The sequence below is a fragment of the Malania oleifera genome, chromosome 13 (genome assembly GCF_029873635.1).
Source record: "Malania oleifera isolate guangnan ecotype guangnan chromosome 13, ASM2987363v1, whole genome shotgun sequence".
Lineage (NCBI taxonomy): Eukaryota > Viridiplantae > Streptophyta > Magnoliopsida > Santalales > Ximeniaceae > Malania > Malania oleifera.
The window spans coordinates 70,492,289-70,768,177 of NC_080429.1; the positions used below are offsets into that span (position 1 = coordinate 70,492,289).

General features: G+C 37.0%; 3 protein-coding genes and 1 non-coding gene across 21 annotated transcripts; 3 read left to right on the forward strand and 1 right to left on the reverse strand.

The window, feature by feature from the left end:
* Positions 1-5,573: 5,573 nt before the first annotated feature.
* Positions 5,574-134,970, forward strand: LOC131146860 (protection of telomeres protein 1a-like). 17 transcript variants are annotated; one of them, XR_009134483.1, is made up of 12 exons: positions 5,585-5,764; positions 38,154-38,290; positions 55,777-55,966; positions 60,352-60,416; positions 60,626-60,714; positions 74,741-75,022; positions 75,140-75,216; positions 76,075-76,133; positions 88,453-88,605; positions 117,061-117,113; positions 128,559-128,695; positions 134,793-134,970. XR_009134483.1 is itself a non-coding variant. In XM_058096677.1 (12 exons), exons 1-11 carry the CDS (start codon positions 5,641-5,643, stop codon positions 106,689-106,691), a joined length of 1,302 nt encoding a protein of 433 aa, XP_057952660.1. In that variant the 5' UTR covers positions 5,590-5,640; the 3' UTR covers positions 106,692-106,697; positions 116,258-116,381. The 17 variants fall into 17 exon arrangements, 16 of the variants coding, with proteins under 16 accessions (XP_057952669.1, XP_057952663.1, XP_057952655.1 ...); XM_058096677.1 differs by lacking the exons at positions 117,061-117,113; positions 128,559-128,695; positions 134,793-134,970 and adding exons at positions 105,726-105,797; positions 106,665-106,697; positions 116,258-116,381 and having other exon boundaries at positions 5,590-5,764; positions 38,154-38,317; XM_058096680.1 differs by lacking the exons at positions 117,061-117,113; positions 128,559-128,695; positions 134,793-134,970 and adding exons at positions 105,726-105,797; positions 116,248-116,715.
* On the forward strand, positions 6,842-6,934 carry LOC131147053 (small nucleolar RNA snoR113). Its single transcript, XR_009134583.1, has one exon. It is a non-coding gene; the product is annotated as a small nucleolar RNA snoR113 (small nucleolar RNA).
* On the forward strand, positions 107,487-110,115 carry LOC131146862 (uncharacterized). Of its 2 annotated transcripts, XM_058096689.1 has the most exons (4): positions 107,487-108,225; positions 108,315-109,124; positions 109,206-109,324; positions 109,428-110,115. In XM_058096689.1, the coding sequence occupies exons 2-4, from the start codon at positions 108,770-108,772 to the stop codon at positions 109,929-109,931; spliced, it is 978 nt and encodes a 325-aa protein (XP_057952672.1). In that variant the 5' UTR covers positions 107,487-108,225; positions 108,315-108,769; the 3' UTR covers positions 109,932-110,115. The 2 variants fall into 2 exon arrangements, with proteins under 2 accessions (XP_057952672.1, XP_057952671.1); XM_058096688.1 differs by having other exon boundaries at positions 107,487-109,324; positions 109,428-110,063.
* Positions 134,971-199,795: 64,825 nt separating the features above from the next.
* On the reverse strand, positions 199,796-239,063 carry LOC131146864 (ERAD-associated E3 ubiquitin-protein ligase component HRD3A-like). Its single transcript, XM_058096690.1, has 6 exons — positions 238,406-239,063; positions 236,842-237,333; positions 217,794-218,009; positions 214,145-214,468; positions 213,755-213,997; positions 199,796-200,573 (listed from the first exon to the last, which is right to left on the reverse strand). Exons 1-6 carry the CDS (start codon positions 238,973-238,975, stop codon positions 200,358-200,360), a joined length of 2,061 nt encoding a protein of 686 aa, XP_057952673.1. The 5' UTR covers positions 238,976-239,063; the 3' UTR covers positions 199,796-200,357.
* Positions 239,064-275,889: the final 36,826 nt, after the last annotated feature.

Sequence of the window (275,889 nt, forward strand, 5' to 3'; positions counted from 1 at the left end):
ATTTAAACAAGTATTTGGCCTTGAATTTATAGGATATTTGGAGTACTAATTGTTTTATGGTCGTTGGGCTTATAAAATAATTAAATACTTTGGAAAATAGTTGATTATAACTGTTGGTTTTAGAATCCCGACGCAAATCGTCGACGGATTCCCCAAACCGTGGACGGTTTCCTCTTGGCCAAAATCCGATTAACTCTTTGCCTAAAACCGTTGATGCACTTTGGCCAAATCGTCGATGGTTTGCCCTATTTTTTCATGAACTTGATTTTTAGGTGCATAAATGAAGTTTTAACCCAACTAGGACCAAGTCTATACAAGATTACAACACTAAGATCATTTAAAACTTGTACCATATTAAAATACATTAAAGTATAAGATATTTTTTAAAAAACACTTTGTTTTGTCTTTGAAAACCATTAATATTAAACTTATGACTTAGTGAAATCCTGTATACTTTTGTGAACCAGTATGCATATGCAATTTGCTCAACTCTTGCTCAATAAACATGCATAAAATAATACTGCAAGAGTTACAACAATTCCTAACTCCAATACTTCCCTATTACATTATGACTTTACACTTGCTTTATTGGATGTGCTTGAGTTCTTCCGAGTGACTGTTCACTTTGATATTTCCTACTTGAATGTCCACTCGATCTTTACCTATGAGAATGCTTGCTAGATCTTTGCACTAAAATCCGTATTTGTGTGATTTCGCCCCTTATACCTGCCACAACTTAGTATGCAAAGATTAGTTTAACCAAGGTCTTAAATTTTGATTTTGACTCAAATTTCGAAACTCCAAAAGTATTGAAATTTCGATTTGAAAAAATTACGAAAATTAGTAGTAAAGCATGAAATTTTTTGTGAAACTTTAGAAATGGTTAACAAACATAATAATATAAGTTTTAGGACTAATATATAACAAATTAAATATATCTATATTTTGTATGAGATGGAAAAGTTGTAAAGTAGCATGTGTATCAAACATATTTGTGAGATAATGTACATTAAACATATTCGGTTAATACAAATGAAATTCATAAATCATTTAAATATTATTTATTATAAAAATAATGATAATTTATACATGAATGGTTAAATATAATGTTACTGTAAGTTTTTTTTTATTATATAATTTCAAAAGCACTTGTAATAATATTTTGTTTCGATAAAATAAATAAAAAAATTAAAAGAGAAATTGCACTTAACTCCTAAATCTCTCTTTTAAATTCCGACAAAATTTTATTGTATAGTTAAATTTCGATAATTTTCGCTAAAATTCCGAGATTTTGATAAATTTCGGATGATTCGTTGAGATTTCGACGGAAATTATGCAAGACAAAAATCGACTGCGATTTCGATTTCGAGGGTGATGGAAATCAGAAATTTCGACGGAAATTTTGACAATTTCATGCAAATTTAAGATCATGAGTTTAACTTAAAACCACTAATGGGTTGTTATCATCAAAACACGACAACTAGGATCATGTAGCCACTCAGACTAACATAATGGAATTGGATTATGAATGGATCATTGACTCTTATTTATCAAAGGATATTTTGACATATGGATGTCAATGAGTGTTTTGAAGATCATGGAAGAGTTGAATACATTAAAAGATCAAGTGATGTACGAGTTCCATGAATAAGAATTTATATTTGCTACTGTGTAAGTAATTAGATTATGAATGAAGTTTTAAAAAACTTTTCAAATTTTTATTTTTTATAATTTTAGAAAAGAAAGAGAAAAAAAAAGAAAATGATGGAGATGAAGATGCTAATGACAGCCTCACACTAAGGGAATGGAACGATAAAAAATGATGCATATTAAACATTAGTAATTGATAAATAATTTAGAGTTTTATTTTATTTTGTCTATGAATATAAGATGGTTTCTAGATATCTTTTTAATTTTCAAAGAAGACGCATCATATAACACATATGTGCCATAGTTCATAGAAAACTAGCTTGGCTTGATTACTTGTTAGAGGTGGAATGATTAGATCATGACATACGTCGACTAGCTTTTCCTTTTATATGAATATATGTTTGAGTCAAATATATCATAGTGTAATTCAAACATACAAAACTTGGTTAAAAAAAACAAGTACTGTTCTTTTTAACAACATGATCAATCCATATTTTGTTTAGTGTGTTTTATTGTTTTATTTGTTGTACATATGTGCAGGTCATTTGGAAATAATTTTTTAAGTTCTATACCAAATCTTATGACTCAATTCATAAGGCACGATTCATGAAATTTGAATTTTGACTCATGACTCAGCCATCATATAGACTGTACTTAACACAATTAATACATCATCACTAACTCTATTCACTACAAACACAACAAAACTTCAAACAACTAACTTAAAAAGAAACTTTATATACTACTGACAATTTAAATAATAATAACAACTAAAATAAAGAAATTGAACCAATTAAAAAATCATAAGTTATTCGAAAGAAAATTCAATGCAAAACATCTTTCAATAACACTTCCAACCAATAGTTCTATTGGATGGTAATAGAGATATGTCCCAGGGGTTGGGTTGGCTAAACGTCAAACTGATGCACGGAAGTAGTATCCGTATTCTGGACTTTACTTGATCAGTAAGACCTAGGGACGCTGATCCGTAGGTTTGGTGCCTCATCAGGGGGTCCGAAGGACTTGTTGATGGCTGGAGTTCCTATGTAATAAAAAAAAAATAGTTCTATCTTCAAGGAATATAATATTGTACTACAAGAACGTAGAAATTGAAAGAAGAGGAAGATGGGTGTTTAATAAATACCCCATTTCTCCTTAAATAGGTGAAATCAAGACAAAACTTTCAATAATCTCAAAGTTCGTTGATAGGGACTATGCTCTTGATGTGAATTGACCTCCACTAACCATTGAGGGAAGAGGATGATTGAACAAAAAAGGATTTGTGCAAAATCGGAGAGCCTTGAGTTTGCAGAGAAAGAGAAAAAAAAGACAAAAAGAAAAAAAGGCATGATTATTTGCAAGTGTATGATCAAGTAACCATTACTTGATTTAGCTTTTCTATGCATTAAATGAAATTGAATATTTCTTTTATATAAGCTTGAGCTTGAGCAGCAATTACTCCATTACACAAACTGCCAATTTTCAAAGAGATGTCTTGAACTTGGATTTGTATTGAATTTGAATTTGAATAAAAATAAATTATATTAAATTTAACTAAATCTACTCAAATCCAAATTCAAGACCTAAAATCCATACACCCAAATGTAGCATCTAGGAATTTTTTTATTTTTATTTTTTCTTTTAAGTTTACTAATGTTCTTTAGTTTTTTTTTTCCCTCTTTTTATCTTATATATATATATATATATCCTGAACCATAGCACCAACCCACAGGTGGCAGTCTATGCACACCTTTTTTTTTTTGTTTATTTTTTTTTACATTCAAATTTTTATTTATTTATTTTTTTTAAAAAGTTTTTATCCTCTTTCTTTTGCTTCAATCTCTTTTATAGTAGAGGAGGGGGCCCGCATGGGTCCACTGATCTTTTTACATTTCATTTTCCCCCTCTATATGCAGAGGCGTCTATGCACATCTCACTAATTTCTTTTAACATCAACTTTTTCCCCCCTCTTTAGATAGGCACGTGGGCCTAGTAATATTTTTTTAAACTTTTCTTTTCTTTCCTTTCCTTGCTTGGTGCAAAGGTAACCCTACCTAAGCCAGGGATGAGACTAACTTCATAAACAAACTATAAATTAATGTGCACTGTAAAACAAACACGTGAATATCCGGTGCGTAATCTAAAAAAAAAAAAAAGGATGAAATTAACTTCATAAAAAAATATAAATTCATAATTCTACTATCATTTAGCATATTTTTATTTTTGGCAATTTGATGAATTAATTAATATATTATATTAATTTAATGTATAATTTTCTTGTTTTAAATTTTATTTATTCAAAATTTGTAACACTAGTTTTCATATCTATAATTGCAAATACTTATTTTTAATATTTTTATAGTCCTCTATCATGGCAAATATAGTTGATTTGATGCTCAATATTTAAGGAGGAAAAGAAAAAATTTTAAAATACAAATGCTTACTTTACACAAAAAAAAAAATTAAAATTTCTTTTTGAATAATTACAAAAATGCACCCAATTTTTTCAATTTTGAATATTATGTTAGAATGTTGAAAAATGATAGAAGATATTTTGGATTTTTCTATACAAGTGTTGGAAAATAAAAAAGATAATATTCTTTTATAATTACTCAAAAAATTTAAAAAATTTTGTAATTGAACAAGCTTCGATATTTTATTAAAAATTATTTTTTAAATATTAAATTTTCATCCATTTTATTACATTTTATTGTGATACACATTCTAAAAGAGTTGATGAAGTGTTAAAAAGTGTTAAAACATAATTAAAGAGGGAGGAAGTTAAAAGGAAAAAAATTTAAAAGCTTGAGGGTTAGAGATTTTTTTTGACTCCTCTCTCTCTCTCTCTCCATTTGACTCAATGTTATTATTATTCATTGAACACTGTTCTCTTATGAGACAAAATTTAAAAATTCCAACATGAATGAATTCTACTAGAATAAAATTTTTAAATATGTCTCAACTCAACTATTTTCTATCATTTTCTTTCTCAATGCTTTTACATTACAAAATCAATCTAAATTATTAGTTCCTAATTTATTTATATTTAATTTATTTTACAACCATTGAAATTATAGAATTAATTTTAATTTTATTATTATATATATATATATCATGTTATATTTCTATTTACAATCATTATATATATATATATATATATAAATTAGGAAAGTGATTAGAATTATTTTTAAAATCTTATATACAATATAATATAATTTTTCTCACCTAATTTCTATCAAAAAGTTCAAATAGCAAAATATTACAATTAAATGTGTGTAATTTAATAAGTGTTCAAATTTCCATAGATTATAAAATAAACTGTTCAAAATTTACTCAAATTTTACATTTTAAATCATTGTTCAATATTATTATGATCTATATATGTATTCTATTTTTCTCAATTAATTTTACATTTAAATTGGTTTGTCGCAAATAAATTTATATCATATGTGCATCTCTATAATATTTTTAAAATTTTATGTATTGCATGTACTTTTTATAAATATTATATTATCCATATAAATTTATCAATAATTTCTCAATTATGTTGAATAAATGATATAAAATAATGTGTTAAATTCTAATATTATCTTATTGAAACACATATATATGCCTACTCGTGAATTGCAGGTCACTTATGCTAATGCATATAAATCTTAAGTGTGCATAAAATTAATTTAATTATAAATATTTTTTTTATGTTTCAACTTTAAGTTTTTTGATAATTAAAAAAGAAATTATAACAAATTATTTAAAAATTTTAGTTTGTTAAGAAATGCAAATTTAGATGATTTTTAAAATTTAAAATATAAATTTAATTCTCTATAGTAAAAAAAAAAAAAATTCTATACCAATTTATTATTTACATTTTTATTATTTAATATTTGAGAAAAAAAGCTATAAATTCAGTGTCCCTTAACTTCCAACTCATTCCAACTTTCCAACTCGCAAGCGGCTCGCCGCAACCCTCTAGGGTTTCAAGGAACAAAAATGGGGATGAGAGATGATTACAAGTTTCTTCAAATCAAGGACGCTTTGCCTTGTCTCAATCAGAAAGTGAATCTGATCGGCGTCATAGTCGAGCACAGCGTCCCAAGGTGGACAAAGGGCACTGGTATTCCTCCACTGCCCATTCTGCTTCAACAGTGATTTACAAGTTTGTTTCAGTTTCAGCTTTCAAATGGCTCTCTTTCTTGTTTCTAATAAAGCTCTAAAATCAATGTTTTCAGCTTGATATTGCTAAATGGTTCTGCAATAAATTGCATCTCTCTTGGGTACGGTGCTTGGTTTAGTTTACGAGCAAAACAATTTATCGAATTCGTTTTCAAAATTATTGCAAGTGCTAGAAGATTCACGTAGGTCAGTCCAGGTTTGGTTATGGTTGGGTCATCAGTGGTGTATTTCAGCGGCTTGCTTTCAAACTACGGGACTAACTATTCTTCAACTTTCCTTCGTCTTCAATCTTCTTTTCCTCCTCCTCCTCGGATCCTCTTCTCTCTTTGTCCGAAATTTCCCTGTTTAAAGCTAGAATTACAGAGATTACTGAAAATGGGGATCTCATGGAGCAGTAGAAGGAGAAACGACAATTATCTTCAAAGCCACCCACCGGTACTGCCTCCTCATCTTGCATCTTTTGCTTACTTCAACTTTGAACCTACCACTCTCCCTCCACCTCCTCATATTTATGTTTTTGCGGCCAACGCCCCGTACTCTTTGTCTCCTCCACCTCCATACCCAAACCCAACTCACAATTTCTATGCAGCATGTCCTCCCCCTCCTCCACCCTACTACTCTTCTTCTGGTCGCAGTTCTTGCAATTAGGGTAATTCCATGATGGTTCCTTTGAATTTCCCTCTTTATTGTGCCAACCCGAGTGGCTGGTAGGGTGCGCCTACAGTGCTCCTGTCGCTGTTACTGCTGCCCTATGTTGAGGACCAGAATGCTAAGAAAGTTAGGAATGATGTGAATGTGCCTAAGGATCCACTTTGGATTAAGATGGATGAGCACAACCCAGATCATCATCTAGATTCTTTTTGTTTTTGATGCATTATTTGATGGGAGGTAATGGTTCTGTTGACCTTTTTTTTTTTTCATTTCCCTTATTGCATTATAATGTCTAGTTTTTTTCCAATATGCTGCATGTGTGTTATTCAAGATTGTTATATGATAAACGGGCTAGCAATGTTTTGGCTGGCAATGATGACAAAAAGGCCGGAATTACAGCTGCTCCCAGTTGGTTGGCAGTAGAATGATGAAAGTCGTTGTAAGGTGTTTTCTGAGCCTGCTGATGTTGCTTTCGGAATGTTTTGGTTGGTAAAATACTTTCATATGTGTATCTTACTTGTCTATAACCCCTTTCTCTCTTCTTTCATTGTTCAGTCTTCCCTTCCTCCGACTCTATCTGTCTCTTTGGTAAAGTTTTTTAGTAGAGCTGCACATTGTGTGGGCAGATCAGGTGGTTATGAGCATACTCAGCCTTACCTTCTCAAATAAATTATGTAGTTTTTGATGAAGTTATGCTCCAATAAAGAATTGCAAAGTAAAATAAGTCTTAGGATTTGAGAAACTGTACTATTTTTACAAGACAAGGAAACATGGCGCATGCACCATTGATAAAAACAGTTTTTTTGAGCCTTCTTGATTGTTTAAGCGGGAATCAATCAATATCTTTGCCAAGTTCAATTGTGGAGCTTTGTATCCACATGCAAGCAAATTCATTGCTACACTTCTAGCTTCCTTCTTCCTTGTAGTTCACAGCCGAGTCTTTGTTCTTTACTTTATATATTTTTCTTTCTATCTCTCCCCCTCCCTCCCTGTCTCTCTCTCTAAACTTCATTGAAGAGTTTTTGTATTTTTCTCTCGTATTTGTGTGCTCCTTTGTTAATATTTTGAAAGCCTAGCATTTTTTTTATTACGTCATATTGCCCTTCTAAATATACTCTATAAAATGGATTGTCACTAAATGTATATGAGTTTATGCAGTAGTATACACGAAGTTTAAATGTCCTTGGAAGCTTGTTTGGAAAATAGCAGCCCCTTCGAAAGTTGCTTTTTTCGCTTGGGAGGTTGCACTGGGGAGGATCCTCACCTTAGATAATCTCCTAAAAAAAAAGAAGGGCTTGACTATTGTGAATAGGTGTTATACGTGCCTTGAAGAAACATAATCAGTGAACCACATCCTTCTCCTCTGTCCTTGGACTAGGAATATCTGGAGCCTATCATTTCCATGATCAAGTAGAAATGGGTCATGGTAGTTCGGTTGAGGGTGCAATTTGGGCTTTGGAAAAGGATTTGTTCCTACAAGACCAAAAAGAAGGCTCTTTCTCCTATCCCCTTGCTATATTTTGAATGGTTTGGAAAGAAAGTAATAGAAGGTTTTTGAGTGGATGGTTTCTTCTATGCAGATTGTCTTGGATAACTAGATGTCCATGATCTCTAATTTGCATAGTGCGATGCCTAGGAGGGACATGTTTGTTATTCTTTATTTCCTTGATTTTCTTCTTTTATTGATGTATCTTTTGTTATTTGTTGTTCTTACTGTACTTGGCATCCTTTTGATGCGTTGCTTTTTCTAATAATTAAATTTTCTTTGTTAATAAAAAAATAATCGGAAGTTTAAATGTGTGAGGAAATATATGTATGCATATTAACAACTTCGAATACATTTATTTTCCTACACCATTGAAATTCATGTGTTTTTGTATGAAATTTATTTTCTCGAGCGTCGTTCACTTGTTCATAAGAATAACAATTAGGACTTATAATTAGCACATATTTTTGTGTGTACACAAGTGTGCGTGTAACAACCTGCCTAATTTACCATAATTTTTTTTTTCATAATAACATTTAATATAATAGTCCTGATATCCTGTTCAACTAATAAAACATAATCCACTTGGACCCCTGGGTACCAGAAATATACCTGAAATACAACTCTGATACCTAAGCAGCGGAAAACATAAAATCTTATATATATTAAATCATCCAACCAACACAATACCAGAGTTTTACCAAAACTGTTATATACACATACACATCCCAAAAATGACCAAAAAGTGCCTAGGGTCATAACCCAAAAATCCATCAGACCCTAATATAACAACTTCCTCGTCTGACAGAGGAGAACAGTCGACCTCTAACGCTGTGGAGCTATATCCGCTCTTCTATTTGGGTTCTCTGAAATGTTTATATAGTTGGGGTGAGACACCTCTCAGTAAGGGAAATAAACTAACATCAGTGTGTGACAACATGAGTATTTTCCTGTTATACATATAACATTACACAAATCATATCTAGCAAAACTGTCTGTATCGTAACCGATTAAAACATAATTTAACATAACATGGTATAACATACCTAGTTTCTATACATGAAATCATCATATATAACTGTACATGAAATAACACCCTGGATGGATAACTGGCTGGTGTCATGTTTTACCCTCACATGATTAGGTTGTGCGGCTCGAAGGTGGGACCTAGCAATGGCTGGCTGACCACGCTAGATCAACATAAGTCTGTAAGTCCGATGGGTCTGCCCCTCCTGGTCCAGATGCCAGAGGGACACCTGCACTATCATAAAACAACATTGATTGCCGATCTCCCACAGTCCCTTATGACATGTGGTAGCATTAACATATGCATGATCGTGATCATATAGCTACGGTACTGCGTTTTGTGAAAGCCTAAACCAAGCCATCCGAGTTCTGATAACATTTAGTAAATTTCAAATAATGATACATAGTTGTTTCACAATAATATTTGTCAAAATAATACTTTCGTGAATTTTTGCATATCATAACCTATAAATCACGACCCTTACGCTGACATTTTTGTATCTTGTAAGTCACGACCCTTACGCCGGCATAGTAAAACATAAAAACCACGACCCTTACGCCGACATAGCATATCATATAAAAACCACGGCCCTTATGCTAGCATATCATATCTTGTAAAATCACAGCCCTTACGCCGGTACATAGTTTGAAATCCCTGTGTTGTCTCAATACCATACTTTAAACATAGTTCGTGTACCGTTTTTAATATCTTTCGAAAAACAGTAATAACATACTGATTCTGAAAACATAATATTCTGATATTTCATAAAATTATATAATTTCATACTTATGCCACACAAAAGTGAATATTGTTCTATTCATATAATCTGCACAAAATCATATTCCCTGCTAATCTGTATTAAAATCATTTTCCTGTTAACAACAGTATTTCCAAACTCAGTTCTATAACATACATAATTTCCTTGAAAATAAAAGTTGAAAATTAATAAATAATTTCATGGAAATACTGACTTAGTTTATTACCTTAACCTGGCTTATTGAAAAGCTCACCAATCATTCCAAAACTACACCCGTGGTGTTCCCAGCTCAACATCCTGAAATTTATATTTCCCCCAACAAAACTTTAGTATAAATCCATCTAATACCTTTCCTCAATCCAGAAATACCAAATACCTTAATAAATATTTAAATAATCAATTTACCCAAATTTTGGGATGGTGCCCAAGTTAGCCTAATCAACAAATCACTCTAACAGATTTTAGAGAATCTTCCCAGGAGTAACGTGACAGCTTCGGATCTTTGAACCGGCGAAGAACGGGGCCGGATTTCTAGAGAGAAGGGGGAGGGGACGAAGTTAGAGAGAGAAAGACAGTTCCTGCATGATTCTCTTGCCAAAAATGAGTTCTTGACCTTTTATAGAATTGCTTGTCCACGTGGCCTCGTCGACAAGTCACATTTCCTCGTCGACGAGTCCAAGAATAGTCTCGTCGATGAACGCCATCTTGTCGACGAGTTTCAGGTTCTAGAAGAAGTTCTCTCGATAATTTCTCGTCAACCAGGCATGAGTTCTCGTCGACGAACTGAAGGCCCTTCTCGTCGACGAGCACTTCTTCACTCGTCAACGAGATCTTGCTAAAAACCTTTTTGAAAAATCCTTCTCTCCTTTCTTTTATTATTAAATTATTATAATTCTTCGGATCTCTACAGTGTGTGTGGGCACTTGTAAGGCATTTGCTTTCTTCTGTTGTTGTGGATCAGTAAAATTAAGTATACAAAAGGTTGTACTCAGGTTTCACAAAAATGCCCTATTATTAATGAGGAAATATTGAGACAACAATAACCGAAGAATCTCATTTTGGATAAAACATTGGCAAGATACAATTAATGAAAAACATAAATATACAATTTTTTGAAATATTGATTGAGCCTAGTATATGTAGCATAAGTTAAATGACAATTACTAGAATTTAATTGTGCTTATAAATGGTGATAGATCTTGGGTGCATTGTGAGTGGTTAGAAGGTAAGGGGTGAGCTAGAAAATGACTTTAAACACAAAGAGAGGTATGCTATAGAACGGTTAACAAATGTTTCAGTAAAAAAGGTGCCAAACAAGAAATCTTGGGCTTGAAGAGAAGTATGTCTTTTATGTCTTTTAAGAGAAACAAATGATAGAGAAATAATTTGTAAAAATTACAATAATATACACTTTAATAAATTGTACTCACATTCAACTAACATATAGAGTAATGTTTTTTGATCATTTAAAAAAATAAATTTCTTTTTATTTTCTTGCTTGGATTATTAGGGTAAATTATTTAGTATTTTTGAGTAATGGGGCATCTAGGAACTTTGGAGGCTTTCTTGCTCATTACCTTCAGTCATTTACTAGATGTTTGGGTTGGAAAATCATATGCTTGGGAATCTGTTTGTGTAACATGACCCGGAAAATTTTAATGATTAAAATAATTAGGAAGATGATATATGGAATTGGTAAATAAAGAACAAAGGAAAAAGGAAGATTTAAAAGTAAAGGAACAACTGACCTCGTCGATGAATGTTCCATCCTCGTCGACGAGTGTTCTTCTAGAAATCGTCGACGAAGTTCAGTCCCTCGTCGACGAAGAAATCCCGAATGAGTGGAATTCAAATTTTAAGTTTTGTCGACGAACGCACCCTCTCGTTGACGAAGTTCCTTCTGTGGTTGGCGACGAAGCCTGTCTTCTCATCGATGAATCCATGTGGCAAAATCGCGTCTAAAAGGATTCGGGTAAGCTTCTTGGTGAAGAAAACTTATTTTTCTCTGTCTTCTCTCTCTAGAAATCGTCCTCTATGCCTTCTCTCTTCAAATCCGGTTCGGATTCAGCCCGAATCGACAAACGGAGACCGCTAGGGTGTTCTAGCAGAGCAGATTTCTAAACTAGGCTTTTCGAGAAATGCTTCAAAGTTGAAGTAAGGGTAAATGCTATGAAATGTCAAAATTAATAACATGAACTGATGCAAAATGCAAGATAAATGACAGACAAAATAACGTATTATGGTAGTATCAGTATATATGCTAATATAACATGGTACGTGTTATGGGCGGGGCAAACTCTTTGCTCGAGGGCTTGCTGAGAAAGGCGAGTGCCCTAATAGGTATCAGATGTAGAGGTAAGCTACATAACGTATTAGAGCAGAGGGAAATTACTTGTATTGTATGGGCGGGTAAATTTCCTTATTCTTGGGAGTCTTTGTTGGTAAACCTTTGTATGAACTGTGGGAGTACGATATTACTTTTTCATCTGAGGGCTTACTGAGTAAGGTAAGTGCCCTGATATGCTTCAGTTGTGCTCATTGGTTGCCTAAAGTATCAGAGTAGAGGGATACTACTTGTATGGGCGGGTAATCACCCCAATCCTTAGGTATTCTTGTGGGTAAAATATCTTACATGTGTTTAATTAGGCTTAGGAAAGGATTTTAGAAATTATGATAATGATTTGCAAATGATGAATACATTACATATGTTATTTACAAACCTTATGTTGGCTACACACTGATTTAATATATTGTTTCTTCCCTTACTGAGATGTGTCTCACCCAAATACAAATTTATTTTTTTCAGGACCTCCATTTTTGATTATAGAAAGGAAAAGGGTATAAACTTTGTTGATACCTTTGGAATGTATAAGTTTATGTTTTATGTTTTAAGTCTTCTGAGTTGTGAATACTGGAAGTTGTGGATTGTATTTTGAAGATATGTATATATGTGGATACAGGTAGATGAATGATTTATTTGGAATGTAGATAGATGTAGAAAACTCTAATATTATATTGGTTGAGGATTGTAGTTATGCTTTCCGCTGCGTAATTGTTAATGGAATAACAGGTATAGGAAAATGGATGACGTGGCACCCGGGTTCCACTAGGTGGGTTCGGGATGCCACGAAACATGGTTTGTTTAGGTATAACGCACCGGACCGGGTTTTCGATTTTGGGGTGTTACATTTACTTCTCCCCTCTTTTAGAACCTCGAAATTTCTTTACCACTCAATCATTTCCTCATTTTAGACATTCCTTAACTCACTATATCCCAATATTTATATCAAAAGAATTCTTACATTATCCACAATGAAATAAAATCATCATATAAACTTCTCAATCATTCATAATCAAATTAAATCATTATTATCTTAATAATAAACTCATACTTATGCCTCTGGCATTATCTTGCTTAGGCTGCATCAACGAGTAAACTCGTGTTGGACCACCTCTTCCTAGTGGAACTTGCTGTTTTCCCCGGTCCTAGTTTAGTACAGGTACAATGGGCAACGAATCCTGACAATTTTTCTTGGTATACCTCGGTTTACCGCACCTGAAACAAGTAGGAGTCTCAAACTAGCATTCACCCCTATGCCTCTTGTTACATTTCTGGCATACGGAGTAAAACTGATTACCCTCATAACCAGGATAACCCCAATCTCTTGTCTCCTGTCTCGAGCCTATCGCATCTTTCCCGATCCCTGACTGACCTCAGCCTGAAAGTTGGATGGTACAGGTCTCTTCTTCTGCTCTGTAGGCTCCGTATTGCCCTGAATGCTCTTTTTTAGCACCGAAGCCTTATCAACCAAGTTTGAGAAATTCTGGACCTAAAATCCGCTACTAGTTCATAAATTCTGCGTCTCAGGCCTTTCTCAAATTTCCTGGCCTTCTTTACCTCGTTCGGGATAAAAAATGGTGCGAAGCGAGATAGCTCTACAAATTTTGCTGCATACTCCCCAATGGTCATATTTTCCTGGGTCAGGTTAGTAAACTCTTCAATCTTTTCCTCTCTGGTAGATAAGGGAAAATACCCATCGAAGAACAGCTTTTTAAATCGCTCCTAGGTCAATGCTATTTTTACCTGCCTCTGCTCATCTAGTAGTTTCACTGAAAGCCACCAGCGTTTTGCATCTACGGTCATCTTAAATGCGACATAACGGACCTCTAGCTCGTCCGTGCTGTCGAGTACAACCATGATCTCCTCTATCTCTTGTACCCAATTCTCTGCAGCCACTTGATCAGGTTCTCCTACAAACGTTGGAGGGTTCATTCTCATGAACTCCTTGATGAGGCAGCCCCGATCTACCACTGGACAATTTCGCCCTCTAGTATCCTTCCTCATTTCTGCCCTGATCTGTTGGGCAATACCCTGCAATATCGTGGAGGTATCATTTTCCTTTTCACTGGAAGTCTCTGAATCATTTCTGCCTTCAGCCTCTACATCTCCATCCCTAGGATCCATCCTGAAAATAAGATAGGAAAGAGATAAGAATTCCATAATCATAACCCTAACAACACAATTATTAAATTTAAATCTAATATACATCCAAAATTTTCATATAAAGATCAGTCTCACAGCTTAGAAATGAAATTATCGATGGTTTACCGTGGCTTTTTTGAAGCCGTCGACTACTTTAGAAAAATCACAGGAAATCGTCAATGTATTTCCGCTTCTAAATTACAAAACAAAATCCTATGCTTCTCAACACATAATCTATCCATCTAGTATTCTCATCCTAACGGATTCCTATACTCTGGTATAAATCATCCATAAGTTTGCAGAATCCAAAACCTATTTCTCTGATACCAAAATATAACACCCCAAAATCAAAAACCCGGTCCGGTGCGTTATACTTGAATAAATCGTGTTTCGTGGTGCCCCAAACCCGCCTAGTGGAATCCGGGTGCCACGTTATCCATTTTCTTGTGCTCGTTATTCCATTAACAATTACGCAGCGGAAAACATAACTACAATCCTCAACCAATATAATATCAGAGTTTTCTATATTTATCTACATTCCAAATAAACCATTCATCCACCTGTATCCACATATATGCATATCTTCAAAACACAATCCACAACTTCCAGTATTCACAACTCAGAGGACTTAAAACATAAAACATAAAACATAAACTTATACATTCCAAAGGTATCAATAAAATTTATACCCTTTTCCTTTCTATAACCAAAAATGGAAGTCCTGAAAAAAATAAATTTGTATTCGGGTGAGACACATTTCAGTAAGGGAAGAAATAATATATTAAATCAACGTGTGGCCAACATGAGGTTTGTAAATAACATATGTAATGTATTCATCATTTGCAAATCATTATCATAATTTCTAAAATCCTTTCCTGAGCCTGATCAAACACATGTAAGATATTTTACTCACGAGAATACCTAAGGATTGGGGTGATTACCCGCCCATACAAGTAGCACCCTTTTTCTCTGATACTTTAGGCAACCAATGATCACAATTGAAACATATCAGGGCACTTACCTTACTTAGTAAGTCTTCAAGTGAAAAGGTAATCTCGTATTCACATAGTTCATACGAAGGTTTACTTGCAAAGGCTCCTGAGAATAAGGAAATTTACCCGCCTATACAATACAGGTAATTTCCCTCTGCTCTAATACGTTATGCAGCCTACCACTACATCTGATACCTACTAGGCCACTCGCCTTTCTCAACAAGCCCTCAGGTGAAGAGTTTGCCCCGCTCATAACACGTGTCATGTTGTACTAGCATATATACTGATACTACTGTAATATGTTATTCTGTCTCTCATTTATCTTGCACTTCGCATCTGTTCATGTTCTTAATTTTGACATTTCGTAGCATTTCACTTTATGTGGCTTTTTCTATTTTTACATTGTTTACATTTCACATTTCATTTCCATTTCATTTCCTTTTCATTTCATTTCATGCATTCGTACTACAGCTCCTTTTAGCTGTATATTAGTTCGTATTTTAGCTCATTGTTTTATTTTACACCAGCGCCTTACTTATTTGGGTCTGCTGCTTTGTGGAAATCCTAATTTTCTACTTTTTGGGAGCCGGTGGTGGAGAGAGTGGGTAGCATACTTGAAGGTTGGGGGAGGGCTTATTTATCTTTAGGGGGTCGCATTACTCTTATTAATGCAGTTCTTTCCAACATTCCCATTTATTTTATATCCTTGTTTAGAGCTCCAGTAGGGGGATGCTGCCTTTGAGAGGTTTATGAGAGATTTTTTGTGGTTAGGTATAGGGAAAGAGGAGGGATCATGTAGTTGGGAGAAGGTTAGAAGACCGAGTCTAAGGGTAGTTTGAGCCCTTGGGAACGTAGTGTCTGAAAGCATCTCACTAGTAGGTAAATGGTTATGGAGATTCTCTTGGAGGTCGACTCCTTATGGCACATGGTTATTAAAATAAAGTATGGATTGCATACGAACATGTGGGATATTAGGGGTAGTGGCAATGTTTTTATGCTAGTCCTTGGAAATTTATTTCCAAAGTAGCTCATTTCTTCTTTGCTCTTCCTTGTTATTGTGTTGGGAATGGGAATCATGTTCATTTTTGGGAAGATGTTTGGGTGGGTGAGGTTTCTTTGGAATCTTTGTTTCTTATTGTCTCTCTTGTATGATGCCTTGATTAATGCTTTTAATTCTTTGAAAAAGGGGGGTGGTCTCTCATTCTTGGGATTTCCATTTTTTTAGAAATCTCTAGAGAGAGGGATATTGGGGATATGATCATGTTGTGGGAAGTGCTGGATTCTTTTATTCCTCGAATGAGGGGTGATTCGAGGATTTGGACTAGGGACTCTTTGGTTATTTCTTTACAAAATCTTGCCTTGCCTAGTTGTTGAAAAGGTCGAGCCTTTTGTTTTCTGTTTGAGCCATTTCGTTTGGAAGGCTAAAGTTCCTTTTAAGATCAGGACTTTTATATGGACTCTGGCTGTCAATAGGCTTAATACTAATGATTTGATATGATGAGGAGATCTTGCAAGGCCATAATGGCCCATAAGTTCGGATATTGTAACATGTGTTTGTGGGCGAGTGATACTAGGAATTCTTTGTTTCTCCTTTTTTTTTTTCGGCTGGCTCGGAAGCTGTGTGTTGTTCTGTTCTCAGTTCTTGAAGAGGCTGTAGTGCTTTCCCATATAATGTTTTTGTGCAATTGCAATTCTGAGGCTTTGGTTGGAGCACGAGGGCAATGCCTTTATGGAGACCAACTTTTTTTTGGCATTTTTTGGATCTGTGTGGATTGAAAGGAACACAAAGATTTTCCTTGATTCTTTTTGTCTCACTCTTTGGTTTTTTTTCGTTCGAGGAAGTCTGCTGACAGATCTTCAGAAGGATTGGAAAGGGGCTTTGATGTTTGTATTTTTTTTCTTTTTGTTATTGTTTGTTTTTAGGAGGATATCTTAATCCTCCTCTGTAATTTTTCCTGTCTTTATAAATGAATCTGTTTATTATAAAAAGAAAAACATTGACCACAATTGTGAAAAGGAACGGGGAAAAGGGATCTCCTTGTCTAAGGCTCTTGGAAGCTCTAAACTAGAATTTAACCTTGCCACCTACCAGTGCATGAAAAACTGCAGACGAAAGGCATTTTTGAAACCATTTCCTGTCTTTTTCTAAAACCTTTTCTGACCATCACTCTATCAAAAGAACCCAACTGACATTATTGTAGGCTTTTCCAAAATGCAGCTTCGAAACCAAAACCCCTTTTTTCATATGAATAACAATATAGCATCTTTCACGACCTCATGAGCAACCATAACAGCATCCAAAATTTGCCTATTGGTGATGAATGCACTATGGCTATGGGAAATGATGTCCATCAAGCACAAACCAATCTCTTGGATAAAACATTGGAGTGGATCTTATACACACTAGTCACCGTACTAATGGGCTTGAAATCCTTTACTCTACAAGCACAATCTTTTTTGGGTTCCAAGGTAATGAAAGTCAAATTAATGCTCCTACCCACCACTCTGTTGTGAAAAAAGAAACTCTTAAAAAATCCTCCTTCAAAAAATCCCAACTGTCCTTCAAAATACGACATGGTAAAACCATCTGCCCCAAGAGCTTTCTCTATGAATCTCAAACTCAGCACCTCTGATCTCCCCCCCAAAAGGTCTCATTCTGCTTTCTATGCAAAAAAGGGCCATCAATCCAGCCCCTCAAAATCGTAGCCCTACCTTCACCGTAGTCAGAGAACAAGTTCCTATGAAAATCAGTGAACATACCTGCAAATTACAATGCCCTTAGTCCTATTAAACACACCCCTATCATCCTCTTAACTCTTTTTATGAAGTTCCTCTTCCCACCAGTGACCACCTGATGAAATAGTCACATATTACAATCTCCTTAACCCAATTCATTCTAGATTTCAGCCGCTAACTAACTTCTTCCCTCGAGAGAACTTGCTCAAACTCATTGGTGATTTTGAACCCTTCATCCAGCTATATCTTGAGAGGGGATGCTTTGCCAACAAATCTACAACACGAAGATAATGTAAAATAGCTTTTTTCTTAAAACACACATCACCAAAAACCTCCACCCTCCACCTTCTAAATTTTGGGTTTGTCTTTCAAGAATTTTGGCTTCTCATAAAACGGAAGTCCTCCCAACCTTCCACGTTATAGTCACCCCACCACTCCCCAAAGAATCCCCAAAAGTCATGATGTGTCAATCACATATTTTCAAAATGAATAGAGTTGGACCACACTGCATAGGGTTTGATTTAAACACTTGGGGCAATGATTAGAAATCACACTAGGGAGCACTTCTTGAGTAAGATTAGGGAAGGCACAATCCCAAAACTGCAGCAAGCTATTCTGATTAAAGACTCCTTAACTAAGGACAATTGGGACCATAAACTGAGGTGAGCCCCCACCGCCCTTACCTTTGATGTCTGAAAACGTAGGCACCAAGAAGGATCCTAACAAAACATCTAGTTTGCATGCAAACTAGGTGTCTCAAATAACCAAAATAAATCCCTCTTTTCCCCCAATGGGTCTATGGTTGCTGGCCTCCCTGTAGGACCAAACTCCCTTTTGGCAGAGTGAATAATCTTCAATTATGACATCTCTAGGAGTAGGAAAATTGCCTTTGACATAGTTTATAATCTCATTCCGAGCACCTAAAAGTACAACTAGAGTAAGAAGCAGAGCAGTTATCAAATGGGTGGGAGATTGAGTGACAAAGATCATGATTTTTTGATAGGATACCAATAGTTAGTTTCCCCAAGGGCCCCTCTGTAAGTTTAGTGATCCTTGAAATAACCCCACCATGATGCTCAAATACAAAAGAAATATAAGCAGTTTTTGTCCCTTGGTGCTCATGCTGTTTCTTACTTGAGAGTCTCATCCCCATAATCACGAATTAACTTTTCTTGTTCAACAAAAATGTCTGTGTCAGCCAACCCCTCCAAAGTATGTTTGAAGAGAGATTTGCTCTCTTACTTATGAATCTTCTTCAATAGCTAATTACTTAAACATATTGTCTAGTTCTTTTGCAAGTTAAAAAGGATCCTCCTCTAGTGGAGATATTTTCTCGTATGCTCATGAATCTCTTCTAGTAGCAGATTACTCTCGTCATACATATTGTCTAGTTCTTGTTCAGGTTCAAAAGGATCCTATAGTGGAGAATCAACCACCTCGACAAGGTCTCAAGTCTTGTGTTGGGATATCTCATATCACAACATTTGCGAGATATCCCAACATTTGCAATGTCATATGTTGTTATTTTCATGGTGTTTGGTGCCACTCTCAATCTTGGGCTATCCTTTGAATCCATGCTTGAAGTTCGTGTCGTATCAGTGGTCCTCTTCAATCTCGAAATTGCGTCTCGTGAATGCCTCTTGCAGTTCATCACCATAACTAGTGGTTTCATGAACAGGAGCGAGAGACGAAGTAGGGTCAAGGATGAGCTTAAAAACCTTGTTGAGGACAATCTTACCTCCTTTGGGCCAAGGTGGGTTGCCCCAATTAAGCTTTTTCCTTTCTAGTTGGGTTAAATTGAAATTCTTTTTTTAACAACCCATATGTGTATGCTTTTGGGCCTGTTTGCTTTTGTAGATTTAGTGGTTTGTTTGCGTTTCTTTGACAAGTGTTTAGCCTGAGGCTCATTCAACATAGGCCAATGTGGTTAGCCCTATGAGATTCAAAATTCAAATTACAAAGAGGCTTTCCATAAATAGTAGGCTATCCCCTCTCTTTTCTTTCAAATCTTTGAGCATCCAAAACCTTTCCTTTTTGCTTCTGATCATTGTGTTAATGGATCCTAGCTTCATTGACAAATGTGGAATTCTTCATTGGAGGAGCTCGAAACACATCATTAGCATATGACTATAGAGTGTCTGACCTATTTTGGCTCCACCTCATGATGCAACTATGTTGCTCAACCCACAATCCCCACTGCCAAGCCAAACCGTCAAACCTCTGTTCTCTCTTCCTTGAAGTTAGAGATTTCCTTCAAGTTCAGAAAAAGTTTTCGTCACTCTAAGGCCTCATGCTAACCTTTTTTTTTTTTTTTTTTTTAAAATTATTTAATATACATCTCTCCCTAAAGAGCTATGAAAAAAAAGCAACACATTCAACAAGTATAGATCATTTGCAACCCTTTTGTTCAATTCATCACTATATGAAAATTTCGTGATTCTACACTCCTGAATTTATGGGAAACAAAGATCAAAACATTATAAAGGCTATACAAAGAAAAAAAGGGGGGTGAACTCTAATAAAATGAGCATTGCCAGCCTAACAATTCTTCGAAAGGTAAGACTCTCCATGCAGCTCAAACCTTGTAATGGACATGGGAGAAAAAAAAAGGGATATTTGTGTGGAACAAAGTTCCAATTAACTCTAGCATCTCATGCATTTTGTTGAAACTTATTAAATAATTGGGTAAAATGGAAGACTTAATCACAGTGATAGGTCTCCCTCTATTTATAATAAATGTCAAATTGCATACGACCATAATACCCTTTCTAACTCTCACTTATTGAAATGACACTAACACACTAATAATGCTAAATGACTAAGATAACCACCTTTTGGAATTGGTGTAATCCCAAGAGAGAGGGGGGGGGGGGGGATAAATTGGAGATTTTTGAAATTCTAGGTCAAATGTTCAACAATAGTATATCACAACCAAGGGTCCGTCTAGATAAGTATTAACTCAGCAGATATATGAACAATTAAATAATTTACACAAGTTCTACAGTTCCAGTATTTTCCAATCAAACACAAATTAATACTCAAATATTTAGGCAGTAAAATCAACAGGTAAAATTAACAAGCAAATGCAGGAAAGTATGAAGTATAAGGACAAAGTGACACAGGGTTTTTATCGAGGTTCGGCCAATAATGCCTACGTCCTTGCTTTAAGCTCACTAGCGAAAGGATTCACTAAATGCTCACTTAACAAGCAGAACGACGCCGATTACAACCTTTCCTTACGGGGGCGGAGACTCCCCAACTCAAATTTCGGGGTTGAGCCACAACCTACATCCACACCTTACAGGACGTTGCTCCTAGCTCTTCTAATCGGGTCTGAGCTAATCCAGTGCATTTTGCAGGAAAGTGCTCCTAGTTCTCCTAACCGGGTTTGAACCAATCCAGTGCACTTTACAGGACAGTGCAATCCTCTTTCGACTACACGCCGAGAATACAACAATAAAGAAAGTTTTGTGTACAAGTAGAATGCTTCTACAACAAGCAGATGATGTACAACAATAAGTACAATACACTCTAGTATGATGGGAGTTTAAGCTCAATAGAGATTTTGTGGATTATATGACACCTCTAAAAAATATGTGTATACGTATGTGTGTGAGAGTAAGATCTTTGATTCAAGATAAAATATTCACCAAATTTATTATCAAAAGATCTTTAAGAATCCAACTAATATCTCAAAAATATTTTTCAAATATGAAGTATAAGGGTATTAGGGTTTTAGCTTGCCAAAAATATTTTTCAATAAATACAATGCAAGCCTTTAAATCTTGCAATGAGGATGCAAAGATTCACAAGCCAAAGAGTTCTCCCGTCTAATATTTATGAACCAAATAATATGGGAAGAACTCAAGCTTACTCTCTAAAAATGTGTTTTCAAATGTGAAGTAAATGAGAGAGTATAAGCCTTGTAAAATATAATGTCTAATGCCCACAAGAATATTCAATCAATCTTCAAGTGCAATAATTTGCAATTGAAGAATGAGAATCAGTGCTTTTTTTCTAAGAAGATCTAACGAGGAGTGTGAGAAAGAGAATGAAAAATAAGCTTGAATGTGTGGGAATATATGAAATAATAGCACAAAAATTTTAGAGAGAATATCTTGCTAATCATGGTGCTAATTATGCTTTGTAATAGGGTATATATAGAATTCCCAAAAATTATGACTGTTAGGGAGATGATGGGAATTTTATAATTTGTTTAATTAAAAAATAACCACGTTTAAATGTTAAACTTTTACCAAACCCGAGAGGTTTGGTCGACTGGTGCCAGCGTCGGTCGGTTGACCTCAGTTAAGAATTTGAATTTTTCGTAGGGTTCGGTCGGCTGTGTAAGGTACTGGTCGGCCAAGCCAAAGGCGATTTTCGAACCTTCGTAGGTTTCGTCGGCCGAGCACGGTCGGTCGGCTAGAATCTTCAGCACATTTTTAGGCCGGTCGGCTGAGGGTAGAGGATTGGCCGAGAGAATATATATGATCGTTCGGTCGGACATTGCAGTTCATTTTTGGGCCGGTCGGCTGACCTTGAACAAAGTTACCATTTTGCCCTTAAGGCATGGTCGGTTGACTAAGCTGATTTAGGCATGAATGGTTCGGTCAATCGAGGTCATTGTAAACCTAAGTTTTGCCCTTATTTTGACCCAAAAAGAATTCATCCATATATGTATGAGTATGACATTTTAGTTAAGGGATTTTTCATGAAGGATTTGGGAACCTAAGGTTAGTCTATGGTCTTGAGTTTGAGCTTGCAATTCCCATCATGCATGAATGCATAATTACAGACCAAATATTAAATTAAATGCAATTACAAATACAATATAAAATGTCTTCATTCTTTGCTCTTCATGTTACTATGCCATATGCTAGGTGAAGTGGTTGCTCATGGCTTTGAGCGTACCTCAACTCTACGTGCCTTCCAAGTGAGATACCATGGATTTGCCATAATCAAAACGTGATATGACTCATAGAGTATATATATATATATATATATATATATATCATATGCTCATATATATATGCTCCTATGTTGTTACAAATGACTTTAACATGAGTACTCCCCAAGGCCTAGTAAATAAATCAACAAGCTGCAAATTAGACTTTATGTGAGTGGTGGTAATTAACTTCTGCACAAGTTTCCTGAATTAAGTGGCGATTAACTTCAATATGTTTGTTTGGTTATGGAAGACCGGGTTGGAGGCAATATGAATGACAACTTGATCATCACACATCAACTCCATAGATAGAGAATGTAAAAAAACCTAGTTCTTCCAACATTTTCTTCGGCCAAACAAGTTCACATGTTGTGTTAGCCATTGCCTTATAGTTGGACTCAACACTCGGCCTGGCCACCATAGTTTGTTTCTTACTCGAAGAAACCAAATTTCCGCAAACAAAGGTATATTACCCAACAGTTTATTGTGTTGGAAGGTGACTTTGTCCAATCTACGTTAGTATATCACTGAATGAGTGGGACCTTGATCCTAATATTAGAGACCTCTTCTAGGCACACCTTTGAGATATCTCAAGTTGCGAATTACTGCATTGTAGTGACTTGTTCTAGGGAAATTAAGAAACAAACTTACAACACTTGTTGCGAAAGATATATTCAATTGAGTGATCGTGAGATAATTTAGCTTTTCAACAAATCTATGGTATTGTCGTGGGTTAGGCAACAAGTCATCTGTATTTGGCACTTGCTTACTGTTAGAATCCAGAGGTGTATCAACAGGTTTGGATCGTAACATTCTAGTTTCATCTAAAGATTAAGAACATAATTATTTTGTGACAAGACGGTTCCCGTATGAGAACTTGATATTTCTATACTTAAAAAGTACTTTAATGGTTCCAAAACCTTTGACTGAAACTTAGTCTGTTAGAAATGCTCTAGGCTTTAGATACCTTGATCCTCATCACCAGTAATCACATTATCATCCACATACACAATAAGCAGAATCCTTTTAGATGGTGTATGATGATTAAATACAAAATGATTTACTGCACAACGTGGAAGGCCAAACTCAAGTACTACAACACTAAATTGACCAAACCATGCCCTAGGAGATTGTTGTAAACCACATAATGACTTCTTGAGCCGATACACTAAGCCTGACTCCCTTTGAGCAACACACTAGGTGGTTGCTCCATACTGACCTCCAAGGTCTTAAATTTCGATTTCGACTCAAATTTCGAAGCTCCCAAAGTACGGAAATTTCGATTTCGACTTGAAAAAATAACTGAAATTAGTAGTAAATCATGAAATTCTTTGTGAAACTTTAAAAAGGGTTAACAAACATAATAATATAAGTTTTAAGATTAATATAGTACAAATTAAATACATCTATATTTTGTATAAGGTGGAAAAGTTGTAAAATAGTACGTGTATCAAACATATATGTAATATATGTACATTAAACATATTTAGTTAATACAAATGAAATTCATAAATCATTTAAATATTATTTATTATACAAATAATGATAATTTAGACATGAATGGTTGAATAAAATGTTTACTGTAAGTTTATTTTTTTATATAATTTCAAAAACACTTGTAATAATCTTTTGTTTCGATAAAATAAATTAAGATGGAAATTTCACTTCACTCCTAAATTTCTCATTTGATTTCTGACCAAATTTCATCGTATAGTTAAAATTTTGACAAGTTTAACTAAAATTTCGAGATCTCAATAAATTTCGAATGATTCGTTGAGATTTTGACGGAAATTATGCAAGATGGAAATTGACTGCCATTTTGTTTACGAGGGTGATGTAAATCGGAAATTTCGAAAATTTCGTGGAAATTTAAGACAATGCCGACCTCCTTTTGTAGACCACAGTGTAGGAAAGCATTCATGTCTAACTAGTGTAGAGGCTAGTGATAGGTGGTGGCTAAGGAAATTAACAAACATACTGAAGCAAGTTTGGTGATAGGGCAGAATGTCTCTGAATGGTCGAAGCCATACACTTAGTATATCCCTTAGCAACAAGGCAGACCTTCAATCAAGCTCGAAAACCATTTGGATTGATCTTCACAGTGTACACCCAACAATAACCAACCACAAACTTATAAGGAGGAAGAGATACCAACTCCTAAGTACCATTATCCTATGGAGCATGCATCTCTTCTATCATTGCATTCCTCCACCAGAATGGGACAGAGCTTCCGAAATAGACTTTGGAAGGGCAACAAAAGACAAAGTACTAATGAAGCAGTAGTATTAGGGTGACAAGAAATCATAACAAACAAAATTAGAGTGGATGTCGGGTGCTGGTGCGTTTACCTTTTTGAACAGCGATAGGAGGATCAATCACTTGGCTAAAAGGATCATTTGATGAGGGAACTAGAGGCATAGAAGTGGAAGCTGAAGGAGGCTCCCCTTCCTTGAGTTGTTGTATGCACAATTGCAAATTGGGACGATCCAAGTGACAAGGACTCAATTGGATGAAGATATAGCAAGTCTGGGTGGAGAAAATAGGTTAGGATTGGGAAGGCTCGGTAGAGGAAATGACTCATCAAGTTCAATAGAACTCAAGGAATCATAATATTACGATGTAGACTCAAAAAAGGTGACATCGGAGATAAAGAATCAATGTAAATTGGGGCTATAACATTGATATCCTTTTTGAGTATAGAAATAACACAGAAAAATACTCTTGATGGCATGAGGATCCAATTTATCCCTTCCTAGATTTAACTAATGAACGAAAGACAAAATCGAATATATTACGAGGAAGGGCGAACAAAGGAGCCTTAGGATAGATAATTGAATATGAGATTTTGCCACCAAGTGCAGAAGATGGTATTTTATTTATGAGGTAGCTAGTGGTGAGCACAACATCACTTCAAAAAACTTTAGGGAAATTCATTTGATACAATAGGGTTTGAATGACTTCAAGAATATGTTTGCTTTTTCTCTCCACAACTTTGTTTTGTTTTGGAGTGTGAGCACAAGATAACTGAAGGATTATGCCAGAATTAGTTGTATAGATAGTGAATTGAGTATTGAAGTACTCCTTAGCATCATCACTATGAAGTATCCAAATTGGCATATCAAATTTAGTCCTTATTTGAGAATAGAAGGTGGAAAAGATATTAAACAACTTAACAATCTTTCATTAAATACAATGAAGTCATTTTGGAGTAGTCATTGACAAATGTCACAAAGTATCAAAACACCAACATTGACGTGAACACGAATAGGACTTCAGACATTGGATGGACTTGCATAAAAGGGCTGACGACTCTTTTACTAACTCAAGGAGCAAAGGGAACATAATGGATTTCCTAATTGACAAGACTCATAGTCAAGGTTAGACACGAAACTCAAAGTAGGAACTAGCTATTTAACTTGTCCGATGATGGATTACCAAGGCGGCAATGGAGTTTATGTGGTGTGGCAGCGGCACATTAGGCAATTGGAGTAGAGTGTGACTTAAAGTAGTAAAGCCCACTAGCCTCACAACATGTGCCAATGGTCTTCCTCATGATTCTAAATAAGAACGGAATCAAGAAAGAAGGTTACAAAAGCAATTTAGTGACACTGTAATTTTACGAACAAAATTGAGGTTTAAAGAGGGATTCAGGAATGTATGAAGTATAAGAAAGAGAAATGGAGAGCGTAGAATTTGCTATTCCTATTCCCTTAATAGCAATAGTGGATCCATCATCAAGGGTAACTTGACATAGATTTTTAGAATACTGGAGAGCAGAAATGAAGTTGATTTTTAGAATACTGGAGAGCAGAAATGAAGTTGGTGACACTTGTCATATGGTTAGTAGTAGCAGAGACGATAACCTAGGGTCTAGTGGGAGAGATACCGGATGATATATGAAGTATTTTTTAGAAGAAGAATAACCATTCTTATTAAATTTCAAGAGACACAATTACAAGATAAATAGTAGAGGAAGACCACCAAATTAGGAAGGCCACAAAATCAGCAAATCAAATCAGTAGATTTCTAGGCTCGAAAATAGGAAACTGAAACTACTAAAATCTGAAATAGTAATTTTCTATTTTATTCAAAAAATAGAATTTCCTAATCTAGAAATTTGACACCCCCCTCAAGTTGGAGCGTAGATATCTATCATGCCCAACTTGCTTACAAAGAGCACAAAACTAGGTTTGAAAAGTTTTTTGGTGAAGATATCAGCTATTTGTTGAGTAGCAGGAACAAAAGGCATGCAAAAAGCTCCACTATCAATCTTCTCTTTTATGAAGTGTATGTCAATCTCTACATGCTTCGTGCGGTCACGTTGTATTGGACTTTGAGCAATACTTATGGCAGCTTTGTTGTCACAATACAACTTCATTGGCATGTTCACTGGCATCTACAGCTATTCAACAATTCTCTTCAGCCATAGCATCTCACAAACTCCGTTAGCCATAGCCCTATATTCTGCCTCGACATTACTCCTTGCAACCACATTTTGTTTCTTGCTTCGCCATGTGACCATATTTCCCCAAACATAAGTATAGTATCCTGACATGGATTTCCCGTCAATAATTGAGCCTACCCAATCTGCTTCAGTGTATGCCTTTGTGTTCTGCTGTCTGGTCTTCTGGAAGAGCAAACCCTTGCATGGTGTACTTTTCAAGTATCTGAGAGTCCGATTAATTGCCTCAAGATGTTTCTCGTAGGGTGAATGCATAAACTTGCTTACTAAACTCACAACAAAAGCAATATCGAGCCGTGTATGTGATGAGTAAATTAACTTTCCCACGAACGTTTGATATCGAGTTGTATTCATTGGATCACCTTCCTTGTCATCTCCAAGTTTCTGATTGGGATCTGTTGGAGCATTTGCTGGCCTACAACCACTCATCCCAATCTTCTTAAGGAGGTCAAGGACATACTTTCGTTGGGAGACAACAATCCCTTTCTTCGACTGAGCAACCTCCATTCCAAGGAAATATCTCAGAGGTCCTAAGTCCTTGATCTCAAATGTTGATGAGAAGGAAGTCTTCAATTGGTTCATCTCAAGTACGTCATCTCCAGTGAGAATTATATCGTCTACATACACAATCAGTGTCGCTATCTTCCCATCCTGTGAATGTCTTATCAACATTGTATGATCACCTTGCCCTTGAGTAAACCCTTGACTTTTAACAAATTGAGTGAATTTATCAAACTAGGCTCTTGGTGACTGTTTTGACCCATATAAGGACTTCGGACTTCTTCAGTTTACACACTGTTGTGCCAAAATTTTCACCAAATCTTGCAGGTGCATCCATGTACAATTCTTCCTCCAGGTTTCCATTAAGAAATGCATTTTTTACGTCCAACTGTTGTAGAGGCCAGTCATGATTAGCTGCAAGTGACAAAAGAACTCTTACAGAGTTTAGCTCTGCGACTAGGGCGAATGTCTGCAAGTAATCAATGCCATAGGTTTGAGTGGATCCCTTGGCGACCAATTGAGCTTTATACCATTCTAGAGAACCATCAGATTTATACTTGATTGTAAACACCCATTTGCACCCTACAGTTGTCTTTCCTCTTGGTAGATCAACTAACTCCCACGTGCAATTTTTTTCAAGAGCTTTCATCTCCTCAAAGACAGCCTCCTTCCACTCAAGAACTTTCAGAGCTTCTGGCACAGTATTAGGAATCTCCATACAAGGCAATTGCGAGGTAAAAGCACAAAAAACAGGTGAGAGATTTTCGTATGACACATAATTGGGCAATGGATGTTGGGTGCAAGACCTCACACCCTTTCGAACAACAATGGGACGTTTAGAATTATCGAACTCAAGATTGGAACCAAACTCGGGTTAAGAACTAGAGGACTCAAAACTCGAAGATGAAATGGATTGAACATGAGGTAAAGGCTCGGTGAGGACATTAATTGGAGGGTTTACAGATTGTGGACAGTTTAAAGGATTGGAAGACCCTTTCTTTTGAGTTGTCCTCAGTTGCGAGTAGACTATGTCAAATGGTACTAATTCTGTGGTTTTTTTTTTGTTTCCCCTTTGTTAGTCATTATAGGATCATGAACATCATGAGATGGCACTGTAGGAAGACCTGCCTTTTCAATATCTAAAAAACTTGACTCACTTTCTCTTGGTATAATAAAGCTTGGGTTTTTAGGTTGAATACTCAAAGTTGGAGAAAGATCATTTTGTGAGTCTTTAGTTTGGAAAAAAATCATGAAGCACAGCCGAATCTTTATTTTGGTTCCCCCCTGAAGATGGGGCGTAAAATAGGGATGTAATTCAAAGAATGTAACATCCATGGTAACAAATATTTTTTTTGGAAATGGGTTCCTTTTGATTGGGAGCATAACCCAACAAACACACATTTGTGTCTCGGGGTTCAAGTTTTCCTCGATTATGACTATGAATATGAACAAAAGCGATACAACCAAATATCTTTAGTGGTAAAGAAGAAGACAACCGATTTGCTGGATAAAACTTGTGAAAAACATCAAAAGGTGTTTCAAAACTTAAAACCTTATTAGGCGTTCTTTTTGTGAGATATGTAGCAGTAGGAATGACTTCACCCCAAATAGATTTAGGTATCTAATTGGTAAAAAGCAATGCTCGAGCTACTTCCAATAAGTTTGTGTTTTTTCTTTCAGCCAAACCATTTTGTTGCGGAGTGTCAACACAAGAGCTTTGATGAACAATTCCTTTTTCAAGAAAAAATTTGGCCAAAATGTTTTTGAAATATTCTCGACCGTTATCACTCCGCAATATTTTTTTGAAATTGTGTTTGTACCATGGTTTCAAATTTTTTGAAAATTGTTTCCACTTTAGATTTTTCCTTTATCAAATAAACCCGACTTAATCTCGTGTGATCATCAATAAAGGTCACAAACCATTTTTTTCCTAGAATATGTAGGTGTTCTACATGGGCTCAGATTTCATTATGAATCACAGTAAATGGTGTAGTTGGTTTGTTTGGTTGGGTGGAAAAGGATGCATGATGATGTTTAGCAAACTGACAAACTGCACATTGAAAAGAAGATGAAATTTTATTCCGAAATAAATTGGGAAACAAGTATTTTAAATATTGAAAACTAGGATGGCCTAACCTATAATGCCATAACATGATATCATTATCTTTGAAAACAGAAACATAATTTAAGCAACTAATTTGACATTATCTGCTCGAGTTAGGTCCATTGTCAAAATAATAGATTCCATATTTTTCCTTAGCACTATCAATCATCCTCCCCGTGGTCATTTCCCGAAACTCACAATAAGAAGAGTAGAAATTAGCTTGACATTGATGATGAGAGGTAATTTTGCTGATGGACAACAAGTTGCAAGACAAATTTGGAACGTGGAGCATATCATGGAGAGTTAACAATGAAGTGAGTTGGATGGTTCCTATCCTGGCAATTACTGAGAGTGAGCCATCCGCAATTTTGACCTTTTTATTGCTTGCACACGGACTATAGGATGAGAACAATTTGGAGCAACCAATCATATGATCAGTTGCGCCATAATCAATTAACGCAGTAGCAAGAGAGTTACCCCCTGTACCAAAGAACAAGACGGAGTTAAGGACAGTTTTGGAGATTGAAACAATTAGTACAGGTGCTCTAATTGCTCCTTGGTAAAAGGGACTGCATCCGAGTTGGTAGAAGGCTCTTGAGTCTCTTCAGCAGTGGCTTGATAGGCGTGACTGTCATGTTTGGATTTTGGCTTCCAATTTGCTGGTTTACCATGAAGCTTCCAACACGTCTCCTTTGTATGTCACGGTTTTTTGCAAATTAGGAAGGCCACAAAATCAGAAAATAAAATCACCACAAAATCAGCAAATCAAATCAGCAAATTTCTAGGCTAGAAAACAGGAAACTGAAACTACTAGAATTTGAAATAGTAATTTCAGATTTTATTCAAAAAATAGAATTTCCTAATCTAGAAATCCGACAATATACATATAGTATGATTAGTTTTCTAAGCAAAGTATGCAATGCGATGTGATGCTTGTTGGGATGTATGATTCTGTAGGAACCAGGAAAACTTCTCCTCTGAGATTGTTATAGTACATTGTTCACTCGAACAAGTAACTGAAGAGGGATACACTTTTGGGATTTGGGAACTCCATCCAACACACATACCACCTTGATAGAGCAGTATATAAAAAAATACACGGCGAACAATATGTTTTTCAAAGTTACCAGCTCCATTCCAACAAACACAACCTTCTACAATCAATGCAAACCACAAGAACACAATGTACAAATAAAAAACACCGCAAATACCACTTTTTCAGGCCCCAATAAACTCAACAAACATTGACAAATAACTTTGGGAAGCATCAAACAACCTGTTCTCGGTGCCGCTCATCACCAGATCTTTGGACAAAAAAGCATCAAGAAAAACTTCAATAATATGTTTATAGAGGGATTCGTGCACTGCTGGATTAATTCATGCTGGAAAGAGGCTTGAAATTGGCTTCATGTGCTGATGTGTGGGGTTGGCCCTGCTGCCTTCATCCAGTGCAAGAGGGTGCGTAGGGAACTGTCTAGATGTGGGATTTTAGTGGGAGAAAAGCAGCAGTATCTGTTGATGGCTATGGTGTTGTTTTTGCTAAAATTCGTAGTGGATTTTGTGTTTCTGAATTGGCAGTGTTGCCCGGGAAATTTTCAGTGATTGCTCAGGCTTCTGGCGGCTGCTGGATGCTTTTTTCTAGGGCTATAATGTTGCTGGAAATTCTTCTATGGTGGTAGACATGTAGCGGGTTTAGGGTTTTAGGCTTTGGTTTTGATGGTGGCTGTGACAATTAGGGTTTAGGTCTTAGGATCATGCTCCGATACAATGTTGAATAATTGGGTAAAATGGAAGACCTAACCACAATGATTGGTCTTCCCCTCTATTTATAATAAATGTCTTAAGTAGATGCCAATGGCCATAATACCCTTATGAACTCTGACCTATTAATATAACACTGTTGATTTTAGAGAAGAAAATAATGATCTTATTCCTTAATTATAAATGTACAACCTTTATATAATGGAAGGAAGAAAAATTCCTTTCACTTTATTTAGTAACAAGATATAATTACCACAAAATTAGGAAACTAGCCAAATATAGGAAACTACAAAATAGGAAACAAACTAATAGAGATATCAAGAATTTTCTAGAATATCTTTATTCCTCAATTAATGTAGTCACTAATAATAATATTAGAATTGCTGTAGCGGTATCCCTGAAAATCAGGGATCGGATATTTCCACACTCCCCCTCAAGCTAGGCGTAGATGTTAATCAAGCCAAGCTTGGTAGTCAAATCTTCAAAATTCTTCCTTGGTAGAGCTTTAGTGAGGATATCTGTTATGTGCTTGCTTGTAGGTGTGTATAGCAGACTGACTAACACATTTTCTATCTTCTCGTGGCGATCTATCTCCACATGTTTTGTCCTGTCGTGATGCACTGGATTCGTTGCAATGCTATTAGCTGATTGATTCTCACAAAATACCTTCATTGGTTCAGAAGTGATGATTCCTAGTTCTCTTAGTAGTCTTTCCAGCCATATTCCCTCAAAAATTACGAGTGCCATAGCTCTGAACTCCGCTTCTGCACTGCTCCGAGAAACTACTTGTTGTTTCTAACTTCGCCATGTTACTAGGTTTCCCCACACATACGTACAATAACCAGATGTTGACCTTCAGTCAGTTATTGATCCGACCCAATCAGCATCAGCGAACACTTCAATATCTTTCCTTGTGTTTTTTCTAAAGTACAAGCCTTTACGTGGTGTCATTTTAAGGTACCTCAATATTCGATTGACAACTTCCAAATGTTCTTCAGCTGGATCATTCATGAATTGACCGACTACACTAACCGAGAACCCAATATCAGGTCTGGTGTGCGAGAGATAAATCAGCTTCCCAACAAGTTTTTGATATCTACCTTTGTCCACTGGAACACTGTTCTTATTAGCTCCAAGCTTAGTACTTGAGTCCATGGGTGTTTAAGCCAGTTTGCATCCAAGCATTCCTATCACTTTAAGAAGATCTAGTACATACTTCCGTTGTGACAATGAAATTCCTTTTCTTAACCCGGGCTACTTCCATTCCAAGGAAGTATTTTAGGCTCCCAAGATCCTTGGTTTCTAATTCTTTGGCAAGTAAGGTTTTGAGCTTGATCAGTTCGTCTTCATAATCACCTATTAAGATGATGTCATCTATATACACAATGAGAATCGCCTATTTTCCTTCAGTTGAGTGTTTGATAAACAAAGTGTGATATGCTTGACATTGAGAATACCCATACTTCACTGTTTTGTTGAACCTGTCAAACCAAGCTCTCGGGGATTGCTTCAGTTCATAAAGGAATTTGTTGAGCTTACGCACCTTATTCATAGTTGCTTGTGTTTCAAAGCCAAGAGGAATGTCCATGTAGACTTTTTCTGTAAGGTCTCTATTGGGAAAGGCGTTCTTAACATCAAGTTGGTGAATAGGCCAGTCAAGATTGGCAGCCAATGATAGTAGTTCCCGAATAGCGTTTAATTTGGCTACTAGAGCAAACGTCTCTTGGTAGTTGATGCCATAGGATTGAGTGAACCCTTTTGCAACCTGTCACGCTTTAAATCTGTCCATGCTTCCATCAGCCTTGTATTTGACGGTGAATATGCTTTTACATCCTACTGGATGTTTCCCACTCGGTAGGTATGAAATCTCCCAAGTTCCATTTTTCTTTAGTGCCTGCATTGCTTTCCATACTGCGGTTTTCCATTTCAGAATTGAAATGGCTTCTTGAATGGAGTTAGGAACCTGCACTTTGTTTAGATTTGCCACAAATGTTTGGAAGCTAGGTGACAACCCTTTATTAGAGACAAAGTTGTAGATTGGATGACTGGTACATGACCTCCTACCTTTCTTTAAAGCAATGGGACAATCAAGGTCATTAGCAATAGACTCATTAGTGATGAATTCAGAGCTAGTGTAACCTGGTGAAGTTTCATGTGTTCTTGCATTCGGGTCAGATTCTTGACTTTGCTCGTGAGGTGCTTGTTGCTCTAAATCTTCTTGAATCTTCTCCTTCTGAGAATATACATTGAACTCACCATTGGTTGCAGGTTTTGGACGTTGGACAGGAGTTAAAGGAGGTGGAAGATTTTCAGATTTTGTTTCTGTTTGGTGACTGCGATTTGGAGTAGAAGTAGTAGTTGAGATAGGAGGGATGGTGAGTTGTGGACTTGGGTGGTGGTTGGTTGTTGTGGCATCAATATCCCAAAGCTGGTATTCCTGTATGAGATTTTGTTGTGGACTTGGGTGGTTGTTGGTTTTTGTGGCATCAATATCCCACAACTGGTATTTTTGTATGAGATTCTCCCCCTGAATATCAGATTTTGGGTACTAAGGTTGATGTTCAAAGAAAGAAACATCCATGGAAGTGTGTAGTCTTTTTGTAACTGGGGAATAGCATTTATACCCTTTTTGATTTGGAGAGTAACCAAGGAATATACCCTTGAGTGCTTTGGGGTCGAGTTTACTTTTGTGTTATTGGTGGACATGGACAAACACAGAGCACCCAAATACTTTGGGTGGTATTGTTGAGACAATTCGGGTGTTGGGATAAGAATGAAGAAGTTGACAAGGTGTTTGGAATTTTAAGACACAAAAAGGCATTCGGTTTATGAGATAAGTTGCTTTGAGTATGGCTTCCCACCAGAGGTGTTTTGGAACATGAGTGGAAAACATAAGTGATATAGCAACCTCTAGAACGTGTCTATTTTCCCTTTCCACTACTCCATTTTGTTGAGGAGTATCGGCGCATGAACTTTGGTGTATAATGCCTCGACTTTGTAGGTAATCTCCTAGAATGTGTTTGAAGTATTCTTTTGCATTGTCAGTCTTAAAGATTTGTATTTTGGTATGGAATTGGGTTTGAATCATAGTGTTAAGTTTTTGAAGATTTGCCCAGCCTCTGATTTTTCTTTCATGAGAAACACCCAAGTGATCCTAGTGTGATCATCTACAAGTAAAATAAACCAGCGAGTCCCAGAAATAGTTTTGATACGTTAAGGTCCCTAGACATCACTATGGATCATTGAGAATGTATGGGATTTTTTATATTGTTGAATTGAATAAGGGTTACGGGCATGTTTAGCGAATTGACAAACTTCACACTGAAAATCTTTTGGATTTTTATTGCTGAATAATGAGGGAACAAGTTTTTGAAGATACGCGAAATTTGGATGACCTAGCGTATAGTGCCATAACATAACTGCACTATCATTATTGAAATGTGAAGCAGAAAAAGAAATCATTTTAGACTGATTGTTTGTCTTGTCCGAATCTACCTTGTGAGTTTGTTGGTCTGGAAGATCACCAACCTTGAGGATATAGAGCCCTGAGCACATCTCAGCATTGCCAATCGTCTTCCCCGAATTCAAGTCCTGAAATTCACACGTGTTAGGGAAGAATTTAGTAACACAGTTAAGCTCTTGAGTGAGTTTGCCAATAGAAAGTAAATTGCAATCTAAGTTTGGGACTAAGAGGATTTAGTTCAGGGTGAGGTTCTTTGATATAACCACATAACGTGTTCCTGTTACTCTTAAGAGAGACCCATCTGCAATTCTTTCAGAAAAATTTTCATGACATGGACTATAAGTATTAAAAATCCTTGCATCTCTAGTCATGTGATCGGAGGCTCCTGAATCCACAATCCATGGGCTAATTTTCTCCCTTGTTGCATTGAGAGCATTTAAAAAATTACCTGTGTGTGCCAAGGATCCGGTTCTAATGACTGAGGTATTGGAGGATTGTTGCTGGTTGATCAATTTTTGCAAAAGTTCCATTTGTTCTTTGCTGAATAGACTCTGTTCTGGCTGTGTGTGGTTCTCGTCACAGGAGGCCAGATGTCCATTGAGTTTGTGCCCTGTAATGGGCAGAAGATTGCCATATGATCCTCCATTGCTGCTGTGGCCAAGTTTGCAGGATGGGAGGTGACTTCGGAGAAGGATTGACTTTGCCGAGCCATTGTCATCCCGTATTTTGTCGTCTATCTATGGTTCAGAGGTGGCTCTGATACCTTGTTGATTTTAGAGAATAAAATAATTCTCTTATTCCTTAATGATAAATGTACAACCTTTATATTGAAGGAAAAAAAATTTCTTTTACTATATTCGGTAACTAGATACTAATTAACCACGAAATTTGGAAACTAGCCAAATATAGGAAACTACAAAATAGGAACCAAACTAATAGAGATGTCAGGAATTTTCCAGAACTCTTTATTCCTAAATTAACGTAGTCAGTAATAATAAAATCAAAATTGTTGCAGCAGTATCCCTGAAAATCAGGGATCAGGTATTTCCACAAACACTAACATACTAATAATGGTAAATGAGTCAGATAATCATCAACAAAACCCATAGTTACTAAGAATTACGTCATGCCAAAAGGGATCAGGATCTTGAAAAATTTTAAGTGCATCCCTTTCCATCAAAAAATTGGTTTTGTATACCAAATGACCAGGATCCAAACCTCCCTGTCTCTTAAGCCTGCCCAAAATATCCGAACTCACAAGATGACCTCTACTCCTATCCACTTTTCTAGGCAATAAAAAATCCCTTATCAACTTCTTGAGCTTATCACCCACCCTCACAAGAATGAAAAATCTTTCAAAGAGAAGAAAGATACATTGGATGGAAGACAAGCCTCAATAAGAGTAATTCAACCCCCTGATATAACAAAATATGCATTCCTTCCATCTGATATACAGGGTTCCAGGGGAAAAAAAATCTGTAGAATTATCTCTCAGGGGAACACTATGTGAGTAATAGGCTAGTTCAAGGCACCACACCACACTAACATGTTGAGGAAACTATCCTATTCTAAGACAAATCAGTCATCAAACATGATAATTTCTCAAAAATATGTAAAATAGTTTATGCATATAAGAAACTACCCATATTATTCGACTAGAAAAGGATGATGTTGTCTGCATGCTGGAAATGCTAAATGTCAGACCTCGCCCTCATTCCCTTCACTAAGCGTTAGCCACCCCTCTACCAATCATCCCACTCCGAGCATCAACCACATGAGTGAAAGGAAATTAATAAAGTGGATCCATTGGCTAACATCTCTAGAGATTTCAAACCATGACCTTGGATTTCTGTTCACAACAACAAAATATTGAAAAAAAGAAGAAAAATAACTATAGAAGAAAGACATCCTCCAATCCACTGCGTCCATCTCAACTTGAAGTCTTTCTATTTGAGACATCATCAAATAAAACCCAACCAACACAATGACACATCTACTAAAATCAAGAGAATTTTTTGTTAAACAACAGTAAACGATGATGGGAAAAAACTAAAATATGAAATGAAAGGCTATATATGGGTACACAATTAGATGGGTTATGGCCCATCTTGAGGATGTCGTCTGTGGATCTCTAGTGAAAACCCCTTAATCACCTACATGATGCTCAACATTACACACAATAAAAGTTCAACATATGGATATCACGAGCAGAACATTGCCACCATGAGATTGGCCTTGTTGCTGCCATGGACAAGTGGCTTGCGTAAATGCTCTCTGTTGAGACAAAATCATCTTTTTGCACAGGAGTGAGTGCGAAAATTCGTAGGATAGTCCATGCCCACCTGTTGCTCTGTGTAGTCCAAAATAGAGATTTAGAGACATATATGCAGTTTAACACACAATGAGGTACTTTTGGAGGAATGTATAATTTAAAGCATCTCAATAGAGAATTTTCTGGCAAATCAATGTATTTTTATTATATGGTAGGAGATTGATGTAGAGGCAGAACCACCTGTTTTTATGATGGAAATATTCACTGTGTTATACTAATTCTGTTTCATTTGGGTGCATGTTTCATAGGCATTTACTTAATCTATGGAATCTGTTTGCGACATGTGCTAATAAAGGAAGTTTTGATCTCTAAATTTTATAGCTTGAAGTTTTACTAACAGTAATTCCTTGTTTCACCTTCTCATTGTGCTTTTCCCTTTAAGGAACACTTCTATTGTACATTATCAACTAGTCAAGCACAGAATGTGCTCTGTATTTTAATGTGGTGCAATCTAAGTAGTCATAAAATGAATTATGTTCTATGTGCCACTGTGTCAATGTAAATAGCTGTTTACAAAGAGTGGGAAGATATCAAGTATTCAGCTTTATGCTTTTTCTGAACCTAGCAATTGTCTGTATATGCTGTTATTTTAATCGAGTTTCCTTACAAATGTTGGTCATTTCTTTGCAGACTGCTTTTGTTCTCTGAAAATTATTGATGAATCACATCAGGGGCCTGGGATTACTGTTAATATTTTCTGTGAAGATATGGAAAAGCTCCCCCGTGTTGCGTCGGCTGGTGATATAATTTTGCTTGCCCATATTGTGGTATTCCCTAACATCCGAATTTCATTTGTGAGCCAATTTTCTCTTTGCATTATAATTTTGTCGGAAATTGTCATTGGCATACTCTATACATACATAGATACATACATACATATGCATGCATGCATGCGTTTGTGCGTGCATATGTGCATACATATATATTATGTATGCATGTGTGCATGCATGAATTGGTTTTGTTAACCAGTTTGGGGGCACTTGTAAAGAAGACCCATATACATGTGTGTGTATCTATTTGTGTATGTGTGTACACATGTTTGTATGCATATTTATTTATTTTCCCTGGGGAGTACTTTTACTTTATCATCCCATAGTTTTATTTGTCATTTTGTGTATATTGTGATTTCTCATGTGTTTCTCATTTGTTTCTCTCTCGCTGTTTTTTAATTTTTTATTTTTTTATTTTTTTATTTTCTAAATAACGAGGTCTGCTGGTTCCAGGAACAAATGCCAGAGTTTTGGTGGCAGAATACTAAATTCCAATGGATTAAGTAGATGAAATTCACAGGAGGTTTCTTGATCGTCATATTTGCTTCAAACAAACTTGGATAAATGATAGTAGTTGAGAAACTACTATACTTGGTAGGTAGATATTTGCTGAGAATTCCAGAGGGCAGGGAAGCCTCAGGTTGGTGGAGTTTTTGCAGTTCGTTGAAAGGGGATGAAAAATGCTTGAAAAGGAACCACCGAAAATTCCTGGGCATGGCTTGTAGATGGTGCGGTTCAACTGATATAGAGTAGAGAAATGGAATGGCTATGACACTTAAGGGATTACCCAATAAGTTCAGTTATGCAGAGGTTGTAAAGCATGGAACTAAGAATGATTGGATAAGGAATTACTCAGGCGAATCCTGCCAGATAGTTGAGAAAATACTCTGTTTTTGGAAAGAGAAAAATTAGGGGAGAAAGGTGAAAGCCCTCTACCTAAAATAATTGGTTTGATTAGAAGGCCGAAACTTGAGCTCAACTTTACGTCACTCGCTGTGGGCCAGGAGGTCTTGTATTGAAGCTTGTTTTCTTAGCAGCCCAAAAAATTCTAAGTGGGCTGGATTAGTGGGCCTAGGATGGGTGGAGAAGGGAAAAATCGAGTTCAAGTAGGAATCTAGAAGGTAGGCATGATGCTAACTTGCAAAAGGCACAAGTGATCAGCAAGTTGGAACATTGTAGTCATTCACAAATCATGGGGGATTCTCAGATAGCATTGCAAGAAAAAATAAGACCTATTGTTGACCTTTCACTTCAAGGAGAGAGGATAGTAGCAAGTAATGTAACGACCCAAATTTAAAATGGTATTTAAACAATAAAAGAAAGGGGAATGGAAATCGAAACAGAAGGAGGTAGTCGATTTCATTGCATTTTGGAAGGAAAAACCGAGGGCAAGTTATCAGGGCCTCGTCGACGAACACAGGGGATTCGTTGACGAAGAAATACCGAGAGGTGTTTTGAGCCGATTGAATTTCGTCGACGAGGATTGAATTTCGTTGACGAAATTATTGAAGGATTCGTCGATGAATGACGTGGTTTGTAGACGAAATCCCCTGTTCTATAAATAGAAAAATCTGGATTTTAACTTCATTATTAACCAAGCTTCCTTCTCTCTCTCTCTCCCCTTTGGTCCTCTCTCTCTCTCTTTCGTCGATTTTGGGCCAAATCTTCACCGGATCGACAATCCGAAGTCATCACGACGCTCCTGGGGAAGTTCTCTCCGAATTTGCCGGAGCGGATCATTGGTGAAAGTAAGGTGGAAACCATCCCAAATCCAGGGTAAGACTTTCTACTCAATATTTGGATTTTTGGCAGTTGAGAAAAATGTTATACGCTTAGAAATACTGAACTTTAGTTCTGGGAAATATTGTTTTCAGGGTGTTGAATTGAGAACCTTGCGGGAGCAGGGTAGATTTTCTTAGGGGATTTTCAAGAATCAGGTAAGGGGATAAATTAAGTTAGTTCTTTTTAAGGAAATGTATATGTATATATAGCATTCGATTTTAGCAAATAATATATTTATATATGATTTATATATTTGGGAAAAATACTGTTGAAAATGATGGTATGTTGAATATGTGAAAATCTGTTAGTGTGACATGAGTATAAATTGTTATGAAATACTGTTTTCTAGGAATGTGTGAATAATACGGATTTTTATAATGAAAAACTGGCATTCAGGCCAAGATTTTTATGTATTTTGCCGGCGTATGGGACGTGTTATGTGTGTGATTTGCCAGTGTATGGGTTGTGCTATGATATGATTTGCCGGCGTACGGGCCGTGCTATGGGTGTGATTTGCCAGTGTATGGGCTGTGCTATGATATGATTTGCCGGCGTACGGGCCGTGCTATGGGTGTGATTTGCTAGCGTACGGGCCGTGCTATGATGTGATTTGCCGGCGAACCGGCCGAACTATGGTAAAATGTGAAATACCGGCGTACAGGCTGATGATTTTTCTGACACATATGTATATGCAAAATGATACGATTGATGTGAAAATTTATGATATGAGATATTCATGTATTTCAGTTTCAGTATATACTATATGATATCGGAACCTGTTTGGCTTGGTCTAGGCTAGCACTTGCACGGTACCGTTGCTACGTGTCCATGGTCTTCGTGATCATGATATTTGTGTTAACGCCACTATACGGAGTGGTGTGAGATTGGGTGGTCGATGTGGTTTTTAAGAAGTGTGAGTGATCGCCCTTGGTGTACGGACCAGGTTAGGCAGACCCATCGGACTTACAGACTGTACGTTTGACTTAGCAGTGGTCGGCCAACCATTGTCAGGTCCTGTTTTCGAGCCACACAACCCAGTCATATGGGGGTAATACATGACAACAGTCAGCTAACCTACCAAGAATGTTTTATGTTATTACTATTATATGAGATGAGATTTGTTTATGAAAATGCAGTATGTTCTACTCTGATTTGATATATGTATGTTTTCTCAGATTTGACAAAACAGTTACTGAATATATTATGTATGGTATACGTAGAACACGAAATACTCATGTTGCTACACACTGGTATTAGTTTATTTCCCTTACTGAGAGGTGTCTCACCCCAAAATTTTATAAACTTTTCAGGAACCCCAGATAGGAGAGCTGGAAAAGCCCTGCTTGGTTAGTACGGTAGATCTGCCCTTTTTGAAGGGTAAGTTTTGTAGGGACAGTTAGATTTTGTGGGAAATGCCTTTAGATCTTATTTTTGGGATGTATATATGAAAATATAGTGGTTATAGAGACTAGTATTTGTAATAATATGATGGATATTTTGTATTACAATATTGTGAATATATGTTTCCTGCTGCTTAGGCTTCCGTGTCGTGTTCTGATTTATCCCTAGTACCATGGGTCCAGGTGGATTATGATCTGTTGAATTGGGATTTGTGATATTGAGCTTATTATTATTAAAAAAAAAAATGTGAAAATTGAGCAGGTCGTCACAAGTAATGTAGCATCTTTAGATATCGAAGAACTGGTTAAAAATGAGATTTTCAAAAAAAGTTGTGGAACATACAACACAACTTTGAGAAGCCAAACAAAGGTGTATTTTGTAGGTCTTTGATATTGAACTTGAAGACTGTTAGAGGATAATAATGGTCTGCTTTCGGAATAGATTCGGGAATTGGAGGACGTCTGTATGGGCTCTTTTCAGCTGAAAACTTTGGATATATTAGAGACTCCTATGCCAGGAGAGGAGTGGTGGTGAAATCATGAGGCAAGAGGCTACCTCCTAGGAAACAGAGAATAATTTATCTATTTTGGGTCAATCAGAACGTTATAGTAAAGAAAATGTGGGGAAAGAGTTGGCTAATGGTGCCAAGTCGATAATGATATCACAGCAGTTGGATAGAGATTGCGTTCAACCTTTTGAAAATGCTCAAACAAGTATTAATCTCATTAATTGCAACTTTGATCATTTGAAAGTCTTAAACATTGAGGGGTCTGTGCGTTCTAATATTGGCCTTGGGTTCATTTGTTCTCCTATGGATAATTCTATTAATCCTTCTTGTGTTGCTGTGGGGGGGGGGGGGTGATTTTTTGGGAAGGGTTATCTTCTTATGGAGGACCCTAGCCTGTATAGAATTAGCAAAGGTATTTTACCTATTCCTACCTAACCCATCCTTTCTTCGAAATAGCCATAAGGAGGACTCTAATTGGAGGAAGGGTTGTGGGTCTAGTTATGAGGTTGGCGAGAGAGCCAATATAGACCCACTCCTTGGGGATCTAGTTAGGTCATGCTGGAAACTCGGTGAAAGTGGGCCTTAGTCTTAGGACTTATGAAAGAAGGAAAAAGAAAGTCCATAAAGAGCTTAAAAATCTGGTTTCATTTATTAATTACGAGCGCGGAAAAGGGGTTGTGGGTCTAGTTGTGAGGTTGGCGAGAGAGCCAATATAGACCCACTCCTTGGGGATCTAGTTAGGTCATGCTGGAAACTCGGTGAAAGTGGGCCTTAGTCTTAGGACTTATGAAAGAAGGAAAAAGTAAGTCCATAAAGAGCTTGAAAATCTGGTTTCTTTTATTAATTACGAGCGCGGAAAAGGGGTTGGCAAGGGTGGTAAGTGTAACGCCCCAACCTGCCACATGGGCCTGGGTTGCTACTAAAGTGACATATGCGTACCTAATACCATTGATCATTTAACAATAATGTAGCGGAAGTAATGAAACATTCTCCATACATACATTACCAGTGTTCTAGGTTTGTTCATACATAAAGGTTTCCATGCATCCATATTACAATTCAACCAAAACTGAACAACTAGTTCGGTCCATATGACCATAATACAAGCCCTGAGCTTGACAACATAGCTTACATACGCCAGAGTTCTTACAGACACTCTCAAAAAGGAACTAATCTAACTTTCATCCCCTGATCCTGCTAAGCACGATACCTGTAGTTTCCTGAAAAGATGATTGTATATTGGGGTGAGACACTTCTCAGTAAGGGTGATCAAGTTAATATCAGTGCGTGGGCAGTGTGCTTTTAGTGCTTACAGAAAACATTCATTCTTCATATAATCGAAAATAGTTGTCTTAACATCATACATACATATATAGTTGGAAATACTTGTTTTGTTTTCCTGGCATAGACACTTCATTCATTTCATAACATTATCATTTAATGTATAGATATGCATAAAAGACACCTCCTAGGACTAACGCCATGTATAAACCTTTGTGGTCAGGGTTGTACTGCCTAAAGGCTGGACTAAGCCTGGGGTGATCAACCCAGACAAAGTCAACATTCATCCGTGTCATAACTCTAACTACGCAGGCATCCGCAATGTACTTGCGTGCCTCGATTGCCCTATCGTGTACTAAAAGTCCGGCCTTCGAGGTATGGTACACCCTCTATCGAGGCTAATCGGCATAGACCATCACACCACTCTCGCAGTACAATGTGGCGCACATGGTCACATATATAAATCCTAGCAACGGTACCGTGCTCTTGACATAATGGTCCATCAGGGTTCCTAAAGCATATCATGTAATTTAAGTAATAAAACCATATTTCATAATCATTTCATATAAAACCTGACATGTAACTTCCGCCCCTCGGCCGTCATATCATACCCGACTCAACTGTTAAACGTATACCTAGTCCTCACGGCTGTAGACATCATCTTGTATTTTCACAAACAGTTCGAGTATATTTCTCAAATAGTTCAGTATTTCACAAACATTCATCATTTCGGTTATAACATAATACATACATACATACTATTCACTTGCCACACAATCTCCTGTACTTTAAACATAACCCGTAGGCAACCATGAAAACATAGTATTTATGGTTTAAAAACATAAAATCGGTCTTCCCACTGTTCATTTGTACTTAAAGTAGGATACCATATATCCTAGGTTTGAAAAATTACCTTTTGAACGGTCAGTTTTTGAAACCTCAACTGAAAACATAAATACACTTACTCCATAAACATTTCGTACGATTCAAAATCATTAAAAAATTGACTTAACTAGATCCCCTTACCTATTGCCTGAAAAATAGCCCGAGACACTCAAAAACCGAACCCTAGCTTTTTCCCGAGTTCGAGAATCCGCTCTGCTAGACTTGTAGATATTCACTCCTTGATCCTCGTGGTAACTTCTAATTGTTGAAACGGGCAATGATCGGCGAAAGGTCGAAGTGAGAGAGTGAGAGAGAGAGAGAGAGAGAGAGAGAGAGAGTGGGTGTCCTCTGTGTATAGGCCTACTAGACCAACTTTTAGGAGTTCTTTTTGGGAGGAGTTGTATTATGTTTTTGGCTTCTACTCCCCTAGGTGGATTGTGGGAGGTGATTTTAATGTAGTGAGATTCCCCAGCGAGAAGAAAGGGGGTAGTAGAGTAACAGCTAGCATGCATAATTTTGATTTGCTTATAAAGGATTGTGGTTTAAGCGATGTTCCCTTGGGGAAACGCTTTGCTTACTTGGCTTGTTTGGGGAGGGGGGGGGGGGGAGCAATGGCTAGTAGACTTGATAGGTTTTTGTTTTGCAGCAAATGGGAGGATGAATTTCCAATCCTTTCTCATTGTGTTCTTCCTAGAACTGCGTCTGACCTCTATCCAATCCTGTTGGAATCTAGTAAGGCGTCTTGGGGTCCTATAGATTTTAGATTTGAGAATATGTGGTTGAATCATGCTTCCTTCAGGCCTTCGGTTAGGACCTCTTGGGGAGAGCATTTGGATAGGGATTGGAGTGAAATCTGTTTCATGAGAAGGTTGAAACGTTTGAAGGAAAATTTGAAAGTTTGGAATAAGGTGGTGTTTGGTGACATCACAATTAGAAAATCTTACATATTGAGCAAGTTAACTTAAGTAGATAGGAAGGAGCAAGATTGTAGTCTTACAAATAGTGAGGAGATAAGCAGAGTTTCCTTGAAAAACAAGCTAGAAGAGGTGATAATTTTGGAAATGAGGAGTGGGAGACAAAAGACCAAATTCAAATGGGTTAAGGATGGTGGCTGCAACTCTTCTTTCTTTCATAGACTAGCTAATGGGAAAGAAGTAAGAATTTGATTAGGGAGTTAGATGTGGGGGATGGGATAGTTTCTAATAATCAAGGTCATAGTGCCTCTGTTATCACCAATTTCTTTCAGAACTTGTATTCGGAGGAGGATTATTAGAGGCCGATAGTAGAGGGATTAGATTGGAACCTTATATCTGCTGATCATATGTGTTGGTTAAAGAAAACTTTTGATGAGGAAGAAGTTAGGGGGGTGGTTTTTGGGATGGATAGGGATAAGACTCCAGGCCTGAATGTTTTTTGTCAATAGAAGGCCATAAATTATGCCGTGTTAATAGCTATTAATCTAGGCTGTATATATTCTAATAAATAGGGGAGGAGATTTAGCTTACCATGTATAGCTTCCTAAAATCACTCTTATGTAAATTAGTTGGCTTACCATATATAGCTTCCTAAGATCACTTTGTGTTAGTAGCATGTACATATTTAAGTTTCCTTGTAGAACTAGCAGTCTTGCCTGTATAATGAAAGACCTTCTCAAAAGAGAGGACAATTCGAACCATTCTGTTATGGTATAAGAGGCATTCTCTAAGAAATCTCAGTCCTAGTTTTCTCAGTCATAGCCTCAGTACTAATGGAGAAGTCAGATAATGTTTGTGTCAGATTAACTGGCAAAAATTATGCTGCTTGGGAGTTTCAATTGGAGACCTTTCTCAAGGATAAAGAGCTGTGGGGACATAGATTGGCAGCAGCAAAGGGGGATCTACTGCGGAAAGGTCTGTGGCCGATAAGGCAGCTTGGGATGCCAAATATAATCAAATTATGTTTTGGATTCTTGGTTCCATGGAGCCACATCTGATTCTTTCTCTGCATCCTCATAGGTCTGCAAAGGCTATGTGGAATTATCTCAAGCAAGTCTATAACCAAGACAACAATGCTAGGCGCTTCCATATTGAGTTGGCCATTGCTAACTATACTCAAGGAGTTCTATCAGTTCAAGACTACTACTCTGGTTTTCTGATTTTGTGGAATGATTATTCCGACCTTGTTACAGCAGCGGTCTCTGTAGAAGGATTGGAGGTAGGATTGGCGACAGTACAATAGGTACTCAAAACCAGCCAAAGGGACCAATTTCTAATGAAATTGAGGCCTGACTTTGAATCTATTCGTGCCTCTCTAGTCAATAGAGATCCTGTTCTGATTTTGGAGGCATGTTTTGGAGAACTGTTGCATGAGGGACAATGCCTCAATACTCAAAATATTATGGAGCAGTCTTTTGTTGCTTCTAATACTATCTCAGTTGCCTATGCTGCTCATGGCAAGGGGAAGGGTCATGACATGAGCACCACATAGTGCTATAGTTGCAAGAAATATGGCCATATTGCCCCTGACTGTCCTCAAAAATTTTGTAATTACTGCAAGCAACTAGGGCACATTATTAAAGATTGTACTATTCGTCCTTTATGCTCCAACGAGGTTTATCATGCTGTTGTTAATGATGACTTACCGCCAACTATGTTTGTTGCTACTGCTGCAACTTCTAGTGTTGCTTTACAGCCTTCAGCATGTTTTCTAACTCGAGAAACAGAGCAAGAAATGATTGTGAGTGCATTTTCAGCATTGGGTCTTCAAGGTACTGGTTCTTCGTCTCCCTCTTGGATCTTAGACTCTGGTGCTTCTAATCACATGACTAATTCTCTCCATGGTTAAAGTAATGTCAGGGAATATTGTGGCTCTTCATATATTCAAACATCCAATGGTAGTTGCTCTACCCATTGTGGCAGTTGGTTATGTGTCTTCTTCCTTTAAGGATGTTCTTGTATCACCTAATCTCTCTGTGAATTTAGTTTCTATTGGCTAGCTTGTGGACCAAAATTATGATGTACATTTTACTCATAGTGGTTGTGTTGTGCAGGATCAGATGTCAGGGTAGTTGATAGCGAAGGGGCCTAAGCATGGACGTCTCTTTTCTCTAGAACTACCTGTTCCACGAAGCTTACCTTCTTTCTCTGTACTGTTTTACTTTGTAATAAGTCTAGAGTGTCAAATGAAGTCTGGTATAAGCGCCTTGGTTTTTTTTCATTTTCTAGGGTTCTGTCTTATTTGTTGAAATCTGGTCTATTGAATAATAAAGAGCATTCTTCTTTCACTATGTTTCTTGATTATGCAACTTGTAAACTTGGCAAAAGTAAGACTTTACCCTTTCCTTCTGAAGGAAGTAGAGCCACCCACAGTTTTGAGATCATTTATAGTGATGTCTGGGGTATTAGTCCTAGTATTTCTCATGCCCAATACAAATAATTTGTGACATTTATCGATGACTACAACAGATATACATGGGTGTATTTCTTGCGGCACAAATAAGAAGTTTTTCATATGTTCAAACTGTTCTTAGCCCTTGTTGACACTCAATTTTTAGCTTCTATTAAAATTCTTTGGTCCGACTCGGATGGGGAATATATGTCTCATGAGTTCCAATCTTTCTTGCAATCTAAAGGTATTATCTCTCAACGTTTTTGTCCATATACTCCAGAACAAAATGGAGTAGTTGAACGAAAGAATCGTCATCTTTTAGATGTTGTCCGGACCATGCTCATTGAGTCTATGGTTCCTCCTATGTTTTGGGTAGAAGCACTTGCCACAATAACCTTTCTTATAAATAGACTTCCTTCCCAAGTTTTGGATTTCGAGTCCATATTTCAGGCTTTATCATCACAATCCTACCTATACAAATCTTCACATTTTTGGGTGTGTATGCTTTATGCATCTTCCCCTATCGGATAGAAACAAGCTTTCTGCCCAATCCATCCGTTGTGCCTTCTTGGGATATAGTGTCACACAAAAGAGTTATTTATACTATGATCCAAACTCTAATCGGGTCGTGTTTCAAGGAATGTGCTCTTTTTCGAAAATCAGTGGTTCTTTCCTATTTCTTCCTCATCGGAGTCTTCCATTGCTTTCTTGCCTTCTTTTGATGACACTTTTAGTGCTTCCTAGTACTCATGTTGAAAGGTTATAGCTAGGCATGGTATACCAGCGGAGACCTCCAATGCTGCCCCTTTCTGCTCCTGTTTTGCCATTTGCTCCTTTGCGCCGCTCCTTTAGAGTATCTGATCATGATGGATTCCCATCACGTAAGGTTGGTACTTCTCCACTGTCTGCCACTCTATCTTTTATTGCTATTCCTACTAGTTACTCGCAAGCAGTCAAAGAGAAATGCTGGCAGCAGGCCATACAGGAGGAACTATGTGCTCTTGAGGCCAATAAGACTTGGGAAGTGGTGGATTGTCTTGCACGTGTGACTCCACTTGGTTGTAAGTGGGTCTATTCTGTTAAGGTTACGTCTTATGGTAGTTTGGACAGGTATAAAGCCCACTTAGTAGATCTTGGAAATAATCAAGAATATGGAGTAAATTATGGAGTAAATTACGAGGAAGCTTTTGCTCCGGTGGCCAAAATGATCACCATTTGCACAATTTTGGCTATTGCCGCTTCTCAAAATTGGGGTTTGCACCAAATGGATGTGAAGAACGCCTTTTTCCATGAGGATCTCAAGAAAGATGTTTATATGCGTCCTGCAGGTTTACTATCCAACCCTACTTCAGCAATGTGCAAGCTGCGTCGCTCCTTGTATGGTCTCAAACAAGCCCCTCATGCATGGTATGAGAAATTTACTTCTACCCTACTCAAGTTTGCTTTTCTCAAAAGCAAGTATGATGCATCTTTGTTTCTTCGCAAAATTGAGATTGGTGTTGTCATTCTCTTGGTGAATGTTGACGACATAATCATCACAGGTTCGGTTCAAATCTCCCAATTAAAGCAGTATTTACAAGACTCTTTTCACATGAAGGATCTGGGGTCTCTTACATATTTTCTTGGTCTAGAAATGGTTAATATGGCATTTTTCTGTCACAACACAAGTTTGCCCAGGATTTGATGGCTGCTGTTGGTCTCCAGGACTCTAACCCCCTTGATACTCCCATGGAACTTAATCTCATGCTGCGCAAAGAAGAGAGTGACTTGTTATCAGACCCTGTAGCCTATCGTACGCTGGTTGGCAGCTTGGTTTATCTTACAATTGCTAGACCTTATATTTCTTGTGTAGTCCAACAGGTTAGTCAGTTCATGGCTTCTCCTCGGCACCTTCATATAGCTGCAGTTCGAAGAATCATTCGCTATGTCCATGGCACAACTTTGCGGGGGTTTTTCTATCTTGCTGGTACTTCACTTGATCTTGTAGCATATAGTGATGCTGATTATGCCGGGTGTAGTGACACTCAACATTCTACTAAGGGTTGGTGTATGTTTCTTGGTCCGACTCTTATTTCTTGGAAAAGCAAGAAACATGACCGTGTTTCTAAGTCCTTTTCTGAGTCCGAATGTAGGGCCATGTCCCAACCTTGCGCTTAGATACATTGGCTCCGAGGGCTATTGGCTGAACTTGGCTTCTCTCCAGGTGGTCCTACTTCTCTTCATGCAGATAGTACTAGTGTCATTCACATTTCAGCCAATCCCATCTTCCATGAACGCACTAAACATATTGAGGTTGATTGCCACTTCATCCGTGAGGCGTTTGAAGCTTAGACTCTCTCTTTTCCTCATGGGTCTAGCGATCTTCAAGTGACAGATATTTTCACCAAGGCTTTCACACGGCAACGACATAATTTTCTTACAAACAAATTGATGCTTATGGATAGCCCACATCAATTTGAGGGGGGATGTCAATAGAAGCCCATAAATTATGCCTTGTTAATAGCTATTAATCTAGGCTGTATATATTTTCATAAATAGGAGAGGAGATTTAGATTACCATATATAGCTTCCTAAAATCGCTCTATGTAAATTAGCTGGCTTACCGTATATAGCTTCCTAAGATCACTCTATGTAATTAGCATGTACATATTTAAGTTCCCTTGTATAATTGGCTGTCTTGCCTATATAATGAAAGACCTTCTCAAAAGAGAGGACAATTCAAACCATTATGTTATTTTAACGCTTTTTTTTTTTAATTTAATTTTTATTTTTTCAAGATTGTTGTGATATAGTAAAGGAGGATTTGTTGAAGGTTTTTAGCAAGTTCTTTGATAATGGAGTCCGTAGTAAGAGTATTGGTTTCAAAGAAATCTAATTCTATAAAATGGAGGATTTTAGACCTATTAGTCTTGTTTCTAGTGTGTATATGATTATTACTAAAGTCTTAGCAAATATACTGAGTGCAGTGCTCGATGACACCATCTCTAGTGCTCAACATGCGTTCATTGGGGGAAGGCAAATAGTGGATGGTATTTTTGTTGCCAAGGAGGTGGTGGAGGGTATTTGTAGGAATAAGAAAGGGGGGGGGGGTTGTCTTTAAACTTGATTTTGGGAAAGCCTACGATAGAGTGAGCTGGAGTTTTTTGGATAGAGTTTTTGTGAGAAAGGGTCTTGGTGTGTGTTGGCATCATTGGATCAGGGGTTGATTGTCTAATGTGTGGTTTTTGGTAATTGTGAATGGTGAGCCTAAATCTTGGTTTGGTGCTTTGAGGGGTTTAAGACAAGGAGACCGTTTTATCTCCCTTTTTGTTTGTTCTTGTAGCAAATGTTTTGAGTAGGATGGTGGATAGGGTGATGGCAAGGGATTGGTTAGAGGTCTGGAAGTGGGGAGAGAAGGGTTGGTGGTTTCGCATCTCCCGTTCGCTGATGACACCATTTTCTTTGTAGATGATCACAGTCTTTCTTTTACGTGTATTTTGCATATTCCTTATATTTTCGAGAGGGTGTTTGGGCTCAAAATCAATATGGAGAAAAGTAGTTTAGCATCTATGAATGTGCCAGTCAAGCGTGTTAGAGAGTGGGCTAACAAAGTGGGGTGTGGTATTTGAGATTGGCCTTTGGCATACTTATGTGTCCCTTTGTGGGGGGTAACCCTAGAGCTACAGTTTTTTGGAACCCGGTAGTGGAAAGGGTGACGAAGAGATTAGATGGTTGAAAGGGAGTCCTCTTTTCACTTGGAGGTAGAATTACTTTGATTCAAGCTTGTCTTGCTAACCTCCCATTATATTTCATGTCTATCTTCAAGTTTCCAGTGGGGATTGCTAGCAAGCTCGAGAGGATAAATAAAGAGTTTTTGTGGTTTAGTGGGGGAGTTATAAGGATCATTTAGTGAGTTGGAATGAGGTTTTTAGATCTAAAAAGAAGGGTGGTTTGGGTCTTGCTAAGAGGGTGTCTAAAAGCACCACTCTTCTAGCTTATGGCATTTCCCTCCAGGAGAATCGTCCCTCTAGCATAAAGTAATAAGAAGTAAGTTTGGGTTGGATGAGAACCGGGGGGGGGGGGGTACCAATGCTAATTTAAGATGCTCTTTTGTGGAGTCTGTGGAGATCCATTTCTTAGATTTATCCTTCTTTCATCCCTTGCACTAAACTTGAGGTGGGGAGGGTTCTCATATTCATTTTTGGAAAGACTGTTGGCTAGGAAATGCACCATTTTCTACTTTCCCTCGTCTATTTCATCTTAGTTCTAAACAAAATAAAGTCATTTCTTTCTTTGTTGGTGAATTGAGTAGTCCTTTTTTTTTTTTTCCTCCCTAGAATCTTCATTTTAGGAGATCTCTGAACAATAGGCTGATCGTGGGATTGTCATACTTGTTATCTTTATTGAGCAAGAGTAATTTGTCTTTGGGGAGGGACGTTCGTTCTTGGTCTTTGGACCAGTTAGGTGTGTTTTCTTGCAAGTATTTTTTTTGAATTTTTGATTCATTTCCAACTCTTCTTTCTTGTTATACTCCACTATTTGGAAGGCTAAGGTTCCCTCTAAAATAAAGGCTTTCACTTGGTTGTGATTAATGAGATAAATATCAATACTTGTTGCAAATTAAGAGACCTATGAACTATGAAGACTTTCTCTCCTAATGTATGTGCGCTTTGTTACAAGAACTCTGAGGCTACTTCTCACCTTCTTTTGCAATGTGAATTTTCTTGGAATATTTGGAATATGCTTTTTTGCATAATGGGAGAAAATTGGGTTTGTCCTCCTTCGGTGGAAGACTTTTTAGAAATATCCTTTGCAGGTCTTGGTAGAAGAAAGGATAGGGCAACTTTATGGAAATGTGGTTTTTTCTTAGTATTATGGGGTTTATGGATGGAACGTAATGCTCAAATATTTTTTAGGGAAAAATTAAATCTAATTTTGGTTGGGAAAAATTTAAAATATTTGGCCTCTTTGTGATGTGGCGGGTATGGATTTTTTAAAGAGGCAAGTTTTCAGGAGCTGCAAAGTGATTGGAGGAACATGTTGACTGGATGATTTTTTCGTGGGCATTTTTTATGTTTTAGTTTAGTCTTGGAGAATCCAATTTGTCTTCAGAGATTTCTCATTCACGCTCTTGTAAATTCTCTTTCTATTAATGATATCTTCTATTTTTATACAAGAAAAAGAAAATGAACTTGTTTAATGCAAAACAAAGCATAATCATCCTAATTTATCGAAGTAGTTTAAATTTACTGTGGCCTATAAAGTATGGTTATCATAGTTAGAGGGGATTTAATGAAGATATTCAATGGATTCTTTTATGGGATTTTGGTTAAAGCATTAACAACTTCTATCATTTTGGTGCCCAAGAAGAGTAGGTCTATTGAAGTTGAAGATTTAGATCTATCAGTTTAGTGACTAGTGTGACTAGTATACCTTTTTATTTCTTTTTTATCTTTGGAATGCATGTGAGGGTAGCTTGTAGTGTTAAGAAGATCATGAGAGATTTTCTTTGGTCCCAGTGAGGGAGAATAAAAATCATTTGGTTAGTTGGGAGGATGTCTGTGGGTCTAAAAAGGAAGGGGGAGGGGGTGTGGTTTGGGTCTCGGCAAGTTAATGTCTAAGAGCATTTCTTTAATGTGGAAATGGTTATGGCATTTCCCTTCAAGTAGGCTTCCCTTTGGCACAAAGTTACTAGTAGTAAATTTTATTTGCATGTGGGATGCTAATTTGGGGTTGAGATGTTCTTGTGAAAGTCCTTGGAAGGGAATTTTACAGTTATATCATCTTTTTATTCTTTATACAAATTTTATTTTGGAATAGGTATCATGTTTGTCTTTGGGAAGACATTTGGGTGGGGGGTTCTTCACTTTGCTCATTTTTCCCCATTTTTTTAGATTGTCCTCTTTGTACAATGAATCTATTTCCTCATTCTTTAGTTCTAATGTGATTGGTTTCTATTAGAATTTCTATTTTCGTAGGGCTCTTAGCAATAGGGAGGTTTTGGAGCTTGCTCGTTATTAAGTTTGTTGGATGGTAAGGACCTTTCTAAAAGGAGCGAGACTCATTCCTGGATTCTTGATTCTTTTGAGCAGTATTCTTGTAATTCTTTCTTTGAGCATTTGACCAAAAAAAAAACTTGTCTTTCCCACTTCACTGTTAACTTTTGGATGGCTAAAGTCCCCTCTAAGATTGAGGCTTTTATTTGGTCGGTTGTTCTTAATAGAGTTAACACTAACAATCTGTTGCAGATTAGGATGCCTTCAAATGCTCTATCTCCGGAGATATGTTCTCTTTGTTTTCATAATTTAGAATGTTCTTCTTACCTATTCCTTCATTGCTCCTTTTTCTTGGAGGGTGTGGAATAATCTTTTTGGCTTATTAGGAGAGTTGGTGTGTCTGGAGTCAGTGGAGGATTTGTTTCTACTTTACAGGTTTTGGAAGGGGTAAAGATACTTCAGCACTATGGATGTTTGCAATTTTTGCGGTTTTCTGTGGGATTGGTTGGAAAGTAATGCTCGTATTTTTACTGGGAAGAGGATATCTTCGATTATGCCTTGGAATAGAATTGAGTACCTGGCTTGTGAGTTTTTGCAGCTGGATGTTTCGAATGGTTTTTCTATTTCTGATCTACTGCGTGATTGGCTAGCTGTGCTGTTTTGATTTATTTTGTCTTTTTTCTTTTCTTTATTGTATCTTTTAAGGAGAATTCCTTATACTCCTTGTACTTCTTATTCTTAATAAATTCCTCATTTGAATAAAAAAATAAAATAAAAAGTAACTTCAAAAATTGTTGAAAGATGATTTGTTCTAGAATAGTGTTTATTTTATGAGTCTAAAACAATGCTTAGAGGGAAAATTTAATATATTTTTTAAAAAATGGTTGTATTTTTTGGATGAAGAAGAAGCTACAGTTCAGCTTCTAAGAGAGAGGAAATGTTAGCTGGACTGACCATTTACTTTTGTCAAACAATGAACATGAGCACACTTAATATAAGAAAGTGCACTAATTGATGCTTTCAGAAGACATGAACTTGCAATCTGCTAGAAACTCAAGGTTGTATAAATATAATTCTCTATAATTATCATCTCAATGTATGGGCCAGAAGTTTTAATCTGGTGCTGAATTAGGTTTTGTCTATTTAACAAATATCAAAGTCAAGCTTGACTCGTGGATCTATCTAATGATGGCCTGATCCAGTATTTTGGCTAGTATTTATTGACCAGTGCCTGAGGAGACTGGATTTTAAGTTTGTGGATAATAAAAAATATAAGAAGGTAGAAAGGATGTGGATATTAGATGCTGCATGAAATGTTAAGAGATGTCAGAGAGCTAGCTGATATGGTTCAGGATTATAAACACACAACTTTTACTTTCATAGTTAAATAATGGTGTGATTCAGAATGTTTTAAGTTGTACCTGGTTGGTTCTTTCAGTGAACCATCTCCTATTGTCCTCCCTCTCTCTCATACATAGAAAAGGATAATTCATTAAGAACAAGTAGAGGCACATATGATTTTGTGAATTCTGATCTCTTAAACAATGATGTGCTTCAAAATAGAAGTCTGTTGGACAGGGTGAAGGCAGAGGGTGTGGATGAGGTGGCCAGAAAAGAAAACAGCTCTGATTGTTGTGTTGTCACTAATTTCTGAAAGCTAAAAAGTTGATCATTTTTGGATTTATAGTAATTAAGCATTTAGCTTACTAAATGTGGAAATATTTCTATCTTTATTTTGCTATATTTTGATAATATTTCTTGAGAGTAGCGACATTGAACTATTTTTGATATGCAAGTATGCCTATCCTGGAAAGTTTGAAATAAGAGATGAAATGAAAAGAGGAACTGGAAATATGGAAATTTTTTATTTTTTAAATGATATTAAATAGTCATGTTTCACATGTAGTTAGGCCTTTTATTGTTTAGGCCACCTCAATTAACAAAGTTATTTTAATAGTGAGGCTTGAGCTAAGCTTTATTAGCTAATTTTTGAGAGATGCAAATAGCTCAATCTGGAGCTGTGATTTATCAAGTGACCCATGGGATATGATGCCACCAGATTGATGTGAAGATGTCCTAAGTTAAATTTTTTCTTGAAACAAGCTCCTCTCTTGGTATAGGTTCTTTTGAAAAATTGTCTTACTGTAAATAATATAGTGTAGGCTGTTTTTGGATTTTATTGTCCAGGATAACATGCCCATCCATAAAGGCTAGCTTTTTCAGTAATATTTGATTTATGTAAACCTTAGCAAATACACACTAAATTTGGGACCATCTTTCTGCAGATGAAAAACCATGGTTGTGATGTATATGCTCTGTTCAACAAGAAGTTCTCTGCATTTGCTTTATATGAAGGGAAATACTGTAGTGATTTAAATCCTTATCAAATTTCTTCCAAATTCCATCCTAGAGATCAGGACAAGAAGTTTATAGCAGAATTGAGAGAATGGTTGGCTGGTTTTCAGCTTGAAGCAGGTGCTCATGGAATAAATTGAATCCTCTCCTTTATTTACATTTTTTCGTTTTCATTATATAATTCTAATATTACGGTTGTTGACTATTATCACATTGAAACGTTATTCTCTTCTCAATTGAAGAACTTTTGAGTAGCAGACATTTTGCCCCCACAGTGCTTGCAAGTTGCAGACGGATGATTGCTCGGCTTCTACTGCAGACACGCACACTAGCAGAAACCTCATTCTATACACAGGATATGGTTAAATAAATAGGTTTTAATTGTGAAAGGTGCTTGGAATTGCCTCATTTGCCCAGTCCCACCACGATGAGGGAGCCAAAGGGGAAAATAACATATCCTAGTTTTGGCTCCAATCTCAGTTGTCCATCCCTGCTGGCTTCAATGTTAGTGGATATCTTACCAGAATATCTGTTGCTGGTAGTATCTCAATCTCCATTGTAGGGAGTCGGTCCATTCCCTACCAGCCTAGCTTTATCAGATAAGCAGTTCTTTGCAACCATTGCAGGCAGCCGCCCTTCTACTCTCATGGCACAAGTGACGCCTAATATTTGCAATTGTTTGATAGCCCATTAAATTTCATTTGCTCAACCCAGATTCCCTTGGATCAATCCAGATTCTACGCTACTCTGATCCAATATCATAGAGCTCAATTCCCATAATACTCAAAGGTGTGCCTCAGGCATTAGGCACAGTGAGGCAATGAGGCTTGCTCCTTATAGCAGTTGCGGTGAGGCAACCCTTAAGAGGTGCACTGAGGTGTAAGGCACAAGGCATGCCTCACAAATGTTTTTCCATGTACCCTGCTTTTTTTTCCCCTTCTCTTTTAATCTAAACTACTGGATAGGAAAAATTGTAGATGATGGATCACCAATTGGATATTCGCTGGAAATTTCTAAAGGCTTTGATGGTGATTCTGACTCTTTGGTGGACCAATCCCAAGTAGCTCACTTGTCAAAAGTGACATCTCAATGAACTATCACCTTATCAGTGACCAGATTAAACAGCTTGATTCCTTCTGTTTCATGATTATAGCCAACAAAAGTAATATCCTTTTGCCTTATCATTCAGAGGATACGATGGGCTGTAGCCTCATGCCAAACCTGCCCTCTACAATGAAAATCTCTTATAATGGGCTGTAGCTGGCATGCTTACTGCCCTTGAAAAGAAGGCCCAAAGCCTATGGTGATGAAACAGACGAAATCAAGCTATCAATTTATGAGGGGAACAAGGCTCTCCAATTTTGTGTGCATCCAATGTGGGACAAACAAATGGCTGCTGCAGTGGCTGCACTGCCTTCTGACTTCTGAGTTGTGAAGCGACACATAAGGGCAGCCCGGTGCACAAAGCTCCCGCCTATGCAGGGTCCGGGGAAGGGACAAACCTCAATGGGTCTATAGTACGTAGCCTTACCTTGCATTTTTGCAAGAGGCTGTTTCCACGCCTCGAACCCGTGACCTCCAGGTCATACGGCGACAACCGTACAGTTGTGAAGAAACACATGCAGGAATGAAAAGTCTCAAGCATGGAACTTATCCTGCGTCATTGATGGAGGAGGAAATAGCCCTCATCCATATTTTTAAATGTTCCATCCCTGTTTTAAATTCACTATTTGAATCGATTCTGTATAAAAAGAAGTTAACAATAAATTGTTATTGTAAATATAATCTTCAGAATTACCCAAAAAACAAAAGAAGAATGGTCCTGTGTAGAACATAATATTGGAAATTTAATTAATATATATTATTTTTCGGTTTTTGGCTTTTTCAGTCCGAATTATTTGTGAAATGGAAAACTTCAACCAAAAAAATGAATCGAAATGTCAAACGGTTCAGTTTCAGTCCAGTTTTCGGTTTTTCAGTAATTTTTGTACACCCTCGTTTCTGCCACTTTTTCCTGACATATCTGCTCAGCTCATCTCATACTTCTTTCTTCATTTCTTCTTCTTCTGGTCTGCTGTGCTGCTCTTAGCCAGATCTGCCAACCCTCTTTTTGATATTTCTTTCTTTTGCTGTCTTTTTCTATTTTGGAATTTCTGCACATTTTTTCCTGAAATTTCTATTCTGCTGCTCCCCAGTCTTCTTCTCCTGAACTGTTCCTCTGCTCTTGGCTTTTCCTTTTTTTGCTGTTTTATTTGGAAACTGAGCTGTTTGTTTTCCTGGAACCATTTCTTTTCTTGGTTTTTCAGCATCTGTTATTTGGAATTTGTAGTATTTCAGTCAAAACACACATTTAACTAATAACTAGACCCAACAATCCCTTGACCCAATTCTTCTTAATTATTCTCCAGCTAGAATCTTTCTAGTATCTTGTTTCTTGTCCTACATCATCTGGACCAAGAAATATATGAATTCAAACAAGAGTGACTCAGTTCATGTCTATCTAAACAAGAATCAAACCAAAGGAAAGACAAGATCAGTTCATGCATATTCCCGAAATGAATCGTCTTGAAGAACAAGAAAATAGAAGGTATGAGATGGGGGAAAGACCATATCTTCCGTCGAGGAAGTGAAAAAAGCCCCAAACATATGCTCACCAAGAGCCAAAACTTAGTTTTCCAAGAGGCTTTTCGCTTTTTGTGCCTCCCCTAGCCATTTTATTAAGAGCTAGGCTGGAGTTTATAGTTTATACCCATTTTTACTAGAACAACCTAAAAAACAAAGGGGCTTCCTTCCTTGTCTTGCCTTATTCTAAATACAAAAAAACTACTTGGGCTAGGGATCCCTTCCTATTCCAATAAAAAGGTGAACCAAAACCTAAAACACAAATTAAATAATAGAAATATGAATAAAACATGAGGAATACTAAAATAGATGATTGTGAGTAATTTTGAGACAAAATAAAGAACTCTAAGTTTTGCTCCTTTTTTTATCAGATTTTGCCTTTCAATTTTCAGAAACTTCAGCTGGTATTCCTTCTCAAAACTAAAGGAATTTTCGGCCTGAATTTTGTAAATTCTCCAAATGTCGTCTGAAAATATGAAAAACAGAAATTGAACGTGATTTTGTTTCAAACTGTCCAAAAATCCAAAATTTCAACGAAATTTAAGACCTTGACTATCAACAATAGATGTAAAGTACAGAATGCCTAAAGCTTGTTGTTTAGAAAGATTTTTATTCAATTTTATGTGTCATTTATATATTCTCTAAGAACTTAAATTTTTTTAAAATATATTATTATATTACCTAAATGTATGGATTCATGTGAATGGCAACTTGAAGTCAGAGAGATTCTTTAGATGCTGTTTTGTTGAGGCATTTTCTCTTAAAAACAAAGCTGGTTCATTATATATATAAAATGGCATCAAAATTTGTGAGGGTTGGCAATTTTTTGGTGGCACTAGATTAGAAGTGGAAGTTAAGAAACTTTTAGGTATTGTTATAGGTATCTCTCTTGCTTTATGATAGTTCTAACCTTATCAAAATTGAGAAATTCCAATGGCAGTTATGGTGTTTTGATACTTAGGGTTTGTTTGGTATCATTGCTGTTTTTTGTTTCTTTTTCTCCACAAGTGAAGAAACATATTATAAAAATGCATTTGTTTATGTTGTCTGTTTTCTGTTTCTGTTGCTGATTTTTAGTTGCCTGCTAAAAAATTGAAAACTAGATTTTATGGCTTTCAATTGTTTTGGCCACCGGTTGCCAGAAATTTTAATATCCAAATATAGTTTTTTGGATTAAATTATTCATTTTATACACTTTTAAGTTAAAATCAAAATTAAATGATCATGTGAATTAAATATAATTAAAATAAAATATACATAAATTTCAAAAAATAAAATAAAATAAAGCCAATTACAAAATACTTCTACTATTTTTCAAGTGTCATGTCTAATATAATTTTTATTATAAAGTAAAATTTAAAAATAGAACAATTAAGTAAAATAATTATAATAATTTTTTTTTATTATAGTAATTTTTTTAATATGTATTATTTGGAATTTTATTATTTTAATCATATATTTTATAATAGTATTTGATTTAAAGATAAAAATGAGCATTTTTAATTAATTTTTTAATTTGTATTAGTTTTATAAATGTTAACCAAATAGGTTGTTAGTTGCTAGTTTTTAGTATTTGTTTCTGATTTTTGGTTTTCGTTTCTCCAATTTCTGACAGTGATAGCAAACACGCCCTTAAAAACCTATTTGTGTAAAATCTATTCATGTAGCCACTTCTTGCATTGCACCTGCCTCATTTCCTATTATGAAGTCTCAAATCAGGCTCCATTGCTAGATCCTAATGTAGGGGCAATTATGGTGTTTTGATCTTTAAAAATCTGTTTTGTGTCGTATTTATATCACAAATGCTTCTTTTCCTATTACAAATTCTCAAATCATGCTTCATTTCTAGATACTAAGTTTTGAGAAATGCATATGCTTTTTAGGGTCGAAGGAATCATCTTTGTTGAGAGAGATAAGGGAAGGTGAACGTTTTGATTTGGTTTGCAAGGTAACTTTATCTCATTCCGCTATCCTTTAATGAATTTGAGTGGCTAATGATACTATACTAGAGAAGGCTTCAAAGCCTAATTATCTATTGTTATTATATTTTGAAATTTAAGCAATTACATTGTTTTGCCTTTTTTTAAGAAAAATCTGCTATAATTTTTTACAAAATACTAACAAATTCCTCATCCTTATAATTCTTGTCTTGATAAGATTCTTCATAAGTGTGAAGTTACCGAGGATAAGTGGATGATCTTTGTCTGGGATGGAACGGATGCTCCACCAGTTACAATTCAATCAAAGTGAGCATTTGTTGGTTTATTTTGTTGCATTCAGGTTCTTTAATTATATAAAGTAGTCCAATTGAACTTCTTAAAATTGTGTACATGACTTAAAATTGGGCAGATAAGCCCTTACGAAAATATTTTAACTTATTAATAGTCATTAAGCCAACAATAAAGCATGGGGATAGATTTTGACAATGCACTTATTTATACGTGCTCCCTTTGTAGCAAGGCAAGAAGTTGTTGGACGTTATTTGTTTGACATTGTTAGAGGTTATATATGTCTTTTAGTATTATTATTATTATTGAGTGTGCTAGTATGTTAATTAGTGAGAGTTGGTAAGGGTATTATTGTCATTATAATGTATTTAAATTTGTATTATAAATAGAGGGAGAGACCAATCTTCAAGTTAGGTCATTCATTTTTAATCAAATCTTAACCTGGTATCAGTGCATGATCCTATCTAAACCCTATTTCCCTTTGCCGTCACTGAAAAACACCATTCCTGCGGCTGTTCTTCCCTAATCCATCTCCATCCCATACTAGATCACAAAACCAACCATATACCCATAATCAGATCCCCCCCAACGATCCACCCCAAGAAACCCCATCGTTGGAGGGCACGCCACGCACTCCCATGCGCCAGCCAAATGCCGGTAGGGCCAACCTTACGCGCCGGCGCATGAGTGCAGTTCTGGCCACTTTTTTATTTTTTCTTTTTCTTATGCCATGCTCCGATTCCTTCTTTAGACTATATTATCAAGCCGTTAGGCCACTGTTTTGCTAAAAAATTCAAGCTTTTTCGACCATGCACTCGCGGTATTCTGTTAATTTCTGTTCAGGATTTGTGAAGGGTTCCTCGTGAGTTTTTTGGAGCCGTGGTAGCATTCGTAGGTTCAGTTGTGAGGCTGTGGCAGTGCTATATCCATTGGTGAGTTGTTCACCTCATCCATGGTTGCGTCGGTGCTTCACACGGTTTGTGATTGTTCAGATTATTGATTGTTCCTCTTGTTTTTGGTGTGGTTGCTGATTTGTGAGTGCTGTGGCAGCCCTATATCCATCATTGAGTTGTTCGCCTCATCTGTTGTTGTGTTGGTGCTTCACATAGTTTGTCATTGTCCCAATTATTGTTCCTCCTGTTTTTGGTGTGAGTGCTGATTTGTGAGTGTTGAGATGGAATCTATGAATCCCAAAAATTTGTTTCCTACATCGCTGCTGCAAATAATGACTCAAAAGTTGGACGGAAAGAACCATGCTCAATGGACAAAAGCTGTTCAGATTTATTTAGTAGGATTAGGGAAATATGACCACTTGTTTTGATCTGATTCTTCTGATGAGGAGAAAAGATGTGTAGGTTTAGGAAGATGCCTTGATCATTTCTCTTTTATGGAATTCGATGGAGCCATAGATTGCATGGATGTGTATCCATCTAGATACATGCAAGGAGACTTGGGATTATGTCAAATTTCTATACTCCAATAACATTACATGTATGTATGATTTATCCCAGGAGTACTTTTAGTTACAATAATAAGATAGAAGCATTGCAGATTATTTTGGAGAGATGAAGCGTTTTCATGAGTAGTGTTGGGATCTTCATGGCAGACCTTCACGTGTTGCCAATGCAGGCACCACTGACTCCTCCCCTTTGGGGTCGAGTGGAGGGCAATGTACTGTCTCAATTTCAGAGGAAGGGTATTCCAAGTTCCAATAGTATCAAGCATCACAACAAGCTTCTCTTCCCATTGCATCTCTTGCACAAATAGGTAATCACATAGTATGCCTGTCATCTTGTACTTCTCGTCCTAGTCATTGGGTCATAGGCTCCGCTGCTATTGATCATATCACAGGTATACCTAGCTTTTTCTCCCCTCTTCAATATCCTGCAAATTTACTTTGATCCACTGCTGCAGTCAAGGGAATTGGGATGGCAAATCCTGCTTCTTCTATATTTCTTCCTTTGGTTTTATATATTCCCAAATTTAATTTCAATCTTATGTCCGTTAACAAAATTACTAAATCCATGCATTGTTCAATGACATTCTTCCCTAATTCTGTGGTTATCTAGGATTTGAAGATGAGGAAGACGATCGATGGAGGGTGTGAAGCTGGTGGACTCTATCATTTTGAACTGCTATCTCCTTTTACCACCTGCACTACTGCTGCCCCACCTTTCCAAATTCATTGTCACTTGGGTCATCCTTCGTTGGAAAAGTTAAAATGTCTTGTTCCTAGTTTGAGTTTTGTGTCTAGTCTCGATTGTGAGCCTTGTCACTTGGGAAAGCACCATCGTGTTTCTTTCGCTTCCCGGTCAATAAGCGGGCTGCAAGCCCTTTTATGTTAGTTCATTAAGATGTCTGGGGTCCTAGTAGGATCGTGTCGAAGTTGGGTTTCCAGTACTTTGTAACCTTTGTGGGTGATTAGTCAAGAACGACTTGGTTATATTTAATAGAAGATCGTTCTGAGTTATTTCATGTATTTTTTGCCTTTTGTTCTGAAATAAAGACTCAATTTGGTTTGCCAATTCGAATACTTCGAAGTAATAATGCTAAAGAGTTTTTTAGTGCGCAATTCACTACTTATATGACCTAGTTTGGTATTGTTCATCAATTATCATGTGCCCACACTTCTCAACAAAATCGGGTTGCAGAGCGGAAAAATAGACTTCTTCTTGAAATCACTCGCACTTTACTTTATTAAATGCATATACCTAACATGTTTTGGAGTGATGTTGTACTTGCTGCTTGTTATCCGATCAACAAAATATCGTCCTCTATTTGTTTTGTTAAAGTTCCCTACTCCATTATCTTTCCTAATTCATCTTTATTATTTGGGTGTGTGTCCTTTGTTCGTCAAGTAACTCTTGGGGTGGATAAATTGGATCCTCATGCTATAAAATGTGTCTTTCTAGGCTACTCATATACTCAAAAGAGATATCGTTGTTATAGTCTTGTGTGGCATCGCCTTTTTGTTTCTGCCGATGTTACCTTCTTTGAGTCTACACCTTAATATGCCTTGTCATTGAGCACTTCTGAGCTTGATGAGTCTCTTTCTTTGCCTAATCTTCTAGATTCTACCTTCCTTTCCTTGCCTAACCAATCATCTGGGCTTGCATGTAGTTTGAGTCCTTCTCATTGCCTTGATCATCCTAATTTGCAGGTGTATTCATGACGATGCCTCCAAGGAAGAAATTCTCCTCTAGCTTCTAATACCACGCCTTTGGTCAGGGTATTATTGTCATTAGAATGTATTTAAATTTGTATTATAAATAGAGGGTGAGAGCTATCTTCAAGTTTGATCATTCATTTTTAATCAAATCTTAACAGACTTAAGTTGAAGCAAGACTGATTGGCAAGCGAGAAAACAAGGGAAATAAAAAAAAAAAATAAGATAAGAGAAAATTAAATGAAAAACAAAAAAAAAATTTGAGGGAAAGGGAAAAGGCAAAATGCAGTTCGGCTTCTCAAAGCCTCCATATCTCAATAAGGAAACAAATGAAGAGAAATAGCAAGTAAATGGCAAGCTCCCTTCGGACCCCGTATTCGTAGGAGCTTTGTGTACCACACACACACATACAACATACAATTGAAAAAGTGAGGTTTCTCCCATCAAACACACAATTGTGTACCTTGATTGAAAAAGTGAGAAAGTGTAAATCAAACATACAATTGTGTACCTTGATTGAAAAAGTGAGGTTTCTCCCACCTCAAGAATGCTTTGAATATTGTAGCCTTGATATATTAGGAGTCTAGCAGGGTTTGGTAGCACAATGACATAATTCTTTATGCACTCCTCCAATTCTCTGTGATCCAAAGATCCTCTCAAAAAGGCACTCGTAGCTTTCTAAACATCCAATGAATTACACTCCTAAGGGTTCAAAGGTGTTGCAAACTTGCCACATGATTTTTAGAGTTGATAAGCATCCTGAGCCATGGTAGTGTGGAAGTGCTAAACCCAAGCTAATGCCTGAGGGATGGACCATCTTCCCCACGCCAATGCAGATGCACATGCATTAACCTTTTCTGAGTTTCTTATGGGGAAACAGGACTGCACCACATCAACCCCTTTGTTATAAATGACATCTTCTTGAGAAGGAAATGCTTCATAATATTCTCGTCCCTTGAGAGTTGAATGAGCCAGTCTCTTATAAAGTTGTGCTAGTCATTTTCACTCCTATGATTGAAAACCAACAAATGTGTTGCTTTGCAATGTAAAGTTCTCCTAAGGAAAGAAAAATCACATTTTTCCATTTTGATCTTGAGGGTGGTGGCTGACCTTGGTGCATGTACACACTTGATCAACATTTTGATCTCTTGAGGATGGTGGAAAGCAGAAAATTTGACAATTTCGTTGAAATTTAAGGTTGCATTTGGTTCATAGTTGGGATCGGAAATGGAATGTCAAATTCCTCTTTCATGTTTGGTTCAACATAGGATTGGAATTGAAGTTGTGTTATATTGTTTGGCATATATTGAGGTAGGAATCGGAAATGAATTTACTTTTGTCAACTACGTCATTATAGTATACAAAATGTATTTAATTAATTTAATATAAAATAATAATATTATAAATTTATAATATTATTTTATTAAGCTCCATAATAAATATTTTTTTTTAAAATGAAATCATTTTGATAATTATGTACTTGATTATACTTTGCATACTATATTTTGTTCAATTATTATTATTATTTTATTTTAGCTATTATAAATATTATATTTTAATATGTAATTTGTTAAATGTGAATAATTATTTAATAATAATGTAATAAAACAACCACCATAACATTATATTTTATTACACAATAGTATTTTATTAATTTTTTAATATTATACCACTATTAAAATTTACTATTATATATTTATATTAATGATATTATTAATATATATTTTATATTATTTTAATTTTATAAATTCCGCCTGTGATGCACTTAATGTCCTAATTTTTTCACACACATCTGGTCCCAAGCCCGGGTAAAGGAGGAGGGTTGACAGGCAGTGTAAAATATTTCAGATCACCATGATATGAATCCTTACCGAATTGGCCGAAAAGGATTCATATAGCCGACCCCATCTAGTGGGACTAAGGCTTGGTTTTGTTGTTGTTATTGTATTATTTTAAGTTTATGCATAATAAGATAATAAATAATCATACCACAATTATATCATATTATTTTATAATTTAATACTACTCTATTACCTTGTATGTGTTATAATATTATATATAATATAAATATGAAGAATAATGATAAAATATTTTATATAAAAAATATTATCGCATATTTATATTTAATGATGTCATAATATTAATATTATTTTTTATAATATATATTATATTAATATTATTTTTTTATATTTATGTTGTATATATTTTATTATATTAGAAATAATATTGTATTATAGTGCATATGTGCCTGCATATATTTAATGTACAATTGTATTATATTTTTTTTATACTATGTCATTATTAAATTTTTTACTAATATATTTATAGTTGATGAAAATAATAAATATTTTATTTTATTTTATTTTATGTTTAAGATTATCAATAATAATATAATAAATTAATAATTTTACCACAAGTATATCATATTATTTTAAGATTTAATATTGTTCTATTAATTTTTATATGCTATAATATTATCATGTATATTAAAAATATTAATAATGATGGTTTAATATTTATATTAAAGTATATAATAATATTTTAAATATTAATAATGATATCAGAATATTAATATTATTTTTAAAATTTATGTAATATATAGTATATAATATAATTATCATATTATAATAAATATTGTGTTTTTCGGAATCAGGATTTGATTCCGAAGTAAGAGTCAGGAATCAAAATGTAGCACAAGGAGGAATCCCATTCCAGAAATCAGAATGAGATTTCCGTAATACAAACATTAGGAATGTGAATCAACCATTCCAATTTCGATTCCTAGAGTTGATTCCCATTTGCCAAACACTACCTAAGATAATGCCTAATCATTTAGTAGGTTCTCCAATTACTATAAACGTTCTTCCCTTCACTTCATCTGTTCTTTAAAATAGTATGAGAGCAAAAACCCTAGAGGCATCACCATTACCCACATGAATTCACTTAACCTTAAACAATATCACCGCATAGCATTCTTATGCTTATGTTGTTGATATTCTTGCCCAAGACCTCTCTCACATGCCACTCCAATAGAAGGTAGTTGGTTGTTTATCAAGAAACAAACACAGCAGAACTCCTTAGAAGAGTATTGATTTGCTGACCTCAGAGTACTCAACCTCAGCAACCAATATATGTGCTAGTCACAATCCCATCCCAATGCCTCATACCGGCACATAAAGCCTTCTCCCCAGCCATGTCTTTCAACCTGGTTTGTTTTGTTATGCTCATCTCTACCAATAAAGCATGCCTTTAGACCAGAATTATATTTTTTTAGATAAGAGATGCAATGAAAGGATGCAATGAAAGAGTGAAACAAATAGGTACAGTGTTATCAATGGCCCATTAGACGAGATGCATTTCAAAAAATGTGAAAACACATAATAGAACTGTTATAATTATATTCAATTTGAAGGGCTGCAATGGAAAGGTGAAAGAGTACGTAACATATAAGTAAATAAAGCTTTGTATTAGACTAGGTGATTACAATTAGTGCAGTGTTTTCATTGGCCCAACTGACAAGCAAATATGACAACACATGACAGGACTTACATTATATCAAATTTGAATACGATGAACTGATGGGATGAAAGAGAGAAACCAAAAGGATCAATCTTATGAGCAACTGAATTAACCAGATGCCTCTTCAGCGAATGTGAAAACACATGATTGAACTATTTTATCAAATCAGATCAGATGAGTGAAAAATAAGGAACGAGGGGGAAGATACGAACTAGTTGAATTCTGTGCAAAAACATGTCTATTCATCACTATTTTTATACTAGTATTGGTTCTATAGATCAGGTACTCTTGGTATCCTTGTTTTTGTTTATAGGTTGGATCTCATGTTTTTGTGCTTGTTTACGATAGAGTTTTGTGAACCTGCTGTCATATGAGCAGAGTGCCTCTGCCAACTTATTCATTGCTAATTGTGCTTTGTTGTTAGTGATATAAAGGCTTTTGTCTTGCTATCCATTAAGTCACTGTGATTGAATCCACGAATCTGAAAATTCTAGTTCCTTCCGCATTGTCACATATTACAATGGTAAAGTTGAATGGTAACGACTATTTTTGCCGTGGTCTAAGGCAGTCAAGAACTATTTGACTAGCCTAGATAAGTTCGAATATCGTCTTCAGCTGGTTCCTATTGATGATGAAAAAGGAGATATGGACTAAAGAAGAGGCTTTTTTTTTTTAAAAAAATTGTCAAACTCCATAGAATCTTAGATTTCCAGAATGTGTATGCATGTTGATACTACTAAGGAGATATGGGATTATGTCAAACTATTATATTCTAGTATATGACTCCCATATATGATATTTTCTCGTAGTACTTCGGGATACAATTTGAAGAAAAAAAACTTAACCTAATATTTTCTGCTTCACCATTGACCCACACATCAGGCAGAAGCAGATAGTACAATTTGCGAGGAAAAGTTTGAAGGTGGTTGGGGGGGGGGGGGTGGAAAGGGGGGTTCTTGTAGGTCCACCATTCAAAGGCTTCTTAATGAATTTATCCTCCAGTCCTTGGCTGGTGTTCACACTGAGGCCTCTGTTCCTGAAGTGTCAATTGTCATTCCTTTTTCTTTCAATTGAATTATTAGCTCTGCGCAACTTCCACCAAAGTATTATCAGATGACAATGCCTAGTTCTCCAAATACTAGAGATACTCAGCAAACATCCCCTAAACGCAAATCTTCACAGACTTTCATTCTTTGATGTTATGTTGGATGTCTAATACTTGCTCACAGAAGCATTCTACAATCCATCAAATCCTCCTAGACTTCTCCTGCTCCTTTTGATGTCCTCCAAAATCACCTTCTCCTAAGAGGAGAAAACTAGTAGAAAAATGACACCTCTAATTGTCTGTTTCTGGGACCTAGGTTTAAGGTTGACATAACACATGTATGCCTTCTCAGTTGAGGATTTAGGGAATTTCTTGAACTTGAGATTGTATCCAACCTATAGACACTTCTACAAACTTTATCAAACGATCAATTGCTTGAATTTGATATTAGTATAGTCCTTGAGATGACGTTTGGAAACAACCTGAGCTTTAAGGAAAACTAAAATTCAATGGGGTCATGGTCCGACTATTTTCACAACTTTGTGAAGGGCCGTGCGGCGCTAGCTAAAGCACTCTTGTTTAACTAGCCAGCCTATTGTTTACCAACATTCATCTACAAAACACTTTCATTAGCGTTCAATCAAATGGTAGCGGAAACAATAAGCATTCATGAAAGCCGTGGCAAGCAAGCAGTAAACATTGAAGAAAACGTAATTCATTAACAACACCTCCGTTGACATTGTGTGTTTAGCGAGGGAGGCAAGTAGGCTAAACACGTTGACAATAGCTAGTGAGTTTTACAATGATTGATGAACACTCACCCTCCCTAAAGAGGTTTTTATGTAATTATCATCTTGGCATTAGGAAACATCAAAGTGACCGAGGAGTCATACTGCCTTATTTGGCATACAAAGACACTACTAGCAGAAAATAACCCTGCACTAGTATTTACACGATGGAAACCCATCCCAAGCACACGAGATAAGCGATCACAGGCAAACATAATGCCTTGAACAAGCTTAGCTCATGACATTCTCCTCCACTTATGCCGTCGACGTCCTCGTAGACTTTGGCAGTAGTTACACTTCAACTTTGTCCACGAATGGCTTCAAATCTTCCACAGAAATCCTGCTGATTTTTTTGTCATCAAGACACTTCCACTTTCACTAGGAACTTCTGTGGCTTCTTCCTTGAGGATATGAACTTTCTGTTCGTAAGGATCTCTTCAACGTCATGTTTGTCAGGTTGCATTGTCTTCAACTCTGCTCTGTTGGACTGACTTCTGCTCAGGTCATTGGTGTCGGCGTTGAACGGCTTGAGGCAGTTGACATGAAACTGCGGTCTTCTCCCCTTATCTGCCCACTTCTTCATCTGCTTAGAAGCTTTATCCATATAGGCTCGGGCAAAGTTTGCATTCTGTCTCCATTCTCTGGTGAAGATGTACGCCCTGGGACTCTTTCTTCTATACGGCTCGCCCACTGTGTGAGGTAACAGCGGCAACTGACCTGTAACAAGCTCAAAAGTGCTCTTATTGGTTGTTGAGCTCTTTTGGGCTTTGCTACAACATAGAGCCACATCAAATAGTTGCATGCCATTCTTCTGGTTGTCGTTGACAAAATGGCACAAGTTCTCTTTTAGTAGCCCTCTGAATCTCTTCGTCTGTCCGTCTCTCTGTTAGTGATAACTCGAAGAGATGTCAAGATGTGACCTGAATATACTGAAAAACTCTATCAAGAAGTTGTCGGTGAACATTAAATGTCGGTCACAAATAATAACTTGGGGAACACCCCAATGCTTCACGACAGTCACAAGGAACAATTGTGTCGTCTCCTCTGCCGAACAGTACTTTGGTGCGGCCATGTAAGTACCATACTTCTTTCGCTCCCCCTTGTCTTGTTGGCAAGTGAGACAAGTTTTGGTACGATCAACCACATCATCCCATGTGTGCGGCCAAAAATACCTCCCTAGTAGTTCTGTCATTGGAGTCATTCTCCGCGAATACCCCTCAATGAACTTCCTGCAATATATAGTAAGGCCAAGAAAGGAACGCAACTCCTTCACTGTCGTGGGGATCTTCCATTCTTGAATCATCCTTACCTTCTCCATACCCCTCCGGATACGACCTTGTTCAACCACATGACCAAGGAATATGTTGCTCCATTGAGCGAAAGGGAACTTCTCTTTCTTAACATCGAGGCTGTTTCCCCTGAGCCTGTCGAACACCTTCCGTAGTTGCTTTTCATGTTTACTCTGAAACAACACCGATGCTCCCACGGTGTTTTGGAAGGGCGAACACATCCCGCTTCCAATTCATCAAGCTGTTTCCCCAACTCTATTATCTCAAAAGGCGCAATCCGACATGGCCCTTTAGCAGGCGGTTTCACTCCTGATAACAACTCGATCTTATGCTCCACAGTCCGTCGTGAAGGCAAATTGTGAGGCAGCTTATTCGGCAACACCTCCTTATCCTCATCCAACACCGCTTGGATGGTTGTAGGCTCAAGTTGTTGGCCTACTTCTTTGTCTACCACCACCGTGGCTAGACGTGTTTGCTCACCTTGACCCAATCCTTCATTGAGTTGTATGGCTGAAAGGGACTTCCCATCGTCTCCTTTTGTTGCAACGGGGAACCAGCCGAAGGCATTAGCACTGCCCTCGCCCCCTTTAGGAACTCCATTCCTAGAATGACTGGAAAGTCATCCAATGGCACCGCTGTGAAATTTGCATGACCTTCTCATTGTCCAAGCTTTACAGTCACTTGCTTTGCTACTCCCAGAGTAGGCTGGGCTACAGTTTTCATGCGTCCTGTATTCTTCTCTAAGGATAAGTTGAGTTTCCATGCTTCCAACTGCGAAACAAAATTATGACTAGCCCTCATATCCACCATAGCGCGGGTACTCTTCCCATTTATTTTTCAATTCCACAAATATGAACCCTTTTGCTCGTGTAACTTTCGGTGTTTTTTCCTGCTTTTCCAATGCGCTTACCCACTGCACTGAACCCACCCTCGGGGCATGATCCTCTTCCTCCTCGCTTTCCACCACTTTTCTCGAAGTGTAAGCTTGTAAGGCATTGAGTAAAATCTTGTGTTGACACTCACTCACTCTGTGAGATCCACCACACAAGTAGCACGAAATTTTACTCTTCCCCTTTCCATTGGGTGTGTTGAACCCTTAAGATGATGAAGCTTCCTTCAAGGTTGATGATTTAGAGTTGGCTCCCCCACTCTTGGGTTTGCCTTTCTCGAAAGACTTTCCACTGTTTTCCTCTCCGCCAAACCATTTGGACATAGCGGTATCATCACCAGCTTAGTCAGTCAAGTGTTCTGCAACAGCTTGTGCAGTTGACAAGTCTTGAACCCTTTGCCTATGAATTTAGGTCTTGCCCACGGTTTCATCCCCTCAAGAAAATAGAACAACTTGTCCTTCTTTGACATATCCCGAATATCCAACATCAAAGCAGAAAATTGTTTCACATATTCCTTGATCAACCCCGTATGCTTGAGATCTCTCAGTTTTCTCCTTGCGTTATACTCAACATTCTCAGGAAAGAATTGGGCCTTGAGCTCTCTCTTCAAGTCTGCCAAATTATCGATTACTCAACTTCCATATTCAATTTCTCTATACTTGGTACGCCACCACAGTTTGGCATCACCAACCAAGTACATTGTCGCAGTATCCACTTTTGCTTGTTCTGAGGCCATCCGCACAGCGCGAAAGTACTGCTCCACATCAAACAAGAAGTTCTCTAACTCCTTGGCATCTTGGGCACCCCCATACGTCCTGGGTTCTGGCACCTTGGTCTTGTTAACTCCCGGAGTGTTGGAGTTCCCCATAGCAAGAACCATCCGATTCACCTTTGCATCTAGATCTGCCATTTGCGACTACAAAGTTTCAATTGTGTGGCGAAAGTCCTCTAACATGTCGCCTACCAAACCTGCTTGATGTTCTTGTGATCCCCTCACTTCATCAACAAGTTCTCTCATCTGGGCCACCTCCGCGGCTACAGTGTTGGTTGTTGTCTCAACCTGTGCTTCCAGCATGCTGATCCTTGTAGCATTGTTTGGTGCCATGGTCACTTACCAAAGCTTTCCAAATGCAACAACAAAGGCAATGGAATTAACGTTGCAACTCAACCTTGGGCTCTGAAGCCAAGTGTCACGAACTTAGCTCTAATACCAAGTGTCACGGTCCGACTATTTTCACACCCTTGTGAAGGGCCGTGTGGCCCTAGGTAAAGCACTCTTGTTTAACTAGCTAGCCTATCGTTTACCAACATTCATCCACGAAACACTTTCATTAGCGTTCAATCAAATGGCAGCGGAAACAGTAAGCATTCATGAAAGCTGTGGCAAGCAAGCAGTAAACATTGAAGCAAACGTAATTCATTAACAACACCTTCGTTGACATTGTGTGTTTAATGAGGGAGGCAAGTAGGCTAAACACGTTGACAATAGCTAGTGAGTTTTACAATGACTGATGAACACTTACCCTCCCCTAAAGAGGTTTTTATGTAATTATCATTCTGGCACTAGGAAACATTAAAGTGACCGAGGAGTCATATTGACTTATTTGGCATACAAAGACACTACTAGTAGAAAATAGCCCTACACTAGTATTTACATGATGGAAACCCATCCTAAGCACACGAGATAAGCGGTCACAGGCAATCATAATTCCTTGAACAAGCTTAGGTCGTGACAGCAATGCATTATCATGTTTCTTAAATGACACGTGGCAGACACTTGAGCTACCTAGGATAAGGCTAAGGGGGTCAGGACTCCCCCTTAACAAACCCTACTTTGAGCTCACCAAGCCAAGACTCTTTAGAACATCTTAGGACTAGGACTGAAAGCGAGAGCCTGCCACGTGTCTCTATGATCAATCCCAGGCATCCATGTTTGTAGTCCAAGTGTCTAACGTCCTGCATAGGTGGAAACATAAGATTGTTAACATTGAGTTCATAATTGTCTATTTGCAAGTTCAATGTGTGTCTCATAATCTAGGGCAAAATAGTAATTTCACACATTTAAACACGCTATCCCTTTTCTCACCTCTTCTATCTGCAAAGACTATTGTCTCCTTCCAACCAGCTAATATCTTCCAACTCTAACAACTTGGCCTAGTACCAATGCAGAAGCTCTATGAGCAGTGCTGAATCTAGGAGTCCCTCTACTTCATTGCTGCCCAAATTTGCAATTTCTACTAAACAAAAAAAAGGGCAGCCTGATGCACAGAGCTCCCATGTATGCGAGGTCCGGGGAAGGGACCTCCAAATAGTTACTTTTTCCACACTTTTAAATCCTTCTGTGGAAGCTTCAACTTTTGTGCCACAGCGTAACTTTGGTGAACAGCTCTCTTGAGTTAACATATTACAGTCTCTCATTGTTATTACAAAACTTTGCCTTTAAATAAATATTTTCCAAAATTACTAGCCAAAACTCATGTTATCTGGGTATTTTGGCTAAAAAAGTTGGACCTAATTTGACTCAAAGTGCCACTGCCATATCATACAATGCAGATGACACAATCTGCGATTTGGGGCTTCCACTAAAAGTATAATAATTTAGCACATTTTCCATTATATAGTCAAATTTAGCCATTCCAAAAATATATTTTAATTTCCTTCATTATAAATGAACCAAAAGCAAAAAATGTATGCTGAACAGCCTGAACTGTAACTGTAATAGAATTCTGCCACCAAAAAAGAAATTGGTTTGTGGTTGAGGGAGAGTACATTGCCATGCAACAAGATTAATTATGGAATTCTCGGTACTTCATTAAGCTCTTATGTAAATTTCCTTTTGCAGTTTGTTAATAGAAAATTTGAGAATTTTAAAGTTAACATTTATTTAATTAAATGGGTTAAAGACCTCCCTATATGTCTGCTCCATTCTATTAATTAAGTTTCCTTTGTAGGACTGTATCTGCTACATAGCTAGAGAATTTAGGTGCTAGACCTGTCTATGGACAAACTTTTTTTAATAGAAACAAGCAAAAAACATTAAACAGTTAAGTCATAACAGTTTTATGGAAAAACTGAATCATATTACTGATGAGTAAAACTATAACATTCTTTTATGCTATAAATGATGTTCTGGTAATATGAAGAATTTCTCAAGTTTTTAACTAATGGATAGTTATATTTATGTAAACTGGACAGCTAGACTAGAGGGAACATATTCATTTGAAAAATGTGTGCACAATGGTGCAATTCTGCTATTTGCAAATAAAATTATTCGAAGAATGTTTGCATCTTTGATATAAGATAGCTGAGATTCCCATTTAGTTACTGGTGTTGAACTCTAACTACAGGCTAGAAGATGAAGTGGAAAATCCACTTCCTTTACAGTTGGAACCTATGCCTTTGTCAAGAGAAATTCTATGTACATTTCCTGCTGTTGGAACTATACTAAGGGTTATTATTGATCAAGGCAATGAGAAGCTGGGCATCCACTTACTAAATACTGGAAAGTGGGTGAGATTTGTTAACATAATCTGCGAAGTACATGCAGGATTGTGGCGTGGGGTGATAAAGCCTTTCACCAAGCTCCAGTGTTTTCCTGATGAGGACCCTCTCATATTACAGCGCCAAAGGTTTTTCTTTATTTTCATTTTAGACATAATTAGATAGATATATAAAATATTCCTCGTGCTTGTGTCTTTTTAGTTGAGGTTTGATGTTTTAATGGTTATCTTTTTTATGAGACTCAGGCTTTATGATGAGCGGATATTCTCAAAATGGGAAAGGATGCCATTCACGAGCTTTCCTTGGCATTCTCGAATTACAGGTTCTGCTTTGTTAGTTTGCTGAGCCTTCTTTTTTTGGGTTTCTTATTCATCTGTTCACTGATTTGGATGGTTCCATCCAAGGTCTTAAATTTCAATTTCGACTCAAATTTCGAAGCTCCAAAAGTACGAAAATTTCGATGGAAATTTTGATTTCTATGTCAATTTCGATTTCGATTTGAAAAAATAATGGAAATCAATAGTAAAACATGTAATTCTTTGTAAAACCTAAGAAATGGTTAACAAACATAATAATGTAAATTTTAGGACTAATATATTAAAAGTTAAATACATCTTTGTTGTGTATGAGGTGGAGAAGCTGTAATATGGTATGTGTATCAAACATATTTGTAAGATAATGTACAGTAAACATATTCAGCTAATACAAATGAAATTCATAAATCAATTAAATATTATTTATTATACAAATAGTGATAATTTAGGCATAAATGCTTAAATAAAATGCTGCTGTAACTTTATTTTTTCATAAAATTTCAAAATCATTTGCAATAATATTTTGTTTCGATAAAAATAAATAAAATAAATTAAGAGAGAAATTTCACTTCACTCCTAAATCTCTTATTTGAATTTCAAAGAAATTTCATTGTATATTTAAAATTTCGACAAATTTTGCTGAAATTTCGAGATTTCAATAAATTTTGGGTTGATTCGTTGAGATTTCAATGGAAATTATGCAAGATGGAAATCGATTGCCATTTCAATTTCAAGGGTGACAAATTGGAAATTTCGACAATTTCATGGAAATTTAAGACCATGGTTCCATCTTCATCCTTTCACACATAGACAACATTTACATGTCCAACTAATGTATTTCAATTTTTTTGGGGTCTTTCTTGCAGAGACTGATTATAGGCATGTGCCATTTGTTACATTGATGGATGTTCTCACCTGTTTGAAGGCATTTAATCTGTTCCCTATAGGCTTTCTTTTCTTCCTTTGATTTATTAGATATGTTTTGAAAGGTTGATGCTTACAGAAAAATGTTAGTTAAATCTGCATGTGACATGTCTCCATTTTTACAAGAAAAAATGAACTTAAAGGTTATGGCGTCTTTTAATGACTGTACTTAGGTGCTGTCAAGCTCGTCCAACAGTTTTAAGGGAATTACACTTATCTCCTTGAACTTAGCCATATAGCAGGGATCTCTTCTAATATTTGAAGAAAAATAAAATAAAATAAAAAAGAACATTGATTTGCCTTGAGGTTTGCTGATTCTATTATTTACATCACTCTTTTTGGATAACTATAAAAAATGGGAACAAAAAGTGGTGATGTTAATGAGATATATTTTGAAGGGGAAAAATTCGACATTGATTGCAATTTAGGAAAGACATTTTTTCTTTAAAATATTCGGGAAAATTTGTTCAAGTACACTGAAGAAAGATAATTTGGGGTAAAATTATGCTTTTAAATCTTAATGTTGCCGATACTGTCACTTTCTATCTATATTTGTCAATCAAATGGAGGGGAGAGAAGCAATTAAATCAACATTCAAAATATTTAGCAGAAGTTCATATTACTGTTGAAATATCATGCAAGATTCCTGCAAGTACTAGAAATGCAAAGTGGATTAAATGCTACTTATATTTTTTTGTTTCCTTTTGTTGTATTTTCATATATGCATGCTGAGTGATATTATTTGGAAAGGGTATTTTTCATTGTGTATAAGAATTTTTAGCTACTTGAAAATTCAATTAGCCTAAACACGTTGACAATAGCTAGTGAGTTTTACAATGACTGATGAACGCTCACCCTCCCCTAAAGAGCTTTCTAGGCCATTCCACTCTAGCACTAGGAAACATCAAAGTGCCCGAGGAGTCATACTGCCTTATTTGGCATACAAAGACACTACTAGCAGAAAATAACCCTACACTAGTATTTACATGATGGAAACCCATCCCAAGCACACGAGACAAGCGGTCACAGGCAAGCATAATCCCCTGAACAAGCTTAACTCGTGACATTCTCCCCCACTTATGCGGTCGACGCCCTCGTAGACTTTGGCGGTCAGTACACTTCAAGTTTTTCCACGAACGGCTTCATATCTTGTGCCGAAATCCAGTTGATTTCTTTGTCATCAAGGCATCTCCACTTCACTAGGAACTTCTGCCGCTTCTTCCTTGAGAATATGAACTCTCTGTCTGCAAGGATCTCTTCAACTTCACGTCTGTCAAGTTGCATTGTCTGCAACTCGACTCTGTTGGACTAACTTCTGCTTAGGTCATTGGTGTCGGCGTTGAACGGCTTAAGGTAGCTAACATGAAACTGCGGTCTTCTCCCCTGATCTGCCCACTTCTTCATCTGCTTTGAAGCTTTCTCCAGATAAGCTCGGGCAAACTCTGCATTCTGTCTCCATTCTGGTGAAGATGTACGCCTTGGAACTCTTTTGTCTGTACGGCTTGCCCACTGTGTGAGGTAACAATGGCAGCTGGCCTGTAACAAGCTCAAAAGTGCTCTTGTTGGTTGTTGAGCTCCTTTGGGCATTGCCACAGAACGGAGCCACATCAAGTAGTTGCATGCCATTCTTCTGGTTGTCGTTGACAAAATGGCACAAGTCCTCTTTCAGTAGCTCTTTGAATCTCTTCATCTGTCCGTCTGTCTGTCGGTGATAACTCAAAGAGATATCAAGATGTGACCTGAATATCCTGAAAAATTCTGTCAAGAAGTTGGCAGTGAACATTAAGTCTTGGTCACAAATAATAACTTGGGTAAAACCCCAATGTTTCACAACAGTCGCAAGGAACAATTGTGTCGTCTCCTCTGCCGAACAGTACTTTGGTGCGGCCATGAAAGTACCGTACTTCTTCTGCTCCCCCTTGTCTTGTTGGCAAGTGAGACAAGTTTTGGTATAATCAATCACATCATCCCGCATGTGCGGCCAATAATACTCCGCCAGTAGTTTTGTCATTGGAGTCATTCTCCGCGAATACCTCTCAACGTACTTCTTGCAATATCTAGTAAAGCCAAGAAAGGAACGCAACTCCTTCACAGTCGTGGGGATCTTTTGTTGTTGAATCATCCTTACCTTCTCCGGATACGACCTTGTTCAACCACTTGACCAAGGAATTTGTTGCTCCACTGAGCGAAAGAGCACTTCTCTTTCTTCACATCAAGACTGTTTCCCCTTAGTCTGTCGAACACCTTCGGTAGATGCTTTTTATGTTTCTTCTGAAACAATACCGATGCTCCCAATGGTGCTTTGGAAGGGCGAACACATCCCGCTTCCAATTTATCAAACTGTTTCCCCAACTCTACTATCTCTGGAGGCACAATCCGACATGGCCGTTTAGTAGGTGGTTTCACTCCTGATAACAACTCGATCTCTTGCTCCACAATCCGTCGTGAAGGCAAATTTTGAGGTAGCTTATTCGGCAACACCTCCTTGTACTTATCCAACATCGTTTGGATGGTTGTAGGCTCCAACTCTTGGCCTACTTTTTTGTCTATCACCACCGTGGCTAGACGTGTCTGCTCACCGACCCAATCCTTCATTGAGTTGTATAGTTGAAAGGGACTTCCCGTCGTCTCCTTCATTGCAACGACTTGCACCTTGCACGATTGATCTCCCATCAGACACAGGGAACCAGTTAAAGGCATCAGCACTGCCCTCGCCCCCCTTAGGAACTCCATTCCTAGAATGACTGGAAAGTCATCCAATGGCACCGCTGTGAAATTCGCATGACCTTCCTACTATCCAAGCTTTATAGCCACTTGCGTGGCTACTCCTAGAGTAGGCTGGGCTACAGAATTAACTGCTTTCATGCGTCCCGTATCCTTCTCTAAGGATAAGTTGAGTCTCCATACTTCCAACTGCGAAACAAAATTATGAGTAGCCCTCGTATCCACCATAGCGCGGGTACTCTTCCCATTTATTTTTCAAGTCCACAAACATGAACCCTTTTGCTCGTGTAACTTTCGGTGTTTTTTCCTGCTATTCCAATGCGCTTACCAGCCACACTGAACCCACCCTCGGGGCATGATCCTCTTCCTCCTCACTTTCCACCACTTTTCTCGAAGTGGAAGCTTGTAAGGCATTGAGTAATCTCTTGTGTTGACACTCACTTACTCTGTGAGATCCACCACACAAGTAGCACGAAATTTTACTCTTCCCCTTTCCATTGGGTGTGTTGAACCCTTGAGACGATGAAACTTCCTTCAAGGTTGATGATTTAGAGTTGGCTCCCCCACTCTTGGGTTTGCCTTTCTTGAAAGACTTTCCACTGTTTCCCTCTTCACCAAACCGTTTGGACGAAGTGGTATCATCACCAGTGTAGTCAGTCAAGTGTTCTGCAGCAGCTTGTGCAGTTGACAAGTCTTGAACCTTTTGCCTATGAATTTCAGTTCTTGCCCGCGGTTTCATCCCCTCAAGAAAATAGAACAACTTGTCCTCCTCCGACATACTCCGAATATCCAACATCAAAGCAGAAAATTGTTTCATATATTCCCTGATCGACCCCGTATGCTTGAGATCTCTCAGTTTTCTCCTTGCATTATACTCAACATTCTTAGGAAAGAATTAGGCCTTGAGCTCTTTCTTCAAGTTTGTCCAACTATCGATTACACAGCTTCCATTTTCAATTTCTTTGTATTTGGTACGCCACCACAGTTTGGCATCACCAACCAAGTACATGGTCGCAGTATTCACCTTTGCCTGATCTGAGGCCATCTTCACAACGCGAAAGTACTGCTGCACATCGAACAAGAAGTTCTCTAATTCCTTGGCATCTCGGGAACCCCCATACATCCTGGGTTCTGGTACCTTGGTCTTGCTAACTCTCGGAGTGTTGGAGTTCCCCATAGCAAGAACCATCAGATTCACTTTTGCATGCAGATCAGCCATCCGCGACTGCAAAGTTTCAGCTGTGTGGCGAAAGTCCTTTGATATGTCGCCTATCAAACCTTCTTGATATTTTTGTGATCCCATCACTTTATCAACATGTTCTCTCATCTGGGCCACCTCCGCGGCCACAGTATTGGTTGTTGCCTCAACCTGTGCTTCTAGCACGCTAATCCTCTCAGCATTGTTTAGTGCCATGGTCACTTACTAAAGCTTTCCAAATCCAACAACGAAGGCAATCGAATTCACGTAGCAACTCAACCTTGGGCTTTGATACCAAGTGTCACGGTCCGACTATCTTCACCCCCTTGTGAAGGGCCGTGCGGCGCTAGCTAAAGCACTCTTGTTTAACTAGCCAGCCTATCGTTTACCAACATTCATCCACGAAATACTTTCATTAGCATTCAATCAAATGGCAGCGGAAACAGTAAGCATTCATCAAAGCAGTGGCAAGCAAGCAGTAAACATTGAATCTACGAAATTCATTAACAACACCTCCGTTGACATCGTATGTTTAGCGAGGGAGGCAAGTAGGCTAAACACGTTGATAATTGCTAGTGAGTTTTACAATGACTGATGAACACTCACCCTCCCCTAAAGAGCTTTCTAGGCCATTCCCACTCTAGCACTAGGAAACATCAAAGTGACCGAGGAGTCATATTGCCTTATTTGGCATACAAGGACACTACTAGTAGAAAATAACCCTACACTAGTATTTACATGATGGAAACCCATCCCAAGCACACGAGACAAGCATTAACAGGCAAGCATAATCCCCTAAGCAAGCTTAGCTCGTGACACCGAGGAATGGCTCAACTAAAATTAGAAAACAGGATAGCTCCACTAAATCTAGTTCTACTCTTCGACAAAAAAATTAAAATAATAAAGAGAAGGAAAAAGTGCACTGGCCTAGAATGTAGTCGTTGATGGAGATGAGATATTGATCTTTCGAAGGTTGACTTTGGTTGGCAGTTGGGTGCAAGTTGCTAATGTCACTGACTGTCATTTGGTCAATGCTGTGAGATGGGGCCAAGGCAAAAAATCTTAAGAGACAATTTTGGGAAGATATGGATAGTATTATACAAGGCATACCAGAGACTGAGAAAATATTTATAGGAGGAAATCTGAATGGACATGTTGGAAGAGATAATAAAAATTATGAGAGGATACATAGAGGATTTGGATATGGAGACAAAAATGAGTCTTGGGGAGATGATCTTAGACTTTGCTATGTCATATGATTTTAGTAAAATGAATACTTGCTTTAGGAAAAGAGAAGAACACTTAATAACGTTTAAAAGTGGACAAAATAGAAGTCAAATGGATTTTTTTTTAACTAGGAGGGTAGATAATTTATTATGCAAGGATTGTAAAGTTATTCCAGGTGAAAGCCTAACTATACAACTTAGAGTCTGAAAAATGATAAAATAAACCAGTGTAGGAGAACTAGATGGTGGAACCTAAAAGGAGAAAATAAAATAAAATTTAAAATGAAATGATCAAAGATGGGAATTGGACCTTAGAGGATGGGATAGATACAAATACTTTTTGGAATAGATTAGCTAGCTCTATTAAAAAGATAGCAAAAGAAATTTTAGGTGAATCAAGGGGAAGTTTCTCGAATAGCAAAGAGAGTTTGTGGTGGGATAAAGATGTACAAAAAATCATAAAGACAAAAGGAATTTGGTATAAAACGTGGCAAAAATGTAGAAGCAGAGATAACTTTGAAAAATATAAGGAGGCAAGAAAAGATGCAAAAAGGACTGTTAGTGAAGCTAAATATAGATCATTTAATAGTTTGTATGATAGATTAGGTACAAAAGAAGGGGAAAGAGATATATTTAAACTTGCTAAAGTTAGAGAAAGGAAGAGCAAAGACTTAGGAAATGTAAAATGTATAAAAAGTGAAGATGATATTGTCTTGGTTAAGGACGAAGATATTAAAGAAAGATGGCGAAGTTATTTTAGTATGTTTAACGAAAACCAAATAGAAGGCTTAAACTTAGAATTGTCAAATGAGGAAAAGTCTAAAAAATAAGATTTATTCACAAAATTAGAGTTAACGAAGTTAAGTTTGCACTAAAAAAGATGAAAAATGGGAAAGTTATGGGACCAGATAACATCCAATTGAAGTTTGGAAATGCTTGGGTGATAACGGAATTATATGGTTAACTAATTTATTTAATACAATTGTAAAAACTAAGAAACTGCCAGATGAATGGAGGAAAATTACTTTAATACCTATATACAAAAGTAAAGGAGATATTCAAAATTGTAATAACTTTCGTGAAATTAAACTTATGAGTCATACGATGAAACTATAGGAAAGGGTAGTTGAACAAAGATTAAGGTTAGAAACAAAGATCTCATATAATCAATTTGGTTTTATGCCTGGAAGATCTACCACAAAAGCTATTTAGCTTTTAAGAAGATTAATGGAAAAAATTAGGAAAAAGAAGAGGGACTTGCATATGATATTTATTGACCTTGAGAAAGCATATGATAGGATACCTAAGGAAGTTCTATGGTGGGTTTTAGAAAAAAAGGGTGTATTTTGTAGGTATACCGATGTTATTAAGGATATGTACGATGGAGTAATGGCTAGTGTAAGGACTATAGATGGAGAAACTAGAGAATTTCCAATTGCCATAGGTGTACATCAAGGATCTTCTTTGAGTCCTTATCTTTTTGCTTTAGTGATAGACCAATTGACTAAAAGTATTCAAAAGGAGGTTCCATGATGTATGTTGTTTGCAGATGATATTGTATTAATTAACGAAACTAGGGATGGAGTAGATGCTGAGTTAGAATTATAGAGAGAAACTTTGGAATGACTTTAGGATAAGTAGAAATAAAACATAATATAAGAAATGTAATTTTTGTAATGATAGGAGGAATATTAGAGACAAAGTTAAACTTGATGATGAAGAAATAAATAGCACTTGTAGATTTTGATACCTTGGATCTATTATGCAAGCTGAAGGAGAAATTGAAGATGATGTAATGCATAGAGTTAAAGCAAGTTGGTTAAAATGGAGAAGTGCTTCAAGTGTGCTATGTGATCGTAGAATACCCTTAAAATTGAAAGGGAAGTTTTATAGGATAGCTATAAGACCTGCTATGCTATATGGATTAGAATGTTGGGCGACGAAGAAACATAATATCCAAAAAGTAATAGTTGCCGAGATGAGAATGCTTAGATGGATGAGTGGTATAACATTGAAAGATCAATTAAGGAATGAACATATTCGTGGTAAGTTAGGTGTAACTCCTATAGAAGATAAGATAAGGGAAGGACGACTCAGATGGTATGGACACTTGCAACGTAGGCCTTATAGTGCACCTATGAGGAAGAGTGACTTAGTTACTGTGGGGGCCAGTAGAAGGAGTAGGGGTAGTCCTAAAATAACTTTAGAGGAGATAGTGAGTAAGGATTTAATATCCTTGAATCTATCAAAAGAAATGGTCCATGATCGCATAAATTGGTGGAAGAGGATTCATATAGCCGACCCCACTTAGTGGGACTAGGGCTTGGTTTTGTTGTTGTTGTGAGATGGGGCCACTAATCCCGCTGAAAATAATTTGAAATCATAGGAAATATCAACAGATCTTTAAAGCCTCTGCTGCCGTAAGTGATATTTTGCAACTTAACACATATATATATATATATCAGGGAAAAGATTTTGTTTGGCCCAAGTAGTCCTGAACTCATCTGCCAACAAAGATGGAACTGGAGAGCTCATTGAAGATAGCATGTACCATGAGCAAAATAACAATGGATCCGACATTGACGCCAAACATCATCTCAGTATGTCATTAATTTTTTTTCTTAGTGTGAGAAAGGTATGTCACATACTATTTAAGTAGTTAACAGTTGAATAATAGAGTGGTAATAGCCTAATAGATAGCACCAAAACTAATTGTCAAAGGAGGTTACTCTAATTTCTGAAAATGTCAAGGTTGGAATTTTTTTGTTAAAATTCAAGGGAGTTAAGTGTTTGTTTTGCTCTTTTTATATCAGTAAAATGCTGAAAATTCTTTAGCAGAGCTAGTGGGGGTGCGAGCCCATGTCAGAAGTGTGCAAGGTATAGAATAGCATACGCATCTATATCACAATTCAGGGTATGCCAAAAATTTAAAAATTTTAAGCATCTGTCCACAAGCCCAATTAGAGAGATTTGCTCACCATCTAAGGCTCTTTTATTTTATCTATCTGCACTATCTGAAAAATATAGAAGGGGATCAGTTCGTTTAGGTTATTTTTCTTATCTGCAAAATTTGATTCCCAACCACGCCTGCAATTCTTGAGCAATAGATCCTGCTATCACCCATCACCCGCTTTCACCTCTTTCAATAATTGTGTCAACCACATCATTTGTGATCAAGGCGACATCTAGGATTTGTCTCCCGTCAACAAAAGCATTGTGACACAATCTGATTGCTTTCACTCCTGCCTTCTTCAATTTGAAGGCTTTGTACTTGGAAGTTGATGTTGTAAACACTCCCAACTAGACTAATGGGGTTGAAGTCTCTTACAACTCCACTCTTTTTAGGTTTACAGCCAAAAGAGTTGCATTAAGGCTATCCGCATGGTCCCTAGTTGTGTGCAATTCGTCAAAAATCTTCATTACATTCCTTTTTACCACTTCCTAATTTGATCACCAGAAAGCCATAGTGAAGACCTTTGGCTTTATCCCCTGAGCTATCCTTCAGAGTTATCAAAACCTCCTCTTTGCTGGAAGGCAACCAGGAAGTACTGTGCTCACCAATCGGATCAACATCCAGACCGCCTAGATGATGTCTTTTAGTATCCATCTTTGACTAAATATTTTTGAAAAATATTCATATTTCACCCATCATGAGTCCTTCCTCTTCATAGATTTGCCCATCAATTTCTACTTCGTCAAAAAAAAAAAAAAAAAAAACCTCTTGTGAACATTGGCTGTTCTATAAAAAATAACTTCTTGTGTCTTCAAGAGGTTCTCCCAAATCAATAAGTGGTGGAAAATTTTTTCTTTAGTCCTATTCTTCTATTGTCATTCCTTATACAAAAACCTTCCTCTTCTTGAAATCAATGTCTGCCTGTCTGGAGTCTCTTTCAAGATCAGTTTGCCCTTCACCCCCACATCACAAAACTTATTTTTTCCACTTTCCCATTTCTTGCTTAAGCTTCTTCAATTTTGTTGCAGCCACAAAGCTAGTATGCCTTTCAACAGAAGTTGCTCCACCACATATAGTGCAGTCTCCAAAACTCTCTACTTTTAACTTCATCCTCTCAAAGAAAGATGGTGTAGGGCTTCATTTCACTCTTAACATAAAAAAGATGGTGATCTGACACTGGTCTGGGAAAAAATCTTCAGGCTGTTTAGGGGAAGGGCTCCTCCCAATCATCAATCAGAGAAATCTGTGTCAATTCTGGATGATGGGGGAGCCTCCTTGAAATTTGTCCAAGGTTGCTCCTAATAGTGGAAGATCTGTGAGAGTATTTAAAGCCAAAACTCAGAATTCTTCCATGCAAATAGTTTCTGTACCCCTACCATTCCTTTCTTGGCTGCAGAGGACACCATGCTAAAGTATCCTCCTAGTAGCCAAGGATTCTCCGACCTCTATATAACACTCAGAATTTCACTTCACGAATACGGACTTTCCTAGTCCATGAACACCCAAAAATACCCAAACTACCCTCCGAATCACCCGACCAGCTGTCAATGATGCCCAGAAGATCTGTCTTTCAGATTGCTAAGACCCCTCCAGCTGTTTCTCGTCCAGACAAGGTTGTCCAACTGACCTCCAGGCAATGCTGCATACTAGCGTATCAATAACACTTTCCTTCTTTGTTTCTTGAAAGCACATTATGTACTGGTGCAGCTTCAAGTGGTGCTTAATGGTTGGCCTTTTTCTCCTGTCGTTCCAACGCCTGACAATCCAGCTAACAATCTTCACAGTTTTAATTTTTAAAAAGACAAAAATTCCCTTTCATACCTTGCATTCTCATGGTCCCTTTTCCACCCCATTGTTAACTAAAAACTCTAACCCTTTTAGTTCCCTATTCACCTACCTGTTTCCATTGCTGTTACTCATTCTCATTTTCCTCTCATGTCTCCTTTTTCAGAGGCTGAAGATCTGTTCACTGAAGCCTTCATATGAGACTCCTCCTGATTTTCTGACAGCTTTCACCTCATTAAGAATCCATCCTGCTACGTGTTCCTGGTACTCTTCCCTTTAGGAATCAGCAATGGAGTCTGTCCCTGGTGGCTAGAGGCTAATTGGGCTATTCAAGAACCTTCTATTCAGTTGGAATAGGAACTAAGGTGAGGGAAGAAACCTCAAAGCTTGACTGAATATTGGCTGATTGACTACCCTTGGTAATTCAGTCATCGTCCTCTTGGCTTAGTTACACAAACTATTTCAGTGTTATTTCTTCCACCAATTGGTCTTTTCCCTTGATCTAACAACATAGGTATTGAAAATGCCTCTCATCTTGCCTCCATAGTGAGAGCAATGGCCAAAGAGAGTGAAGTTTCCTTTACAAATATTAGGACCAAGGGAGTCTTTACATGTGGCTTGGTATACATGAGCAAGCACCAATTTAACCCAAAAGCTTAAGCCCAAATGGTCTTGGGCCCAATCACGTGTATAAGCACCCCAACCATCCACTCAGTTTGCCCAATGTAGGACAAACTCACAAGTGGAGTTCTTAACAATCTTTCCCTCACTTGTGAGTTTTCAATTGTGTGACTTCAACCACTCCCCCCTTGAACAAAAATTGTTATTGATGATTCAGTGTCGCATACCCAATTAGGAGCCATTTCTCAACCATGGGAAAGCCTCAAACTCATGGGAGTCCACTCGTCTGTGGGATTAGCATCCATGAATTTTCTCAACAATCTCTCCCCTACTTGTGAGGCTCTAGAACTCCCCTTTGAATTCTTACCTCTACACCTTACGTGCCTCAGATTGCATTCTACATTCCTTCAAATCAATCCTGCTTCCCATGTCTAGACCTTATTTGGCTCCATTTGCCTAGCCTAGATGATCCTGATTGACCTCAATGACACACTTGGTCCTCCATCTAGTGACATGTTAGGAAAATTAGCTTTCCACCTCGACTTTACAATGTTGCTTGCCTAGAGTTATGAAGCACTAGCTCTAATACCCCTTGTTAGGACTAAGGGAGTCCTTTTAGGGTGGCTTGATATACATGGGTGAGCACAAACTTGACCCAAAAGCTTAACCCTTAGGTCTTGGCCCAACCATGTATATAAGTACCCCACTCAATTTTTCCAATGTGGGACAAACTCACAAGTGGAATTCTTGACAAATTTCTTTGGAGTCATGAGCAGTCGTCTTCCCACGTGTGGCAATTGGTGCTAGCTGCACTGGCACAGTTTTCAAGCTGCTATTTTCTTTTGAACTTTGCTTGGGCAACATCAGCTGGAAAAGACCCTTGATGCATGACTATATCCTCCACCATCCCTTTGCACCATAGCCTTTCGGGATATCATCGATCTCAAGCATCCGATTGGCAAGTTTCGTCTACAACAAAAATGCATTTTGAAATATCCTTCATAGCAATGTGGTCTGCAGAGATTGTGTTTGGCTAATTGCTTTTTTCCATGTTATATTGGAACTTAGAAAACACGAAGAAAAGGAAAGGAAAATACCAAGCCATCCACTATGTCTTGTTGATTATCAAGGAGAGAAGGAATTATATGGTAATTCAATGGACAAATTTTTATTTTTTTATTTTACATGTCAACCTTTGATTTTTGATAATTCTCAATGATATTTTATCATTCCTCATAATGCTAAAAATAGAGAGAAGTAAAATTGATTTTTTTTCTATTTTATTTTCCTCTACTTTTCTCCCACTAAATCCTTAGCCCAAATGGAACATAAAAGAATTATAGCGATCACAGTGATCTATTGCTTTTCAATTCATTTTGTGTATTCCTGAAATAGTATTCATTCTATTTTTGTGCATGCATGTCCATAGTTCATGAGTTTCATCTGACTTCTTTTGTTTTCAATAGTTTAATAAGTTGTTTGGAACTTGAAAAATCCTATGCTCAAACTGTTAAAGCTTGATATATGTTGTTGACCCACAACCTAACGGCTGAATCTTTTAGGTAAGGTGGTAATCTGACATGATATCAGAGCAAGTTTGCCAGGGGTTTCTGAGTTCTAGTATTATTGTCCACTTTTGTTATATGTTGTGGTTAAAAATTATTGTAGTCCTTGTAATGGTTTATTGTTTGTTTTATATCATCACATACAATTGGCTGCAAGTGTAGGGGAGTGTTAAGGCTAGGTATACATTGTTAGGTTGTGCTTTTAGGTATAGTGGTAATCTAACAAAAACAAACTTCATACTGTACAGGTAACAGCTAAATTCAAGTGTGTAGTTCGAGCTGTAGCAGCGTATCCATGGCAGGCTGAGGACTTCTGCTCTCCTTCTGGGACATACAGGATTAGGCTGACCCTGGAAGACCCAACTGCCAGAATCCATGCTTTTGTGTATGCTAAAGATGGGGTAAGTTCATGTTTAAGCATATTGTTCTTGTACTCTGATATAATTATCCTTGGAGATAATGTTCCTAAAGTTGGGATAAAAGCTATTCCATTTCGTGTTGACTTCCTCGCTGGGTGCATTATTTTTTACTTTCAGGATTAAATGTTTCTATCTTTACAAACAAATGCAGTTAGCTTGGATGTTTTGTTCTTCCTATTGCTGCACTTGTTTATATGCCTGGCTACAATAGAAGCAGCAGTCCTGCCAGAGCAGGCTTCTTATTCATTATCTAAAATATGGCTTGCATTATTGCAGGATTACACTTAAAATGCATTGCATGTAGATCCTATTTTGAGTCATGTTTCTGCAATACTTCTTTTCCACCACAGGCAGATTTAAATGCAGTTGAGAAATTTTAACACGAGCATTTCTTCTTTTTGATAGTTAAAATTTCGTGTTAGGTATTAATTTCTTCAATTAGTGTGGAAATCTCGAATGATTTGGAAGGGATTTAGAGGAGATTGTGGTAGAAGAGTAAGGCTCTAATTAGATCCGATATTTAGGCTGATTGTATGGGTTGACTTTTATATTTCCATATTTTATTCTCCGTGTACATGTTAAATAGGGACCCGAGTATGTAAAGAATACACAATTGAATATACAAATTGATTCATTCTCATTTTCTACATGGTATTAGAGCTCAGGCTACTCTGAAACCCTAAGTAATCCATGGCTGCCCAAAAAAGGTGACAACCATGAGTCCAACTAGTCGGCAACCCAGGAAGGAGAGTCGGAGATAACCTCCTCCATCGGCTCGGTCGGCATATTTGAGAATCCCCCACTCCATCTTACTATTGAAAAATTCAATGGTAAGAATTACAGAGAATGCGCATAGTCAATCAAGCTCGTTATCGATGGTAAAGGAAAGCTCGGCTTTCTTACCGGCGATACTTGGCGACCACCTCCTACCGATGCAATGGCATCCCAGAAATGGCGGTCCAAGAAATCCTTGATAACGTCATGCTTGATAAACTCTATGAAGCCAACCATTGGAAAAATGTACCTGTTTCTCCCGACGGCAGAGGACGTGTGGGATGCAGCGCATGAGACATACTCCGATGCTGAAAATGCTTCGTAGATTTTCGAGTTGAATACGCGGCTATGGCAGACGAAGCAAGGAGATCAGGATGTCACGGAATACTACACCGAGATGCTCGGACTTTGGCAAGAACTCGATCTCAACTGCGAAGAGGGATGGGAATGCATGGGTGATGGTGTATGTTTCAAGAAGAAGATGGAGAACGAGAGAGTATTTGAGTTTCTGGTGGGGCTAAATCGAGAGCTTGACGTCATGAGGAGCAGGATTCTAGGTTGCTAGCCGCTGCCCTCCATTTGAGAAGTCTGAAAGTAGGAGGAATGTGATGTTGAAGGAGCATAACCAGTCTAGGCCCGAGGCATAAGCTCTTGCAACCCGTGGGCCTCATACTGGATCCAACCCAAAATAGTTTAGAAGGCCCTAATTTGAGCATTGCAAAAAAACGGGCCATACTAAACACACCTGTTGGACCTTACATGGCAAGCCCGCGGATTGAAAGTCCAGACAGCCCAATAAAGCTCATGGTCATTAGGCCTCCACCGAAATCCAGGAAAAAAACATACCCATAGAAGCCCATGGTCCGACCGCTTCTAGTGGGGGATTTAATTCCGACCAACTTGCGAAAATATATGAGCTATTTTCCAATTTCCAAGCCTCGGGTTAGTTCTCTAATACCATGTCATCTGGTTCTTTAGCCCACAAAGGTACTTTTTTGACAGCCCTTAGTTCCACCTTTCATTTTATTCCTTGGATTATTGACTTCGGTGCATCTGACCATATGACTGATGCTCATCATTTAGTACCTTGTGCTGGTAATTTAAAAGTCAAAATTGCAGATGGGACTCTATCCCCTGTCGCTGGCAAAGGGAGTATTCGCATTTCTGAATCTATTACTCTTGAATCTGTCCTCCATGTTCCTCATTTATCGTGCAATTTGTTGTCTATTAGTCGATTAACCAAAGTGTCTAATTGCTTAGCTAAATTCCTATGCTCTCATTGTGTCTTTCAGGACCTATCATCGGGGAAGACGATTGACAGTGCTAAGGAATGTGGCGGGCTCTACTACTTCGACAAAGCTAATGTGAATGGATTGTGTCCTCCTACTGTTTGTAATTCTACATCTAGTCCTAGGGAAAGTGAACTTTTGTTATGGAGCAAAAGGATGGGACATCCTAGTTTTCAGTGTTTGCAGCACTTATTTCCTTTAATATGTTCGAATAAAATTGCCTTGGATTTTCAGTGTGAAGTGTGTGAACTTGCCAAACATCATCATACTACTTTTCCTAGATCTCAGTATAAACCATCCATGCCATTTAGTCTGATTCACAGTGATCTATGGGGGTCCTTTTCGTACTCCTAATAGGACCCATACAAAATGGTTTATTACTTTTATTGATGATCACACTCGTCTATGTTGGGTATTTTTATTGACTGATAAAACTGAGGTTTGATCAGTCTTCATGAATTTTCACTCTATGATACAAACCCAGTTTCACACAAAAATCCAAATCATTCATACTGACAATGGTACTGAGTATTTCAATTACTCCTTGGGCACATATCTTCAAGAGAATGGTATTATCCATCAAAGCTCTTGCGTTGACAGCCCTCAACAAAATGGGGTTGCTAAACAGAAAAATCGACATATCCTTGAAGTTGCTCGTGCCCTGTTGTTCACCTCTCACATGCCAACAAAATTTTGGGGTGACTCAATTTTGACAGTCACATACCTCATTGACCAAATGCCTAGTAAAGTCCTATCCTTTGCAACTCCGCTCCAAAAACTCCAAGAGACTTTTCCCAATTCTAGTCTCGGTTTCTTTTGCTTTGTGTCTTTGGGTCCACTGTATTTGTCCACATTAACGCACCCAAGCGAAACAAATTGTATCCTAGAGCACTTAAATGTGTCTTTCTTGGTTACTCTCCCACACAGAAGGGTTACAAATGCTATGACTTGATCTCCTAGAAACTCTATGTTGCCCTGGATGTCACCTTCTTCGAACATACCCCCTACTACTCGCTTCAATGGGAGTCCTTGAGTAAAGCTTGACCCTCACAATTAGATTACTTTGATATTGCTGTTTTCGAGACCACTCCATACCCTATATCCGCTCCTTCGCATAGTGCAGAAGGAAACTTGAACTCGGGGGGAGATGTGGAAATACAAACAAATAGGGAAACACTTGTCTACTCAAGGAGGCTAGAATCAAAGTCCAATGAGAAACTCACTTCCGAAGCACCAAAAGAGTCAGAACCGGTGATAGTTCCAACTCCTCATGAGTCCGACTCCAATGCCGACCAGGTAAAAGATGACTTACCCATTGCTCTTAGAAAACAACCTCGTTCATGTACTCTCCACCCTATCTCAAAAATGTGCATCTTATGATGCTCTTTCTGCCAAGTGTCATGCTTTTACTTCTAACCTTGACAGAATCCAAATTCATAAAAACATTCAAGAGGCCTTGGAGATTCCTCCAGAGTGGTGAGAGGCCGTGATGGAAGAGCACTAGAAAAGAATGGAACTTGGGAGGTGATGACTTAGTCAAGGGGGAAGAAACCAGTGGTCTGTAAGTGGGTGTTCACTGTAATGTACAAGGCTGATGGCACAGTAGAACAATACAAAGCCCGCCTTGTGGCAAAGGGGTTCACTCAGACATATAGTATTGACTACACCGAGACGTTTGCACCACTAGCAAAGCTGAACGCTATACAGGTTCTCTTGTCCTTGGCAGCAAACTTGGACTAGTCACTCCATCAGTTTGACATCAAGAATGCTTTTTTGAATGGTGAGCTAGAAGAAGTGTTCATGATGCTACCACCAGGATTTTGCAAGGAGGGAGAAGTAACCAGAGTGTGTAAATTGAAGAAATCCCTATATGGACTCCAGCAATCACTGAGGGCGTGGTTTGATAGATTTGCAAAGGTAATAAAGAATCAAGGGTACCGATAGGGGCATTCAGATCACACTATGTTCTTCAAATAGTCCAATGAGGGAAGAAAGACCATCTTGATTGTGTACGTCGATGACATCATTCTTATTGGAGATGACACAGGGGAGGTGGAGAGATTGAAGAAGTTCTTAGCCACAGAGTTTGAGGTAAAAGACCTGAGTCAAATGCGATATTTTCTGGGAATGGAGGTCGCCAGATCAAGAAAGGGAATTAGTGTCTCCCAGAGAAAGTATGTACTTGACCTTTTGACCAAGTCTTTCATGCTTGGTTGTAAACTAAGCAATACTCTTATCGAAGCAGGAAAAAGGAACGGAAGACGTAGGAAAGCCCGTGGATAGAGAGAGATATCAGAGACTAGTAGGTAGATTGATCTACCTCTCTCACACTCTCACACTAGACTTGACATTGCTTTCACTATAAGTGTGGTCAGCCAGCACATGCACTCCAAAGGAGAGTCACTTGGAAGCAGTATATAAGATACTTAGATATCTAAAAGGCTCTCTAGAGCGAGGACTACTCTTCAAGAAAAGTGATAGTAAGAAGGTAGAGATATACACAGATGCGGATTGGGCAGGATCAGAAGAAGACAGAAGGTCTATTGCCGGCTACTGTACCTATGTTTGGGGAAATCTAGTAACATGGAGGAGTAGGTAGCAGAGTGTGGTAACCAGAAGCAGTGTCAAGGCTGAATTTAGAGTTGTTGCACAAGGGATGTGCGAAGGGCTATGGTTACGAAAACTTTTGGAAGAACTACACATCACAGTAGAGCTCCCCATCAAACTCTATAGCGACAACAAAGCCGCCATTAGTATTTCTCATAATCCTGTTCAACACAAGAGGACTAAACATATAGAAGTGGACAAACATTTTATAAAGGATAAAATTGAGAAGGGGACAATTTGCGTGACCTATATCCCTACAAGAGAACAATTAGCAGATATTTTCACTAAGGGTTTATAGAGATCTAGCTTTGAAGAGTTTATTTGCAAGTTGGGCATGATCAATATCTATGATCCAACTTGAGGGGGTGTGTGGAAATCCCGAATGATTTGGAAGGGATTTGGAGGAGATTGTGGTAGAAGAATAAGTCTCTAATTAGATCCGATATTTAGGCTGATTGTATGGGTTGACTTTTATATTTCCATATTTTATTCTCTGTGTACATGTTAAATAAGGACCCGATTATGTAAAGAATACACAATTGAGTGTACAATTGATTAATTCTCATTTTCTACAATTAGTTTCACCCAAAACAACTCCCCTGCCACCACCAAAATAAAAAAGGGAAAAAGGAAATGAAACTTTGACTTTTGGGCCATGGAAGCCTTGAGACTTGGGGATTGAAAACATTAATTCATTAAGAACAAATGTTGATTAGGATCAACACCATTATTGTTTGCTTCATTCACACACAACAAGAATGGCCACCAAGAATCATATAGAGGAACATACATAAAACTCCTTAAATGCCTAAGTTTTCCTACAGACACGAGACTAAATATGAAAACAAAAACAGAAACTTGGTTTGTTTCCTACATAGCCTCCCTTAAACTGAGTTCTCCAAAATTTATCATGCCCTGATCTCCGAGTTTCAAATAACCATTCACTTTGAGTGGCTCCATAAAAATATCTGCAACTTGGTCTTTAGACGAATAAAATTTTCCCAAGTCCCAAAAATATGGTGATACTTTATGTCAATATGCTTACTTCTACCATGAAAAACTGGATTCCTTGTCAAAGCAATATTAGACCTATCATCACAAAAGAACTTTTTTAGGATTATCAAGCTCATGTTGTAATAAACCAAGTATCTCACGCAACCAAATTATTTGAGTAGCACTACTTATAGTTGCAATATACTCCGCCTCAGCAGTAGAAAGAGCGTCTTTTTTTTAGAAGATAGATAAAATTCTAGAACCAAGATGAAAAGCATAACCTAAAATAGTCTCCCAAGTTTCAATGTCTCCAACCCAATCATTATCTTTGTGCCAAGAAGTTGCACTTTGTTAACACATGAATAAAAAAATCATGAGGTTGTGTACCTTTACCCTATGTTTGGAGAGGCCTTGGATTTGGATTTGTATTGAATTTTGATAAAATGTAATATAAAATTGTATTTAAATTTGTCCAAAAATCCACCAAAATCCAAATCCAAGGTCCAAAATCCATGCTTCCAAACAACATGATGTTTTTTAAAAAATGCTTAGCTATTTACATGTAATTGATGAGAAAATGCATAAAACTGCTAGTAAGTCCAACTTCATAAACTATCAAGCATCGCAAACTACCCACTAACCTTTTGAAATCAATAGCATCAACTAAATTATCTCTCCTTGACAAGTTTTAATCTGTATTTAACCGAAGTCAAAATCTAGCAGGGTTCTGTCTAAAATCTTTTAAATATCACGTGCATATTTTTTGGTAAATAAGTATTTCATTGTCTATACAACTTTAGTACCAAGAAAATAAGACATCAAACCCATATCTATCATTTCGACGAATCATGACAACTCCCTAAAGTGTGCAGTCATCTTTGGATTATTACCGGTTAAAATCAAACCATCCACGTATAAGCATACATTAATAATACCACCCTGCAAATCAGATTTAGCATATAAAAACATGCTTATGGGACATCTCTAAAACCCATGTTCCAAGACCCTCTTGGGATCACACCAATTTCAACACAATGTGTCTACCGTGCTCTCAGAGCTTGGTTCAATCCATAGAAGACCCTTTAAACATATAAACTTTATCCATTTCATTTTTTTCACATAATTTCTGACTGTTCAGCATTTACCTCCTCATCAAGAACAGAGTTCAAAAATGCAGATCTCACATTTTTTTGAAAGTTTTTCTAAGAATTATAAGCAATAAGGGAGATAATTATATACCCAATATTAACTAGGGAAAAATTTGCGAACACCTCAAAATAATCCTATTGTTTTTAGCTTTTGCCAACCAAATGCACCTTGAAGTGATCTACCTCCCCATTAGTCTTGTATTTGGTTTTGTAGGCCCAATTAAACACCAATTGGCTTCTCAGCTGACAAGCGGCACTAACATTGTTGATAACTAGATGACTGTGTAGGAATAAGCAAAATTGTAGATGATGATGGATGATGGATCACCAATTGGATACTTTATAGAAATTTTTAAAGGCTTTGATGGTGATTTTGACTCTTTAGTGGACCAATCCCAAGTAGCTTGCTCGCCAAAAGTGACATCTCAACGAACTATCACCTTCCCTGTGACCGGATTAAACAGCTTGATTCCTCCTGTTTCATGATTATAGCCAATAAAAGTAATATACTTATGCCTTATCATTCAACTTCCTCTGAATTGTATCAGGCACATGGCGGCTTCAAATCCTCTCCTTGGCAGGGAGCAGAGGATAATCGTCCTATACATCCCAACTTAATGACACCTATAAGATTGAGAAATCAATGGTTATAATTCTAGAGGACAAACACTGTCATTATACGGTCAAATTTTTGTTAATGCCATTTGGGTTTTGGAGAATCAGGATCTCCCATGCTCTGCCCCAAAGCCAATGCTTTCTTGTTCTTCAGGTGCCTATTTCGATTCCTTCGTGAACACATGCTATTGCATTCAAAGAGACTCCCCTTGCTAAAGAAAGGGCAAGCTATTCTCAATCTACTCTAATTGTTGAACTCTTCCTCGCAAAACATGCAAGATCCCAACACAAAACACAAACCACACAACCATATCCCCATCTACCTATAGCATCCCGACACAAAGCAGAGCAAAGTGGGGCTCCATATTCGACACAAATACTCAATACATGTACAACTTCAGCTTTCAGTACGAAAAGAAAACCAATCAACAACCAACATCACTAGCCACCATTGACAATTTGCAACATTTATGTCATTTAAATCAATTCACCACAAAAGCAGCAAATCAAATCACCATATCTCTAGGCTAGAAAACAGGAAATTGAAACTACTAGAAATTGAGATAGTAATTTCACATTGAAAAAAATTGAATTTCCTAATTTATTCCCTAGAAATCTTACACCCCCCCCCCCCCCAAGTTGGAGTGTAGATATCTATCATGCCCAACTTGCTTACAAAGAGCTCAAAACTAGGTCTGAAAAGTCCTTTGGTGAAGATATCGGCTATTTGTTGAGTAGTAGGAACAAAAGACATGCAAACAACTCCACTATCAATCTTCTCTTTTATGAAGTGTTTGTCAATCTCTACATGTTTCTGCCTCGGTAATGCTCCTTGCAACCACATTCTATTTCTTGCTTTGCCATGTGACCATATTTCCCCAAACATAAGTATAGTATCCTGACGTGGATCTCCTGTCAATAACCAAGCCTGCCCAATTTGCATCAGTGTATGCCTCTATGTTCTACTGTGTGGTCTTTTGGAAGAGTGAACCCTTGCCTCCTGGTGTACTTTTCAAGTATCTGAGAATCCGATTAACTGCTTCAAGATGTTTCTCGTAGGTTGAATGCATAAACTAGCTTACAAAACTCACAGAAAAAGCAATACTGGGCAGTGTATGTGATAAGTAAATTAACTTTCCCACCAACTTTTGATATCGAGTTGTATTCACTGGATCACCTTCTTTGTTATCTCCAAGTTTCTAATTGGGATCTATTGGAGTGTCTGCTGGCCTACAACTGCTTATCCCAGTCTCCTTAAGGAGGTCAAGGACATACTTCCATTGGGAGACAACAATCCCTTTCTTCGATCGAGCAACCTCCATTCCAAGGAAATACCTCAAAGATCCTAAGTCCTTGATCTCAAATGTTGATGAGAAGGAAGTCTTCAATTGGTACATCTCAAGTACATCATCTCCAGTGAGAATTATATTGTCTACATACAAAATTAGTATCACTATCTGAAAACCAAGGTGTAGTCTGAAGAGGGGGGGTGAATTGGGTTATTAAAATTTTCTTTTAAACCTTTTATGAATTCTTAACCTCTTTTAATTCTTTTAATGAATTCTTAACTTCTTGTTGATTTATCCAATACACAATAAATACTTGAGTCTTTATTCAATTCTCAAAAACAATATTCAATCCACAGTCATTCACCAACAAAGTAACCAATTGATTAACCAAACTTTAAACCATTCAACTACAATATATTCAATCAATCAAATATTCAATCAAGAAAGCTTTATAGCAATTCTCAGCTTTTGTTAACAACTTTGTGCATATAAATTTGATTTAGGCCCTGTAGTAATGAAATTTGTTTCTTCAATGCAAACCACAACTCAAATTCTCAACAACTCAAAATTTAAATAAACTCTTAGTTAATTTGTCTTTGGGTGTTAACCAATCAACGTACTCCCTTTGAGGTTTTCCGCAAAGTATTGATCAATCAAAGTACTCCCTTTTAGTTTCTGCAATCCCAAAACCAAATTAAACTTCAGCTTATTTAAAATTCAATCCACATAGTTTTTATGATTAGGAAATTTAAATCATCCATGCGGTTAATATATGCTGAAAATAAAGAGAGTAAGGGAAAGAGAGTGACACCGGGTTTTTTATGAGGTTCGGCTTATCCCCAGCCTATGTCCTCGCCTTAGGCAAACCACCTAAGGATTCACTAAACCAATTCCTTTCCGGGCGGAACAAAATTGTTACACACTCCTTCAATAGATTAGAGTACCGCCTCTCCAAGTGATACACTACACTCGGTCACTCCTTCAATAGGCTAGAGTTGCACTTTTCCAAGTGATACCTCACACTTGGCCAACGATCCAACAACCTGGAATCGTCAAAGAAACTAGAAACAAGAGTTGCGTACAATAATGCTTTCACACAAAGAAGATTAGTACAATTTCAATCACTATGCACTTCAATATTCAAATATCAATATGAAATGGAATTGAAGCTCAAGTATAGAATTCACCAATTCCTTCTCTAGATGAGGATCAACAGTAAAGACCAGAGTAGAATTGATTCAGCACTTTAGATTATCTCAGCAAATCAGTTTTGCAATGAGTGAGCAAGAGAAATTGAAATTAGAGAGCTTGAATGCTGATATTATGCTTGGGTATTTGATTCCTTGGGTTAAAGGAGTAATTATAGACTTTTTATGATGAGTTTCCTTTTTTCCCAAGTTACTTGGAGTATCCACCAAGTTTTTATGACGTTCACATTTGAAAAACTAATTTTTAGAATTTTCTCGTTGAAGTTCAAAATTTGAATTCTCGTAGTGTCAGTCGGTTGGATAGGCGACTAGGTAAGTATTTTATATAAGGTCAGTCGGCTGGACAGGTGGCTGAGGCCTTTCTGTCTTCTAGAAATTAATTCCATTAAATTGTTAGTTGGTTGACTGAACTCAATTCAAAAGTGTCAGTCGGCTGATTGATCATAGGTTGAAATGGTCAGTCGGCTGGGCAGTTATTTAACTTGGAAATTTTTGTTAGTCGGCTGAGAAATTTCAGAGCAATCTTGGTCAGTCGGCCGACCAGTCAGTTTTTTCAAAACTTTTATTTTTTTAAGCTTTTAACCTTTTGTTATTTGAAAAGCTTAAATGTGACTTTTCAAAAACATTTTCTAGGGTTTTTTAAAAACTGGTCTCTAAGTTTGTGTTACATCCTAATGAGCTTCAACATATTCCAAGAGATATTTAAAATATGAAGCACTTACATAAAGACTTCATTAGGACATTTGACATTCTAAGTACTTGAGTCTTCATGCTTGTTTTCCTTTTGAGTTCTCTTGCTTTGCTTCAAGCTTTGATATACTTTAAGTTCTTTAATGTCCATGCTCTCATATTCTTCAAGCTTTAATAGACCCTCTTGGAATCCATGTCTTAAGCTTCATATGATCATCCTTCTTTGAAATATAAGCTTTCATGAATCCTTCTGAACACTTGACCTTACTTTCTTATAGTTGAGTCCTGAAATGTCATCACTTAACCAAATATGTTAAGTTCCACTTGTTTGTTAGCATCAAAACAGGATGTTAAGCCTTGTAAGGCCAATACTATCTTCCCATCCTGTGAATGTCTTATAAACATCGTATGATCACCTTGCCCTTGAGTATACCCCTAACTTTTAAAAAACTGAGTGAATTTCTCAAACCATGCTCTTGGTGACTGTTTTAACCCATATAAGGACTTCTTTAGTTTACACACCTTTGTGCCAAAATTTTCACCAAATCCTAGAGGTGCATCCATGTACACTTCTTCCTCCAAGTCTCCATTAAGAAATGCATTTTTTATGTCCAATTGTTGCAGAGGCCAGTCACAATTAGCTGCAAGTGACAAAAGAACTCTTCTTACAGAGTTTAGTTTTGCGATTGGGGTGAATGTCTCCAAGTAATCAATGCCATAGGTCTGATTGAATCTCTCGGTGACCAATCGAGCTTTATACCATTCTAGAGAACTATCTAACTTAGACTTGACTGTAAACACCCATTTGCACCCTACAATTGTCTTTCCTCTTGGTAGATCAACTAACTCCCACGTGCAATTTTTTTTCTAGAGTTTTCATCTCCTCGAAGATAGCCTCCTTCCACTCAAAAACTTTCAGAGCATCCTGCATAGTATTAGGACTCTCTGTACAAGAAAATTGTGAGGCAAAAGCACGAAAAATAGGTGAGAGATTTTCATATGACACATAATTGGATAATGGATGTTGGGTGCAAGACCTCACACCCAATGGGAAGTTTAGAATCATTGAACTTAGGATTGGAACCAGACTCGGGTTCAGAACTAAAGGACTCAGAACTCGAAGATGAAATGGACTAAACATGAGGTCAAGGCTCGGTGAGGACATTACCTGGAGGGTTTATGGATTCTGAACAGTGTAAAGGATTGGAAGACTCTTTCTTTCGAGTTGTCCTTTTTCGCGAGTAGACAATGTCAAATGGTACAAATGCTATGGTGTTTTTTTTTTCCTGTTTCTCCTTTGTTAGTAATTATAGGATCATGAACATCATGAGATGGCACTGTAGGAAGACCTACCTTTTCAAATTCTAAAAAACTTGACTCACTTTCTTATGGTATAATAAAGTTTTGGTTTTCAGGCATAGTAGTTAAAAGCACGCCTGAGGCGCGCCTAGGCGCAAGGCGCAGTGAGGCGAAGAGGCTTTCGCCTCATACCAGGTGGGGCGAGGCAACCTGCAAGAGGTGGCCCTAGGCGAGATGAGGCGCAGTGGAGCGCGAGGCGCAGTGAGGCGCGCCTTGTGAATTTTTAAGCCATTTGAGAGAAATAGCCCAAGCCAGACCTGTATCCCTCATTCGACTCAAACGAACAGAGCCCTAGCCACTTTCGACCCTTCGAAGCCCTTCGTGAGTTCGTTTGCGAGCCTCTGAACCAGCCGGAAGCCTTCGCGACTTCGTCTTCGAGCTTCGAACCAGGATCGTGAGATCATCTTCAACATTTTGAAGAAGCACGACCTGCGTGACTTTGTTTCGAACCAGCCGGAGCCCTCGCGAGTTCGTCTGCCTGCCTTCGAAGCAGTCGTCAGTTCGTCTGACTGCCTTCGAGCACGTCACCTTCAACATTTTGAACCAGCTGCGAGCCTGCGAGATCGTCTTTAAGCTTCGGACCAGCTGCCTTCGAGCACGTCTTTAAGCTTCGAACCAGCTGCGGGCCTGCGAGATCGTCTTTAAGCTTCGAACCGGCTGCCTTCGAGCACGTCTCTTCTTCTTCTTCTTCATGGCCAGAAGACAAACTGCAAGTGATCTTTACTCCAAAACCTCTTCTTCAAAAGCCCCAGAAAGAATTCCTTTAACAAATAGTTTTTCTCCACTTGAGAGACCTTCAAAACCTCAAACCCCCAGTTTCAAAGATATTATGGAAGGAAAGGTGTCTTCTCCTCGACCTTCTCCATCAAAAGACTTTCCAAAAGGTTACTTTACTAAGACCGTTTATGAAGATCTCTTTCCAGTTGAAGTCGAATGGAATGCCTCTCGACCATTCGAAGTTGTCAAAAAATGCTTTTTTAGAGGATGTCATTTTGACACTGTTGACATTATCAAAGATAGGAGGTTTTACGAATTAATCCTTATTGAAACAAATTTAGTTATCATTGATCATACATATGATCTTCAAGAACCTCAGAAAATAAAATTTTCAAAATTGAAAATTAATAAAGTAATTTCTCCTTTTTTTTGGGGACAACATCCTCGAACTTCGAAAGAATTTAAAGGAGTTTTTATTCCTCAAACTTATGATTACCAAGATTACCAGAAAGCCTAGTATTATGTTTTTTATGTAAGAAACTTTACTCACTCCTGGTTCGTTCATTTTGATCAAAAAATTATAAAAAAATTTTCAAAATGGTTTCTCGCCTGGTTTTCTTACTTCGATGCAGAAGCAGGTATTTTCCCAAAAGAAATTCAAAATGATTTTGAATTATTTAGAAAATATTTTAAACTTCCTCTTGATTATTCAAAAGGACGTCTTGAAGAGACTGCAAGTCTCCTTTTCTTTTGTTCATTTTTTATGATCACCTGGATATTCTGCTGGGATTATGTTCTGGTTTCTTCAGCAGACAGTTCTTTTGGTCACTCAAAAACTTTACGCAGAATCTTCAAAATCCGTTGGTGGGATAAATTCATTATGCCAGAAGGAAAAGTTCGAGTTTGGCTTTCAAAATCTCATTGTCCAGAAATACCTATTGCTCAAAAGGAAAAGAAAATTTTTCTTGATGAAGACAACGCCATGTCTACAGTTTCATCAAGAAAGTCGAGATCTTCAGCAAAGTCAAAATTACTCAAGATGATTGCCCAACTTAATTCAGATGATTCAGGGTCCGAACCCGATTCGCCGACCGCTCCAAATTTCAATTTACTAGGATTCGATATTGAATCCTGGTACAAATTTATGAATGACCCTGAGAAAATTTCCTCGAAAGAAACTTAAACAGAAGATTCTCTTTTATTCAAGATTGACAGGCCATCCTATCCTCTTCCACCTTATCAAGACTTTTGTAGCTGTTAACCACTTGGTCCAGCTTGTAATTTATGAGTACGTAAGGTTTGAGTGTTTTACACCTGTCCACCGGTTGGGGCCAGGGTTGTATTTTTTATTTGTCAGAGTCAATATTTTATTTAAAGGTGGTGGGTTCTTACACAAATACAGCCGTCCATGTGCTGTCACCTTTATTTAAAGTATTTTGTTTTGTTGCGTCGGCTCGCGTGTCCTGTAAGGAATCCGTGTTTTTTAAGTGGACGATGGGGCCCAAAGAGCACCCGCACTTATTTTCCCGGACTTCAAATTGTTTCGAGTCCGAGCCAGTCTGCCTATAAATAAGAAGTTTAGCTTCATTTGTTCCTCGCACCAAGTTGAGGGTTTAATTTCTCATAGAGAAAGCCTGAGTCTTCGAGCTCTACTCAACTCTTCTCTTCTCCCATCCTCTCAACTTCTATAAGTCCATTCTGTTTTATAAATTGTATCAATATTTAATACAAGCTTTTAAAGTTCAGAATTATCAGCTTATCAATTAAGTATGCTCTGCACTTGCGACTCTGTTCGATCTTGTGCATCAGAAAAACTGTTTTAATTATTCAATTGATTTATTCTCAAAGATTGCTCAAGGGTTGTCTGTTAAGCCTGACTTGATCAGTTAATCAGACGTAATAGCCAGTCCCCCCAGTGGACTCTTAGTCATCCCTTAAATCTTGAGAAGATACCTTACTTTCAATTTATGCTATTTAAGATGCTTATGTCCTTTTGCTTGATCTTTCAAAAGTTTTCAAACAATTTGTATGTTTTGATTTTCGCTAAGCGTTGGTAAGGCAGTGAAAATCCGTTGGTTAGCCCGCTGAAGCCAGGAGTGCGTATAGGGTGGTCCCGGTGTCGTTCCCGATTAGGAAAACCTCAAAACATATTATTATTTTTGAAAACCAAGAAAGTAGATGGATAAACTAGTTCAAAGTATCATGAACAAAGGAAAATATAAAAAAATAAAATAGTTTTTCTGATGCACAAGATTGAACAGAGTCGCAAGTGCAGAGCATACTTAATTGATAAGCTGATAATTCTAAACTATAAAAGCTTGTATTAAATATTGATACAATTTACAAAACAGAATGGACTTACAGAAGTTGAGAGGGATGGGAGAAGAAAAGAGTTGAGTGGAGCTCGAAGACTCAGGCTTTCTCTATGAGAAATTAAACCCTCAACTTGGTGCGAGGAACAAATGAAGCTAAGCTTCTTATTTATAAGCAGACTGGCTCGGACTCGAAACAATTTGAAGTCTGGGAAAATAAGTGCGGGTGCTCTTTGGGCCCCATCGTCCACTTAAAAAACACGGATTCCTTACAGGACACGCGAGCCGATGCAACAAAACAAAATACTTTAAATAAAGGTGACAGCACATGGACGGCTGTATTTGTGTGAGAACCCACCACCTTTAAATAAAATATTGACTCTGACAAATAAAAAATACAACCCTGTCCCCAACCGGTGGACAGGTGTAAAACACTCAAACCTTACGCACTCATAAATTACAAGCTGGACGAAGTGGTTAACAGTTGCAAAAGTCTTGATAAGGTGGAAGAGGACAGGATGGCCTGTCAATCTTGACTAAAAGAGCATCTTCTGTTTAAGTTTCTTTCGAAGAAATTTCCTCAGGGTTATTCATAAATTTGTACCAGGATTCAATATCGGATCCTAGTAAATTGAAATTCGGAGCAGTCGGCGAATCGGGTTCGGACCCTGAATCATCCGAATTAAGTTGGGCAATCATCTTGAGTAATTTTGATTTTGCTGAAGATCTCGACTTTCTTGATGAAACTGTAGACATGACGTCGTCTTCATCAAGAAAAATTTTCTTTTCCTTTTGAGCAATAGGTATCTCTGGACAATGAGATTTTGAAAGCCAAACTCAAACTTTTCCTTCTGGCATAATGAATTTATCCCACCAACAGATTTTGAAGATTCTTCGTAAAGTTTTTGAGTGACCAAAAGAACTGTCTGCTGGAGAAACCAGAACATAATTCCAGCAAAATATCCAGGTGATCATAAAAAATGAACAAAAGAAAAGGAGGCTTGCAGTCTCTTGAAGACGTCCTTTTGAATAATCAAGAGGAAGTTTAAAATATTTTTTAAATAATCCAAAATCATTTTGAATTTCTTTTGGAAAAATACCTGCTTCTGCACCGAAGTAAGAAAATCAGGTGAGAAACCATTTTGGAAAATTTTTTATAATTTTTTGATCAAAATGAATGAACCAGGAGTGAGTAAAGTTTCTTACATAGAAAACATAATACCAGGCTTTCTGGTAATCTTGGTAATCATAAGTTTGAGGAATAAAAACTCCTTTAAATTCTTTTGAAGTTCGAGGATGTTGTCCCCAAACAGAAAGAGAAATTACTTTAATAATTTTCAATTTTGAAAATTTTATTTTCTGAAGTTCTTGAAGATCATATGTATGATCAATGAGAACTGAATTTGTTTCAATAAGGATTAATTCGTAAAACCTCCTATCTTTGATAATGTCAGGAGTGTCAAAATGACATCCTCTAAAAAAGCATTTTTTGACAACTTCAAATGGTTGAGAGGCATCCCATTTGACTTCAACTGGAAAGAGATCTTCATAAACGGTCTTAGTAAAGTAACCTTTTGGAGAGTCTTTTGATAGAGAAGGTCGAGGAGAAGACACCTTTCCTTCCATAATATCTTTGAAACTGGGGGTTTGAGGTTTTGAAGGTCTCTCAAGTGGAGAAAATCTATTTGTTAAAGGAATTCTTTCTGGGGCTTTTGAAGAAGAGGCTTTGGAGTAAAGATCACTTGCAGTTTGTCTTCTGGCCATGATTTCCCTGTAAGAATTCTTTTGTTAAGAAATCTGGGATTGAGTTTGAAATTCCTTGTATAAATTCAATTTGAAAATCAAAAACCAAAAGAATTGTTTGCTGCAAAAATCTGTTTTGAAACAAGTTTTTAACATCTTTCTCAATAATATTTTTTGCACTAGCGCAATCAATTCGAAGTAAGAATTCTTTGTTAATTAAATCATCTTGAAATTTTTGAATACACAAAACGATTGAAAGCATTTCCTTTTTAATGGTGGAGTAATTAACTTGAGGACCTGACCATGCTCCTGAGTGAAATCTAACTAAGGTTTCTTTTGAATTAATTCTCTGTTTAAGGATACCTCCGAATCCATCATTAGAGGCGTCGGTTTCTACAATCATAAATGCTTCAGGGTCAGGAAGACAAAGGTATGGTAATGTTTTAACCAAAGTTTTAACTTTAATGATAATTTGAGTACACTCTTCATTCCAAACTAGAGGATTTTTCTTAAGTCTTTTAAATAGTGGTTGAATTAAGATTCTAATATTTGGAATAATATCTGCAACGTAATTTAGACATCCTAAGAACCTTTGTAATTGATTTTTATTAGTAATTTCATTCGGGAATTTGTCAGCAAATTCTAAGGATCTTTGGATTGGGGTGATTCTATTTTGATAAATTTGGTGTCCGAGAAATCTAATGTTAGTTTGGAATAACTTAATTTTTGGTTTAGAAACAACTAAACCATTTCTCTTAACAATATTGTAAAAAATGTTAAGATGCTTAAAATGTTGACTTATTGACTCAAGAGTATACAAGGACATCGTCAATGTATACAATAGTAAAATTTGTATAATTATTAAAAATTTCATTCATAATATTTTGGAATTTTGAAGGGGCATTTTTAAGTCCAAAAGGCATTACGTTCCCTTCATAATGTCCGAATGGTACAGTAAATGCTGTTTTGTACTTATTTTCTTCAGCAATCTTATTTGCCAAAATCCTGATTCATATCAAACTTCGAATAAATTGTGGTAATATTAAGTCTGTTGAGTAAATCTCCTTTGTTAGGTATTGGATACCTAATCCATTGTAAAGCTTTGTTTAAGGGTTTATAATTAATGACAAGTCTTGGGCTCCTCTTTCAATCTCAGCTTGATTCTGAACGTAGAAAGCAGCACAGCTCCAAGGAGATTAGCTTTTTCTAATTAGTCTTTTATTAAGTAATTCTTGAATTTCTTTTTTACAATATTCAAGTAATTCTTTATTCATTTGTATTGGCCTTGCTTTTGTAGGTATTTTTTCTTCATCAAAATTTTTGACATAAGGTAATTTGATAGAATGTTTCTTTCTATCCAAAAAGGCATTTGGGAGGTCTGAACATACTTCTTTTTCAAGTTTTTCTTTGAATAAACTAATTTGTTCTTTGATTTCTGGGTTTTGAATTTGTTCTTCTATTTTTTTATGATAAATTTCTCTTGATAAAAATTTAATATGTTTTTGTTTATTTTGAATAAGGTTTATTTTACTTATTCCTAAATCTTTAAGTGTGTTAATTTCCTTTTCTTGCATTTTGTCAACAAATTCAAATGTAATACTTTGATCACTGATTGAAGTAAAAATACCTTTCTCATTAACTGTGAAAGGATAAATCATGGTAAAAAATGGTGTTCCGAGAATAATTTCTTGTTGCATATTTTTGACAAGTACAAAGGTGGTCTTGAGGCAAATGTTATCCTTACAGATGTGAGCATTAGAAATTTTGTATTGTATTTTAAGTGTAGAATTTGTTGCACTAAATAATTGTACTTTTGTTTTTTCGTAATAATAGGAAGGTATAGGACCTTCTTGTAAACAATTTAAGTCTGCTCCTGTGTCAAGCAGGGCACATCCTTTGAGAACAAAATCTTTATTGATAACAATTTTAATTTCTGAATACCATTTATGAATATTGACTTTTGATAAATAATGAAGAAATCCTTGATTAATTTGAAAATCATCTTCATCTTCTGAATTGATTTTCTCTTTTCCTTTATGATTAATCTTGTCAATTTTTGAATTTAAATGTAGCATCTCTTGCTTAAATTCTTTACTTTGTTCTTTAAATTCTTCTTCAGTTATTGCCCGACTTTGATGATATAGATCATTACGGTGAAGATGAAGAAGATGAAGTTCAAGAAATTGACATTTGTGGCAAGAAGATGAAGTTCGACATTCGTGGCAAGAGAGTGCTTACTAGTGATAGAAGTAAAAGATGATACCAATCCAACTTGAAGAAACCAAAACAGAAGGGGCCTATAGACTTGTTTTTTACTCCTAATCCAAAGAAAGCGGTTCAAGCTAGGAAAGAAAGGAAGATGAAACAAACATCAATAAATGAGGCGTGCAAGAAAAAACTAAGAAAAAAGGCAATGGGAGATTTTGCTAGGTGGATGTATGATGTTGGAATACCATTTAATGTTGTACATCTGAGCAGCTTTGCAGTGGCACTTGAATCGATTGGACAATATGGTCCTGGAATAAAGCCACTTAGTTATCATGAAGTGAGAGTTCCTTACCTAAAGGAGGAAGTTAGTCGAATGAAAGAGTTGTTAAAGGTCCATAAGGAGGAATGGACAAAATATGGCTGCTCAATTATGTCTGATGGTTGGAGAGATTCGGTTGCTAATAAGGACATAATAAACTTTTTAGTGAACTCTCCAAGAGGATCAGTATTCATCAAGTCTATTGATGCTTCTAATATTGTCAAGAATGCAGATAGAATGTATAGATTACTTGATGAGATGGTTGAGGAAATTGGAGAATCAAATGTGATTCAAGTGGTAACTGACAATGCGTCAAACTATGTTGCAACAGGTAAGAACTTATTTTTAGAACTACTTTCTATAGTCTATATATTGTTTATTTTAATATTTTAATGGTTTTATTCCTTGATTTTTGAATAGGGAGATTGTTGGAAGCAAATAGGCCACATTTATATTGGACACCGTGTGCTGCTCATTGCATTGATTTAATTTTGGAGGATATTGGGAAGATGCCTTCAATTCATGCAACTTTGAAAAGGGCAATTTTTTTGAATGACTATATCTATAACCGTGTGGGCGTTGTCAACTTGATGAGACAGTTCACTGGAGGAAAGGAGTTACTAAGACCTGCAGTTACAAGATTTGCAACTGCCTTCATCACCCTCCGTTCAATCCATCTTCAAAAGAACAACTTGAGGAAGATGTTTACTTCTGAAGATTGGAATACTAATAAATGGGCAAAAGAGGCGGCTGGCAAAAGAGCAGCTACTATTATTTTGATGCCTACTTTTTAGAGTACCATCATCTATGCTCTTAAGTTAACAGGTCCACTTGTTCGTGTACTCCGTTTGGTTGATGGGGAAAAGAAGCCTGCAATGGGATACATTTATGAAGCAATGGATAGGGCTAAGGAAGCCATAGCTAAGGCTTTTGGTGAGAGAGAGGATAAATTCAAGGAGGCATTTGAAATTATTGATACGAGGTGGGGATGCCAACTCCATCAACCGTTGCATGCAGCTGCACACTACTTGAATCCAGAATTTTTCTATTCAAACCCCAACATTTTGCAAGATGAAGAAATTATGACGGGTTTGTACAAATGTATTGCAAGGTTACTGCCAACTATTGAAATGCAAGATAAAGTTTCAAATGAGTTGGAAAAATACAATGCCGCTAGTGGCGTCTTTGGAATTAGTTTGGCAGTGAGACAAAGGAAGACAAAAGCACCAGGTAAAGTGGCATTTGTACTACCTCTTTATTATTTTTGCTATTTACCTAGTAGGTATTCATTTAAAATTTATTTTATAACAGCGCAATGGTGGATGGCATATGGATCAACAACACCAAACTTGCAAAAGTTTGTTGTGAAAATTCTTAGCCTCACGTGTAGTGCTACCAGCTGCGAAAGAAATTGGAGCATATTCCAACATGTAAGTCATTAGTATATCATGGATGAATTATTAAAGAACAAGAACTACCAATCTATTGCTTTTTAGAATCATTATTAACCATATTACTTTAAACTTTTTGCAGCTTCATAGCAAAAGGAGAAATAGGCTATCCCAGCAACGCTTGAATGATTTGGTATTTGTGAAATATAATCGAACTCTGAGGCGTCGATACGACAAACGTGACACCATTGATCCCATCCTCCTAAAGGACATTGATGATAGTTATGAGTGGTTGATTGGTAGGATGGATGGTGATTCTGATGAGGATAATGAACTTGTGTTTGAAGATGATAATTTGACTTGGAATTTTGTTGCTAGAGCTGCTGGACTAAATAACCCCCCGCATCACACTAGATCAAGAATAAGTACAAATATGCCATCATCGTCTAGAGGAAGAGAAAGGGCTTCATCTAGTAGTGCAACCAGTGCTAGGGGTCGGACCACAATGTTGGAACTTGTAGATGAGGATAAAATCCAAGTGGATAGTGCAAAGGAGACGGAAGAGGAAAAAGATGTTGGAGAAAACAGTTCTGATGATGAAGAGGAAGATGATGATATCTTTGCCGACTTAGTTGATGATGAGTGATGATTGAGGAAGATTTTTAGATTTTATATTTTGAAATCTTTTATTGTACTCTTTTCTTTTGATGTTGAACTATGTTGAATTATTGATGCTTTTGGGCTTCGTCTTGGCAATTTTATTAAATTCCCAATTTTGTTATTGAATGTTTTGGCATTTTAAATTCTAATATCACTAGATATTCATGTGTTCATATATAAATTACCCCAAATAGATATTTTACACCATTTTAATAATTGTGCGCCTCACCTTTGTGAGGCGCGCACTTTCGCCTCGCACCTCGGCTTCAAAGATCCTTTGCGCCTCGGCTCGCCTCGCGCCTCTGACTACTATGTTTTCAGGTTGATTAATCAAAGTTGGAGAAGGATCATTTTGCGAGTCTTTTGTTTGGAAAAATCATGAAACACAGCCGAATTTTGTTTTGGTGGCGTAAAATAGGGATGTAGTTCAAAGAATATAACATCCATGGTAACAAACATTTTTTTGGAAATGGGATCAAAACATTTATACCCCTTTTGAGTGGGAGCATAACCAACAAACACACATTTTGTGGCTCGGGGTTCAAGTTTTCCTCTATTATGAGTATAAATATGAACAAAAGCAGTACAACCAAATATTTTTAATGGTAAAGAAGAAGACGGCCGATTCATTGGATAAAACTTATGAAAAACATCAAAAGGTGTTTCAAAGTTTAAAACCTTATTAGGCGTTCTCTATATGAGATATGTAGCAGTAAGAACGACTTCACCCTAAAGATATTTAGGTACCTGATTCGTAAAAGCAATGCCCGAGCTACTTCCAATAAGTGTGTTTTTTTCTTTCAGCCAAACCATTTTGTTGCGGAGTGTCGACACGAGCTTTGATGAACAATTCCTTTTTCACTAAAAAATTGGCCCAAAATGTTTTTGAAATATTCTCGACCATTATCACTCCGCAATATTTGAATATTTTTTTGAAATTGTGTTTGTACCATGGTGTAAAAAAATTTAAAAATTGTTTCCACTTCAGATTTTTCCTTCATCAAATAAACCCAACTTAATCTTGTGTAATCATCAATAAAGGTCACAAACCATTTTTTTCCAGAATACGTAGATGCTCTACATGGGCCCCAGATATCACTATGAATCATAGTAAATGGTGTAGTTGGTTTGTAGGGTTGGGTGGAAAAGGATGCATGATGATGTTTAGCAAATTGACAATCTCACATTGAACAGAAACTGGACTTTTATTCCGAAATAAATTGAAAACTAGGATGACCTAACCTATAATGCCATAACATGATATCATTATCTTTGAAAACAGAAACATAATTTGAGCAAGTACTTCGACATTGTCTACTCAAGTTAGGTCCATCGTCAAAATAATAAAGTTCTTTTTTTTTCCCTTAGCACTACCAATCATCCTCCCCCGTGGTCAATTCCTGAAACTCACAATAAGAAGAGTAGAAATTAGCTTGACATTGATGATTAGAGGTAATTTTACTGATGGACAACAAATTGCAAGACAAGTTTAGAACGTGGAGCACATCATGGAGATTTAACAACGAAGTGAGTTTGATAGTTCCTATCCCGGAAATTACCGAGAGTGATCCATCTGCAATTTTCATTGTCTGCACACAGACTATAGGATGAGAACAATTTGGAGCAACCAGACATATGATCAGTTGCGCCAGAATCAATTATCCAAGAATGAACAGAAAGGAATAACACCTAAAAACACAGTAGCAAGAGTGTTACCCTTTTGTACCGAAGAACAAGATGGAGTTAAGGACAGTTTTGGAGATTGAAACAATTTGTACAGGTGCTCTTAAGTGCTCCATGGTAAAAGGGACTGCATCCGAGTTGGTAGAAGGCTCTTGAGTCTCTTCAGCAGTGGCTTGGTAGGCGTGACTGTCACGTTTGGATTTTGGCTTCCAATTTGCTGGTTAACCATGAAGCTTCTAACACGTCTCCTTCGTATGCCACGGTTTTTTGCAATGCTCGCACCATGGTTTCTCACGCCCATTGAGTTTTGTAACCGTGAGATAAAGGGCTGAATTCTGGGAATAGTAATCAGCAGATACAGACTTGGGAGGATTGCGTGGAATGGTTTTGGAAGTACCGGAAGAGCCGGTAGGATTTCTTTGGTCGTGGGTCATCGTCAACTTATACGACATCATCAGAAGAAAAGAGCATGAGGCTCTGATACCTTGAAGGATTTTTTAGAAGAAGAATAACCATTCTTATTGAATTTCAAGAGACAATTATAAGATAAATAGTAGAGGAAGGCTCCCAAATTAGGAAGGCCACAAAATCAGCAAATCAAATCACCACAAAATCAGCTGATCTCTAGGCTAGAAAACAGGAAACTGAAACTACTAGAAACTGAAATAGTAATTTCAGATTTTAAAAAATAGAATTTCCTAATTTATTCCCTAGAAATCCGACAACCTGAAACCATAAAACAGAGCAGAGGATAAGATAGATAAGAGAGAGAGAGATGCATCCTTGCTGGAGAAGCTGCATCATCAATATTAGTTGTTAGACATCACGGCTTTGTCAAAATCTTCTTCATTGCTGTCTGTGCACCACATCTGTACACAGATCACTGTTGCTGAGCTGCATCATTGACGGGCTGTAATTGAAGAGAGAGAGAGAGAGAGAGAGAGAGAGAGAGAGAGAGAGAGAGAGAATCCTTGCTGGAGAAGCTGCATCATCAATATTAGTTGTTAGACATCACGGCTTTGTCAAAATCTTCTTCATTGCTGTCTCTGCACCACATCTGTACACAGATCACTGTTGCGGAGCTGCATTATTGACGGGCTTTAATTGTACCCCGAGAGTCAGGGCAGCATCATCATCAGAGGAGCTTGCCATCGCTGCCCAACTGACAGAAGGATCAACTACTGCGCCCACCTGCACTCATCACCATTGGAGTTCCGCATCGCTACCGAGAACAACCACACCACTACAGCTGCAGGTTTTCCAAACTGGTTTGACATTCCATCCCTCTTTTTTCTACATTTCCTCTCTATCTCCCCTTCCTTCTTGCCAGAGTAAAATCTAAGGCTTGCAGCCACAGAAATTTGAGCACAAAATGGCCCATTTTTGTCCTTTTGAATCATAGTCGTTGATTTCTCTACTTTCCAGGTGTCATTAAGCTATGGGTGTGGAGGACGATGGTCCTCTGTGCCCGGCCAAGGGGAGGATCCAATGTTGGTATATGCACCCTTAGGTATCCTATATTCATCTTCCTACTGATCTACGCTTCTTGCGATGTCTTCCCATAATTGCTTATAGTAGGATTCATATTTGAAACAATAACAAGCAATGGTGCCTAAAGCCTATAGGAAAATATTTTGAATGCATAATTGATCTAACCATATCTATTGTTCTATTCTTCCTCTTTCCCACTCCAGTTTGTTGAGTGTATCTAGTTGTCAATTGGTATTTAATACCATTTTTCATCAAAAAAATCATCACAAACTATATACTCAATTTCCCTATCAGTTCTCAAAATTTTAGTTAGAGTTCCTACTTTGTTTCTCCACATGAAATTTAAATTTTTTAAATGTATCACATGCTTCAGCTTTATTTTTCAAAAAATAAACATATGCCCTCTAACGATCAATAAAAGTCACAGAATACATGCAACCACCATTGAAAGGAGCCTCCACAGAATACAAATCTGAATGAATCAACTCAAAACAGTTTCTCGACTCTCCAAGAATTGCATTTAGGAAAAGAAATGTCTATGCTTCTTTCCTAAAACAAACACAAGACTCACAAACTTTCCTGTAAATGGTTAACCTAAAACAAATTTTTTCCGAGCAAGAAATTTTAAGATACAAATATTCAAGAATCCAAAGTCCAGATGCCACAACCAATTATCATCAGATATAATTGAACTAAAAGTAAGGTAAATTTTCACTACTAATGTTAAGTGGAACAAACGATTGAAGTCATGTTTACTTTTGCCATTAGTCTTCACAAGTCATCATCACTGATAATACAAATTCCATTGTAGATGGGCATGTCATAACCCTGTTTTGACGTATGTCCAATACTCAACAGATTATGATAAGTTCAGCAACATAAAATACATCCATAGGTGGATTTACATTTGTTTGAGTGTTGGCTATAGCCCCCACTCATATATATATATATATATATATATAAAGTAGCAAGGATTTGGGGGTTGCATCCACTCAACATGTGGTCAAAGTCTAAATAAACAAGATTTGAGGAGCTAATTTAGTTCTTTTATTTATTTATTTATTTAAGGGCTAATTCAAATAAGCAATATTAGATTCCTAGATTTCTATGAATATTTTTTAAAAATTTCATAAAATATTTTAAAACATTAAGTTGTATTATGATTCCGAATTTGAGGTGAACCTAAAATTGTTATTTTAACCATATTGATTCCTAAATTTTTAGTTGAGTGATTGTTTTGTCATTTATGTTGAGAGAGATTTTTAATAGTATTAGAAATAAGTTGATTATGAAGCGATTTCAAAACATGAAAATCTATCGAGGGTAATTATAGGATGTATATTTTTCCCAAATGAATGTAGTGAAAAGTTCATTTTATTTTTTTAATAAGCACTCCAATTTTCTAAATTAGTATGCCAATGTTATGTCTAAATTAATAATGCAATAGTTTATGATTATGAATAAATAATTGTAAAAACTTGAATCTTCCAAAATGATTAAAAAAATTCTGAAAGTTGTCTCGTTTATGAGGCACAAATGGCTTAGCCCCTCTGACATAGGTCTTGGATCCACCACTAAATACACCAGAAATAAAATTTTGAGATCCATCCTTTAGGCTTATGGATATTTTTTCCTTGCCCAAAGCTCTTGCATTATTCCTGAATTTTACTTCCGATTTGAACAACTCATCTAATTCAAAAAACATATCTTTCTTACCACACGTGATTAGCTGCAGCTTGTATCAAGAATCTTGGTTATGACATTCTACATCTACTCCATAGCTCGTTAACCATAAAATTTTCAATTTTTTTTTCATGGCATTCTTATTGCATGCTCCACATGATGTTTCCTACAACTATTTTCATTGTACCACACTGATATTTAGTAACCATATTTATTTCAATTATGGCATTGAACTCGAGTTTATTTTGCCTTTGGGTAGTATTGCCAATTTGTTCTGTTTCCAGATATGTAACTTTTCCTTCCTCCATTCTCGAATCGTTGATTTCTTTGGAATGATTCCGGTTTCTCCTAATACTCATACTTCTTACCTTTTATATTTAAGGCTTCCTCTACTCCAACTTGTGATTTTTCGTTTAACTAACGTTTGTGAGCTGGAATGATAATTATTCCAACAGTCAAATCCTTAAAATCCTCTCTCACAACCACACTAGTCATTCCAGATGGTAAAAGTTTGAAGGAATTTCTCCATAATCAAAACATCTGTTATTTTCTCACATTTGCTCGTCTAATTGACAATAGCTAAGTCTGTGAAAAATAATCAAAAATTGTTTTTTATTTCTCTAACTCTTAAGAGCTGTAAAAGCTCGTATTGCCACCATGGAGTCTGCAATCATGCCTTAGTTCGTTCATTACCTTGATATGACTTCAATAATACATCTCATGCCTCCCTGCAATTTTGTTTGAGCAACCTACTCAAAAATTAATGGATCAATCATGTGAAAAACAGTGCAGTGCCTTTGCCTTTATATTTTACTGTTTGGCTGGAATCAACTTCATTTACTAAACCAGTGTCAAATTTGCTCCCTATGACTATATAAACTTTGGCAGATTTCTTGAAATTCAAAAAAATACTTGCATTTGTATTCTCTCTTAAAATTTGTTTTTTCTTCGACTGTAGACTGAATTGATGCTTTCTTGATCAATGATCTCTGACACAAGATGTGGGATTCAAAGAATTAATTCATCTAGAATCAATATTTCGTTGGACTAATTAGGAGCAACATCATTATTGTTTGCTTTGTTCATACACAAAGAATGGCTACTAAGAATTACATGAAGGCAAATACATAAGAGTTCTTAAGTACCAAGACTAAATATGGATACTTATAATGAATGCAAGAAATTGGTCTACTTGAGACTTATCCCAAGTATGGTCTCTTGTGATGAAAACAGTATTTAGGCATAAAACCTTACACCGTAAACATTTGTAGCACTTGTACTTTTTGTTACAATACTGGAGATGTTCTGTATGCAGTTTCAAAGACACTAGGGGAATTTGTTTACATCTGCCTATTGGTAGTTTTTGTAATTCATCCTTTGATTCATGTCTCATCTTATTTTTGTTATTACTCTGGTGCGTGATGAGATTCTTTTTGACCCCTTAGCTTGCAACAGGAGAAATTTTTTGAAGGTTACCCCCCTGTTGATGTATTGAAGAGGAAGCGAAACAAATTGCTTGGAGTTGATGAAAGTGAGTGTGGCAAAAGAATAAATGATGCTCCTACTAGAAATCCACCATGGATAGAGTGTTGCCTGAAATCTTACTACCTGGTTAAAACCGATGCTTGGGGAAGTAGGAACTATCGTATCTTTGGCACCAAGCTAGTGGGATAAGAAATTTAATGATCATTTCTAGTTACCGAGGAGAGGAAAAAAAAGAAAAAAGAAAAAAAAAATGAACCAAGCTTTTATATAGTGAATGTATAGCTGTATTTTGGGTGAAGTTTTCCTATTTACTGTGGCCAAGTTTTCCCATGGAGTGGGAATGCTGGCTATTGATAATTTTGTGGTATTACTATTTCTGGTGCTCGAATCTTATGTTGAATAATCTTATGCAAATATTTGCTTTGTTACTTGGATTTCCCTTGATCCGGTATTTTTTTAAGCGAAAGACAATAGCAACCTTCTTTGAGGTTAGGGATGTAAATAGATTCAGGTTTGTGGATAATCTGACCCTATACAAACAGATTTGGAAGTTGCTAAACGGATTATGAGCAATATTTGAGATAAATTTTCCCATTTCGAGTCTACCCTGCCAGAAAAACCACTACATTTATTGAATATAAATAAATGAATATATGAAATAATGTGATTGGCTACATCGTCTAAGTGCCTATCTACATTTTGTTTTATATTATTCTATTGGAAAGGTTTTGTTTTAACTACTCCAAAAATTTGTGCTTTTTTTTTTTTTTCAGTTACTGGAGTAGATTTAAATCTCAGCGAGCGGTTGATCCCCTAATGGTGTGAGGTAGGTCTGGGGATGGGTTCAGCTTCTCCCTCAAATTCATCCTATTTACATCCCACTTCAGGTTTCAAAAATTTTATTAAAAAATCTAATAAATCTTCTTTGACGTGATTTTTTGAGAGCTTTTCTTTTTGTTGCCTTTTTCTTAAACTAAAAAGGAAGTTTAGAAAATTTTGAGACATTAAACATTTAGCGCACTTCATGAAGATGGTATCTTTATTCTTTATTTTGGTTATTTGTGCCTTTTCTAAAGTGAGGGTCCATCATTAGGACTAAGCATTCAGTCAATATAATAAATTCATTGAATTAATCAAATATAGCTAAATTGAAATGTATTGAAATTTAATCCAACCAACATTTAGTTGGTTTATTTGATCAACAAATTTAACCAAAATGTTGTGCTTCAAATATATCAAACTTAATTTGAATTATGAAAATGCCCAAATTAGACATTCAATGGAGTTTTATATATTTATTTTAGAGTAATTAATAAATTTAGAGGGGAAAGGAAATGGCCTTATCTAGGAAATGAATTGAGTTATATTTTTGTAACATATTATATAATTTATAATGTATATAAATCATAAATTGGTTAATCAAATGTGAAAATTCACGAAACTGCCCAGAAATCTGAAATTTGGTTTTCTTGAGAGAATCTGCAAAACTGATTGAATTTTTAAAATTAACTAAATTGATTTGATTCAGTCAGTTAACTTAGTGTGTGTGTGTGTGTGTGTGGAATGAGAAGCAGGCCCAACTGGTAAACAATTTAATTAAACTTTATTAGACTAATAATTTGTATTATAGAAAATCAAACATGATGTATGAACTCAAGTTTAACTCAAATTCAAGCAAAATCAACTTGAATCAAGTTATAAAGGGTGTTTAGCCTGATTAACTTTTAAGTCAATTTGCTTCACTTACATTTCCGGTCGTAGTGATCCATCGCTACTCGCCAAGGTTTTATCCCTCCATTGCCAGGTGCCTTAGGGTTGCCAAGGATAGGACTCTTTTTTCAAGCATCTATCTCCAAAAGTAATTCTTATTTTATTGGATTTTCTTAAGCCCTTTAATTAATTTAGAAGTGAACACATAGGAGACTAAACCACAATAACTTATGATATAGTTTGCACAAAATAGTTTATTTTTAAAAAAATTCTATATGGCTACTTTATGATAAATTCATGGTAGAGATATAGTTGTTTCAGAATAAAAATTCAATGTCTAGAAGTAGGATTATACAAAACTTCAGGAGAAATCTGCATCTTGAACCAACTGTTAAAAGATATAATTTTTTTTTTTTTTTGCACAAAAGAAAAAAGTATTAAAAAAACAAAGTCCTTAAAGCATTGCTTGTTAACTAAAACTGCGTGTTGTAAATCCGATTCCTCTTATTATGATCAAGATGTTAGTGATTCTCCATAATTTTAGTGATCTTCATAATTGTAGCAATTCTCTATAATTATAGATATTGCATTCTTTGTATATTTGTTTCATATTTGTAATTGATATTATGTCTATAAATACATATCTCCTCACAACATATTACTTGAGGCATTTCCTTTACATGGTATTAGAGCCAATCGGTCAAAACTTTGCTAAGTTTTTTTTTTTTTTCTCTCTCCATGGTTGATTCCTTTTTGCTTCCGCTCAATACAATGGTTCACATGGTGAACATCAAACTCACTCCCACAAATTATATTTTTTGGTGTCGTCATTTTGTTCCCTTGCTTGAAAGTCAAGATTCCTTTTTGCTTCCGCTCAATACAATGGTTCACATGGTGAACATCAAACTCACTCCCACAAATTATATTTTTTGGTGTCGTCATTTTGTTCCCTTGCTTGAAAGTCAAGATCTTATGGACTTTTTGGATGGGTCTTCACATGCACTTGCTACTCAAGTTCGTGCTGGAAATGATCTTGTTCCTAATCCTGCCTACAAGAAATGGTACACACAAGATAGAATTTTACTCAGCCTACTTTATACCTCTCTCACTGAGGAATGTACGGTTGAAGTTGTTAATAGCACCACTGCTCGTGATGTTTGGTTGGCTCTTGAAATTTCATTTTCTCATAGTTCAAAAACCAGAGAACTCCAATTGAAAGATGAACTCCAGTTGATGCAGCGCGACTCTCGTGGTGTTGCTGAATATGCCCGCTCTTTTCGGTCATTATGTGATCAACTGAGTGCTACTGGCAAATCAGTTGACGACACCAATAAGGTACATTGATTTCTCCGTGGTCTTGGTTCCCATTTTAAAATTTTTTCCACTTCCATGTCATAGCTGCCACTACCCTCCTTTGCAAATCTAGTTCCGAAAGCTATCAGTCATGAGCTCTTTTCTTGGTCAATCCCTGGGGATTCCTCTTCTCAATCGGCTATGGTTGTCCAACGTGGTTTTGTTTTTGGTCGTTCTAAACCAAATTCTTCTTTTCCAACATCAAGACAATCTTTTAAGACCTATAGAACTACTTTCCAATGGAATGGCAAAGAGCGGCACACTGCCAAGGAAAGCCATAAACTCGACAAACTCTTGAAGAAAACTAAGGTTATAGATTCGATTGAAGCCTTTGTTGCCACTTCCCTTGATGATTCTCAAGACTCCAAGTGGTACACGAACACGGGTGCAACTTCTCACATGACTAATGATGTTGCTGCTCTTGATAAATCCGTCTCTTACACTGGTAATCAAATGGTTTTTGTGGGTAACGGTCGATCTTTGTCTATTTCTCGCATTGGTTCTATCTTTTCCCTTGTTTATTCTAATCCTTTAAAAATGTCTAACGTTCTTCTTGTTCCTCGCATTACTAAATATATCTTGTCAATTAGTAAGTTAACTCGTGAGAACAATTGCTCAGTGATGTTTTTTTCTTCTAGTTTTACCATAAAGGATCTAGCAACAAGAACGGTGGTGGGAGTCGGGCGTTGTGAGAAAGGGCTCTATATTCTTGACCCATGCAAGTTTTTTCTCTAGTCTTTCTTTATGTTATTCTTTTGCACCTTATGCCATTTGGCATGCATGATTAGGACACCCTTCTTCTCGCATTAATGGTGTTATCACATTTTCTAATAAAAGCAATTTTAATTCAAAACCGTGTTTTGGCTGTCAATTAGGAAAAAGTCATCGCCTACCTTTTCCCAATTTCAATCAACGTTGCTCTTTCTTATTTGAATGGATTCATTGTGATTTATGGGGACCCTCGTCAATTCCCTTTCCATCCGGTTATAGATACTATTGTGTTTTCATAGATGATTTCTCCCATTTTAATTGGTTCTTTCCTTTAAAGCTTAAGTCAGATTTTTTTGACAACTTTGTTCAATTTCAAACGTATGTTGTTAATCAATTTGATTGTCAAATTAAAACTTTTCAATTTGATGGAGGAACGGAATTCACCAACCATCGTTTTACTTCTTTTCTTCGTGAGTGTGGTATTCTGCAATGCATAGCTTGTCCTTATAATCCTAATTATAATGGTATTGACAAAAGAAAACATCGTCATATCACTGAAACCGGTCTCACTTTCATGTTTCATTCGCATGTACCTCTTCATCTTAGGGTTGAGTCATTCTCCACAGCATGCTACCTCATCAACCATCTCCCCTCAACAGTTCTTGATGGCAAGAATCCTCATGAAATTCTACAATAACAACAACAACAAAACCAAGCCTTAGTCCCACTAAGTGGGGTGGGCTATATGAATCCTTTTTCGCCAATTTATGCGATCATGGACCATTTATTTTGATAGATTCAAGGATATTAAATCCTTACTTACTATCTCCTCCCAAGTTATTTTAGGTCTACCCTAACCCCTTCTACTGCCCCCCACGGTAACTAAGTCACTCTTCCTCACATGTGCACTATAAGGCCTATGTTGCAAGTGTCCATACCATCTGAATCGTCCCTCCCTTATCTTATCTTCTATAGGAGTTACACCTAACTTACCACGAATATGTTCATTCCTTAATTTATCTTTCAATGTTATACCACTCATCCATCTAAGCATTCTTATCTTGGCAACTTTTACTTTTTGGATATTATGTTTCTTCGTCACCTAACATTCCGATTCATATAGCATAGCTGGTCTTATAGCTGTCCTATTAAACTTCCCTTTCAATTTTAAGGGTATTCTACGATCACATAGCACACTTGAAGCACTTCTCCATTTTAACTATCTTGCTTTAACTCTATGCATTACATCATCTTCAATTTCTCCTTCAGCTTGCATAATAGATCCAAGGTATCAAAATCTACAAGTGCTATTTATTTCTTTATCATCAAGTTTAACTTTGTCTCCAATATTCCTCCTATCATTACTAAAATTACATTTCATATATTCTGTTTTATTTCTACTTATCCTAAAGCCTCTAGATTCCAAAGCTTCTCTCCATAATTCTAACTCAGCCTCTACTCCGTTCCTTGTTTCGTCAATTAATATAATATCATCTACAAACAACATATACCATGGAACCTCTTTTTGAATACTCTTAGTCAATTGGTCCATCACTAAAGTAAAAAGATAAGGACTCGAAGAAGATCCTTGATGTACACCTATGGCAATTGGAAATTCTCTAGTTTCTCCATTTATAGTCCTTACACTAGTCATTACTCCATCGTACATATCCTTAATGACATCGGTATACCTACAACATATACCCTTTTTTTCTAAAACCCGCCATAGAACTTCCCTAGGTACCCTATCAAATGCTTTCTCAAGGTCAATAAATATCATATGCAAGTCCCTCTTCTTTTCCCTAAACTTTTCCATTAATCTTCTTAAAAGATAAATAGCTTCTGTGGTAGATCTCCCAGGCATAAAACCAAATTGATTTTCTGAGATTTTTGTTTCTAACCCTAATCTTTGTTCAACTAACCTTTCCCATAGTTTCATCGTATGACTTATAAGTTTAATTCTACAATAATTATTACAATTTTGAATATCTCCTTTATTTTTGTATATTGGTATTAAAGTGTTTTTCCTCCATTCATCTGACATTTTCCTAGTTTTTACAATTGTATTAAATAAATTAGTCAACCATATAATTCCGTTATCACCCAAACATTTCCAAACTTCAATTGGGATGTTATCTGGTCCCATAGCTTTCCCATTTTTCATCTTTTTTAGTGCAAACTTAACTTCCTTAACTCTAATTTTGTGAATAATCTTATATTTTGTCTTTTCCTCATTTGACAATTCTAAGTTTAAGCCTTTTATTTGGTTTTCGTTAAACAACTTACTAAAGTAACTTTGCCATCTTTCTTTAATATCTTCGTCCTTAACCAAGATAATATCATCCTCACTTTTTATACATTTTACATTTCCTAAGTCCTTACTTTCCTTTCTTTAGTTTTAGCAAGTTTAAATATATCTCTTTTCCCTTCTTTTGTACCTAATCTATCGTACAAACTATTAAATGATCTATATTTAGCTTCATTAACTGCCCTTTTTGCATCTTTTCTTGCCTCCTTATATTTTTCAAAGTTATCTCTGTTTCTACATTTTTGCTCCGTTTTATACCAAATTCTTTGTCTTTATGATTTTTTGTACATCTTTATCCCACCACAACTCTCTTTGCTATTCGAGAATCTTCCCCTTGATTCACCTAAAATCTCTTTTACTACCTTTTTAATAGAGTTAGCTAATCTATTCCAAAGCGTATTTGTATCTATCACATCCTCTAAGGTCCAATCCCCACCTTTGATCATTTTATCTTTAAATTTTATTATATTTTCTACTTTTAGGTCCCACCATCTAGTTCTCCTACACTGATTCATTTTATCCTTTTTCTTCCATTTTTTAATACATATAACACTAAGACTCTATGTTGTGTGGTTAGACTTTCACCTGGAATAAATTTACAATCCTTGCCTGATAAATGATCTACCCTCCTAATTAAAAAAAAATCTATTTGACTTCTATTTTGTCCACTTTTAAAGGTTATTAAGTGTTCTTCTCTTTTCTTAAAGCAAGTATTCATCATACTAAAATCATATGACATAGCAAAGTCTAAGATCATCTCCCCAGACTCATTTTTGTCTCCATATCCATATCCTCTATGTATCCTCTCATAATTTTTATTATCTCTTCCAACGTGTCCATTCAAATCTCCTCCTATAAATATTTTCTCAATCCTTGGTATGCCTTGTATAATACTATCCATATCTTCTCAAAATTGTCTCTTAAGATTTTCTGCTAAGCCAACTTGAGGAGCACAAGCACTAATGATATTTATTATCTCTTGTCCTAATACCATCTTGATTTTTATAATTCTATCTCTTACTCTAGTTACATCCACAACGCTGTCTTTTAAGTTTTTGTCTATAATAATGTCTACTTCATTCTTATGTTTTTCTTTTCCATTGTACCAAAGTTTAAATCCTGATTTATCGATTTCTTGAGCTTTCTCCCCCACCCACTTAGTTTCTTGAAGGCAAATAATATTAATTCTTCTTCTAATCATTGTATCCACAATTTCCATACTTTTACCCGTAAGTGTCCCTATATTCCAAGTTGCTAATCTAATCCTAGTTTCCTGAACTAACGTCTTTACTTGCCCACGTCCAGAATGATGCAGGAACCCTCACATATTTGACACCGTAACCGGGCACCGACATGGAGCATCGCTTCAGGGCGACGACCTAGCCCACCCTCGCCCACTTTTTGCTACACCCGAGTGGTTTAAGTGCAACGCGTCGCTCGTAGGGGACACCCCAGCAAATATTCAGTAAGGATTCATATCATAGTGATCTGACAAATTTTACGTTGGCTATCAGCTACCTAACACAACCCTCCTCCTTAACCCGGGCTTGGGACCAATTGTGTGTGAAAAATTTAGGACATTAAGTGCATCACAGGCGGAGTTACTCCTCATGAAATTCTATATGGTAATATTCCTTCTTACTCTTTTCCTTGTATATTTGGTTGCTTTTTTTTTTTTTTCTATTTCTATATGTCCAATAAATTATCCCCTCATTATATTCCTTGTGTTTTTATTGGGTATAGTCATCTTCATAATGGTTTTCATTACTTGGATAAGAAAACTAACCGGGTTTGTGTGTCTCGCCATGTTCAGCTTTTTTAGGATTATTTTTCCTTATGTTACCTCCACTATTCCTTCTTTAGTTGACACTGATTATGTCACTTTTACTGACCCTTGTCACAGTTTTCTTCTTAGTGGCATCCCTTCCCCCATCGATGTAACTTTAGCTCCTAGTCCAGGCCCTACAACTTGTGTTCATTGTGCTGATTCAAGTCCCCTTCTCATGCCTCCTATTATACCCTCTCAGCCTTCTTCGCCTGAACTAGCCTTGGAAGTTCCTCCACCTACAACTTATTTTGTTGTCCAACTGTATACCTCCACTCACCCAATGATCGCTCGTGCTCGAGATGTTATTGTTAAGACTTGCATTATTCATTCATTATGTGCTTTCACTGCTCCTACGTGGTTTCAGGTTCATCTTGCAGTTAAAGAGCCTCATGGCTTTAAGTTAGCTGTCAAGCATCCAACATGGCTCTCTGCAATGGATGATGAAATTGCGGCTCTCAAGCACAATAACACATGGTGAGCTGATCATAATGTTGTAGGTTGTAGATGGATTTTTAAGACCAAGCTACATGCAGATGGTTCCATTGAGCATAAGCTCGTCTAGTGGTGCAAGAATTTTCTCAAAATCATGGCATTGATTTTGACAAAACCTTTAGTCCCATTATTCGATCGGATTCTATTCAAACTATTTTGTCTCTTGCTACAATGAATAATTGGCCATTACGTCAACTTGACGTAAAAAATGTCTTCCTTCCTGGGTTTCTCTCCGAGGAAGTTTATATGGAGCAACCCTTGGGCTACATTGATCCGCAATTCCCAACTCATGTTTGTCGCTTACAACGTGCTCTTTATGGCCTTAAACAAGCTCCTTACGCATCATTTCAACATTTCAGCCAATATTTAATTGGTATTGGATTTATTGCTAGTCGTGCGGATTCCTCTCTCTTTGTTTATCATAGTCCTCATGGTGTTATTTATCTTCTACTATATGTCGATTATATGGTTATATAGGAAGCAATTCTTCTATGTTGAGTTCTCTCATTGATCAACTGACTAAAGAATTTTCCATGGAGGACCTCGGTGATTTACACTATTTTTTGGGGATTGAGGTTGTTAAAAATGACAAGGGTATTTTTCTCAACCAAGCTAAATATGCGCTTAATTTGTTCACTCGAGCCGATATGGTGGATTGCAAGCCAATCTCAACTCATTTTTTGGTAGGATCTCATCGCACTGATTCTAGTACTTCCTATTCAAATGCTACACAGTTTCATTCTCTAGAAGGTACCTTGCAATATTTGACTCTTACGAGACTGGATATATCCTATAGTATTCACTCTATATGTCAATATATGCATGCTCCCACCGTTGATCATTTTGGAGCCTTGAAGCATATTTTACGCTATGTCAAAGGAACCTATCATTATGGCCTTCAACTATCACGAGATTCCTCTTAGACTTTGCTCGGCTACTCTGATGTCGATTGGGCAGGCTGTCCCGACACTCTTCATTCAACAACTAGATTTGCTGTTTATCTTGGATGCAACTTAATTTTATGGTACTCTAAAAAGCAAACTATCATTGCCCGTTCTAGTGCAGAGGCCAAGTATCATGCTCTTGCCTGCATTGCTATGGAACTCTCTTGGACACTTCAACTTTTTTGAGAACTCGAAATCATCCTCTTCTCCCCTCAGAGACTCATATGCGATAACAACAGTGCTATTTTCATTGCTTCCACCCCGGACACCAAATCTCACTCCATACATATTGATATTGACTATCATTTTGTTCATGAACTTGTTGCTCAAAAGTTTATTAGTCTCGACTTTGTCCCCTCACACCTTCATCTGGCTAATGTTTTCATAAAAGGGGTGGCCAAATTACAGTTTTTATTGGATGTTGGCAAGTTGTACATTTCTCCTCTTTCCACCACACCAACTTTGAGTGGGGATATTAGAGAACAATATGATTCCTCTTATTATGACCAAGATGTTGACCTAATTGGTCATATCCTATTTTGATAATGACAAATACCTTGGTACTAATGTTTGCCCTGAGCTTGCATGTAGGTTCACTCTACGCATGGAATTGAAAAGAATGCTATATCACGATGGCGTATGGTGACTCCAAGGACGATTGAAGAATATTATGCTTAATTTGTATTTGTATTTTTACATTCTTCATTTTGGTTTGTAATTCAATATGGTTTGTAATAATTGCGTCATGCATGATAGGACTTTATGCTCAGGTTGCCCTAGATTGACCTTAGGTTCCTATACACTTAGTGCACAGGACCCCACTACACTCACATCTCATAAGGGGTAAAATTTAAATTAAAGAATGGAACTTAGGCTTAAATCGTAAGGGCTTCGGGTGACCAAAACAAGCAAGTCAAATTGCCTCGGTCGGCCGAATCGTTGAATGGTCCAAAAGTTGACCTGACTTCAGGTGACAAAACTCAAATGAACTGAGTGTCCACGGTTGACCGAACTCAAGCCCTAACTTTTTCCAACAGCTCGAGCTCCCGAATTTCACGTTCAAAATAGCCCCGAGTGATCGAATGTTCAATTTCGGCAGACCAAACTTAAGACCAGGCGACCGAACCTCGGACAAATTGAAAAATCGCCTTGGTCAACAAACCGAACCCTTGATCAAGCACCCGAACTTCAAAATTACCTTTTCCTTATGTGTCTGTTCGGGCAACCGAACCTATGGCTCAGTCGACTGAGACTCTCGGGTTGGCTAAATTTTTACCACGGTTAATTGTAGTTAAATAGGGTTAATTTCTCAAACACATTTTAAACAATTTTAATAATACCCTATGTGTCCCCAACGGTTATAATTTTGGCCTTCTTTGTATATATGGGTTCATTTGCACAATTAATGAGTGATTAGCATTATCAATAAAAGAAAAATTCTTTGAAATTTTGAGAGTTTATTTTTCATATTACAAAGCCCAAACACTCACTCTTTGCTATTCCCTTGATAAATCAAGTTTCTTGAGAGTGTCTTTGAGTTGCCTTACATAATTCTACTAGCTCAAACTCTCATTGTGTTGATTGCAACTTGTTTTTTATTGAGAGTTTTAGCCAAGGTTTTTCCCTCTAGTTTAACTAATAAATCTTTGTGTGGGAAAACTTTTGTAGCTAGTGAGTCTTTGCATCATTGTTGCAAGACTCATCATGCTTGTGTGTGTTTGATTGTGTAAAATATTTTTCACAAGCTTACTAATTTTTCAAATATCTCTTGAGCAAATATTTTGAGAAAATCATTTCTGAAATAGTTTGACTACTCTTGATGAAACTCTTTGAAACCTGCTGTGATTGATTAATATTGATACTTTGTTTCAAAGAGTGTTTAGAGATACACTCTAGGACTTGGTTACATATTTACACCAGATTGAGTGTTAGCACACTTTATTTGCACTAAGTATAAATTCTATCATCCGTGAGTGCATATATATTTGGACCATATTATGGTACATATCTGCTTGTGTAGAAGCACTTTACTTGTACATCAAATTTGAGTTATCTGATTATATTACAGGCATGGGCCTAAAGAGGGAGACTTGCCCTGTGAAAAGTCCTGGATTGGCTTTGACTCGATTAGGAAAGTTAGGTGCACCATCTTGGTAAGGTGTTGTAATCGGTGCCGCTCCACCCGTGAAGTGAGCCTTAGTAGAATCTTTATGCTTGTGAGCCAAGGTAGGGACGTAGGCAGTATTGGCCGAACCCCGATATTATATTCGATGTCACTTTTACATTTTTTTGCATTATATTTTGCTTTATGTTTGATTTAATTTCCTTACTGAATATACTGCATATCTGATTGACACGGTATTGCATTTGGTTGAGAAATATTGAAATTGTGTTGCATGTACTGAAAATTGTTTAATATATCATATCTGCAATTTCATACATACTTAGACTGCCCCTAAGTCGAGTAATACTACTATTGGATTAGTTGAACCTAGGAGGAAATTTTTTAATCTCCAATTCACCCCACTCTTGGGATTGCACCAAAGTCAGCAATAGGTATCAGAGACTTGTTACCTAGACTTAAATGTTATTTTGTAAAAAGATCATGATGGCTCGTTTTGGTGCATCCCCATGTTGTGAGAGAATGTTATTTATGAACCCTCTAGTGTTTTGCAGTGAAAATTTCATCATATGGAAATTTAGAATGACTATATTTGTTAAAGCCTTGAATTGGAGGCTCTAGAACTTTATTGCCCAGGGAGATAGTATACCAATGAAAGTGATTGATTGTGTTAATGTTCCCAAGTCTGAAATTGAGCTGAATGAAAATGATAGGAACTTAATGCAAATAAATTTTGATGCCATGAACACCTTGCTGCATGCTTTAGATTCTAACATTCTCTGTGAAATTATGACATGTAATAGTGCTAAAGAGATATGGGAGGATCTTGAAAAAGCAATATCGAGCATCTAAGCAAGCTAAGGTGATCACTCCTTGTGACTCAAGCTCAAAGGATCTTGAAGAATAAAAATGGTGCTTTATAGCCTTAATCGACGATGAGGTAAATTCATCGCCTTCTACTTTATCAAATAATCCTGGTAATAATTCATGTGATAATTCTAATGATGCATCTAATACTGAATCATGTGTTAGGATTCATAAGTCACTTTTAAATCAAACAAAAGATATATTGCATTGAAAAACAAGTATAAGGCATCTTTGAAAGAGTGTGAGTCAAAAGTTCTTGTTGAAATGGAAAATGATTTAAAAATCAAACAGTTAGTAAACAAGAATGAAAAGTTGGAAAAAGAGTTAAATGCATTAAGATCTCAAACTTCAAGTGATAATAATAAAAATCTTCTCATTGCAGAACTTGAATGTAAAGCAAACAACATGACCAAAGAATTTGTGAAACTACAGGAAGTTTGCAAAGGTCTAAAGAAATTAAAAATTGAAGATCTAGAAAAAAAAAAACAGAAGACCAAGTTAGGATCATCTATATGTTCACTAGAGGTAAGGAAAACTTTAATAAGTTATTAGGTTCACAAAAGATGACCCTAGGTAAGGAAGGTATAGCATATAATGGAGTTAGAAATAGAAAGAAGAAGAATCTGTACATAAGGTACTTCGTAAGAGAGTCCAAACATTATGCTAATGCCTCCTCCAGTTCTTATACTCATACCTACTGCGCAATATGTAAAAAAAAAAAAGGGGCACACAAAGTTTGATTATCTATTCAAACGGAAAGGGGTGAAAAAGAAGCAAGTGTAGAGAGTCAAAGAAAAACCCGAATCCATCTCTCCTTGACCAAAAAATGATCTAAGTGTTAAAAGGTTAGAATAGGTGTCTCCATAATCATTAGGTCAAGCATTTGAATCATAGGGGGTCATGTTATATGAGAATAAGTCAAAAGGAGAAAAAGTTGACTAGGTTTGGTCGGCTGAGCATTTTCAACCTAGACCATTTGGTCGACCAAACATGAAAGTTGACCAAGCCATTGACCATATTCGGGTGCCTAAACATTTCAGTGAAAATTAGTTTGGGTCACCGAACATGGTTCGAGTCACCGAACTGAACTTTGGGCAATCGAAGCTCTTCATCAGGGTGATTCAACCAACCGAACGGAAATGAACTATCTCCATTCGGACAACCGAGGGTTGGAATATGAAGAGTCGTCAGAGGTTCAGCCAACCGACCCAGCATTTAGCCAACCGAATAGACTTAGCCTATGGGGTAATTATTATGGTTCGGGCAACCAAAGACTTGTTCAGGCGACCGAACCACAATCTATATATATATATATTTGGCCGCGTGAATAGGTTCATTTTTTCATCCTTCCTAAGAGCTCCTAAGTTTTCTCCCTTTCCTGATGTTCCCTACACTCACTCCAAATCCAGTTTTTCTTAGAAAACCACTTCTAACCATGTCTAGGGATCGTGTACGAGCTGAATTCAACATTGCTCTCGAGAAATGGTTCATCTCGCCGGAGTGGAGGATTAAATACGAGAAGGTCTTCAGGCTTAAGGAGCCTATCCTAGGTAAAGTTCTCGATGTAGAATTCATGCAGACTCATTTTAATAATGTGCTAGACATGTTTCGGTATCGAGGATGGTATGAGTTCATTAGCTTTTCAGCCTAGAGGGATCCATCCTTGTCAGATTGTTTTATGCCAACCTAAGACAAGATAACTAGGGTTGCTACACCTGGGTCTTCGAGACTGACATACGGTTTGATGACAAGTATCTAGCCGATGCCCTCAATATCTAGAGAGGATATTTTGACTGCCCTAACTCGGTCTCGACCTGGATTAACGAGAAGGAATTCACTGTGAGTACTTTTGTTAATCTTGTGATGACTAACCCTGTGGTTGAGCTTAGTCACACCTGCAACTATAGGTCTCTGACACTCGAGGCTAAATTTGTGCACCACCTGATCTCCTATAACATTCTACTAAAGTTTGGGTCTAGGGATCATGTTTCATACCTAGACTGCTTCGTGATGTGGTGCCTCTTTACGAGGAAGAAGCTGAACTTACCGAGACTGATCCTAAAGTGGATGTTTGTGAAGACAGTGGGAAAAATGATTATTCTGCCATACGGGGGCATCCTGACTAGGATTTTTGTCAGATAGAGAGTCACCAGGACTCCATATGCAGTGTTGAAGAAGATAAAGGGCACAAACACCTTCTCCTCCACGACCCTGAAGCTGATGGGTTATGAGCTGACCGACAACATGTGGTTGCCAACCATTCCCGAGAGAGGACCAGCACCACAGGAGGTTCCTCAGGAGCAGCCCCACGTGCCATCTAAAGCTGAGATTATGGCTGCTATCATTGGTCTCACTGTGTCCTTTAATGAGTTTAAGACCTCTATCCAGAGCGAGATCAAGGAGTAGGCTTCCTCGTCCCAGGCTAGGCATTTTGAGTTTTACGTCGCGTTCTTAGAGTTTCAGTAAGTCGTAAAGCTGAACTTCCACATCCTCAGTGAGCGTTTGAGGGAGATGAATGAGGAAGATGATGGTGAGGAGCAGATGGACGTGAGTGGTGATGAGGAAGGGCTTGATGATGGAGAGGCTTAAAGGATGCCTGAGGATCTACAGCTCATACAGTTCAGCTCATATATTTCATCTTTTATATATACATTTGGGTCTGTAATAACTATACAACTTTTATTTTTGCTTTTCTATTATACATTTCCACCCACCACACTCACATACACACACTGATATTTACTATTTCTTTTTATGGTGGTTGACTTCAGTTTATATTTGATGGCTTGTGTTGACCTTATAGGTCACACCCGGTTTTGATAATGACAAATACTCTACTATTTAATAGCTTTCAAGTTTGTGTGCAGGTTTATATTAGCAAGTAGATTGAAGGCACACGAAATAAAGCCTAAAGACCCTGAAAATTATTTCTTATTGTAATTTATATTATTTGGGTCTGTAATAATGTAATCGGTCTATAATAATCTCTGCATGTCATGCATGTAGCTTTTGTAAGCTCAAAAATGCCATGGACTGACCATAGGGATCGAATGACCAGTCGACTAACACCAGGTTTTTGGGCATACTTGAAAAGACCCTAGGTCCCTACACAAATGCAAAAAATAGTCCCCATATCACATATATTATCAGGGGAAATAATTGAATTAAAATTGGAGTTAATAGGCATAATTGTAAGAGGTCGGGCGACCGAACCCTAGGTGTTCAAAACACCTCGAGCGCCCGAATTGCTAGAAAGTCAGCAGTTTGACCAGGCTTCGGGCGACCGAACCTAAAATGACCCTATCGTCCTCGGGCGACTGAACCTTTAGAAGGTTACTTTTCACCAACTTGAGCTGCCGAACTTTTCAGTTCCAAACGGGCTTTGGGCGACCGAATCCCTCAGTTCGGTTAACCGAATGTATCTTCGGGTACTTGAACCGCACACCAAAAACTTTCTGACTTTGGTTCAGTCAACCGAGCCTAGACTTGGGCACCCAAACCTTAAAGAGTGGCTTTTCTAACTAAGTCTATTCGAGTGACTGAACCAAGGCTCAGCCACCCGAATCTTCTCGGGTTACTTATTTTTTACTGGGGTTAAAAATAATTAAACGGGGTTAATTTTCCTAATTGGTTTTAAAATAATTCTAATTATGACCCCTATGTCCTAAACAATTATATTTTGACCTTTGTCTATAAATATGGGTTCATTTGTGAGGATTAGCATGAGATTAATCAAAATAATTAGTAAAAATCCTCTGTATCTAAAAATCTCATTTTGCCCAAAATACTCTCAAATATTCATTCTCTTGATACATCTTGATATTGTGAGAGTTTATTGATTGTTCTTATGATTATTAGATTGTGCTAATACTTCCATTTGTTTGGTTGATTGTTTGATTCATTTTTGGGGAGTTTAGTTAGGTTTATCACACAAATTTGAACATGATAAATCTTGTGTTGGGATAAACTAACAAACTTAAGGATCTTCGTATTGTCATTGTAAGATTCCTATAGCTTTGATTTTGGTGTGCAAAATATTTTTCTACAAGTTAAAATATTTTCAAACTACTCTTGTGCTCATTACATTGAAGGAAAATATTTTGAGTAAAGTTTGAATATTTTATTAACATCTTTGAAACCCTGATTTGCTATTGAGATTTCATTTAGCTTGTTTCAAAGATACAGCTTGCTTAAAACACTCTTGAATATTATTGTGATCATATCTTGTTAAGTGTTATTTGCACATATATTCACATCACTGAACTTACATTAGCTATACTGTTGATGTGTATGTGATTGCTTATATTGGGTACATATCTGCTTTACTTGAAAAGCATAATCGCTGTACTAGTTATATTGTGAAAAATACTGTTGTATTCCAGGCATGGCCTGAGGGGGCGGTAATCCAGCCCCTAAAGATTGTTAGGGCGTTCTCCGCCTCGCAAGGAGAATTTATAAAGGTTGAGGTCAGCCCTGTGCTAATTAACCTAGTTGTATTAGGTGTCGCTCCACCCGTTAAGTGAGCATTAGTGGAATTCTCGGGTTTGCGAGTTAGAGGCGAGGACGTAGGCATAGTTGGCCAAACCTCGATAACATATCGTGTGTCTGTTTATATTTTCGCACTTTATATTTATCGCACATATATGTTATAGTGTGAATGATGCGCATAATTTAAATTTTCACATATTATATTTATCTGCGCATTTGGGATTGCATGGAAAAATCCTAAGTTGTGATATTCTGCTAACATCTGGTTTAAATTAGGAATAAGTTTTAAAATTCCAATTCACTCCCTTCTTGGGAATACACCAAAGCTAATAGCTTGTATGCTTTAAATTTCTATGATTATTCTGTTTGCCTGATTGATGCCTCCTGTATGGCAGATGCAGTTGATGAGTATTGCTTGCTGATAGAAATTTTAGGTTTTCGCATGCTCAAATTGAATGATATACTATTTGCTTGAATCCTTTTAATGCAGGTTTTTATGGGAAATTTCCTGTTTACAGATGGCATGCTGCCAGATTTTCGTCTGACATTTCCCAAAATATTCAAATTTTTGTTAAAATATTCATGGATGTGCATGCAAAATTTGTTTAAACCTTTTACTGATCATTGGACTTGAATGACATCTGATTGACGCAAAATTATTGAGATTCATATGATAAAACCAGTTTTTGTAAGTAGGTCTCTATTGGAAAAGTAATATTTTTAGACAAAATGCTGCCAAAATTTTCCCAAATTCACTGCACACATCCTATGTTTTTATAAAACTACACACTATGATATGAGTTTGTGCTTCTAGAACATTTCTTTTGTGTGCATAATGATTATTCTAAATATGATTTGTTCTAGTTAACTGCAATAATCTTGCTGGACTTAAATCAAATCTTTTGTGGCAAACTTTATCCCCAAAACACTTGTTAACTATTTCAAAAGGGGGATTTTTTTTAAAGACAAATTTGCAAGAAATAATCTTAAATGATAATATTTTGTCATGTTGTGCATTTATAAATTTAAATACTTGTGTCATATGCTCAAGTTGTAAGAATAGAGAGAATGCATAATCTGAGGGGGAGCCACAACACTTAGAAAATACGGGTCTGAAAATTAAATGCTATCTCACATTATTCATTGCTATACTCTATATCTTGTGAGATAATCTTTCAGTTATTGTGTGCTGCATGATTATATCATCTCTTTGACTTGATGATTTGAATTGATCAATACTGGACTGTTTGAGTTGTTTGAGATAAATTACTGTATATAATTTATTGAACTCAAATAGGTCAGTTAGATACAGATTCTTTCGGGAAAATGCTTCATTTTCAAACGGCTTGTTGCCAAAAATTTTTTAAAATCTTCCCAAATTATATCTTGTATTGAAATGATTATTACTCATTGTTTTCCTATTTGTTCTAATTCTTTTATCTTGACCCTTTTTGCTGTTGCCAAAATGGAGAGAAGATGTAAAATTAGGTACTTTTGTAATAATTGAGCTTTTAATTCTCTTTATGCATATTGTCAGGGAGAGCCTTTCTTGGTTGTACCCACTTTTGCATAAAGTATTTGTCATCATCAAAAAGGGGGAAATTGTTGACCTAATTATTCATATCCCATTTTGATAATGACAAATATCTTGGTACTAATGTTTACCCTGAGCTTACATGCAGGTTCACTCTGCGCATGGAATTGAAAAGAACGTTATATCACGATGGCATATGGTGACTCCAAGGAAGATTGAAGAATATTATGCTTAATTTGTATTTGTATTTTTATATTCTTCATTTTGGTTTGTAATTCAATATGGTCTGTAATAATTGCGTTATGCATGATAGGACTTTATGCTCAGGTTGCCCTAGATTGACTTTAGGTTCTTATACATTGAGTGCACAGGACCCCACTACACTCACATCTCATCAGGGGTAAAATTTAAATTAAAGAATAGAAATTAGGCTTAAATCATTGGAGCTTCATGCGACTGAACCAAGCAAGTCAAATTGCCTCGGTCGACCAAACCGTTGAATGGTCAAAAAGTTGACCCAACTTTGGGCGACCAAACTCAAATGAACTGAGTGTCCACGATTGACCGAATTCAAGCCCAAACTTTTTCCAACAACTTAGGTGCCTGAAATTCACGTTCAAAATAGCCTTGGGCGACCGAATGTTCAAGTTCGGCAGACTGAACTTGAGACTAGGCAATCGAACCTCAGACAAATTAGAAAATCGCCTTGGTCAGCAAACCGAACCCTTGATCAGGTACCAGAACTTCAAGATTACCTTTTCTTGATGTGTCTGTTTGAGCAATCAAACCTATGGCTCGGTCGACCGAAACTCTTGAGTTGGCTAAATTTTTACCACGTTCAATTAGGGTTAAACAAGGTTAATTTCTTAAACACATTTTAAACAATTTTAATAATACCCTACATGTCCCCAACGGTTATAATTTTGGCCTTCTCTATATATATGGGTTCATTTGTACAATTAATGAGTAATTAGCATTATCATTAAGAGAAAAATTCTTTGAAATTTTTAGACCTTATTTCTCATATCACAAAGCCCAAACACTCACTCTTTGCTATTCCTTTGATAAATCAAGTTTCTTGAGAGTGTCTTTGAGTTGCCTTACATAATTCCTACTAGCTCAAACTCTCATTGTGTTGATTGCTTTATTGTTTTTTATTAAGAGTTTTAGCCAGGGTTTTCCCGTCCGATTTAACTAATAAATCTTTGTGTGGGAAAACCTTTGTAACTAGTGAGTCTTTGCATCATTGTTGCAAGACTCATCAAGCTTGTGTGTTTTTGATTGTGCAAAATCTTTTTCACAAGATTACTGATTTTTTAAATATCTCTTGAGCAAATATTCTGAGAAATGACTTGATTGCATATTTACACCAGACTGAGTGTTAGCACACTTTATTTGCACTGAGCATAAATTCTATCATCTGTATATATATGGACCATATTGTGGTACATATCTGCTTGTGTAGAAGCACTTTACTTGTACATTAAATTTGAGTTATCTGATTGTATTCCAAGTGTGAGCCTGAAGAAAGAGACTTGCCTTGTGAAAAATCCCGGATTGGCTTTGACCCGGTTAGGAAAGTTAGGTGCACCATCCTGGTAAGGTGTTGTAATCGGTGCCACTCCACCCATGAAGTGAGCCTTAGTGGAATCCTTGTGCTTGTGTGCCAAGGTAGGGACAGGTTGTAACACCTCAAACCCTTAAACCAAGTCCGGTGCGTTATACCTGATTAAATCTTGATAATCCATAAATCAAAACATACGCAGCGAAAAACATAAACATAATCTCCATACATATAATATCATAATACCAGAGTTTACTATTTCTATTTGTAATCCATATTAACCATCCATCACCTGCATTTCCATATATACCCATATCTTCAAAAACTCAATCCACAAATTCAGTATTCACAATCATTCCTTCCTCAACAGACTTAAAACATAAAAACATAAAACATCAACTTTAATTTTATACAACCCCATAGTGTATGAAAGATTATACCCTTTCTCCTTATAATCCTTAAAAAGGCTAAAAACCCTCGAGCTCTCTAAGCCCGACCTCGAGAATGTCTTGAAAATGAAATAATCATATTCGGGTGAGACACATCTCAGTAAGGGAAGAAACAACATATTAAAATAGCGTGTGGCTAACATTAGGTACATAAAAAATATTTTAATTACATTTGCAAAACATTACCATAAACAATGAAATCATTCTCTGAGCCTAACCAAACACATGCAAAAGGTTTATCCCACGAGATTACCTAAGGATAGGGGTGATTACTCGCCCATACAAGTAGCACCTCTATGCTCTGATACTTAGGCAACCTGAAGGTCACTACTGAAGAATACTAGGGCACACACCTTTCTCAGTAAGCCCTCAAGTGTTAGATTGATCTCGTACTCACACAGTTCAACAAAATTTTACTGGCAAAGGTCCCAAGGATAGGGAAATCTACTCGCCCATACAAGTAGGTTCCATCTACCCTAGTACGTTATGCAGTTACTACCACATCTGAAGTTACTAGCGCACTCGTCTTTCTCAGCAAGCCCTCAGGCGAAGAGTACGCCTCATCCAATCGTAGCATGTTTTAATAGCATACATACTTCTAATAACATAATACATTATTCTTTCTGTCATTACTTAATCATTCACATCTATTCATGTCCATAACTTAAACATTACATTGCATTTCACTTTAAGTGACTCTTTCCATTCATATCATTCACATTTCACATTTCATTTCATTATCATTTCATTGCCATTACATTACATTTTCCTTTCTTTCATTCGTACTACAGCTGGTCTTTAGCCATCATCAGTTAGTCTACAGTTCCTTTTAGCTGTCATTAGTTAGTCTACTTAAAAATGTGTTAGATCTGCTAACATGATTCTTTTTAGCTATCTTACATTTACATGGTTGCATTAACATACACAAGCAACATAGTCCATAACATATTTTATTCTTAATGCTTTATTTACTTAGCCTGTGTCTCATACATCTAACATATATTTGTACAGAATTTACATTTACTCATGTCACACAATTTAACAGTAAAGTTCATACATATTCCTGAAAAATAGGTCAATCAACTATTAATGTTCATATACTAAAAATATACCTTTCATTTCTTACATAATAATCATGAAAACATTATTCACTTTCAATGATTCATTTTCACATATACATAGATATATAAGCAATCTTAGGCTCAGAAAACATAATTTACATGATTGACATTTGATACCCAAATGAAAACCCATATACATATATATAACATGGTCCATTTTATTTAATACATAAAAACCTAATTTAATATATCATTTCCCCTTACCTGACTTCTAAACTATGCTGGCAGGATCCTCGAACCGATACCTGCAGTGTTCACTTGGACCTTGAACCGAAAATCTTAGTTTAATTAAAATAAACTCTAACTGACTCAAATCTTAAGAAAAATGCTTATTTATTACTTCTTAGGCTCCAAATAACAATATTCGTTAAGGGATTCCCAAAATAACTCACTTACCCTAATTTTGGGGTGTTTCCTAAACCTCTCAAACCAACGATCAGCTCCTACAGCCTTACAGAGAACGATCCGAAATTGAAGAGAGAAGGTTGGGAGATCATTTCTTAAAGAGAGAGAGAGAGAGAGAGTGAAGGTTCCTGAGTTTTCTCACTAAAATGAAGAAAATTTCTATTTATAGGCAGGCTTTCGTCGACGAGACACGTGGGTTCGTCGACGAGCCACTATAGAGATTTTGTCAATGAGAAGATACTTTTGTCGATGAAATTCAGTTTCAAATTACTCTCTCAGGATTCCTTCGTCGACAAGGAACTGAGTTCGTTGACGATATCTAAAAGGACACTTTTCGACGAAGGCAGGACATTTGTTGACAAGGTCTGCTACTCCTTCTAAAATCCTTCCTTCCTTTTCCTTTTATTATCCATTTCATTTATTATATTCCTAATTATTTTAATAATTTTAATTCTCCAGATCATTACATAGGCAGTATTGGTCAAACCCTGATATCATATTTGGTGTCATTTTTACATTTCTTGCATTATATTCTGCTTTGTACTTTATTTAGTTTCCTTACTGAATACACTGCATATCTGATCAATACGGTATTGCATTTGGTTGAGAAATACTAAAATTGTGTTGCATGTACTAAAAGTTTTTTAATATATCATATTTGCAATTTCATACATAATTTGTAACGCCCCGAACCCTTAAACCCGGTCTGGTGCGTCATACCTAATAAAATCCTGATAATCCATAAATCAATATGTAGCGAAAAACATAAATAAAATCATCAATCATATAATACCAAAGTTTTCCTATACCTTTCTACCAACCATAATAAATTAATCATCCACTTATATTCAACATATATACATATCCCCAAAAAAAACCAGTATTCACAACCATTCCTTTCTTATAAACGTTAAAACATAAGGCATAAAACTTAAAATATTTACATTCCTAAAAACATTATTAAAATGTTTATACCCTTTTTCTTATATCTCTAAAAAATGCTATAAAACTTCGAGCTCTCTAAGCTCGATCTCGAGGAGGTCCTGAAAAAGATACACTTATATTCGAGTGAGACACATTTTAATAAGGAAAGAAACAATATATTAAAATAGTGTGTGACTAACATGAGTTTATATAACAACATAATATATAACATTTGAAAATTGTTAACATGATGTTAACATAATTTCTGAAATCATTCTATGAACCTAATCAATCACATACAAAATATTTAACCCACAAGATTACCCAAGGATACGGGTGATTACCAGCCCATACAAGTAGCACCCCTATGCTCTAATATATTTGGCAAGCCAAAGGTCACCACTGAAGTATATCAGAGCACTCAGCTTACTCAGTAAGCCCTTTAGTGTTAATTTGATCTCGTACTCACACAGTTCAAACAAAGGTTTACTAGCGAAGGTCCCAAGGATAGGCAAATCTACCCGCCCACACAAGTAGGTTCCCTCTGCCCTAATGCGTTATACAACCTACTCCTATATCTGATACTACTAGTGCACTCGCCTTTCTCAGCAAGCCCTCGGGTGAAAAGTATGTCCCGCCCCAGTTGTAACATATTCTATTAGCATAAATACTTTTAATATCATAATACATTATTCTTTCTGTCATTATTCAACCATCCACATCCATTCATGTTCATAGCTTTAACATTTCATTTCATTTCACTTTAAGTGACTCTTTCTCATTTACATCATTCACATTTCACATTTCATTCCATTGTCATTTCATTGTTGAAATTAGGAATAGCTTCCCAAAAGAGAGAGAGGGGGGGGGGGATGAATTGGCTTTTTAAAACTTTCTCTTTAGTTCTTTTAAAATCTTTAACTTCTTTTAATATTTAACCAATTCTTTGATTTGTTTATTTATTTTGTCAATCAAACAAGAACTTGATTTCTTTTGAACAATCAATCAACAACACAATTAAACATTCAATCTTCAACCATACTTTGAAAATAAAAACAATCAAACAATTAATCACAATTTCCAAACCAACACAACCACAATTTATTTACCAAATATAAGTTCACTAGAGCACTATTAGATTGATGAAATCATTCAAGATTTAAGACCCTTGGAATATAAAACAAATCTTTATACCATCCAATCACAATCAATATAATATATGTAACTTTCAGCTTTTGATGTTTTCAGCACTGTGGTGAATGTGAGTTTTGAATAAAGCCCTGTATATATGAAATTTCTTCTTTAATATGATGTTCAATATAAAATCCAATTACTCTTTCCAAACTTCAGAATTCAAATAAACTCTTAATTTAATTTATCTTTGGGATGTTTAGTCAAGTAACGTACTCCCGTATGGTTTCTGCAAAGAATGGTTCAAGTATGATTATATCTATGAGCATGGTATAACATTGATGATATGAGCATAATATTGATATTTAATACATAATGTGAATCAATGTTTTGAAATATAGGATGATGAAAGCAAAATTGATAACAAAACTGAATGTATTGAATTTAGGGGGAGTGTTATGTCATATTGCTTATATTATGATTGTTTTCTTATTAATTAATTCAGAGAATTTTAAATTAGTATCATGAATTAAATTTTCAATTGATATCAATTCTCAATTGGTATCATGAATTTTAAATAGATATCATGAATTCAATTTTAAATCGATATCATAAAATCAACAATTGAAATCTTGAATATTATCTAAAGGAAAAAGTTGTTAGTAATGAAGTTATAACTCATATACTTGAATGTTATAACACACTATACAGGCTATACTGAAAAATAAATTGAGTGTGTACATATGTTGATATGTATGTTTGATGATATGCTCAACATGTGATTTTACTTGAACTTAATCATTTTTTTTTCTTTTTGATGGATGTCAAAAGGGGGAGAAGTGTTAAGCAAAAATTGAGCATGATATTATAAAAATTGAGCATGAATATAATATATATTAAAAGAAGAGAAGTACTTAATATTGTTGATAAACTTGAACTTGAATAAAGTGATAAACATGATTGCAAAAGAGTTTTTGAAATTGATATTGATCTTGCCAATATTATTAAGAAGATGCTTATTGAAAGGGGGAGTCTTTTTAAGACTCACTCCAACTTGAACTTGAATGAAGTGATGAGCATGATTACAAAAGAGTTTTTGAAATTGATATTGATCTTACAAATATTGTTAAGATGATGCTTATTGAAAGGGGGAGTCTTTTTAAGACTCACTCCAATTTTTGCTTCTTGTTTGTCATCATCAAAAAGGGGGAGATTGTTGGTTTTATAAGGCTTAATATCCTATTTTGATGCTAACAAACAAGTAGAACTTAACATGTTTTGTTTAAGTGATATATTTTCAGGACTCAATGATGAATGCAAGGTTAAAGATTTCATGAAAGCTTATACTTCAAAGAAGGATGATTATATCAAGCTTGAGGCATGGATTAAAACTTGAAGATCATGAGAACATTGATATTAAAGAAAAAGCTTCAAGAATGAAAGCCCAAGTTCTACTTAACAACCAGGTTTTGATGATGACAAAATTTATGCAGTCGCCTGTCAATAGAGGGTAGTCATCTGTCACTAAACAACCAGGTTTTTAAAAATGAACAGAAGGGTGAAGAATAATTGTGATACAGGGCTTATACTGAGTTCATCAAATTTTCACATATATATACAAGTTTATTGTTTCTTAAATTGAGTGTTTGATCTTGTGGTATTGATTGTGATTGTTTCCAAGTCTTACAACTTAAAAGAACTAATCTTAAAGGGACTAATTTTTTATTTTATTTTTTTAAAAACCCAATTCATTCCATTTTCATTTCATTCACTAGTACTACAGCTGCTCTTTAGCTGTCATCAGTTAATCCCCATAGAAATGCACTAGAATCTACTAACATAGCTCCTTTTAGCTGTCATCAATTAGTCCACATAGAAATGCGCTAAAATCTACTAACACGACTCTTTTCTTCTGTCTTACATTTACATGGTTGCATTAACATATATAGGCAGCATAGTTCATATCATATTTCATTCTTAATGCATTACTTACTTAGCCTGTATCTCATACATTTTACATATATTTGCACAGAACTTACATTTACTCATGCCACACAATTTAGCAATAAAATTCATACATATTCCTTGTAAAATAAGTCAACTCACATTTAGCATTTGAATACTAGAAATATGATTTCCATTTCTTACATAATTTTTTAGAAAATATATTTCATTTTTATTAGTCCATTTTCACATATACATAGCTAAATAAGCGGTCCTAAACTCTAAAAAATATAATTTACATGGTTGACATATTAAAACCTGTACCAAAACATATACATAAGTATAACATAATTCAGTATCTTTAATTTCATATAACCTGATTTAATATATAATTTCTCCTAACTTGAATTCTTGAACTACACCGACAAGAATTTCACACAGATGCCCGCGACGCTCACACGGACCCTGGTTCAAAAACCCTAGTTCAATTAAATCAACCCTAAATAAAATACTATTTTAATATTTCCTAAACCCTTAAATTCCAAATAAATAATTATACCCTCAAATATAACCAATTTACTTATTTTCCCAAATCCCACTCTCGCTTTGAAGTGTGGCCTAAAAACCCCAAATTGAAAATTTACTCCAACCAAAATGACGACGATCGCGATTAGGACCCCATGATGATGCCTAATCGTCAATTTGGCTGAAGATCTAAGGAGAAATTGAGTAAATTGGGAAAAGTTACCTTCTCCAGGAATGGTACTTATGCCGCTCCTACGACAAATTCGCTCTAGCAGAAACATCGGTGGCGAAGTTAGGAACCAAGCGATACCTTCCGTTTCCCAACCAGCCAAATATCAGTCAAGAAATAAGGGAAGAGAGAGAGAAGGACGGAGACGGAGACAGAGATGCTGGGAAGTGAGCGAGACAGAGAGATTTGAGCGTGAACAAAGGTAAGGATTTCAATTGAATTGGATTTCAAATTGAAATCCAATTCATTTAATTCAATCATTATATTATTTTATATTTATATATATACCTTATCCTTATATATATATATATATATATATATATATATATATATATATATATATATATATACCCATCATATAATTTACTTAATTAATTCAATTAAATAATGTTTAATTAATTTTTTAATTAATTAAATAATATTTAATTAATTAATAATTAATCTAATTTTATTTTATTATTTTTTAATCATTTTTTTCATACTATTCCTTTTATTTGTTTATTTACTATTTTATTTATTATTATTTTTTAATTATTTTAATCATTTTTAATTTTTTGGGTCTTTACATTCTCCTCTCCTTAAGGAATTTCATCCTCGAAATTCGTTACCTAATTATTCATTTCCATAATTCCACAATTTACTATACCTCACCATTCAGTAAACACATCACCAAATACACTTTTGCATCATTTATAATTAAATAAAATCATTGCTATCTTAAACATGAATTCAGGATTGCTAGATCAAGACTCGTTGGCGGTGTTCTGTGTTTTTCTTAGAATGACAATTTCAGTAAAATCGTGGCAAACCATTGATGATTTTCCTATCGGTGTGATGGGATAGACTTGGACCTATTAGGTGGTAGTTAACATGATTAGTGGTAGATAATTGTGTTAACTGTACGTGTTGTAAGAGTATTAATAGACGGCAAATGATGAGTCTCCTTCTGTGCCTCGAGTGTTGATGAGGCAGGTTCTGTGAGAGATCGGACGGAGTCTTAGGAGACGCAAACGTTCTCCTACTGCTGTGGGGTGCACCATTGAGAGGTTCACACACATGCACCCTCCGACGTTCTCAGGAGGACCTGATTCGATGATAGCAGAGGACTAGGTTTAGAAAACCAAGAGGATCTTGGAGGTCCTATATTGCACAGATAGGCAGAGAATCCTCTACGCTACCTTCCAACTATCTAGGGAGGCAGGGCGATGGTGGACTGCGATGAGTCTGCTGGAGAAGAAGAGAGTCGGTCCTACAAAGATGACATGGAGCCGTTTCAAGGAAGTGTTCTTTGAGAGATACTTTCTGGTCTCCATATGTGATGCAAAGGCAGATGAGTTTTCTGTTCTGACTCTGGGGAGTATGACGGTGTAGGGGTATGCTGCTCAGTATATAAAGTTATCCTATTTTGCGCCATGTTTGATCTCGAATGAGTACGAGAAGACTCGGAGGTTCGAGAAGGGCCTAAGGAAGGACATCTGTAGATTAGTGGGTATGCTTCAGATCCGTGAATTCTCAGTTTTGGTGGATAAGGCCACTATGTTCGAGACTGGTATTTGAGAGGATGAGGTGGATCAGGAGCCGAAGAAGAGGCCAGTGCCTTCTGGTTCTCAGATTGGATCTCGTCAGGGATGATGGAAGAAGAGGAACAGGGGCTCGGGTTATCGTCAGAACATCGAGCATCAGGGTTCCCAGATGAGCTAGTCAGGTGATTATTCTATCAGGTGCCACAGATGGCATAGCGGTGAATGTCAGCCGTTTAGGGGTAACTGCCACAATTGTGGCCAGTCAGGTCACATGGCTCGAGATTGTCATGCACCGAAGCGGGGTACGCCTTCTTCGAGTCAGAATTGAGGAAGTAATCAAGTATCTCGGGGAACATATTAGGTGCACACAGCTCCGGCAAGGGTGTACTCGCTTACTCCAGCGGATGCTGAGCATACAGGGAATGTGGTGACAGGTACTATGATATTGCTTTTAAATAGAGCTGTGGTTTTATTTAATTCGGGTGCAACCCACTCCTTTATATCTGTTAATTTTGTTGAAATGTGCGGGGTGAAGACCCAAGTCATGGGTGAAGGATTGTCCGTAGTTACACCGTCTAGGAGTATATTATTCTGTAGGAGGATGTTAGAAGGCTGCCCAGTGGTGATTCAGGGGAAGTTCCTACCAGCGAATCTTATGGTTTACGATATGTTGGGGTTTGATGTCATACTGGGGATGGATTGGTTATTCTCTAGTTATGCTTTAATCGACTGTCGTAGGAAGGTGGTGGTGTTCAGACCTCCTGGAGAACAGGAGTATCAATTTGTAGGATCGTGTGTGTGTATGACGCCACAGGTTCTATCGGCACTATAGGTGAGGAGGTTACTCTTGGACGAATGTCAGGGGTACCTAGCTTGTGTGAGGGAACCACCACGGGATGAGTTAGGGCTCGAGGATATTCGGGTAGTCAGCGAATTCCCGAATGTGTTTCCAAAATATTTACCCGATTTACCTCCATATTGTGAGGTGGAGTTCGCAATAGAATTGCTGCCTGGCAAGGCACCGATCTCTAAAGCTCCATACCGAATGGCTCCAGAAGAACTTCAGGATTTGAAGGATCAGTTGTAGGAATTACTAGACAGGGGCTTCATTCGACCTAGTGTTTCACCCTGGGGAGCTCTAGTTTTGTTTGTGAAGAAGAAGGACAGGTCGATACATATGTGCATTGATTACCGTGAGATCAACAAGGTGACTATGAAGAATCAGTATCCTTTGCCTCGTATCGATGATCTCTTTGACCAGTTACAGGGGATGCAGGTATTTTCGAAGATCGACCTACGGTCAGGGTATCATCAAGTGAGGGTTAGATCTGAGAATGTTGCGAAGACTGCTTTCCAAACTAGATATGGCCACTATGAGTTTTTAGTCATGTCTTTTGGGTTGACAAATGCTCCGGCAGTGTTCATGGATCTTATGAATAGGGTGTTCCATGAGTACCTGGACCAGTTTGTAGTGGTGCTTATCGATGATATTCTGGTATACTCGAGAAGTTCGGAAGAGCATGAAAGCCATCTGTGGTTGATATTGCAAATTCTGCGGGAGAAGAAGTTGTATGCTAAATTGAAAAAGTGTGAATTTTGGTTGAATCAGGTTGCATTCTTAGGCCATGTGGTGTCTAGTGGGCGTATCTCAGTTGATCCTAGCAAGATCGAAGTTGTGGTCGACTGGGTGAGGTCGAAGAGTGTGCAGGAGGTTCGGAGTTTTTTAGGACTGGCAAGTTATTATCGTCAGTTCATGGAGGGATTCTCTAAGTTATCTGGGCCTTTGACTCGATTGACTAGGAAGGGAGTGAAGTTTGAGTGGACCAGTGATTGCAAGCAGTGCTTTTAGGAGTTGAAGCACCGCCTGGTTACTGCTCCGATTTTGATCATTCCTTTGGGGGATGGCGATTTTGTGATCTATAGCGACGCATCTCTGAAGGGTTTGGGACGTGTGCTTATGCAGCAGGGTAAATTAGTAGCATATGCTTCTCGGCAACTAAAGGAATACGAGAAGAATTACCCTACGCATGATTTGGATTAATTGCTGTTGTATATGCATTAAAGATTCGACGACACTACTTGTATGGTGTGCAATGCGAGATTTTCACTAATTACAAAAGCCTCAGGTACTTTTTCACGTAGAAGGAGTTGAACATGAGGCAGAGGCGGTGGCCTAAGCTGATCAAATACTATGATTGCACCATCAGTTATCACCCGGGGAAAGCTAATGTGGTAGCCGATGGGTTTAGTCGAAAGTCGGAACATGTGGTTGTATCTACAATTGTGACTCAGCATCACATTAGATGGGATCTGGAGAGCCTGGGTATAGATTTGGTGGCCGGTGACCATCGAGCTTTCATTGCTAGCTTAATGATCCAACCAAATTTGTTTGAGCGTATTAAAGCTGCACAGGCTAGTGATGCGGAGTTGACTGAGATTGTGGAGAAAGTGCTGCAAGGGTTGGCTATAGACTTTAACATCTCTGAGAGATGTGTGTTAAGGTTTGGGACCAGACTATGTGTTCCAAACGATGATGAGATAAGAAGGGTGATCCTAGAGGAAGCGCATTGTTCATTGTATACGGTACATTCGGGAAGTACGAAGATGTATCGGGATTTCTGCAAGACCTTTTGGTGGACTAGTATGAAAGGGCAAATTGCTCAGTTCGTGGAGTAGTGTCTGACGTGTCAGTAGGTAAAGGTTGAACATCAAAGGCCGATAGGGCCATTACAGCCCTTAGCTATTCTGGAATGAAAATGGGAGCATATTTCCATAGATTTTGTGACCGAATTGCTACCAGCACTTCACGGGAAGAGTGCTATCTGGGTGATCGTGGATAGGTTGACGAAATCTGCTCACTTTCTACCGATGAAAGTTAGCTACCCTTTGAATAGGCTAGCAAACATGTACGTGCATGAGTTAGTTAGAATGCATGGGGTACCGGTGTCTATTGTGTCAGATCGAGACCCGAGGTTTACTTCTCGATTCTGGACGAGCTTGCAGGAAGCACTAGGGACAAAACTTACTTTTAGTAGAGCATTCCACCCCCAAACTGATGGACAGTCGAAGAGGACAATACAAATCTTGGAGGATATGTTACGGTCTTGTGTGTGACTTCGATGGTAGTTGGTTACAGTTTATGCCACTGGTGGAGTTTTCCTATAACAATAGCTTCCAGACTAGTATTGGGATGGCACCATTCAAGGCTCTATATGGTCAGAGGTGTCGATCTCCTCTATGTTGGGATGAGGTTGGTGAATGTCAGGTGTTAGGACCTGAACTTGTACAGTAGGCGTCTGAGAAGGTGGGTTTGATCCGGGATAGGATTAAATTAGCTCAAAGTCAGCAGAAGAGTTACGCAGATGTTCACCTCCGTGAGTTAGAGTTCGAAGTGGGGGGTAAGGTATTTCTTAGGATCGCTCCGATGAAAAGGGTGATGAGATTTGGGAATAAAGGCAAGTTGAGCCCGAGGTATATTGGACCATTCGAGATTCTTAAGCGAGTGGGTCTGGTAGCCTACAAGATTACACTACCCCCAGCACTTTCAAGGATCCACGACATGTTTCACGTATCCATGTTGAGGAGGTACGTGTTGGATCCTTCGCATGTTGTTAGTTACGAAGACTTGGAGATTGGGGATACTTTAGCGTATGAGGAGGTACCTATTTCGATTATGGACCGTAAAGTTTAGAAGTTACGTACCAAGGATATACCATTAGTAAAGGTATTGTGGCGGAATCACGAAGTTGATGAAGCTTCTTGGGAATTGGAAGTGGAAATATGCCGAAAGTATCCACAGTTGTTCTGAGTATGTGTACATTACCCTACTTTGTATTAGAACAGATGGTTAGTCTTAGGGAGTGTGTGTATTTATGAACTCTTGAGATGATTTATGTATGTAACCACGATATTCCTCCACCATAAGTGAGGGTATGCATATACTGTGACGGGGTCGCATTGTTGTAGTCGCCGGTTTCTTTTTCTTTCTAAAGTCGAGTGTGTATTTGATTGTATGAATGAGTTCGTGAATGAGTGATCGCAAATTTCGAGGATGAAATTTTTGTGAGGGGAGGTTGTAAGAACCGGAACTGTGATATATGGATTTAATTAATTAATAAAAGGGTAGAATGGTAAATTGAGTAGCTTCGTTGAAGAAGCCAGAGTTTGTCGACGAAGGCCTTATGTTACTCGGTGACCAATTTTAGAGGCTCGTTGGCGAAAAGAAGCCGGGAGGTTTCACAAAACTAGGAATCTCAGGCTCGTCGACGAAGCCACCATCTCGTCGATGAATTATCTTCAATGCCTCGTCGACGAAGATGCCATCTCATCAATGAGGGCGGCCGAGTCAAAGGGCTATAAATATCCATTTTCATTACTTCCTAGCTAAGAAATCTCAAATCCTCTCTCTATCTCTCTAGAAACTCGAAATACTCTCTCTCTCTCTCTCTAGATTTCTTCGTCATATGTTGTGGGAATCGTAGATATGACGTTACCAAGAGGATCAAGGAAGGATTCTCTACAAGTTTTACGGATTGGATCTTCGTTTCGCGCATTTTCGAGTTTCGGCTCAAAATCGAGGTAAGGTTCGATTTTTTATTCTGTTACTGTAGTTGTGTAGAGAATAGAATTGTAAGCATGTTCGATACTGTGATTTGTAGGTTTTGGGAACTTGATTTGCGGTTTAGGGGCCGTAGAGCGCAGGTTTGGATTTTCGGGGAAAGGTAAGGAGATTCAGTTTATGTCAGTTATTTTTGAAATCGGACTTGGTAGAATTGTGGTTCACGGTCCTATGTGCGTTTTGGTTACTCATTTGGGGGAATCTAATGGGTAAAATTATGGGTTTTTCATGTTACAGTTTTGGAAAAAATGGGGTATTGGGCTGCATCCTTGGTTTTGTTGGAAAACCATAGATATATTGTGATATATATTGTGTTATAGGGATGGTCGTGCCTTGACTTGTTTAAACTGTATATGTTTAGAAAATCATGATTTTAGATTACCAAATGGGTGTGGTTTGTTTGGTTATATAAGCATGCATGGTTGTGTTTTGATGAAATGCAATAGGAACTGGGTTTCGAATTATTCCATGTATTGAAAGAGTGTCTGGCTCTATATCCGAGGGCGTGAGCCTTACCGACTGATCACCAAGGGGTGTGGATCCACCAATTGTACCGGTACGATGCCATGGGAGCCTGGGGCTATGCCATGTGCTGGGGACGCCGTGTAAAGCTAGCCGGCTTCAGGCCGAAGGGTGTGACAACAGCGGGTTGCTTGATCATGTGTGTGTGCGTGTATGCACTGTACTAGAACTTTTTTGTGAAAATATTGAAATTGCATTTAACTGTGTATGTTTTTTGTCATGATAACACTCAAATGTCACACATCAATATAACTTGTATCTGCTTTACTGAGAAATGTCTCACCCCTGCTGTACGTACATATTTTTCAGGTCCTTCGAGCAACCAAAACTAGCTTCCTTGTGTTAGGAGCGTAGTGGTCGATGTACTGCGAGAGGTACTCGGGTAAGTACTAGGATTGGACTAGGTTGTCTTTTTGTGGTTTTGGCTGACACCCGGACTTATGTTGTATTATGGATTCTAGTTTCTTTTGTATAGACTCTGGTATGGTACAGAATGTGTATAAAATATTATTTTCGCTGTGTTTATCCTGGTTGTATATGGATGTGTATAGGGTGCCTGGGAACCCCGCGGGGTCGGACCTTCATTCATTGTGTTGTGTCATTGATGATTTGTATGATACAGGGATAGGTTAGGTCACTTATTCACCCCTAGGTCCCATTATCGAGTTCGGGGCGTGACAGGTTTGACCAAGTATTTATAAGAAAATATGAAATATGATCATTATATGACCATTGGGCATTTAAATAATAATATATTTCAAATTTTCATGACCGTTGGAATATGAAGCTCAATAGAGAATGGAAATGATTTTCACAAAATAGACTTTTGAAATAGCAAAAGTAAGAAGGCTTTGATGTAATAAATGTGAGTGTAAAAATATGCTCAAAGTTTTCAAGAATAACTCAAAATATTTTCTCCAAAAGAGTTTTCAAAATAAAAGTAGGAGAATTTTGAATTCGATCTACAAAAAGAGTTTCAAATATGTTTAAGAATGCAAGAATAATCAAATAAGCTCTCAAGATGAATTGTTAATCTTCTCCAAGTGTTTAAGCTTGGTATATATAGACAAAACAAAGATATATCTGTTATATGACTGTTGGGGTTTTAAAATATATATTTATTTTTAAAACTAGTCATTTTTCGATTGTTATAATGCCTTTCTCGAGAGGTTTGGTTGAGTGGGGCATAGATTCAGTCGACCGGATGTCAATCTACGAGTTTTGTTCAACCGAACTGAAGATCTAGTTGGCTGGATTTTGGGTTTTCGTTACGGACACCCTTCAGTTTTTTTATCGTACCTTTTTCTATACAACTCCATATGCACATTCTTGGTATCAACAGAAAGTTAAGAGAAAATATCACAACTTTCATGTTGAACATATTTTAAAATGAGAACTGATTGATCAAGAACATTGCTCATCAATGCAACGGGAGAAACATGAAAGGGATTTTGAAAAACTTGTTTTGGAGTTTTTCATTCCAAAAATGATTTTTACACTTGAAATAATTTTGGCATATTTTTAAAATGATTTTTCATGAAATATAGAGTGTCTAAGGTCATTGTAAGGTCATATGAGAGTTTCACATCAAATCAAATGATATACGCATGCACAATTGAAACCTAAATACATTACAACAAAAAAATACATGTCTTCAAGCTTTGCTTTTCAGTTTTCCATGGAATGTGCCAAGAGATGTCTTTATTTGAGTACTTCATGGCTTCCATTTTGCATCGGTCATTTGTGCTTTATGAAACTTAAACTTGTTCATATACTTAACGCACAAATGAGATGTTGTGATTTGTCATTATCAAAACGGGATAGGACTCAAAAAGTCAACAATCTCCCCCTTTTTGATGATGACAAATACAAGAACAAAATGAGGTTAGCCTGACAAGGCTCCTCCTTACAATATGCATAATGTCAAAATAATAGTCAACGTAATTTAAGCATATTTAAATTTGAAGACTTCTGAATTTTTGAGTTGAATAATTTGAGTTCAGTTCAATTCAATTTGCCTTTTGTATTGAAACCGACTTTGAAAGGATATTCAGGTGAAACAAAGTCACATGATACGCATAAATGATTACAATTGTGTAACAAGTATCATGTATGTATTTTAGCATTAATGTGAGTTAAACAAATAGATTTAAAAACAAAACAATCATAGTAACTTCTTGCTTAAAATCATTTCCATTTTGAAAAACAAAAGGCAGGAGGACTAAGTTATAACTGAATTATGATAATTTTGCTCAAAAACTTCTCCCCCTTTTGTCATCAGCAAAAAGGGCTAAACTTCTCCTCATTTCAGGAATATTATTTAAACAACAAAGCCCTTAAGATTTTTCAACTTCAAACAAAAAATTTGAGTTTCATAACATTCCTAATTACATATGACATGAATGCCTTTAATCTTACAACTTGTGGCAATAGAAATCAGAGAAGATTTATATTTGGGCTTTAAGTTCTTTTCTTGCCATAAAAAATTTTTATTTTGAAAAAATTTCCCTTTTGACATCCTCAAAAGGTGCCAGGAACTATACTTGATGTATATTTCAAAATGATTTTAACACAAAGTTCAATCAAGCTTCATTTTTCTAGTAAGCATTTAATCATAGATCATGTCAATTTTTATACTTCAACCAGAATGAGCAACCATATAGATCCTAAATATATCAGAAAACTTAATGCTAGATCATATGGTGAAGCCTAGAGCAATTGTGCAAAAAGTATCATGGTTCCACCTAAGATTACTGTGAGAAAAAAAAAATCATTATGCTTAAAAACACATACCACAGTAAACTCTAAATAGAAATCTAAGCCAAAAGTTGGGTGAGCATAAAAATGGAATTTTAACAAGTTGCTTGCTTCAAAATATCCCCCTTTGGATCTAAAGGCTAGCTTAGATGTAATGAGTTACTTATACTTACCAAGGATTGATTTCAATAAGTGTGTCAACCAGTATAAGCAACCATTTTGAATCTTTAACACAATTATACTGGATATTGATCAAACCTTTTTTTATCATCCAATCAGTATAACCATTCCTATAGAATGCAAGTAAACCAAGCAGCATATCTATTCATAATGTTTATGAATTTCAGAAGAACAAAATAGATATAGTGCATATCAATTCATAAGAGACAATTTAAAACTTTTTTCCCTTAGAATGGAGCTCATGATCTCCTGTATGTTCTCCTATACATATAAATGCATTTTTTGTCAAGGATGAAGTTCATTTATTTATTCATCATACAACATCCTTTATAATAAAAATTAGTAGGCAATATATTATTAACATTCAGCACACAGTCACTTGCATATAGCATTCCAACCAGCATACGATAGCCAACAAGGCTATACTCAATCATCATGCAACTGTTACGCAGTGACCAATATTAACTATTCAGCATGCAAAAGATCATCATTCAGCATTGTGCATAATAAAATTCAATCAACATGCAGTAGCCTATCCAACTATTTAGCATGCAATTTCTATCACAACGATATTCATTTTAACAATGCCCAACCAGCATACAATGGATTTTAAACCTTTATCATGCAACATACTGTCATCTGCATAAGGTGCTACAACCAGCATGCAAATGATCTATCTAACATGTATTAGCAATAAATATTCAATAGTGACCATGTACATGCAACAGTCTGCATCCAGCATGCAAAAGCTATGAATTCAGTATTCATACAATTGTATACATCTAGCATGCAAAAGCCTTCCTATTCCTATTTATCTAGCATACAAAGGCTTACATTAACAATTTAAATTAGCATCCAATGCTCAATAGGCAATATCTATCAGTATGCATTCAACAATCAGCATGCATAAACAATAATCAATATAGGCACAATCATGCATGAATCTGAGCATAAGGCCTATTCTGGTTGTACATAAGGCTTGTTAAGATATTTGGATTCCAGATGAGGCGTATGTATTGTTAAGTTTAGATTTCTCAGTTTACACACAGGATGGAATTTATTTGTGCATTCAATGCTCAGAATTCAGCACAACAGCACTTTAATTTATCCAGCATCATCCTAGTTAACTAGTTAGCATGCATGTCTGTATTTGATCATTCAATCAACATGCAATACCCTAGTCAACTATCAGCATGCAATCACAAGGTCTGCATCAGCCATGCAGATGGCGCTCAATTCAATCAAAATGAAAATCTTCTAATCAACTATCAACATGCAATCATACATTCTGCATCAACCATGCAGATGGTACTCAATTCAATCAGCATGCAATCACACATTCTGCATCAACCATGCAGATGGTATTCAATTCAATAAGCTTGCAATCACACATTCTACATAAACCATGCAAATGGTATCAATACAACCAGTATGTCCCAAAAGCAGTTCATGCCATAAAAGAAAAAATTAACTATCCATCAAATAAAATTAACCATTCAGAAAATTATGGATGGTGATTTTTAGTGTTGTGCTCACATAAACAAAATCATATTTAATTTATAGAACCAACAACAGAAAACCATAAACAAAATAAGATTGTGAGTGTGTTTAATTTATAGAACATAAAATAAAATTGTTTATAAGACAGATTTCTTCTCCCCCTCAATAAAGCAGTCTAGTCATCACCACCATCATGTTCTCCATTAGAAGAACCTACCTCACTACTGTTGACCTCCATCGGATTTTTCCCTTTTAAGTTGTTGATGCCTTCCAGGTCATTGAAGCGGTCATTAATGATGGTGAAGTTGGATTGCACAATATATTTTAATTCAATCATATCATTCTTAACTGAGGCGAACCAGGAATTAGCAGATGTCACAAACTCATTGAAAGACTTAGAAAGTCTTTCAATGGTAGCCACGATTTCAAAATTGGGGGGCTACTCAGGCTGCTGGGGTTGATCCTATTGAGCAACATACTAATCCCCTACCCTCCTATGTAGTGGAGCCTATACTACCCAAATATTTCCAACTAGTTCATAACCCATCTGTTTAACTGTCTTGGAGGAAAAGATATCAATATATTTGCATTTGACAAGTAATAAAGACCCCCGGTTGAGTCCTAATTTCTCAAAAATCCTGTTAAGGATTCCCTCATACGGCATGATAATCTGGTGCCCAATTGTCTCAGCAAACATCCATGTTATTATCAGGTTGGGCAGGTCAACCTTCTTACCCATAATCAGGCACCACATTATAAAACAATCTAAATAGGAGACATACACTTGGGATTTACTCTTAGGTAAGATATTATAGGAAATGAGGTGGTGGATTATCTTGGCCTCTAAGGTGAAGGTTTTATATGTTGTGAGATGGTTTAGGTTCATCACAGGATGTTCCATCATTCGGTTTATAAAAGCCTCAACTATGAATCCTTCCTTATTTATCCAAGAGGATCTGGGGTCAAGACAATCAAAAGTACCCCTCTCTATTTCAAATGTCTCGGCTAACAGTTGGGCATCAAACCTATAGAGTTGTTCTAATACCTGAGTATAGTAGCCATCATCATCATGACCTAAGTTCGCACAAAATAGGCGAACTAAATTTGGGTATACTCCCCTAGGTTGGAATGTAATGAATTTAAGCCACCCTAGGTACCAAAACATTTCCATCACATTCTGAAAATACAATTCATGAAAGTTTAATCCAGAACTTTATTAATGATGGGATCTTTGGTTCTAAAGTGTGCCTCGTATCACTTTATCCCGTTGGAAGAGATGTACCATTTCCCCAAGCTCTCTCCCTCCTCATGAACGGATTTTTACTTTTCTCCCCTAAGCACGATGAAGTAAGAAATCAAAAAGAGTGATTTTGTGGTTTCAAGGTGAAGAAAAGTAAGGATTTGAGGGAGAAAACCAATAGAGGGTTGGTAAGGAGGAGAATAGTGTTTCGAATGTGAGAGTGGGGAAGAAAATGAGCCTTTATGCATGCAAAATTATTTAAAACCCAATGGTCCGGTCAACTAAGGACATTACCGGTCGACTGGATCTTCATTAAAATGGTTCAAGTTTCTTTCTGTTCAGTCGACTCAGTACACATCTGGTTGATTGGATCTTCATAAATGGTTCAAATTCCACTAATCCAATCGACTGAGGAAGGGTCTGGTCGACTGGATGGCACACAGAAAGTTCCAGTCGACGGTCCATTTGATTGAAGGGCAACCATAAGGTTTTTGTCGATGGTCTGGTCGACTAAGCTCTATTTAGAACTATGCCCAAAAAGGTTCGATCGATCGGGCCTATGGTCTGGTCAACTAGGCTCAACAAAAATGTGTGATTTTGCCCCTTTTTCACCTCTATTTGCCTCAAATTCTTATCCAAGAGTTCTAAATTTTCAATAAATTAAATTTGGCTTTGAATGCTTAGACATAAATGACCAAAAAGCCTCAAACAATATCCCTTCAGTGTAATAAGCCTATTTTGCCTCTTTTATTATGAATTGCAATATGTGAAAGGCTTAAGTTCGAATGGCTTTCCATTTTAACTGGTTGTGCATAGGTCTTTTTGAACTTTGTACCTTCTTCTAGGTTAAAACCTATTACAACCATCCTAGCTTAATCAACACCATTCTAAAGCCCTAATTGATTTGATTTATATTCAAGAACTTATGAAGGGAGTGTGGATAAATAATCTTTAAAATATCTTTAATGATGAACTCATAAGAGTATTCAGGATATTTTCATGATAGTGACAAGAATGTTCTAACTGCTTAGGCAAAGAGCATTTAGGAGTATATGAATTTTCTTGAACCATTGCTCTTTGGTGAGAGAAAATATTTTCTCTTGATTTACCACTAGTGGAAGGTATCCTCTCAACATGATCAATACTTTGAGCAAGGATACGAAATAATGAAAGTATACTTCTTTACCAAGTATGATCGATGTTTGGTAAAGAGTTCCTATAGAAGAGAGGACATTTTATATTACCAGTAGCCAAGAGATTTATCACTGATTAAGCACTGACGAAATATTTGCTTTGATTTACCAAAGACCTTGAATCCCTTATTAGATGCTTCTAAATTGATCATGAAGGGATTTTAGTAAGCACTGATAGATTTAGAAATGGTTATGAAAATCAATTCTTATGATTGAGAAGGATTCACTAGTAGATCGTAAATTTCCAGTGATGACTAAATTATACAATCATGGGGATGAGTTTTGAATGCCCTTGAATATGATCAAGCATTAAAGCTGCAGGATGAGTTTAGGGTTAGATGATACATAGTATAAGATTAATTCCCTAAAGCTCAAACTTGTGCAATGGACAAAATATTTTTAACTTTGGATTTTCATATTAAAGCATGAATTAAGCATTAAGAATCATTTACAAAGTAAAAATACTTTTGTCGATTTGGACATGGATTTATTCAAGCATGCTTTTGAGATTTTACTCAAGAGTTGATGATTTATGTTATTCATCTCAGAAGTATAAGGTTCCATATATTCTAGTCAGTTACGCTTTTAACCTTTACTTTGAATATTTAGAAGGAATGATACGAATTAAGTGGAGACTAATGTTTCATTCAAGCAGATATTGTTTCATTCCTTTTTAGTTCAAAGTTAGCATGGTATAGCCAATATTTTCATAATCTAACCAATCATTTTGATATATATGGTAAGTGATTTGATTGGATATATCACATGAATTTTCATATTGCCTTGATTCTCTAAGGTTCTTAGTATAGTAAATGCGTATACTAAGAATTGACATTTTAGGCACAAACCACTTCCCAAGCATAGAGTAGGTTCATTTTATCATCACTAACCCTTTTTCATTTATGGATGGTTAACTCTACTAAGTTCTCAATCCTAAGATCTAAGGAGGAGTCATTGGGGTTCATTTTGGTACCCATTTTTCCTTAAGTCTTGATGGGTTAGAACTCAGGGATCTTTGACTCTCCAAACCTATTTAATTTTCACACCTTTCCTTTTAAATGGGCAATCAAATTTTATGTGACCCTTCTTTTTACATACAAAACACATAGTGAATATAGGCATTTGACGAGGTGCTAGTGTAGAATTTTAATTCTTTTGTAAAGTGTAAGAACCCGAACCATGATAGGTGGGTTTAAATAAACAAGAGAGGGGTAAAATGGGAATTTGAATAGGCTTCGTCGACAAAGCCACAGTTCGTCAACGAAGGCTTTATTTCTCTCATCGACGAAGTTTAGAGGCTCATCGACGAGGAGAAGCCGAGGAGTCTCGAAAAAATTGGAGACCTCAGACTCGTTGACGAGGTCTTAGTCTCATCGATGAGAAGATAATAGAGCCTCATCGATGAGGACCCAATTCGTCGACGAGATGTGGCCGGGTCAAAGGGCTATAAATAAAAGTTTCTTTACTTTTCAACTACGAAAACTCAAATATCTCTCTCTCTCTCTCTCTTTAGAATTCTCCCTACTCTCTATCTCTCTATATTTCTTCGTCATTCATCGTTAGAATCATGAATCTGAAGTTACCACGAGAATCGTGGAAGGATTCTCTACAAGTTCGAAGGATTGGAATCTCGTTTCGGAGATTTTTGGGTTTTGGCGTAAAATCAAGGTAAGTTCAGTTTTCTATTCTGATTTGGTAGTTTAGTAGAGAACAGTGTTGTGAGTATATTTTGTACTTTTGTTTGTAGGTTTTGGAACTCAGTTCACTGTTTAGGGACCTTAGAGTTTGGGATTTGCTTTTCGGGGAAAAGGTAAAGGGAATTGTGTTCATATCGGTTATTTATGAAATCGGACTCGGTAGAACTGTGGTTCACAGTCCTGTGTGTGTTTTTGCTACTCATTTGGGGGGATCTAACGGGGAAAACTATGGGTTTTTCATGATTATAGTTTTAGGAAAAAGGGGGCAACGAGTTGCATCCCTGGTTTTGTTGAAAACCGAGCATATATGTTGATTTACACTGTGTTATAGGGATGGTCGTGATTTGTCTTGTTTTAAACTGTATATGTTTGGAAAACCATGATTTAAGATTACCAAATGGGTGTGGTTTGTTTGGTTATATGATCATGCATGTGTGTGTGATTGGTTAAATGGCTAGTAGGAACGGGGTTCTGAATTTGTTCCAGGTACTGAGAGTGTTCGGCTCTATATCCGAGGGCGTGTGTTTTATCACCTGTCACATAGGCAAGAGTGTCCGGCTCTATATCTGAGGGCATGAACCCATACCGGCTAATCACCAAAGGGTGTGGATCCACCAGTTAGCGCTGGTACGATGCCATGGGAGTCTAGGACTAGCCATGTGCCGGTGGCGCCGTGCTTCGCAGGTTGGCTACGAGCCAAAGCTAGATTTTAACGAACCGGCTTCGAGCCAAGGGGTGTGATGACACTGGGTAGATCATGGGCGTGCGTATGCGTGTGTGTGCTTGTATGCACTGTGTAAAATTAGTACTGGACTATATCTAACTGCGTGTATGTTGCATCATGATAACACTCAAATGCCACACACCGATATAACCTATGTTCTTCCTTACTGAGAGGTGTCTCACCCTTACTGTATGTACATTTTTACAGATTCTTTGAGTAACCGAAACTAGCGTCCTGGTGTAGGGAGCGTAGTGGCCGGTGTACTGCGGTTAGCGCTTGGGTAAGTGCTAGGACTGTATTTTGACGGGTTGCCATTTTGAGGTGTATTTGGGTACCCGTTTGTACATATCTGGTAAAGCCTTGTTTCTACTCTTATATAGACTCTGGTATGGTACTATATGTGTATAGAATGACCTATTTCCGCTACGTATATTCTGTTGTGTTGGATGTGTATAAGGTGCCTGGGAACCCCACGGGGTCGGACCCTCATCCTTTGTACTGTATCTATGGATGTTTTATTAGATACAGGGATAGGTTAGATTACATTATCATCCCTGGGTCCCATTTCCGGGTTTGAGGTGTGACAGCTTGGTATCAGAGCTAACCAAGTTGTTAGGTCTTGTAGACTTGCTTAGGCTTAGCTATGAGTACATACCAAAGTATAGGATGTTGGATATGGGTAGATTTGGTTTAGGGTTGTTCGGTTGCTAGACTGGGATTTGTCGACGGTATTTCGTGTTTTTCCTGGGATGACGATTCCAGTAAAAGCAGAGTAGATCATTGATGACTTTCATGTCAGAGTGATAGGACAGACCTAGACCTGGCAGGGAGTAGTTAACATGATTAGTGTAGATCATTGTGTTAATTGTATGTGTTATAGGGATACTGATAGATTCCTATTGTGATGCAGAATGGAGCCCAAGGATAATGACTTGGGAAGTGGCTCCAAGGAGACTGCGAGTGATGAGTATCCTTCTATGCCTCAAGGTTTGACGAGGCAGGTGTTACGGGGTATTGGGCAGAGTGTGAGGAGATGCGAGCGCTCTCCTACTACTACAGGGTGTGCCATTGAGAGGTTCACATGCATGCATCCTCCAACGTTCTCTAGAGGACTTGACTCAACGATAGCAGAGGATTGGGTGGAGAAGATTGAGAGGATCTTGGAGGTCCTGCACTGCACTGATAGGTAGCGAGTCCTCTATGCTACCTTCCAGCTATCTGGGGAGGCGAGTCAATGGTGGACTGCGGTGAGTCTGCTGGATAAACAGAGAGCCGATCTTGAGGAGATATCTTGGAACCATTTCAAAGAGCTTTTCTTCGATAGATACTTCCCGGCTTCTGTACGTGATGTGAAGGCAGATGAGTTTTCTTCTCTAACTCAGGGGAGTATGATGGTGCAGGGGTATGCGGCTCGGTATATAGAGCTATCCCGATTTGCGCCATGTTTGATCTCGATCGAGTATGAAAAGACTCGGAGGATCGAGAAGGGCCTGAGGAAGGATATCCGCAGACTAGTGGGTATGCTTTAGATCCGCTAGTTCTCGATGTTGTAGATAAAGCCACAGTGATTGAGACCGGTATCCAAGAGGACATGGCGGATTAGGAATCGAGGAAGAGGATAGTACCTTCGATTCTTAGACAGGATCTCGTCAGGGATCGTGGAAGAAGAGCAGCAAGGGCTCGAGTTACTGTCAGAATACCGAGCGCTAGGGATCTCAGGGGAGCCAGACTAGGGATCGTTGTATCAGATGCCACAGACGGCACGAGGGTGAGTGTCGGTCTTTCAAAGGTAACTACTACAAATGTGGCCATCCAGGTCACATGGCTCGCGATTGTCATGCACCGAGGACAGACGTGCCTGCATCTAGCGTGAAACTAGGGAGCAACCAGATGTCTCTGGGAACCATTCCAACGAATACAACTCCGGCCAGAGTATACTCTCTTACTCCAACAGATGCTAAGTATACAGGGAATGTGGTGACAGGTACCTTATTATTGTTTTCAAATAAGGCTTCTGTTTTGTTTTATTCGAGTGCAACCCATTCCTTTATATCTATGAATTTTATTGGACGGTGTGGGGTTGAGACCCAAGTCATGAACGAGTCGTTATCTGTTACTACACCATCTGGGGGTGTATCTTTCTATGGAAAGATGTTGGTAGATTGCCCAATAGTAATTCAGGCGAAGCTGCTACCAGCGAATCTTGTGGTATACGACATGTCAGGATTTGATGTCATTTTGGGGATGGATTGGTTGTTCTCCAGTTATGATGTGATCGACTGTCATAGGAAGGTGGTAGTTTTTAAACCTCCTGGGGAGCATAAGTATGAATTTGTGGGATCGCGTGCGCGTCTAGCGCCACAGATTCTGTAAGCATTGCAGGCGAGGAGGTTACTCTTGGACGGGTGTCAGGGGTACCTAGCTTGTGTGAAGGAACCGCCGCGGGATGAGTTGAGGCTCAAAGACATTTAGGTAGTCAGCGAGTTCTTGGATGTGTTTCCAGATGATTTACCCGGTTTACCTCCGGATCATGAGGTGGAGTTTGCGATAGAGTTGCTGCCTGGTAAGGCACTGATTTCTAAAGCTTCGTACCATATGGCTCCAGCGGAACTTTGAGAGTTGAAGGAGCAGTTGCAGGAATTACTGGACAGGGGATTCATTCGACCTAGTGTTTCGCCCTAGGGAGCTCCAGTACTATTTGTGAAGAAAAAGGATGGGTCGATGTGGATATGCATTGATTATCGTGAGATTAACAAGGTAACTGTAAAGAATCGCTATCCTTTACCTCATATAGAAGATCTCTTTGACCAGTTGCAGGGGACGCGAGTCTTCTTGAAGATCAACTTGCGGTCAGGATATCATCAGGTGAGGGTCAGATCGAAAGATGTGGCTAAAACTGCTTTTCGAACGAGATACAGCCACTACGAGTTCTTGGTCATGCCATTTGGGTTGACGAATGCTCTAGCGGTGTTCATGGATCTGATGAACAGGTTTTTCCATAAGTACCTGGATCAATTCGTGGTGGTGTTCATTGATGACATTTGGGTATATTCGAGGAGTTCGGAAGAGCATGAGGATCATTTAAGGTTAGTATTACAGATTCTGCAGGAGAGGAAGTTGTATGCTAAATTGAAGAAGCGTGAATTCTAGTTGAGTCAGATTGCATTCTTAGGCCATGTGGTTACTGGTGATGGTATATCAGTTGATCCTAGTAAGATCAAAGTTGTGGTCGATTGGGTGAGGCCGAAGAATGTGCAGGAGGTTCGAAGTTTTCTAGGACTGGCAGGTTATTATCGTCAGTTAGTGGAGGGGTTCTCTAAACTTTTTGGGCCTTTAACTCGATTGACCAGGAAGGGAGTACAATTTGAGTGGACCAGTGATTGCGAGCAGTGTTTTTAGGAGTTGAAGCACCGGCTGGTTACTACTCTAGTGTTGACCATTCCTTCAGGAGATGGTGGGTTTGTGATTTATAGCGACGCGTCTCTGAAAGGTTTGAAATGTGTGCTTATGCAGCAGGGTAAGGTAGTAGCTTATGCTTCTCGGAAATTGAAAGAATATGAGAAGAACTACCCTACGCACGACTTGGAGTTAGCTGCTGTTGTATATGCACTAAAGATGTGACACTATCTGTACGGGGTGCAGTGTGAGATCTTCACCAACCATAAGAGCCTTAGGTATTTCTTCATGCAGAAGGAGTTGAATATGAGGCAGAGACGGTGGCTTGAGTTGATTAAGGACTAAGATTGCACGATCAGTTAACATCCAAGGAAGGCTAATGTGGTAGCCGATACGTTGAGTCGAAAGTCAGGACCTGCGGTTGTATATGCAATTGTAGCTCAGCATCACATCAGACAAGATCTGGAGAGCTTGGGTATTGAGTTGGTGTTTGGGGATCATCAGGCATTCTTTGCTAGTTTGGTGGTCCAACCGACTTTGTTTGAGCATATAAAGGCCGCACAGGCTAGTGATGCAGAGTTGGTAAAGGTTATGGAAAAGGTACGACAGGGACTGCTACAGAATTTTACATCTTTGAGGGAGGTGTGCTGAGGTTTGGGACCAAGGTATGTGTTCTGAATGACAATGAGATCAGAAGGATGATTCTAGAGGAAGCACATCCTTCTTTGTATATGGTACATCCTGATAGCACAAAGATGTATCGGGACTTGCGCGAGACCTTCTGGTGGTCTAGTATAAAGAGGCAGATTGCTCAGTTCGTGGAACAGTGTCTGACGTGTCAGTAGGTGAAAGCTGAACATCAGAGACCGACAGGGCTGTTACAGCCTTTACCTATTCCGGTGTAGAAATGGGAGCATATTTCCATGGATTTTGTGATCGTATTGCCGCCAGCACTTCATGGGCAGAATGCTATTTGGGTGATCGTGTATAGGTTGGCGAAATCTTCTCATTTCATACCGATGAAGGTTGGCTATTCTTTGAGTAGATTAGAAGATATGTATGTGCATGAGATTATGAGAATACACGGGGTACCGGTGTCCATTGTGTTAGATCAAGATCTGAGGTTTACTTCTCGATTATGGAGGAGTTTGCAGGAGGCACTGGGGACGAAGCTTACTTTCAGTACAGCGTTCCACCCCCAAACTGATGGACAATCGGAGAGGATGATACAGATATTGGAAGATATGTTGCGAGCTTGTGTGTTAGACTTTGGTGGTAGCAGGATACATTTTATGTCATTAGTAGAGTTCACTTATAACAATAGCTTCCAGGCTAGTATTGGGATGGCACCATTCGAGGCTTTGTACGGTCAGAGGTGTCAATCTCCTTTGTGTTGGAATGAAGTTGGTGAACGTCAGATGTTAGGACCTGAACTCGTACAGCAGGCATCTGAGAAGGTGGGTTTGATCCGAGAGAGGATTAAATCAGCTTAGAGTCTACAGAAGAGTTATGCAGATGTTCACCGCCGTGATTTAGAGTTCGAGGTGGGGGGTAAGGTATTTCTGCGTATCGCTCCAATGAAAAGGGTGATGAGATTTGGGAAGAAGGGCAAGCTGAGTCCGAGGTATATTGGACCATTCGAGATTCTTGAGCGAGTGGGTCTAGTAGCCTACAAGATTGCACTACCCCCAGCACTCTCAAGGGTCCACGATGTGTTTCACGTATCCATGTTGAGAAGGTACGTCCTGGACCCATCACATGTTATCAACTATGATGAGTTGGAAATTGGGGATACTTTAGCATATAAGGAGATACCTATTCAGGTTCTGGATCGTAAAGTTCAAAAGTTTCGTACCAAAGAGATACTGTTATTGAAGGTATTGTGGCGGAACCATGAGGTTGAGGAAGCATCTTAGGAACTGGAAACAGAAATACGCTGGAAGTATCCACAGTTGTTTTGAGCCTTTGTATGTTATCCTACTTTGGGCCGGGATAGGTGGTTAGTCATCAAGAGTGTGTGTATTGTGAACTCCTGAGACGGTTGTATATGACCCACAGTATTCTTCCGCCATAAGTGAGGGTATGTATGTGTATTTGTATGATGGGACTACGCTATAGTGGTCACTAGTTTCTTTCTAGAGTTATGTTTATGTGTTTGATTATACGACTGAGTTTGTGAATGAGAGATGGCAAATTTCGAGGACAAAATTTTTGTAAGGAGGGGAGGTTGTAAGAACCCAAACTGTGATAGGTGCGTTTAAATAAATAAAAGAGGAGTAAAATGGGAATTTGAACCGGCTTCATCGACGAAGCCAGAGTTCATCGACGAAGGCTTTGTTTCTCTCGTCGATGAAGTTCAAAGACTCGTTGACGAGGAGAAACCGAGGAGTCTCGGAAAAATCAGAGATCCCAGACTCGTCGACGAGGTCTTGGTCTCATCGACAAGGTCTTGGTCTCGTCAAGGAGAAGACAATAGAGCTTCATCAACGAGGACCCAATTCGTCGACGAGATGTGGCCGGGTCAAAGGACTATAAATAGAAGTTTCTTTACTTCTCAACTAAGAAAACTCAAATATCTCTCTCTCTCTCTCTCTAGAATTCTCCCTACTCTCTATCTCTCTATATTTCTTCGCTGTTCATCATTAGAATCGTGAATCTAAAGTTACCACGAGGATTGTGGAAGAATTCTCTACAAGTTCTACGGATCGGAATCTCATTTCAGAGATTTTTGGGTTTTGGCGTAAAATCGAGGTAAGGTTCGGTTTTCAATTCTAATCTGGTAGTTTAGTGGAGAACACTGTTGTGAGTATATTATGTACTGTTATTTGTAGGTTTTGGAACTCAGTTCGCTGTTTAGGGACCTTAGAGTTCGGGATTTGTTTTTCGGGGAAAAGGTAAGGGGAAGTGTGTTTATATCAGTTATTTGTGAAATCGGACTCGGTAGAACTATGGTTCATGGTCCTGTGTGTGTTTTGGCTACTCATTTAGGGGGATCTAACGAGGAAAACTATGGGTTTTTCATGATTACAGTTTTGGGAAAAAGGGGGCGACGGGCTGCATCCCTGGTTTTGTTAAAAACAGAGCATATATGTTGATTTATACTATGTTACAGGGATGGTCGTGCCTTGACTTGTTTTAAATTGTATATGTTTGGAAAACCATGATTTTAGATTACCAAATGGGTGTGATTTGTTAGGTTATATGAGCATGCATGTGTGTGTGATTGGTTATATGGCTAGTAGGAATGGGGTTCTGAATTTGTTCCAAGTACTGAGAGTGTCCGGCTCTATATCCGAGGGCGTGTGTTTTATCGCTTGCCACGTAAACAAGAGTGTCCAGATCTATATCTGAAAGCGTGAGCCTATACCGGCTAATCACCGAAGGGTGTGGATCCACCAGTTAGCACCGGTACGATGCCATGGGAGTCTAGGACTAGTCATGTGCCGGTGGCGCCGTGCTTCGCGGGTTGTCTACAGGCCAACGCCGGATTGTCGCAGACTGGCTTCAGGCTGAGGGGTGTGACGACACCGGGTACATCATGGGCGTGCATATGCGTGTGTGTGCTTGTATGCACTATGTAAAATTAGTACTGGACTACATTTAACTGTGTGTATGTTGCATCATGATAACACTCAAATGCCACACACCGATATAACTTGTGTTCTTCCTTACTAAGAGGTGTCTCACCCCTACTGTACGTACATTTTTACAAGTCCTTCGAGTAACCGAAACTAGCATCCAAGTGTAGGGAGCATAGTGGCCGGTGTACTGCGGTTAGCGCTTGGGTAAGTGCTAGGATTGTATTTTGATGGGTTGCCATTTTGAGGTGTATTTGGGCACCCGTTTGTACATATTTGGTAGAGCCTTAATTCTGCTCTTGTATAGACTCTAGTATGGTATTGTATGTGTATAGAATGACCTATTTTCGCTACATATATTCTGTTGTGTTGGATATATATAAGGTGCCTAGGAACCCCACGGGGTCGGACCCTCATCCTTTGTACTGTATCTGTGGATGTTTTATTGGATACAGGGACAGGTTAGATTACATTATCACCCCTGGGTCCCATTTACGGGTTCGGGGCGTGACATAAAGTATCCTAAATTAATATTTTTATTTTTTTTTTCTTTGCCATTAAATCCTATGCCTTCCTTGTCTAAGGTCAGCTTTTATGAGCCTATTAGCTTATCAATGTTTTCTTTATGTCTTGTAAATTTATAGATGATTTTATATTGGTCTTCTATTTTATTTTCGAGACTGGGTATTTCTAAATCTTTTATATCTTTGCAATTTGCTTGTAACCTCACTAGTTCTTTGGCCATCTTGTTAATTTTACTTTCTAGTTCAGAAATATGCAGATGTTTCTCATTTTTAATAGAAGTTTGGGATCTTAGATCTTCCAGTTTTTTTATCACCTTTTCCTTCTTACTTTCTAATCTCTTAATTTCTAAGTCCTTTTCTTTTTCAACAAAAGTTTGAGATTCAAAATTTTTCACTAAAGTTTTATTCTCACTTTTCATTGTAGTGTATCGTTTGGATATCTTGACTAGAATCTTATGAGTCTTAATATATTCCTTTTGAAGTTCCTCATAACATGGAATGCTTTCATCAAAAGATTCATCACATGATTAACTACTAGATTTATCACAAGATTCATCACAAGAATCATTACATGAATCATTAAATGAAGTGGAAGGAGAAGAATGTACCTCTTCGTCTTTTAATGCTATAAAGCAACAATTTTCTCCTTCTTGATCACTTGAGCTCGAATCATCCCAAGTGGTAGCCTTCTTTTCCTTGGTTTCTCCATATCTTCTATCAAGTTCTTCCCAAATTTCCTTAGCACTTTGACATGCTATGATTCTATTAAATTCATCAGTGTCTAAAGCGCAATATAAAATATTCATGGCACTAGAATTGATTTGCATTAAATTTGACTCACTCTAAAAATGAGCAGCGCAAAGGCTATCTCAAGTATAGGAGTTATGTCGTGTAATAATTATGAAAGTTAAGGTGCAGTCCCAAGAGGAGAGGTGAATTGGGTTATTAAAATTTTCTTTTAATTCTTTTATGAAATTCTTAAACCACTTGTTAATTTATCAAACACATAGCAAAGCTTAGTTCTTTAATCAATCCACAAACCATTCACAACACAAGTAAACAAAAACTTAAGCAATCAATCAACAACTAAAGTATTCAACCACAAAATACCAAATCAAGATAGCTTTTTGGCAATTCTCAGTTTTTCCAAGAACTCAAGGTATTTGATGTATATAGCCCTGTGAACATATGTATGCCCTGTGGTTAATGGATTTGATTTCTCAATATGATACACAATATGAAATCCAACACTCTTTCCAAAAACTTAGACCTTAAATAAACTTTCACTTAATGAGTTATGGGTGTTAACCAATCAAAGTACTCCCTTACGTTTTTCGCAATTTGTATTGATCAACCAACGTACTTCCTTTCGATTTCCGTAAATCCAAAAATCAAATTAATTTTAGTTTATTTAATATCTAATCCATGCAGTGTTTATGATCAAAAATTAAAGTTCAACCACTCAGTTAATATTTTCTGGAATTTAAAGAGAGTAAGAAAAAAGAGTGACACCACGTTTTTTACGAGGTTCGGCTTATCCCCAGCCTACATCCTCACCTTAGGCCAATACCACCTAAGGATTCCACTATACCCTTCCTTTCCAGGCAGAACAAACCGTTACAAGCGATGCCCTACGCTCAGTCACTCCTTAAATAGGCTAGAGCAATGCCTCTCTAAGCAATACCCCACGCTCGGTCACTCCTTCAATAGGCTAGAGCAACGACTCTCCAAGCGATACCCCATGCTTGGTCTAACGATCTAACAACATGGAATCATCAAAGAAACTACAAGAAACAAGAAACAATATGGTGTACAAATACACTCTCACAAAAAACCTGATTAGTACAGTTTAAAACACTATATACTTCAATATTCAAATATCAAACTGAAATAAGATTGAAGCTCAAGAGAATTTATCATTGGGATCTTTTCTAGATAAGAATTAGCAACTCAGATGTATAGAGATTAGAGAAGGTTGCTTCAACACTTCAAAAATTCGGCAAATCAGTATTGCAATAAGTTGAGCAAAAGAAAGCAACAGACTTTCAGCTTATGAACAGATTTTGAATTTCTTGGTAAGTTTAATTTGCTAAAATCATGCATTTATAGACTTTCAAAAATAATTTCGTATTGCCCAAGATTACTTGGAGTATTTCCCAAGTTTTCATAAATTTTGGTGCACAAGAAACCTTTGTTTGGATTTTAAAACATTTAAAAAAATTAGCCATTAAACAGTGTTTAGTAGATTGAAGTGTCGGATTCAGTCTTCTGAAGTACCTTAAAACTCTAAAAATTTTAGTCTAGACACAGGGTTAGACGATTGAACTGAGGATTTAGTCTTCTGAGGGTGTACTGCCTCTTCTGTGTTTCAGCAAAAAAATCTTCAGCAAACTAAACTAATTCTTCAGTCTTCTAAAGAAATTCTTCAGTAGACTAAAGTAAAACTTCAGCCTTCTGAGGTAACTCTTCAGTCTTCTGGCAGTCAAACTCAGTCGTTCGGGCAGACCATTTTCTATTTTTTTTTTTTTTTTTAGTTTTAGTTTTCAAAATCATTTTTGCTCTCTTGCTTTGATTTCTCATAAAACATTTTCTGGGATTTTAAATAAGATCTCTAAGTCAATGAATAACCCTAGAAGAGCTTTCAACATATTTCCATAAGATATTTAAACACAAAATACTTACATAAATACTTCTTAGGACTTTGACATTCTAAGCACTTAAATCTTCACGCTTGTCTTTCTTTGGCTCCATACTTCTTAGGACTTTGACATTCTAAGCACTTAAATCTTCATGCTTGTCTTTCTTTGGCTCCATTTTGTCTTCAAGCTTCAATATGCTTTAAGCTTTTAGCAAGTTCTCTTTAACGTTCACGCTCTCATGATCTTCAAGCTTTATTAGATCATCTTTTGAATCCATGCCTTAATATTCTTTAAGCTTCATTTGATCATCTTTCTTTGGAGTATAAGCTTCCAATTATCTTTGTGAGCATTTGACCTTGTATTCACATACTTGAGTCTTGAAATATCATCACTTAACCAAATATGTTAAGTTCCTCTTGTTTGTTATCATCAAAACAAGATTTTAAGCCTTGTAAGGCAAACAAGTTAGCCCAAAAGGCCTGATCGTCTCCTCAAGGAATGAAAATTAATTTCAAACTCTCGTAAAACAAAAAGAAGAAAATAAGAAAACAAATTTACTGAACACATTTCAATTCAATTTCTGGGGTTCTTGAGAATTTTTGGTCAAATTAAAACAAATTGAAACCTAAAACAAGAACATAACATGCATAAACAGGAAAATAACTACCATGCAATTAAACAAATAAACCAACTAAGCCAACCCAATATAATTCATTCAACCATCCAAATAAATGATAACGAAATCAAACAAGCAAATTAACCAATTCTTTAAACATTTAAATAACGAACTAAGACAGAAGAATTTATTAATCTCTTAAAGGCACTCAACAACTAAATGAACTTAAATAAGGGTCAAAACAAAAAGTTCTTCAACAATAAAATAACCTTAACACACTACTTAAACAAATATTTAAATCTAACCTTAATTTTAAATAAAAGTAGCAAATCATACTCAACAAATAATATGACTTAAACAAGATTTAATGACTTTAAATAAAAAGAAAAACAAACTAACTTTAATAATCAAAACAACCAAAATAAGATTCAATCCCAAAAATGACATTAAATAAGGAAAACAAATTGACCTTAAAAATAAATATTAACTCAAACAAATATTTAAGATTCAAAACAGAGAGAGAGAGAGAGAGAGAGAGAGAGAGAGAGAGAGAGAGAGACAGAGAGAGAGAGAGATAAGCCCAACAATAACTTTAAATATGAATAATCAATGCAATAATCAACTCAAACTAAACATTAAAATATCTATTGAAATGACAATGAAATAAAATACAAGTAAACTAAACTGATTAATTAGAGAGAGAGAGAGAGAGAGAGAGAGAGAGAGAGAGAAAGGAGATGTAGCCGTGTGTGAGCTACTTGAGCCCCCCGGGAGTAAAACTATGTGCGGCGCTCTCCCCTAGGCGAGAAGATCCCCTGCCCTACTCAGCTACTCTCCCCAAAAGCAACAACAAACCCTAAATAAAAGCCTACATTTTAAAACCCTAGCCCTCTACTTTTACAATAAATGCCCTTGAAAGTTAAGGTATAGTCTCAAGATGGGGGGTGAATTGGGTTTATAAAATTCTTTTAAGCTTTTTTACAAATTCACAATCTTTTGTGTACTTAGCAAACACACAAGAATGTTTTGATTTTAAATACTCAATTAAACCAACCACAATCCACTCTCAATGTCAATCACAAACCAAATACCTTCAACAATAACAATCAATCAACAAATCATTCAAACACACAATACTTAACCAATTGTAGGAGCTGCAACACTTCCTTATTTCAGCGTTTGCAAAAACTCAATTTAGAGTTTAAATAAAGCCTTGTATGAATGAATATTAGAGCACTTATTTTAATCAATATTTCCACAAACGATTAATCAACGTACTCCCTTTAAGGTTTCCACAAAATATTAATCAACGTACTTTCTTAAATTAAAAGTTTTTCCCAATCTTGATTTCAGCTACCTACACTTAGAAACACAAATTATAGATGCTGAAAATTTAAAGAGTAAGGGTTAAGAGTGAGATCGAGATTTTTACAAGGTTCAACCTATCCCAGTCTACATCCTCGTCTTAGGCAATACCACCTAAGGATTCCCCTAAATCGTTCCTTTGTGGGCGGAACAAACCATTTACAATCCCTCCTTTAGAGTGAAGCCCCCTCTCCAAGTGATACCCCACGCTCGGTATAACGATCCAATAACCTGAACCATCAAAGAAACAAGGAAACAAAAAAATTTCTTTTGTACAAGAGATGCTCTCAAATAGAGCTAATAAGTACAAATAAAGCTCAGCTAATATACTTCAAAACAAATATCAAAAATAAATTGAATTGAAGCTTAAGAATGCATCACCGGAATTCTTCTCTTGATTTCAATTAGCAATTCAGAGGTTTTGAGCTCAGAGAAGATTGATGAGAAACTCAAAATATCTCAGCGATCCTCAGTATGAAAGTGTGAGCAAGAGAGCTTTGAGAGAGAAAGAGCAATACGACTTGAAAACAGATTTTCAATGCTTGGTGCAGATTTGATTCAAGAAATCATGTATTTATAGGACCAAAAAGTGTTTAATTCATGTTGCCCAAGTTACTCGAAGTGTTTCCCAAGTTTATATAAAGTTTAGGGCACAAGCAATATAAATTTGAATTTTAAAAACTTTTAAAAGTATAGTCATTAATAGTGGTCAGGCGTCTGAGGCTTCAAGATTAGTCGCCTGAAGTTTCAGAACACAATGTAATTTTAACTTTAAAACAAGGTCAGGGGCCTAAGGTTGCAAGGGTAAGGCGCTTGGACCTACACTGCCTATTCAAAATTTGTCCAAGAAAATCTTCAGACGCCTGAGGTTAAAAGTTCAGTCGCCTGAACAATTATAAATCCTATTTTTTCAGTTTAGTTTCAAAAACTCTTAGTTGTCTTACTTTGTTACTTTAAAAACCTTTTTTGGGGTTTTAAAATGAGGTCTCTAAGTCCATGACAACCCCTAATGAGCTTCAAAACATTTTAAAATGATATTTATAAATAAGTACTTACATAAGTTATCCTAAAGACTTTAAACACTTTACGCTTGAAGTCTTCATATATGTCTTTGCTTTGAATCCTCTTAGACTTGAGTTTGAGTCATCTTTAGGCTTCCATATGTTTTGAACATCTTGATTCTCTTGAGCTTTCTTTTGATCACTTTGTTGATGGAGTATGACTTTATGGTACTTGTGATCTTGAACTTTAATTTCTTTGATCCTTTTGAACTTTGTCATACAAGGTTTCCTGAAATGTCATCACTTAAACAACAACTTGTTAAAATAACCTTTATTTGTTATCATCAAAACAAGATTCGAAAACCATGTTAGGCCAACAATCTCTCCCTCTTTTATGATGAAAAATAAGGAGCAAAGATAAGACAACCTTGATAATGCTCCCCTTTACAATAAGCATGCCTTTTAACAAATATGAAAAAATGATGATTTCAAATATAAGGAAGTTCAAAACTGAATAAGTCACAATCAAGTATGTTATGCATTATAGCTCATGTCAACATATATGCGTATGACCTCATTTTTCTTATGTTCTCATTGTAACGACCCAAATTTTGTAACCATTTTTTTTCCTGACTAGCTATATATCATAACTCTGATATCCTGTATATAAATATCTGTCATCATCACGGCCCAGAGTGGATGTCGTGGTAACCTGTGCATTCCATGTATATTACCTAGGCAGCGGAAAACAAAAATCCAAACTATATTCCAAAATACACAATATCAGAGTACTACTGATCCACCGATAATATATACACACACGTACATCATTTCCCAAAGATCCCAAAATACTAAGGGCTATACTACTCAGCCTATTAGCTTTAGTGTATTCCCAAGAGCGGGGGTGAATTGGTATTTAAAATTTTTCTCCTAGGTTAATCTATCCAGAAGCAGTATTTACACAACCTAGGGTCTGTCTATGCCATTTCCAAATGCGCAGATAAATATGATGTGGAAATTAAATCATATACATCATTCACACCATAACATACACGTGCGGTATATATAAAGTGCATAAATATAAACAAACACACGATATGTTATTGGGGTTCGGCCAACTATGCCTACGTCCCTGCCTCTAACTCGTAAGCCCGAGAATTTCACTAAAAGCTCACTTAACAGGTGGAGTGGCACCTAATACAACCAGGTCAATTAGCACAGGTCTGACCTCAACCTTTACAGACTCTCCTTGCGGGGCGGAGAAGACCCTAGGTCAAATTCACAGGGCTGACCCCAACCTGATCCTTCCGGGCTAGATCAAACCCCCTCAAGCCATGCCTGAAAATAAAAAAGTATTTTCACTCAAATGGTACAGTGATTATGCTTTCATGTAAAGTAGAAATATGTACCCAATACGCGCAATCACATACACATCAACAATGTAGGTAAATGTAAGCTTAGTGATGTGTATATATGTGCAAATAACACTTAACAAGATATGATCACAATAATGTTCAAGAGTGTTCTAAACAAGCAATACCTTAGAATTTAAGCAAAATATAAATCAATAGCAAATCAGTATTCTAAATATATAAATCAGATAATCAAACTAGTTCAAGAATATTTTCTTCAATGAAATAGGCACATTAGTAGTTTGAAAATATCTTTGCACAACCAAAAACAAAGATATTGGACACTTGCAATAACAATGCAAATATCCTAAGCTTACTAGATTATCCCAACACAAGATTTATAGTATGAAAATCTGTGGGATAAACCTAAGCTAAACTCCCCAAAAATAATATCACACTCAATATATCAAATGGGAGTATTAGCACCATCTAATGAACACAAGGACAATCAATATACTCTCACACTATCCAGATGTATCAAGGGAGTGAATATTTAAGAGTATTTTGGGTAAAATGTGATTTTGACATAGAAAGGATTTTCTCTAATGATTTTGGCTAATCTCCCCTTAATTTTGCAAATGAGCCCCTATATTTAGAGAATGGCAAAATTATAATCGTTGGTGACTTTATGGGTATTATTAGAAAAGTTTAAAAACACTTAGGAAATATTAACCCCATTTAATAAATTTAACTTCAGTTAGAATATTTTTAACCCGCAGAGGTTCGGGTGGCTGAACCGAGGTTCGGTCACCCTAACAGACACAGTAATAAAAGTAATTTAAATGAGTTCGGTCGTCCGTGTCTTGGTTCAATAGCCCGAATCAAAGTCAGTAGCATTTCTTCGTAGGTTCAGGTGCCCGGTCCATTGTTTGGTGGCTCGAATCCATGTGTTCGGTCATCCGGGGCTATTTTTGAACTAAATGGTCCGGTCGCCCGAGTTGGTGGAATGTCCCTTTTAAAGGGTTCAGGCACCCGGGGAAGATATGTGTATTATAGTTCGGTCGCCCGAGAACTTGGCCAAAATGTTGACTTGTCAACATTCGGGCGCCCGAGGAGTTTTGTACTCTAAGGGTTCGATCGCCCAAGCTCTCTCAAAATCCCTAATATTTTTCAATTTAAGCACAGATTTAACACTCCTTTATATTATATGATATGTGTGTGAGTGTTGGAACCTAGAGTCATACTAGGGTCTTACTGAGGCCATTTTGAGATAGTCCCAAAAATCTGGCGTCGGTCGACCAAAGGGTGCCCTAAAGTCATTCAACCCCTATGGTCATTCTACGATCATTTTGAGCTTACAAAACCTACATGCATGACATGCAAAGATTATTATAGACAGATATCCTAATTACTATTACAGACCCATAATATAACATGAATTACAATATAAAATAGATCTTCTAGGTCTTCAATCTTCAAACTTTCACATGCCATCAAATGATCAAGCTAATATAAACCTGCACACCAACTTGATAAACATTAAATATCAGAGTATTTGTCATAATCAAAACAGGGCATGACCCATAGGGTCAACACAGCCCAACACTCACCCCAAAACTATATCGACTCAACTGCCTCCTCTATCTCTGAGCTGGCCCTACACGCCTCTCTGGGTTACCTGAAATGTTTATAATGTTGGGGTGAGACACCTCTCAGTAAGGAGAAACATGTTATTACCAGTGTGTGGCATATGAGTTAATATGCAAAGTATAACCTTTAATTAAAACTATAAATGATATATCATGTAAAAGTATTTGTACTATAGCCCACATATATGTCATTTAAAATACAGTAATTATGTGTTAATTATTCAAATATACTTCTATCTATAATATATAATCTCTATTTTCTGTGTATACTATATATGTATATAATTCTAAAAACTTCCCTGGATACTTGTGTGTCATGATTTAACCCCTCATGACAGGGTTGTGTGGCCCGTACGCGGGACTAAACACTGGTTGGCCTACTAGAGCTAGTTTAGATGTATGCATATGTATGTATATGCCTATAGCATGAAAGGCTCGCTCCACCTGATTCAAACACCAGGGAGCCCTCTACCCTACCTGTGGCACAATCAACAATATCATATTCTATCTGAGACGTATGGTTGCACTGTCTATACTTTTTAGCTATAGTACCGTGCTCTGTAAAATGCTCTGTTCCATTAGGGTCTGATACTATGTAATACTATTTCTATATAATATCTATCTATTTTACCATGATTCTATATCAACTGTATTAACCATGACGCTATAACAACTGTATTTTTTTATAATCTGTATTTTTGTATGTCATAGTTCTATGCTCTGTATATCATGGTTCTGTAAAATTTTGTATAAACATCGTTCTGTAAAATACTATATAAACATGGTTCTGTAAAATATTGTATAATCATATTTCTGTATAACCATGTAAACTGTAATTCAGTAAGCTTATGTATGACCATAGTTCTGTAAATAAAATTGTATAAACTATATTTAATAACTCTGTAAAAACTATGTAATCATAAGTCTGTAAATCTGTATAAAATTCTATAAATATTCCAGTATTTCTCATGCCACACAATTTAATAAAACTCAATAAATATCATCTGTAATACTATATAATAATCATGCTCTAATTTATTCAAAACCATACTCTATAATCTATATTCAAATACTATACTTTGTTGATAATATTTCTAATTTAACTAGCATAACATATTTCCCTTACCTGACTAACTGAGTTCGTCTACTGATTTTTAACACATGCCTACAACGTTCATAATTCCAAATCCTGAAATTATATATATATCCCTGTCAATCAACTGAATATCCAAAATAATTATCATACTCACATTTCTAAACTACAAACTATTTATCATTTACTTGGGTTCCTGAGATAACACCCGCTGGGATCCTCAACGCATGTCTGCAGTGTTCGGAAACCCAAACCCTGAAACCACAACACCCTAGTTTAATCATCCCAAACACCAGTATATCAACATCTAATACAAAATCTGAGTTCAGAAAAGCTTGATAACTATGAAAACCCTAAAATATCCTGATTTCCCTGATTTTGGGATGGTATCTGAAATCCTCAAATCAAAATTCTGCTCCGGCTAATTTGTAAAGAATCTCCCTAGGATCATCATGGTAGCTTCTAATCGTCTAACCAGGGAGAAACAGGGCCAGAATCTTAGACAGAAGGTGAGAGGGCCGGATTTTTAGAGAGAGAAATAGTAAGAACACAATTCTCTCGCTGAAAATGCAATTTTCGACTATATATAGGCAATTGTCCATGTGGCTTCGTCGACGAGCCACGTGTACTCGTCGATGAACCAAAGAAGGAAATTCGTCAACGAAGGTGATGAGCTCATTGACGAACCAAAGGGTTTTAAATCACCCTTCTTGGTATCTTTTCATCGACGAAACACTGAAGCTTGTCAACGAACTTATATGGGAGTTCGTCAACAAAACTAGGGCATTTGTCGATGAACCCTGCTTTGTCCCTTTTAATTTTCCTTTCTCTCTATTATTTATTTGTTATTATTTTTCGAGTCTCTACACTCATTTTTCTCATTATGCCCGTTTTTGCTTTTACTCCCCTGTGTTATATCTCATGTCAAGATTATGTGGTTTACATATTTGCCATGTTCTCATTTTTCATAGTTGTTTTCTAAGATACTCTCTTCTCATGTTTGCTCTCCAAAATATCTCTCCCTCTTTGACATCAATCAAAAAGAAAGGAGCATAGGCACAAAGAGTCTCAAGATAGCACATAAAAAACATAGTCTTACAGTCATTACACAAAGTCATAAGCAAGGGAGTTACAAGTCAAAGTAAAACAAAAACAAACAAAGCAACATAAGACAAAGCCAGTACATAGATAGTACTCGATACAACACAAAGTGACAAATAGATCAATTATCATTAGCAGCATTATCATCATCAGCTTCAGCTTCCTATTCATCACCTTCCTCACTTCCTTCCTCAAATTCTTCATCACCTTCCTTCTTCTTGGTTGTATCCTTAAGCTACAAGTCTAACTTTATTTCTTACCACAATTCCATTTTCATCTTTTTTATTTCAAAATACCCACTTAGTTCCAATGATTGAATGGTTATCCGATTTGGGAACTAATTTCTATGTTTAACTTCTTTCAAATTGATTTAATTCTTCTTGCATGGCTATGATCCATGAATCATCACTTATAGCTTCTTCAACATTCTTTGGTTCATCTTGAGATAAGAAAGCATAATGGTTACATAGATTTTTCAAAGAATATCTTGTAGTTATACCTCGTGATGGTTCCCCTATTATTTGATCTTTCAAATGATTTCTTACATATTTCCATTCTTTGGGTAATTCAGTATTTTCTACAGCATCATTATTTGAATTTACTTCATTTTTATTTTTATTTTTATTTTTGCTTCTACTATTTCTAAGTCTTATGGTTTTTGAGTAGTTTGAACTTCTTCAACTTTTATTGATTTATTGAATGGATTTTCTTCATCAAATGTTACATGAATTGATTCTAAGATTGTAAGAGTTCTTTTATTATATATTCTAAAAGCCTTGCTCTTTAATGCATACCCAAAGAATATACTTTCATCATCTTTTGCATCAAATTTACCAAGATCATCTTTATTGTTTAATACAAAACATTTGCATCTAAAAATATGGAAGTAAGAAATGTTAGGCCTTCTACCTTTCCAAAGTTTATAGGGAGTTTTATTTAAACTTGATCTTATTGAAACTCTATTTATCACATAGCATGCGGTATTTACCGCTTCAGCTCAAAAGTGTTTTAGTAAATTATGTTCATTTAGCATTGTTCTTGCCATTTCTTGAAAAGTTCTATTCTTTCTTTCAACAACTCCATTTTGTTGTGAAGTTCTAGGTGTTCAAAAATTATGATTACTTCCATAGTCATTGCAAAATTTTTCAACATCTTTATTGTTGAACTCTCTTCCTTGATCACTCCTAATATTTGAAACATTATATCACTCCCAATTGAAAGTTATGGTGTAGTCCCAAGAAGGGGGGTGAATTGGGTTTATAAAATTCTTTTAAGCCTTTTTACAAATTCACAATCTTTTGTATACTTAGCAAACACACAAGAATGTTTTGATTTTAAATAATCAATTAAACCAACCATAATCCACACTCAATGTCAATCACAAACCAAATACCTTTAACAATAACAATCAATCAACTAATCTTTCAAACACACAATACTTACCCAATTATAGGAGCTGCAGCACTTCCTTATTTCAGCGTTTGCAAAAACTTAGTTTAGAGTTTAAATAAAGCCCTGTATGAATGAATATTCTAGCACTTCTTTTAATCAATATTTTCGCAAACGATTAATCAACGTACTCCCTTTAAGGTTTCTACAAAAGATTAATCAACGTACTTTCTTAAATTAAAAGTTTTTCTCAATCTTGATTTCAGCTACCTGCACTTAGAAACACAATTTATAGATGCTGAAAATTTAAGGAGTAAAGGTTAAGAGTGAGATTGAGATTTTTATGAGGTTCGACATATCCCCAGCCTACGTCCTCACCTTAGACAAGACCACCTAAGGATTCCACTAAACCGTTCCTTTATGGGCGGAACAAACCATTTACAATCCCTCCTTTAGGTTAGAGCCCCCTCTCCAAGTGATACCCCATGCTCGATATAACGATCTAATAACCTAAACCATCAAAGAAACAAGGAAACAAGAAAGATTTCTTTTGTACAAGAGATGCTTTCAGATAGAGCTAGTTAGTACAAATAAAGCTCATCTAATTTACTTCAAAACAAATATCAAAAATAAATTGAATTGAAGCTCAAAAACGTATCACCGAAATTCTTCTCTTGATTTCAATTAGCAATTCAGAGGTTTTGAGCTCAGAGAAGATTGATCAGAAACTTAGAATATCTCAGCAATCCTCAGTATGAAAGTGTAAGCAAGAGAGCTTTGAGAGAGAAAGAGTAATATGGCTTAAAAATAGATTTTCAATGCTTGGTGCTTATTTGATTCAAGAAATCATGTATTTATAGGCCCAAAAAGTGTTTAATTCACGTTGCCCAAGTTACTTGGAGTGTTTCCCAAGTGTTTAAAAGCATTTCAAAATGATATTTATAAAGAAGTACTTACATAAGTTATCCTAAAGACTTTAAACACTCTAAACTTGAAGTCTTCATATATGTCTTTGCTTTGAATCCTCCTAGACTTGAGCTTGAGTCATCTTTAGGCTTCCATATGTTTTGAACATCTTGGTTCTCTTGAACTTTCTTTTGATCACTTTGTTGATGGAGTATGACTTTATCGTACTTGTGATCTTGAATTGTCATTTCTTTGATGCTTCTTGAACTTTGTCATACAAGGTTTCCTAAAATGTCATCACTTAAACAACAACTTATTAAAATAATATTTATTTGTTATCATCAACAAGATTCGAAAACCATGTTAGGCCAACAGCCCTCAAGGACCTAGCGCACATCCCTAAGAGAAACTTACGGCCAGCCCTTATAATTCACCGGAGGCCAGCCTCTTCTATCCTTCCACACACACACACACAAAAGCCTTCTCCGCGCGCATGGGCTTACATGCATGGCCCATGCATGTCCTCCATCCTCTTCACGACCCTTCCTTGTTCACGCAGCCCATGCACATGTAATGGCCTAGCTTGCATTTTTGAAGCCCAACGCACAGCCCACGTGCGCGCCGTCTTGTCACCCACGCCCATGCACACGGCTCCACATTGGCCTTCTTTAATCTCCCCCAAGCTAGCCTCCTTCAATGCCTTGTGTTTCCAGCTCATGCCTCATGCATGGCTCTCCTTTATATCTCACGGCCAGCCCACACATTGCATGTGCCATTGCATGCATAGGCTAGGGTCACGTAGTCACGTGCAAGGATCCCATTAATATTTGGATGCCTCTTCAATATGCTCCAGCGCACACACTCTAAATCATGGCCTGGTTTTCTCTTCATCACATGCACAGCCCCATACATTAAATGCATGGCCTCTCCAAAATTATCCTGCGATAATTAAACATGAATATTCATGAATTTACGGTAAAAATAGGATAATTATCTTAAAATTATCAAATGATCTCAATGATTAAAATATTTGACATAATTAAGTATTTAATTAAAATGATAACACTTAATTAATGCACTTAAATACTTAATTACGCAACTTTGACGTGTAATTAAAATTTATATCTTGTTCATTCATTTCATTTTCTAGTTTGGGAAACTCTTTATTATGAACAATTTTCATAGGGATATAATTTATGTTGGCCTTACAAGGCTTAAAATCTTATTATCGTGTTTTGATGCTAACAAACAAGTGGAATTTAATGTATTTGTGTGAGTAATGATATTTCAGGGCTCATATATGAGAAAGCAAGGTCAAAGTGTTCACAAAAATCAAATGAAGCTTAAAAGAGTCAAAGCATGGATTTAAAGATGATATAAGAAATCTTGAAGAATATGAGGACATGAATGAGTTGTTGAAAGTCAAGGCATATTAAAGTCAAAAGAGCCAAAGAAAGGCAAAGTGAGAAAGCTCAAAGAATATAGAAGCTTGAAGAAAAGATGGACTCAATCTAAGGACAAAACATAAATACTCAAGAACCTAGAATGAGAAAAGTTTTAGAAGTTTTCATGTAAGTGCTTTAATGTTTAAAATATCATTTGAAATATTTTGAAACTCTTAGGTTAACTTAGACCTAGATACTTTTTAAAATACCTGGAAAATATTTTTCTAAGGTCAAAAATTATTTTAAAAAGGTTAGAGTCATTTTTGGAATGAAAAGCATCAAAAAGAGTTTTTCCATTTGCTGTCAGTTTTTATATAGCCGCATTGAGATGAATTTTTCTCTATCAAAAACACATTATTTTAAAAAATAGTGAACATGAAAGTTTTAGGATTTTCTCTTACCTTTCTTTTGACACCAAGAACACCTAATTTGGAGTTATACAGAAAAATTTATGGCCAAAACACTGAAGCAGATTCACTGTTAACAGAGAACAAGACAGAACAGGCAGAGAGTTACAGCAGCAAGTTCAGACGACTGAACTTGCGACTTCAGTCATCTGAACCTGGGACATCAGATGACTAAACCCTGATTTCAGACATCTGACCCTGTATCCAGCTCTATTTTAAAGGGGTTTCAGGAACTTCAGATGACTGAACTCGAACCTTCAATCATCCGAACACTGTTCAACGGGAAAATTTTTTAAATTCTAATATTTTAAAATATAGCTGTTTGAGCTCTAAACTTTCTAAAATTTTGGGAAACACTTAAAGGAAACTTTTGTAACATGGAAACAAGTTTGAAAGCCTATAAATACATGGGTTTGCAAATCAAAACTCATCCAAGAATTGAAAAATCAGCTTGTAAAGCTGAAAGCACTCTTGTTCTTCCAAAGCTCTCTTGTTCACTCATTGAAAAATTCTTTTACTGAGAATTCTGAAGTACTGATCCTTCTTTCTCTGAGTTCCTACCGCTAATCCTTTTCTAAGAAGGATATTGGTGAATTCTACATTGAGATTCATTGTATTTCATATTAATATTTTTCATTCAAAGTATATAGTGCTGAAATAGTACTAACTTGCTCTTTGAGAGAGTATACTTGTACGCAAATTATATCTTGTTTCTTGTAGTTCTTTGATGATTCCAAGGGTTGTTTGGATCGTTGGCTAAGCAAAGAAATATTGCTTAGAGAGGCGGGCTCTAACCTATGTAAGGAGTGACCGAACAAAGGGATATCATTTGGAGAAGGCCGGCTCTAGCCTTAACCAAGGAGTGTTGTAATCAGTATTGTTCCACCCGTCAGCGGAACTGAACTAGTGAATCCTTTGGTGGTTTGCCAAAGGTGAGAACGTAGACTGGGTATAAGCCGAACCTCGTAAAAATCTCTGTCTCATTCTCTTTTTCCCTTACTCTTTATTTTCAGCATATTTAAATTGGGTGGATGGTTTATTTGATAATCATATATACTACGTAATATTTGGAAACCAAATAAACGTAAGGTTTAATTTTGATTTGGGTTGCGAAAACCGAAAGGGAGTACGTTGGTTACGCCATATCTTACGTAAACCTTACGGGAGTACGTTACTTGGTTAACATCCCAAAGATAAATTTACTAAGAGTTTATTTGAGTTCTAAATATTTGGAAAGAGTGATTTGATTCATCTATACAGCGCTTTACATCAGTAAGCATAAATTCTCACTTAATACAAGGCTTGGTTCAAATTTGGAAAATATAAACAAACAACCATCTTGAGTTGTTATGTTACCAAAGTGCTGAATACTTTATATCTTGGTTTGGTTGTTTGTTAACTTGTACTTAGCAAATAAATTGATTGTTTGGATTGAATATATTGTTTAATTGATTGGTTGTTTAATTGTGTTATTGATCAGATAAAAGAATTAAGTTCTCAATTGATTAAATAATTAAATAAACAAGTCAAGAATTGGTTAAAAGAAACAAAGGAAGTTTAAGGTATCTCAAAAGGAATTAAAAGAAATTTTTAAAAGTCAATTCACCCCCCCCCCCCCCTCTTGGAAAGCTATTCCTAATTTCAGTTCCCTTTAACAATCACTTTCCAAGCCCTCCAATCCATTGTTTTAACAAAAATGCTCATTCTATGTTTCCAAGAGGCGTTATTTACATCACAAAACATTGGAGGCTTTGTAAAGGATTGACCCTCACAAAACGAGGATATACCAATATGAGTCATACGATCTTTATATAAATACAGTTAAGCTTATTATAACTGGGCTCTGATACCAATTGTGAGGATTGGTGTTATCCCAAGAGCGGGGGTGAATTGAATATTTAAAACTTTAATGACTATTTAACTGTTTTTCAAACAATATCAAGATTAAAATTAAAGTGTGTATGACAATCACAACAATATAAATATAAACATACACGTGCAGAAAATTAAAGAGAGTAGGGATAGAGAGAACGACACCGAGATTTACAAGGTTCATCTATATCCACCTACGTCCTTGCATCAAGCAAACCACCTGAGGATTTCTACTATCTTGCTCCTTTAAACCAGGGCGGAGCCACCACTACAATCCCTCCTTATAGGTGGAGATACTTCTCCAAGGGATATACCCTCACTTGGCACGGTTCAAAGCCCGAACCGCAAAGAAATGAATGGAAATAAATTTTGTGTACAATGAATGCTCCTTCAAGATCTGATTAGTACAATGAAAAATATTTTTCCAATGCACTCTCAAATGATTTGAAATATGAAGTTCAATAGAGTATGGAAATTGTTTTCTCAAAATGGACTTCTGAAATATCAAAAGTAAGAAGGCTTTGATGTAATAAATGTGAGTGTAAAAATATGCTCAAAGCTTTCAAGAATAACTCAAAATATTTTCTATAAAAGAGTTTTCAAAATAAGAGTAAGATAAATTTGAATTTAATCTTCAAAAAGAGTTTCAAATATGTTTAAGAAAGAAAGAATAATCAAATAAGCTCTCGAGATGAATTTCTAACCTTCTCCAGGTGTTTAATCTTGGTATATATAGGCAAAACCAAGATATATCCCTTATATGACCATTGGGGCTTTAAAATATATGTTTATTTTGAAAACTAGCCATTTTTTGGCCGTTACGGCGCTTTTTCCGAGAGGTTCGGTCCACCGGATGTCAAATCCGTGAGTCTCGGTCAACCGGAGTGAAGATTCGATCAACTAGATTCTGGGTTTTCACTGCGGGCACCCTTCAGTTTTTTTATCATACCTTTTTCTATACAACTCCATATTGGACATTCTTGGTATCAACAAAAAGCTAAGAGAAAATACCACAACTTTCATGTTGACCATATTTTAAGATGAGAACTGATTGATCAAGAACATCGCTCATAAATGTGATGAAAGAAACATGAAAGGGATTTTGAAAAACTTGTTTTGGAGTTTTTCATTCCAAAAATGATTTTTACACTTGAAATAATTTTGACACATTTGTAAAATGATTTTCCATGAAATATAGAGTGCCTAAGGTCAATCTAAGGTTATATAAGAGCTTCACATCAAATCAAATGATATATGCATGCTCAATTGAAACCTAAATACATTACAACTGAAAAATAGATGTCTTCAAGCTTTGCTCTTTAGTTTTCCATGGAATGTGCGAAGAGATGTCTTTATTTAAGTACTTCTTGGCTTTCATTTTGCATCAGTCATTTGTGCTTTCTGAAACTTAAACATGTTCATATATTTAACGTATAAATGAGATGTTATGATTTGTCATTATCAAAACGGGATGGGACTCAAAAAGTCAACACTCCTCCATTTTGATGATGACAAATAAGGAGCAAAATGAGGTAGCCTTGATAAGGTTCCCCCTTGCAATAAGCATAAACATAAGAATAAGCAATGTAAAAATATTTGTTTAAGATTAATTTGTGATTAAATTCTCCTTTTTTTCTAAAAGAATTCTCCTTTTTTTACTTGGAATTCAAAAGGTATTTTATAATGATTTTTGCTTTTAGTTCAAATTTTTCTCATTTTTGACATAGAACTCAAAAGTATTCTTTTTCCATCATTTAGAAATCAAGCATAATCATTTTTATTATTATTCTCCCCCTTCAGACATCAGCAAAAAAAAAATCTCAACAAATATTAAGCAGCATAGCACAATCATGCATTTTAGCATCAAAAGCAAACATATGTTTGTCAACAACCAGCATGCAATTCACAAAGATATGACAATCAGCAGAAAGTCAAAATCAACATTCAGCAGTCAACATGCATACATAGTCAATATTGCCAATATATAACTCATAATGGTTGCAAATAAAGCATATATAAATCAAAATCAATAAACATACATAATTAAGTTGTTTTCAACCAAATCAAGAAAAAAAACAAGTACCATCAAGGTACAACCAGATACAAAGATTTTCAAAGATCTCTCTCTCAAGTAACTAACAAATATCTCATCTAGTCCTCATCGATATCATCTCTACCAGATGAGCTCTCATCCTTCTCATCATCATCTTCATCCTCTTCTTCACTCGAGCTTTCTTCCATGGGTGCTTTCCCTTTAGATGAGGAAACACTACCAGTGTTGCTTTCAATCCTCGCGAGGTGCTGATCAAATAAATGGAAGTTTGAAGACCATGAAGAGTTGGTGAAGACCATGAAGAGTTCCTAGGATATAGGCATAATCCAAAGGGGCAGAGGTTGTACTAGCAAGTGCGGATGGCTCCTCATGGTGTGCATCATCCCTATGAGCACGTTCTTCCTCCATGCGTACATTCAATTCATCTCGCAGAGGTGGACTATTTTTAAGGATCCAACCAAGTGCTCAATCCAATTCATAACTCATTAGTTTGACGGTGGTAGATGAAAATTTATTTGAGGCTTTGCATTTGACAAAGACAGTGGATGGACGAGCTAGACCAAGATACTCAAAGATGAGGTTTAGAGCCCCTCCATAAGGGAAAATGACTCATTGAGTTTCTTCATTGGTAATCATCCATTAAGTATAAGGGTTGGAAGGTCAATACGTTTGCCAGTTTATATGCACCACATAATAAAACAATCAAAGTAGGATATATGGTCTTTTGACCCACTCCAAGGTAGAATATTATATGTGATAAGCAAATGAATAATTTTGGCCTCAAGGGTTAATTTCCTATACAATGGAGGATGCCTAAAATAAATGGTTGCTCGGTTAAAATAAGAGGTGAAAAGGTTTGGGGGGGACAACTCATGTTCCATTATCCATGATTATCTTATGTTTGGACATTCAAAATCCCTATTCTCAATTTGAAATATTTCAGCAATGGTTCGTGGGATGAGTAGAAAATATTTGTTCATTATTTGAGTTGTGAACATAACACCGTTCCTTCCTAAATTTGCATTAAAGAGGTGTAATAAGTTTGGATATACCCCTTTGGGTTGATAAGACAGGAATCTCTCCCAACCTAAGGTAGAAAATCTACGAAGAATATTGGGAAAATGTTCCTGCATAAATGGTATGTCAAGAATCTTACCTAGAATGGGTTCCAAATATCAAAGATGCTCATTATATATTTTCTTAGCTCTTGAAGTCAAAAGTCATCATTGGATATGCTCAATGTCGTCTTGACCTATGGTAGGTTTTTTGTGAGCAATGCTCTTAGCTCTTAGCATGATTTTCGGAGTTTGAGTGCAGTAAAATATGAGAAATCTAAGTTTAAGAAGCAAAATCAGAGATTAGATCTGAGTTTAGAAAGATAAATCAAAGTGTAGAGAAGTAGAGTAGGAGAGACGCATGTTCAGGTGAGAGAAGAATAGGGTTCGGGGAGCTGAAGAGGCAAAAAATTAGGGTTTTTACGCGACATTAAGTTTTTATATCTACGCATTTCGATTGACTGAACTACCAATTCGGTCACCCGAACAACTAGATTTTAAAAAATCCTAACGCAATAGGTGTTTAGTCAACTAGACAGGGAGTTCAGTTGCTCGAAGGTCCTGAATTTTCAAAATACTTGAAATTTCCTCGGAATCCTTAAGTTAATAATCTAATTCTCCTCAAACTACTTCCCTACATGCAATAAGCCTAATTCATGTCTTATTAAAATGAAACGATCTTCTTGAAGAGGTTTCATGAATATATCGGCCCATTGTTCATTCGTGCTCACAAATTCAAGACTAATGTCCTCCTTTTGTACATGTCTTATATCGATGTGCTTTGTTCTTAAGTGAGATATTGGATTTTTAGATATGTTTATGACACTGGTATTATCACACTTTATTGGCACAGACTCATAATTCAATTTTGTAGTCTTTCAGTTGTTGCTTCATATACAAGACTTAAGCACAACAACTACCTGTGGCAACATATTCATCCTCGGCGGTAGATGAAGTCTCAGAGTTCTATTTCTTGGAAAACCAAGATACCAAATAATGTCCTAAGAAGTGACACATACCACTAGTACTCTTGCGGTCAATTTTGCACCTAGTATAGTCCGCATCGGAGTAGTTGATTGTTTCAAAGGATGTTTCTTTTGGATACCATAAACCTAAGTCTATAGTCCCAATCAAATAACATAAAATCCTTTTAACAACTATTTGATGTGATTCCTTAGGTGAGGATTGAAATCTAGCACACATGCAAATGTTGAACATGATATCTGATCTACTAGTCGTTAAGTAGAGCAGACTCCCAATCATACCATGGTAGTGCTTGATATCTATCAGTTTACCTTGCTCATCCTTATCAAGATTAGTGGAAGTGCTCATTGGTGTTCCCAATGTCTTTCCACCTTCTATATCAAATTTCTTAAGCAAGTCTTTTATATACGTAGATTGGTTTATGAATGTGTCATTCTTGGCTTGCTTGATTTGAAGACCAAGAAAAAATGTAAGTTCGCCCATCATGCTCATCTCAAATTCATCTTGCATGCATTTAGAAAACTCTTTCCATAGATCCTCATTTGTAGCACCAAATATAATATCATCAACATAAATTTGAATGATAAGCATATCATTGGCCTGAGTTTTGATAAAGAGAGTACTATTAATCTTTCCTCTCAAGAATCCTCTTTCTAGTAAAAAGCCTTTTGGTCTCTCATAGGAGCTTGTTTTAAACCATATAAGGCTTTTGACAATTTGAATACATGGTTCGGAAAATGAAAATCTTCAAAACCTAGGGGTGTTCTACATAGACTTCTTCATTTATGAAACTATTTAGAAATGCACTCTTTACATCCATTTACTAGAGTTTGAAGTTTTTATAGGATGCATAGGAAAATAACATGCAAATGGCTTCCATTCTAGCTACTGGTGCATAGGTTTCCTCAAAATTAGTTCCTTCCTCTTGATTGAAACCTCTTGCTACTAGTATAGCCTTGTTATGGACAACAATGTCATTTTCATCCTTTTTATTCCTATAAACCATTTTAGTCCCTATTACTGAATGATCATCTGGCCTAGGAACTAACTTCCATACTCTATTTCTTTCAAATTAATTTAGATCTTCTTGCATAGATAACACCCATGAATAATCACTGATTGCATCATTTATTTCTTAGGTTCCTTTTGTAACACGAACGCAAAATGATCACACAGGTTCTTAAGTGAAGATCTAATTGACACCCATCGTGATGGTTCACCAATAATTTGGTTCTTAGGGTGGTTCTTCGCGAATTTCCATTCTTTTGACAATTCATTGACTTCGACTTGGTTTTGAGAGTCATCATGAGATGGTTCTTTAATTTCAATGCTCTCTTATTTGCTATCATGAATTGTTAAGTCTTATAAACCTTTTCTTATCTCTAGATCATCATCAATAATGGTTTTAGGAGAGAATGGGCAGGCTTCATCAAAGGCTACATGAATGGATTCTACAACTAACATCGTTCTTTTAATGTATACTCTAAATGCTTTACTACTTAGAGCATATCCTAGAAAAATTCTTTCATCGGATTTTGCATCAAATTTTCCTTGGTACCCTTTATCATTCAAAACAAAACATTTACAACCAAAAACATGGAAGTACGAAATGTTTGGTTTCTTTCCTTTCTAAAGCTCGTAAAGGGTTTTATTCAATTTTTCCCTAATGGAAACCTTGTTCATGACATAACAGGCGGTATTTATGGTTTCAGCCCAAAAATATTTAGGCAGATTATGCTTATTTAGTATAGTCCTAGCCATTTCTTGTAAGGATATATTCTTTCTCTCAACAACTCCATGTTGTTGAGGTGTTCAAGGTGCTAAAAAGTTGAGTGAAATCCCATTTTCATCACAAAAGTTTTCAACATATTTATTTCTGAATTCTTCACCTCTATCACTTCGAATGTGTAAAATACAATAACCCTTTTCATATTTGGAGTTTCTTACACAAGTTGGTAAGCAATTTACACATTTCATTTTTGAAGGCTAAGTATAACACCCAGGTGAACCTAGTGTAATCATCTACTATGACAAATGTGTATTGTTTTTCTCCTAGACTTTGTTTTTTTGTAGGGCCAAATAGATCTAGATAAATTAATTCCAATGGCCTACCAGTGGATATTAATTGCTTCTTTTTTAAGCTTGTCTTGGCTTGCTTCCCGAGGTTACAAGCATTATAAATTTTATCTTTTATGAATTTAGTTTTGGGTAAGCCCTTAACTAAATCCTTCTTAACTAACTTAAATAGGTGGTCCATGCTAGCATATCCTAATCTCCTATGTCATAACCAGCTAGATTCATTCAAGGCTGTAAAACACTTTATGTCTTGAGACACTAAGTTTTCAAAGTTAATGCAATACACATTTTCACAACGATTTGCAATAAAAAGTATTTCGTGTTTTTCTGCATTCTCAACAATAGACTTATCCTTTTTAAAGGCTATATCAAAGCCTTTGTCACTAAGTTGACTAATACTTAGCAAATTATGTTTTAAACCTTCAACTTAAAAAACATTCTCAATGATTAAGGAAGGTTCATTACCGACTTTGCTGATGCCGATAATCTTACCTTTGGTGTTGTCTCCAAAGGTAACATGTCCACCTTACTTCAGTGTTAAGGACGTGAACTTAGACTTGTCTCCCATCATATGCCTTGAGCATCCAATATACAAGTACCACTTTTCTTTAGAAGGGGTGGACCTAAAGCATACCTACAAAAGGATTTAAGTAATTTTCTTAGGTACCTAAATCTTCTTTGGTCCTTTTAGGTTAGCTTTTGATGTTTCTTTTATTTTCCACACCTTTTTACTTTTCACATTCTTTCTTTTAAATGGGCAATCAAATTTGATATGACCTTTCTTTTTACATAAGAAACATGTGGTGTGAGTGTAAATATTGTTTGAGGAAGTGCTAGCATAATTTTTAGATTCTCTTACAAAATAACCCATGTAGAGATTCTTTTTTCTCTAATTTTCTTTTTCATTAATGCCAATGCCTTATTTATCTAAACTCATCTTTTGAGAACCAACTAGTTTGTCAAAGATGTCTTTTCCACTTGTGAAGTTATAGATTATTTTAGAATAATCTTCTACTTTTCTTTCTAAACCAGTGATCTTTAAATCGTTCTAATTTTAAAAAGAGGTTTGCGATTTTAAGTCTTCTAGTTCTTTTGACAGTTTATCAGTCTTATTCTCTAGTGTAGCAATGTATGAGTCTTTTTTTCCTTTTCAACATGTTTGATTTGACTCTAATTTTTTTACTAACGTTTCAATCTCACTTTTTAGTGTGGTGTTTTGTTAGGACGCCCTAGCAAAACTTTTATGTAATTTAAATAACTCAATTTGCAATTCGGTATACAAGGGCATGCTATCACAAGATTCATTGCAAGATCCATCACTAGATTCAATAAAGAGTTAGAATAAGAGTTTACCTCATCGCTTAGTGCCATAAGGCAGAAGTTTGCCACCTCATGATCGCTCGAATCACTTTCTGAGCTGCTTAAGCTGGAGTCATCCCAAGTTATGGCTTTCATTGCCTTCTTCTTCTTCCTTTTTGAATCTTTTTAAAGCTGTGGACAATCAGGTTTAATATGACCTACTTTCTTGCAGTTGTAGCAAGTAAGACGGTCTGCTTTTGTTTCTTTTCTACTTATTTCTCCTTTGTCCATGTAATACCCCAATCCCGAAAGGTCTGGGATATTTACTTTTTACCATTGATTTACAGCGGAAGTAAATAAACACAATTATTATTAAACTAGAGCGCTAATTATCCATATTACAATCATTTATTTTAAAATAAGAAAAATTACATAAGCCTAAATATCTGGCATCATACTAATATCTATAATCAAGCTTCATTTTTTTCTATTCTATTCCCAGCCGCATGCTTACTATGCCTGATTTCCGATATGTCCTTCAGAGTTATCTGAAATGTAAAAATATTATTAGGGTGAGACGACACTCAGTAAGTAAATAAGATTATTATTAGTGTGTGGCCAAAATGAGCTTCTAAAAATTTCGTTAAACAATATTTAATACTATAACTTCAAAACTACTTCTAAAATAAATGTAAATCTAAAAATTTCTGCACAAAACTTTTACCATCAACTATAACAGTAAAATTTAATAACCATATAACCATATACTATGACCGTTAAATTAAACTTTTAACTTTAAAACTATAAAAAAATATTTAATTATATACATACATATACTTTTCCTTATACGTTTCCTTTGAATTTTCATTTAGGCACAAGAATGACCATTTTCATATAAACTTATACTTTTCCTTCAAATCATTAATAACTATGTACACGTAATTAAATATGCATAAACATATATTGTAAAAACCACCCTTAGGCCTATTTGTTGTAAGTCATGTTTACCCCCATGACTGGGTTATACGGTCCGAAGACTGAACTTAGTTAGTTGGCCGACCAAACTAAATCAACGTACGTAAACATTAAGTGAGATTTTCTTTATTAAGTCCTGGTCCGGAACCAAGTGTGCACTCAGGAGAAATTTACTAACATAAATAACCACTCTATAAATAGTGTCTGGTCCGGAATCAGGTGTGCACTCAGGAGAAATCCACTAACATAAATAACCACTCTATAAACAGTGTGGGTGCACTCTGATCCGTTTTAACTTTAAGCTGTGGTACCGAGCATCTGTAACTTTGAACTTCCTTTGCCATAAGGGGTTTTAAAAACCATCTTATTATAATTTATGCAATTTAAAATAATCTCATGAAAATCTCATCTTTACTCATATTTTCATAAAAATGTAACGTAGAAATAAACTCATGCCACACAATTTTTGTGTTAAATATATATATATATTTTGAATAGAAAGAAATACTGAAAATTTACCCAAGCGGATTAGAATATTTCTTAACCCAAAAATAAATGCAAGTATATTAAAAATAAAACTGGTATAATTAAATATGGGTAAAAATAAACTTAAAGGAATTTTATGAAACTAACTAACATAATCAAAATTTACTTACAAATAAACTTGGGCATAAATTTTAAATAAAAATCCTAACATAATCAAATTTACTTATCACTTCTTTTACCTTGCGTTACGAACACAATGACTATCTCTAAGAAATGAGATCGGAAAGAGTGGGTGAGTGAGAACTTACTCAAAAATTCTCTCTCCACCACTAATTCTTTCACTCACTAATCTTTCTCTTCCTTTGAAATTTTTTGTGAAAAATGAAGGTTGAGAGCTTCCTATTTATAGGAAAATTTTGAGGAAGAAGTGAAATTTGTAAAAGTGTGGGGAGATGGGTAAAATTATAATTTTTTTAATATTAAAGAATGAGCATGGGATGGGTTAGGTATGGGTTGAGTATGGGATGGGGATGGAGGCCATGTGGGAGTGCTTGCCACCATTCCCATTAAATAAATTTTTAATTAATTACTTAATTAATTAGTTAATTTATTATTTTATTATTTTATTTTTTTTTAAATCATTATTATCATCATTATTACTTTTAAGCTATGTTTTAGTATTTTTTTAAAAAAAATTAAATTTGAATTTCGAAAACTCATGTGGACCTCACATGATCTTGTGGGCCCCACACAACTTCAAGACCTAAGTGGGTCCTACGTAACTCTAATAGTCCTTATATGGTTTTATGAGCCCTACATAACTTCGGGACTCATGTGAATCCCACACGACTTTGGGACTCATGTGGGCCCCACATATGATACCTATATTATTATTATCTTACTATGTATTTTTACAAATTATGTCTGTCAAAACACTATTTTATGTATGTGTACTTATTTACGTGTACAAGCAATGTCTATCCTGTTTATCTTATGAAATTTCATTTTGACCAGGCCGATCTCCAGGGAGCGACTGAGCCGCAATGGTCTCTGAGCACTTGTTAAGATAAGGTCTTTCTTTGGCATCAAACATAGAATCAAGGACCCTACAGAAAAACACTTCTGTATTGATATTAACTTAATTACCATTTTTATTATTTTATTATTATTGTGCTTTAATCGTATATATAGTTTTGGGTCATCACAGTCCATCTTAGATCCTCAAAATTTCCTAGTGAATTTTTTATTCTTTTTAAAGAACCTACCTAGTATTTTTGTGATTAAAGCTATATCTTCTTCATCCATCTCTTCATCTTCCTCATCACTTGAGCTTTCCTTGGAAGCTTTAAGTGTGATGGATTTCTTAGCTTTGCTATTTTCAGTTGCTCTTTCATTTATGGTCATCTCATATATGAGAAGTGACCCAATAAGCTCATCTAAGGTCATCACTGTTAAGTTTCTATCTTCAACTATGGTTGTGGCCTTAGGTTCCCAAACAGATGGGAGTCCTCTAAGAATTCTCCTAATCATTTCATAGATGGGGTAGTTCCTAGTGCGTTGAGCGAGTTTATGATATGAGTGAACCTAGTGTACATACTAGATATGGATTCATCTAGGTTCATTCTAAAGGTTTCATACTCACTAGTGAGCATGTCTATCCTACTATCCCTAACGTCTACGGTTCCTTCATAAGAGATTTCTAACTTCTCCCAAATTTCTTTTGCACTCTTATAGCCCATTATTCTATTAAATTTATTTGCATCTAACGCACAATATAGGGCATTCATTGCACTTGAGTTGATTTGCATTTGTTTCATATCAATTTCATTCATTTCACATTTCACTTTCATCCTTAGGAACTTCTTTATTTTTAGTGAATTTATTAGGAACATAATTTTCTTGGACAATAACTCTCCAAGCCCTTCAATCCATGGTTTGTAGAAAAATTTTCATCCTTTGTTTCCAAAAGGTGTAGTTAACACCGCAAAATATTGGAGGCCTTGTGGAGGATTGACCTTCACCAAATGGGGATAAACCTAGGTTTGCCATTTAGATCCTTGTGCAACTATCTATTAGGATTTATTACAACCTATGCTCTAATACCAATTGAAAGTTAAGGTGTAATCCCAAGAGGGGGGTGAATTGAGTATTTTAAAATTTTATGCACAGAAACTTAACCAATTTTAAATGTTACGATTTTCACAAGTGCACCAACTTCTCAATAATCATAGAATAGTTCTCAACAAACAACTATACCAATATAGATATTCCTAAATATGGAAGAGTTTAAGCTATGATTTTAATATGTAATTAATCTCTTCACAAATAACAGTGTTCACAGCAAATTTCAAACAAAACTTAGGTTCAAGTACATCATATTTTAATCAACAAAGATATGATCAACTACAACTAAGTTGCTGCAATGATTTCCCACAATTAATACAATCAATGCAATAAAAGTAAGAGGATTCTTAGCATTCACAACATATATATATTGAAATAAGTATGCTTAACTATACAATATTAATAATATTCACCGCCGATCAATATCAATATAAATATCCTTAACTAGACAACATTAGCAACATCCACAGATCAAAATAACTATGTTTGAAAATAAAGAGACAAGAGAAAAAGAGTGACACCCGATTTTTTACAAGGTTCGGCAACCATGCCTACGTCCTTGCCTGAAGCAACTTGCTATAAGGATTCACTAATCTCTCCTTTAGTAGGCGGAGAAGCCTCTTAAGTGAAAACAATCCTTCCTCTTGTCAACAACTCAATCATAGAGCCGTGAGTTTTTTACAACCAAGTAAGAATGGATTTGTACAAAGAAATACTCTCCAACCATAGTGGATTCGTACACAATAATTACTATAATACTTTCAAAAGGTATTTGCTAAGAAGGTCAAAGATATTGGTTCTGTTTTCTAGGTTTGAAAGCTTAGAACTTGAAAGTATAAACCAGAAAATCAGTTTCATCAAAAGAACTTTTTCAATGTAAATTGATGTATATGCTTGCCCTAACACAATTATAGTTAGCTATTTATAGCTAGTTTTGATTTCTAGTCGTGTGTGCAAGTTTTGGTAACATTATCTTTGAAAATAAGAAAGATTTCTTGTCATTCACGAAACTTATCATGCGCTTCAATTGAATGAACCGGTAGTTTGGTCACCTGAACAAATTTAACTTATGAATTTCAAAACAAGCAATAGCCTTACAGTCAACTAAACTCTGAGTTTAGTCGCCCGAACTAACACTATCTAGAACTCTATAATGGCAGTAGTCATTCGGTCGCCCAAACTCTTTAATGTCAGACCAATTTGTTCAAACTCTTGCATTCGTTCGACTAAGCATTAACCTCAGGCGCCCGAACATCTTGAAATTCAATGTTCTTCTACATTTTGATTCCAAAACTGATTTTTATCCATTAGAAATTATATTTGGATTTTGTATAAATATTTTCTAAGTCTTTAAAAAGGTATCTAGGTCCAAGTATATAACCTAAGAGCTTCATTAACAAAGACTAATTGAGAAGTACTTACATGAGACCTATTTTACAATAGATATTATAAACTAACTAGGTATTAGCACGCACGTGTGGATAGTGCGAAGCACCATCTTAGGGTGCACTAAAATACACACTAGTACTATTTCTTAACCAACTTTAAGAGATTATTTCACCTTATCATTTATTAATGACTGTTACTAATATGAGCTTTTAATGGATATCAATGATCTTGTGACAAAGTAACATGTACTTGAAAATATAAATAATGACTTAAAAAAATCAACAAATAAATACTTATATTACAAAATATGAAATGCTTAACTCAACATTTATTATTTATCATGTGTCTAACCAGCTGTCTTGATTTTTTGTCACACAAAGTATAATTCTTTATTTATTATTTACCACACACCCTTTACTCTCTTAAATTTTAAATCTCTATCTCTCAACTACTTTATTTTATGCATATCAAATGTACTTTTCTTTGATTCTTTTCTTCATCATATGTATTTTGCTTTACTAGATATGAAATAAACATAGTAATTAATTAATGTAAGAAAATGCCTGTGCATATATAAGATCATGATATCAGTGGGAAGCTGCTAGAATATTTTAATTAAAAGAATTCGTCAGGAGAGTACAAAAGTTTGTCACGTTTAAAAAATGTTTGCAACCTAGCCATATATACATGTATATAGGCATTTATTTAAGCATTGGTAGGCCAGAAAGAGGCATGAGTCAGCCTTTTGATGTACTGCTAAAATCAAAACCCTACACCTCCCCCCTATGCATCCCAACAATAGAATATTATAAACTAATAAGTCAATTTAAACATATATTAACCTCTCTTTGGCCATTTAATGAAAATTAATTAATGAAAAAATTATGCAGCAAGAGGCCATGTAAACTTTGTTCATGTGCATATCTGATTTAGCTATCTTAATGATCAACTTATAAGCGAAAACAATCCTTCTACTTGTCAACGACTCAATCACAGAACCGTCAGTTTTTTACAACCAAGTAAGAATGGATTTGTAGAAAGAAATACTCTCCAACCATAGTGGATTCATACACAATAATTACTGTAATACTCTCAAAAGGTATTTGCTAAGAAACTCAAAGATATTGGTTTAGTTTTCTGGGTTTGAAAGCTTAGAACTTGAAAGTATAAACCAGAACATCAGTTTCATCAAAAGAACGGCGTGCAGCAGATTTTTTCAATGTAAATTGATGTATATGCTTGCCCTAACACAATTACGGTTAGCTATTTATAACTAGTTTTGATTTCAAGTTGTGTGTGCAAGTTTCGGAAACATTATCTTTGAAAATAAGAAAGAGTTCTTGCCATTCACGAAACTTATCGTGCGCTTCAGTCGACTGAACTGGTAGTTTGGTCACCCGAACAAATTTAACTTATGAATTTCAAAACAAGCAATAGCCTTACGGTCAACTGAACTCTGAGTTCAATCGCCCGAACTAACACTATCTAGAACTTTATAATGGCAGTAGCCCTTCGGTCGTCCAAACTCTCTAATGCCAAACCAATTTGTTCAAACTCCTGCATTCGTTCGACTGAGCATTAGCCTCAGGCACCCGAACATCTTGAAATTCAATGTTCTTCTACATTTTGATTCCAAAACTGATTTTTATCCATTAGAAATTATATTTGAACTTTGTAAAAATATTTTCTAAGTCTTTAAAAAGGTATCTAGGTCCAAGTATATAACCTAAGAGCTTCATTAACAAAGACTAATTGAGAAGTACTTACATGAGACCTATTTTACAATAGATATTATAAACTAACTAGGTCTTCATATCCGGATTTGAATCTTTCACTAATACTGCACTATTAATGACGAATTTGTAATTCGTCACTAATACCCTACTATTAGTGACGAATTTGAATCATTCACTAATACCCTACAATTAGTGACGAATTTGAGCAGAACCGATGTAGAATTTATAGTGACGGTATTAGGGTTTTAGTAACGGTTATAATCTGTCACTAATACTGTATTATTAGTTACGAATTTTAAATTCATCACTAATAGTTAGTAGTAACCGTAGATATAGCAACCAATCTAAAACCGTCACTAATACTTATAAATTCGTCACTAATACTATTAGTAATGAATTTATAAGTATTAGTGACGGGTTTTATCCTTTACTAATTCCCTAATTTTTTGTAGTGTCCATAAGCTTGATCTTCATCCAAGCTCTTCTTCAATGGTCATCCTTCATTTACTTGTGTTCTTCATGGCTTTACATTTAAACATCTTTCATTGTGCTTTTAAACTGTAATACATGTAAGTACAGTTGATAGCACAATTAAATGTCATGGTTTGCCATTATCAAAATGAGATTAAGTCTTATTAGGCCAACAGAAACAAAACACAAAGATCACCCAACTTTAATTGGAGAAAGCTTCTAAGCGAATGAAGAAGTGCGTAGGTCAAAAGTTAAGACCTTTGCATTTCAAAGTGGGTGACTTGATGCTTGTTAAGCTCCATCCAGAATTGATTAAGCCATTATAAGGTCAAGATAGGAGACTACTTCACAATTTATAAAGGACCACTCCTCATCTTGTCTAAAATAAAGAAGGCTTCTTATAACATTTATCCTCTAGCTTAGGTAAAGGTGCATCTTGTGTTTTACTTCAACTTTCTCAAGTCATTCATCGTTGACATTAAAGACCAAGCAGAAGTTAGTCAACCAAAGTACTATAAAAGACATCGTCACGTGGCAAAAGAGAAGTTAAAGTCATCTTTGTAGACAAAGAGTTCACATCGTAAAAGAATAAGTGATATGAGTTCTTAATGAAGTGGAAAGACCTTAGAGACAAAGAAATTAGTTAGACGTCCACAAAAAATATAGAATCATTCATTGAAAAAATTTAAGAGTATATAGAGTAAAAGTCTACGATGATGTCGACTGCATAAGTAGGGAGAAATGTCACAAGACAAATTTGTTCAGGGCATTATTCTTGCCTGTGACTGCTTGTCTTATGGGCATAGGATGGATAATCATCATGTAAATAGGTATAGATTTTATTTTTTGAGTATGATAATACCTTAGTACATATTATGAGTATGAATCCTCAGTCAATTTATGTTTCCTAGTCTTAAAGCATAGAATGCGAGAAGGTGAATATTCATCAATTATTGTAACTCGCCAACTTTTGTAAATTTATTCAACCTACTGATTTCTCATGCTAAACACACATTTCCTGCTAAGGTGTCAATGATCAATTGTGTTGCTTTATACTTTATAGTGTGACTTTTGCTTACTTTCATTCTAGTTAAAGACTTGCGCTTAGCTATATATATGATGGTTGAGAACCTATTAATATGCTGAAGTCATGGTCTATTTTTAACTAACCAGTTAAGAGTATTATAACTAGTGTTCACATGGCTTGTCACAAGGTATAAAGCATTCAGCCTGTCACAACTTGGGAGGCGCTTTGAGAGACGACTGTAGGAAGTATTAAGATTAATAATATTAATCCTTAGAAAAGGAAGTCACTTTTGTTTGGCACATGCAAAACTAGTTATGGTTTCAGCTTTAACCCAACAAGTAAAACTCTTCATTGTGATTCATTTTAAAAAAAAAAAAACTAGTAAACCCTACTTATCATTAGTAGAGAAATACATTATTTTTTGAATAAAATCGCAAATCAATCAACCGTCCATGTGGTGTTGTATTTTTGTTACCTTTTAAATTCAGAATTTGATAATGGAAATATTGGAATGGATTTTCTTAAATTAAATGAATTTTGATGGTTAGAAAAAATTTAGAATATTCCAAAAATAAAATAGATACTATCTAAGTTTCAATTGTGAAGCTCCATCATTTTTCAATGTTTTTGTTGTGGTTCCTTTTCATGAGTTAATAGTATAATTTTTCTTTATTACTTAGGAAGAGTAGTGATTATTATTTTAATATATTAATTTTGATGTTAAATATTTTGATAGATTTTCATTTTGTATATATACATGAAGATTTTATTTGAATTTTTGTGGATTAAAAACATGAAATATCAAAAAGGACAATTAAAATCTTTCTGACCAAATCAGTTTCACAGCACAAGGTGCTGCTAATGCGCATATAAGCGCTTGTATCATGAGCCAAGATGGGGAAAAAAATATTACTGAGATACATAAGATTACAATTCTCATTACAGTAACCCAATCATTACATATTATAAACTACTAACAAGAAATTAACCATGTATACTCTTTAAGCACCCCATAAAAAGAAAACAAAAAATACAAAACAAAAATAACAAAGGGGTCAACACCAAAACTTAGTTTAGCTCAACATTCTACCATAAAAAGACTTGTTACGTATAAACAAAGACTAGCATTTAACGCAACTCTCCCTATGAAATTACCCCTCCAAAATATAAGCGTTTCTCACGACAATAATGTGTCAGCCTTTCTGCACTTTGTATAAGCAAACAATGAAATTAGCATTGTTAATCTCGGGAACCTCTTTTATTTTTTTCAATCTTCCCTGACGGAGATTGGCGCCTTTTAAATCCCATCATTAAATGCATGTCAAAAAAGTCCTCGACTTCCCTCCCAGTGAAGACAAACCAAACGCCCGTGCATAATTTTGTAGAAAACTTTGCCCTTCTCATGCAGGATTATGGCAGTAAAGAACTCGATGTTTATCCATGCTACCGGTGTCATCTCTTAGTTCGGAGCAGGAGCAAGAAGTTCATTAGGGCGGTGAGGAGCAGCTACCTCCCCAGCAATGGCATTCCTGCGTTGCCGCTCACGAAGGTAAAGAACCGTGAGAAGGCAGGCAAAGAGGGTGAGTATTGTTGCATTTCCTTCCTCCAGGAGCACATTCTCCACCCATGATTCGATTTTCGGATAAACTTCGGGCAGTGAATCAATCCAATCAACCTAAATCACAAATACATCCACATGACAATCCTGAGTGATAGAAGAAGGCTGACACTATCTTTTCCTCCTTTATCTAAACAAATTGACTGAAGCATAAACAAGACAACAAGATGAAGAGTCTACACATTCAGTCCAAAAAACCCAAAGTGTAAAACAAATAAGATCTGATACAAATAAATAAAACTGCTAATATTAAGTTGTTGGCGGCGAAAAAACCAATAAGAACTAATTTAACCTTAATAGAATTTCAAACATCAGCACTTTACAGTCTCAAGAAATTTATTAACTCGAACAAAGTTTACCATCTACAAAGCTTCAAAAAGCAGTTTTCCCCTCTGAAGTATCATCACATGCCACATGGTATGGAAATATGTTCAGCACCCCACCAGAAGTAAAAAAAAATAAAAATTTGAGACTAGCAATCTCCACCAACCAAAAATACATCCAAGTCAACTAAAATTCACCAAAACAAAGAATGCTCCAAAATGGCCTCCCAATTAAGATTTAGGCGAGGAGGTGCGGCTGTGTCTGGAAGAATTATCACATGCCCCACCACATCCCAAAGAGGGGCACAACACTGTCAAAATCTCGTCCTTCTACAAAATTTGTTGGATTGTAAACCCTCCCAACTCCTGATAGCAATTGCTATTAGGAATGGCTTAACTAATTTTCTAAGTGATCATGCCAAACTCCACATCTACTCATACTACAGGCAGGCCTAAAGGACTTCAAGCACCGATGCAACACCATACATGAGAGCGAGTCCATATGATTGCTGGCACTGTAAGCACATCCAAAACCCCACCCATACGGGGAGGAAAAAGGCCGAAGAGTGGCATATGATGGAATTGAACCCAATGTTCAAAATGGCTCAATTGAAGCTCGCCTCAAGGTAAGGCAAGCCTAAAATGCCTTGAGGCTCAATATGAAATATCAAAAATCCCAAAAAAACCCAATGCATTACATGCTGAAACTCCCGCAATTGTAGAAAAGGGTACGCATTTTTAGTTGAGGCATACACATTTTGGGGGTGTGTGTGATTCTCAAGTTAAGATTTGGCTAGAAAATTTTTAACTCCATGTTTATATAAAAGGAATGTCATGACATAAGTTGTTTTTCAAAACTCTTGAACTTCAACCTAAAATAACGGAGGTAGTATCTTAGATCTAAAAAATAATTTGATTTGTAATGTTATAGCTCTCTTATCATGATTAACATAATGAATTCTACTCGAAAATTTTTGAATGCAAAAACAACAAATAATATTTTTACCTTTTTTTGACATTATATTTTTTATTTTTTAAATTATTCTTTACGTTTAAAATATATGTAATCTATTTACATATTGTGGAAATACCCGATCCCTGATTTTCAGGTATACTGCTGCAGCAATTCTGATTTTATTACTAGTTGACTACCTTAATTTAGGAATAAAGAGATTCTGGAAAATTCCTGAAATCTCTATTAGTTTGTTTCCAAATTTGTAGTTTCCAATATTTGGCTAGTTTCCTGATTCTTTGGTAATTAGCATCTTGTTACCGAATATAGTGAAAGGAACTTTTCTTCCTTCCATTATATAAAGGCTGCACATTTATCATTAAGGAATAAGAGAATTATTTTTTCTTCTCTAAAATCAATATGGTATCAGAGCCACCTCTGAACCGTAGATAGATGACAAAATATGGGATGACAATGGCTCGGCAAAGTCAATCCTTCTCCAAAGTCACCTCTCATCTTGAAACCTCAGCCACAGACAGCAATGGAGGATCAGATGGCAATCTTCTGCCCATTACAAGGCACAAACTCAATGGACATCTGGCCTCCTGTGACGAGAACCACACACAGCCAGAACAGAGTCTATTCAGCAGAGAACAAATGGAACTTTTGCAAAAATTGATCAACCAGCAACAATCCTCCAATATGTCAGTCATTGGAACCGGATCCTTGGCACATAAAGGTAATTTTTTAAACACTCTCAGTGCAACAAGAGAGAAAATCAGCCTATGGATTGTGGATTCAGTAGACTATGATCACATGACTGGAGATGCAAGGATTTTTAATACTTATAGTCCATTTCATGAAATTTTTTCTGTCAGAATTGCAGATGGGTCTCTCTTAAAAGTAACAGGAACAGGTTCTGTGGTTATATCAAAGAACCTCACCCTAAACTCAGTCTTCTTAGTCCCAAACTTAGATTGCAATTTACTTTCTATTAGCAAACTCACTCAAGAGCTTAACTGTGCTACTAAATTCTTCTCTAACTCGTGAATTTTAGGACTTGAATTCGGGGAAGACGATTAGCAATGCTAAGATGTGCTCAGGGCACTATATCCTCCAGGTTGGTGATCTTCCGGAACAACAAACTCACAAGGTAGATTTGGACAAGGCAAACAATCAGTCTAAAAAAATTCTTTTTCTGTTTCTCGTTTCAATAATGATAGTGCAGTTATGTTATGGCACTATAGACTAGGTCATCCAAATTTCATGTACCTTCAAAAACTTGTTCCCTCATTATTCAGCAATAAGAAGTGTGAAGTTTGTCAATTCGCTAAACATGCCCATAACCCTTATTCAATTCAAAAATATAAAAAATCTCATCCATTCTCAATTATCCATAGTGATGTCTGGGGACCTTCACATATCAAAAGTATTACGGGGACTTGCTGGTTTATTTTATTTGTAGATGATCACACTAGGATCACTTGGCTGTTTCTCATGAAAGAAAAATCAAAGGTTGGGCAAATCTTCAAAAACTTCAACACTATGATTCAAACCCAATTCCATACCAAAATACAAATATTTAGGATCGATAATGCAAAGGAATACTTCAAACACATTCTCGGAGATTACCTAAAAAGTCAAGGCATAATACACCAAAGTTCATGTGTCGATACTCCTCAACAAAACAGAGCAGCGGAAAGGAAAAATAGACACATTCTAGAGGTTGCTAGATCACTCAAGTTTTCCACTCATGTCCCAAAACACTTCTGGGGGGAAGCCATACTCACAGCAACTTATCTCATAAACCGAATGCCTTCTCGTGTCTTAAACTTCCAAACACCTTGTCAACTCCTTCACTCTTATCCCAACACCCGAATTGTCTCAACAATACCACTCAAAGCATTTGGGTGCCCCGTGTTTGTCCATGTCCACCAACAACACAGAAGCAAACTCAACCCCAAAGCACTCAAGTGTATATTCCTTGGTTACTCTCCGAACCAAAAAGGGTACAAATGCTATTCCCCAGTTACAAAAAGACTATACACTTCCATGGATGTTTCTTTCTTTGAACATCAACCTTACTAGCCCAAATCTGATATTCAGGGGGAGAATCTCATACAAGAATACCACCTTTGGGATGTTGATGCCACAACAACCAACAACGACCCAAGTCCACAACGAAATCTCATACAGGGATACCAGCTTTGGGATATTGATGCCACAAAACCAACAACCACCCAAGTCCACAACTCACCATCCCTCCTATCTCAACTACTCCTACTCCTACTCCAAACCACAGTCACCAAACAGAAACAGAATCTGAAAATCTTCCACCTCCTTCAACTCCTGTCCAATATCCGAAACCTGCAACCAATGGTAAGTTCATTGTACATTCTTGGAAGGAGAAGATTCAAGAAGATTTAGAGCAACAAGCACCTCTCAAGCAAAGTCAAGAATCTGACCCGAATGCAAGAACACATGAAACTTCACCAGGTAACACTAGCTCTGAATTCATCACTAATGAGTCTACTGCTAATGAACTTGATTGTCCCATTGCTTTAAGGAAAGGTAGGAGGTCATGTACAAGTCATCCAACCTACAACTTTGTCTATTATTAAGGGTTGTCACCTAACTTCCAAACATTTGTGGCAAATTTGGACAAAGTGCAGGTTCCTAACTCCATTCAAGAAGCCATTTCAATTCCGGAATGGAGAACTGCTGTATAGGAAGAAATGCAGGCACTAAAGAAAAATGGAACTTAGGGGATTTCAGACCTGCCGAGTGGGAAACATCCAGTAGGATGTAAATGGATATTCACCGTCAAATACAAGGCTGATGGAAGCGTGGACAGATATAAAGCGCGACTGGTTGCAAAAAGGTTCTCTCAATCCTATGGCATTAACTACCAAGAGACGTTTGATCCAGTATCCAAATTAAACGCTATTCGGGTACTACTATCATTGGCTGCCAATCTTGACTGGCATCTTCGCCAACTTGATGTTAAGAACGCCTTTCTCAATGTAGACCTTGCAGAAGAAGTCTACATGGACATTCCTCCTAGCTTTGAAACACAGGCAACTATGAATAAGGTATGTAAGGTCAAGAAATCCCTTTATGAACTGAAGCAATCCCCGAGAGCTTGGTTTGACAGGTTCAACAAAACAATGAAGTATGGGTATTCTCTATGTCAAGCAGATCACACTTTGTTTATCAAACACTCAACCGAAGGAAAATTGGCAATTCTCATTGTGTATGTAGATGACATCATCTTAACAAGTGATTATGAAGACGAACTGATCAAGCTCAAAACCTTACTTGCCAAAGAATTTGAAACCAAGGATCTTGGGAGCCTAAAATACTTTCTTGGAATGGAAGTAGCCCGGTCAAGAAAAGGAATTTCAGTGTTACAACGGAAGTATGTACTATATCTTCTTAAAGAGACAGGAATGCTTGGGTGCAAACCGACTGAAACGGCCATAGACTCAAGTACTAAGCTTGGAGATAATAAGGACTGTGTTCCAGTGGACAAAGGCAGATATCAAGACTTGTTGGGAAGCTGATTTATCTCTCACACACCAGACCTGATATTGGGTTCTCGGTTAGTGTAGTCATTCAATTCATGAATGATCCAACTGAAGAAAATATGGAAGCTATCAACCGGATACTGAGGTACCTTAAAATGACACCAGGTAAAGGCTTGTGCTTCAAGAAAAACACAAGGAAATATATTGAAGTGCTCGCTGATGCTGACTGGGCCGAATCAAAAATCAATAACTGATCGAAGGGGGACATCTGGTTATTGTACGTATGTGTGGGGAAACCTAGTAACATGGCGAAGTAGGAAACAACCAGTAGTTTCTCGAACCAGTGCAGAAGTGGAGTTCAAAGCTATGGCACTCGGAATTTGTGAGGGAATATGGCTGGAAATACTAATGAGGGAACTAGGAATCATCACTTCTGAACCAATGAAGGTATTTTGTGACAATCAAGTCAGCTATTAACATTGCAAAGAATCCGATGCATCGCGACAGGACAAAACATATGGAGATAGATCGCCACTTCATAAAGGAGAAGATAGAAAATGGGACAGTTAGCCTGCTATACACGCCAACAAGTCATCAAATAACAAATATCCTCACTAAAGCTCTACCAAGGAAGAATTGAAGATTTGAGTACCAAGCTTGGCTTGATTAACGTCTACGCCTAGCTTGAGGGGGAGTGTGTAAATACCCAATCCCTGATTTTCAGGGATACCGCTACAACAATTCTAATTTTATTATTAGTTGACTACGTTAATTTAGGAATAAAGAGATCTTGGAAAATTCCTGATATCTCTATTAGTTTGTTTCCTATTTTGTAGTTTCCTATATTTGGCAAGTTTCCTGATTTTGTGGTAATTAGTATCTTGTTATTGAATATAGTGAAAGGAATCTTTCTTCCTTCATTATATAAACGTTGTACATTTATCATTAAGGAATAAGAGAATTATTTTTTCTTCTCTAAAATCAACACATTTATTATCTAAAAAAATAAAATTTACAAAAGGCTTACACAGTAATTGCCTATAGGCATACGACTCACCTCTTTAAGGGTTAAAACGCCGTGCCTTACTCCTTCGCCTCTAAAAACATTGATTGAACCTATAACCTCACTTTGTTCAATTGTTAGCAGCCAACTCTCCTAAATGAAACTGCCTACTGCAAAGAATGGCTAAACCAATTCAAATTGAAATGGTCTCTCAAAGCCTCACATGCATACATGATACAAGCAGCCACTTCACAGCATCCAATGCCACACGAGTTGGTGGCACACCAGTAAGTTGAGTTGTCAAGCACGGACACCGCACAAATAAGTCAGTGTGACATTGAGCCCATACAGTGATCTTTAGATCCCCACAAGGCCTTAGCAACCTACTTGAATTTCACTCAAAAGAAGAAAAAGCTCTCCTTTGAATCAAAATTTATTTCAATGAAAATATAGTATAGAGTATCAAGTGAGACAAAATAAAGTCAATAAGTTAAGGACATGATTCTCCAATAAAGAAACAAAAAGGCATTTCAAAACCATTAAACTCATTAGTGCCATTGTTGATCAAATGGTGATAAATTTACCTATAAACTCATTACCTAGCTAAAAATTAAATTAGATAAAATATACACTTCAAAAGACTTTAAATGATGTATTATGGGGGCTTCTAACTTGTTAAAACATAATACGCTGTTACCTCATAACCTAACAAAATTTTTTAAGTGGTAACACAATAAGGAACTATGGTCACCAGGAGTTCCAAGGTTCAACTCTTGTTGCCTCTATCTTCTTTTTGTTTATCCTAAATTTGATGTTATTCCCCTAATAGATGTTATACCTCATTCTTTGTTTGCCACTTTACCTCCACGTGCAATCAGGTTGTACATGCAGGGGAGTGTTAGGTGTTAAGGGTTCATGTATATTGACCCACAACTTAAGATTTTAGATAAAGTGGTATATAAGCATAACTCAAAGAAATTATTTATAAGTAAAGGCCCAAAGTTGGACCAAAAAGAAAGATCAAAACTGTGAAAGTCCACCTGTGTAGTGTTCACCAAATGAGAACAACTTCCTATAAGAAACCCCAATCTATGCACCATAAAATCCATTCAAAAATATATAAGGCTTCAAAATGAAACTAATGACTCTGCCTAAAAGGAACAAGCTCAAACCATGAGCACCAAGTCAGGACAAAAAAAAAAAAAAAAGCTTGGGTGGTTTGTCAGTCTGCCTAGCAATCTACACTAGAATGAAAAAATTTATAAGATTTATGCAAGACTATAATCATTAGAAAGTGGATTTAAGGAGCCTTAAAACAACATATTGTTACCCCATGACCAGAGACATGAGTTCACAAGGGTTCAAATTCAAGTCAAAAAATGAGTACTCAAAAAATGACTACTGCCAAATACATCCCCTGGATCAGCTTCCAATACAGTGGATATAAAAAGGTTTCTTTTAAAAATCATTTTTGTGCATGGTAAACACCATTGTAAACTTGATTCCCTTTACAACAACACACCAAGGGTTTAGTAACACACAAACAAATTCATTACAACATTTCAAACACCATCAAAGGACTTCATTTTATACCACCAAGCCTACACCTTCATTGTTTTTATCTTGTTTCATCAACTTGTGTCCACTTGTGTATGTCCATCAATACTCAAAAAGAATCCATAAAAACAGAGTAAAATTAATCCAAAGGAAGTTCATGTTAAATGTGTTCAAATCCAAGCTTGAGAGAAACAAAATGAAACATTCATCAAGTGAAACCATTCAAAGAAACAAAGCGAAGTTGGGCAATCAAGAGTACATTCATTTATTATGTTAAAATTGGGTAAGAGAGGTATGAAAACATTGATGCTGTGTTAGGGATTTGGATTTGGATGGATTTAGACAAAATTCAATACAATTTTATATTACATTTTGCCCAAATCCAAGGCCTCTCCAAAACATAGGGCGAAAGAAAATGAAAAGCTGTTCAATGAAAAGCTGTTCTGTTCACCTTTTCAAAGGTCACTTATATTCTACCAACATCTCCACGAGACTTCTATTTCCGTGAACAAAAGAGTCAAGAAAACCACATTTAAATCCTACAAGCAAGCATTTAAGAGGGAAGGATGGGAAAGGAGGGAAGGAACAGGAAGATGATGTTGAAAGAGAATGGAAAGGAAAATTAGGATAGTACCTTCAAAGCATGAAAGACCATCCCTCAGCTTTTACCCTCTTTCTCAAACTTTCTAGACCCTCTCTAGTCCTCCCTCACTTTCACAACACATTAAATCCTATAAGAATGCTTTCAAGAGGGAAGGATGGAGAAGAGGGAGTGGGGAGGGAAGAGGAAGATGGTGTTCAAAGAGAATGAAAAGGAAATATATTGTTGTTATATTTTCAAAGCATGAAAAGTTCTCCCTCATCATTTACTCTCTTTCTCAAAATTTATTCTCTCTAATATCCTCTCACTTTCTCACATTAAAATGAGAGAGGCTTGAAGTGCAGTTATCTAGAGAACAGTGGTGCAAAAATGGTGGAAGGTTGCAAGAATTTCTCTTTTCCACATTCTCTTACTCATTTTCTCTCTCAAATCAGCATGGAACCAAAGGAATCTTAAGAGGATGTTGGGGGTGAATGTGGGAAAGAAGGGTGTTGAAAAGGTCTCCCCACTGCCTTCACAATGAGGCCTTTTATAAGCAATTGTTTGCTTATAAACTTATTTTACCTAATAGGCAAGGGGCAAAATAACCCAAACCTGATTCTTCAAAGAAATTTGAATGGGGCCAGAAAAATATCATACATCCATGAAAAAATCAAAAAGTAAATGTAAAATATCCCTATGAATGCAACTTGGTCTCCCCCTTGGGGAAAGTGGGAAATGCTTGAACACCATTATGGCAAAATCTATTGGTCCCACATTGTTTTTTTTTTTTTTTTTAATCACTATTTTTCCCCCTTTTCACTTCTTTTTTTTTATTGTTTTTATCAGTTCTCTTGCTTTCTTCCCATGGATGCACCCATGCATGCTACCCTATTTGTCCACTTTTAATATCCACTAGTAAATATGTCACGTGTGTTGCATGTAATTGCATATGAATAATCTTGTGTAAAATATTTTTATAGTTCATAATTAAGTTTTGACAAATATTTAAAACAAATTAATAATATCTTGTCATGATTTAGTGTACACTTTTTACAAATATCAAAGTATGAATATTCAAAGTTTATAAAAATTTATATTTTGTTCCTTTTTTTTTATAGCAAAAAATTTATATTTTGTTTAAAACTACAAAATACAAACATAGACATATGACAATATTATGACACCACATAGATACATAAATTTTTTTAAAAAATTAAATATAAAAATGATATAAAAGCAATAGGAATGCTCTAATTAAAATAATGCGAAATATTAAACTCTAATATTTATATAAAATTATAGACAAAATTTTTAATGTATACATGTATCTTTTTCTTTTTTATTTTATTAAAATCTTAACATATGACTTCTTCCAATCAAAATATTAATAAGTCAATTGAAGTTTGTAAATTGTGATTTTCTATATAAAAATCTTTAAAAAAAAAATTTTGTTTACTAAATAATCAGTTAATCATTTAATGATTTTTTAAATTTCATATAAATTTAAAAAATATATTATAGTCTATATATTTATTTGTAAAATTTATATTTTAGAAGTGTTATTATTTATCTATGATATGTTCGATACTTAACAATAATTTTAGAAGACTTCAAAGGAACTTAACTACTTATTTTGAGATATCTCTTTATTTAGCATGTCTAATCCATTATTCCATTAGATTTATTCATTAGGTTTAGATCTTAACCTATTTAGAATTAAATTTCTAAATGCAAATTTATATAATTTTTATAGAATTTAATTTTTTTTTTTTTAGAAATGCTTTGTCTTCTGGAAAAACAAAATGAGTTGCAATTTTTTCCATTGTTTTTCTTTAAATTGAACCTCTCAATACGATAAAGCCAAAAAAAAAAAAACTCCAACACCAACCAAAGTTGCATTTTTGGCTTAGGAGGCAACTTTGGGGAAATTCTCACTATTAATAACCTTCAAAAACGATATAAATGTTTTTTATGCAAACATTATGCGGAATCTGTGGATCATATTCTGCTTCACTGCACTTGACTAGCAAGTAACAGAATCTGGAATGTTCTGGTGGGCCAGCACTGGGTGCAGCTGAAACAATGAAAAAGGAGATATGGGCCTGGAAGGCTATACCTAAAATCAGCAAAAGGGAAAAAAAAGCCTTTTCCTTGATCCCACTCAACATTTTTTTGGTGTCAGAGAGAGACACAGGAGCTTATGTAGGAACAGCCACCCCTCTCTTAGCCCTCAAAGACATATGGCTCCCAACTCTTGCTAGTGGGTTTTTAGAAACCGTACAAGCTGGATTCACATTTTTTTTTTTTTTTGGATATGTTGTCACACAATTAATTGAGTACTATTTAATATCTTCCTCATTATTTTCTTGTACCTGGGCAGCATCCCCTTGGCGCCCTTTTGATGAATTCTCACTTTACTGACTATTTATTAAAAAAAAAAAAGCCCTCACTCAACAAGAACAAAACACCACAATATACATCCATAACCCCAACAACCATGAACATTTTTAGTAGTTTCCCAATAAAGGAATTGCGAAAGTATCTATTGACCTGGTATGGAGTCGGGTCACTTTTTTGGCTCTGTGCTTGAGCGCTGCTTTTGGAATGTTTAGGATTGTGATTAACTGATACGAAAGAGATTGAATGGATTTTTCTGGGATATGAATGTATTCACAGCTATTCAAAAGGGTACAACAGGGGGAGAACAAGATGTCCTCCGAAGAACAAAAGAACACACGCACAGAATTACAATAATGCTGCCTTCCAATTCCTAACCAGGTCAGGCTGCGGCACTCCTTGAAAAAAATAAAAATAAAAATAAAAATAAAAAATAAAAATAAAAATAAAAAAACCCGAAGGAAGGAGCCAAAAAATTGGAACAGAAAGCTCTCTAACCCACAACAAACAATAAGACGTAGTAAGATCCTTGAAAATTCTAACACTCCTCTCAATCCATAAGGCCCACAAAATAGCAAAAATTGCATTGTGCCAAAGAATTCTCTTTACTATAATAGTCTAAACCCCAATATCTCACCAACAGGAAATCACTGTCTGCCTGCAGAGACCCCCAAGCTTCACCAGAACAAGGAAAGAAAGCACTCCAGATATGAGATGCCACCTTGCAATGAAGGAAAAGGCGAGCATTCATTTCAATGGGCTCGTAGCACATCACACAAATGTTAGTTGAGAGCTTGAAGAGCCTTCTAACCTGTACCAAATTAAGATCCAGTTCAAAGTCGCTGCTCAGATGAAAATTTGAACATGAAGCCGAAGTGTGAACCACTGTCCATAAATCCGATTTAACGCCTATGGAGAAAATATCTTGGTGCATATAGTCACTGCACGCACGACCTCCAGGATTACTTAGCTGGCTCATTTTTGTGTGCACTCAAAAACACTAAAGCTATAGGAGATATAGTGTCATTTAGTTACCCAACAAAATATAAATCACAAGAAAGTTTCCAAATGATGTGGCTCCAAGGGAAAAGGCTGAGAGAAAGAGATTTATAGAGGTGAAGGAAGAAAGATTTAGTGGAAAAGAGGCCTAAAAAATCACCCTCCCAAACCCTCTCATCTGCCCTATTGATTGAAATTCGAAAGTCCAAAAGATAAGCAAGATGGAAAGCTCATTGACCTCTCTTTCACTAAAATTCCTGAAAAAATGGAAGTCCCGAGAAAGAGAACCCCCTTTGGAAGAGAAAAAAGTGCTGACAGGTGCATTGTGAAGGATGGAAAGTCTGAACGGGCCAGGCACCATCAGCTCCAAAAAAACTCTTTACCCATCCAAACATACTCCTAGAACCAAACCATCTTGCCATTTCCGACATAGAAACAGGTGAGGGGGAACAAAATACAACCAACTTAGGACACAAACTTCCATGAGCATGCATGAGAAACATTGACACTTCCTCTAGAGTCCCACCCATTCGAAAGCTCCATACTAATTTTAAATCAAGTTTAGCCATAAAGAGTTAACCTCTGAAGGGAACCTCCACAACCATTTTCCAACCAAAGAGATGTTGGAAACCACCTTCCTCCCTCCCTCCCTGTCTCTCCCTCCATTTAAAGCAAAAAAGAGCCTCTTCTTCGCAGAAGCAAAGTCCTACCAACCAGCAGACCAAACAAATGCCTTCCTTTATTTGCTGCAATGCCATGGGGAGCTATATGTTCTCATTTTCAAAGACCGATTCACAACCAACAACCAAGCTTCAAATTGTGCTGCATCTCTTGGAATGATACATTATTGCTCGGTCTTATGAGCAAACATCAGTTTGGTATTAGGTTTTGAGCTATGATCCAAGCTTCAGTTTTCCTTCCCATTGCTCTTATGGGCAAACTAAAATTGAGTTTTCAATCTAATTTCGAAGCTGATGCTAATGCAGCATTACTTAATATTATTGCTATGTTGACTTTGAAAGGATGGATCCACGATTTGACCACATAACAGTTTTAAAAAATTGAATTGATTAGTGGGTTTATGAGATTTCCTCTCCAAGCCTGCCTGGAACGCCCTCACTCTGAATCTTCTCATCTGGTTTCTCATCACTGTACAGGAAGCCCATGTAAACTGCATTCCTCATATAACTCTCTCACAACCAGTCAAACACAAAAAACCAGAAGTAAAACAAGATAAATTGCTATCTGGCAGCATCTGAATGAGAAAAATTGAATTGGTCTGTATCTCTGTAAGCTTTCAATGGCGTAAATGAAAGAAGATGAGAAAGAAGTCAACTTGCCAATAACAAAAGGTGTGTTTCAGAGAACAAACAGTCCAGAAATTTTGAAAGCCTAGAGAGAGAGAGAGAGAAGAGGCATGTTGCTACACATCTCTGAAATGAAGTTGAGGTTGAAGCCTTGAAGGGCTCACAGGGGGAATTTTGGAAAGTTCACAAATGGACCTACTTCTGCAGGCAAATGTGGAGCAATGTCATTCGGTTGGGGCATTTTCCAGCTAGTGCCCTTGAGACATAAAGTTTTTCTCAGATTTTTCGAACTTATCTACCAAGTATAAACACATAGAGTCCTGCGGTTTCTTCCAATGGGTCATGAGAAGTTCATATTCAAGTGTTTGAATCCAATTCGTGGGGAGACAAACAGTATGATTCTCACATTTATGAGAATACCAATATCTAATAAGAAAGAAGTGCATCTAATAGCTAAGAAAAGACCAGCTAGTCCTGTTAACGTGCACATGAATTTTCACACTATGACCACAAAATTGAAAAATATTTTTCTTTAAAATATGCAGTTATGCTTTCAGAAAGCAGGAGAACCGTGAATTGAAGAAACTCACAAGGAAACTGTTAGCGTAGTTCTTCCGAACCCACAGGCTTGTGAGGGCCAGCTTGACAGGCAACTTGGCTGCAGGATCAATCTCTAGAGCCTGATCATAGTAGCGCTTGGCAAGATGAAGATCAAACGGAAGTCCTTGGCCATGCTCATGCATGTACCCAAGGTTGAACATGGCTTGTGCGTTAGATTGAGATTTGGCATGCATATAAGCCTCTGCTGCACGTTCATAATCTCTCTCAGTTCCCTGTAAGAATGGAAAAGAAGAAACAAAACAAAAAAGTTTCAGAAGCATTACAATAACAGATATCAGAGCACATAACTATAGAATCACAAACCGTGAACTTGGAGCACCCAAAAAAAAAACGGATAAGTTAGGGGTAGAAACACATACCCGACCATAGTAATAAGCATCCCCAATCAACAAAGCAGCGTGTTCATTACCCTGCTCAGAAGCCTGCCACCACAAAGAATGTGCACGCTGATGCCTTTCTGCATCCGTGCAGAATCCAGATTCTCCCATGCACATACTGCGCTCCCCATATTTGTCAAGAATCCATGCAGCATTACTTTGTGCCACCTCATACCCAAGCTCTGCCATCCTTGAGTACAAGAGGAACGCCTGGCCCACGTCACCTTTTAAGTATGCCTCCAGTGCCCATCTAGCCAAGGAACTCCATGGTCCCCGTTCTGCAACCAGTTTGTATAATGCAGTAGCCTAAACCCAGAGCAGGAAAAAAAAAAGAAGAAAGAGAACATTAGCGAACAATTGTTATGCATCTTATGACTATTAATAACAAATACAAACAACACATCTAACATAAATTATTTTCTTTATAGAAAAAAAAAATTATATAAGAGAAGAAAAAATACAACAAGGAGCATCAGAAATCATCCTTAGAAGAGAGAAAAGATGTATACTTGAAAGAAAGATGACTAACAGCTTGTACAGATTGCAATAAATTCCTGAAATAAAAGGCAGTGAGCTGTAGCCAAGCAAAACCACTTTTTTTATCGCAACCAGCCATTTTTTATCATCTTCATTGACTGGTAAAAAGTGCTACAATAAATATATATATATATGTAAAATAATAATAAAAAGGCATCCCCAGGCTATATGCTCCCTGCCTTGCGAGGGTAGGCGGGAAGGTCGTCAGTGTATATGCACCCTTACCCCTGCGCTTTTATGCAAAGAGGCTGTTTCCTTGGACTCGAACCCATGACCAATCAGTCCGTACCCTTACGCTTTTATGCAGAGAGGCTGTTTCTTTCGACTCGAACCCATGACCAAACAGTCACAAAGGAGCAACCTTACCGTCAATCCGAGGCCCACCTTCAAAAAAGTGCTACAATATCCAATAAGAATATAGAGACACTGCTCCATTTTAATTGATTTTGAAAAAAGCAACATAGTATATGTAAAATCTTTCCCTCTTAAAATGACAGAAAAACCTTACCAAGAGAGAGATAGACCTATCACAAAATGCATCAAATCTTGAATGTGTATTTTTTTTTCTGGATACCAAAAGAAGATACATTAAGAGAGAGAGAGAGAGAGAGAGAGAGAGAGAGAGAGAGAGAATATACAAACTAGGCAAGGATCTGAAATCATCAAAAAAGAAAAAAAAAAACAAAAAACAAAAATAAAAATAAAAAATAACCTAAAATTTGCCAAGCAAACCCCTCAAGCCCCATCAAAATTTACCAAGCACTTCAAATTTGCTAACTCCCCCTGACCATTTTTGACCTTAGATTTACCACAATCAAGCCGATCTTTGTTTCCTCCACAAGCAGACAATCGAAAATTCAGATTACCCAACAGAATCTGAGTTTGATAATCCTTCCCAAAAGTCTCTTCAACTGGTGTAGGTAACGTTCTATCATTACCCATTTGCATACTAACAATCCCACCATTTTCAAAAATACTAACCCCCTCCAATCCTTCCAAAGGAGGTGGCGGCACATACATTAAATCCCCAAGATGATCAGAACAAGAATCAAAAGTATAGCCTTGCTGACCCCAAATATCGTCCAACAGCAAACCCCTGTCACATTCAAAGTCACTATTTCCTTCACTATCATAGTCCAAAACATTCCCCTACTTTTTTCCTTGAACACGATTTCCCTTCCACTAGCAACACCCTTCCGAAAAAATTGGCTCTTCCACTATACTTAAATTTTTCCACCTGAATCTCTCTTGAAAACTTCACTAGTTTTCTCGCTAGAAGAACCTCATTTATCTTTCTTTTTTTTTTTGGACAAACAAAGAAGTGTATTAAAAGAGAGTAATGTTCATCATAAAAAAAGAAAGAGAATGGACGAGACAAAAAAAAAAAAAAAAGATAGGGAGAATGAGAAACCCTCCTTTACATAAATAGAAACTAGTTACAAAGAACACAACCTAAACCGAGAACCAATTCGATGTAGCAGAGCCAACCAATCCCACTGCAGGTCTTCCAGAGAAGCATGATCAAAAAAAAAAAATAGGAAAAAAAAAAACATTTGCTGACACCCACAGCAACATTTGCACTTACTTTCAACAAGCATAAACTTTCTGACCCCTATAGTTAACAGAATTTACTCCCTTACCAGTATAATTTTCCTCCTGAAGAAAAATGTTCGATGAACCTTCCTTTTTTTTCATCTCTAGCAGGCAGCCCACTAAATATCCTCTCCTCTAGTGGAGAAGACTTCCCCCTAATAAAAAAAAAATCACCAAGTGGACCAACCGAAACTGCTGCTTTTAACCTCTCAGTCACCACAAACCAGCTCCAAATTTCAGATATGGGTCATATCCTAATGTCCAAGTGCAGGAATGTAAAGTGCATTCGCAGACTTCTTCTGGGATAGCTCACATGCACATGTGCTGACTGCAGAGGGACTGGGGGACAAGAGAAAGATTCTCTACTTCTTATTTAAACCCCATTTTAATCACAAACAGTCATTGTCAAAATTCCAAACCATATGATTGGACCTGGCAAAGCGAATCGGATCTGATAATCCATGGCGGATTAGGCAGAGTATTGGATGAACAAATTCAAATCCATATCCACCTCAATTACGTGGCTCAAATCTGGATAATCCATGGCGGTTGGCAGATAATCCGTCATTCTTAAGAATATCTTTTCCTGATTTGGTGGATAACTTATTTTGTAGCATAATAATTGAAGTTGCGTTTGAATTTATAATTTGATAAATTGCAAGAACACTTTCTAAATAGAAAACATAACTAGTCTTAAAACTACAACGTAAAATCCATCTAAATTGAAATAAGAAACATAACTATTCTTAACACATAGTTCTCAAAAATTGAAAAAACTCACAATTTGAAAATTAATTTTCCAAATAGATATAAATATAAAGAAACAAATATTTTTAAAATTCATTCTTGAACAAATTGATCAATGTGTGTTCCTCAATAACTCTAATTCATATAAATCTCTGTAAGCAATTGTAGTGTTTTGATCTGTAACATTATAGCATCCACCATAAACCTAGTAAAGTAGACCAGGTCATATATGTGGCAGATTAGGCAGATAGTCAGATAGGTAAATTGTAATACATATCCGCCTCATTTAAAAGACAGATCTATGAGTTGGTTTAAGCGGATCAAATTTGGTTCGGATTAAAGGATTTTTATCTATTTTCCCAGGTCTGCATCTAATTACTATCTGTATCACTATGATCCAATAGTTTTGTAATATACGGCTCAGCCAAAAAAAAAAAACCACTTGGACACATTATTCAGCCGAAACATGGCCCTTGATTTACAAGCGCAAACATGTTCAAGACTTATTCTAAGTACCAGTAGAAACATATTTTGAATTCATTCATTAACTCATTATTCAAAATGGAAAAGTTGAGCCCACAGCCTAGCTGTTCTGACAGCATTGGCATGAATTTAAGCACAGAGGCTAAAATGTCAACAGACAAAGCTGCGAAAAAAACAAGTAGACGCAAACTAAGCATATAAAATTATAAAGTTGATCAACGGGCAAAAACAATTCAAACGAAATAAAACAACATAATACAATTGAATTTACCATGCCAAGATTCTTCTTAAGCCCCACACCAGTATGGAACATCTTGGCCAATTGGTAAAATGCCTTTGGTTGACCTGCATTAGCTGCAACTATGAAATATTTGCATGCAAGCTTCACATCCCTTTTCACCCCAATTCCTTTGAGATACAGTACGCCCAAGTTATAATGCCCTCCAGCTTCATCGTTATCAGCAGCTTTCTCAAAGTACTCCTTTGCCTGTTATGGGAGACCAGGAGAGAATTAGATTTTGGCATGCAAGCTGAAATTAACCCGTTGAGTAGACTAAAAGAGCGTTTAAATTGTCCACATATCTGACTATGGAAAGAACCATAGTGCTTGCACAACAAAAAAGAGGTACAAGCCCATGAGTTCGTAAAAATAGAAAAAAGAAAAAACCCCATTAATGAGTGAACTTAAATATACATATTTCAACATTGTTTCCAGGTCTGAACTCAAAGGAACAAGTTCACAATTCACCCTCTCAACAAGTTGCCCCCAAGAGCAACAAAATGGTGGTTAGAGGAAATAGTTGAAATATTGTTTGATTATTATTTCTACTGTTGAACGCTGGATCTGGTGCCTTTGGGATAATTAAGTTCGAGCTTCGGAGTTCTGGATTTCTATGAAACAGAATACAATTATGTTCAATAGAAGTACACACAATGCCAAATTCAAGGGCCAAACTTCATGCCACCAAACAGAGCACCAGTGACTATTCAATTACGTGCATCCAATAACGTGCATGTATATTTAAAAGAGGCTTGAAATATTAAGTCAGAAGGGCTTGACCAAAGAATTAAGAAGAAGACAGAATTAAGTATTCAGTTGTACATCTTGTTCAGATAAGAAACAAACTTTGCTAATGAAATGAAAGAAGAAACAACAAGGTATCCTCTTAGAAAAAAAGGAACGAAAGATAAATCACAAAAGGACAGCTCACCAATCCCTTTCCAAATCAGACAGAGAAACCCCCCAAAACATCCTCAAAGCTAATTAGCTAACGCCCAAGGGGAAACAGGAGAAAAAAACAACTCTAGCTCATAACAAATAAAAAGGCATTACTTTATCCTTGAGAATCCTAGATTCCTTACAATCCACAAGTTCTAAAAACAGCAAACAGAGCACAGCTCCACAAAATTCTACCTTTCTTAATTTGTCCAAACCCCTAAAATTCATAAACATAGTCATCCATTACTTGTCGAGCTACCCATGCCTCACCAGAGAAAGAAAAAAGTGTTGCCCAAAGCAATCTCCTCCTTGGTTGCTAGGTTTTGTGAAGACACTGCCACTAGTATCCTGATGATGATTTCTAGAACACACAAGTGAGACAGGTGAAGAAATCCTAATTAAGAGATCAATTTTAAATGCTCTGATACCATGTTACAAGCTGAGAGAGAGAGAGAGATAAGAGAGCACAGAAAAATACATATTCTCTCTGACACATATTTTTGTATTAAAGGGACCATCTAATTACAACAATACCCCATAAAGCCTAAACCATTTGTTTGTAAGAGTACAATTATCCTTTCCTAAAGTTCCGTTGTATGACTCATAAGTTTAATTCCACAAACTACCACATTTTTTAATCTCTTAATTTATTTTTATATGTAGGTAATTTTGTTTTAAAAAAATAATTTGTCAACCATATTACCCTAATATCTCCTAAATATTTCCAAATTTTAGTAAAGGTGCCATCTAGCTTTTTTAATCAGAAAAAGAATTTTAACAACACCAAAACAGAGTGTATGAAGGAAGGACAAAGAGGCCTGTTAGAGGTTATATATGTCTTTTAATATTATTATTATTGAGTGTGTTGGTATGTTAATTAGTGAGAGTTAGTAAGGATATTATTGTCATTAGAATGTATTTAATTTGTATTATAAATAGAGGCAGAGACCTATCTTCCTGTTAGGTCACTCATTTTAAACAAATCTTAACACAATATCAAAGCATGATCCTATCTAAACCCTATCCCCCTCATCAGTTGCCGAGAGACACCATCCCCACGGTTGTTCTTCCCAAATCCACCTCCATCCCATACTAAATCACAAAACCAGCCATACACCCATGATCAGACACCCCCCCCCCCCCGGCGGGAGATGACTCACCCTTCAAAACCCAATCGCCAGAGGGCACTGCATGCACCCCATGCACTGGCCAAATGCCAGCAAGGCCGACCCCACGTGCAGGCACATGAGTGACGTTCCGGCCACTTTTTTCTTTTCTTTTTTCTGCCATGCTCTAATTCCTTCTTTAGACTGTATTATCAAGCTGTTAGGCCAATTTTCAAAAATCCAACCTTTCTCAACCATGCACTCGCGGTATTCCATTAATTTATGTTCATGGTTTGTGAAGGCTTCCTTGTGAGTTTTTTGGAGTCGTGGCAGTGTTCGTATGTTCGCTTGTGAGGTTGTGGAAGTGCTATATCCGTTGGTGAGTTGTTCACCTCGTCCGTGGTTGCGTCGGTGCTTCGCATGGTTTGTGATTGTTCCAATTATTGATTGTTCTTCTTGTTTTTCGTGTGGTTGCTGATTTGTGAGTGCTGTGGCAGCACTATATCCATCGGTGAGTTGTTCACCTCATCCGTTGTTGTGTCAGTGCTTCACATACTTTTTGATTGTCCCGATTAGTTTTAATCGTTCTTCTTGTTTTTGGTGGGATTGCTGATTTGTGAGTGTCGGGATGGAAATCTATGAATCCCAAAAATTTGTTTCCTACATCGCTGCTGCAAATAACGGCTGAAAAGTTGGACGGAAAGAGCTATGTTCAATGGACTAAAGCTGTTGGGATTTATTCAGCAGGATTAGGGAAATTTGACCACTTGCTCCAATCTGATTCTTCTTATGGGAAAAGAAAAGACGTGTGGGTTTAGGAAGAAGCCTTGATTGTTTCTCTTTTATGGAATTTGATGGAGCCACAGATTGCACGGATGTGTATGCATCTAGATACGTGGAAGGAGATTTGGGCTTATGTCAAGCTTCGATACTTCAGTAACATTACACGTATGCATGATTTATCCTAGGAGTACTTTCAGTTACAACAAGGAGACAGGAGCATTGCAAATTATTTTGGAGAGATGAAGCGTATTCATGAGGAGCTTAATGTTGTGCTACCTATAATTGCCGACGTTCGTGAGCTGCAAAAGCAGAAGGAGCAGATGAAAGTTCTTCGTGTTCTAGCAAGCTTGAGACCCGAATTCCTAGATACTCAGTAGTGCCGAGCTGCCATCATTTGCTAATGTTTATTCCCATGTCCTTTGTGCTTCCTTTAGCACGCATTCTCCTACTCTTGCATATGGCTCTAAGAGGGCAGCCTTTGCTACAGAGAGTGATTCTAGTTCTCTACAAAACAACTGCACAAGTTATCGCGGTGGTTTGAGTAGTCTTAGTGGTAGAGATGGACAAAGCAAAGGTAGTCCTCACAAGTGCACTCATTGTGGACTGAATAATCATACTATTAAGCAGTGTTGGGATCTTCACAGTAAACCTTCACATGTTTCAAATGCAGCCACCACTAAATTCACACCTTTAGGGGCAACCAATGCGGCCACAACCAACTCCTCACCTTTGGGATCAAGTAGGGGGCAACGTATTGTCTCTATGTCAGAGGAAGAGTATTCCAAGTTTCACCAATATCAAGCGTCACAACGAGCTTCTCTTCAATCTCTCCATTGCATCTCTTGCCCAAAAAGGTAATCACATAGTATGTCTGTCATCCAGTGCTTCTTGTGTCAGTCATCCAGTGCTTCTCGTCCTAGTTCTTGGGTCACAGACTCTGCTGCCACTGATCATATCATAGGTATACCTACCTTCCTCTTCACTCTTCAATATCCTGCAAATTTCCCTTGTGTTACTCTTGCTGATGGATCCACTGCTACAATCAAGGGAATTGGGGCTATAAATCCCACTTCTTCTATTTCGCTTCCTTCGATTTTATATATTCCCAAATTTCCTTTCAATCTTATGTCCGCTAGCAAAATTACTAAATCCATGAATTGTTCAGTGACATTCTTCACTAATTTTGTGGTTATTCAGGATTTCACAACAAGAAAGATGATTGGAGGAGGGCGTAAAGCTTCACTTTGAGCTGCTATCTCCTTCTACCACCTGCACTACTACTGCCAAACCTTCCCAAATTCATCATCACCTCAGTCATCCTTCAATGGAAAAGTTAAAATGTCTTGTTCCTAGTTTGAGTTCTGTGTCTAGTCTCGATTGTGAACCTTGACAATTGGGAAAGCACCACCGTGTTTATTTCGCTTCCCAAGTCAATAAACGGGCTGCAAGCCCTTTTATTTTAGTTCATTCAGATGTTTTGAGGTCTTAGTAGGGTCGTGTCCAACTTGGGTTTCCAGTACTTTGTAACATTTGTGGATGATCATTCAAGAATGACTTGGTTATATTTAATAAAAGATTGTTCTGAGTTATTTCATGTATTTTGCAACTTTTGTTCTGAAATAATGACTTTATTTGGTTTGTGAGTTTGAATACTTCAAAGTGATAATGCTGAAGAGTTTTTCAATGCACAATTCACTACTTATATGACTCAATTTGGTATTGTTCATCAGACTCCTCATCAAAATGGGGTTGCAAAGCAGAAAAATAGACATCTTGTTGAAATCATTCGCACTTTATTTTATCAAATGCATGCATCTAGCGTGTTTTGGAGTGATGTTGAACTTACTGCTTGTTATCTAATCAACAGAATGCCGCCCTCTATTCTTAGTTGTAAAATTCCCCACTCCATTTTCTTTCCTAATTCATCTTTAATTTCTCTTCCTCCTTATATATATGGGTGTGTGTCCTTTGTTCATCAGGTAACTCCTGGGGTGGATAAATTGGGGATCCTCACACTATAAAATGTGTCTTTCTGGGCTACTCATATACTCAAAAGGGATATCGTTGTTTTAGTCCTATGCTGCATTGCTTCTTTGTTTCTGCCGATGACATCTTCTTTCAGTCTACACCTTACTACACCCAGTCACTAAACGCTTCTAAGTTCAAAGAGTCTCTTCCTTCACCTAATCTTCCAGATTCTACGTTGTTGTCCTTGCCCAACCAACCATCTGAGTCTCCAAGTAGTTTGAGTCCTTCTCATCGCCTTGATCATCCTAATTTGCAAGTGTATCCACAACGGCGAATTCAAGGAAGAAAGTCCCCTCTAGCTTCTAATATTACGCCTTTGGTTTCCTCGTCTAATGATCATACTTCACATGATGTTGATCATCCTAATACTGTTCAGAAAGGTAAACGCACATGTGCTCAACACCCCATTTCCAACTATGTTTCTTATGACTCCTTATCACCCTCCTATTATTGTTCTGTCACTCTATCATCTGCTACCCTTCCTAAACATGTTTCGAAAGCCTTAGCCCATTCAAGGTGGAGTGATGCCATGGTTGAAGAGATGAATGCTTTACATGACAATGGTATTTGGGACTTGGTACCTCTTCCTCGTGACAAGTCTGTTGTTGGTTGTCCTTGGGTTTACATTGTGAAAGTCACCCCTGATGGTTCTGTGGCTCATCTAAAGGCCCGTGTTTTTGCTGAGGGATACACTCAGGGGTATGGTCTAGATTATTCTAATATTTTTTCTTCGATGGCAAACTTACATCAGCACGGCTGTTCATCTCCTTAGCTACTACTTGTCACTGGCCTTTGCATCAGCTAGATGTGAAAAATGTATTCTTGCATGGTGACCTTGAGGAAGAGCTTTATATGGAGCAACCACCTAGGTTTGTTGCTCAAGGGAATTCAGGCTTAGTGTATTGGCTCAAGAAGGCTTTATATGGTTTAAAACAGTCTCCTAGAGCATGGTTTGGCCATTTCAGTGTTGTAGTACTTGAGTTTGGTTATCCTCATACTTCATCAAGTAGGATCCTTCTTCTTGTTTGTGGATGATATCATTATTACAAGTGATGATGATAAAGGTATTCAGAATCTCAAACTTTTTCTACAGACTAAGTTTCAAACCAAAGATATGAGACAGTTAAAAAACTTCTAGGGTATAGAATTATCAAGATCTTGTATCGAAACTATTGTGTAATAGAGGAATTATGTTCTTGATCTATTGGATAGAAATGGCTTGTTGGGATCGAAATCAGTTGATACACCCATGGATCCTAACAGCAAGTTAATGTCGGATATGGGTGATTTGCTACCTAATCCTAAGCAATACCAAATACTTGCTGAAAAGTTGAATTATCTCACAATTACTCAACCAGATATATCTTTTGCAACAAGTTTTGTGAGTCAATTTCTAAATTCTCCAACAGCAAGTCATTGGGACGCAAAAATTCGCATCTTGAGATATCTCAAAGGTGCACCTGAGAGGTAGGTCTTTTATATCGTGATCAAGGTCAAACCTGTATCCATGTATATAGATGCAGATTGGGCTGGATCACCTTCTGATCGGAGATTCACTACCAGGTACTGTATCTTGGTTCGTGGTAATTTGGTTTCTTGAAAAAGTAAGAAGCAAACTGTGGTGGCAAGGTCAAATGCTGAATCAGAATATAGAGCTATGGCTCACACTACATGTGAACTTGTCTAGTTGAAGAACATGTTGGAAGAATTGGGTATTTCACATTCTCAACCTATGAAGTTGATGTGTGATAATTAAGTTGCTCTTCATATTGCCTCCAACCCATTCTTTCATGAGCGGACGAAGCACATTGAGGTTGATTGCCACTTTGTTCAGGAGAAGCTTGTGCAGAAGCTCATTACAACTGCTTATGTGAAGTTGGACATGCAGCTTGCTGATTTGTTTACCAACACTTTTGGAAGGTGGGGGGGCGTGCTTGTGTTAATCTCATTTGTAACAAGCTCGGAGCTTATGGCATTTATGCTCCAGCTTGAGGGGGAGTGCTAGAGGTTATATGTGTCTTTTAGTATTATTATTGAGTGTGTTAGTATGTAAATTAGCGAGAGTTAGTAAGGATATAATTGTCATTAGAATGTATTTAATTTGTATTATAAATAGAGGGAGAGACCTATCTTCAAGTTAGGTCATTCATTTTAATCAAATCTTAACAAGGCTCCCCCGAGAAAAGAAGGAAATACAGCCAAAAACTTACAGAATAAATTACAAGTGCTGCCTGCCAAACCCTAACAAGATCGCAACAATCCCCTAAAAAACCCAAAATATGGACCCACAAGGAAACTAAAGCTCTATCCCACAGCAAGGCTGGGGAAGTAATGTTATCATTAAATGTTCTCACATTTCTTTCAACCCAAAGCATCCAAAAATAGCAAACACAGCACCATGCCAGAGCACTTCTCCCTTCCTACTCTTACCAAAACCCCAATCACTCAGGAGCGAAAATTTGCCCACAACCCAAGGAGGCATCCAAGCTTCACCAAAGCAAGAGAAAAAGGCACCCGAGAGATCTGCAATGAAGGAAAAGGTAAGCATTCAATTCATTGGATTTGGGCAAATCGGTGACATCACATACATGCCAGGCATGAGAATCATGAAAGGCCTTCTGAACTAAATCATGCGTGTTAATCTTATTCAGTGTCACTGTCCAGATAAAGGTTCAAATCTTGAATAGGACTCTAGCCTTCCAAACAATGTGGTTCCAAGGAAACAAGATGGGTATGGGAGATTTGAAGGTGCCATAGTAAAATAACTTTTTTCATTTATCATCTTTTTAAATCACACTTTAAAAGAAAAAGGAAAAAAGGGAGTATAAGTGTGATTATTTTTTTATTCTTTTTGCTTTTTCTTTATTGCACGAGGATTTCTTATACTTCTGTTTGTACATTCCTTCTTTTTTAGTGACATTTTCTTTTTCTATCCAAAAAAAAAAGAACTTTTTAATCCATACTGACTGCTAAATACTCTATTATATACATACACATATAAGAACTTTTTAATCCATACTGACAACTAAATACTCTATTTTTTATATATATATATATATATATATATATATATTTCTAAAATATTTAGCCTTTTCCTTACAGTCAATCATAAGTTTAGGCCTTCTACTTTGTTCCAATAAGTAGGGAATGAAGAAGTAAAGATGGCAAAAGTGTCATTTAAATATCTAATGTACGAATAGTCAGGATGATAGCTAAATTAAATAAAATTTTAGGCCTTCTACTTCGTTTTCAGTAAGTAGCCTATTAAAATAATTTTGGCATTTTTTATTTGCATCATCTTTTTGCAACTAACATTTTATCATCCCCACTGTTCAACACTTCTGCCATCACTACTTCACTCCCTACTCCCTAGCCCTACCAAGTCTGCAAGTACCTCTCCCCATATTTATAGCCCAATCTAGAATATATTTTCTTATACATTTTTAAGCTTAGCTTCCTTGCCAGTTTTTTTTTTTTTCTAGCCCCTTTATACAAAGTTTTCCCTATTTCTACATTGTTGCAATACCTTTTTTTGGATAGAAAATGAAAATTTTATTTATAGAGAGAATATAGAAGAAGGATAAGAATCCTCATAAAATATACAAACACAAAACAAGTACTTCCGTGGAAGATGACTTTCATTCTCTCTCTCATGAGACAATATTCTCTCTCTCTCTCTCTCTCTCTCTCTCTCTCTAACACGAATCTCCCTATGGGCTTGAAAGAAACAGGCGATGTCAAAGATTCGATCTGATTTTGAACAAGGTGGGACAGAAGAATAATCTCTCCCGTACTAGATGGATTAAACTTTGGAAAGAGGCGGCTTTTTGGTTTGCCAATGGTCTTTCTGAGTTCGTTCAGATAGGGGATCTCGAAAGGTCTGTATGGGAAATCTGCAATGACGATCACGTGGACCAAGATGGGGAAGCATTTGGAGTAGGCTGGGATGGAAAGGTAAGATTTTTTCCTGTGTTTATTCCTGGTGGCACAAAAGGGGCTGGTTGGTGCAGCTTTGCGAGGAAGTTCTGCGAATTAGCTAGACAGTTTTGTGTTCAATCTGGTGGCAGAAGTGTAACAAGCCCTTCTGTGCCCAGATCATGGAGTCAGGTCATGTCAGAAGGGAAGGTATGAGAAGGAGAAGGTTATGCAAGAAGCTCCCAAGTAACAAACCAGGAAAGCAAGAAGAGGTGCATGGGATTTGTAAATTACACGTTCAATGTAGGGATGAAATCAAGTCAAAGGATTTCAGGGAGTCAATGTCAGAAGATTTTCATTCAGAGATGTGCGCTCATACTGCTCAGGCAGCTGGGCTTGCTGAAACAGCAAAGGCAGCTAGGGTTTCGGAGGATGGTACAACCAATTCACATATTCTGGTAATGGGAAGGCCAAACACCTAAACTTCAATACTCTGTTGCAAGATATAGGGAAGAAGGATCATCGCCCATCTATAAAAAAAGGTCAAAGCCTCTCTCCAGCTCCCCAAGAAACAAGCAGAACGGATCATATCGAGGAGCAAATACAGGATGCCATAAGCTCGGTTTCAAAAAAGTCTCTTGGAAACAAAGAGGAAATAATTATAAATATCAACGTGGTTGATGACTCTGGTTTTTCCAAGAGGCTGGAGATGCTAAGGCCAACAAAGGAGATGGTGTTTCAGGGAGGATATCTGATGTTTCAGGCCTTAAGTCAGATAAATTTAAGGGTCCCAACTTCCAAGGTTAACTCATCGGAAGGCTGCTCTGATGGGTGCTGAAAGGCACTCCAGTGAGGTAGTGCCAATGATTTTAAAGAGACATTTAAAAGGAGAGTAAAGCATTTTGGAAGATATATATGCTAAGAAGATGGGCAATTCTTGTGATGGGGCTAGGAAAGGAAAGGAGGTAACAAAATGGGGGGATCTATCAGATAATGACAGTGATGATCTTAGTGAGTTTGATTGTGGCGGGGTTGTACTGTTGGATGAGATGAGAGAACAATATGGATATGTTTCTGATTTCTGTGATGTTCTAGGGGTTTACCATATGTGCATCCATCCCCATTGAAAGGTTTGGAGGGGGGTTATTTCTTTGAAAACAATGGTTTGGTTAATGAATTGATGTGAAAGGATGGAATTTTACCAACACCAGTGGAGGAGATTCCAAGTAAGAATTTAGAAATTCAAGATCTTAAGGATAAATTGGATATAAAGTTTTGTGATCCTGGAGTAAATGAAGTGCGCTTTGATGGGGGCAAAAACAAAGCTAAAAAGCGTTAGAGGGAGTTAGCTAACTTGAAGTACAGTGAATTATGACAGGAAAAAAAAAAATAGGATTGAAGACCTTGGTGAATTTTTTTAATTATTTTTTTATTTTCTTTAGGGTGGACTTCCTATCCTCATTGTAACTTCTCTTTCACATTCTAATACACCTTCTCTTTTTATTTATAAAAAAAAAAAAAAACACACACAAAACAACACAAATAGAAAAGATCAATCTAATACAGCTTCCTTTTTGTTCTAGCTGTGTTTTTTAATATCCTCATCCCACCAAACACATTTTTCACCAACTATAAACTTCTCCCCTTTCGATAACTTGAAACCACTTTTGCCTATTTCCAATAGAACTAGCAAAATTATTCCATAAAGTGTTTGTTTTCATTATATTCGATTAACTAAAAGCATTCTCTTATCATTTTATCTTTTTTTTATTTTCGAATCGAAAAAGAATAGAATTTATTAATGAGAAGAGAAAGTACAACAAGGGCAATAAGAAATCCTCTTTAAAAGATACAGGAACAAAAAAGAAAATACAACAACAACAACAACAACTAAAAAATGAAAGAAATCAAAACAACACAGCCAGTCAATCATGCTGTAAATTAGAAAAAGAAAAACATCCTGCTGCAAAAGCGCACAAGGAGGCCAAATACTCAATCCTATCTCGAAGCGTAAATTAAGACATCCTCTTCCTTGTAAAAATACAAGCATTCCACTCCTACCAAATCCCCACAAAAGTTCAAAAAAGGCACACCCCAACAATGCCAAACCATATTTATCCCTTCAAAAGCATGGATATGAAATCAACAAATCCTCCACCAACTCTGGACACAACCAACTATCTCCAATAAGACAAAATGATTATTCCATGCCCTCCATGGAAAGGAAAAATGAACAAACTGGATTACAATACCAAACCATCATCACCCCCCTCCCAAAACATGAAATGAAATGGCCAACAAATCCTCCGCCAACTCTGGACAACCCAACTCTCTCCGTATAAGCCAAACGATTATTCCACACCCTCTATGAAAAGGAACAATGAAGGAACATGTGAGAAGTAGATTCCAAACTTTCAAAACAAAGGGAACATACATCTGGACTTAAAGCCTTAAAGCCCCCCTACTCTGCAGCAGATTGATAGTGCTAAGTCTATTATAAATAACCAAACAAATAAAAGCCTTAATCTTAGAGGGGACTTTAGCCTTCCAAATGGAAGTATGATGCAGGAAAGACAAGTTTTTATTGGTTAAATGCTCAAAAAAAGACTTACAAGAATACTCCCCAGAAGAATCAAGAATCCATGAATGATAGTCCCTCTTTTGAGAAAGAAGCCTACCATGGTACCATCCAACAAACTTAAGGATGTGAGCTCCAACATCTCCCTATCATTGAGAGCCACACAAAAATTGAAACCTCAAGATAAAGAATCTTGCATTTTTAAGAAGAATTCTCACTTTTTGGTTTAGGATATGATTCAATATTTGGCTTCTCTATGGGCTGTGTTGCTGCAGGTTGTTTCAAAGGAATTTGTTTTGAGGATGTTCAGTGTTATTGGTTGGCTTGTGTTTCAACAATTTTTTCTTTTTAGATTTTCCTGTTCTTCGAAAGAGGATTCATTATTCTCCTTCTTTTATACATTCTTTCTAGGGCATCATATGCTTCCAAATTTTTATAGATGAAAATCATATACTCCCAAAATTGCCTCATAATTTTTTATTTTTTTTTTTTAAAAGCTTAGTTAAGGGTATAAGCACTAATAGCATTGATTACGTCTTGCCCAAAAACCATCATAATTTCTATAAATTTTATCCCCTACTCTTTTGGTATATTAAACATTTTCTTTTAGATCTTCACCTACAATGATGCCTGCACTATTATTATGTTTTTCTATCCCCATGAACCGAAGCTCCAATTCTAACTTCTCAAGTTCTCTAGATTTTTTCCCTGCCCATTTAGTTTATTTTAATAATTTTCAGCAAATCATCAGTGTCAACAACCTCAATAATTATGTCAATCATGTCAACTTTTCCCTCTCATTTATTTCTTGTACCAAAGTATCTTTCTAACATGTCACAGGCTCATAGCATTCAGCTAGATATGCTTTTCAGTCCAAAAGATTGGAAACTACAAAACAACATGTTGATAAAATGAAAAGAGCAAATGCAGATGTGGCAAGAAAAGACAAAAGAGGGGGTAAAGCAGGAGATGAACACATTCACAAGAAACAGGAACGGCACAAACTAGAGACAAGATATTTGCTAGTACAACTTAACAGTGTGCAATAAAGGCCAATAATCACACTCATGAGATTTTACTCAAATATGGAAAAAAATTTATTAACAATATAAAAATAAAAATAAAAAAGAACAAGAAATCATCAACAAAAGGGGAAAAAAAAGAACATACACACACACACACATACACACAAAAAGAGAGGGAAATAGGGTGGAGAGAGAGAGAGAGAGAGAGAGAGAACTTACAAAAGTGCTGCCCACTATTTAGTCGCCAAGAATTCAAATAAACACCCTAAAAGCACTAGAAGCTACACTAAAGCCTAGAGGCTAGGCAAACGACTCTATCTTACAGCATAAGAACAAGGTGTAACTTGTAAACAGAAGCTGTGAATCTTTTCTACATTGATTTGTTCATATGTACATCCCAATATATAATACGATTACCTATCCTAAACAAGGAAACAATTCTCTTACTGAATAATATCAAATCCCCCATATTTACCCACTTTCCTAATTTGTGTATTATTTACAATGATACTTGGGATTGGAATTTTAACACTCCCCCTCAAGTTGGATCATAAATATTAATCATCTCCAACTTGCTAATGGGATTATCAAAGTTTTGTCGTCCCAACCCTTTAGTGAAGATATCTGCAGTTTGTTCCTTGGTAGGTACATAAGTCATACAAATAATTCCTTCTTCAATTTTCTCTTTGATGAAGTGTCTGTCCACTTCCACATGTTTAGTCCTGTCGTGTTGAACTGGATTGAGAGAGATGCTGATAGTTGTCTTATTGTCACTATAGAGTTTGATAGGAAAGTTCACCGGGACCTATAATTCTTCCAAGAGTCTCCGTAACCACAGTCCTTCACATATCCCTTGAGCGACTGCCCTGAATTCAGCTTCAGCACTACTACGAGCCACCACATTCTGTTTTTGCTTCTCCAAGTTACCAGATTTCCCCAGACGAATGTACAATAACCTGTGGTGGACCTTCTATCTTCCACTGATCCTGCCCAATCTGCATCTGTAAAGATCTCTACTTCCTTGCTTTCACATTTCTTAAAGAAGAGTCCTCTTCCCGGGGATCCCTTGAGATATCTAAGAATCTTGTACACAGCATCTAAGTGGGCTTCTTTTGGTGAATGCATGTGTTGATTTACTACACTGACTGCAAATGCAATATCTAGTCTAGTATGTGATAGGTAGATTAGCTTGCCAACCAATCTCCGATACCCCTCCTTTTCCACTGGTATTCCACAATCTTCAACCCTCTTTATTGCTTCAATCGGGGTTTCACTGGATTTGCATCCCAGCATGTCAATTTCAATTAGGAGATCAGTAACATACTTTCGCTGAGAAACACTAATTCCCTTTTTCGTTCTCACTACTTCCATGCCCAAAAAATACCGCATTTGTTCCAAGTCTTTAACTTCCAATTCAGCAGCCAGAACTTTCTTCAATCTCTCCATCTTTACAGTATCATCACCAGCAAGGATTATACACTCAACATACACTATTAGAATTGTTCTCTTACCTCTTTCAAACTGTTGGAAGAACAGTGTATGGTCTGATTACCCTTGTCGATAACCTTGATTCTTCATTACTTTTGCGAATCTGTCGAACCATGCTCTAGGAGATTGTATGAGGCCATACAAGGACTTCTTGAGTTTACACACTCTGTTTTCTTCACCTTTCCCACTAAATCCTAGTGGTATAGTCATGTATACGTCCTCTTCTAATTCTCCATTTAAAAAGGCATTTTTAATATCAAGTTGTTGTAGTGGCCAATCTAAGTTGGCTGCCAAGGACAAGAGAACCCAAACAAATGTCTCTGTATAGTCAATGTCGTAAGTCTGTGTAAAACCTTTTGCAACAAGTCTGGCTTTATATCTTTAAATTGTTCCATCAGATTTATATTTCATTGTGAAGACTCATTTACAACCCACTGGCTTCTTCCCTTTCGGTAAATTTGTCAACTCCCAAGTTCCATTTTTTTCTAGGGCTCGCATTTCTTCCATGACTGCCTCTCTCCATTTAGGTATTTCTAGAGCTTCCTGAATGTTCTTTGGCATTTTCATCCTGCCAAGGTTAGAGACAAACGCACGATAACCTGTAGACAAACTTTTATAAGACATGTATTTAGACTAAGGATATTGAGTACACGACCTGGTTTGTTTTCTGATTGCAATAGGCAAATTGATATCATCAGGTACAGGATTATCAGAAGAAGACCCAATTACTAGATCGGGATTGGGCATGGGCTCATAGTTATTCGGAGCCATCACCGGTTCCAACGCTCTTGGTGCCTCAGGTATGAAATTCTCCCTATTCTTTGTTTTCGGCTTTCTTGAGTAAACAAGTATGTCTGCGTTGTTTTGCTCTCCTGTATCTCCCCCTGAGGTTAAGTGTTCTGTTGTGTTTGGCAGGTCAGGAAGTAATGCAATGGAGACTAGATGGGTCAGGGAATGAAGCAACAGGAGGGAATGAAGGGACAGGAGGCTCAATAGGTGGTACTGGTTCAGATGACGCAAATTCAATAGTAAAGAGGTCAAAGAACCGATCTTCACTCCATTTCTCCCCCTGAAGAGAGGGCTTTGGAAAATAAGGAGTGGTTTCAAAGAAAGTTACATCAAGACTAACAAACAGTCTTTTTGAGACTGGATCATAGTATTTGTAGCCTTTCTGGGTAGGAGAATAACCAAGGAAGACACATTTAATGGCACGAGGATCCAATTTATCTCGATGGTGTGCATGAACATGAACAAAAGCAGTACAACCAAAGATTTTCAACGGGAGACAGAAGGCAAGGCGAGTTGAGAGGTAGGAAAGTGTTCCTAGAATTTCTGAAGAGGGATGACAAAGGAAAGTGTTCGTCTCGGCATTCGATTAATGAGATGTGTGGTTGTTAAGATGGCATCGCCCCAAAAATAATGTTTCATATTAGTAGTAAACATTAATGTCCAAGCTACTTCAAGTATATGTCTATTTTTTCGTTCAGCAACCCCATTTTGTTGAGGTGTATCCACACAAGAACTCTGATGAACAATCCCATTTTTTTGAAGATAAGTTCCCAGAATAGTATTAAAATATTTCGTACCATTATCAGTACGTAAAATTTGAATATGAGTCTGGAACTATGTATGAATCATAGAATGAAAACTGATGAAAATGGAGAGGACTTCAGTTTTGTCTTTCAGTAAGTAGACCCAACAAAGACGAGTATGGTCATCAATAAAGGTAACGAACCATTTTGTATTGGTGCGATTGAGGGAACGTGAGGGACCCCACAAATCACTATGAAACATAGTAAATGGGCGAGATGGTTTGTATATGGATGATGGGAAAGAAGTACGACGATGTTTTGCAAGCTCACACACTTCACATTGAAACTCAGAAGACATTTTATTTGAACAAATAGAAGGAAACAAACATTTTAAATATTGGAAATTGGGATGACCCATCCTTGAATGCCATAACAAAAGTTCACTATTTCTAGAAATAGATGCAGAATCACAAATTGCAGTATTACATAGTTCACTCAAGCTTGCCTCCTCAAAGTAGTAGAGTCCCTCATACGCCTTAGCAGTGCCAATCGTCTTCCCCGATGATAGGTCCTGAAAAACACAATGAGAGGAAACAAATTTAGCAGAACAATTAGAGTCTTTTGTTAACTGACTAATGGATAACAGGTTGCACAATAACTTAGGAACATATAGGACAGATTGTAAAGTTATAGAATCAGATATGCGAATACTTCCTTTTCCAGCAACTGGAGAGAGAGAGCCATCTGCAATTTTTACTCTCAAATTCCCAACATATGGTGAGTAAGATGAAAAACATTGACAAGACCCAGTCATATGATCAGATGCACCCGAGTCAATTATCCATGGAGATTTGTAACAAGATGTTGTATTTAAAGCTGACAGATAATTACCTCGGTGAGTCAAGGAACCAGAGGAAGACTGACCCAATGTTTGAATTGATGAAATCATTTTATACAGTTGATCCAACTGTTCGGGACTGAATGCACTACTTGAAGAGGTATTGGTGTTTTCTCCTTGTAATCTTTCGCTGACCCGTCAGTGCTAGCCTGGTACCCACGATTTTTTTGGTATTGTCTCGGCTTCTAATATACCGATTTTTCATGAATCTCCCAGCAAGTATTTTTTAAATGACCTGTTTTTTAGCAATGTTCGCACCATAATTTACCTTTTTGTGGTCCTTGACTAGGTCCCCCTAGGCCTTTTGATACAAGGGTCGAAACATCAAGCCCATTAATGTGCCCATCTATTTTTTGGGCGGATGCGGGTATGGGGAGATCCAGCCCAACACGATCATTTTGGGGCCTCAGCATCACACGCCTCCTGTTCTCCTCCCTCCTAACCTCTGCGAAGACCCCTCAGGTTGAAGAAAGAGGTCGCCAGCCAAGGATCCGTCCCCTCACGTCGTCAAGCTCTCGGTTCAGGCAGGCAAGGAACTCGAAGACCCTTTCGTTTTTGAGCCTCCTTCGGTATCGTGTACTGTGGCCGGCGCACTCCCACTCCTCGTCGATGCTCAGGTCGAGCTCCTGCCAAAGATGGGTCATCTCCATGAAATACTCGGTAACGCATCTCTCACCTTGCCTCATCTACCACAATCGGGTCTTGATTTCGAAGATTTGCGAGTAACTCTCGACGCCAGAGTATGTCTCACAAACGGCTTCCCAGACGTCCTTCGCCGTTGGCAAGAACAAGTAGACTTTTCCGATTGACGGTTGCATCAAGTTGACGAGCCAAGCTATGACCATGGAGTTTTTGGACCTCCATTTTTGCAATTCTACAATGTCGGTAGGGTCTGGTTTCCTCCGTTCACCGGTAAGATAACCTAACTTCCCTTTTCCTTCAATCACCAATTTTATGGATTGAGCCCACTCACGGAAATTTTTTCTGTTTAATTTTTCCAATGAGAGTGGAAAGGCTGTGTTATCTAGCCCATTCCAACCCCCAACAGATGTGGCCTCTGAGTCACCATCAATATTTGCAGAAGAGGTCGACCCTTTGCTATTGACGATGCGGCTGGCCATAGTTAGCTAAGGTTGAGAAACCCTAGCTCTGATACCATGTAAGCAAAAGCTGTGAATCTTTTCTGCATTGATTTGTTCATATGTACATCCCAATATATAATACGATTACCTATTCTAAACAAGGAAACAATTCCCTTACTGAATAATATCAAATCCCCCATATTTACCCACTTTCCTAATTAGCGTATTATTTACAATGATACTTGGGATTGGGATTTTAACATAACTTAATTCTTGCAAGTTTTTGGTTCTCTTCTTCCATGCAAACCAAGCACATTCCATACCAACTTTCCTTGCTTACTCTTTCTGCAACCACAACAATTCTCCCTCATCAATTCCTCCACACTTACTAAGCCCACACATATCTCACCAGATATAGCAAACTACTTATACCAAAGATAGGAATCCATTTGGCAGTGACAACTTGTTTCATCATTCATCTCAAACAAACTAGTCATCTCACACTAACGTCTGTACAGAATGCCTTGTTAGGCCTTCTAGCATAAACAAATTACTAGCATTAATCCTGGTGAGAACAAAAGTCAACCAAATGCAAAATTTTAGAGGGACTTCAGCCTTCTAAATAGCTTTCTCCAACTAAAAATAATGATCAGGAAAAGGATTCAAGAACTATTGCCAGAGAATTACGAAAAACTATCCCCTTTCAAAGTCCTAACAACACTTCTAATCTGATGAACAAAATAAGGACATCCATCAAATTAGCAAGTTTATCCATTTTCCTCTTATTGAGATTTCAAACAAAAATAAATAAAAAAAGAAAACCCCACAAGAAAGAACTTCCCTCCATAGAATGAGAAACATGAATCAAAAAGAAAGGACTGCAAATGAGAAAAAGAGGAGGAGTACTTGTCGAGAAAACCAGAATACGAATGTTGGCAGATGCCTAGATTAACAATGGCACAATGAGATTCCTTTTAGCAGATTCCAAGTAGTAAGTAAAGGGTCTGTCAACAACCAGCTATGTTGAGCAAAGCTCTATTTAACTATTTTTTGTCTGGAAAAAGCTTCTTGCATTTCTTATTCTTTTTTATTGAACAAAGCAGCACCCTAGAAGTTTCTAACATGGTGTTTATTTGCCATCTCGTGAAGCATGCTTTATAAGACAATTACCTTCTAAGCAACATGATAAGCCTTGGGGCAACATGCAGTAGACAGTGTCTATTTGCCATCTCATGAAACATGTTTTATAAGATAATTACCTTCTAAGCAACATAATAAGCCTTGAGGCAACATGCAATAGTTTTGTCTTTTTTCTTTTTCTTTCTTTTTTCTTTTTTGTTTTTTTTTGGTTTGGGGTGGGGGTAGGGAGAGAGTGAGAAGCTGCACAGCTAAAGGTCCATAATACATGCCCTGAACACTTCCAATGACTTATGTCTACACATTTCTTAGAAACAAAACTAAAGATAACTTATAAAGAATGATCTGAAATAAAAGTAGCCATTTCAAGGAATTGATATTGATTGGAATTAGTATCTCCAGTGAATAAATAAAGAGAGAGGAAAAAAAACAAGAAAAAACACACATGAAATCAAGCAATCCAGACCATGATTTACAAGATAAGGAAACATGAACAGATGCAGCGCATAAATATAAGTGAAATCTTACTTTAGTGTAGTTCTTCCTTTCAACTCCATAGCCTTTGACATATAAATATCCCATACCATTATAAGCAGAGTAAAGTTGTTGTCTAGATGCAAGTTTAAGCCATTCAAGTGCCTTAGTGTAGTTCCTCTCAACTCCAGCTCCTCTAGCATATATCTCCCCAAGAAGTTCCATTGATCTTGGCTCCCCCTTATCCACAGCCTTCAAAAACCATGATAACGCCTTTGCATGATCACGCCTCAACCCTCTCAAACCAAAGTAGTAGAAAATTCCAATCCTGTACATGGCTCCTGCATTCCCTTTCTGAGCCTGATATTCCAAAATCTGGAAGTCCTCATCCTCCTCCCCCCGTGACTTCCTTAGGGCCTCCTTATTCTCCTCTGCTCCATTATGGATCCTAATTGGTTCAATCACAGGCGAGTCTTTTGAGATCAAGAAACTATTCACAGCCGCTTCTGCCAATTCAGCATACAGCTTAACAGCTTTTTCATGCATCTAAAACCAAAAAAAATTGATGAGCGATGAAGTCATCGAACTTGAAAAGCATAACAGAAATGAAATCATAAAATAAATTCTATGACAACATAAAAAAATATAAAATAAATAAAATAAAATAAAAAATAAATAAATAAATAAAAAGAGTTTTCGTACATAAGAAAATAAAACCATTGAAATATTCCCAGAACTAGGAATGTTCCTTGCAGCATGAGATGAGAACATTTACGAAAACTACTACAGCTAGGGATTCCAATCAACCATCCAGCTTAAAGTCAGAACTTAAGTAACAACTGCTACAGCTAGAGTTTTCAAATATTTATAAATAAAAATGATGTGGGTGTGGGTGTGGGTGTATGGAAGTAATAACCCCTCAATAATTTCTTCCTCCATAAGAATGTGAGTAATTTTGGTACCAGATTCAAATCACAAAAACACTCTCCAAGCATAAGGAAGACTGCATACATCTTGCCCTTCTCAAACCCTGATGGCATGAGAGCCTTGTGCCCTGGGTGTTTCAATTTTTTTTTATATCAGAATGTAAATAATTTTACAACAATACTTATACCTAACAAAAAATCATTTTTCTTTCAAAATTTCTATGTTTAGGGGTGTTTGCATATATATTCCAAAGATTCTATCGCCATGCTCGCCATGCATGCATAGCATGGTTATAGACTCCTTGAACAAAATCCCTAGCCACAAAAATTTCTGAAAGAAAAAAAAAATTCATCCCTCCTCCAGATATTGTTGTTGAATATTTACATTCCTAAATAAATTTATTTCAGTAATATCAACTCGAGTTCCAGGAAATGTAAGCTGAAATATTAAATCAGAAACATTCTATGGATTTCTTTTCCCTCTTACATTCCCTTAAGTCCAAAATTAAAATCAAAAAGTTAATTCGGCCTCCACTATCCTCTGTTCTCAAAGGAGGCAGATATAAATGCAACTTCTATATCTGATGAACTCACAAAACTATATATGTTACCAACAATTTACAAATATAGTGCCTTGAATGAACACAAAACAAAGACAGTAACATCAAATTGCTAGATTAGGCTTCCCATACTTCTTGGCGAGAGTAAGTATACGCAAGCGCCATCTTCGACTGCATGTTACCACCCTCGGCAGCAAAGTAATGATATAGAAACCCCTTCGCTCCATTCCGTTCCCTCATCTGCCCCATCTGGTAGAGAAATCCCAGTACTGACTGAGCCGGCGGATACGCCCTTTTCGCCGCCGCTTCGATCTCTGATGCGGCCTCCTCCATCACCCTCGGGTCACCGGAACTGACGGCTAAGATCATCCTACTTACGCCGGAGTAGTAAAGAGCCTCGTCGCCGGACATAGGATCCAAGGGGCCGAGGTCGGGCTCGAAGATCGGGCGCCATGAACCCGGATCGAGCTCGTCGTCGGGCTTGGAGCTGGGTTCGCCGAACTCCTCCCACTCGGAAGAGTCGCCACTGCCATGTACGTCGTCATCTTCGGAAGGAGTTGAAGACGTTTCCTTGAGGTCGTCCTGGGAGAGGACGAGGACAAAGGGGCGAGCGAGAGCGGAGAGAGGGAGAAGAGAGAGAAATATCAGAAGGAGGCAGCAGAGGTGGTGGGTTGACTTTCGAGTTCGCATCCCCGCCTTCATTTCGACGTCGCCGGAGAAGAAAGCGTCCGGGTAAGGGACAGCGTTAGCGTTTGGATCTAGGTAGCGCCGGAGTATATGGGTAAAAAGGGCTGCGTGGCATTTGGCATTGCGTTATTTAGCTAATCAGATTTTGCCAAATCAGCACGTTTCGAATTGTTGTCACCTGGTGTCCAATCATTTAACTGCACGTGTAAGATGACATAGTGTTCCTGCAATGGATAATTTTTATACGAAAATATGACTTATTTAGCTTAAAAAGAAAAACACCCTCCATTTAAATTTGCTCATTTTAAGATTGGTGACATGGTTAACTAATCATATAATAGAACATAATAAATAAAATAGTCAATCCGAACCTGTGGGTAACGAGGACACACCTTACATTTACAGCAGAAACCTAAGTAGTAGTAAGAATAAATCACATTTTCGTAACCATAAAATACAAATACTAGAGTTAACTACATTCTCAAATAACTGTGTTTATATACAATCTCCAAAAATACAAAATATATTTATATCTAGGAACCCACCGTACCAATCTACTGCTCCTAGATAAAAAATTTACCCTCCTAGCAGGATAGAACTACACTATCTCAACAGCGACCTCGATCCGCCCGTCCTCCCGGGTTTCCTGAACACTATTTAAGTTCGAGGGTGAGACACTTTTCAGTAAGGAAAAATAAACTAAATACAGTTGTGTGACAACATGAATATTCAATGATAATATAGATATACGATACATTTTGCATACCAAAAAACATTGATCATTTAATAACTACATAAACGTATATCTTCATATTTTTTTAATAAATCATGTTAATCATAATTGTTTATTATAGCTAATAATACTGAAAACATATTTAAGATGAATAGTTAACTGATGTCATGTATTACCACCCATGACGGGTTGTACAATCCGAAGGCGGGACCTAACAATGGTTGGCCGACCACTGCCGAGTCAAAAATTTCTGTAAGTACGATGGGTCCGCCACACCCTGGTCTAGACTGCCAAGTAGACGTCTACAATTTTACACTGAAAGTCACATCGACTATCCATCTCCCACCCCCTCGTGGGGTGGTTAGCACCAATCTAAACATAGGTATCTGATTTATATACCTACGGTACCGTGCTTCTAAAACTGAACTAAACTAACATTCGAGTTCTGATAACTTATAATACATGATAATATAACATTTAACATAAATGAATTGATAGCATTTTCTATAACTTCATAGATACGGCATTGCGCCGAACATTTCATAAAAACGGTCTTGCGTCGAACATTTCATAAATATGGCCTTGCGCCGGAATCATATATCATACACGGTCTCGTGCCGACTATCAATCACGGCCTTGCGCCGAATATCTCATACATATCATTCTGAGTAAATAAATCAATTATCATGTATTTTCAAAATCATAATGTACTGTATTATTTCATAATTCTCAAAAACATGCTTTACTCATAAAATTGTCATTTCATAATACTTTTCATGAAAAATAATATTCATGCCACATAGAGTTGAGTAAATTCGTACGTTTCATTCTAAAATCACATTTCCTGTATAACAGTAGTATTTTCCCAAATATGCATTTTCTCAATAATATTCAAATATAACACATGCTTTCCTAAAAATTAATTTGCTGATAAATAATACTAATTTGCATGTAAAAATAACTGTTTTAGTTTATTCCTTTACATGGTACTGAAGAAAATCCCCTAAAAACCTACTCGTTTTGCACCTGCAGGGTTTCCCGAGCAACACCCTGAATTCAACAACTCTCAAAACTAAACTTCAGTATTTTCATATGAATATCATTTCCTATAACTATGAAAAGACCAAATTTGATATAAAAAAAAGTCTTACCTCAACTCAAGGATGAATCTCAACTCACTTCCACCGACAATCCGCTCGGACAGATTTGGAGAGAACTTCCCCATGAGCGTCGTGGTGGCCTCAAATCGTCGATCCAGCGAACGACGGAGCCGAAATCGAAGAGAGAGGAGAGAGAAACCGTAAGGAGAGAGAGTGTGAAAATTACCTGATTTTTCTGCGTTTAAAACCAAGTTTCACACTATTTATACTAGAGGCTTCATCAACGAGCCATGTCACCTCGTCGACGAGGTCAATAGGCAATTCGTCGACGAACTCTTCCCTTCGTCGATGAAATTCAGAGTTGCCTAGATATCCTCTCGGTATCTTCTCGTCGACGAGGCACACCTTCGTCGACGAACCTACACTGTGACACCCCGAACCCAAAAATGGAATTCAGAGGTGAAAATGTAATCTAATATGTCTCTGTATCAAACAAAACATCCAAAATACAGGACAATGGATGAGGGTCCGACCCCGTGGGATTCCTAGGCACCCTATGCACATCCATATACAACAGAATATACGCAGCGGAAAAGGTCATTCTATACAAACATGGTACCATACCAGAATCTATACACAAACAAAGTCGAGGCTCCATCATATAACGTACAATCGGGTGCCCAACATATCTCAAAACTGCAACCCGTGAAACAAAAGTCCTAGCACTTACCCAAGCACTACCTGCAGTACATCGGCCACTACGCTCCCAATACAAGGTCGCTAGTTCCGGTTACTCGAAGGACCTAAAAAATATGTACGTACAGCAGGGGTGAGACACCTCTTAGTAAGGAAGAATACAGGTTATATTGGTGTGTGGCATTTGAGTGTTATCATGACAGCAATACATACACAGTTAAATGCAGTTCCAGTACTAATTTCATAACAATGCATACACGCACACACATATGATAAAGCAATCCTAGTGTCGTCACACCCTTCAGCCCGAAGCCGGCCCGTGATAACCAGCGTTGGCCCGTAGCCAACCCGCGAAACACGGCGCCACCGGCACATGGCTAGTCCCAAACTCCCATGGCATCGTACCAGTGCAAACTGGTGGATCCACACCCTTCGATGATCAGCCGGTAAGGCTCACGCCCTTGGATATAGAGCAGGACACTCTTGCCAAACATGCCCTAGCGATTTCATACGCCAACGGATATAGAGTCGAACACTCTTAGTACCTGGAACAAATTCAGAACCACGTTCCTACTCGCATTTCAACCAATCACACACACATGCATGCTCATATAACCAAACAAACCACACCCATTTGGTAATCTAAAATCATGGCTTTCCAAACATATACAGTTTAAAAAGTCAAGGCCCGGTCATCCCTATAACACAATATAAATTATCATATACATTCGGTTTTCAATAAAACCAGGGATGCAGCCCGTCGCCCCCTTTTCCCAAAACTGTAATCATGAAAAACCCTTAGTTTTCCCCGTTAGATTTTCCCAAATGAGTAGCCAAAACACACACAGGACCGTGAACCACAATTCTACTGAGTCTGATTTCAAAAATCACCAACATAAACATAATTGCCCTTACCTTTCCTCCAAATAATAAATCTCGAACTCCAAGGCTCCTAAACAGCGAACTAAGTTCCAAAATCTACAAATCCCAGTACAGAAAATACTCACAACACTGTTCTCTACAAAACTATCGGATCAGAATTGAAAATCGAGCTTTACCTTGATTTTATGCCAAAACCCGAAAATGGCCAAACCGAAAATCGATTTGTAGAACTTGTAGAGAATCCTTCCACGATCTTCATGGTAACTTCAGATTAACAATTCTTATAAAAAATGGCGAAGAAATCTAGAGAGATGAAGAGTAGGTTGAGTTTCTAAAGAGATAGAGAGAGAAAATGAGATTTCTTAGCTGAGAAGTAATGAAAATGGATATTTATAGTACCCTTGACTCCGTAGTTCTTGTCGACGAATTGCGTCCTTGTCGACGAGGTCATATAGATAGCTCGTCGATGAGACAATGGCATCGTCGACGAGCCTAGGATTTCTGATTTTCTAAAACCCCTCGGCTTCTCCTCGTCAATGAGCCTCTAAACTTCGTCGACGATAAATGTAAGGCCTTCGTCGACGAAGTCTGTTTAATTACCATCTCACCCCTCTCTTAATTAATTAAACCCAACTATCACGGTTCAGGTTCTTACAACCTTCCCTCCTTACAAAAATTTCGTCCTCAAAATTTGCCATCTCTCATTCGTAAACTCAAACATATAACAAATACATATACGCAATTCTAGAAAGAAACTAGCGACTACTACAACGCAGCCCCATCACAATATATACGTACCCTCACTTATGGCGGAGGAATACCGTGGTTACATACATAAACCGTCTCAGGAGTTCACAATAACATACACTCCCAACGACTAACCACCTATCCCAACCCAAAGTAGAGAAATGTACACATACTCAAAACAATTGCAGATACTTTCGGCATATTTCTGTTTCCAGTTCCCAAGAAGCTTTCTCAACCTCGTGATTTCGCCACAATACCTTCACTAACGATATATCCTTAGTACAAAGCTTCTAAATTTTACGGTCCAGAATCTGAATAGGTACTTCCTCATACGCCAAAGTATTTGCAATTTCCACATCCTCATAACTAATAACATGTGAAGGATCCAACACGTACCTTCTCAACATAGATACATGAAACACATTATGGACCCTCGAAAGTGCTGGGAGTAGTGCAATCCTGTAGGCTACCAGACCCATTCGCTCAAGAACCTCAAATGGTCTGATATACCTCAGGCTCAGCTTGCCCTTCTTCCCAAATCTCATCACCCCTTTCATCATAGCAATTCTCATAAATACCTTACCCCCCACCTCAAATTCTAACTCACAGTGGGGAACATCTGCGTAGCTCTTCTGTCGACTCTAAGCTGATTTAATCCTCTCCCGGATCAAACCCACCTTCTAGATGCCTACTGCACAAGTTCAGGTCCTAACACCTGACATTCACCAACCTCACTCCAATACAGAGGAGATCAACACCTCTGACCATACAAAGCCTCGAACGGTGTCATCCCAATACTAGCCTGGAAGTTGTTGTTATAAGCGAACTCTACTAGTGGCATATACTGTAACCAACTACCACCGATGTCTAACACACAAACTCGCAACATATCTTCAAAGATCTGTATCATCCTTTCTGACTGTCCATTAGTCTGGGGGTGGAACACTGTACTGAAAGTAAGCTTCGTCACTAGTGCCTCCTATGAACACGACTAGAATTGAGACGTAAACCTCAGATTTCGATCTGATATAATGGACACTGGTACTCCATGCATTCTGACTATCTCATGGACGTACAACTCTGCTAGCCTACTCAAAGCGTAGCTAACATTCATCGGTGCGAAGTGAGCAGATTTCGTCCACCTGTCCACAATTATCCAGATAACATTCTACCCGTGAAGTGCTGGCGGCAATCCGGTCACAAAATCCACGGAAATGTGGTCTCATTTCCACACCGAAATAGGCAAAGGCTGCAACGCCCCTGTTGGCCTTTGATGTTCAGCTTTCACCTGTTGACATGTCAAAAACTGCTCCACGAATTGAGCAATCTACCTCTTTATACCACTCCACCAGAAGGTCTCGCGCAAGTCCCGATACATCTTTGTACTACTAGTATATACAGTATATAACGAACGATGCGCTTCCTCCAGAATCGTCCTTCTGATCTCATCGTTGTTCGGAACACATAGCTTGGTCCCAAACCTCAACACACCTCCCTCAGAGATGTTGAACTCCGTAGTTAATCCCTCAAACAAAGTCGCCTGGACCACTAAACTAGTAAAGAAAGCCTAATGAGCACCATGCACAAACTCTATACCTGAGCTCTCCAGATCCTATCTAATGTGATGTTGTGCTACAACTGGTCAAAGAGATCATCTATACGAGGTAAAGGATAGCAATTCTTCACAGTCACCTTGTTAATCTTATGGTAATCAATGCACATCCACATCGACCCGTCCTTCTTCTTCACAAACAGTACTGGAGCTCCCCAGGGCAAAATGCTAGGTCGAATGAAACCCTTATCCAGTAATTCCTGCAACTGCTCCTTCAACTCCTGAAGTTCTGCTGGAGCCATCTGGTACGGAGCTTTAGAGATCGGTGCCTTGCCAGGCAACAACTCTATCACGAACTCCACCTTACGATTCGGAGGTAAACTGGGTAGATCTTCTGGAAACACATCCGGGAACTCGCTGACTACTTAAATATCCTCGAGTCTCAACTCATTCTACGGCGATTCCTTCACACAAGCTAGGTACCCCTGACATCCGTCCAAGAGTAACCTCCTCGCCTGCAATGCCGATGAAACCTGTGGCGTCGAACGCACGCACGATCCCACGAATTCGTACTCCCGCTCCCCAGGAGGTCTGAACACTACCACGTTCCTACGACAGTCGATCACAGCATAACTGGAGAACAACCAATCCATCCCCAGAATGACATCAAACCCCGACATATCATATACCATAAGATTCACCGTTAGAAGCCTTCCCTGAATTACCACTGGGTAGTCTTCCAACATCCTCCTACAGAATGATATACTCCCAGACGGTGTAGCAACAGATAATACCTCGTTCATGACTTAGGTCTCAACCCCACACCGTTTAATAAAACTCACAGATACAAAAGAATAGGTTGCACTTGAATCAAACAAAACAGAAACCTTATTTGAAAGCAATAATAAGGTACCTGTCACTACGTTCCTTGCATGCTCAGCATTCGCTGGAGTAAGAGAAAATACTCTGGTCGGAGTTGTATTCGCCTGAATGGTTCCCTGAGGTATCTAATTGATCCCTCGGTTCACACTAGATGCAGACACGTCTCGCTTCAGTGCACGACAATCACAAAACATGTGACCTAGTTGGCCACAGTTGTAATAGTTGCCCCCAAATGACTGGTACTCACCCTCGTGCCATCTAGCGCACGATATTCTGTCGATAACCCGAGCCCTTGTTCCTCTTCGTCCATGATCCCTAAAGAGATCCAGACTAAGAACCAAAAGGTACTGGCCTCTTCTTCAGCTCCTGATCCACCTCGTCCTCTCGGATACCGGTCTCAATCACAGTGGCTTTATCTACCAAAACTGAGAACTCACAGATCTAAAGCATACCCATCAATCTATGGATGTCCTTCCTTAAGCCCTTCTCGAATCTCCAAGTCATCTCATACTTATTCGAGATCAAACACGGCGCGAACCGGGATAGCTCTATATACCGCCGCATACCCCTGCATCGTTATACTCCCCTGAGTCAGAGCAAAAAACTCATCTGCCTTAGTGTCACGTACAGAAGCCGGGAAGTATCTGTCAAAGAACACCTCCTTGAAACGACTCCACGTCATCTCCACTAGACCGACTCTCTGCTTCTCCAGCAGACTCACCGTAGTCTACCATCGACTCGCCTCCCTAGATAGCTGGAAGGTAGTATAGAGGACTCGCTGCCTATCCGTGCAGTGCAGAACCTCCAAGATCCTCTCAGTCTTCTCCACCTAGTCCTCTGCTATCATTGGGTCATGTCCCCCAGAGAATGTCAAAGGATGTATGCGTGTGAACCTCTCAATGGTGTACCTTGCATTAGCAACAGGAGAGCGTTCATGTCTCCTAGCACTTCGCTCGATCTCCCGTAGCACCTGCCTCGTCATCCTCGAGGCACAGTAGAAGACTCATCATTCGCGGTCTCCTCGGAGCCACTTCCCAGGTAGTTATCCTTGGGCTCCATACTGCAACACAATAGAGTTCCATCAAGATTCCTATAACACATATAGACGTACAATTAACACAATTATCTATCCCTAATCATGTTCACTATGTCCTGCTAGGTTCAGGTCTATCCTATCACACCGACATGAAAGTCATCAATGGTCTGCCTTGCTTTTACTAGAATCGTCATTTTAGGTAAAACACGGAATACCGTCGACAAGTCCCGGTCTAGCAACGAAACAACCCTCAACCAACTTTACCCACATCCAACATCTTATACTCTAGTATGTACACATAGTTAAGCCTAACCAAGTCTACAAGACCTAACAACCTAGTTAACTCTGATACCAAGCTGTGATGCCCCGAACCCAAAAATGGAATCCAGAGCCCCACGAGGTCGGACCCTCATCCATTGTCTTGTATTTTGGATGTTTTGTTTGATACAAGGATAGGTTAGATTACATTTTCACCTCTGGATTCCATTTTTGGGTTCGGGGCGTCACATACATAGCCACGTCTGCTACTGCCTCCTTCTATTCGATTTCCCTTTTACCCCTTTTCTTTATTATTTAAATTATCATTATTCTTCGGGTCCTTACATTCTCCCCTCCTTATAAATTTTCGTTCTCAAAATTTACTATTCATATAATTCATCATCCCTTAAAGGCAAAATGGTCTACTTATTTTATTACTTACCCTCACTTATGACGGAGGAATACCGTGGTTACATTTCTAGTCCTGAGAGATTACATATGCAAAAGAAAATTCCCCCAAAACTAAAATACCACTTACTAACTAAAGAATTTCATGTACCTGCAAAAAAAATACTACATAATCACTTACATTTCTAGTTATGTCTAATCTTCTTGGAATAATTGCGGGTACTTCTGTCTGATCTGCTCCTCAAGCTCCCAAGAAGCCTCTTCTATTGCATGATTCCCCCATAGAACCTTTACCAGAGGAATCTTCTTATTACATAGTTCCTATTCTCTTCTGTCCAGAATCTGCACGGGTACCTCCTTATTAACTAGTGAATCAATGAGCTCTAATTCACCATAACTGATAATATGAGAAGGGTCTGGGACGTATTTCCTTAACATAGAAATACGGAATACGTTGTGCATCCTAGATAGTGTAGGTGGCAAAGCTAGCCTATAGGCTACTGGCCCCACTTTCTCTAAAACCTCAAACGGACCGATAAACCTAGGGCTAAGTTTACCCTTCCTACCAAACCTCATAACCCCTTTCAACGGAGCTATCTTCAATAATACATGATCACCCACATCAAACTCCAAATTCCTGTGGTGATTATCGGCATAACTCTTCTGTCAGCTCTGAGTTGTACTAATTTTATCCCTAATGAGCCGAACCTTATCGTATGCTTGTTGTACAAGCTATGATCCCACAACTCACCGCTCACCCATCTCGTCCCAATATAACGAAGAATTACATTTTCTACCGTATAAAGCTTCAAATGGTGTCATGTTAATGTTGGCCTAATAACTATTATTATACGCAAACTCTACCAGCAGCATGAACCGAGTCCAACTACCCCCAAAATCCAACACACACACTCGGAGCATATCTTCCAATATCTGTATCATCCTCTCAGTCTGCCTGTATGACAGAGGATGGAATGTTGTGCTAAACGATAGCTGAGACCCTAGAGCTTCCTACAAACTTCTCCAGAAACGTGATATAAAACGTGGGTCTCGATCTGATACAATAGACACAGGCACTCTATGAGAACTAACTATCTCCTAAACGTAAATCTCGGCTAAACGACTAAGGGAATAGCTGATCTTGATAGGGAGCAAATGGGCAGTCTTAGTTAATCGATTTACTATCACCCAAATCGCATTCTGCCAATGTGATGTCTACGGCAGCCCTGAGACAAAATCCATGGATATATGATCCCACTTTCACTCTAGGATAAATAGCGGCTGCAACTGACCTGCCGGCCTCTGGTGCTCAACTTTTACCTACTGGCACATTAGACACTGTGCTACATACTTGACAATTTCCTTCTTCATACCACTCCACCAATAGAACTCTCGTAGATCCCTATACATTTTTGTACTGCCGGGATGAACTGTATACAAATATATGTGAGTCTCCTCCAAAATAGTCTTCCTGATGTTAGAGTCAGCAGGAACACATAATCTAGAACGGAACCGTAAAACCCCGTCATCTAAAATGTAGAATTCCTCTCCCTAACCAGTCTGCACTCTATCTATCACCTTTACTAATTCTGGGTCTTCCCTCTAAGTTGCTCTAATTCTCTCCTACAGAGTAGGTTGCACTATTAAACTGACGATACATATTGAAGGATCACTTTCAACCAACTCTATACCGAGTCTCTCTAGATCCATCATAATTGGATATTGGATCTCCATAGCTGCTAACACCAATTCCCCAGACTTCCTGCTCAGTGCATTAGCTACCATGTTTGCTTTTCTTAGGTGGTAACTGATAGTACAATCAAAATCATTAATAAGTTCCAACCACCTTCTCTGCCTCATATTCAATTCCTTTTGAGTGAAGAAATACTTTAAACTCTTGTGGTCGGAGAAAATTTCATACCGATCATCGTATAGGTAAGGCCTCCAAATCTTCAATGCATGTACCACTGCAGCTAATTCAAGATCATGGGTAGGGTAGTTCTTTTCATACTCTTTCAAATGCTTGAACGCATACGCCACCACCCTGTCATGCTGCATCAATACACAGCCAAGTCCCTTCAATGACGCATCACTGTAAATGGTATAACCCTTACCCCCTGACGGGATGATTAATATTGGTGCTGTGACTAGCTCCTGCTTTAATTCCCGAAAACTTTGCTCACATCTGTCGTCCCATTCAAATCTGGCATTCTTCCTAGTCATTCGTGTCAGAGACCTTGATAAAGCTGAGAACCCCTCAACAAAATGACCGTAATATCTAGCTAACCCCAAGAAACTCCTAATCTCTTGGATGTTCCTCGACCTAGCCCAATTCACTACCGCCTCAATCTTACTGGGATCCATAAAAATTCCATCTCCTGAGATAACATACCCCAAAAACACAACTTTCTCAAGCCAGAAATCACATTTTTTGAACTTGGCATACAACTTTTTCTCCCTAAGCATCTGCAAAACCTGCTTCAAATGTATCTTATATTCCTCATAGCTCCTCGAATAGACCAGTACATCCTCAATAAAAACAACAACAAACTGGTCTAAATATGGATGAAAGATCCGATTCATCAAATCCATAAATATCGCAGGAGCATTCGTCAGACCAAATGGTATAACAAGGAACTCGTAATGCACATACCTGGTCCTGAAAGTTGTCTTCGATACATCTTCTGCTTTTACCTTTACTTGATGGTAGCCTGATCTGAGGTCAATCTTAGAATACACCTGTGTACCCTGGAGCTGGTAAAACAAATCATCTATACGGGGTAAAGAATACTTGTTCTTGATTGTCACTTTATTAATCTCTCTGTAATCTATACATATCCTCATAGACACGTCCTTCTTCTTCACAAATAGTACTGGAGCTCCCCACGGAGATACACTAGGTCGTATAAAGCCCTTATCAAGTAAATCCTGCAACTAATCTTTTAATTCTGTTAACTCTGCTGGCGCCATTCGGTATAGTGCTTTAGAGATGGGCACTGTACCTGGAAGCAGATAAATGGAAAAATCTACCTTACGATCAAGTGGCAACCCAATAATTCATCCAGAAACACATCAATAAACTCCTTTACTACTAGCGTACTGGTGAGCTTCACTTCATTCCCTGCTGTTTCCTTCATGAAGGCCACAAATCCCTGACAACCACTCAGAAGTAGCCTCCTCGGCTGAACAGCTAAGACCATCTGAGGTAGAGACTGCACTCGTGACCCTATAAATCTGAATTCTACTCTTCTTGGAGGTCTGAATATCACTTCTCTTACACGACAGTCTATACTAGAAAAATTAGCTGCTAGCCAATCAATGCCAAAAATGATATTAAACCCATGCATGTCAGGCACTACCAAATCAGCAAATAGAGTCCTCCTCTGAACATCAACTGGACAACCACGGAGCACCCTACCGCTGACCCGGTCGGTGTAACCACTAATAAATCAACATTTAGTGATTGTGTGACTGCCCCACATAATTTAACACACCCTGAAGATACGAACGAGTGTGTGGCACTTGAATCAAATAGTGCAATAACTTTAAAGAAAAACATATTAACCGTACCTATCACCACGTCGCAAGCTGCCTCAACATCACCCAGCGTCAAAGCAAAGACCCTAACTGGAGCCATATTTCTCTGCTGGCCTCCACGTGGCGTCTGGTAGCCTCCTCGAGCAAGTCTAGGAGCAGAAACAGCACCAATCTGAGCCTGACAATCTCTTATCATATGCCCTGGCTCTCCACACTGATAGCAAACACCTCGCCCGGCACAACATTCCCCCAGGTGTCTCTTCCCGCAAGATGGGCGAGCTGGAGATGACCGCATACCCTGGAATCCACGATTCCTTATCTCCTACCTCCGGTCTCTATAATAGCCTCCCCTCTTCCACGAACCACGGCCGACTCCTTGCTGAGAATCAGAAGGTGTGGATCTCTTCTTCTGCCTCTGCTCCTCAGCCTCCAACCGCTCTCCAATCTCTACTATAGCGGCCTTATCAACTAGCTCGGCAAAATCCTGCAACTTCAATATCGACACCTGCTTATATATTTTTCTCCTCAGGCCTCTTTCGAACTGCTGTACCTTTTTCACCTCATCTGGTATGATGTACGGGGCGAAGCGAGATAGTTTAACGAACCTCGCCACGTATTGCTGCACGGTCTGCTGTCCCTGCTTTCAATTTAGGAACTCCTCTATCTTAGCTTCTCTAGTCAAAGCTGGGAAATACCTATCGAAGAATGTCTCCTTAAACCGCTCCCATGTCATCTCCACAGGTAGTGTCCTCTGCTGCTCTAAGAGTGTCACCACCATCCACCATCTCTCGGCCTCTCTAGTCAATTTATATGTAGCAAACAATACCCTTTGCTCCTCTGAACATTACAGCACTGCAAACACATTCTCTATCTCCTGCACCCAGTTTTCAGCGACTGTAGGGTCAGTTCCTCCTGAGAATGCCGAAGGATTCATCTTAATGAATTTCTTGATCGAATTGTCGTGGCCCACAGATGAACCACATAGCTCCCTAGAATTCCTAGCAATTTTTGCCATAACCTGCTGTGCCACACTGCGTAAAACTACATCTGAATCATCACCCGCAGCGCCTGAGGATCCAGTACCCTCATTCCCACTGGTGTGGGCACTACTGCCACCAGGGTCCATTTAAAAAACAAGTAACTTAACTTAGAACCCTATCACCATAACATATCATCCAACTAGTAATATATTTCCTTAATTAATTCATCACTCCTGATCTTAATTCAAGGTTCAATCCTGCAACCTAGATACCCAACCCGACGATAGTTTACCATGACTTTCCTAAAATCGTCACCCTAGGAAAATCACACAAACCACCACGAAAGTCCTGCATTTAGATTACAAAAACCAGACCTCAAATTCCTTTATCCTATATTCTGGTATTATTACTGCTGTATTCTAAAGTCTACAGAACCTAGCATCCTAGGCTCTGATACCAAACTGTAACAACCTGCTTAACTATTCATATAATAGAACAAAGTAAATAAAATAGTCAACCTGAACCCATGGGTAACGAGGACACACCTGACATTCACAGCGGAAACCTAAGCAGTAGTAAGAATAAATCACATTTTCGTAACCATAAAATACAAATACCAAAGTTAACTACATTCCCAAATATTTGTGTTTATATACAATCTCCAAAAATACAAAATATATTCATATCTAGGAACCCACCACACCAATATACTGCTACTAGATAAAAAATTTACCCTCCTAGCAAGGTAGAACTACACTATCTCGACGGCGGCCTCGATCTGCCGGTCCTCTTGGGTTTCTTGAAAATTATTTAAGTTCAAGGGTGAGGCACTTCTCAGTAAGGGAAAATAAACTAAATACAGTTGTGTAGCAACATGAATATTTAATGATAATATAGATATATAGTACATTTTGTATACCAGAAAGCATTGATCATTTAATAACTGCATAAACGTATACCTTCATATTTTTTTTAATAAATCATACTAATCATAACTGTCTGGTATAACTAATAATACAGAAAACATATCCATGATGAATAGCTAGCTGATGTCATGTATTATCCCCATGACAGGTTGTGCAGCCCGAAGGCAGGACCCGACAATGGCTGGCCGACCACTGCCAAGTCAAAAATATCTGTAAGTACGATGGGCCCGCCACACCCTGGTCCGAACTGCCAGGGGGATGTTTACAACTTTACACTGAAAGCCACATCGACTATCCATCTCCCACCCCATCATGGGGTGGTTAGCACCAATCTGAACATAGATATCTAATCTATATAGCTACGGTACCGTGCTCTTGAAACTAAACTAAACTAACATCCGAGCTTTGATAACATATAATACATGATAATATAACGTTTAACATAAATGGATTGATAACATTTTTTATAACTTTATAAATACGGCCTTGCGCCAAACATTTCATAAAAACGGTCATGTGCTGATCATTTCATAAATATGACCTTGCGCCGAAATCATATATCATACACGGCCTCGCGCCGGCTATCAATCACGGCCTTGCGCCGAATATCTCATACATATTTAGGATGAATAATTAACTGATGTCATGTATTACCTCCCATGACGGGTTATACAATCCGAAGGCGGGACCCGACAATGGTTGGCTGACCACTGCCGAGTCAAAAATTTCTGTAAGTACGATGGGCCCACCATACCCTAGTCCAAACTACCAGGTGGACGTCTACAACTCTACACTGAAAGTCACATCGACTATCCATCTCCCACCCCCTCGTGGGGTGGTTAGCACCAATCTAAACATAGGTATTTGATTTATATACCTACGGTAATGTGCTCTTGAAACTAAACTAAACTAACATCCGGGTTCTGATAACATATAATACATGATAATATAGCGTTTAACATAAATGGATTAATAGCATTTTCTATAACTTCATAGATACGGCATTGCGCCGAACATTTCATAAAAACGGTCTTGCGTCGAACATTTCATAAATATGGCCTTGCGCCGGAATCATATATCATACATGGTCTCGCGCCGGCTATCAATCACGGCCTTGCGTCGAATATCTTATACATATCATTCTGAGTAAATAAATCAATTATCATGTATTTTCAAAATCATAATGTACTGTATTATTTCATAATTCCCAAAAACATGCTTTACTCATAAAATTGTCATTTCATAATACCTTTCATGAAAAATAATATTCATGCCACATAGAGTTGAGTAAATTCGTACGTTTCATTCTAAAATCACATTTCCTATATAACAACAATATTTTCCCAAATATGCATTTTCTCAATAATATTCAAATATAACACATGCTTTCTTGAAAATTAATTTGCTGATAAATAATACTAATTTGCATGGAAAAAAATTGTATTAGTTTATTCCTTTACATGGTACTGAAGAAAACCCCCTAAAAACCTACTCGTTTTGCACCCGCAGGGTTCCCCAAGCAACACCCTGAATTCAACAACTTTCAAAACTAAACTTCAGTATTTTCATGTGAATATCATTTCCTATAACTATGAAAATACCAAATTTGATATAAAAAAAGTCTTACCTCAACTCAAGGATGAATCTCAACTCACTTCCACCGACAATCCGCTACGGCAGATTTGGAGAGAACTTCCCCATGAGTGTTGTGGTGGCCTCAAATCGTCGATCTAGTGAATGACGGAGCCGAAATCGAAGAGAGTGGAGAGAGAAACCGTAAGGAGAGAGAGAGTGAAAATTACCTGATTTTTCTATGTTTAAAACCAAGTTTCACACTATTTATACTAGAGGCTTCATCGACGAGCCACGTCACCTCGTCGACGAGGTCAATAGGAAATTTGTCGATGAACTCTCCCCTTTGTCGATGAAATTCAGAGTTGCTTAGATATCCTCTCGGTATCTTCTCATCGATGAGGCACACCTTCGTTGACGAGCCTACACTGCCACGTCGATGACGAACGCGAATGCTGCCTCCTTCTATTCGATTTCCATGTTACCCCTTTTATTTATTATTTAAAATATCATTATTCTTTGGGTCATTACACATATTAATTTATAACTCTTAACAGAAACTCCTCTTTCATTGCAAAATAGTCCACAAAAATTTGCTTATCCATGGTTTGCCTTGAAAACTTCCATCAATATTAATTATACCAATGAAAGCCTCCAAATTACAAGAAATTGCATCCATATAAACACCTCAATGCTCAAAAGTTGGCAAAAGAAGAAGCTATTAATTGCAGAATCTATAAAGAAGCCTGTTGAAGGTGGATCGGGAGGATCCTCAGGAGCAGGACCATCTCGTCCCAAAAGATCTATAGATCCTCCTGAGTTCTCTACATGGAACGCAAAGCTAGTATGACAGCCCCTAAGATTAGAACCAAAACCTTAGGAGTGAAAGAAACTATCAGCGAAAGAAACTATCTTTCAAGGAAATGCTCTAGACCACAAGACAACCAGAAAGTGTCTTGAATTATCCAAGTAGAGTTCAGCAAGAATTCATACCACACAGACGTTCTATAGAAGTAGTACCTCATAATGGAACAATCCTAAGGCTAAATTGCGAAAAGGACCCCGCAACAGCCATAGATGATTGGGCCATGGATATTAGATTCAATATCCTAAGGAATAATCATAATCCAATGCTACAATCTCTCTATATGAAATACGGTTAGGAATAATTTTATTTACCATTGCCATAGTATCATAAGCCTTCTAAAGCAAGTAATAATGAAATTTCTTCATCTTATTAGAATTTTATAGACTTACATAACCTATTTTATAAAGCTCGGACTAAATAAATATAAATAATTTTGGGAGTATTGAATTAATAGATCTTATGGTAAGTGATAATCATATTATGGCTATGAGTCTAAAACACCAATTTATGGAATTTGTTATATGTTTAGGTCTTGTTCGCACAATGAGCTCATGATAGATAAAATTTCCTTATGTTGATACTTAAGAAATAAGGAGATATTTTGCCCTCATCCTAATTTAATGTGATTATCCATCAAGTCACACATCGACAAAGGGAACAATGTAGTAAGCTCTCTTTGAACATCACAGGACTCTTCGGACCTCAACAATGAAATCCATTGTGCAAGTACACATCCTAAACTTATTTTCTTTTTCATGTTCATGTGTCTGTAATTGGTTTAGGAAATTGTTTTGTTGTTTTGAATGTTTTTTTTTTGTACCAAAAATAGTTTATCATTTGGTATCATACCCAAATATTTTATAATTATGTAAATAAAACTATGTTTTCATACATATTTCGGTTTCTTCCTCATTCACTTTTTGATTCTTCATCCTTTGGAATGCGTGTATTAATTCATAATATTAACAAGAAAAATAGGATGATTAAACTAAGGTTTTGAACATATTTAAATCTTGAATTAGTTGACTCATGGCCATGAGGTTACCCATAATTTTTCATTATTTGATTAAATGAATATAGTTTTTCTTATTATTAAAGAGTGATTTGTTATTTGATGGTTTTTTGAAAATCAAAAGCACAAATTGAGTAGTTCAGTCATAGGAGAAGAACCAAGAGCATGCGTGCAGTTCTTGAAAATTTGGATGGACAAAAACACCTTATTTTTAGAAGATTACTTCATAAAATATACATGGGGCTTGAAATTAACTGAAAAAAAAATGAAAATCACCAAATATATTGAAGAACGGTGAACAAAGTAAGTACAAACTTGAATTGCAGGAATCAAGATCGAGCGCAATCCGAAACTAGAAATTGGGTGAAGATGATGAAGTCTTCCTTATTTTTAGAAGATAATTTCATAAAAATATACATAGGGATTGAAATTAAATAAAAAATGAAAATCACCAAATATATTAAAAAATGGTAAACAAAATAAGTACAAATCCAAATTACAGGAATCAAGATCTAGTGCAATTTGGAAACCAGGAATTGGGTGAAGATGATAAAGTCTTCTACCCACATAAGTCATCCTCATATGTAGACTAGGTGCATATGGGCACATGGGGCCCACTCATGAGCCAACAATAATTTTTTAAAAAAAATTAGGTTTTTGATTTTTTTTTATTTTCTAGTAAATATATCATAAATTTTTAACTACTCTGAAATTATTTTCTCAAAAATTATTCAAAAATTTTGGAAGTGTCTTTTATCATATATTCTCTTATTATTGGGGCGAAAATTTTGTGATGATTTTGAGATATCTAGGAAATGTTAATATTGCATGCTCTTAGAATTAACAACAATTAGACATAAAATAAAATTAAAATCTCCTATGAGCATTTGTATACATGTTAATACTATTACTATATGTGATTGAGATCCTATCAATACGGAATTAGAATTCTGAAAGTAGTGAATCATGTAACCATAATTATTTCAAAACTAATGAGCATATTGATTATGCCCTCACCTATTTTGGGGTACAATCGATGGTGTTCATTGTGGAGAAATAGTTTGAAAAATAAGCTAAAGTTTCTAGTCATGTAACTACTTTGGATTGTAATTGGCACTAGGAATTTCATAATTGATGGTCATACCCTTTCAATGTGTCATGATTGTGAAATTTTTGGTGATGACAAAGAAAGCAAATTGGATATTTTACACTTGAGAGTCAAGTGCCCTATCATATTCGAATTTCGAGTTGTACAATATTTGATTACTTTACTTTGTCACGAGATGAATTGTTTTTGCATTGTAGTTCAAAGACCCTTAGGTGGGACAACAATGGCTAAGTGGTTTGGCCAATATCCATATTTGAACAGATAATGAAGAAATTATGAATATAGCATGATATTGTTTGCAGGCATAATGAATGCATTCATTTACTATTTCCTTAGCTACTATGCCTGATATGCCCTAAAATATATCAGTCAGCAAAAGGGAGTCAACGCCTAACAATCACTCCCCAAGTCAAACCTTCTAACGAGAGCAATCAGCTCCAACTCAATAAAGAGGGGATAGATCCACGATGGCACCTTAAGCGCTCGGAGTGATATACGCTGGCACTTTATGACCCAGGAGCGATTTATGCCCCCGCGTCATAAAGACGAATCACCTCAATGGTCAACCCACACCACTATAAATAGGGGAACGCAAACAAGTGAAGGTATCTCATTCTTAACTCACCTTTACTGTTGCATTCAACCTCTTTGAAGCATTCCCCTTACTTAGGCATCAGAGTGATCCTCAGGAGTACACCCCAGGTCCTCCAAGCCTATTTTGTTTTCACCCTTTTCAGGTCATCGAAATTCGAAGAGCAGTCTTGCAGGTCATCGCCATTTTTATCCTGCAATAGTTGGCGTCATATGTGGGAATCGCTTCTGACAAGTGCTCATTCTGCTCCTGACCTCTGAGACTCAAATAATGACAACCACTCACAGCACAAGCTTTAGCCCTGTCGTAGGAAAAAAAATCACCCCAGTCCATTCACTCCACACCCGTAGAACACTCGGGGGTCACCAGGGAGGAATTTATCACCTTCCAAAAGAAAATGGAGGATATGTTCAACCTACTATTGCAGCAAGTCAAGAAGAGCATGTCCCCCAACAACAGATTAGCTCCAACCCACCTAAGAAAACAGAGAAACTAAAGAAGAGTGAGAAAAAAACTAACCTCACTAAGAAGGTGGAAGACATGAACAACGTAGAAGTCAATGAGCAAAGATCGACTGAGTTAGAAGAAAGGATTAAGAAGATAAACCAAATTGAGAAGATGATAAAAGAGGTTTGAACCAACCCCTTCTATGAGGCTTCCTCTAAGATCCTCAGAGCCACCGTTTAGCAAAGAAGTGATGGAGGTCCCGCTACCCAGCAAATTCAAAATGCCGACCTTTGAAAGGTACGAGGGATTGACTGAACCGGTTGATCATCTAAACACCTTCAAGGTGTTGATGCAATTGCAGGGCGCACCTAATGCCATCATGTGTGGACATTTGTAGCCACCTTTAAAGGTAGTGCTAAGGATTGGTACCGAACCTTATAGCCTCCCTCAGCAGGTTCGTCTTTTGTTTGAGGGACAAAGGTCTACCCTTCTTCAAGGCACTGAGAAAGAAAGGGGGATTTGAATGGGGGGAGGGGCAAAGTAAAGCCTTTGATAAGCTTAAGCAGTACGTTAGCTCCCCCGCCCCAATTACTAACAAAGGCAAAAGCAGGAGAAGACCTCTACCTATACATGGCTTCGACTCCATATGCGGTCAACTTGATCTTAGTCAGAGAATAAGAAAGGCAGCACAAACCCGTATATTACACCAGCAAAGTGCTGAACGGGGCCGAGAGGAATTACAACACAGCAGAAAAGGGGACCTTCTCCATCATTTGTGCTGCTCGAAAGTTGAGACCCTACTTTCAAGCACACAAGATAATTGTGCTTACAAACTTATCGTTGAGACAGATCCTCCAGCGGCTGGAGAGTTTGGGAAGAATGATGAGGTGGTTGATTGAGTTATAGGAGTTCTACATACAATACCAGCCAAAGCCAGCCATCAAAGCTCATGTCTTAGCTGACTTCACGACCGAACAATCCTACGAAAAACAACAACAACAACAAAACCAAGCCTACGAAATGGCAGAGAAATCAAAAGTGCGGACATTGCATGTTGGCGGGTCGTTTAACGCAGCTGGAGGGCGAGTAGGGCTAATCCTCATGGCACCGGATGGATCAAAGACACTATACGCACTGAAATTAGAGTTCTCAACAACAAACAATGATGTTGAGTATGAAGCCCTGCTAGCAGGGCTACGATTGGCGGAGGCACTGGGGGTAGCACGAATTCAGGTAGAAAGTGTTCCCAATTGGTAGTGGAGCAGGTGAAGGGAGAGTTTGAGGATAGGGATCATAAAATGAAGAAATACCTAGCGAAAGCCTAAGAACACATCAAAGCATTCGCTTATTTTGATATAGAGCGCGTGCCATGGGCGTAGAACGAGAAGGTTGATGCGTTGGAAAGATTTGCCTCAGCTATGAAGCCAAAATGGAAGAATGCCATCTACTTGGAGCGGGTTGGAAAACCTTCATATGAGGAGGTCAGTGTTAACCTAGTGGTAGCTGAAGTTAACGAAGGGGATTGGAGAGCTCCTCTGATACAATACCTCTGCGACAAATCCCTACCAGAGGACAAGAAGGAGTCTTTAAAGGTAAGGAGGAGGGCAGCAAAGTACACACTCGTGGACAACGAGTTGTACAGGTGATCCCTAACACTACGATACCTATGGTGCTTAAGTACCGAAGAGGGAGAATATGTGCTAAGAGAAATTCATGAAGGAGTATGCAGAAATCATCTAGCATGCAGAGCTCTAGCCCACAAGGCCCTACGGCAAGGGTTCTATTGGCCCACAATGAGGAAGGACATGATCGAGTTGGTCAAACGGTGCGACAAGCATCAACGGTGCATGGGAATACTGCATATGTTGTCTATTTTTCTCTCCCCCCTGACCAGTCATTGCCCCTTCGCTCAATGGGGACTAGATACCTCGGGGCCACTACCTCAAGCGACTGGGCAAAGGAAATTTTTGCTAGTGGTGATTGATTACTTCACCAAGTGGGTAGAGGTTGAAGCCCTAACTCACATAACCGAGCAAAACATCACCCAATTTGTGTGGGCATCGGTGGTTTGACGGTTCAGAATCCTAAGGGCTATAGTCACGAACCATGGGAGACAGTTCAATAATGAGTGCTTTAAGAAATTTTGCGCCAACCTATCCATATAACTTTTATTCGCATCGGTTGCACATCCATAGAGTAACGGTCAGGTGGAAAACATGAACCGTACGATACTGTACAGTTTGAGGACGTGACTCGAATCTTCACAGGGCAGATGGGTGGAAGTACTCCCATCCATAATCTGGGCGTACCACACCACTCGATGAGCAGCAACAAGGGAAACCCCATTCATGCTTGTGCTCGGAGTAGAGGTTGTTATTCCTGTTGAGGTCGGGATCCCCTCCTAGAGGATGCAGTGCTTTGACGAAAAGAGTAACAAAGAAGAGCTAAGGGCAGAGATAGACCTCCTAGAGGAGAAACAGGAGCAGGCACATATGAAAGTCTCCGCGTACCAACAAAAAGTTGCAAGGTTCTACAATACTTACGTAAAAGTGCGAATGTTCCACCCAGGAAAACTAGTCCTCAGGAAGGTGCGAACAATCCCAGTAGAGCTTGGACCAAACAAGTTAAGGCCGAACTATGAGGGACCATACCAAGTTGCAACAGAAATAAAGTTGGGTACATACATATTGGAGGATGTAGAGGGAAGGGAGATAAAAAAACACATGGAATTCTGACATGGTGAAAAAATACTACTCTTGAAATTTCATTCCCCAAAATGTTGTATAATAGAATTGAAATCCTTACATTCATGAGGTTGTACCACAGAGAAATTCAAAAATACATTATCAATGCTTTAATAAAACCACAAGATGGACTATTCGAATCAGTTAGCTTTACTTCCTTTCGCAGCCTCCTCCTCCTCAAGTTCATCCTCCTCGTCCATTTCATCCACGGACGCAATAGTCATACTCACATCTTCTATAGCCAATCTTGATCATATAGGAATCAAATCTTTTGTACCATTGTCTTGGAGACTGTTTTAACCCGTAAAGAGATTTCATCAACTTGCAAACTAAGTATTCTTTCCCTGGTTCACCGAATCCCTCCGACTGTACCATATAAATCGGTTCCGCTAAGTCACTATGGAGAAATGTCGTCTTCACATCCATTTGTTCCAAATGTATACCATAATGAGCTACTAAGCCCAACACTACCCTAATGGAAGTGTGTCAAACCACAGGTGAAAAGGTTTTATCATAATCTATTCCTTTTTTCAGTGAATACCCTTTTGCCACCAACCGTGCTTTGAAATTCTCTCATTCCTTTTCTAAAATTGCTTCATTCTTCCTACATACCCATTTGCAACCTATTGCCCTCTTCCCACTTGGAAGCTCCACCAACTCCCAAATTTGATTCTTATGCAGTGATTTCATTTCCTTAATCATAGCACCTATCCACCTACTTTTTTCTTGATTGTGCACTGTCTCTTGAAAAGTAGTTGGATCATTGCAACTAGTAATGAAAGCATAAGATACTAACTTTTCAAACCCATACCTTGGCGGAGGTCTGATAATGCGTTTTGATCTCCGCATAGGAATATTGTCGACTTGCTGATTTCCCGAGCTAGAACTCTCTGCAACCAAAGGACTAAGATCATTGTTGTTACCCTAAGCTTCTAACTCCACCTGCACAACATGTTCACCTCTGCTCCAATTTTTTAGCTCCTGTTTCTCTTCATTAAATTATTGAATTTGTTTCACCATAGTTTTCTCATCGAAAACTACATCCTTACTAATCACCACCTTGTTTGGCATTGGATCCCACAACATGAACTCCTTTACACCTTTTTGATATCCCAAAAAGATGCAACATCTAGACTTTAAGTCGAGCTTCAATCTCTCCTCACTAGACACGTGAACATAGGCTGGACAGCCGAATACCTTCAATCCGGAATAGTCTATTGCATTTCCAGTCCATACCTCTTCAACAACTTTCCATTCTAGTGACGCCCTTGGTGATCTATAAACAAGACATAATAACTGCCCCAACCCAAAAGTTCTTCAGTAGCCCTACATTAAGCCTGAGACACCGAGCTCCTTCAACTAGAGTTTGGTTCATTCTTTCAGCCACACCATTTTTCTGAGGTGTCCAACAAACAATGAAATGTCTCTTAATGCCCTGCTGCTCACAAAACTCCATGAACCTAGAATCAATGTACTCAGTCCCATTGTCTAACTTGAGGTATTTGATTCTTTTCCTTGTCTGGTTTTCCACTTTAGCTTTCCACAACTTAAACTTGGCAAACGTATCATACTTGTGCCACATGAAGTATACCCAGACTTTCCATGATCTGTCGTCAACAAAACTCACATAATAAACATGTCCACCTCTTGATGCTACTCTAACCAGACCCTAAACATCAGAATGTACATAATCAAGAATATCTTCCGTTTTGCGAATAGCGGATTTTAATTTTGCTCTATTTTGTTTCCCAATAACACAAATCTTACAAAAAATTAGCTTACATGTTTTCATACCTTTCAAGAGTTTCCTATTGTGAAGTTCTTTCATACCATGTTCACCCATATGTCGAAACCCCATATGCCAAAAAATGGTTTCATCAAAATTCAGTATCTACGAATGGTTTCATCAAATTCAGTATCTACGACTACAGCTCCACCTACTACAGTAGTTCCTTGCAATGTATAAATATTTTTATCTAACTTTTGCCCTTTCATCACCGTCAGATTACCTATCCACACTTTCGTAATCTCACTTTCGTACTTGTAATTAAAGCCATTATAATCGAAAGTGCCAAGTCAAATAAGACTCTTCCGTAGGTCCAGTATATGTCTTACATTACTCGAGGTTCTCACAACACCATCAAACATTTTGATTCTAACACTTCCAATGCCAATGATTTTACAGGAGACATCATTGCCCATAAGAACTAAACCTGAATTTACCAACCTATAGGTGTTGAACCACTCCTTGTTTGGAATCATATGGTAAGAATATGTTGTGTAACGACCTACTATTTAACTGGGGCTTTATGTTTTTTATACATACTGCAAAATTTATAATGCTCTGATACCTATTAGATCAAACCAATCCATCAATCTAAGCAACAAGAAGCGAAATTCATATAAACACAATCAAGAAAATATACAATACCAGAGTGCTAAAATGTGTCCCTAAAATATACATATAAGACTGTTTGCCAAAATACCCTCAACTGGTTAGGGCTATACATAAATACTCTAAAAAATACTCACTCTACTAACAGGGCAGTACTGAAACCCCTTTATCTGCGAGCCTTATCTGCTCGCCTACCTGAATCACATAAAAAATGTTAAGGTAATGGGATGAGATGACGCTCAGTAAGACAAAATATGTTATTGCTAGTGTGTGGCAAATGAGTTACAATACTAAGAAGATTTGTTTCTATATAATCACATATAACTGAATCTGAAAATAAAGTACAAATAACATAACAACCACCTTCCCATGTCGCTTAACATATCTGTACCTTAGGTTTCTATACATAATACTTTTAATATATATATATAAACATATATTCCCTTTTTATGTGAAATTGTACATACATAATAATAATTGAAAACTTCCCTAGATGACTGTATGTCATGATTTAACCCCTCATAACAGGGTTGTGTGGCTCGAAGGCGGGATCTACCCTGGCTGGCTGACCAGGATAAACCACTATATTTCATTAGTCTGATCAGCCCTCCTCAACCCATATCTGATGGGGAGCCTGTCTGCTCCTGGGCATTTGATCGATCTACTTACCACGTATTATCTAAATAGGTGGTTGCACTTTATACTGAATATCTATATATAGCAACAGTACTGTGCTCTGCTGAATTTGATCCATCAGGATCTGATACTAAATAATACATTACTATATACAATCTATTTGTTTTGCCAAGATTCTGTAATATCTGTATTAACCATAACGCTGTGATAAACTGTATCTATATCAACTGTATTTCTGAAATAAACTGTAAAACTGTATGTCATGGTATTGAAAACTGTATAATCATGGTATTTTGAAAATACTATAAAACATATTCCCTGTCTGTATCATCTGTAAAACATAATCCTGAAAATACTGTAAAAACATGTTTCTGTACTATATCCATATTCTCAAGCCACACAGTAATTTAAAACATTTTAAACATATTTGATAAACTGTATAAATTCCTGCTGTGAAATAATAATCTGATAAAAACATATAATTTATACTGAAATCATACTAGTATTACCTAGCATATCATATTTCCTTTACCCGATTTCTGCTAAAATCCCCCTACTATAGCAGGTCCTACACCCGCAGGGTTCTCCACTCAACACCCTGAAAATCATAAATCCCAGAACAAAACATCATTATTTCTACGTCTTCCACACTTCCTACAACTTCCGAAAAGCTTAATTTCGAATAAAAGACCTTATCCTAAATCTGGGATGAAATCCAACTTCGTCCCACCGATGATCCGCTTTGGTAGACTTAGGAAGAACTTCCCCAGGAGCGTCGTGGTGGCCTCAGATCGTCGATCCGGCGAACGATGGGGCCAAAATCGAAGAGAGATGGAGGTGGAGCCGTGGGAGAGAGAGAGAGAGTGTGTGTGAATTTTTCTGAAAATTTATGCATTTAACATGGGTTTGGGCTATTTATACTGTGGGATTCGTTGACGAGTCCTGTAGAAAGTTTGTCGTCGAACTTTAGAATTTCCAAAAATCCTCTCTCGGTATCTTCTCGTCGACAAGATGGGACCTCGTCAATGAAACCCCCGTGTTCGTCGACGAGGCCTGGACAATTTCTTGAGATTATGACATCCAAAGTGCAATGTCGTCGACAAAGTCGGCTGCCCCCTTCTGTTACTATTTCCATTTCTATCCCTTTTTTATTATTTAAATACCCTTATTCTTCGGGTCGTTACATGTTGAATCTAGAATCCATTAGTCTATTAGGTGATCCGATCCCGACGAAACTGAGAGTACATCACCATCACTGCAATCTGGATTTCCTTTTTAAACAACATTTGCTAATTTTGAAGTCCCTTCATATTTTTCAACATTTCCTTTCTTCCAATCTGAACACTTCGGTTTAACGTGCCTCTTTTTACCGCACTTATAACACCAGATATCCCTTTTTTTTTCTTGGATTGAGTATGAGATTTTTGACTCGATCCATTTCTGAATTTTCCTTTCCCATGATTAAAGTTACTTTTCACCATAAGTCCTTCTCTGTGTGAATTTTCATCGCAGATTTTTAGCCTTTGATGAAAACCCAACAAGGCGCTTTTCACCCTTTCCAAGTTTAGGGTCTCTTTCCCCCATGTAAGAGTGGTAACTAGATTTTCATATGTGTGAGCCACACGGGCAAGGAATTCAGTAGCATCAACGCCTTATCATCGTCTTCAAACTTCACATCAACATGCATTAAATCACTTATGATTTGATTAAATGCGTTGATGTATTGATTCAAGTTTGAACCATCAACCATCTTAAGCCAATAAAGACGCTGCTTAAGAAATAATTTGTTAGTAAGGGATTTGGACATGTACCGAATTTCAAGATTTTGCCAAACAGCCGCAAGAGAATCTTCCTCCATGACATGATAAAGTACTTCATCAGCCAAAATCGTTTTGTAGTAACAGTCTTTGCCTCTAATTCTCTCAAATTAGCCTCATCCATACCTTCTGGTTGAACACCATATAAGACCTTCACCATCCCTTGTTACAGAAGCAAATCTTTCACTCTTCTCTGCCACAAACCAAAGTTTTCAGTTCCATTAAATTTGGCAATGTCAAAGTTTGCAGTTGAAGTGCCTGATGTCGTAACAACAACGCTCTGATACCAATTTGTTGTGAATGAACTATGAATTTGAAGGGCAGAATTTAAACGCAGCAAACAATGAAGAACCAAAATGGAACACACACACAGTATATCTGAAAGTAAGAATAACAACACAACGATTTATGTGGTTTGGCAATGCTTACATCCACAGGAGCAATCGACAAAGATTTTCACTATGTAAATGTCAAAAGAGACAATACAATACAGTTTACCATGATCTTCATCTCTCAATACACTCAGACAAGTGTACAAATAAAGTTTCCTTTCGGAGGTTTCCTCCCAAAACCCAACCAACTTAATGTTTGAATTCAAATTTTGAATTCAGCCTCGCTACCCAGAACAAAACCATCGACGCTTTTCCTAAAACCATCAACGGAATAAAATACCGGGAGCAGATTTTTGAGATTTATGAGATTTCAATAAAATCACCGACGGATTTCCCCAGAATGTTGATATTAACTATGTTCTCCTCCTTGTGTATGTTAACCATTCCAAGAAATGAGCCACCAAACACAATATGTTGTTTTGAGATTGTGATATTGTGAAATTTGAGTGAGTGGGGATAACTTTTTTGTTAGGTGAAAGGCTTTAAAACTCATAAGGGTATTCCGTGTTAAGTGATGGTTGGCCAAGCTGGAAATTAACACTTGCTTCAGATAAAAATAGCACTTGGTTGGGTTAGCACTGTTATGTTAAAAAAAGAATGCTGAAATGTATGCTATTTGAATGTTTTGCAATGTTTACTTTTAGATAAAGGGATTACTCAGCGTAGAGAGAGTGCTTATGTATATTGTTTAAATAGAATGTTCATGCACCATATGATTATGCATGCAAATACAAAATCAAATCTTAAAACATTAAGATGCTTATTTGAATAAGTGGGAATTAAGAATGTCCATTGAACTCCTAATTACTTACCCCACTCCTTAACAAATTCAGGTTTAAACTGAAGAAGAGTCCCACCTATTAAGTCTTCCAAGAGTCTACTGATTTAACAAATAATACATGTTAATAAGAATATACTAGAGATACTTAGCATGTATTTTATTGGTACATACGTATTTAGTCTAAGAAGTGTGAAAAATGTTGTATACAAAATGCAACCCAATGCAAAGTGCTTGTCAATAAAACTAATTGCTTTTAATTTTTTTTAATGATTACTTTATGAAATATATGTATCTCTTGTTTCAACAAATATTCACTTTTAATTGACTTCTAACTTGCTTTCAAATGATGGTTTTGCAAAAGAAATTCTTACATTGGATGCTAGGCGGAATCACGACTGATCATATGCCAAAAATAATCAAAAGGTGTTTGGCATCCATTTTGATGAAATAATAGGAACAAAGAAGAATATATTAGTTTATAATGGGAGGAATCGTTGCCTATGACAAAGCTTTAACAATGAATGAATAGGCCAATTCTATTACAAAAAGGATAGAATAAAGGAGAAAAGTAAACAACAATAGTATTTGATAAAAAGAGGGCTTGTCGCCCATGCCAAAGCCTTAATAGAGAGGAAAATGGTAACTAAAATGACCTTAGAGGGGCACGTGGTGCTACTTGCTTATTATTGACGTGGCATGCCAAAATCTCTCACATTACTATGTTTTTTTTCCCTAATCCAATCATACATATCAAAAATCCCGTGAAAAAAAGACATGCACGCATGCATGTTGAATCATCAAGTTACTTTCAAATAACAAAATATCTCTTCATAGGAGTAGAAAGGTTGTAATATAAAGATTTTATTATTTATACAAAATATATCATTATCATTGTGTGAATAACAATGCAAAAAATTTTATGATCTCAAAACAATGAGTAAACAATGAATAGATATTCCTAAAATTAACCATGATAATGTCGTCTATTCCTTTCTTACTGCATGTTGGATAGAATAATAAGAGATATGTAAGAAATAACCATTAACATGTGAAAGTGTATATTCTCAATTTAAATTATATTCTCTATTTAGGAATAACTATCCCGTGAATCAAACGTAACTTAAGAAGTTACTTATTGCACTATGAAGTATCTAAACTCTAAGAAATAAATTCATTTGAAAATGTTTTAGATAATTTTTTTTTTTAATTTCTTTTGAGATCTTTAGAAATAATTTTCTTCTTTCTTTTAAAATTCTTTTTTTTTTTCAAGATCTGAATTAAAAAGGTATAAGGTAAAGAATTTGTTTAGTCGTATAGAATATTTTTTTATTTTTTATTTTTAAATTTCAAAATAATTACAACAAGATGACTTATTTTTCAAAAATTATATAAGTTATAATATAGGATCGTGCATTTTGGGCCTTAGATTTGAATCTATGAGAATCTAGAAAAAACTCAATACAAAATTTACACAAATCAATACATGATTTTGATAAACCGCAATCCAACATCCTCCTTTCATTCTTCCATACACAAAGTTAAAAGTAAAAAAAGTCAGAAAACAACAAAAAAGATGTTTCATAACTTTGTTTTATTATATAAAATTTTAAAATTAAAAATTAAGAAAATAAGGTGGTATTCTTCTAATTACTTAAAAATAAAAGTAAAAAAATACAATTATTTGTTCAAATAAATAGTGTCAAAAATTTTAATTTTTGTTTATTATTTTACACAAGTATCCTAAACTGAAAAATTAACTCAACGAGTCAAAGCATTTTCCATAACTGAAAAGTTTTTAAAAATAAAAATAAAAGAAAGAATTATTTTCACGGCTAAATGGGTCAAAGTATTTTTCCATCCAAGAGGCTAGTATATTCTACTAGAGTCAGTTTGAATTAAGGAGTTTACTTCAAGAAAGAAAAATGGAAAAAATTTATCTTATGCTAAATTTTCTTTTTATATCAAATACTATTAAAAATAAAAAAATATTTTAATATGATTAAAAATTAAAAAAAGTGAATATTAAGAATGTATAAAATCAAAATTTTATTCTTTAATTTAGTATGTATTTTTTTAATTTTATTATTTTACTTTCTTTAATAATAAAATATAAAAAATAAAATTCTTTTTATTATTATTTTAAAAAATATTTTTAGAGTTCGAGAACGAAGGAGTGCCATTTTCCAATCCAAAATGAGTCAATGGAAGAACCCATTTTGGCCGAAATTTTTCCTTTTTTGATTTTTTTTCATAATAAAATATTAAATAATAGTTTAGTAAAAACTTTTTTTCCCAATTTAATGCGTGCCAAATTTTGTTGGACCATTCGGTGAGTTTTAAATGGTTAGGGCTACCAGTTGATTGACATGTGGTAGCCAAAACTCAATGGATGGTCTAGTGAGATTTGTTTAAAATTTCGTTGGACCATCCAGCAAGATTTGCATTGCCTTCTTGAAAATGTAATTTTTTTTTAAAAAAAAGTTCATTTTATATGTTCAAGAAATAAAAGTAATATCCATTGTCATTGTCCCTCTTACTACACAAAATTCAAAACAATATCAAAATGTTCTGAAAAAAAAAAAAAACACTTCATTTAAAATGTGCATATTTCTTGACCTTAATATGTTAAAACAAAAAATGCAACAATAATTACTTACCAACATATTATTAAAAAGTATTGCACTTGAATAACTTTTGTATTTCAATTAGGATTTTAAATAACTACAATAAATGTCATTTTGTATTTCACAACTTTAATATACATTTACAAAACATCAAATTACTGTAAAAATTTCGACAGAGTCTCCTTTTAAAATTGAGCATATCCATCCATGCACTTGTTCAAAGAAAACATTTTTTATCGGAAATCAATACCAGTATGTTCACAACTTCCATACACAATTTTCATGCACATTTATAATCTCGAATAACTATAAAAATTTCGTAGAAAGTCTCATCTTAAAATCGAGTATATCCATCCATGCACCTGTTAAAAAAAAACATTTTTAATTGGCAATCGATACCAGTATGTTCACAATTTTCATTCATAACTTTCATACACATTCACAGTACATCGAATAATTGTAAAAATTTCGGTAGAGTCTCCTCTTAAAATCGAGTATATCCATCCATACATATGTTCAAATAAAACATTTTTCATTAGCAATCGAGACTAGTATGTTCACAACTTTCATTCACAACTTTCATACACAACTTTTATAGCGACCTTAATTTCCTTAACATAAAATGAAAGATAATAAATGGAAAAGTCTACTAGAACCAGTGGGTAACGGGGACACCTGTCAATCATGGCGTTCCCATAAAACATAATACCAGAATTTACTATATCATCAAAATACTGTTCCCATACACAACCTCCAAAAGGACAAAATAACACTAGGATTGTACAACAAAAATCTCCTGATCCTAGTTCCACGTTTACCCTTCTAGTAGGGAAGCTCCAATAACTCAACGATGGTCCTGACCTGCCGGTCTCTCTAGGTTTCCTGAAAATCATTTAATGTTCGGGGGTGAGACACTTCTCAGTAAGAGAAGATAAACTAAGTACAGCTGTATGGGAACATGAATATTTAATGTAATTATACATATACAGTACATTTCATATATTTGTAAACATTTATCATAACATACTGAATGATCATATACTTTCATAATTGCTGATAAATCATATCGTATGTAAATATCTATTATACTGATAATGCTAAAAACATACCCAGGATGAATAGCTAGTTAATGTCATGTATTACCCCCATGAGGGGTTGTACAGCCCGAAGGCAAGACCCGACAATGGCTGGCCAACCACTGCTGAGTCAAATATGTTTGTAAGTACGATGGGCCCGCCACACCCTAGTCCGAACTACCAGGTGGACGTCCACACTCTACTGAAAGCCACATCGACTATCCATCTCCCACCCCCTCGTGGGTTGGTTAGCACTAATCTGATCATAAACATCTGATCGATAAGCTACGGTACCGAGCCCCTAAACTGAACTAAACTAACATCCAAGTTTTGATAACTTATAATACATGATAATATATAACATCTTTCATAATTTCATAAATATGGCCTCGCGTCAAACATTTCATAATTACGACCTCATGCCGAATATATCATAATTACGGCCTTGTGCCGAACATATCATAATTACAGCCGCGTGCCAAATATATCATACATATCATTTTGAAATTAAATCAATTACCATGCATTTCAAAATCATCATAATATACTGTACTCTTTTATAATTTCACAAAACATAATTCACTCGTATCATTGTCGTATCATGATATTCTTCCAGGGAAAATAATATTCATGCCACATATTTGCTGTATAAAACCATACATTATATTCTAAAAATCATAATTTCTGGCATCTCATACATATATCTACGTTTCATCACATTAGCAGTAATTTTCTCAAACGTACATTTATTCCATAATATTCAAATATCGTAAATACTTTTAGGAAATTAAGTTACTCATAAATAATAATAATTTGCGTGAAAAGTAACTGTTTTAGTTTATTCCCTTACTTGACTACTGAGAAAGCCCCTAAAATATCCTAGCCTAACCCTTGTAGGATTTCCTGATCAATACCCTGAAACTGAAAACTCACAATACTAAACTTCAGTATTTTCATGCATACATCATTTCCCATAACTACCATAAGGTCAAATTTGACTTAACAAGCCTTACCTCAAATTAGGGATGATTTCCAACTTGCTTTCATTAGCGATCAACTCCAGCAGATTTGGAGAGAACTTCCCTAGGAGCATCGTGGTGACTTCGGATTGTCGATTTGGCGTAAATCTGGTCCAAAATTGATGTGTGTGTGTGTGAGAGAGAGAAAGAGAACCGAAGAGGAGAGAGAGAGGAGAGACTTTGCTTAAGGGTGAAGTTAAAATTTTGGATTTTTGATATTTATAGAACTAGATTCGTCGACGAGCCACGTCATTCGTCGAAAATCTTTTAATAATTTCGTCGACGAAATTCAGTCGGCTCAAAACCTCTCTCGATATTTCTTCGTCAATGAAATTCAGTTTTCGTCGACGAATTCTCTTAAACCCTCATCGACGAATCCCTTATGTTCGTCGACGAGTTCTCTGGTAATTTCCTTTCCTCTTTATTATTTGAATTCCATTTTATTCGAGTTGTCACAACTTTCATGCACAAATTTCATTCACATATATATATTGGGGAACAACAAATAAACATTTCCAATTATATAGAAATAATGCAATGAGGCTATACAAATGAAATCAAAATAATCGATGCTATAAAAATGAAATCAAAAGAATCAGACTACTCAAGTGCCATATGGAGGTCGTCTCTGGTCTTCGAGGTGGCTGCCATCTGCGTCCACCCTCTCCTTCCTAGTCATCTCCATTCGGTCTCTTGTTCCGTCATCATCTTGTATGTCTATCATCTCCACCTTGAGGTACTGCATCATCATTATCCATATGAAACTGATTGGGAGATGACTCATATAATGATATTGAATGAGAACGAGGTAAATGGCTGGTGCATCCACGTCCTTAGCATCTACACTGTCATCCAATAGGAATGACATGGATTGGGTGGCAATAGAGTCGTACGGGGTGTTCGGCTAGTTACTGGATGGCCCCGCAATATCAGCTCCTGTTAAACATGCATAGGGTGCTGATGAGCCAAACATATACTCACTTTATACAATAAGCGGCTCACCAAAGCGGCTCCGTGAACCACTGGATGCACGCGGAGCATGTCCTCTTTGTATTGGAGTTGGTTGACCTCCTCATGCTGATGGGGTAGGTCGAGGTACATGGGTCGGTTGTCTTCATGGAAAATTGTCAATCCAGCTTGCACTAATCCCTATACTGCAGGATCTGAAGAGATCAGATCTACCTCTAGCAGTATGTTAGCCTGCAATATTGAACAAAATTTAGTTAGTACATTCACATAATAAAATACACATAAAAAAGTACAAGGTGTGGGTTAATGTCTATTTACAAGGTTCATATATACAGTGACGATTTTGTCCACGAAGCGGTGTGTGATGGACCTATATCTGGATGCAAAGGACCGTCCTCCGGCTCCACTAGGATGATATGCTCTCTCCATTGCTCTCATACATCCATATACATCCCATGGAAATTTATCCAGTTAGTCACCCCTCGACTGCTTCCATCAATTACATGGAGGTCGTGCTCATATAGATATACCCCCTATGTCGAGAAGGGGTCGGGAATGCCCTGATGATAGCCAAACTACCATAGAACTCAGTCAAGGATGCCTGGATGCCTATTTGATATTAGGAAAATGTTGTCCCTATTGGTAACAAAATGAAGACAACATAGAAACCAATTCCATGTGTCGAGACTTTCCTCTTGGACAATGGCAAATGCAAGAGGAAAAATTTGCCTATTTGCATCCGGGGACGTAGTAATTAGGAGTTTACCTTTGTACTTACTATACAGGTGTGCCTTATTAACACATATAACAGGAGGGCAATGATGAAAACCCTCAATGGATGCTGCAAACGACCAAAATGCAGATACGAATGTTGCAGTATTTTCGTATACTAGAATAGGAGTCTACCTCTACTCAACTACAAATCGAGGATTGTACGCGCACATCGCTTCCATCCACTTCGGCAAAGTTTGATATGATATCTCCCAAACACCGAATACTTGGGCAATTGCCTTTTGTTTGCCCAACCAGACCATCTTATACGAGATTGAATAGCTGAAACGACAATCTATGAATTCTTTTCAATGTGTCAGTTGATGTAGATACATCTCGCCTAATCATATTCACTATCTCCCCAGCAATTAGAGACGATGTGATTTGGTTATGGTCCTGCGATAGCAGTTCATTCAAATACATGCGCGGACCACCATATTGAGTGATTTCAAATAAGTTGTGTTTCTTGTGAAACATTGCATGCAACCTCCATCTACAATCAAACTCCTTACATTTAGCAACCCATAACACTAGTTAGATTGCACAACGTAGAAGTCATGGTGGGTTCAAGCGTGATAAATCTACATTGCAGGTATCAACTGATCCTTTGACTCGAAGAGCATCCCTTTACTAAGCTCAGACGACTCATTCCAATGAGTCACTTATATGGAAAGCTCCTCTTCGCATGAAAAATCTACAGCTTCTACATCAATTTGAGTGTACATTGGAGGTTCATCCATAAACTGAGCGTTGTAGATGACATCATTTGTTTCACCGGGGGGGGGGGGGGTTGGTTCACATCATCGGTGAACTCATTTAACCCTTCAGCGGTTTTGTGCTCGTACGCTTCTTCATCTTCTAAATTAGCATCGTTCGTAATATTCATCCCCTCGTCTAACGCAACGTTCGCAATGATGAACAGCAATCCTGGACCTTCAGCGGGATTTTCTACGCTCCCTCCCTGTTCATCGGTGTGATAAATAGGAATTTCATACATCCACAGCTCGAACAATGATCCTAGACCTTTATTTAAATCCACAGCAGACGTTCCACCAAACTATGCACTCGTGTATGTTCAATACAACCTGACTCAGTCATTTCATAATGATGTGTTTGTTGGGTGTTTTCTTCACTTCAGCCACATGTTTGGCAGACGTCTCCGTTTACCTATCCGCGGCAATACCCATTTAAGGAATGGTCTCCACATATAATTACACAGTTATATGTGTTGCGCTTGAGTTGTATGCATCCAACACAATGCGTAGACCATTGTCATCTATTACAGGAATAGTCTCATAGAGTACTATATCATTGAACTCCTGAATAGGGTATTTTGCGGTCACCCGCAATGCAAATTGGTTTTGATCAATATGCAAATATTTGTATACTTTCGCATACAATTTGTTTAATTTAGCCCTATTGTCAATTCAAATTGCTCGAACAGGCTTAGTACTATAACTAATACCTTCTAATCTTGTCATAATCCCACCCCCCCCCCCCCCCCCCCCCCATATACAACAACACAATTGCCGGAACACTGGTTAAGCATCCTGCCATTTAGACCGACCCTCGAGAAATAGTAAGACCTACAAAAAACAAAAATGTATATATAAGCACATGACATAACACATCATTATTGTGTTTATTTGACATATCATTAATATTTATTTTTTAATTTTTACTTGTGTTTTAACAAAATTTTTATAATTTGTGTGACTATACACGAAAGACGATTCAAGTTTTGGATGAAAAAAGAAAATGAATTTTGTCGTTTAGTTTGATGATTCAAAAACAGTTGGCCTACAAAATTGAGGATTAGTCAAAGACTAGGCTAGGCTGCACAATATATATATATATATATATATATATATTTGTATGTATGTATGTATGTATGTATATGGGTGTTTTGAAGATTATCATACAACGGAGATCAGATTAATGTTTAAAAAAACATTAATTTTTTTTTAATGTTATTTAGGCTGCAATATATAACCTTAATTTTTTTTCAATAACAAATTTAAAATAGTAAATTATAACAAATTACCCAAAAACAATTACACATAAAATATATAACAAATTCAAAAAAGTAAAATACAAAAACATAATAACCCTAACCTTAAATTGGGGGTTTCGAATGATGCTTCCAATCAAAAAATTGAATGTATGAAATACTGATTTATGAATCAAACTAATAAATATTTAAATCAAACTAACGAATCTTTGAATCAAACTAACAAATTTGAATGACATAATATAAGAGTTTTATCTTAAGCTACATACCTCATCTTCCTTTTTTATATCTTTCTTCCCAACGTTCGGCAAGGCTACGAGCAACATTTGACTCCTCCTTCCAATAGTCACTTGTTGCG

What these genes read in the sequence shown, in the direction of transcription:
- LOC131146860 (XM_058096671.1), top strand. Translation starts at nt 5,641, where the DNA reads ATGGGGATGAGAGATGATTACAAGTTTCTTCAAATCAAGGACGCTTTG. An exon ending in TGGTTTTCAGCTTGAAGCAG is followed by an intron (nt 55,967 to 60,351) that starts GTGCTCATGGAA and finishes TATGCTTTTTAG; the next exon opens with GGTCGAAGGAATCATCTTTG. An exon ending in CTCATATTACAGCGCCAAAG is followed by an intron (nt 75,023 to 75,139) that starts GTTTTTCTTTAT and finishes TATGAGACTCAG; the next exon opens with GCTTTATGATGAGCGGATAT.
- LOC131146862 (XM_058096688.1), top strand. Translation starts at nt 108,770, where the DNA reads ATGGGATACATTTATGAAGCAATGGATAGGGCTAAGGAAGCCATAGCT. An exon ending in ATTGGAGCATATTCCAACAT is followed by an intron (nt 109,325 to 109,427) that starts GTAAGTCATTAG and finishes AACTTTTTGCAG; the next exon opens with CTTCATAGCAAAAGGAGAAA.
- LOC131146864 (XM_058096690.1), bottom strand. Translation starts at nt 238,975, where the DNA reads ATGAAGGCGGGGATGCGAACTCGAAAGTCAACCCACCACCTCTGCTGC. An exon ending in ATGCTTATTACTATGGTCGG is followed by an intron (nt 213,998 to 214,144) that starts GTATGTGTTTCT and finishes CCATTCTTACAG; the next exon opens with GGAACTGAGAGAGATTATGA. An exon ending in ACTACGCTAACAGTTTCCTT is followed by an intron (nt 200,574 to 213,754) that starts GTGAGTTTCTTC and finishes TTTGTGATTTAG; the next exon opens with GTTGATTGGATTGATTCACT.